General features: G+C 41.7%; 1 protein-coding gene and 1 pseudogene across 1 annotated transcript; one reads left to right on the forward strand and one right to left on the reverse strand.

The window, feature by feature from the left end:
• Window positions 1-23569: 23569 nt before the first annotated feature.
• On the reverse strand, window positions 23570-243234 carry HIT1 (Membrane trafficking VPS53 family protein). Its single transcript, XM_087692356.1, has 26 exons — window positions 242838-243234; window positions 242502-242620; window positions 242329-242415; window positions 189198-189292; window positions 189048-189104; window positions 188787-188937; window positions 157260-157330; window positions 138624-138748; window positions 126933-127093; window positions 126646-126787; window positions 113174-113237; window positions 112894-113091; window positions 112734-112775; window positions 112527-112631; window positions 112358-112417; window positions 91447-91524; window positions 91093-91197; window positions 90928-90993; window positions 61118-61195; window positions 60851-60984; window positions 34799-34892; window positions 34603-34680; window positions 30651-30713; window positions 30452-30520; window positions 24468-24563; window positions 23570-24310 (listed from the first exon to the last, which is right to left on the reverse strand). The coding sequence occupies exons 3-26, from the start codon at window positions 242372-242374 to the stop codon at window positions 23966-23968; spliced, it is 2523 nt and encodes an 840-aa protein (XP_087548482.1). The 5' UTR covers window positions 242375-242415; window positions 242502-242620; window positions 242838-243234; the 3' UTR covers window positions 23570-23965.
• On the forward strand, window positions 179137-180302 carry LOC148025319 (uncharacterized; annotated as a pseudogene).
• Window positions 243235-288358: the final 45124 nt, after the last annotated feature.

Below are 288358 nucleotides of genomic sequence, written 5' to 3' on the forward strand. Positions count from 1 at the left end.
CCCCCCCCCCCCCCCCCCACACACACACACACACACACACACACACACACACACACACACACACACACACACACACACACACACACACACACACACACACACACACACACACACACACACACACACACACACACACACACACACACACACACACACACACACACACACACACACACACACACACACACACACACACACACACACACACACACACACACACACACACACACACACACACACATTATGGATCACACACCAGCTCACACTAGCACAAGTCAAAGCACAATTAGGTGAGATCACCAAGAGGAAGATAGCTAGAAAAGAGAGAAAATGGAAATTATATCGAGGTGGCAAAGCCATCATAGAAGACTTTGAAGAGTTAGGCTACTTTAGGGTCATTAGCTTACATTATAACATTTGTAATTTTAGTAATATGTGTTCATTCCTGCTAATGTAATCTTGAAGTGTATTGTATATGAATCTTGAGTTTTCATTGTGATGTACTTTGAGACATCTTAGAGGACATTACTTTCACTCACTATCTATCTATCTATCTACCTACCTACCTACCTACCTACCTACCTACCTACCTACCTACCTACCTACCTACCTACCTACCTACCTACCTACCTACCTACCTACCTACCTACCTACCTACCTACCTACCTACCTACCTACCTACCTACCTACCTACCTACCTACCTACCTACCTACCTACCTACCTACCTACCTACCTACCTACCTACCTACCTACCTACCTACCTACCTACCTACCTACCTACCTACCTACCTACCTACCTACCTACCTACCTACCTACCTACCTACCTACCTACCTACCTACCTACCTACCTACCTACCTACCTACCTACCTACCTACCTACCTACCTACCTACCATAAGGTGTTCAATACATCAGCATGGGTTAGGAGATCATCATTGAGTTTTACCTATGGCCAATAGTTGGTGAAGTACATTGATTCTTATACATATTTGGGGCTTATTTATGAGGCCCACTTTCTTAATGTGAGAGGTAGTAGAGACTAGAATTACATTGGGGTACACAACATTGGGAGGGTTGGAGAGATATGCTTACACACAACTACAAGAGCCAACCTCAACTTGCATCTACTCAGGGCGAGCATTAAAGTGCACCATGCAAATCATGATACCACAAGAGTAACATGAGGCCTTCCAAAATGAAATGAATTCTCTAAAAGTGCTTGTGGAAAAACCTAGAGATAGCAAGTTGCTTAGGCTTCATAAAGAAAGAGGTAAGGCACAAACAAATATTACTAACTTGCTAGACCACTTCAATTGAATCGACTAAATAGCACTTGAGTTGAATTGACCAAATAGCAAAGAAATGATGAGTGGGAGTTTATTGAGGAGTTCCTTGGTGAGCTCAACCAAGGCAATGTTGCATATAAGTTAATTGCACAATTTTTTACTTTGCACTTGTATCACATATGAGTTAATTATGCAATTATTTACTTTACATCTCTCACTTTTATATGGTTCTTTGCTTTATGTCTCAAGCATATGAGATTGCACAATTAACTTGTACTTTGCATGCATGTATAAGTTAATTGTGCAATCATGCACATTGTGTCTCGACTGTATAGAAGCTAATTACTCTATTGTGTATTTGCTCCTCAATTGTGTACATGTTTATTGCTCAATCATATATTTTAGGTCTCAAATGTATACAAGTTAATTACTAATCATATGCTTTTCTCAAGTTTTTCCCCATCCTAAATAGGTCTATTTGAAGAATAAATTCATCAACTAGAGTTGTTACCATAACCCCTTTTCTACATTATCTTGTTGGTTTGAATAGTTTCAAATACACGCTAAGTCTAAATTTTATATTTTTTTAATCAAAATAAAGTTTCAACCTAAAACTACTTATCCAAATATTACTGAATTCAAGTGATTTAATAGAAATGATAATTTAAAATCACAAAACCTCTAAATAATCAAATAAGTCTTAATTCATATTCTTATTTAAATAACTTACTAGTATTTCAAAGACTAAAAGTGACATAGATGAATATTTGTTTAATTATCCTAGAATGTGTATAGCTTAATAAAACCTTAAAAAGTTTAAAGAAAATTTACAAATTAAATTTTATTAGCAATTAATTTATTTAATTTAATATTTAAATAATTTAATGAAGTAATATATTTAATCAAACTTTTAAGTTTTATTAGATACATTTGCAGTCCTTAAGCTCAAAAACTAGTAAAACATAACAATCCTCATTGCCAAAATTTATACGGGATTATTCTTTCATACCAAAGAGCTTTTTTTACTTCATATGAAAAAATTCTTTCATACAAAACAATGTTTCATATGATTGGATATCTCCACTAAGCAACTGCTACTCTATGCATTTCCTATTGTGGTTATATTTCATAACTTTTCATGCGTTAGATTTTGGATATGTTTCTTATTGCAATTCTTCTTTGAATCTAATAGATCCTCTTATCCCTTATAAATGAGCTTGTTTACTTCTTTGAAACTTCTAGCAAGGTTGTATCATATGCCTACATATTCTTATTTTGCTATTGTGACAACATAAGGCTACACAACTCTTGACCTTGTTCTTTAGCTTAGTGGATGCCATGTGCATCTAAGAGTGTATGCATACATGTATACACATGAGCTACCTTGTACCATGATGATTTTTATAGCTTTTACCCCTAAAAAAAAATAGAAGCTAAGGAAATTGACCAGACACATTGCTATTATGGGGTTTGGAGGAGGTTATTTTCAAGCACATGGGTGTGAATAAAGACCTTTCACAAGTTGGCATACCACATACTATATTAGGACTCACTGGCCAAGAATCTAGTTGAGTCAAATCTTTCCCTCTCTTGCTAGAAAGAATCAGGGGATTCCCACCTCTATATTGTGAAGAGTGACCTCTTTTAAGTACCATGCTATATGCATGGTAGCAGCACCCAATAGCTTTAGGTCTCCCATACAATTCTTGGAGATTTCATATTGTGATATGTTCTATCTTGCAAGTAGAATGGTTGAAACACCATAACAATATGGCCAACAATCATACTATGGAGTTCAATAATTATCAATGGGAAAATCAGGTGTTCTTCTAGTTTTATCTAGCCTTAATATTCACCTTAATATCTCATCTTAATATTCAATGTCAAATTCATAGTAATAACTCATCATTAGAGTGAAATCATGTTCAACAATCCCATTCAAGTTAGTAATGTATGGCCTATCAAATGCTATTAGTTGCTTATGAAAAAGTACGATAATTTTTGCTAATTGTGATTGTAGTATTTTGGTTAGTTGGATGAAAAGTCATTTGATGACTCAAGCTTTGGGGTTATGTAATGATTGATCCACTTTTTGCAACAATCCATGCGAGGGAAAGCCCTAAAACAAATACTAGAAAGATAATAATATGGTGATGCTTCGAAGTCTAACTGCATAATGGATTAATTAGAGTTTGCAAATTGAAATATTGAGGCTCTGCAATGATAGACTATAGCCACCAATATAATTGCTTCATTCTCAAATGAGCCTTTTTTTGAAGGCTTCACACTCTAGTTCAAAATACAAATATGTGAACTCTTTGAATAAGATAGCTTAGGGCCCTTTATCGGATTGGATAGCTCTACATAGTATGATATCTTGGATTTTGTGAACCCAAAGTAAGGGTAGGAGGAATAGTTGATTATTGTCTACACAAATAGAGAGAATATGTAAAACTAAATGCTCTCTTTTTCATAGGAAGGATAGTACTATTGCATTTAGGCACTTCATTTTAACGTTTTGGCAGCATTAGATAAATTCAAAAATGTGATTTACTCATGGCAAACCATCTTTCATAAAGATAGGCCATTCACTTGTAGACCAAGAGCATGGTTTAAAACTCTCAAACTTGTGACCCCATAATTTTATCAACCCAAGGATGATAGATTCAGTTTGAACTCCCCAGTGTGGCAAATTAGATTGGCACATAAAAGATATCTGGTTCAATATGTGTGAAGATGACGAATGCATGTGAATACTGTACTTACAATTAATAAATAATGATGAAACATACATTATAATGTCACAATGTCAATCCTAGTCATTGCCATGTAGGGAAGGCTTGAGCTATTGACTTGCCACAACTAGATGATGCTCAAGGCAAATACACAACACATGTATATAGGCTATTTCTTTGATTGAATTAAGTGGGGCTTCCATATGACTCACATTTGCATAAATATGCATTCCCTAATTCGCTTCATTATGTTTTTAGCTTATACATGTAGGCTATATTTTTTTGGTGCCATGTCATAATAGAAAGTTATAAGTCTCAGATGCCTTAAGTTGCATTAATTATAATGGCTATGTAGTTTGAATATCGCATACACTAGACTGGGGCATATATGTGCTAACTCCTATATGAATTGAGGTAGGTTGATATCTATGAATTGTCAACCTACCTATGAATTTTTTATAGTGTACGATAGGATTATTGAGAGTTATTCTTTACTCCTCTACTTAGACCTTGAACTTGCTTTAGACACAATATAAGGTTTAGTTGGAGAAATACCCCTCGTTTTTAAATAAGTTGGCTCACAATTCTAAGCTTTGAGGATGTTCTACCCTGAACTGATATTGTACTTCATATCATGGAAGGTCTTTGATCAAGATTACTGTATAAGTCACTTGCAAATAGTCTTTCTTCTAGGAGATGATGGCCCATTCAAAAGTTGCAGAGCCAGTTTAGCATACTCCATAAGCTTGGTGATGGTCTCAAAGAGAGACTAGCTTGAGTAAAGAAAAATTTACATGCTAGAAAACATTGCCTTTTTCATTTTGTGGCTTCTATGAATAGATGATCAATGTTATCCATATGTACTGCCATCTAAACAGACTTGGTAGTTACTAGAGAAAGATGGGAGCATGCATGAGTTAGTAGCACGCTTGAATGTAAAAAGTGCTATTTTACTTGTAGCATTCATTCATTATCTTATATTCAATAGTGTAATTCTCTGGCTTTTAAATCCTTGGTTAGTATGGCTCCAACCTTAATAGCTTGAAGCAAGTTTGCACATAATAGAGTAGGATAATGGTCTTAACAAGTATAAAAATAGCTATAACTATGCTTAAGTGTGCAAAATGAATTTGATGATTTCATGATAATACATGATGGAATTGAAAACTTCAACTTGATTATTCTAGATACACCTCATCATCTCTTAAGTGCACTCTAAGTGGGAATATATAATATATCTCCATAGCTACATCTTAATGGGTACTTAGGGGCATCAAATACACAACACTATTTCTTCTCTCTTTAGTTGGCCAACACATAGCTACTTGGAATCTAAAAGCAATCAGCAATACATTGTCCATTTAGACACACCATCAATATGGAAGCTAGACAATGTCATATTATCCTATTATAGGCTAGGGATAATAAAGTTTAGGCCTGAGGTAGTGTGTGTGTCTAGATGTAAATGATGACACAACTTGACCAAAGATGCGATTGATAAGCTTAGTCAATGCTTCATACTTTACTTTAATCTTAGTAGAGGCAAGAGCTTATGATAGACATAACCAAAGAGGTAAAATTGGTAGTGTTGGTCCATAAAATTGTGGCTAGTAAAAAGGGACCGTGCAAGTATTTATTCTTAGCTTGGTTCTAGGAACCTTTATTTTAAAATTTGGGATATGATACTTAACATTATTTTTTATAAATCTAATTTATTGTAGGCAGTTTGGATCTAAGTATTGCATTCACTTTGAATTAATGTACTTGCACGAGTTGGATGTCATGTTTGGCATTATAAAACATAGTGGCACCAACTACAAACCTCATATTAGTATCAACATTTGATTACATGGATTTATTAAAATTATAAGTGTTGTTGTGAGCATACTGCAAGTTTAGTAAAATTTTTACATTTGAATTTTCTAATACCAAATCTACCTAATCAAGTACTAGAGGGTGGATAATAACTTAAATTGTAATTGTATGATCTTTTGTTGTAACACTTGGACACTATTTCAAAATATGTAAGACTAACATATGTATCTACCTTGAGTGTAAAGGATTAGGGCTTGTCATAGTCAACATATGCTTAGACTAGGTGGAAATGACGTCAAGTTAGCATGCCCCTCATGCACTTTCATTACAAGTATGGTGGGTGCTTTTGTTGATTCTTGTGTGGTGGTAACTTACTCAGTTTTTCTATCAACTCCGCTGTGAGTGATCAACTATGTTTTAATTACAAAGTCTAGTGTTTTTCCATAATTAAATTGATGTTTCTCCTTAGGTAGTGTTTCTAACATCTTTGTAGGTGCAATTGGGATGACTACTAAGTATCACATTGACACCTACAATACACACTAGGTGGAAAGGTTCTTATCTTCATCTTTTGTATGGATGCAAGTAATAGCTAGACCCTTCATCCATTCAAGCCTAGAAAGACTACTCCTAGGGACTTCCTTTCAACAAAATAGATAGTCTTTTTCATATACCTATTGTATCTTTCAAGCAAAATTGGATTTGCTTACATGCTCAAAGTATAAATGTACTTGTTTTACATTAATAAACATCTCAAATTCAACATACATCGGTATTGCTTTTTAAGTTTTAGGGTAACCTCTTTATTGAGAGAGAGATATATATATATATGTATAAACTTAGTAAATACTAAATAGTATATTAAATTTTAATAATTCTATATGTTTCATTTTTTGAAGGGAACACACACACACACACACACACACACACACACACACACACACACACACACACACACACACACACACACACACACACACACACACACACACACACACACACACACACACACACACACACACACACACACACACACACACACACACACACACACACACACACACACACACACACACACACACACACACACACACACACACACACACACACACACACACACACACACACACACACACAATCGTTTTACTAAAACAAAATTTTTGGGAAATTGCTAAAGTGCTAGTTATTTAAGATCATGTTCTTATTACCCTTAGAATATTTAACTTGTGAAATCCAAACTTACAACATAATTCACTTGGAGCAAGCAACCCTGTCTTTTATTTTATTGTAAGAAAGGTGAAGTTGATTGTTCCAACCACTACATTGAAGTATTGATTCAAATTCTATTCTAAATTTTAAACTATTAGTTTAATCATTGCATGTATACAAAGCTACAATAAAGTATCATTTGAAATTTATTTTAATTTTTTTTACATATATCCAATATACAAATCTATATGAGATTAGCTATCATGGTAGAGGTATTAAGTATAGTGTGTTTTGTTCAATGTTCACAAGTTGAACACTATGTGTGTTAAGCCTTGTAATAAGCCTTTTATAAAGGAGATGTTACCTTTCATCCATAGCCCTTGTGTTTACCTTTCATAAAGGAGGTGTCATCTTTCATCCACAACCATGAGTCTTTTGAGTAGATCCACCCACGGGTTTTGTGCAACATGGAGAGATCCATTGTTGAGATACAGATGTTTCTTAGAATCATGAGGAGATATAGGTATAGAATAAAGATGATAAATCCTCAATATGAAAACAAGGTGATCAAATGCAATAATCTTACTAGAAAGAGTGTCCAAAAATTATTATAAACAAAGTGCCAATAAGGGCATGTAACTTTAGCTTCAAAATTTGGAGCTTTTGAGGTTAGATTGATTGTTTTTGGGTGAAACTAGGTTGTTTAGCTTCCTCATAAAATGGTATCCCCATTGAAGCTCTATTCTTAGTACATTAGGGGCACAAAAAAAATTCAAATGTATTTGTATAGGTAGGAAACCATGGTGGGAGTTGGGAGTAGACAATTGTACAATGGAGAAGTAGATCACAAAGAGTGGCTTGCTAATTTTGATTTGTTCATGTTCACCATTGGATAGGATGTTGACTAGGCAAATCTTGAAGGAGTGCCTATGTTGTTAAGCATTGAGATGATTTGAGGACTTGGATTAGGAGATTAGGGGCAATTTTATATGAAAACCTAAAGGTAGATTTCCAAGTTTTTAGAAATCAATTTTGTGCATGTTGGTCCCACATCTAATAAGAATTGTACATGTATAGAGAGAAAATTAAGCTTGGAGAATCCATATAATGCTTTCATCCAAAGATTAGAAAAATAGTGGAATTGGAGGAGCCAACAACCTATCAGGGTAAAATTCAAGAGGTGATAGACCTTTAAAAGGGAGGTGCTTGACAAGAAGGAAAGATGTACCACACAGAAATAATCATGAAGATCACAAAAAAGATGATAGGAAGATTATGTAGGACCTAGCCATGGTTAACACTTTAGGTGATTTGTCTCAACACCTATAATCCATTGCAGATCATAAAGGTGCAAACTTGGTACAAAATTCTTCAGTTAAGAGCTCCTCCTAGATGTAAACACTATGTTGTCCACTACAGACCGTATTACACAAAATCTACCATAATCTTTTGTAGGATAATCTAAATCATGCATGCTATAGCTTGAAAGAAAGCTTGTGAGGAGTACTTTTAGTATATGCATGAGTAATTACTTTATAGTTTATTTAGAGTCAAATATTTTCCAAAACAAAGAGCTGTTTGTGAAGAGACTACAGTGAAGCACAATTCATTAATTGATATACAACCAATATAAACTTCATCTAAATGATCTCTTGAATATATGGGAGTAATTAAAAAGTAGGTACTATTCTAAGCAAACACTTTTCGAATTTCAATTCTCTATCCACCTAGATCAAAAGGACAATTGTTAAAAGCATCAATGAGATCATAAAATTGGTCCATGGCATCCATATCATTCACTACATTATACCCCCAGTCTTTAAGAACTATCGTGCTATTAACTTTTGCATTGTTGTATTTGCACTTTGAAGTATGGTCTTTAGTATACTTCTCTCCACATTTAAAATAAAGTCGCTTTTCCTTGTGCTTCTTATAAAGCTCCATTGGGATGAATTTGTCATTGGTTGGCTTTGAAGAAGATATGGTAGACTTGTCTGTTTTACCTCCATTTGTGATTTTGAAAGTTATTCCTTGCTTAGCGGCATTTAGTGGAGGGTAGGTAGGAATCCTTGAACCACTAACTTGAGGTGGGCATTAGTTTCTTGCTATCTATAATACTTTTGGAAATTGATATCCCTCTTCTACTTATGAGCGTATCTTTCAACCAACTCAATTTCCTGAAAAATAGGAGTGGGATATTGTGCCATCACATTAGTGGGATAGACTTCGCTCTAATCCGAAATTGTATTTGTGGATCTTTGCTAAATCACTTACACTCTCTACCTACATACATGGTCAAGTTCAAAAACTAATTTGTATACTCTCTAACCAAGAGACACTTTTGGTCTAATTTGTATCATTGTCTTGTTAGTTGTCCTTTCTCTATGACTGATTAAAACCTTGATTCATTTGTCTTAAAATCATCCCAACCATTTAGTAACCCCTTTTCTCTTTTGATATACCTCCATCAAGTGTGGGTAAATCCTTCTAAATGGAGGGTGGTGAAGTGAATATTTTGGTCATCCATTCTTGGATATATATATGTCGAAGTAGAATTCTAACTTTTTTTTCCACTCCTCCAAGTCGGATGGTGATGATGAATGTCCATTGTACCTGGTAAGGACTACCTTATCTTTAAGCTCCAGATTTCATTGAAACCTTGTTGTTCACTATACCTGGTCATGATGAATGTCCACTATACCTAGTAAGGATCTTGGAGCTCGAGATTTCATTGAGACCATAGGATCACCTATCAATAAATTCATTATAACTTTTTGTCCTGATGTTTGATTTCTATACTTTCTGATTCAAATCAAATCATACAAAGCCCTCTTTGAGATGAGTACTTAACCTTTTTGCTAGAATTAGGGTATAAAATTATGTAGCAACAATTCTGTAGCTATTTAGAACAACCATGCACTCTATTTGGGCTTGTAAGTGATCTATTTTGACTTGTAAGTGTGCTTTCTTGACCTATAAGTGCCTTGAACCTTCAAGAATGTCTTCAATCTCAATACTCCACTCATTGTACCTATGTGTAGGGGTATAACAACAATCAATGGCACCTACATAGGCTTCAAATCTCATGGGAGTTTGCAAAGTTCCACTTGGGGTTGAGTTATACACCCCTTTGGATTCTCCAATAGTGAGGGAGGGTCACCTCTCTTTTCTCCTACTATCTCCCTTGACATCAACCTTTTTGCTCAGTAGGAATCTTATAGCCCATTAACAATTCTAAACTTTCTAAGAAAATAAGAATGATAATAGAAATTAAAAGCAAATTGCAAATGAAAGGATGACGATGTGGCTCAAGGTAGAGAGTACCTTTCATGAGTGACTCAATGATCTTACAAATTTTATGTATTCTCTTTTTAGATTTTCAGGAGGGAAAAACAAATATGTAGTTAAAAGACTAGATTGCAAAGTCTTAAGAGTATTGCACTCTTGACTAAATTTTCAAGCATGAAGGCAAGCAAGAAACCTTTCAAGCCATAGATTTGATTGATTGATCAATTCTAATAATGAAAAGACACTAGATTAGTTGAAATCGATTATTTAGTTCCTCTAAGCAAGTGGAAAATGGCCTAGTAATAGGATGGAAGAGAGAGAGTTTAGATTTAATCTAAGTACCTCATTAATAGGCTCGTTGAAGAGAAGAAAACTGAATGTGCTTAAAATGCTCCAATGGTTGAGAAATCTTGGAAAAAACTTCAGTGGCAATCCTTAATGCTCCATAAGAATATTCAAAGCTTGATAATGAAAGAATGGGATGATCTCAATATTTTCCCCAAATTTGAACTCCATGAATGCAATCGCGAGAAAAAGGTCTCTGAGAATTTTCAATCTTCAAGAAATATTAAGGGATCAATGCTGTAGGTAGACCTTAGAGACAAGATTGAGAGTCTTCTTCAAGAAATTTCAAGCTTGAGGTCAAGATTTAATGATTACTTTTGTCATTAGGGTTTTGAGAAGAAGTACAAGCCCAGAGAATGAAGAAATAGAGTTCATTCTTGATGAAGAAGATTGCCAAATAGAAAAAGGAAGTATTAATAAGCTATAGGTCAAGATTATAAGCATCAAATGGAGATTATTTCCTAGTGATTTCGACATAGTTTGCACTGTGACTTTTGTTGACTTGGCTACTCGTAATCATGATCAATGTCAAGCATATTAGTAGTAGATATGAAGTTACTAATTGTTAGAAAGGTCATGCTATTGCTTATTGATGCACTTGAGTAAGAAAAGAAGAGATAGGGTTGATGTCTTCCATGCAAGCTTGCAAAATCTTGAAGGAAAGAGGAGTATGTCTTCAAAAGTAACTGATTATTACCCTCTTTTAACTTTGGTAAAGGCCCTTTTCCCAAACTACCTTCCAAAATAGCTTGACATTGATACACAATGCACTATTTTAACCTTGATCCCACCAAAATTTTCCAATCTTCTTGTCAATGTCTTCAATAATGATAACTGGTACTTGTGGCAAATCTCTACTCACTATAATGTTCCATCCACAGACATGTATCTATTGTACATGCTATCATAGATTGTCTGAAAGGAATATATGAAAAAATGGATATGTAAAAAGAATAGAAAATGGATCAAAGGCCAAAGCTGTTATACCACTTCTAAGGAATGAACTTGGAGAGGAGAGAAAGATTGCAAGAGAGAGAAAGAGAATAGAGAAGACTAGTGTGGGAGCTCACGCTCAACCACCAAGACCCACAGACCGCTTATTGTTTCAAGCGTTCCAAGCAAGCTCTAATGGCTATCTCTCATCTAACCGACGTGCCCTCAATCCTACGAGTGTACTGAGCTTACCTTGATGCCGAAATGAGTTGCCTCCTCTCTTGCACATGTCGATAGCTCCTCCATGATCCTAGATGCTAGCTCAAGCATCCTCAAGCCTTCTCCACGATCCTAGATGCTAGCTCAAGCATCCTCAAGCCTCCTCCATCTCCAAGCTCCATCCACCATAGCCACGCGTGCAAGAAAAGAGAAGAGAAGAGAAGAGAAGAGAAGAGGAGATGGTGAAGAGCTTCACCCTCTTGATCCCTCACTCCCACACTCACTCCCTCACACTCACACACACACTCTCTCAAGAGCACACACAAGTAAGGAGGAGAGAAGAAGAAGAGAACTCTTGTTAGTCACACACCAAAGAATGAGCTCTCATTCACTTTTTGAATTTTATATACAAAACCCTAAATTTCCATGGGCACACATCCCCTTTTTTACATGACTGGCCATTGTGGCAAGGTCCTTTCTCTATTTCCCTCTTCTAGCCTTATGCCTCTAGTCTACATCCATCTAATATTTTATATTTGGCACAGGAGGAAGCCTGGCGCTCTTTTACAAGGGTTTTTTGAGCTTTTTGAGGCGGCTTTCATTTAAAATTGCACTTTTTGCCCCAGCTTAGCTTTTAGAGACCGCCTGCATGTCTTTGCTCTTTTTTGCTCTTTTATCCACTTTTTCCTTCCTTTTTCCGCCATCTTTCTCCACCATCTTGGCTTGTGTTAAAATTACCCCCCTCCAAGATGGGTGCCAGTCCCATGGCACTTCTAGCTGCTATTGGGAAATGGTAGGCAGTTGGAAAATTTTTCAGGTGAGGGTAGGGCCACATGTAGACTCGGGTACTTGTGGAGGCTTGGTAATGATGTTCGTCGGAGAAGCCAATTGGATGCCAAGTGGATAATGGGGGCCTCTGAAGTTGGTGGTTTGTTGCCTTTTGTAATGCCTGAAAGGAGAAGGTGCGGCGTGCTACCTAAGGGGGGTGGCTACCTTGTTGTGTGGTGCATTATGCTCGTGCTAGTGGAATGGGGAGGTGGATCTAACCACATGCAAGCCTGGGTGGCATTCCACACTTGAGGATTCCATTCGTGCAAAGGGAGGTGTGGTGCAAGTAGCTTAGGGTGATAGGTCTAACCAGAGGCAAGTGTTACCTCCCTAGGTATGTCCTGCCCTTGATGGGCCCTAAGCATGAAGTGGGGGAGCAAAAGGGCTAGGGGGTTAGGAGCAGAGTCGGCCGACCGAAGCCACCAGGCACACCTAACTTGAGGACCCCTAGGTGCAGTGAGCGTATTTTATGTGGTGCTAAGTGCTTCTTCGAGTGAGTTGGTTTTTCCATGTCCTTGAGTGATGTTCCTATTGCTTTTCCTTACATGCTTCTCTTTTTTTTTTTGTATAAGTATTACACTAGTAGGATGACAGCTAGTGTCTAATTCTCATCGTTTGAATTAGGTGGAGAAGGGGGTCGGATGGATTTGCTCAAAAATTGCAAGCTTTGCATGTATACTTTAGAGAATGTGGAGTGAAGTGATAGAGAGGAAGGGATGATTGCATCTGGTGAACTGACTGTCATTCATGTATTCCAAGAGAGCTAGGCAAAAAGAAGGGAGGAGGCTAGCCCTCATCATTAGGCACGCCATGGCACAATTGTCAATGGCGTTAGGATCAAAGAAGAGGGGAGGCAGGCCATGTTCTTGCGAAGTCGGGTCCTGCTTAAGTAATAATTTAAGAAGCCTAAGATAATTACATGTAGTTATGAAAGTTGGATTAGGGCAAGAGGAGAAGTCGGTGAGGAAGCGAGTCATGGAGTCATCCAAGCTTTCCGAGTTGAAGATGAGGGTACAACATTAGAGTTGTAGATAATATAAAAATCATATCGCCCGTGGAGGGGGGTAGCAAAATCCACTCCTACCCTACAAGGGTAAGCCATAAACGTGGGGTTGTTCCTCTCATAGGACAGGGTGTTGCAAAAATCCATCCAAGCGAGCATGTTGATGTCGCACACCCGCCTCCTCCATAGGGACTGGCAATTATAACCTTGCACGGAATGTGTCACTTCACATACATTATTTTGTCAGAACTCGGCTTCTTCAGTTCCCCAAAGGGTGGGGTTCTTCTCTCTTTCTTCCCGCCACTTCTGTCCTAGTCGGCTACCAATCCCAATCACCACCTCCATCACCTTGAGTGGTAAGACCCTCCGCAGGTTGTTGGGCATGAGAAAGCTGAAAGTGAATGGCTCTTTTTCTCTTTCTTATCGCTCTCAAACTACCAGTTCTGTGTGGAATCCTGCGAAAATGTCCTCAGGGTATGGTTGGAGGGGCGTGGATGGCTGCACGACTGGCTTGGCCCTTAGCTACTTTCTGGTTTCTTCTACTAATTTTTTCCTTCTTTCCCTGAGCGCGGCTTGTCTTTCCGTAGATGTGTCGACCAGTTGTTGCTCTTGGGATGTGGCGAGGGGGGTTGTGAGATCACCTCTTCTCTAAACCTTCCCATATCATATTGAAATTAAGCTTCATCCCCTTACCGGTCTCCTTCTTGTGTTCCCTCTTCAAACCCTATCGCATCAATTTCTTGGGGGGTTAGACCGGCCAGTAACGTACTTTCGTTGATCATCCAGGCTCAACTTAACCTCCGCAGGTTGGAGTGGCATGTGCAGCCCTGTGTGCAAAGCTCTACTTGCGATACTAAGTTTCTTCTTAACCACTTCCAATGACTCTCCTGCGTCAGGGCGGGTGGTGTCCATTAGTGTATCTAGGAAGGCCTTTTGCTGGGTATTAAAGGCTACCTGGGTGGCTTTTGCTTTGCTCTCTTCTCTGCAAGGATCTTCTCTTTCTCTACTAGAGCTAGGTGCCGCGCCAGTGTCTTCACCCTTCTTTCATTTTGCCCTGCCTTATTCCTTGGCTCTCTTCTTCATCTCTTCCATGCTTTCACCCTGCCTTTGGACCAGGGACATGAGTTTTTGCTCCTGGTCCTTTAGCTCTCTGCTCGTGGTTTCATGTTCTTTCTTTCCTTGGTCCAGCTTGTCGTTCGATCTCTTTCTACTGCAGCTCTAACTCCTGCTTTCTTCCTCACCCATGGTGGTAAACTTGGCCATAAGCTTTTCGATCTAATTGGTTTTTGCAGTCAACTCTTCAAGTTGCACGATCAGGAGCTTGTATTCTCTTTGCATCTTCATGAGTTCCTGTGTTTCATTCTCCAACTGTTGTCTCCAGCCCTCTTCCCTGTCATCCCTAGCCTTTAGCTCTTGTTTTGAGATTAGAGATCTTCCTTTGCTGCATGGCTATTACTCGGGTCTTTTCGAGCTAAAATGCAGCCACGGACTTCTTTTCTACCGCCAACTCAGCCACAGTTATCTTCCTTTCCTCCTTAGCCTTCTCCAATTGTGAGAGCAGCTCATCGACGTACTCGTCATAATTAGCTAGTGGTGTCATTGTTGTGTGTGGATGGGAGTGGTTGAGGCCTCCACTTTCTGGTGCTTCGGATCCTGCCTTGACTCGGTGTCCATGACTGGCCTTTTCTACCGTGTGGCTGTGATCTCGGTGCTCTTCTCTTGGGCCATTTCTTTGCTAATAAAGTACTGTATCCACGTTACAAAGTTTGAGACATCTACGCTGGTGGGGATGCTCGGGGTGAGGGTTGTTGCTTCAATGGGAGGCACTAGCAGGGTCGGAATATGGTGAATGGGAGCCTTGCCTTTGCCCTCAGGGACAACCGATGGTACAATTTCTGGCACGTGTGCTGGAACCGGGCCCCTCCTCTCTAGGCGGGCTCATAGCCCCCAGATCGTCTGCGCTGTTTTGTTATTCGATTGACCGGCGTGTGGCTTCGGCCAAGTCTTCCTCCTCCTTCCGTCTTAGCTTCTCCTCTTCTTCAATAGCTCTTCTCTTCCTTTCTTTCTATGTTTTCCTAGACTCTTCTTCTAATCTATCTGCTTCTTGTTTTTTCTTCTTCTCCCTCTCTTCGGCCTCCTTGAGGGATTCCCTCTTTGCCCTCTCTAAATCCTCTTTCTCTTTTTCTCAGCCTTCATCCTGCTTCTTCTTTTGCGTCGTCCTTTTAACAGATTTCTTTGCTGTCTTCTTGCTCCTTTGTTTCTTCTGTTTTTCTCCTTCTTCTTTACTCTTAGTACTGTCACTAGATAACTCTTTGTCCTGGTGAGGGGGCGATCTCTCAGGTGTTTCTCCTTCTCCTTTCTCTGCATCCTGATCCTATTTTATCGCCTCCTGAATGAGGGTAGTCAAAATGCTTCCGTAGCCAATGATTGAGGCTTTGGATGAGGCATTTTTTCTTTATGTGGTCTTGGATATTGGGGAATCCCCACTTGCTGGTTTATTGCCCAAAGCTAGTGCTTTTGCCACTTGGTCAATGGTTTTACGTACATAGCCATTCCAGTCGACTTCGTCCAAGGTGCGAGCTACCACATTCTTCAGCATAGGCACGTTGATTTGATGTATCAAGGAGTTGTAGCGCTGGCTGAAGAAGAGCGTATGCACTAGTTTTGCTTGTAGATGGGCTTTTGCGTCAGGAATGTCCTAGATGCTGATGCCGTCATTGGTCAGCACTTCTTCCTTCTTCATCTTAAGCATGTCATAAACATCTCTCTTATGCTTTTTCTCTACCTTTGGCTCCAACCCCAACGCCTTCTCCACCAAGGCTGGGTTTAAGTGTACCTACACTTGCTTGGCCTTGTCTCCCCTTCCCACCGTCATGTGTCACACTCCTAGTCTGGGTTGTACGTCCTGAGGAACTCCACACACTTTGTGTGGTTGGGCTCTTATGCAAACTTCTCAAGGTACTTTGTGAGGTTGCATTGCTCAACAACTCTCTTGGCTGTTCCTTCCTTGGCTACCACACCCTTTATGTTATGGATGGTTCGAAATTTGAGCTGGTTATAGGCGCGGTTTTCTAGGGTGATGCGATATTGAGTCCTTTTCTCCTCCGTGAACGAGAGTCCGTGGGCATGGTCTTGCTGCGACATCTTTCGTTCCTTTCATGAACCCAAGTTTTCGTTAGTGCTTCCAAAATAATAATTTGTTGGTAAAGAAAGACTCTGTGTTTATTGAAGGAAGGCATTAAAATCCAATATATTTTTTAAATTTTTCTTTAAAGTTCTCGTGCTATTTTTCCTACCTTACTCGTTTTTTACATGTTTATACGTTTGCTTGATTTTCCTTGGTTTTGGTTTGATTCACCTTACCCCCCTCCCCTTCCAGCTTGAGAAGGATCATTCCTAAGATTGAAAGTTAGGAGGTCAAGGGCATCCTTCCTAGGATTTATCTGTGTAGGAGCCAAGTATAGAAATTGGGATTGCACTCCAACTACGCTTCACGGTCTAGAGCAAAGGGTCGAATGCCGACTTATGTGAGGTATGTGAGAACATCTGTTAGGAAGTCATTGGAATTGATGCGGCTAGCAATATATAACTCTTACTCAGTCAGTAGGCGATCGAGGTAGGGGTGTCCTTTGATGTGCGCTTCCATGGGTCCGCCACGAAGAGTGGTTAACACTCTATACGAGGTTGGCACGATATAAGTGGAGTTGTACTCTGCTATTTTGATTGCATGGCACTACTCAGCGTTGGTCATTATTTGGCATTCTTCAACTTCCCATTGTAATCAAAGAGTGTACAAATGCCTTAAGAACGAGGATTCAATAGCAGTAAGTTTTGATAATTTTGCAATTTCTTGGTCAGTAATGGCGGAAGTGGTTCGTTTATCATATGATGTGATGAAGTACTGTTTGATGGCCTGCTCCTTGGATATCTCGCTAGTGAGCAATTTAGCAGCAGCGTTTGAGGCTCTTGCGAATGCAAATTCAAACGTTTCTCGAGAACAAGGCATGGTTCGAACTTCATTTGCAAAGGGTTCTTGCAGTAGGCCTAAATCCAAGTGATCATAGCTCAAGGCTAACGACATGAAAGTGGCATCGAGTCATCTAATGCAATCAACCACATCCTCCTTTGTGTCCTCAGCCAGATCGGCCGCCAGTGTTAAGAATGATTTCCGCTCATACGGGGGTTGAAGGCTTGTGGGTAGTTGGGGTTTGATAGAACTAGAGACTTTGACAACAAATAGTTGCGGTTGCGGGTGTTCTTGAGATTGCGGTTGGACCTCTTGAATTAGGGCTGGGGTAGTAGCAGTGATGTCTGACAGAGTGTTGCCTTCGGTATGAATCAAGGAGGTGTGAGTGGCTCTATCGAGTGTTGAGTCATGTGATAGTGTTTGTCGTTTGGGCCGATAGACTTGTTTGACTTTCTTGGGCATATGTGCAGATGAGCTTGATGGATATGGGTCTTGGAAGCGCTGCGGCTTTTGGCTTTGAGGTTTTATGGGGCTTGGTGTGATTAACCTTGAGGGCGGCGTGCAATTGGTGCCTTCGACCGTGCGGGCCTTAGGGATTCATATCCAGGCATTTCCCTCATAGTAGCCTTGCACATGGAAGAGGGCTTTAGAGACCCATCTTGGCTTGATCATGCGTTGATTTCTGTAACTGCGCCTTGGCCTCCTAGGTTCAGAGTTTCTAGTGTTATGAGGGCGTGAGTGTCGACTCCTAGGCGGCTATTGCGGTTGTTTGGGCCTCCATTGAAGCCTAGGCTGTTGGACCTTAGCCTTTATTGCTATGAGCGGCAATTCTAGAGATTCAATGGGTGGTGGCCGAGCACTACCCCCTCCTTAGACTTGGCTGCTAACATCTCTACCAGTGATATGGCGGACTCTAACGAGGTCACGCATCCCTTGCTAAAGGCTGTAACAATGCGAACGTTGTCTATGGCGAGGTGGATATGTTGCGATTAATAATCGACATTGCAGTGAGTTTGCTTCTTGAAGGTTCGCCCTAGTAGCGATTCCATGCCCACGTCTTTAATGTTTGGCAACACGTAGAATATAATTGGTATAGTCTTAGACTCGATAGAAATGGCGGCCCTACACTTGTCGAGAAGTGCGTATGAGCGGCCCCCATATGGGCTTAATTTGGCATTGGTGGGCTGCAGTGGTGGTTCGCCCAGTTGGGTCCAATGATCGTTGGTTAAGACATTGAAGTCTGCTCCCTCGTCGATCAAGGCATTGAAAGCGTATGTTCGCTTGGCAGTGGCTGTGATGTGTAGGTATGCAGGTTCTACAGCTTCCTCATCCTCATGATCCATTTCAGTGATTGTGGCTACTCGTACTTTGACAGGGGGTTCTAACATTGGTGGCTCATGTAGAGGATGCGTGGAAGGGTAGTACTTCTTGACACGACTGCCATGGAAGAAGTCTATGCTCTCGCCGTCTAGAGTCTCAAGCTCAACATTGCCAGTTCGGCTAATTGCACGAAATTTGAAAGGTCCAAGACCTCTAAACTTCATTTTCTGCTTATGCCCTTTAACTGAGTACAGGAGTACTAAGTCTCCCTGTTCAAAATCACGCTGCTTGATGTGCTTGTCAAACCAACTCTTGCGTTGTGCCTTTTCACATATGAGTGCGTGAGTGGCTAGAAGACGAGTTTTCGAGAGGCGTTCGAGCTCAACCAGGCGTTGCATCCATGCCTCCTTTCCTTCCCATCGTTCCTAAAGTGCTATTGTCAGGCTAGGAACGAAGAACTCTATAGGGAGAATTGCTTCAGTGCCATAGGTCAACCTAAAGGGAGCCTCACTGAAATCCGTTTTATAAGATGTACCGTAAGCCACCATCAGCTTGTTGTCCCAGTCACTGCGCAAAGCAAAGACTACTTTGGTCAGGATGTTTATAAGAATCTTATTCGTGGATTTTGCCTAGCCATTTGCTTGAGGGTAGTATGGAGAGGATTTTCGATGGATAATTCAAAAAGTGGATAGAAGATGCGCTATCACTTCACTGATGAAGTGTGTACCCTGGTCACTGACTAGTTTGATGAGGCAGCCGAATCGTAAAATCACTTGCTCCCACAAGAACTTTGCAGTCGTTCTAGCGTCGTTTTTTCGTGTCGCTCTCGCTTCTGCCCGTTTTGTTAGGTAGTCTGTGGCTACAATGATGTATTTAGCTTGTGAATACTGTGTAGCTGGGCTGATGGATCCTATGAAGTCAATTTCCCATTTTTCGAAGGGTTATCGTGCAATGATTAGGGTCAATTCCATTTGATCATTGCGAATTGAGACCTTCATCCGTTGACACTCGTCACAATGCTTAACGAATCGTTCTGCATCACGAAACAACGTTGGCCACCATAGTTGAGATTGTAGCACCTTGTGGGCTATCGTGTCTCCGCGAAAGTGCCCACCAGTGATTTCACTATGCGCTTTTGAAAGCACATCGTGCATCTCATGCTCGCACATGCATCTACGCAGTAGTCCATCTTGCCCTAGTTGATATAGCTGGCATGCTATCAATTGGCAGGGTTGGATCTTGAGGATGAGTCGCCTAAGTCTTGCCTTGTCTGTCGGTCGCTCAGGCAGTCCATGCTCAAGCACTTGGACTACGTCATCTGCCCAATATGATGTTAGATCTGCCTTAAATAAATCTCTCTCGTTGGAAAGGTTAAAGAGATGGGAGTTGGGTAAATTCATCGGCAATGCTTTCTCCAGCGGTCTCTCCCATGGGGATGTGTGACATATGGTCAACCATGTAGTGCTGTTTTCCTTTCTGTAGAACCACGGAGAAGTCAAACTCCAAAAGTAGAAGGATACACCAAGCTATGCGTCCTGTAGTGCAAGGTTTATTTACTAGCTATAGCAAGGCTTGATGGTCCACAAAGAAGGTAAAGGGTGTAGCCAATAGATAATGCCAGAATTTCTTCACAGCAAACACCATGGCCAAGCCCTCTCTCTTTGTCGTCGAGTAATTCATTTCCATTTTAGTGAGTTGTTTGCTAGCAAAGCTCAGTGGATAGTCCAAGTTGTGTTCGCCAGGTTGGCACAACACTGCCCCCATAACAATTTTCGAGGCATCGATATACCCGTGGAAGGTAATGGTCCAATTTGGGGCTTGTAGAATCGGTGCTGTGGTTAGAGCCTTCTTCAACTCTTCATATGCTCGTTGGCATGCTTCAGTCCATTCAAAGACAATTACCAGCTTGTATAAAGGTCTGGCAATTAATGCGTAATTCAACACAAACCGCCGATAGTATCCCATGTGACCTAGAAGCATTGAACTCCCTTATAGTTGATTGGGGACGGAAGATGAATAATAACTCAGACTTTCGAGAAGTCAGTGGCAATGCCATTCTTTAACACCACGTTCCCTAGGATGCATCCATGCTTCACCCAAAACTGACACTTTAAGGGGTTCAAGAAGAGACGATAAAGGCGACACCACTCAAAGACTGCTCAGAGTTTTTCTAAGTGTTCTCTCCAGGTCGAGTGAACGCACAGGTCATCCACAAAGACTTCCAACTCTTTGCGAAGCATGTCTTTAAATATGGCGCACATGAGGTGTTGGAAGGTGGCGAGGACATTAGTCAACCCGAAGGGTATGCCTATGTAAGCAAAGATGCCCCACTCAGTGGCGAATGCAGTCTTATGCTTGTCGGCAGGATGCACTTGCACCTGATTGTATCTCGAGAAGCCGTCCAAAAAACTGTAGGCTTCCTTGCCAGCCACTTTTTCAAGCATGTGCTTGGTGTATGGCAATGGATAGTTGTCCCTCTTAGTAGCAATGTTCACCTTCTTGTAATTGATACACACTCTGATTTTTTCGTTCTTCTTCATGACAATGACTATGGGCGATACCCAATCCGTGTGCTCAATTTCGTAAATGAATCCTGCTCTCATCAGCTTGTGAATCTCTTCCTTGATCACGTGAGCATGTTTCGGATTCATAGGGTACGATCGCTGCGTGACCGGTGGCATAGCATCTGGTGTCATGGATATGTTATGAGTCACTACACTTGGATCTACCCCCCTTAAGCTCTTCTAAGGACCAAGCGAATACATCTATGTACTCTCGCAAGAGAGCAACAAAACTCGTCTCCTCTTCCTCAATTAGGTCATCGGCAATGAAGGCTGGTCAAGGTATCTCCCCTTCCTGGGCTAGGTCCACCTCCTTGACCTTGGCTGTGGTCCCTCAATCGGTTCACTCGTTTGCCCTTGACGTTTGGCACCCAACATGATCACTACCCTGTGCCCTTTCTTGAATTTCGTAAATCTTTTAGGGAGGTCTTGTGGCTTTCTCTGTTCTTCCGTTCATGTGTCCCTGGGTTGTTTTATCCTTTCCTCTTTCAACCGTATGTGCCTCAAGTGGACGGGTAGGTCCCCCTCGGTGCATCTGGTCTTGATAGCCTAGGTACCTCTGGGTTGCTATTTGAACTTACCTCTGACTTAGAGTTGAACTTCCCTGTCTGTGGTAGAAGACGTGGTCTCCCCTGATGGTCACCACTCAGAGGGTGACTCTGTCCGAAGCACTGGTGTCGTATCGGGCTGGGCTAGACCAGCTTGATCAAAATCTATGGCCCTTACGTGTTCCAACCAGGCATGATCACAATCGCTGCGCATGACCCCTTGCTCGATCTTGAAGGCACTCTTTTTCTACTGCTTGGAATCTGCCCATATTTGTTCTATTCCCCGTCCCTTAGTGTCATATTCTATGGTATCCATCTCACCCTTGCTTTTGTCAATGAAGGATTGGTAGTCTTCGTATTCGTCATTGGAGTCCTCTTCGTTAGACTGCTCGTCGTCTCCTAGGTCTTGGTATATCCCTTGTCTTTGATCGGGGATTAGGGCCTAGTTGTACATGAGGTTCAAGTCATGCACCCCAGTCCACTGCCACTTGGATTCATCTAGGAGATTCTGTAGTGGTTTGAAGTTTGCACTGGGTTGCCGGAGCTTGCTCGTAAAATATATTCTCCCTTTCAACATGTGAGATCGTAAATTACTTCAAGCGCTAAAGGGGAGTACAATAATATTGCAAATATATAATTTCTCACTTTATAATGTCTCAAATAGTGATTAGACCAAAATATACAAGCTAGCCATCCCATCAGATACTACTTGGTTTACACGAGATGAGAACGACAAAGACTCAGCATCTACCTATATATAGAAACCTCAAATGGCATGCTTTTAATAAAGCATGCCATAAATTTTTGTTGTTTATTGCAAAGAAAAGAGGGGAGCTATGAAAGGGTTTTGTAACTTTGGTTCCATACTTGGGCTATGAGCCATATCAGTGTGTAGCCTTGATGTTTCTCACTTTGAACACATCACAACATACAATGTGATTCATATGAAGAGACTTGCTATATTCTCTTGTGAGAATTGATGAGACACACAGCCGGCCCTTTAAGAGAATTTATCGTCCTCAGTCAATATTAGTTCCATGAATGAGGTGTTTAAACATTGGAAGGGCATGCATCCACAACCAATGGTTATGTACCGAAATTTCACAACTAGGCTCTCTCTTTTTGATAGCAGGGGAGGACTTGCATGAGTTTTACAATCCACTTTAAGGAACTAATAATTTAGGTGATACATTATTTAAATTTTGCTCCTAAATAAAGTGAGAAAAGCTGTCATTACCTTTGGCAATTATACAGACATGGAACTAGTAGCTAGAGCCTAGCATTGCATGACACATCGCAAAACTTGATGAGAGATTCTTTACGCCATTAAAGGCATGGTATACTCTGCTTCACTTTTGCAACCTAGCGTCCTAGGCTACTATCCCTAGGGCTGGTGGAATTTGAGTGAAATATCCATATATTTTTCTCCATGAAAAAAGACATTTATACCATAAAAGGATTTCTGACCAAGTGCAGAGAATTTGTTGCTATGCTATGCCTTAGTGGGTATGAGTAAAGAAAAGAATGCCAGCTCCAACAAATAAACGGATTGATGACAAAGTGCCCTCATCAGATTTGGCACATTTGCTATTGTTTGTGTAACAAAAAACTACTGAAAAACTTCAGCACATCTGAACCCCTGAATAAATTACAGTTTACTGTTTTGCATCGACAGAATACTGATACAAAAGCATGCATGTGCATGCCTGTCCACTTTCAAAAAAATTTGGGATTAAAGCATGCTGATGGTCAAAACTTGGGACTTTGGACCACATGGAGGTAAAACTGAAGGAATTTCAGGCTAACCAACTGTGCAAAACCACCAAAAGGCTTCATCAAGCTCTGCTGATATGCAAACTACAGAACCAGGAACTGGCAGATAATGCCACTCCGATACTAAAATCAACTCATGTGTTGTTGAAGAGCTTTCTGAAAGTCCCTTCCTTCTTGGAAGCCCCTTCCTTGGCAGATTCTGCCAATGCAAATATTCTCTTCAAACCTGTGCTTGATACAGCTGCTGCAGCAGCAGCAGATTGTGCCATAGCTCCCCTTCCAAGAGCTGCAGCACGAGCCATCATGGCTTCTCTACTTGCAACATTGACATGAGCTGTAACAGGAGTGGAAGGGGTAGAGGGGGCTGCTGCAACCATAGGCAAAGCAGCAGGAGGTGCAGGACTGCTTGGGGCCACCCCACTGGTGCCACGCCGATTGAAATAGTCCAGAAGTGGCTGCTGCTCTGATTTTTTCAATCCCTGAAAAGAAACAAGATGTTTATACAAGAATGACATTCAACAACGAACAGCATCTCGATAGAAACCAAAACAAAAAGTACTGGATTGGATAAAAAGCCCGATCGGTCAATTTCAGGAAAATATGCTCCCCATGACTTATGAGGACACATGAAACCACCTTCAAATCAAGAATTCGTTGAAAATCTGCAGCAGTCCCTTCCAGTAGCAAGGCACGATATGTATCTGCAATTGACTCTACTGGTGACAAAATTACCTGCTTTACCAACAGCTACATCAGAACATGAGCAGACAAAAAAAAGTTCACAAAGGAAGATGAGCATTTATAGAACGGATGCCTTCAAAATACTAAAGTGGTTTGAACACTTGAGAAAGTATGTAGTAACTGAAGCAACTACAGCTAGGAATCTTGATTCAACAGCTTCAACTTCCTGGGACATTCTAGAATAGCTTTGCATTCCTAGCTCTCAACGCACTTATTCTCCAACTGACACTGTGTGCAGTCTCTGAAGTTACAAAACCAACCAATGTGTCTGCCATGGACTTTCAATTAGATATAAGCTTGGCCTTGTGAAGTGTTACATTGTCTCTATTTACTTGGTTCTCAGTACTCTGGAAGAGGAATTAAACAGGTCACATGGGGCTGCCACCTTTTGGGGCTTTTGTTAACTGGAATTAGGCTTGAAATAGAATGGATGAAATAATTAGAAAATTCTATTAGAAGCACCTCAGCGAAAATTATCACCGAGGTAAACTACCAAGTACAAGCTTGTATATGCACAGATATAAAATTCACAAAGGAATTAAGAGAAACGATATATCCATAGTATATCCTTAGCTTTCTGCAGGAAGGAGGTGTCAGGAACATGGCTAATTGAACACCATATGATGTTGGCTGTAATGCCAAATTCTGTAAGGTGACGGCAAGTGCCAGTCTCCCAAGTGCGAAGGAAGGCATCTCACATCCTGCTCAAACAATCAGAGTCTCCCTGCAATCTCTCCCACCTACCTGTTAGTATGAATTATATTAGTCCAGCTGCAAGAAAGTGCTTCCAAAGTAGAGATATGCTGTTGCTCTTTGGCTCAGTTCTCACTGTCCATACAGTACCAACCAATGATGCTACAAATGATCTCCCATCTGTGACAATGAACTCCTGTCCACTCCAAGAAAAATTCGGAGTGGGGACACTGCTCTGTTGCTTGTCTGGTATCCAGCATAACATGCTTCCTGAAAGTTCTCATATCAACATGTGCAACCTCTTATCTATGACACACACTACTTCCCAGGTGCTTTTAGGGGAGACCCCAGAAGACTGCTAGCCTCTTATGTTATATAAGCTACCGGAAGAGTGAAATGTTCCTAGTCAGAAACTATCTTCCAGTATTCTCCAGTTCTGTCAACAATGGCTGAGTAATCCAATGTCAACACTTGTACCAAGTAAATTCAGCAATCTCATGAGTGTACAGGCCTAAGAGTCTCAGGATGGTGGAGAGCACCTTCACCCCCATAGTGCTCTGTATCTCATTTGGTAAACTACCCATGCATCTAAGTCGTTCCGCAACTCTCTGATACAGTGCAATGATCCCATATTATCTCTGATGGTATCTAAGCATATGTGTAATCTCTGGAGTCCGTCTCATTGTATTGCATCAAAGGCTTTGTGGAAGTCCATGAATCAATGAAAAACTCTGCAGCCATATGCCTTTGCCTGTACAATCAAGCTCCTCAAGGTGAAAATATGATTTAGTGTTCAGTCATAGTGTTGAGGTGGTACATTGGAAGTATTGTTGGGGTTCTCCTTGAGCCAAGTAGCAAAGGCTTCTTTGCCACGTTTGCTATTAATACTGTGCTTCCGAAATCCAAGTGGCTTCTTTGAGAGGGTGTTTTTTCAACTTGATGAGATACTCGGGATAACCCTTGTGCTCTTGGTGCCGAAGGATTGTTTCTATTTTAAAGGGGCCCTTGAAATGAAGCAGTGGAACATGTAGCCCCATTGGGTATTTTGGGTAGAATGTACACAAATTTTCTCTGGCTAATCCAACTTGTAGGTGACCTTGTTCACAACTTGGGTGATGTGGTATGGTCCATAGTATTGATGGTTGAACTTGGGGCTTATATTCTTTGGCAAGGACATATGCTTGGAACTAACAAGGATCATGTCTCCCATAGTGAATAGAATTGCTTTGCGCTTTTTGTTGGCTTGCTCAATTATGGTAATTTTTCTCTTTTTCAAACTCTGCTTGGTTGTTGCATTTCTCTCTCTCCATTTCCTTAAGAAGTTTTCTACATCTTGATGTTCTGCTTTGGCAGCTCCTGAGGCTACCACCAAAGGTGTGATGACTTCTTTTCACCGGCTAACTCAAAGGGGGTGTAACTTGTTGAATGGATTGCATGTTGCGAGGCCTAATATTTGTGATAGGCTGTGGTGTTGTTTGAATTGGAGCTCTTGGGTTGCTAGGTCCTGACGCTGTGGCTTGGCAAGAGACTCCTAGCTTGCTATCCTTCATTTGAACTTTGATTGGCATTTTACTTGGGAGTTACATTCTTTCGTATGGCACTTGTACACCTTCTCTTTGCATACCTAGCAGCATCTCATTGACTTACCGAACATTGCAATCACATGCTTATTATAAAACTCAAGGCCCAAAGTGACTTCAAAGTCATCCATAGGTATCACTAGAAAATTGAGCCCAATCTTCCATTTCCGTACTTCCACTTGCAGTGTAAACACTTGTTTCACTTCCTTTGCTTCTCTTCGTGCAAAAGTTACTGTTAATTCTTTTGGAGCCTAGGATATTTTTAGTCATACTTTACTGCACACTGTTGCGTGATGAAATTGTGAGTTCTCTTTCTACCATGATTGGTTGATCCCCTTTACTAACTCTTCCTTTTCAAGTACAGGTGGTGGACAACTGCTACTCGTGTCACCATGCATTGGGATTGTGCACTCACTGTTCCCACTCTTAGGTGATTTGATCTCTCCTTAGTTCCATTGGGAATCTCCTTAATGCGCTTGTGGCTGTTACTCTTAATCCACTTGTAGATGTTGTGTTTTCCATGGGATATCTATTTTAGTAGTATGATGCAATTAAAATATCTAACTCTTGAGATTGGGGATGGGGGTCTCCACCATGATGTATTTGATTTTGCTAACCCATAAGATATGCTTGGAGTTGGTCTGTAGTGATTGTTTCCCCACCTTCCAAATGCTCCCCTTGGTACCAAGATGTGGCTAGAGTCACTCATGACTGGTCTTGCTGACCAAGAATTAGTGGCGAGGTTGGTGTTGAATCTTCCTTGGCTCCCTTGGGCTATCCTCCTTTCTTCCAAATCCACTAGCCTTTTAGCCATCCTCATGACCTCAGCTAGACTTATTGGCTCTTGTCTCTCTATATCTCTTCTAGCCCACACCTACGTGCTGAATAGAAATCCATGTAACTTTGTGCCTATATCCATGTTTGGGAGTTGCAATATCAATTGCCTATACTTGCTAACATGTTCCTCCATCTTGCCTTGTGCTTGTTTGAGGTTTCTCCACTCGTCCCCGACCTTGAATTTTTCCATCTTTGAGATGAAGTAGTGAGAAGATGGTATGGCCTTGCTCTTACTCCAATAGGTACCAAGGTACCAACTAGTTGCATCCTCTTTGACATATATGGTTGCCACTTCTCTCTTTCTCTCTTTAGTGATCTTGGTATATTTCAAGTATCCATCTACTTTTGTGTTAAAGTATCTATCTACTTTTACAATCCACTTCTTCAAAACTGACACATCTTTCTCTCCCTTATACTTCATGGGTTGGGATATCTTGAACTTTCCATAGTCATCCCCTGAACTCTCACTCTCCTCTCCATCATTGGTGCTTTGTCTCTTGTCTTTCTTTTGGTCTCCTACTTCAGATTCCTTCTCTTTGTCCTTTTGCATCTCTTGAGACCTCCTAGATGCTTCTTCCATTGCCATCCTATCTACCAATCTATCTATCTCCTCTTGTAGTTTGTCTCTTCTCCTTATCTTGTTGTTTCATCCACTCTCTATCTCCTTCGTTTGCTTCAAAATTTTCTATCTTTTTTCCTTTTCTTCCTTCCTTTGCATACTCTTCCAAATTGAGTCTACATGCCCTCTAACTGCCTCTCTAATTGGGCTACTTTCTCTTCTTGGGCTTCTCCCCATTCTTGCCCTTGGCTCTTCTTCCTCTCCTCAACTGCCATAGGTGGGATGGGTGCATTGTCTTCATGGTCCTTCATGTTGTGGGAAGTAGTGCCTTGGCTCACGGTGGTGTATTGTAGAAGAGCAGTGTCTCAGCTTTGAGGTTGTTGCCCTAGGGATGCTACAATTTTCCTTTGGGTGGTAGATGCGCCGCGAGGAAGCTCTATCATGCCTTTAGATGGTGAGCTGCACTGAGGTCATCGTGCCGTGGGGCGTCCCGTTGCGAGGTGTCACGCTGGGGTATCATGACAGGGTTGATACGATGTGGGGCGATGCCATGTGGGGTGTTGCGACGTGGAGCATCACAACGTGGGTCCGCATGGCATAATTTCTTTGGGGTATTAGATCTTCTCTCTTATTCCATGAGCATTTCTTAACTCCAAGAAAGAGTTGCTCTGATTCCAAATATAATGCACCTATACTCAATCACTCACTCAACACGGCACAAAAAGGTAACACGATATGTGAGTGCAAATGTATACTCTTACATTATTCAATGAAAGAAATGATACAACATAGGCATATCCAAAGACTACACCCTCATGATGTTGCACATGTGACGGTTCACCACAAGGTATAAGAAATCACACGTAGAGTGGAAACCAAGCACGTCTCAGAGTCACTACTACTCCTTATGTAGGTGTTTTTGTAGGCAATGCCATAGTATCCCTATAAAGCCCTTATGGGGGGGGAGGGGGGGAATAATGGTGGGTAGTGTGTGGGGTGGGGCCCAATAGGGAGAGAGGGGGGCAAAAGTCCCCACGTCAAGGGTGGGAGGAGGGGGTGCGAGTTGGATTGCTTTTTCTCTCTCAAGGCAGGGGCGAAAGGGGTCTCAAGGGCATGGGGGTGGAGCCTAGTGGGGAGGGAGGGGGGCAAAGGTCAGTATGGCAAGAATTGGGTTGCTTGGTTTTCTTCTTAAGGCTGGGGTGGCAGGGGTCCTGAGGGTGGGGGGATGGGCCCACTATCACTAATTCTTGCATGTCTTGAAAGCAGATGCAAAATGAACAAGTGAGCAGTGGAGGGCCTTTTATTAGCAGCAGTGTTTCCATCCACATGGGTAAACAGCCATCTATTCCATAAGAGGTTGCTGGGGAAGCTTCAAGGTGATTTGATAAAAAAGAGGAAGTATTCAGAAGCTCCTTCCCATTGGCAAGCAACATGTTTCCTTCTATTTAGAGGAGATGAGAGGTCAATTGTGCCGCTCTTTACACCCACCATCCATTGTTAAATAAGTTAACTATGCTGCTCCAAAAGTTTCACACCTAGACCTAGTTCACCACACTACTTTTCTTACCAAAGAAAGCTTGATTTGACTCTCGATGCTCGATAGAAAAGAAGGTATTTTGCAACCAAGTTTCTCAGGTGGTGCCTCAAGGAATCCATTAACTAGCCTTTAATTGGAGTGAGAGGAGATCCAATCTATAGCGCAGAAGACTGATTGACTTGATAAATTCACAATATGCATACATGGCTGTAGTAAGTCCCAGACATTCTCTACATCTCCTGCAAGAAGACTGGTCATCTGCAAACTCTACAAGCAAGAGTCTCCCCAAAGACAAACAGGTAACTAGATACCTCTGGTCCCAACCTCTAGACTTGTAAAGAAAAGCCCATAGCCGGCCTCTAGCACAAATAAGGAAAGAAAAGGTATACCGTGCCCATGATCTGCGTATGTTGGTTTTCTTTGGGAACCCAATTAGGAGATTACACTTTCCCCTGAAATATGTCCAATTTCTAGTAAAAGATGCCCTAACACTCCTCTCTATAAGTTCAAAAATACAGAAAGCAAAATATATTTCAAAAGCATGATACAGATTAGACCCATGATAAAGAATGCTCCCAAGCACTTCCACACTTCCATACCTTTTAGTGATCCTTGATCGAGTTTTCCATTATATACATAGGTGTGAGTATCATTTAGTGAATCTAACATGTACCTTCAGTAAAGCCTCGGCTTTGCCCACCTCTCGGCCCACAAACTTGCTGTAGCTTGCAGATGCTGCAGTCTGAATAAAGAAAGAAAACATAAGAACTCAAATTCAGTTTGATGAATAAAGTTATTTGCATTCCTGTAAAAATGGCAACATGCATGATATATGCATGTTTTTAGGGAAAGGATGCTTCTATGATACTAACCTGTCCACTGAGTGAAGGCACTTCAAGCAACAATGTCTTGACAGCATGTGTATCAAGCAACAACTACAGAAGAAAAAATTCGATCATCAGAAAACCAGCATCTTGAATCACCTGACCTCAAATACTTCATATTACATATATCCTTACAACAGCATGCAAAAGTACAAATGTACATTTAATGCCCAGTACACAGACATACAAGAATTGAAAGCATGCCCCTTTGTATGTATACTAGTATGCCCAAGACTCAAGCTTAATGTAACCTCAAGCTTTATGCCGATGTTTGATTCATTGAAGCCATTGTACCGAGGAGCAATGCAGATGACACAGTCACCCAGAGCTGAGGATTTCTAGAGATGGCATGGCAGCAGAGATGATGACATAAAGACAACAGATAGCAATGCCTTCCCAAGATGCCATCACTAGATGCATAGAATGAGCACAAGCACTCCTGGATATGCTGAAGGCTGATGGCAATAGATGATGATGGAAGTTGATGATAAATGATGGCATCTGGATGTGATAATCAATGATACAAAAATGGCTACACCCCACATGCCCTGTTTATAGAAACTTTTGAGCCATTTGTCATACAAAAGTTCTTGACTTTTGTTGTTTGCATTCTTGTCAGTTGGCCAGCTAATAGTATAGCACCAATCCCAAAGGTTGGAGATCCTTTTGTTGCTAGAAGAATAGGACCACCATACTCCGCCAAATGCTAGCCAAGCTTTACAAATTGGTACTACAACATGAATTTGCAAATGGGACAATGGTTGCAGGTACAAGGCTGCAACAGTCAGCCCCAACACATAGCTCTACGTGTTAGTGTGGGCACCATACGGTAGCAGGGGGATGAGAGAATGAGGAGAGCTCACTGATCATGAAGGATCAATGATGGATAGTGGATAATGAAAGTGGGAGGGCAAGGGCAAGCTGCCTATATATAGGCAAGAAAGAGGGAAAACCCTAAATGTGGTTAAACCCCTAAAAAATAGTCAAAAGTGCACAAAAAGAAATGCACTAATGCGCCCTCCATCTAAAGTGTCTAAAACACATAAAATGATAGACAAGGACAATGTCAGAGCTCTTAATGACATAGGCTCACATGCAAGAGATGACCACACAAGACACACGTCCAGAGGTGGTTAAGGACCAGGAGTGCCCACAAATGGCGTATTTGCAACAATAAATGCAAACCTGCCCTGCTGCTTGTCTGGAAAAAAGAGGCTGCCTAGCGACAAAAAAAAGTCGCCTTGGTCAGAAAAGACCAACCAGTTTGAAACGCAACAGAGAAAGGATTTTATCCACCTATAAATAGATCGCTCAACACAGAACAGTGCTACCCAGCCGAGAAGAGTTGCTCCCCGGTCTTAAAGGCTTCAAGTGTGCCGGGGGACTGTCTGCACAAAAACGCAAGTGTATAGGGCCTGGTTCTGCAGCATGTGTGCGGGGGGCTGCCTGCAGAAAATGCAAGTCTGTTTTGGTGTCGCCCAGCCAATAGAATGGCCACCCAGCCTGTTTGATGCCACCTCGCTTGGTAGAGACCTCCCACGAGCAAAACACAAATCTGCCCTAGTAAATGCAGCCTAAAGAAGGGTTGGAAACAGGCCACCCTGCACTCTTTGACTCCAAGTGCAAGGTCTGCAGCACATGGGGATGACGCCTGGCAAGTTTTGTTGCGGACAACACACTCCTCTTCGAGATCTCTGGCTCCCACCACAAAAAGAAATGCACTAATGTGCCCTCTATCTAAAGTGTCTAAAACACATAAAATGATAGACAAAGACAAGGTTAGAGCTCCTAATGTCCTCATCTGACTCAAACTGAGGCTCACAGGCAAGAGATGACCACACAAGGCATACATGACTGCTAACAGAGCAGTCCCTTCTTAAGATGATCTCCCAAATGAAGAGCGAAACATCAATGCCACATGATATAGTCAAAGTGGAGATGGGAGCACCACCTATCATAGTTGATCCCCTTTTCTAGACAACGACTTTTATTCACAAGCTTTTGAGCCTCTCATAGCAGCGATGCTCCTAGACTTTTTCTAGAGTTATCTAGCCAACATTGCATGGTGACACTAGGCATTGGTGCCATGGTCATAGGCAATGGCTGTTTTAGAGGATAGAAATGGGAGATCCACCTTTCCTAGGGTTTGGATCCCCTAAAAACAAGAAGAAACAACAGAAATGTCAGAAATGAACAAGGAAATGGCCAGGAGAAAATGTTACCTATCATTGAAACGTTCACTTGAAAAGTCCATGTAATAGTGAAAAAAATGGGCTGAAAGTGGCATTTGTTGTGGCACACATTTCAAGTCTCATTCCTCTCTCTCTCCCTCTCTCTCTCTCTCTCACACACACACACACACACACACACACATTTTAAAAAACTTAACTTTGTGATGTACAGATTGAATTGTTCAATGTTAATTCTTCAATGTCTTGATTTTATTGAAATAAATGAATAGACATATGAATATAGGATTTTGAATAGGGATCATGGTATTATAAATTATAATGGAGCTTTACAGGTCATCGACCGTTTTATAGCCCTTTTCGTTTTCTACCATTAAGCCATTGCTGCTGTGGCAAGATCCACTGCTTTTTGGCCACTGTAGGAAGTCACCTCGGACAGACACCCACTGAGAGATGTTGAGCATACCACCAATGGCATCAGTCGTCCATGTCCCTACTTGAGGTACTACCAAAGGATATGGATAATACTGTCATACCATTCAGCTGCCCAGCTCCAACACATTAGCCTACAGCCTATCTATCAATGGGCAAATCCATAAGGGACATCATGGCATGATATTGATCCTCTTCTTACTTCATACCTTGTCATGTTAGTTTCACACTCATGAGCTTTGCCATGTCTAGCAGATGTATCAGATCAGATTGAACATCAGTAATTCATCAGTCAAATACTAAACGGGTAAGGGGACTAATGGCATTGATTACATCAAGGATTTCCCCCATATGCAGTGTAAAAAGGGAGTACTCTTCCATTACCAGCTTCAATTTTTCAAACTATGCCTAGCTTCATTTTCCGAGTTATCTAGATGTTTTTCTTTATTCAGTCATGTTTCATTTATTCTAGTTGGTACACATTGTAGTTCCCTGAGTTTCAGATGTATCAATCATCTGTCTTGTGCTGATTTAGCCAGTTGTAGATGTTAATACAACTTTCTTTCGTCCTTCCCTCTCAGCCACTGGTCATCATAAATGTAACCCAAGAAATTGCATGGAGAGCTAAATCCAAAGTGATGAGGTTCTCATTGGTAGAGATGCTGTGATTGTCACTCTAAAAACTCAATATTGTCTGCACTATTCTAGTCATTCACTTTCAAAACTGTGAGCCGGCTGGCTGGACTAAGACATCAATCAGAAGCACAGAAGTGCTTGTTGAAACTCATACGTGGGTATAATGTAAAAAATGCATTCTTGAACTATGCACGATAAACAAATTTTTCTAACCAAAACCTTGTATCCTCCCTGAACTTAGAGCTGCATCTATTCAGTCGAGAAGGAATTACTTTGTGTTTTACCTCCAGGAAGATTTTCGCTGAGATGTTATTAATAACAGTTTCTTTTCTTTGAAAAAAAGAACCCGTGCAATTCACTTGGGGTAAGATTATTTCAGCTGAAGTTCCTATCCTTGCAGATGATCTTCTTCAGCAACAAGTTATCAAATCAACTGAAAGTACAGTGATTCTGCATGCTCAACTACTAATTTTAGGTGTTTGATATGTGCATGACAAGTTATCACATAATACAGTGGCCCTGCCAGTCGATTTCTCATATTGTTTGGCTCTCCATTGTTCATTTTAGAAGATGTTTGTGTCAATGCATGTATGTATGTCTGAATACTGCCTGTGTATTCCTACACGGTTCACAAGACATAAACTTGAACCATTGGGTTATGCTTTTGGGATTATGAAAAAAACCTGCTGTGCTCCTGTCTCAGAAATCCGTTTGCATTTGTAAATATTGACATGGAACCGTGGAGCAAAAGATGCTGCTAACTGAACGAACAAACAACGAGATATTCCCATAAGTTCAAAGAGAACTTACTACTAAATTTGGGATGAAATGAGAGCAAAGTAAATGAAATTGCACTACCACTTGCATAACACCTCCCACCTTGTCAAGAAAAAACTGGAAGTATAAGGGAGAGAGAAGGCCACCGATCCCTGGGACGCTGCTTGAAAGTATAGCACTTATGCCATTCACATATCTGTGGAGTTTGCAACAAAAACTACAAGTCACACTATAATAATTGAAAAGAAGGCTAAATAAGGGTTTACTAGCAGTTTGGATATGCAGCTGTTTGGTGTTTAAGTTATACATTTGTCTATCAATTATACTGCATTAGGATAAGAAATGCATAAAGCACAGAAGCATATGCCAAACTACTTAGAAAGAATTATCTACTGCAGATGTATGTGTGTATATGCATGCTGATAGGAATATGCACAAATAACAGTCCAAGCCTTTGTAGACCACATGAAGCAACAGTCAATTAATTATCTTTCTGGGCTTAGTACGTGATGGAGATAAAGTAACCTTTACAACCATGATACAATGTCAAAAACCACCAGTTCTAGATAAGCCTAAGAAAGGAAGGGTTTAATTATTTCAAATTAAAGTTCCAAAAAATAGACTAAATTTTGCGACTAGAAACAATAAAATGCATCTCAACTCCTAAATGCATATGTTCATGGGGCTAACAATGGGAATGAGATATTGTTATTCTATACATTTGACTGGTAAAAACACCATTCCAAGAGGTCAGCAGGGTGCAGTGATCCCTGTAAAGATATTAAAGGATAAAACATATGAAACCACAAGTAAAACTAGAAAAACAAGCAGCTTCATATTACCTTAAGAAAGGAAGGGCATTGCAAACTTAAAATGTAACGATAGATAGTGTTGATGCTTTCTTCCCTTGTACAAGTATTACCTTAGGAAAGGAAGTATTTAAGCATTGCAAACTAAACTTCCAACCATAGCTAGTGTTGGCACTAACCCCTTTTACAGGTATTAAAGCATCCATATGACTTCACATAACAGATATAAATATATAAGAGGCGCAGTTCCCAGGCTGGCTGTCTAGAGGGCAGCAGCCACTAAAGCTGGAAATGGCTCCCGTCACATCGCACCAGCCTCGCACCGCAAGAGAGCAGATACGCAGCCTTCGGGATCAGTATGGGAGGACTCGTTCTAGCCCAGATGAGGTGATGGAGATTGCCACCGACTATTACATGCGTCTTTTCCAGCAGGAGACAGCTTCAGCTAGAGGACAGAGATGTAGATAGCAGGACTGGGATCACATCCCGTCCCTCGTCACAGAGGAGATGGGATGCTCCCTCCAAGCCCCCTTCACAGAGAAGGAACTAGAGGAGGCTTTCCATACACATGATGGGTAGAAATGCCCGGGAGCAAATTTGGACTAGAGAGTGGGGTAGGAGGGGCCAGATCGCAGAGGAGGTTGCAGAGGCCTTAGCTGAGTCGAGCAGAATCTGCCAAGAGGCAGCTATACAGGCCAGGCAGCAGAGCTGGGAGGAGGAGAGAGCACTCTGACGGGACTTAGCAGCCACGCAGAGATTATTACAGGAGGCACTAGGGGATCCCACTCTCCACGCACAGGAGGTGCGTGCGCAAGCAGCCATTGCTGGCCTAGAGGACAGGCGCTCTGAGTTCTCTTTCCGCACCTCAGCAGCTTTCTACGCGCGGAAGGGGGACACGATGTGCAGGGAGTTTTTTCAGGTGCCCCAGCCTCGCACCTTAGGAGAGCAGATACGCAGCCTCCGAGATCAGTATGGGAGGACCTGTTCTAGCCTAGACGAGGTGATGGAGATTGCCACTGACTACTATAGTCGCCTCTTCCAGCAGGAGACCGCCTCAGCTAGAGGATAGCGATGTAGATAGCAGGTCTGGGATAACATCTCGTCCCTCATCACAGAGGAGATGGGACGCTCCCTCCTAGTCCCCTACACAGAGAAGGAACTAGAGGAGGCTTTCCATACACAGGACGGGCAGAAATGCCCGGGAGAGGATGGCCTCTCTAAGGCTTTCTTCACTACCTTCTGGGAAGTGGTGAAGGACCCCCTAATGATGGCCTTTCAGGAGATTTTCACTTCGAGACAGATGCCAAGGAGTCTATTGGCAAGCCTTATTAGTCTTCTCCCCAAAGGGGGAGACCGGTTGGAGCTTTCCCAGTGGAGACCGATCACCTTATTGTCAATAGCCTATAAGGCACTGGCAAAGATGATTGGTAGGCGACTATGTCCCTTGCTTCCAGACATCATCCATGACACACAGACAGGCTTTGTCCAGGATAGGAGCATCCTAGACAATGTATTCACTTTCTTTGAGGCGACAAAGTAGGCCCAGTACAGTGGGTAGAGACTGGCCGTATTACTCTTGGATTTTGAGAAAGCCTATGACAGGGTGGATTGGGATTTCCTAGAGGGTACCATGGTGAGGTTGGGTTTCCCCCACGCTTGGATTTCCGGGGTCTTCGCACTTTACAGATTGGCCACCAACAGGGTTCTCATAGGAGGGAGGCGAGGGGAGGAGTTTCGGTTGGAGAGATCGGTCCGACAGGGCTGCCCCCTAGCCCCGTACTTGTTCCTTCTCTTTGAAGAGGTGATGTCTCACTTCCTCAGGTCACGTGTGAGCGGTTTACGTGGCCTTCGACTTCCAGTAAGAGAGGAGACCGAGTTGTTAGACTCAGAGTATGCAGATGATACAGCGCTCTACATAGAGGATGATGAGTTGATGCTGGAGAGAGTGAGATTGGCTCTTGAGGTGTTCTGTTCTGCAGCGGGAGTAAAAATTAACTGGCGAAAGTTGGTTGGTTTCCTCACAGACCAGGACCGGACTCTAGCATGGAGTGGGATGTCCACCTGGGATTTAGATGGGTGAGCAAAGGAAAGACCATCCAGTACCTAGGGTTCCAGGTGGGACTCGACATCACTCCCGCCCAATAGTTTCTTCCAGTCCTTGATTCTATTCGGAGGAAGCTGACCTACTGGAGCACGGGTCGCCTCTGACTAGCCGGCCGAGCCCTGGTAGTTAACTAGGTCCTCCTAGCGACGGCCTGGTACATCACCTCGTGTTGGTGCTTCTCCTTCTCCTGCACAATGCAGCTTCGCTGCCCAGTGCAGAATTTCCTTTGGTCCGGGTCAGACGGCTCCAAGGATTCCAGGGCCAAGGTGGCGTGGGCGACCATTATACGACATCGGTCAGAGGGAGGGCTTGGGATCATAGACCTAGAGTATTAGAGTATGGCCCTCCTAGGCAAGCTAGTTGTCCGTGGCCTCACACTGGGAGGGCAGATCTGGAAGGTCCTATTGCACGAGGGTCTTCAGGACTGTAGACTGAGGCTTGGTGGTGAGTGGAGGCTGTCCCTGAGATGGATCTTCACGTTAGCCCAGATCACCCCCCCTAGATCACGCTTTCTATGCAGCTTGCTCCACATGTGGCAAGGCCTTCGTAAGGCCCTAATCCAGATCCCCCCAGGCTACCAGGAGAAGATAGACCATCAGCAAGTGATTTGGAACCCCCAGGTTAGGGACCGGGAAGGGGCACAGATTGGTGAGCGCCCCCACATCCAGTGGGCTGGTTGGGAGGCTCGCCTGGCTGGTACCATCAGGACATGGCAGGAGGTGTACAGGATGGCGGACGAGGAGGTGCTGAAGCAAGTATCAGGCTGCCAGCGAGGAGTGGAGCTGAGGAGAAGAGAGAAAGACGCAGCGATACCTTAGGAGTGGCTTGCTCCCTCGAACCGAGAGCCGATAGAGCCCGAGGAGGTATGGACCGCTAGGTTTTGACCAACAGGCATCCCCCTACAGGTGACAAAAAGAGTGGGTGGCACTCCACCTGGGACCTTTTTCACAGTGCAGGAGGGGGGGGGGGGGTCTGGTTCTTGAAAGTTGACAGAGGACAGTAGGACGAGGGGATAGCTGTCCTTTCATGGAAGAGGATCCTGGTGGTTGGCCTTTAAGGGAAGACATGGTGGCTGGACCCTTTGGTCTTTTGGCAGGAGCTCAAGGAGTGGCACCTCTGGATCTGGGAAGAAAGACCACTTGATGAGTTGGAGTGGCTTTGGCCGGCCATTGTGGTCACCTAGAAGCCACCGAGGTTCCTAGAGTACACTGCCAGGATTGGCATACACGTACTGATGCAGGAGGATATTTGCCGTTCAGGAGGGGGGGGCGTTAGGCCCTTGACAGAGGGCAGCAAGATGAGGGGATGGCCGCCCTTTCGTGGAAGAGGATTCGGGTGGTAGGCCTTCATGGAAAGACATGGCGACTGGACCCCTATGTTTTATAGAAGGAGCTCAGGGAGTGGCGCCTTTGGATCTCGGAGGGCAGACCACTTGATGAGCTGGAGTGGGACCTAGGAGAGTGGCTATGGCCGGCCACAGTGGTCGCCAAGAAGCCATCCAGGTTCCTGGAGTATACTGCCAGGATTGGTAGACACGTATTGATGTAGGAGGATATGGATTGGGCGCCGTCATGTAGCAAGCACTGGGCAAAGCACAGCATCATAGAGCCTTTCCGACGGACCTTCTGGCGCCGCCTATGGGATAGCTAGAGACCGAGGAGGGTGTCGTATTTCTTATGACTGGTGGCATATGGAGGCTTGGCGGTGGGAAGTTGACTCGCGCAAATGCAAAAGGAGGGAGGTTGTAAGCACTGCACACAACAGCCTCTAGAAACACCAAAGCACTTTGGTTATGTGTGGAGGCGCAACTCGTGTGGAGAGGAGCATGCCGCATCCTTCGCCATATAGCACCCAGCCTTGGATGTATCTTACGGGGAGCTTTCTATTGGTAGGCAGTCAGCTAGGGCCGTCACCTTCTGTATGAGACCGGAATGCAAGACCCAATATTCATTATCGAGGCAGAGTCGGGTGCAATGGTCGGTTTGGAGGCTCTACCCATCGGCCAGGTACTAGAATCCACAGTAGACCGCTCGGAGGTATGGGAGATCATAGGGAGTCTAGCTGGATGGCATATCTGGAAGGCGGGGCGTCACATGGCTTTCGGCGGAGAGAGACTCTTAGTACAGGTGACTTTAGCGGAGCTCTGGACCTCCATCATCCACTCCCTCCCCGGGCAATGGGACCAGGTGTAGGGCGAGTCCAAGGCTCGTATGGTTGACCATTTCATGTGCATCTCAAAGTGGCGACGACTATTATGTTGCCCATGCTTATCTATCTTTTGCTGCTTTTTCCTTGGACTGGGACTACTTTGAATTACCTTGACAAGCATATCCGCTTCATGTTGTGGAAAATGGATTCAGTGCATGTGCATATTTCCTGGATTTCTTGGAATCATGTTTGTGCCCCAAAAAGCGTGGGTGGTGGGGCTGTTTTGGATATTGGAACTCACGTGGTTGCTTTTCAAGCAATATGTGCTTGTCAACACCCCTCTGTTATTCATTTTTCTCTTGAAGACGAAGGACTTTTGCATGGCAATACCAAAATTCCTGCGCCCTCTATGGAAACTACACACAAGAAGGTCACTGAGAGTCAGACCCTCCCTGTTTGGCTGGATTGTACATATTGTTTGATGCTTGGACTGTGGCGCTTGGTTCTTTGTATGGCTGGACTGTGCCTAACTTGCAACTTGGACTGTCATGCCGCCTGGAGACTGCCACAGGTTGCTTGGATTCCTACACATAGTCTAGCTGCCCATGTGAGGTCTGCTCCTGTCCTGTGCTAATCACATAGTTTGTCCTGCTCTACACAAGTTACGTAGTGTGCAGGATGCAAGCATAGTCTGTTTTGTTATTCTACTTGGGGTATTCAGGTTGCAAACAAGTCACGCAACCTGTCTACATAGGTCGCAACAAACACCCATCTCTCTCATCTTTCTCCGCTGCTTCTCCCCCCTCTCTCTATATGTGTGTGTGTCTGTGTGTGAGTGAGAAAGAAGTATGAACCCTCTAATTTGCATGCCATACATGTGGATAAAGATAGAAGTCCAACCCCCACCTTTAGACATACAAGTATTATTATGGCAAGTGCTACACAAGAGGCCCAACTAATCTTCTCCAACCTCTATTCAAGATGGGGGGTACAAGTTGCTTCATGCAAAGAGATCCCCCAAAGCATCACAAAGGATTCTCTTCATACAAGCAGAGGTGCATCAATACCAATATCCACCCATGATGAAGCCTCCAATCTTGCCTTGTCTTCCACCAATGCCTCTTCCATTGGTGGCTTTGAATCAGCATCCACATCTCACTTTGCAAGTGGCAAAAGGCAAAGGATGAAGCCTCATGCACAACCTAGGTCCTAAAAGAGAATCCACTCTCTTCCAAGACCCTCGTAGTATGAGAAGGTCCCATAGACCATTATTGAGTACAATGACTCCTTCAATGTCCTCAAGCAAGAGCAAGGGAAGAGAATGGTGAAGGAAATTGCAAATGTGGCTCCATGTGAGGGTTGGATTGGGGTTTCATACAACGAGATGAGGACGAATTAGATTGATTAGAGGAGAGGACCAATGGAGCTATCGACCCAATTTGAGCCACATGAACCAAGTATGGATGCTCCATCCTTGTTGCCAATGCATGGAATGATCAAAAGAAGATTGGTATCATCAACATCATTGGGTCTTTTTTGCTTGGCTCATACTTCTTACGGACTAGACATATAGAGAAGAGAGGGAGGAAACAACGGGGGCCTTCATCTACCGCCATATTGTGCAAGCCATCTTGGAGGTGAGTCTTGTAATTTGTAAATTTCTTCAGCTGTATATATATATATATATATGTATCTATATATATATATATATATATATATATATATATATATATATATATATTTTTTTTTTCCATCAAGCAAGAAGCTCAAATATGGCGCAAGTTGATATTATCAATGCATCCAATTGACAATGTATGGGCTGCTTACTAGAGGCCAAGTTTCCTACCATTGTATGCACTCCATGCACAATCCATTAACTTGACTTGCTCATGGAGAAAGTTAGCAAGCTCAAATGGGTGAAGAAGGTTGTTATATCCTTGGATCTTTGGATGGGCACTAGTAGAACTGGTCATAGTGGTTATGAAGTGACTTAGAGCAAAAGCACTGAGGGCACTTTGGGTTTAGGGCAGCCAAGCCCTATTTATAGGACTCAAGGCTCTATTGTGCATATTATTGTGTGATCACCACTCTTGGATTGTTGGCCCGTAGGCCAACACGTTAGTACACCCGGATTGTGTGGATTGGTGGTATGGAATGATAGTCTAGAGTGTAGCTATCCCCTAGGCTTGGGGGTGAGCACGCTTGGCTCTATGGCTTGGAGGTGAATTCAATGTCCAATCCCTCATATTCATGAATGTGGCTTGTGTCACATCTTGTATGCAAGTTGGATCCTAGGGGGACATTTCATTGTATTAAAGTGCTAACTTGCAATCTGGCGCGAGATCAAAAGACATGCATAAAACCACTTTCGGGGGGGGGGGGGGGGGTGTGTGCAAGGGAGGCACCTATTGAGGGTTGTGGGTATGACAAAGTATGTTTATTGCCTGGTATTTGTGTTTGGGTTTTTGCATTGGGGTGATGCATGTGCATAGGGGGTTTCAATAGTACTTGTGAGGGAGTCTGGAGAGCTACCAATTCGAGGCTACGGCAAGCTGTCATAGCTGAAACCTTGACTTCTATAGGCATCAAAGTTTCTCTCTTGCCAACTGATTTAACATTTAATGTTGAAGTTATCATTAAGTCTAATGTTAATTTAACATTTACTGCTATAGTGATTATTAACATTTAATGTTGAAGTTATCATCAAGTCTAATGTTAATTTAACATTTACTGCTATAGTGATTATTAACATTTAATGTTTACGTTAATGTTATGGTTGATTTTTATGCTAACACTGTTGTTAATGTTATAAGAGAAACAAAATGATGTTGTGGAGAGAGAAACAAAATGGAATGATGTTGAGGAGAGAGGAATTGTGATGTCTCGGGGGAGAGAGAGAGAGAGAGAGAGAGAGAGAGAGAGTAGATAACTTTCTTGGCGGCACCCATGGGGCTAGCATGGCAGTCCGGATGGGCCACAAAAGAAACAATGATCCAATTGCCACATGTTGGCTGTGTGGCATGACTATCGAACAAGTTGAGAAGGGCTGGATTGCTATGTGGCATGACGACAGCTTCTCATCTCCTCTTTCTCTCTCGTGTCTTCTTTTTGGGTCGACTTGTAGGACCCACGTGGTCAAAGGAGAGAAGGGGCAGTCCAGATGGTTTAGATGGCATACTTGTCTCTTTCGATTTGCCTTTTCCAATTGTTTGTAATAAAAAAGCATTCAATGCACTCTATTTACAATCTTGTGCTCATTAGTGACGTGTCTCTCTTTTAACTCTAGTCTACACATACTCTCGCGTTATATCTTTTTCTATCAATCTTCTTGTGCTTTCTCAATCTATTCCTTCTCTGTCACCACAATGACTTCTCATGAAGTATCTCCTCTTGATACACCAGCTCCTACCGAACATCAACGCAAGGAGGATCCCCATTTGGCTTCTTTTGGAACTTGAATACATGCAGACGTAGTGTTCCAAAGGATCTTCTTCCATTAAATCTAATAGAGATTTGTCACTAGTGGCTCAAAGACATGCAATGGCAATTGGCCAAGATGTGCACTTTCCATTTTCCATTTGTGCTAGCAGCCATGACAATGTTGCCTCTTCAATTCTAGCTTGATCCGTTGATGGAGGGAGAAGAAATATGATGAGACCAACATCGATTCATAGGTAGCCAAATGGACGTCTTATTTTGATTCATATAAGTTCAATGACGCTCGACATATCAAATAGATACAATTCATGTTAAAGGGGAAGGCGCATGCTTGGTGGGCGGAGCTTCAACCCAAGCTCGGCAGATTTTCAATTCGTTTTTTGGCAATATTTCGTAACCAATGATCAGATTGAAAATTCTTAAAGATTGTTTGAGCTTGACATAGGGAGGAAGACCTTGGATGCATATTCACACGAATTCAATGATCTTCTTTACAAAACAAAGGGTTCCGATGATCTTAAGCATTGATCCGACAAATTGTCGGATGGGCTTTTGTGGTGCCACCCATGGGGCTTGAGTGAGAGTCCAAATGGGCCACAAAAGAAATGATGATCCGATTGCCACACGTTGGCTATGTGGCATGACTATCGAGCTACAGAAGGGCTAGATTCTCCTCGTTTTCTCTTGTGTCTTCTTTTTGGGTCGACTTGTAGGACCCACGTGCTCAAAGGAGAGAAGGGTTAGTGTAGAAGGTTTAGACAATATACTTGTCTCTTTTGATTTGCCTATTCCAAACCTTTGTAATTAAGAATCTGCCCACCTGCTTGTAAAAAAAGAAAAAAGAAAAAAGAACCGAAAGCATCCGCATTCAATGCACTCTATTTACAATCTTGTTCTCATCAATGATGTGTCTCTCTTTTAACTCTAGTGTGCACATACTCTCGTGTTATATCTTTTTCTATGAATCTTCTTGTGCTTTCTCAATCTATTCCTTCTCTCTCATCACCGTGACTTCTGAAGGAGGATCTCTAATACATCTACTCCTAACAAACATCAACACATGGAGGATGCCTATCCGACTTCTTCCGGAACCCAAACACAGGCATGGGAAATGTCCTGAAGGATCTTCTTCCATAAAATCTAATGGAGATTTGTTACTAGTGGCTCAAAGACATGCAATGGCAATTGGCCAAGATGTGCACTCTTATTTTCTAGTTGTGGCAACAGCTATGAGAACCTCGCCTCTTCAATTCTAGTTGGATCCCTTGATAGGGGAAGAAGGAATGTGATGAGAATGGTTGTTAGGTACGATACGATAAAATACATTACTAATTGGTACCTTATGATTTTATAAGGTACAATATGATATTAGTATGAATTTTTTTTAAAACATGATTGAAAAAAAACCATAAATCATTAAATGATAGAACACAACGCACATGTTTAAAGTGGAAATAACCATTTCATTACAAAATAAGATGAATACATGAGTGTGGCCATCACGGTCGCTTGGGCTACACATATGATACATAGTCAATTCGTTTAGTACATATGATACATATGATACAATTCGTTTAGTACAATCATTGTATCATATGTACTCAACAGAATAGCTGGAGCTGATGCAAATCACAAATCCATCATGTATACAAGACTCTCAAGTCGGTCTGAGGGGGGTGTATCGCTATCTTTGGCTGCCTGCCTGCATCATGAAGAACATGTCTTGGCTGCCCCAAGTGCGTAGAAAGTGAAGACAAAGCTCTTGACAAGCTTGAGACTCGCCTAGCACCTAGTCCCACTGGCCGCGAAGGGAGTGGATGATGGAAGTCCAAAGCTCTGCCAAAGTCGCCTGTATTAAAAGGCAATCCTTGCCAAAAACCTCGTGACAGCGTGCCTTCGAGATGTGTCATCCTGTAAGACTTCCTACGATCTCCCATACCTCTAAGCGGTCTACTGTGGGCTCCAATACTTGGCGGTTGGGTAAAGCCTCCAAGCCGACCACTGTAGAAGACCCAGCCTCAATGATGAAAATCGTGTCCTGCATCCCAACCTCATACTAAAGGTGATGGTCGTAGTTGACTGTCTGCCAGCAACAAGCCCCCTACGAGATACATCCAAGGCTGGGTGCCACATAGCGGAGAATACAATAGGCATCTCTCCACACGAGCTGTGCCGCCTCGCAAGACCAAAGGTAGTGCTTTGGGGTTTCCAAGTACTGTTGTGGGCAACGCTTACACCCTCCATGTCACAAGACTATGACAACTATTACCTTTTTGTTGATTTCTTTATTACATATTTTATTTGGTTTTTCTTTTTGGAAGGATCTCTCTTGAAATCTAAACGCCTGAGTTGCATGGCCAGTTTGTGAAACGGACAGGAATGTCTAGTGAGTCAAGACTGGACAGTTAAGGTCCAGTATAAGTCTGGAAGAGACTGATGGCACTGTAGATTAACAAGCTTGGAAGAGACTTGTGAAAGTGTATATGGACAAGGATGTTGAAGAACTAGCCTGGAAGAGACTAGTTCAAAGTGAAGATGGACAAATTTTCAAGAGATTAGTCCATGTGGGGTCATTGGTGGAAATTTACTTTCAGTTAAGCTACATTACAGATTTGGATGTAGCCATAGTCTGCAAAGATGGTCAGAAGACTAGTGGGGATGCAATGGAAGCAACTCCTAAAATTTAGGGAGTTACTATTTTTGGACCCTAGAATTTGTTCGCGTCATTATCTTCGTTTTTGTACGAGGATTAATCCTCTGGTCTGTGCCGAGGTCAAATTTTGAACCGAGGATGGAGAATGTTAGACCGAAAGGTTTAAACAAGAAAATTGTTACATGTATGCCATGTGTCACAATTTGGGCATAAATTCCCAAAAGAGAGAGAGAGGGCAGCACAAAAACGAGTTTCAATGCATGGGGGGCTCATTTTTTGTGAAAGGGAGATGGATTGTTGCAGATGGAGAGCTCTTGAGAGCTGGTCTACCTTGTCTATGATACACAGAGGCTTGAGCTTGCTTCCTACTCTCTCTCTCTCTCCTTGACAGTATGGTTATGCTGCAGAATCAAAGGCCTTTCTTCTGATTCAGGTACAGATGTGTGGAATATGCTGTTTTTGCATGAGGTAAGAGCCTCTTTTCTCCAGGAACAGGAGCAGTTGTTTGCTGCCCACAAGCAGGGACAGGTGAGGGTGGTAACCTCACTAAGTAAGTGCCTGAAACAGCACTAAACCAGAACTGATTCTGGACTGTTCAGAGGGTATTTCAGAGCCCAATTAATGTCAGAATCAAGGGGCACTTGGCACAGATGATGCAGGACAGTGCAGGGAACAATATGAGCTGAAAACAACAGGTGTCAGAACAGGTCTGAACCAGTAATTACAGTGGGCTGAATAGTACAGGGAACTGTAAGAGTTGTAAACAGGTTTCAGAACAGGTCTGAACCACTAAATACAGCAGGCTCAAATGGTCAATTCTGCACTCCAACCAGAAGATTCAGACTTGGGTAGAGGTTCCCCTCCTGGTCAACTTGATTTGGGTCAGTAATTGTACTATTATGCTCTCAAATTTCACCCAGAATAGGTGAAAGATAGCCCATTGTACTTTCTCTTTTTAAAAATAAAGAAATACCGCAAGGGGCGCCTAACTTAGGGGCCAACAGGGTGTATGTGTTGCAACAGGAGCATTCTAGCTTCTTGTATGTCTTCTTGATTGTGTCTTTAAGTTTAGGTTAAGTGGGCGACTGTGAATTGGGTGAAAGCATTTATATATTTTGGTTGTACACTACCGCTCTTCCCAGGGAACAGGCCGGTTTCACTCCATCTTGCTGCATCTGGGCCAACCGCCAAACCTCCATGTGCCAAAAGCCAAAGGAAATACGATACCCTCCTTGGTCTCCAGCTGTCCCATAGGCGGCACCAGAATATCCGACAGAAGGCATTCGTGATGCTGTGCTCCGCCCAATATTTGCTCCCTCAACGTGCCCAATTCATGTCCTCTTGCATTAGTACATGTCTACCAATCCTGGCTGTGTACTCCAAGAACCTTAGTGGCTTCTTGGCGACCGCAACGGCCGGCCATAGCCACTATCGAGGGTCCCACTCTAGCTCATTAAGTGGCTTGCTCTCCCATATCCAAAGGCGCCACTCCCGAAACTCCTTCCAGATACTAGGTCTTCCCCTGGAGACCAACCACATGAATCCTCCTCCAAGGAAGGACAACAATCTCCTTATCCTGCTGCCCTCTGTTAAGGATCAAATGCCCCCCATCTTGCACGGTGAAGAAAATCTTGTAGGGGGCACCGCCCACTCTACTTGTCACCTGTAAGGGGATACTTGCCGGTGAGAATTTAGCGGCCCACACCTCACCAGGCTCCACCGGCTCTCGGATCGGAGGGTCAAACTACTCCTGAGGGATCGTCGAGTCAATCTCCCTTCTCCTCACCTCAGTTCCTCGCTGGCAACCTGAAGCCTGCTGAAAGACCTCCTGATCCACCATCCTGTACATCTCCCGCCGCGTCCTAATAGTACGAGCAGGGCTAGCCTCCAATCCAACCCACTGGATGTGGCGGCACTTGCCAATTTGTATCTTGTCTCGATCTTTGACCCGGGGGGTCCAGAACACTAGCTGGCAATCTATCTTTTCCTAGCATCCAAGGGGCCTTTGAATTAGGGCCTTGCGGAGGCCCTGCCATACACAAAGTAGGCTATGAAGGAAATAAGATTTGGGTGGCGGGATTTGGGAAGTCATAAAGATCCATCTCAAGGATGGCCTCCGACTGCCACCAGGCCACGGTTTACAGTCCTCGAGACCCTCCTGTAAAAGCACCTTCCAGGTCTACCCTCCTGGTGTGAGCCCACGGACTGCTAGCTTGCCCATCAGGGCCAGGCTCTGAAACTCTCGGTCAATGATCCCAAGCCCTCCCTCAAACCGATGCCAGATGGTCGCCCACGCCACCTTGGCCTGAGAATCCCTTGAACCCTCTGAGCCGCGGCGAAGAGAAAATTCTGCACTAGGCAGTGAAGTTGAACCACACAAGACGAGGAGAAGCATCAGCATGAGGCTATGTACCAAACCGTCGCTAGGAGGACTTGGTTGACCACCAGGGCTCAGCCCGCTTAGGAAAGGTAGACAGTAATCTAGTAGGTCCGCTTCCGCCTGATAGAGTTGAGAACTAGAAGAAATTGCTGTGGGTAGGAGTGATGTCGAGCCCCACTTGGAACCCTAGGTATCAGACGGTTTGTCCCTTGCACACCCATCTAAACCCCAAGTGGACGCCCCACTCCGTGCTAGAGTCTAGGTCTCTGTAAGAAAACCAACCGACTTGTGCCTCTTGATTTTCCCTCCAGCTCTGCAATGCAAAATACCTCGAGAGCTAACCTCACTCTCTCCAACATTAGCTCATCAACGTCTATATAAAGGGCGGTATCATCTGCATACTCTGAATCTAGTAGCTCCATCTGCTCCCTCACCGGAAGTCGAAGGCCACGTAGCCTGCTCACATGTGATCGGAGGATGTAGAACATCGCTTCTACAAAGAGTAAGAACAGATACGGGGCAAGAGGATAGCCTTGCCGAACAGATCTCTCCAGCCAAAACTCCTCTCCCCTCCTGCCACCTATAAGAACCCTACTAGTGGCCGATCTATAAAGTGCAGAAACTCGACAGATCCATGCTTGGGGGAAGCCCAACCTCACCATAGTGCCCTCTAAGAAGTCCCAGTCAACCCTGTGATAGGCCTTCTCGAAGTCTAGGAGTGTAGCCAATCTCTCACCACTATGCTGAGCCCACTCGATCACATCGAAGAAGGTGAAAACATTGTCTAGGATGCTCCTATCCTGGAAAAAACTTGTCTGTGTGTCATGAATGATGTCTCGAAGCACGGGGGGAGGGAGTCGACTACTAATCATCTTGGCCAGTGCCTTATAGGCCATTGACAACAAGGTGATTGGTCTCCACTGCGATAGACTCCCTAGCATTTGTCCTAAGCTGAAAAACTCTTGAAAGGCCAGCAGTAAGGGGTCCTTCACCACCTCCAAGTAGGTAGTGAAGAAGGCCTTAAAAAGACCATCCTCAACCGTGCATTTATGCCCATCCTGTGCATGGAAAGCCTCCGCTAATTCCTTCTCTGTGAAGGGGTCTAGGAGGGAGCCTCCCATCTCCTTTGTGTGACGAGGGACGGAATGCAATCCCAGGCCTACTGTCTACAACGTTGTCCTTTAGTCGAGACTGCCTCTTGCTGAAAAAGCTATCTGTAGTAGTCAGTGGCAATCTCCATCACCTTATCTGAGCTAGAGCGAATCCTCCCATACTGATCACACAGGCTCCGAATCTAATCTCCTAAGGTGGGAGGCTCATGCACCTGCAAAAACTCCTTGCACATCGTGTCCCCCTTTTGCGCCCAAAAGGCTGCTAAGGTACGGAAGGAAAACTCCAAGCGCTTGTCCTCATGACCGGCGAGGGCTGCTCATGCGCGCATCTCTTGCGTGTGGAGAGTGGTAGGTCTCGCCGAAGTGCTCTCTCCACCTCCTAGTTCTGTTGCTTGGTATGTAGGGCTGCCTCCTGGCAGATCCTGCTCGACTCAGCTACGACATCTGTAAACTCCTCTGCGATCCGGTCCCTCCTATCCCACTCCCTCGTCTAGAGCTCCTCAATCTACCTCCTCACCTCTTTTCTCTTGTAGATCGAGTTAGGGATCTGATAAGATTGCATGCCAAGGGCTGAAACTGGAGCATCAAGTGTAAGGAGAACTAGGCAGTGATTAGACAAGGTGGTGCTAGCCAATTGCCCTATGTGGCCTCCTTGAGAACACCCCTACTCTCCCACATAAAACCGGTCTAGCCGTTCCAAGAGAGCTCTGCCTAGCCGCCCATATCCCCAAGAGAAGTCCAGCAACCTCTCTGTCCTGTGAAAAGTTGGGTCCCGCCAGGCATCATGTGCTGCTACCGCGAGGAGAAAGACTTCCCATGCTTCCTGCTCCTCCCCTGCCATACCTTGGTAGTCTCTGCCTCTGCCTTGCTGGTCCTCTAAGGCTTACAGGTTGTTGAAGTCTCCTCCAACAATCCAAGAGTCCACCTTTCGAAGTCCTGTTGCAATCTCCATCCAGAACCTGCTGCGTGTCGTAACCTCTGTAGGAGCATAGACATTGAGGACTCCAAGGCATGACTCCCCTATGTCCAGTTTGATCCATAGGACCCTCCCTACCACAATCATCCTGTGGTCTCACACACAGGCGGTAAGCCTCGAGCCAATAGAGGTGCATATGCCTCCACTCCTGCCGTGGGCACTGATGGAGTACCCCCAATAGGTGTGTGAGCCACCTGGAAGTACCTTCCCTACCCGATGTGCTTGGGTGCGGGTGAGCTTGTACTCCTGGAGAAGTAAGATGTCGATCTGTTCAGCAAGGACAGGCTGCAACTCCTGCGGAACAATCAACTTCCTGGAACCATGTGCCCCATTGTAGTTAGGCATGGACCATGGGGGTAATAGATGCCCCAAGCGGTACCACCAAGGCATCTATCAACGAAGTTGAGAGGCGTGACTTTGTACACACTGGTAGAAGCGGGCAGCCTGTGCGAGGGGTCAGTCAATCACATCTATCGTTGAACTCCACTGTGGAGGGGCTCGAAAAATAATGCTCAAATGTGGGATCTCGACTCTAGCCCACCGAAAAGAGTGCTAGTTCTCCTCCTCCCATCCACTAGGAGATGTGGTTTACAACCTGGCCCCTTATCTCCTCTATCTGTGTCATCGTCCAGTCTCTTGAATGAGAGGTCTGAAAGAAGAAAGCATCGTTTGGTTGATCTGGTGGTGCTAGTAAATGGACCTTGCCGCTCCGTGACTTGCGGACCACGAAGATCCCCACCTCTAGAGCTAGTGGAAACTCTCTGTGCTCCGAAAATCTCAAGTAAAACCACGGACCACTGCAGAAAAACTCTTGTGGGAGTAGCTACCTCTGTCTAGGGAAAGTGTGACCAGTGACTGCGCCAATATAGCTAGTGGTTGTGTGAGGGGGGACTAGGTTACTCGTGAGGAGAAGATATGGACGTATGAGGCTTGTCACCCCCTATGGAAAGGGGGGGGATGGGTGGGGGGATCACATGTACTGGGTGAGGATCAAGGGGACTGATTAGCGGAGGAGATGGTGGGGAGGAGGAAGATTGAGGCATGGTGGGGTGATCGGAGGTATGAGGCGGGTGTAAGGGGCGGGCGGGGGGGGGGGGGGGAGGGGTGGGTGTGGGGATTGTGGGATGTCGGGTGGGGTAGCCTCCATGGGTGGCGGGGGTGGAGACCTGTGATCCTGTTGGGTGGGACAAGCTAGGGGATGCTGCGGGATCCTCTGCCAGGGGTCTGTTCCCCGCCCTCTTGCTCTCTGCTATCGTGGATGTGTCTAAGGGGCTCATTGAGCCCCCCCTGCCGTCTCCCTCTCTCTCGTCTTGTTGGACCCGTGTAAAATCGTCAACATCTACCTGCGGGTCTGCCGGCAGAGCCGCCTTGGCTCCAAAGTGCATGCAATCTGCTGCCTGATGCCCAAAGTCATGGCATCACAGGCACTGCCCAGGCTACCCAGTCACAATAACCTATTGCCTGAAGGAGTGTCTGCTTGCCTCGATCTCCAGAAACTTAGGCATGTTCTTTGTATCTTTCACAGCCACCCGTACCTTCGGGACTCTTGCGGCTGTCACTGCGTCCACGAAGGACTCAAGAAGAACTATGCTGAAGAGCCATCTAAAGTCCTTTACTAACTGAGGATACTCTACCACTAGTCCAGGAAATAGGAGGGTGACCAGGGGGGTTTAAGAAACCTGTTGTGGAGCACGAAATAGGAGGGTGACTAGGGGTGTTTAAGAAGCCACTATACCAGGGAACCATATAGATGACCCCCTTCGTGGAGGCATAAGGTGAGCTATCCAGTAGGTCACGGGTTGCGTTCGCGGAGGTGGATTGAACCATGAAGATCCCTTGACCCATGAGAATTGCTTCTGTGATCTGCACTCTGCCAATGTGTAGCGTGGAGTGAAGCCGATCCCGAAGCTGGGCCCTAGATGGAGAGTGTCATACGACCTGACCAAAGATTGTAGTTTCTTCAACTCTAGCTCTGTGGCGCGGACGGCCAAGAACTATTTCTCAGCAAGGACGATGCGCAAGGTGTTTGACTAGGGGAGACTTGCAGAATGCACCGGCGTCTGACCAGAGGTTTCCATTGCACATCCCTGCTGAGGACCTATCGACCAAGTTGTTGTGCTACCGAGGGGAAATGTTGATGCAGATGAAGGGAGCAATCGGGCGGGGGGGTTGATTGCTTTGGGCTGTCGCTATTTATAGGCGTTGGTGGCGGAGCAGGCGAGGTAGCGGCATCGAAATGGCAGAGAGGAGAGGACTTTTGTCCGAGATGGTGGCGGCTCACTGGATGCTGGTAGTAGTCAGTAAGGGTGAGGTGGAGGGGCAGCTTGGACACAAGGAGAGATTGCGTGGCAGGGGGTGGGTGGCAAGGAGGGGCGGACATGTGGATTTCTAGCGGGGAGGGGGATGTAGTACGCCACAAGAGGGCACGTGGGAGAGACGAGGGCAGCGCGGCGGGCGCAATGAGACGGGGGGCCGCAAGGCGAGGGAGGCGGGGGTATGCAGGGCCTCGACGGAAGGGGGAGATTGCCTAGCGGGAGGGGGAGGTGCAACGCAGCAGCGAGGGGGGGGGTGGGGATGGGGACAAGGCGCGAGAAAGAGGAGGTAGTGTGGGGGCATGACGGCAGCAGCAGCAGCGCGACGTGAGGAACACAATCTACTATAATACTTGTCCCTCAGAAAGTCACTACATGATTACTATACCAAATAAGGAGTTCACTTTTTCTTCACTTGTATACACATAGTCACTCATGAGATTGTTAGGATATGCCAACATATATTGAAAAGACTCGTCTATCTATGAGTAGGGAATATATGCCCCCTAGTCATTCATGAGATTCTTAGTGAAACCAACTTTCCTCCTCAGATGGGGTGGTAAATAACATGATTAAGTACTATTTACAGCAATTAACAAATTCACAAAATAGAAATGCACACTTAACCATATAATCTTGAACATTGGATACCCTATTGGTCCCAAAACTCCCGCCCCTTTTGGTGTATATTCAACTTGATTGAAGAAGAACTTGATATACAATGGAATTCTCCCAATCCCTTTTGGTATTCCAACTCCCCTTGCTGTCCAAAATGACCAGCAAGTCTTCAATCTGATTTGCCCTTTGATTTGGGCAATGAATTGGCCTTCACTTGCTTCGATGGAGATGGATATGCCTCAAATTCATTGATTTGTTGGTCCCTGCACCTGAATTTGACTGAAAACAACGTTAGTCCTATTGAATATAAGACTTGGAGCTTTCAATTTCTGGCATGCTTCCCTAGGTTGTTACTAAACCCTAATTTTTGCTACAGATTACAAGAGAGAAATCTGAAATTTCTTAGCCTCTGGTGATCTCAATGCTGTAATCTTCCGAGCAAGGCTAAAGAAAGGCTGGGAGATCAAAGAGAAAGTTTAAACTTTCTTCGTGAAGAACTGAAGTAAATCTGTCATTTACTGCTACTACCCTATCTCAATAGCTTGTAAATGCAAAGAAGTGAAGAAAATCAATCATCTACTACTGCGGCCTTGTCTCAACAACCTGTAGATGTTGTTACCTCTTGTTGATTGGTCTTCTCCTCCCCTTGATTGTCTCAAAAGGTCTTCCAATGGCTGCAAATCAAACCAGTAGCCCCTTGATTGTCTCAGAAGGTCTTCCAATGGCTGCAAATCAAACCAGTAGTATCTTCTCCCTCTCTCTTGCAAGCTGAATATACTTAAATGCCTCTCTCCAACCTCTAAAGACGTTTTTTAGCCTTCCCAAATAGTTTTTTCCAGCATTATCAATAATTAAATATCAATTTTTAGTCTTTAAATATTAAAAATTAATCTAATAATTATTTTAGTGCCGTGAAAAATAATCTGATTGGCCAATAATTAAATTGGTTAGGCAACTTCCATTCTCGAGTATCATAGAACACCACTTCTTTAGTGTCACCAACTGACACTTATGGCCAAATGAATGACCTAGACCAACAACTGGCATCGGATACCACCAAGTACCTGTGCGACATAATTTATAGTAACTTTTGTCTTTGGCATCTTGTGATTTCCTTGGGTCCCAAACTTGTAAATTTACTCTAACCCTAGTTACACGTTATACACGCAACATTCTCTTTACCATGTGATTAAAAATTAAACCACATATTTAGTGAGGTTTCAAAAATACATGTCTTCATGACAGCCCTCCCCCTTAAAATCCTTGCAATTGTCCTCATGACAACATTAGACACTATTGCTCAACCATTCCATATGCCCAACACATGCTGAAAATTACCAGCCAATCATAACATAACATAAGACTCAAAGAATCTAAAAAAAACAATGACAGATTATCATGTGACATGTCTATTTCTCATGAGCTCAACTCATTTGGCAAAACCAAACCATAGCATAGCATAACCAAGCATAAACCATGGCTAAAACATCAATGTCAACATAACATATATTGTTGTCCATGGAACCACATCTAAACCATTGAAAACTGACCATAATCTGATCATAAACTGATCACTTGCTGATCTGAGAAGTGACCACAAACTGCTGTAAATGTTACCCCAAATTGATTACAAACTCATTGCAAAAACTGACCAGCAATCAATGCAAAAATTGACGCAAAATTGATCTCAAAAGTGACCATAAACAATGCTCAAGCTTATCAAAAATTGAGCTGAAATTGATCAGATTTTTGTCTTGAAATAGAGGCAAAATTCATGCCAAATTGTTTATGGGCTGATGCAAAAGTATAGTTCCAATACCCGGGTGAAACTCATACTCATCTGCATTCATCTCACAGTGACTAGTACACTAAGTAGTGACCTCATGGCAAATATACTGTTAGCGCAATACCTTGGATGCATGCTGAATACATCCAAGATCCACTACATACGAGAGTTGTTCATAATTGGAGGAGTAGAACTGCTATCTCCCCCTTGAGAATCAAGCAATACTTTAGACTCTTGCTCCGCTGAACCTGATGGAGCCAGAACTAAAGTTGGCTCTAACTGAAGGGTATCTAGGTAAAGCTGCAACAACTGAGGATGGTCTGCTAAGTCATCCTCTTCCATCCATTTGGCATCCATTGGTAAATAATTTTGAAAATTCACCACATATCTCCTCGAAACTTTACCTTTGACCTTTCTTTCCTTATGTGCTAAAATCTGCTCGGGTACCAAAATCTCATCTAGCTCCTCAACCTCACCCTGAATTTCAGCAGACATATTCATTGGCACATCGCTATGAAAAGGCCCCAACAAATTGACATGAAAGGCATTGTATATCCACCAATGTGGAGGTAATTTCAATCGATATGCCACATCGTTGATCTTCTCCAACACTTGGAAGGGCCCATAGTATCTCATACTTAACTTTCGATATAATTTTTCCCTTCCTTTCATCTTTTTTTAGCCTTCCCTTTTCAAAACGCAGCAATACATAATCACCCTCTGCAAACTACAAAGCACGTCTGTGGCGATCAAGTGCCCTCTTTTGCTTTTCTTGCGATCTTTGAAGTGCATATTTTATCTTTGCATAGGCTAAATCCAATTTTTCCACATAACGATCATCCTAAAAAATCTTATCTTTAGTTTGGAGAATAGTACCTTCTTGCACCCTCAACCACCTCAAATGGAGCTTTGCTTGTAAAACAATGCATTGTGTTATTGTAAAAAAACTCAACAACCAAGGGTAAATACTGCTCTCATTGTGTCTTGTGGTTTGAAACATAGCACCTCGAAAGATCTAACACTGGAATTTGCTTCCTCAGACTGACCATCTATCTGCGGATGAAAGGATGATGAGAATTTCAGTGTGATACCCATATTCTCAAACAACCCCTTTCAAAATAAACTGGTCATTTGGGAGTCTCGATCACTAATGATTAACTCTAGTATAACATGATACTTAAAGATGTGTTGCAAAAATAATTGTGTCATATGATCAGCCTTAATTTTCTTCCTCAAAGGAATGAAATGGGCTTATTTGCTAAACCTGCAAATGATAGTCCATATTCCATCATTCACTGTAGGTGTCTTAGGAAGTACAAACCTGACATCTTTTGCCTATTGTGCTTTACCTTCTGGCATACGATGCATGTCTTAACAAACTATTATACATCATGTCTCAAAGCAGGTCAATAAAAGAAATGCTCCACCGCCTTGACCATGCATCAATACCTATATGTCCTACATATGGAGGAGCATGACTTTCAGTGATAACTCTAGGCCTTAATTGCTTTGTGACACTCTCATCCATGCATAATTAGAAATCCTCTCTTAGCACAAAGTGTTCATGCCTTTGGCCATTGCAAAGTTAATCATAAACATTAGCAAGTCTAAATCAGTAACATATTGCTATTTCATGGCATTCAACTCAGTGTGATAAACCATGCTAACGGCTGAAATTTGTGGCTTACGTGAGAGTGCACTAATCACAACATTCTTTTTACCATCAATATGTATAATCTGAAAATGAAACATAGAGAGAAAATTCGCCCATCTCTCTTATAACTTTGTTTGCATCAAAAAGTACCTCAAAGTTTGATGGTCTGTCTGCATTGTAAAATCAGCCCCCAATAAATAGTGTTTCCACGTAGGCAGTGCATGAATTACAACCAAGAGCTCTTTCTCATAGACCTACAAATTCTTTTCTGCACCATGGAAAATTCAGCTCTCATAAGCCATAACTTGGCTGTCAAGTGTAAGAATAGTCCGAATGCTATTACCACATGCATCACATTGAACTATGAATGACTTCCTTAGATCGCGCAACACAAGCACAAGATTTAAAGTCATCTTTTCCTTCAACTTTTCAAATGCTAAAATTCCCATTGTTATCCATCTAAATGGCACATCCTTCTTCTACAAGGCATACAATGGAGATGCAATTTTAACAAACCCGCGTATATACTTCCTATAGTAAGAACATAAACCTAAGAAGTTGCGGATCTCGTGCATGTTTCACAAAGGTGGCCATGAGTGTATTGCCTCAACCTTTGCAGGGTCCATGCGAATACCATCAGCGGATAAATATGCCCTAAAAAGTAGATTTTACGCAAGAAGAATTCACTTTTCTTGTCATTGATAGCCAACCTATGCTCACGCAGTTCATTGCAACAAAACAACTAAAATGCACACTTTACCATATAATATTGAACATTGGACACCCAGTTGGGCCCAAAACTGATACTTACAATCCCAAATACCATGGGATTCTCCCAATCCCTTTCGGTATTCCAACTCCCCTTGCTGTCCAGAATAACCACCAAGTCTTCAAATTTGATTTTCTCCTTGATTCACGCATTTAATTAGCCTTCACTTGCTTTGATGGAGATGAAAAATGCCCCAAATTCATTGATTTGATGGTCCCTCCACTTGAATTAGATTGAAAACAACTTCAACCCTAATGAATCCAAGACTTGGAGCTTCCAATTTCTGGCACGCTTCTCGAGGCTGCTGCTAAACCCTAATTTCTGCTCTACAGATTAGGGTTTACAGTAGAGAAATTTAAAATTTCTCAACCTTTGGTGATCTCAATGCTGTAATCTTCCGAGCAAGGCTGTGGAAAGGTTGGGAAATGGGAGAGAATGCTAGGGAGAGAGAAAAATCAGACTTTTTTCACAAAGAACTAAAAAAAATTTGTCATTTACTGCTGATGGTTTGTCCCAACAACTTGTAAATGTCTCCTGTCCCTGGCCGCATTAGAAGATCCTCCAATGACTACAAATCAGACCAGTAGAATCTCCTCTCTCTCTTGTAGCATGAATATACTAAAATGTCTTTGTCCAGTCTCTAAAGACGTTTTTTAGCCTTGTATGGGCATTTTGGATAAGTGGCAGCCTTCCCAAATGGTTTTTCCAGCATTATCCATAATTAAATATTAATTTTCAATCTTCAAATACCACCAAGTGGCACCAGATACCAAGTGCCCGTGCAACATAACTTATAGCAACTTCTGCCTTTCACATTTCGTGATTTCCTCCAATCCTGAGCTTGTAAATTTACTCTAACCTCAATTACACCTCATATGTGCAACATTCACTTAACCATGTGATTAAAAATTAATCCACATGTTAAGTGAGGTTTCAAAAATACATTTCCTCATGACAGTTAGCATATGCCAACGTATATTGAAAAGACTCATCTATCTACAAGTAGGGAATACATGCACCCTAGGCATCTTAAGAGCAGCCGAAACCGGAGGATCAATCACCAGCTTGCAGCATTAACCTTCCACACGCTCATCAAAATCCTTAGGCAAAGTCTTAACATCAGACTGCAGCAATTATTTTTCTCCCCCTTCTTGAAGTTGCTGACCAAGAAAAACCATATCTATTCCACAAGATGCCTGCATATCCATGCCCAGAGCGAGCCAAAGGAAACCACACTCCAGAAAAACACAATCTGACCTGAAGCTGTAACCTTTTCATGAAGGCTTGGAAGGCTCACTGAGGACTGCCCTGTGCAGGTTGCGCAGTCTGCCCTGCCTTGTGCAGGACACACAGCCTGTTGTTTGTAGGTCACAGGTACACTCTCTCTCTGCCCTGCCCTGAGCAGGTCGCATAGCCTCACTGTATGGGTCGCCAGTTTGTCTTTTGCAGATAGCAGCCTGTCTGTACAGGTTGACCAATCCCTGTTGTTGTGGCCTGTTTGGGCTAGTCATGACCTGCCTGCAGCAATCCTGATGAAATCCTGACCTGTCAGAGAGGAGACATGAGATGATTGAGAAAGTCCTGACATGTCTCAGAATAGACATGCCTTGACTGAGACAATTGAGACCTGTCTGAGTCATGTCGCGACTCCATGTAAATGCATCTCTCTCTCTCTTCTCTCTTTTCTCTCTCTTTCACTCTACATACACACACACGTCACACACAAAGAGACAGATAGCTATACATTGTGTCTATATGCATGTGTAGTAAATCTATGCAATGGGCAGTCTAAGCCCATCATGTTATAAAAGTCGTGTACCGTGCTTGTCATATAATAATGTCACCGAGTCATCTACCAAAAATTTGTTAATCTTGAAAAAATGATGATATATGCTGCTCTCTCTTTTTTGTGCCTTGAAAGAATCCAAACTCCACAATCAATGAAGGATCATGTCCTCTAACATAAAAGACAAACTCCTTGAAGGCTAATATGATGCACAAACTTCTACAAGCTCCCTAGTTGCTGTCTCTGGTAGGCTTCACCATTATAACTCTTTTTGTCCTATAGAGACACGACCCCATTGAAGCCTCCACCAACTATTGCAATGACCACCTTGAGATAGGTGCTCTCAAGATTAGGCTTGAAACTCCCTTCTTTCTCCTTGTTTATTATTGATATAGACCACCAACAAGCCTAGCAACAAATCATCTATGCATACTAGCACCTAATGTGCTTCAACTGGAGCTATGATGCTTCAATCATGCATTGAGTAGAACCGAGTCTCTTAGAGATCCTAATTGACAATCTCATCTAAATGATAGTGGTTTTCCCTGACAAGATCTTTCCACAATGTTAGATGGTGCTTGTGCAAAGATGGTGTCTCTCAAGCATAAGACCAAGACCTTTGATCTATGCAACATTGGTTCAGTTATAGTATGTCTTGACCTGTTTGGACAAATTTCTCAAGGAGATTGGAAGACAGCTTTGAGCCAAGGAAGATCATGCTCTTCCTTTGGCTATTAGCGTATAGGATCTCGCAGTAACCAATTGGTTAGGTTATGGCATACATCCAATAACTTTTTAAGATTACATAGGAAACCTAGACTCCATTTGGGATTGTCCCAATGTGAGCCCTCACATTGGTCTTCAAGACCAATCAATGAATTGGGGATTCATATTGGTCCCAAAGAAAGGGTGCTTGTGGATGTGAGGACTTACAAGGGAGCATAAGTGTATCAAACATCAAGCAGTTGAGAGACATCCACACTCTGAACTTTACTCAAAGAAAGAGGCAATGATCGACACATGCCTCCTCAGAAAACACGATCTCAGCCCCCAAAAACTTTTATTGGAAAAGTTCACAATGGATTCAAGAAGGATAAAGGAGCCACAATCATTTCCTCTATGTTTGGAACTCAGCTCCTTCCCTTCTTATAAAATGTTGAGGCTCATTGGTGCTATAGGCAACCCATGATGTACAAGGTGAAACAAAAGGGCAGCATTAGAGCTCCCTAAAGGTACAAAATAAAGTGAGAAAAGGGAAATCTGTTCTAGAGTCTCTTCCAACTCATAAGTATGTGCGCAATGCAATTGCATTGAAGCCCTTGACTCAAATTTATGTGCTTAATGACTTGAATGGTAATGAATGCTACTATAGTGAGCTCATCAAGTGACAAGTATACCAGTGAATTGGTACAACTGGATTGCGGATCCTTATTCACTCCATTGAATGACTTTCATTGTGCACTTGTAGAAACAACAGCTAAATGCACTAAAAAATTAGCCTGCAAACAGTTGTTACATGCATCAGAAAAAGGTTTCAACCAAATTGGCAATGGAAACTCTTCAGACAAATACTTTATATATTAAGGTCATCAGTGGCACATGCACTCACTCAGATTGGTCTCCCACACTCTCCAGAGTGGCCCAAGGAACACGTGTCATGGAAACCAATTCAGCTTCAAGTTTTGTCTCCAATCCTTGTACTAACGTAGCCAAAGCTCTAGTAATGACAACTGAAAATTCATCCTGCAAGCAACCCGTGCCAACCAACCCACCACCCCCGAAAAAAGAAAAGAAGTTTAGCCTTTTCAACATAACTGCCAACATAGCTGTGCAAATCTGCTCAACACAACTGAAAAGCTAGACAAGACTAACTTACCTGCACCTCTGACATATCAACCTTGTCTGCAAATTGTAAATCTATGATCTTTGATATATTTTCAGCCAATTGTCCTGCCTAGAGACCATAGAATAAGTGCAACTTTGAGCATTCAGTAGATTTAGACACGAAACTGGGAATCACAAAACATAGTTGAAACAAGAAAGAGAAACTAGCAATGCTTCCTGATGAATCAAAATGGAACTTCTAGCACTTGGAAATCGGTATCCCATTGGCAGAAAGTCGAAACTGGCTAGACACTCAATCACATTCAAAGACAACCTTGAACCATTCTTATAAAAACTCGTCATATTTCAAGACCAACAAGACTTCACACACAACACCAGCCTTAAGAGCACCCCCCGGGGAACAAAAAAGCTGCAGCCCCACCACCCTGGAAAACTACTACGTCCCAAGTCACAGTCTTCTGTCTATGAATGTCATGGAATACCAATCTAAGGGTCCTTATTCCTATCCAAACCTCCCAAGCCCCAGTGCAATGCCAAATACAATGCCTTTGTGTCTTTTAAGCTACCCCCACATCTCAAATAAGCAATGAGCAACTACTGCTGGACTCTTATGTGCCATAAGCTACAAGAAGGGGAAAATCTTCCTAGGCCTAAAACTGTCCTCTAGTCTCTTTCAGAAGTCTATCAAAGATGGCTAAGAGATCCCATGTCTAAACCAGTGCTAGATAGCTTCTGGGATCATCCTGACCTTGCTAAATTGTACAAAAGCGCTGAAGTTACTATCAGTCCATCCAAAAAATCTATAGTGGTGTTATCCACAAGCTACACATCCATAAGCTCATCATCATCATGGGTGCAAGGTTTAATACGTGGTACATGTCAGTCTATCACTCAAAGGAGGAGCTCATAGCCTTGAACTACACCTTGAGACGAAGAAATGAAGCTTAAACCTACCAAGTATTAAAAGTCAAGGAGAAGATACAAGTATTGAGGAACTACCAAGCATACTATAACCAGTGTCATCATTTCCAACATAGCAGCAAGATTATCAAAGACATGCCATGCTCTATTTGGACCCAATGAAATTGAAATGGACAAACATTTTCAAGCTCAAGAAAATGCAGAGATAGATTGCTTTGATCCTCCTCTTTAAATATTGGGAAGATCTATACATTTGAAGCAAAAAGTAATTATCACATCATGGAATACAAAGTGAAAGAAGAGAGAGCAAGGTTTCCAAGAAATTGAAGTAAGAAGTAATTAAGCCACCCACATGCAGCTCAAAGTCAAGAAATCAATGCATAACTGCCAAGGGAAGGCAAGAAAGTGGACAGTTCATCATGAGCCTAGTGTCAAGCTAAAAAGGTGAATTACACATTAAACCTTCATTAGCTCATCAAACAGCCCCAAAACTCAAATGCACTTAAGAGTGTTTCAATGTTGCATAAGCAAACTCCCCAATTTTTGGTTGGTTACTCATCTATCATCTATAAATAGAAAGTGCCCTAGGTCACTTTATCCCTTGTTTTACAGGTTATCCCACTTCATCCCAAGCTCCATTCATGATGCACATCCCTGTCTACATCAGCTCTACTCCTCCAACTGCTGTTGTGGTGATCCTGACCTGGCACACATCAGCCTGGAAACTCTCCACCCTGCATTTCATCCCAGTTTGCTGTTGCCATCATCTCCAGCTCCTACAGTGGCCATCCACAGCTGTCCCCTTCATCCTGGTTAGCTGCATTTTGCCCTAGTTGATTAAAAGATGTCCTCTCCATTCAGCCTGCTGTTGTGGTCATCTTCAGCTATCACCCTTCAGCCTAGCAAGTCCTACAGGCCATATTTTGCACAAATTGTTGATGTCATCATCGTTTATAGTAGGTCATTTTTGGGTTTTCGGCAATTTTTTTCATCAACCTCTACTTTGACCAGTGGTTATTGTACTCGGTATCCGTCTGTAGTGGACAGCTCTCCCCTTGAGCATTCTATACATTTTTATTAATTTATTCATTCATGATTCAATTATCTTCATTTTGTGTTTTTGCATTAGTGTTTGAGTTCACCATGTTTCAATCATGGGCATACTCTCTGTGTTTTCTTTTGCAAAATCTAGTATATCTCCATAGGGTATCAACACCGGTGTTCTTTTGAAGAGTTAGCTTAGGCTATCATGGATTGATTGGTTTGTTCTTTATTGCATTACACATCACATGTTGATTGACGATGGCTCTCCATCTCAAGATCCTCTAGTGCTTCCTCAAGCTACTTTGTTAAATGGAGGACTTGTTGACGTCTTATGGTTTTGATTAGGTAGACCATGCTCAACCATTGTCATCCACTAGCCTTTCTGCTACGAATCATTCCCCGACTCTTCTTCATCTCATATTCCTTTACAAGGTGCATCTCAATTGGAGTACTTGGCTAATGAGATCGATCACCTCATAGTAGAGGAAAGACTATCCACTCGGGAAACAATTGAAAGTTCAAATTCTTTGGAGTAAAGCCTAGTGGCGCAGGTTTGTGGAATCCATTTTTTTGTGATACTGATTATGTCTACATTTGCACTTTTAGTTCTACAGGGACTAACTGTAAGTCAACATGAAGACCTAGATGGGTACCAGTATGAATATTTTATTATCAAAGATTATCTACAAGGTAATCCTTTATCTTCTATTTTGTTTGGGTATGAGTTTGGTATTTAACATTCACCTTCATGTTTTTCACCCTTCCCTCCCAATTTTACTTCACATTAGATTCCCCTACATTAGTCTAGAACCCTACTTTAGACCAACTATAGGTTATCCAATCTTACCACACATTGTCCTTGATGCACATTCAAGCTATGGGCCATCATTAGACACACAGAGGTGTACCACTTTGCACTGTAGTTCTTTGTTGTAAGGAATGCCACCCAACACTACGCACCTCCCCCAAGCCCTGCAACTGTGTCACTCTCTCCTTTGGCCATGTTGTGTGGGAAATCCCCTCCAACACACTATACCACCCTCCTCTATTGCTCACACAGACCTCCATCTTGTGCTGATGAGTCACTTTCTTCATTAATAGAAACCGGGAGTGGAAAAAAATGACCTTCACATTTAGACTTAGTTCCACCCTCCATAGCTGATCCTAAACAAAAAGCACATCCAAATGTCCATGCTTAGTCTCCTTCATGGAAGGAAACTGGGAATGGCAAAGTCGGTGAAGCAAAAAGGAGTGGTAAAATCCAAACATCACAAAGACTCTTCTAGCATTACTTGCCTAAAAATAATAGATTTCATACCTTTTGCCGAAAACCAGCCCTCATAGATAACAATTGTCCCTCAAAGGCCAATGGTATTAAACCTACATCTACAATCACAACATTTACAACTACCAGTATTCTACCCACACCAAAGTTGAATCCAATTCTAATCCCAAAACCAACCCCAACCCCTTTGGGTATTGGTAATGGTCTTCCAAGGCAATTGAAAGGGGGGTCTTCCCTAAGGAGGTAGCATAGTTTCTCCAGAGTCCACCCCCTAGTATCTATGCTCACTAGTGGCCTATCTAATTGGTTCAATCCTCATTCCTCATTAGGCTAGTTTCAAAGGTTTCCTAGGCTACCCATAGGGTCCTTAGGCTAGTCAGGGTACATATCTTTTAGGCTACATTAGGCTAGTTTTTGCTTAGGTTTTCTAGCTAGATTTTTTAGGCTATCATAGGCTTAGCAACCCTTTTCATATTTTTCTTAGTTTTTCGCTGCATTTACACTCACATAGATTCATTTGTTGCATTAGAAGAGTACCATCAACATCTCAATGTGAAACATCTCGTATATAGGTTTCTTTTTCTGATAGTTGTTGGGTTTTGTATTTATTGGTCCCAATTAGGTTAAAGGTTCGTGTTTTCAGTTCTTGCCTTGGTGAGTATTGATGCTATGAATATAGAGACAACCATAATATCTTCTCTCCTAAGATCCGATCGTGACCATCCCCATACCTTGGCATCCATTTGAAACAAGAAATTTATTTTAGTTGAAGCGTTTTTCTCATTTAATATCATTTACTTTACTACTAGCTCGCTTCTTTTCTGATGCCAGGTCGGTTGCTACTTTGCTGGTTGTGCTAATGACACTTGGTCAATATTGGAGTTATCTCATGAGATGGAGTACCAGCCTATTCCGACCGCCTTGCTGATTAACTCTCCCCTGCTCTTCCGGTGGGCAGTGCCAAGTCTTCCTTCTTCATCCAATAGGTCCTTTTGCATAGTGGACTGCTATTTTGGCGATTTTCAGCTAGCACTCAAGCCATCTCCCAAGGTTGAGTTTCAGCCTTGCCTGTGCCACTCAATCAAAACAGGAGTCCTCTCTTGAGATCGAGCATGGATGTGTTCCATGGACGAGATGGCTGATTCTCCTCTGGATCTTTAGGCTAAGGGGTGTTAAGTCTCACTTCATTATCTGACCTCATTTCATCTTGGTTCTTGGCACCACGAAAAGCTCGACATTAGATCCTCCTCAGCCTTCAACATAGACATCCATGGTTGAAAGGGGGTTGTCTTCGACATCGGCCTCCCTTCCTTGTTGTACCTTTCCTTTGCATTGCATGATTATTATCATCTTTATAAAAGGGCACTTGGGCAATTGAGTAATTTCTCCACAAGGGACACTATACAAGTGGCACCTTCTACATGTGGATTCTCATCATGTAGCATTACTGTATGCATTACTATATGTGCCTTGCTCACATACATCTCAAGTAATCTGTCCATATCAGCTACACTTCTCTAGCTCTGGCCATGGTGATCCTCAACTAGTGCCCATCAATCTAGTGACTCCTCCAACCTACACTGCATCCTAGTTTGCTGCCATCATCATCTCCAACTCTCATAGTTTCAAGAAGTTCACAAGTATTTGCATTTGAAACTCATGCCAACATTTGTACCCACTTTCAACTTGACGCAAGTTTATGAACATTATGAATGGAAACCCTTGGCAAATGCCTTCAAATATTTAATCACCATAGTCATCAATGAAATTGGGATTGTAATTGCATGCAACAAAATGGGATTGCCTTACATGTAACAATTTGACATTTCTCTTGGAGTTGGGTCTATGATCGCAAGCACCATTTAACATATATAGCACATGCAGATGTATGTGTGAGCATGCACACACACCCCCGCCCCACACACACTCTGTGTGTGCGCGCGCGCGCGCGCGCTCAAGAGGGATATAAGTCTTAGTACTATGGCATGAATCTACCCTCAAGGTATTAACCTTGATAATGTTTTAGTGGTGTTCTAAAAAGTTAAGGAGCCTTATTAGCTTTTACCTAGGGGGTTACTTCAAAACAATAAGGGCCCCTATCCATTTCATTATCCTAGAGGAGATCAAAGTGAGCAACCTTCTCAAAAATGAGTTTGAAAGTTCCAATAATACAAGGTAGGTTCCGGGATTTTAACTCAATGCTATTGTTGAGGATTTTCAGTGGCTTATGAGTGTTCTTTTGCAATAAGAATTAGTATTTAACCTTGCCAAAATTCTTGCTTAAGATTGAGAGGTATGCAATGAAAGGCCCAACCCTCCTATTGAGGTAAAATATGTGTCAATTCTAAGTACAAATTGAAGCCTAGAAAGTGGATGGGGCCAAAATGTCCAAATTCTAAACAAGAACAAGATCTAAAGTGGACTTCCAAGCATATGTGATGGTTACTAGTCAAAAGCCAAGATGTTCCATGCACTTAATTGATGAGAATCACCTTCAAGGTATTTGACTTGGAGGGTACCTCTATGTGCTACTTGGGAGCCTTTTGGAAAGCCCTTAAACCTTTGGGAGTCAAAAACTATATCTTCCTAGTGTGAAGAGGATATTGCCATAGACACAAGAGATAGACAAAACAGACCTTGTGACGTCGACACTATTTGCATGACGGATCCATGATGGGATTCCTCACTTTTCGAAGCAACGTCACATTTGATGTTATCAAAAAGCGATGGTATGTGGGACATAACATGTGACGAGCAACTATTTGTGAAGAATTAGTGACAACTGAGTGATGGGTTTTTTTTTTCCTTCAACTTCTTTATGTGATGGACTGGACTGGCTTTTGCATTGACCATTTGCATTTTGACACATACATCTAAAGGCTCTCTATCACAATTAATATAAACTCACTTCAAGTCAACACTTTTCTCTGCAACCTCTGCTTATCTCACCTATCCACGAGGCTCCGGCGAACTCCACAAAGCAGCCTTCACATCCGAGGCTTGTTGGCGCGCGCGCGCGCGCACACACACACACACACACACACACACACACACATATGCATGCATACGCACGCTCTCTTTTCCCCCCTTTAATGAGTGCACACACTCTCTCTCTCTCTCTCCATGCATATACATACTTTATCCATTGTAGCTTGCCCCAAGTCTTTTTCTTTTCGTGAATAAGTGTATATTAATGTTAGAATATTTACATCCGAACTTCAGGCCATCCAAACAGAAAGGATACAAGTCTCACATTAAGCTTGTTGGCTAGCCACAAGTCTCTCTATGTCTCTCTCTGTTTCTCTCCATTTTCAATTAAAATAAACTTTAATTATAGTATCCCTAGCTCTTGACATGGTGACCATTGCACAAATAGTAAAAGAATTGACATTGGGCATACAATGGACAAGTGTACATATGTGGTACAACAGCAATGCAAAAGTAACAAGATGCAATGAGAAACTTTCATCATATGGAAAGTTCGCACTTTAGAATTGAGTTACGTTGAAAGTTTCGCCTAGTAAGCAACTCACTTAGGGCTTAAGTTATTAAGTAGACCCTGAGCTAAACTTTTGTCTAGTGAGCAACTTATGATTTATAACTAAGTCATTAATTAGCTCTTAATAAAAAACGAAATTTGATTAAGGAGAAGCTCGTTACTTATTTGGACAGGTTATCTTGGCTTTTTGGGGCTTCTTCTCTCTCACTTTGAGCAGCCCAAGTTTGAAAATAGCCATTCTTTTCTTCTTTATTGTAGAAATTGCAAGTTTTAGCCATGGAATATGAGCTGATATCATGGATGGAGTATGGAGGACAATAAGCAATTTTCTCTTCTTGGCATGGGGATTCCACTTGGTAAACTTTGTAACTCCATATACAGCAAGCATGCTCTCTTTTTGAATTAAATATCGAAAAAACAGATAATCGCAGCACTAGGGCTGAGATCTCCTCTGAGATCTCAAGTTTCGTGTACTTTTTGGGTGACTTTATTGCTAAGAAAGGCACATTCTCACAATTTCATCGCGACAAATTTGTCTATTTGTGAGAGGAATAGTGCAGGATTGCATGGGAACTATGCAAGACAGTTGTCTAGGCGATATTCTGCAAAATTGGGTTCAAATACTAACTATAGTTTTTAGGGTTTGGCAGGTTGAAGTATTCATTTGCATTTTTGAACACACTATAATTGTGTCAACAGAACTCGCTGAAATACAGCCATTTCTAATTAATTTCAAGCATACGACAATAATCTAAAGAAATACCGAAAGTAGAGCTAAGCTTTAAGGCCAATACGTGTCATTTGTGGTGCAAGAGCACCCTAGCTCGCATTATCTCTGAACTTTGCTTGCTAAATTCACTATTACACTACAATGAAGCTAAATCCTCCCAAGGGAGAAGACATGCTTGCTAAACAAGATTCTACTATCAATGGAGAAGACCCTTTAGCCTAGCCACATGTTGAGCAAAATTATCATTAGTATTCATTAAATAGAACCAAAACTCAAGGTTAATAAATTTTAATCATTTCTTTTAAACAAGAGCAATTCAAGAGAGTTTCAATGTCCCACACGTAAACTCTAATTTGGAGAATCCAAACCTTCTACAAAAAGACAGAATGCCCTCCCACTCGAATCTAATTTCATTTTTGGAGGTTTCACGTGCTAGAATTTTATTGCCTCACATTATCTACATCCTTCTAGCGCTTGTTTCCAGCATGCCCACACCCTGTACAACTATCACCAACTATTGCCTACCTCTAGAAGGCTGCCTCTAAAGCTGACAACCTAATCTATATTTGCATTTGCTGCTTGATGACCTTCCCCAACTAGTGGCAACATTATACAAGCTGCGTTTGACACCCAGAAGGCCGCATTTATAACTTCTTGCTGTGTTTATACCTTCTTGGTGCTCAACTGTCTATCATCCACATCCTGATAGCTACATTTTCAGCTTTTTTCCTTCCCCTCTACTTGTTCGACACTAATCCAACATCTACATTGTTATACTTACTACTGCCAAACATCTTTGAGACTGCCTTGCTATGTCTCGAGATCCATTGAAGTACAACACACTCTCCAACTCATTACCTCTACCTCGATCCTCGAGACATGAGAGTTTGAGGTATAGTATTCATTCATTCCATAGTGTGTTTAATGCATCAGATTATCCAGGTGTTGATTGCCTCTAAGTTACCCTAACCCTAACTTTGTTTTGTTATCAGTTTCTGCTTTGTCATACTACTGTATTATTGTTTTTTGCATTAGGACATTTCTTTACACACTATAAGAGCTAGGATCTCTCTGAAGGAACCTAGGCCTTTGATTTGAAAGCCCTTTGCAAGAAGCAAGAACAATAGGAGGACAAGATGACTTCGGACACTATATCAGGGTTTCATTCTCCCAAGCCAAATCCATTGAGAAACGAGTAAGAGTGGGCCTTGTTGCTTTCTCTGCAAAGTTCTGGGTCAGAGAGACATCAGACTACCTTGGAGTCCAAAGACCCTATGAGATATCGTGAGCCTAGTATGATCATCCTTATCCTTATGTATCAAGCTCAACAACTTGAAGGTAAATCTGAGTTTTTCCCTTTAGATTCGATGCACCGTGTCAAAAATAACAACTATGCTCTGATACCATGCCAAAAAAAGTGATAGTAGAGTTTGCGAGGAGTAACACACAATGTGTATAGCAAACACTGAGAGAGAAGAGAAACTTAGAAACACAAGAATACGGTGATGATGCATTGAATCATGCGATAAGAAGAAAAGCTAATACAACGGAGCCGAAGCTCAGAAGATAACTCACTATCTTGTCTAAATCATGCAGTAACACCTATGGGAAGCCGCACAGTGAAGGGAAAGAAATGCAGTCCTCCGACTAGTGGGCTATCAAAGTAATCACTGAAAGGTGAAGGACAATCGTCGAGGGAGCGAACCGCAGTCCTCTAGTGTTGTCACAGAATGTGGAAGCTGATCACCAGCTATCCAGGGAGTGAACCATAGCCCTCTAATGCCGAGGAGTGACTTGGGCAGCATAAAATGCAAATCCCAGAGTGTCTGAGTTGTCAAACACGAGGAGAGCAGCCTAGAGGCTAATGCTAGGTAGATAATGATGACGCAAGATGATGGAGGATGAATTGGGCTACAGAAACCCAAGTCCCAACAATCTCTGTGACAGACGAGTGACACCAAGTGATTGAGGAGGAGCCATGCTGCAAAAATGTATGCCCTAGCAGTCCCTATGATAAATGATGTTAGGTGATGAAGGAGAAGCCACGGTGCAAAAACGTAGGTCTCAATAGCCCCTATGAGAGACAAGTGATGAAATCACTAACGATCGGTGATGTAGATTGTTGTCAGAGGCTAAGATGCTAACGCCAAGTTGGAGATGATGACGCCAGGGGAGAAGATCTCCACACTAAAAAACGCACTTGAAGGTGGAGTTTGATGAAAAAGGATGATGATGCAAGCAAATAATGGTGATGCTAGGGGGAAGATGCTCTAAACGTAGGGCCTGATGCTAGAACAAGGTGCTTGAAGCAAAAGAGGAAGGGTAAAGGCAGCGATGAGCCACGAACCACAATGTCTTCCTAAAGGGGTGTGAGGGCAGTGGAAGGGACTAGTGAGAGAAGGGAAGGGTGTCTAATGATGAAGGAAGAGGGGTGAAGAATGACTAAAGAGTGGTGGGATGGTAGGAGTGTGAATGAAGTGACTACCTATTTATAGGCATAACTTGTCTAGGGTGGCGCACCAATCTAATGATTTTGCACCAGTCTAATGATTTTACACAAAGGACAGGAAGCTCCACAAGGGACTGGCCATCCTATTCTAGAAACTGTCGTGGAGTATAAACCATTCATCTCTCTTCCATCTACATCCACACCATTCAGTTGTTTACCTCTCTCATCTATGTCATTCACATCTTTACCTTCATTTACTCCTATGCCAAGTAGGCAATTTCATCATAGAGACAAGGAACGCCCGTTCGGGCACATAGGAATGGATTAACGTGTTCCGGTAGTTACGAGCCCAGGAAACGCTAGCGAAACGTTCCCTCCCGTTCCCTGGCCATTCTTGCCCGTTCCCTGGTCGTTCCCTGTTTGAAACGGCCGTTCCAACAACAAATTTTTTTTTTTTTAAAAATGGATGTCGCCCGCTACTCCCGCGCCTGCTCCCGTTCACCTGTTGCACGGCTGTGTCGCGACTCACCTGCTTCTCCCGTCTGTCGCCCACCTACTCCCGCATCTCCTCGATTGTCGCCCATTGCTCCACCTATCACCCACTGCTCCCGCTTCACTCACTTGCTCCGCCTGCCACACCTACCTTGCCTGGGCTGTGCCTACTTCCACCCGCCTTCCTCTCCCACCTCTTCCACTTGCCTCTCCCACTTGCCTCTTCTGCCTATCTCTCCCGCCTACCTCACGTGCGGAACACCTCTTTTGCTTGCTTGGCCTAACTCTCGCCCGCGATTAGGTGAGGTCCAAGGAATCTTGATTCTCGACGCTCGTGTTGAAAATTTGGCTGAAATTTCTGCAATTTCATTGAACTTTCAACTTTGGTTGAAATTTCTACAATTTCATTCAACTTTGACACATGGGTGTTGAAATGTTGGCTGCAAATTTCTGTAATTTCATTGAAGTTTAGTGATTATTTGTCACTTCTCTATAGATGGCAGCATTGACATCTATGGGATCTTCATCATCCTCAACACGTACTTTATCAACAACTGGACAAAGTCAAAGCACTACTTGGTCATGGTGGGATGAGGTAGATGTAGGGGTGCCATTGAGAGGTGGAGGGGCTCGCCCTTGGAAATGCAAACTTTGCTCTTATGCTCACACTAGTGGGGCTGATAAAGTGAGAGCCCATCTTCTAGATCAGGAGGGGAAAGAGGTGCGTTTTGGCACCAATGTATCAATTGAGAAAAGGCAGGAGTTACTTGACTGCATAGCCACTTCTATGGGGAATTCACATGCCAGAAGGATGCTAAACATAGCACTGGATCCAACAACATGGACTCCAAGGCCGGCAGGCATGGTGCTTCATGCAGAAGACACACGCCATAGGTCCATACATGGTATTGTCGCATATTCTTGTGGGGATGTATACTTCATTGGTAGTCATGATGCTTCAGAGACTGGAAAGAGTGCAGATGTATTGGCATCCGAGTGGTGTGAGGCAATGCAGGCTGTTGGGGCAAAAAATGTGGTGTAGTTTGTGGCAGATGGTGAACCTACAAACAGGGCAGCAGGAAACATTTTAATGGCATTGTATCCACATATCGCCTTTAGTCCATGCATGGCGCATTGCTTGAATAACTTGTTGAAGGATTTTGGGGACTTGCCCTGGATTGCATCTCTTGTTGCGAAAGGCAACAAGATTATCACATTTATATGTAATCATCAGTACTTGCATGTTGAGTTTCGCAAGAGAAGGGACAAAGAACTTCTTAAATACTCGGATACACGATTTGCATATAACTTTCTTATGCTTGGTCGATTACACTATTGCAAAGGTGCAATTAGGGAGCTATTTGCTAGTGATGAGTATGAAAATTGGACTGGGGCTGCCACTGCTACTGCTGTGTTATGTAATGCATATGTCTCTGATAGAGATTTTTGGGAGGAGGTGAATCGCACCAACCAAATGGTTGATCCTATTATGCACATGTTGAGGCTTGCAGATGGCATGGATCCATGCATTGGGAAGATCTTTGAAGGTATGGATCGCATGATTGAGAGGTTGGAAGAGTTTGGAACCAAATGCAGATAGGTATGAGCAGATCAAGGAGTTATGCATCAGCAGATGAAATGAGTATGACTCTCCTATGCATGTTGCAGCATATGTGCTTGATCCTGAGTTTCAAGAAAAGACGCAAGAAAGAGACCTTGAGGTGGTCAGGGCTTGGAACACATTGCCTGCAAGGCTTTATCCTAGCCGTGAAATGCAATGCAAAATTAAAAACCAGCTCTTTGTATATCGGCAAACATTAGGGATGTTTGGTACAGAGGATGCACTAGAGGACAGGACAAATATTGGGGCTGCTTTATGGTGGGAGGACTACAGGGCAGAAGTTCCAGAGTTGCAGAGCCTGGCTATTCGTATTCTTAGCCAAACAATTAGGTCTTCTTATTTAGAGCAACTATGGAGCTCATTTGATCACATTCACTCAAAGAAGAGAAATCGTCTTGGTACAATGAAGACGAATGGCCTAGTTTATGTGAGCTCCAATCTTCGCTTGCTAGCTCGTACATCAGTCGCAAAGGCTGATTCTTTTATATATTGGGAGAAAGATGACGATAATGATGATGATGATGATGGTGATGGGCACGATGTTGTTCAGCAGGATGAGCATTTAGGCACAGTGGAGCCATCTTCCATGAATCAGAGCACTTAGTAGCTAGCCTTTTGGAACTTCAGAGTATTGACTTGGAAATTGGAGCTCTTGTAAATTTTTGTGTTTTTGCAATGCACACTTGTTGCCAGTTGGACTTATGCAACATTGTTGATTACAATGTTGAATTATGAATGCGACAATCCATTGCTGGTTACAATGTTTTGAATCTTTATTATTGTTGAAACTTGATTATTATGTCTCTAGAGTCTAATTTCACGAATTATGGTTGATATGATCTCTCTCTCTAGATTCTAAGACAAGAGTTGACTCTCTCTCTCTCTCTCTCTCTCTCTCTCTCTCTCTCTCTCTCTCTCTCTCTCTCTCTCTCTCTATATATATATATATATATATATATATATATATATACCATTCCCTCACTTTGGGTGTTTCCCCCGTTCCAGGGGGTCCCGTTCCTCGTAACTATGAATTTCATACTTCTCAATCTTTTAATTTTACTTTCTCTTTTTTGCAAGATTTTGGTGTTTCTCATGAAGAAAGGACCATGCAATCAAGATATTCATTCATTAGTCCTAAAGAAGATAGACTTTTGTTTATGAACTTGGGTGAAGAGTACAGAAGATTAATTGAACCATCTATAAGTTTTCCCCCTTCTTTTCCTTGAGTTTCTTGATCTCAAGGTCATTTTGAAGTCGGTGAATTATCTCTATCTTCATTTCAATTCAATGCATTTAATGGACAAAAGGAACATAAAATATTTTCTAATATTGCATCCATAAATCTATTTCCTCTCATGCCCATCCGTCCCTCTTTTTCCGTTGCACCTTCCTTTATATATCCATTAAGTACATCTCACATGTCTTCACATACCACACTAGGAAGTCTTTCAACCTTAGGCACAACCTTTAGGACTTTGTATTTTCCTCATCCGGGTGGTGTATCCATGATAGTCCACATACTATCAGGCTTGTCACAGCCTAGGATTTCCATCGAGCCATTACTAAGCGATAATAGAACATAATTAGGGTTAGGGTGAATAAACTGGAATGAATGAATTTGAATAATATAGTGCTCTTGTAGCAAACACACTATGTAGTGAATGAATATTGTACCTCGAATTCTCATGTCTCAAGAACCAAAAAAGATAATGACCTAGAGAGAGCATCATACTCTCACGGATCCTGAAATATAACACAGTAGCCACCGAAGACATCTTGCAACACTAAATGCAGCAATGTAGATGCCAGTGTCAGACAGACACAAGAGAGAGAAAGACAGAAAGTGGCAAACGAAGCCTCTTGGGTGTCAAACACGGCCTATATGAGGTTGCCACCAACTGGACAATGCCATCAAGCACACAATAGCCGACAATAGCAATACGAGGTGCGGATAGTGAGGTTAAGGCTGAAATAGACACTAGAACAATGTAGATAGTGTGGGACAGCTTCAGCTGAGATGTCCTTTGCAAACGGAGTATTGACAACGACGTTTTGGCACTTGAAGCCTAGTCTTGGTAGGTCACTAGGTAGATGACATGCACCCTTTGCCAATGCCCTCCCTGCTTTGGGGTGGGATGCATTGGGAAAAATAAAAGAAAAAGGGCTTGGGCTTGTTTGCAGTCCCTTTCTAGTTCGAGTTTTGGGCGTGAGAAGGGGGTGTTGAGCTAAATTATCATTAGCTTTCATTAAACAACCCAAAAACTCAAGTTAATTAATGAATTTTAAGCATTTCATTTAAATGGGAGCAGTTTGAGAGAGTTTTAGTGTCCCACATATAAAACCTAATTTGGGAGGCCCAAACTTTCTATAAATAGATAGCTTACCCTCTCAGTCAATCTACTCTCAGTTTTGCAAGTTTCAAGTGCTAGAACTTTGTTGTCCATACCCCATTCGTATAGGACATCTAAGCCGAAGCTGCCCTACATTGTCCATATCCTTATGGCATCTTTTTTCAGCCTTCATGTTGCTGTCCGCACCCTGTAATGCTGTTGTCAGTTCTTGCCTGCCTCCAAAGGGCTGCATCTAAAGCTAGCAACCTGATCTACATCTGTGTTTGTTGCCTCGTGACTTTTCCCAGCTAGCGGCAACATAATACAGCCTGCACTTGACATTGAGGAGGTTGCATTTATCAAATTTTTGTTGCATTTAAACCTTCCTAGTGCTCATTTGCCTACTGCCTACATCTTGCTAGATGCCTCACCTTTTCCCTCTCCTCTATCTGTCTAACACTGATCCGGCATTTAAACTGCTGTGTTTGCTGCTGCCGAACGTCTTCAGAGGCTGCCTTGCTAGGTTTTGGGATCCATTGGAGCACAACACACTCTCTAGCTTAGTCAGGATGTTCATTGTCTCTAAGTTACCCTAACCCTTACCGTGTTTTGTTATCAATTTGTGCTTTGTTATACGATTGTAATTTGTGTTTTCTACATTAGGGCATTTCTTTACATGGTGGCTCCATTTTCAGCTTTTCTCCCTCCTTTGCCTATCTGACACTAATCCAGTATCTACATTACTGCATTTGGTATACTAGATGTCTTCGAAGTCTGCCTTGCTACGTTTCGAGATCCAATGGAGCACGACACAGTCTCCAGCTCATTACCTCTACCTCAGTCCTCAAGATACCAGAGTTCAAGGTACAATATTCATTCACTGCATGGTGTGTCTGCTACATGAGCATTGTATTATTCAGATTCATTCACTCCAAATTATTCGGTGTTCATAATCTCTAAGTTACCCTAACCCTAACTATGTTCTATTATTTGTTTGTGCTATGTCATACGATTGTATTTGTGTTTTCTGCACTCAAGCATTTCTATTCAACATGACTTTGAACTCTAGAGGCAAAATCAAAGATGAAGGCATATCAGGTGACCAAATTGTGGCAACATCTCCAAAATCTACGAAAATGAATAAATACCTTCATACGCGTTTGGACAAGGGTGGAATATTTTTCCTTGCCAAAGACCCAATCAAAAGGACAGAACAAAGGGCCCATCACAACCCTCCAAATGTCAAACACGAGGCACTAAATATTCGTAGCTAATGGGCATGAAATAAATTTGTGGCAAGAAGATTCCATATTGATACTACAAAAGAAGTAGTTGCCATCAGCAATACGATGCCCAGGACAAGCTAAGGAGAAGGGAAAACCACCAATCAACATTCTCCGAAGAAAGACTTTGCATTTGAATGGAGATCTTATTAATCCACCCTTCCATAATAGTCGATTTCCACTAAACCTTGCTTTTATGGAGTCTCCAAACAGCATTGGTATTGGTCATCAACATATGACGATCTCTAATCAAAAGATAATAAATTATTTCGGTTAACTAAAGCACTTGGTCTACGAGTCTCCAATGTCACCAAGGATGATTTGTATGAAGGGCAAGAAAGGGCTATCAATTTTGTAATTGTACAAAGATCATGTTCCACAAATCTTGCTGCCCGTAGGAGATCCAAAAAGCCCATCTAATTGTGCAAAAAGAAATCAGCATACTACGAGCCGACAAAATCGCATTTGCAATAGAAACCAAGCCCATACATGCCATCCAATTGAACGTGAGTGTGTGTGTGTGTGTGTGTGTGTGTGGGGGGGGGGGGGGGGGGGGGGGTGGGTGGGTGTGGTGTGGCGGTGGTGTGTGTTGAGTAGTTAGATTATATCAAATCACACGAGAAGACAAAACTCATGGCAAAGGAGTAGAAGAAACCATCGTATGCCAAGGAATCAAGTCCTCCCTAGGAAGAATATCAACATGCTGCAAGAGATCATATTGCCAATGTAGAAGACCCTAAAGCCTAGATATATGTCCTTGGACACCAAGGGTTCAATAAAAAATGAAAGCATTCTAGATGACCCAGTTATACCAACAACCCCAAAATCTGAGAAAGCAGGACAAGATCTTCATGTATACCTGCACAGAAGTGCGAAACTGTGCCTTAGCAAAGGCCCAATCGAAGGGGTATAAACATAGTCCGATTATAAATCGCCAATCTCTTTTTTTCATGAAGATAATTGAATAAAATGGCAATATTTACATCGGACCATCAAGCCAGCTAAGAAAAACAAAACAAACACAAATCAAGCCAAAAGGCCTCTAAGACCATAACACACAAATAAATATCACATAGCAGCCAAGAGGCAACAATGTCAAGAAAAAACACGTTAGCTGAAATCGTTGAGGAGATTTGCCACAACAATAAACCATGAACATTGGCCACATGGCCGTGGATACCCAGGCAAAATAAAAAATGAAGGCATTCCGAGTACGCTAAATATGCCACAGAGCTATCCAACAAAGGAAATGGAAAAGGCAGGAATGATCTGATTGCAAGGTGGACATATGCCATAATCCACGAATAAGTTGATATTTGCTGTTGAGTCATTGAGGACCACACACGGGAAACAAAACTCCAAATCTGTCAAGCAACAGGGCAAGGGACGAAGTGATGAAGCAATGTCTCATTGTATGTAGTACAAAATACACAACGACGACATGAGAGCTTGTGAGCACCCAACACATTCCTAGTTGGAAGACCCCAAATAAGCAACATCCATATGAAAACTATACCCTGATAAGAAATATTAGACTTCCAGAGTTGGAGAAATCTTTCTTGCCAATTCTTTTTTATCTCTCAAATATACCATATTTTATTGGCCTTTTTAGTGACCCGTCTCTTGACCTCAACCATTTGATGATAGATCTCATTAGCTGACTTGTTCTCAAAATCATCAGGTAGCACAAACATCTAATCCTGCCAAGGAGACGAGGCTTGTAAAGTAGGCAATGGAGAGTACCTTACAAGCTACTCTTATAAGAACGACCAAATGTCATGATAGCCACGAGGCACTTGAACGTACTGACGAATGTGCCCAAAAGAATAAAGATGGGGTTGCCCAAGAATGACGCCATCATGGACTATCCACAAACCCCAAGCGAGCCATATGATTAAACTTATCTCATTGCAAGTCTTTATCAAGCCAATCCAACAACTTGGAGGTAGCTAGCACTTCTCCTTGCAGCAAATTCTCCTACTTACGAAGATCAAGAGCGCGGCAAATTGCGAAATGCAAAATCTCTTGCTAGGATACAATCAAATGAGAAAGGAAAAAAGACTGGGAGACCTTAATAGGCCTTGTGGAATTGAGCACATACCACCAAGAAACTTGAATAACCATGCAACCATACAAGATACCAGTCTTTTCAATAAAAAAATTTGCAAAAACAGATCACCTCTCTCTCTCTCTCTCTCTCTCTCTCTCTCTCTCTCTCTCTCTCTCTATATATATATATATATATATATATGTATATACATATATATATATGTATATACATGTATATACATATATATATGTATATATATACATATATATATATGTATATACATATATATATATATATATATATATATATGTATATATATATATATGTATATATATATGTATATATATGTATATATATATATATGTATATATATGTATATATATATATATATATATATATATATATATATATGTATATATATGTATATATATGTATATATATATATATATATATGTATATATATGCATAAGTGTGTATATAAAGGGTAATCTTATTAATTACTAACACATAATATCAAAAGTACAACATGACCAAGAATACAAAGATATATCACAATCAAAAGCACAAAGGAAGTAGATGGCATGCAAGGGGGCTGAAGAAATTACAGTATGCTAAGAAAGTATATCCAATCTAGGGAGAATATCCTCCAACTCAATCATGTCGAGCTGCCTATGAAAAAGGCCTCTCAAACAAACTATATGACTCTTCACTCTTGATGAAGAATCAAAGATAAATGCATTCCTCATAGTCCATATGTGCCAACAACCCCAAAATGTAAAACTTGAAAGAGCACTTCCATATCAGCCTACACAAGATCCACAAACTTGGGATGTCCAGAGACCCAATATTTTGGAGGCATTGAAAGCCAGACAACTTGGGATCAAATGGCTAATCATAGTGACCAAACCTTCCTCACCATTGGACAAGAAAGGAACCGATGGCAAGAGGTTTCCACAGATGTCTAGCCAAAGAAATAAAAACCATTGGAAATCCGTTATTTAGAAAATGCAAAGATGAGAGAAAGAACGCCAATTAACATTCACCAAATGAAGGCCTTGAATTTGAAAGGCATTTTATTAAGGCCACCTGTCATCACCACAAATTCCCACCATGCTTGACCTTTTTAGAGACCCTAGGTGTTCTTGCACTTCTGGACAAGCCAATCCTTATCATGTATAAGCAACTAGTATATCTGATTGACTGAAGCATGGTCTAAATGTAGTCGACCATTAACTCTCTCTCTCTCTCTCTCTCTCTCTCTCTCTCTCTCTCTCTCTCTCTCTCTCCCCCCCTGTGCATATATATGTGTGCATGTGTGTATCTATATATGTCTGCACGCGTGCGCGCACGCGTGTGCACACACACACACACACACACACACATAATATAGATATGCATATAAAGATTTAATCTTCCTCATCATCGCATGGAATCAACATTCCATACACAAGGTAATCACTCCCGCCAAGGCGGTCATCACAAAGTAAAAAAGATCGATGCATGGTCTTGGTGGAATGTGGTGCATGCTAAGCATCCTAGAAGTGGTGGAGGAACTCATGCATACAAGTGCAAATTGTCTGTATAATCATATAAAGTGAGACAAGCAAAGTTTGAGCTTGCTTTTTACACATTGAAGAATATGACGTGCAAAATTGCCATAGTGTGACTCTCAATAAGAAAAGAGAAAGGTAACTAAGAAGAATGCAGGCTACGGGCCTCATCTTCAACAAGAGGATTAGGATTAATTAATTAACTAATACCAATCTAAGGGTCAACAGAGATTGGGAACCACACTAGGTTGCAAAAGGCCTAACCAATTTAATAATGGGTGGGCACATTTAATTTTGGGCAAGGTCAGAAGGGCTGAAACTTATTTTCAATTTCAAATAATTTTGAAAATTGATTTAATGGTTGAATATTGCTGAAAATGGGTTTAGAAGGCTGCCACTTGGCACAAATACACGTGCAACTGAGAAAATACATTTTTGGGGCTGTGGAGGATGTTTTTATTCATTTACCCTGTGAGAAAGAGAGAAGAGACGTTGCTAATCAGAATTTGCTGCTATGAAGACATTCAGGAGGCTGCCGATTGCTGTAAGAGACCCTGGTGATGCAGACAACAACATTTATGATGCCTACAGATGCAGGCGACGAGTTTTAATGCAGGCAGCAGCAGCTGAACACTTCCTGGCAGTAGAATCAACGATCTGAGCTGATCAAAGCAGGCAGCAATCAATTTCAGCCATTTCCTACATGGAAAATCAGGAATTTCTCCCTCTTCTGCATTCTCTCACGTTCTCCAGCCCATTCTTAGGTTATCTCAGTATTTCTCAGTCATTTAGAGAATATCATAGCCAAATTTGATGGACAGTAGGAGAAATTCTGCTATAAACCCTAATTTACAGCAGTGATTAGGGTTTAGCAGCCATCTTCGGACTTGTGCCATCAATTAAGGGCATGGTGTACTCAAATCAGCACTTAATATACAAAAAATTGTTAGGGATATCAAATGCCAACTCATTCGTTGTGAATTTGGGGCAGCATTTGGCTAATTGGGGTTCCATTAGAGCAAATCCTAGGTGAAAATCAAGGGGCAATTTGTCCAATTTGTTTGTTGATTGTTGGCTCAACAAGGGGCTTTTGGATCAGCTTAAGAGATTGTGGAATCTCAACTTATATTTAATCCATTAGCAATTCAAGTTAAACAAATACTGAAAGGGGTGCTAGTTTGGGGCCAATAGGGTGTCCACTGTCCAAGATTATTAAGGTAAAGTGTGCATTTCAGTTTATGCTCATGTATTGATTGTTGTAATTAAGTGCTTCATCGAGTATTACTACCTTATCCAAGAGGGAAGGCTCATTTTAGTGACTTGTGCAAGAGATCTATGCATTGGGTGATCTCTTACTCTCAATGTGAGATGTACTTCATTTCATCTCATGATGCTTTAGGAAAATCAACTCATACACTTGCTAATGGAGTGGGCACATGCACTGAAATTTATTGACAAAGAACATGCTGCACAGTTTGTTGTTAACAGTGAGCCCATAAATAGGGCATCATGTGTTATTTGATAAAATGTCTATTCTCCAACTATTGTTACTTATTGCATGGCCCATTGTCTAAACAAGTTGCTAAAATGTATTGGAAAGTTGCCATGGATAGAGCTTATCATCAACAAGGCAAGTTTCATGGAATCATTTATGCGATCGAATCTAACAATATTTGCTATTGTCCCACTTTAAACTAGTTTCATAATAAAGCATAAAGCTCAAGGAGCATCCACATCAATCGTGCTCGGCACCCGTCACGTCGCATGCTCCCCCTACTCCGTCGGATCGCGCCACCCCCCAGATCATTCGCGCCCCCTTGCTCCGTCAGATCACTCCCTCCCGCGCCGTCTGATCACGCCCTCCAGTTTCGTTGGCCATCTCCCCCTGTCCGCCCGCCTAACCGCTTCCCCCCCGCCTAGCCATTTTCTTCCTTGCTTACACGCCGAGTCGTGAATGCCCCGTGCCGCCTAGCTTCTTCTCCTCTACCTGGCCACTCCCCCCTACTTGTCCGCCCAAGCGAGACAGTCTCCCCCCTCCCTGCCCCCCCGCTTGGCTGTTTCCCCCTCCCCCCCCCCCCCCCCCCCCCCCCGCTTGCCCGCCCTGGAGAGACTGTCCCCCCCGCCCCCTCAACACGCTACCTCCGTCCACAACCTCGAATCTGTCCGCAGTGTATCAACACAGCAGCAGTTTCGCCCCCTTCCCATTGATCCCCCAATCTCCAAGTTGCTCCCTCAATCTGCAACAATGTCCCCCCCTCAGGTGGGAGTCCTCACAGAAGGGACACGCAATGGAAACAGCTAGTCAGACACCAGCGCACTCAGCGAGTGCCCCCAAGTCAAACACCTTGCGGGTCGTCCTCTTTGCGGAGCAGCTCTTAGCTGTCCAAGCTAAGGAGCTGGAGCTAAAGAAAACAACGATTTATGGTCAATTAGTAGGACATTCCCCAGCCACGGCTCAACTTCAAGACTGGCTTCACTCCATGCTGCACATCGGCACAGCGTAGATCGTGGAGGCGGTCCTAATGGGCCAAGGAATCTTCATAATCCGGCTCAGTTCAGCGGATGCAGCTCGGGAGTGACTTGCTAATTCACCATATGTGTCTACCAAGGGGGTCATATACATGGTCCGTTGGTACACTGGCTTTACTGTGGAGGTGTTTGCACTCCACAACAGGTTTCTCTGGCACCCGGTCACCCTTCTTTTCCCCGGACTGGCAATAGAGTATCACTAGTTGGTGGAAGACTTTGGTTGGCTCTTCTACATTGTCCTTCCCGCGTCATTCGCAGATGCAGTGACAGTGGCAAGAGTCCCCAAGGTACAAGTGGCTATAAAAGAGGTCAAGAATATCCCACAGCTCCTAGAGATTGAGGCATGAGGGCACTCCTTTAGATAGCAAGTCAATGTGACTGGGTAACCAGGGTAGTGCTTGTGCTGCCACGATTTTGGGCATAAGGCAACAATTTGTACGCGTTTCAGAGCCAAGGCGGCTTCGCCGTCGATCCTGTAGGTTGTCGCTGACGGCTTCACACGGGTCCAGAGACAACAGAGAGAGCGATGGCAGGGGGGGTGCAGCGAGCTCCTCAGCCCCAACCTTGTCAGCAAGGAGCAAGGAGGGGAACAGCACTCCATAGCCCGTCCCACCCCGCAGGACCGCAACCCCCCACATCCACCACCCGCGCCATAGACTACTTCGCCTGAGTTTCCACAGCCCCCACACCCAGTTGCACTGACCATGGCCCACAGCCCCCCCTTTCCAAGGCCACCAGTTCCCCCACACCCCCCCCACACCCACCATGCATCTCTGTCCATCCCTCCATCCTCACCCCCCCCACCACCTCCCCTACCGAGCACCGCTCCCCCCCCCCCCCGATCCGCACCCGGTTCAAGTGGTTCCTCCCAGCCTCACCCCCCATCCTCCCACAGGAGGCGATGAGCCACGCACACCCACTTGCTCCTCGCACCAGCAATCCTCCCCCTCCTATACAGCCACTAGCTCATCCTTCCCTGCCGCCCGTCACACCATCCAGAGACAAGCACAGCTGTTGCCACATGAATTCTTCCGCAGTGGCCCATGGTCCTACCTGAGAGTTGCAAAGCGCAGAGTTCCCACTACCTCTAAAGGTCGGGATCTTCGTAGTTCGTAAGTCAAGGAGGGGCAAGCCCCATCTACTAGCACCACCGGATGGACCAAACTACGCCTTTTTTCTTCGGTCCTCTAACTCAAGGAATTGGACAACTACACAGTTAGAGAAGGAGTTGAGCAGTCAGGTGGCGGATCATATCTCCCAGTGGGTGGGAGATGAAGGATTAGCATTGTTTGCACAGCAGTGGTTTGCGTGCATGATGAACATTAACTGGTGGGCTACTGTCGAGGTCCCACACTTCAATATTATCTTTTGAGCCCCGCCACAGTGGAGAGCTCCGAGGGACGTGATCGAGTGGGCCCTCGCACAGACGGCTTGTTTCTACTAGTGCACCGAGTCACGACTCTCAAGATGGCTGATAGATGCATTGATAGTACTACCTAGAGCATCTATCATCCCTATGGTCCCGATCAAGGGCTATCATGGGGGATTGGAGCTCACCGTCCAGACCGACGGCAAAGCGTACTTGCATGCCTCATAGTTTCTTCTCTTCATTTGCAGCCTCCACACCAAACAGATGCCTATTCGGTCAGTCACAAGTTCCCCCATGAGCTTACACCTAGCATCTTGAAATGTGAATAGCCTCCACTACACTCGGGCACATGGTTCCAAGAAGTTGATTGTTCGGCAGGAGCTGCAGCCTACCTTGGCCGTGGACGGATCGACATCTTACTTCTATAGGAGCACTAGCTCACCCCCACCCAGGTGGAGCGGGTAGGAAAGGTGCTTCCGGGCAGCTTGCACACTTAGTGGGAGCACGCCATAGGTGCCCACGGCAGGACTGGAGGCATTTTGCACCTCTATTGGCCCAAGTCTCACAGCCTGTGTACGAGACCACAGGATGATAGTGGCAAGGAGGGTTCTATCGGTCAGACTGGATATTGGGGACTCGTGACTTGGAGTCGTCAATGTCTATGCCCTTACGGAGGTTAGGACACGCAACAGGTTCTAGGTGGAGATCACGGATGGACTCCCAGAGGTGGACTCCTGGATCGTTGGACTCCCAAAGGTGGACTCCTAGAGGTGGACTCCCAGAGATGGACTCCCAGAGCTTGACCTTTGGCTTGTGAATTGAGAAGTGCCCTCTCAAGTTGAAACGTGGCATGACCTTGGAGATAATCCACCCGCGCAAATATCCTTCCTTAATTAATCCCATTAAGAATCAAGCATAGTCAAGGCAATCAACCCTAATATCATCTTCTAGGAAAAACATTCCTTTATTCCCATGGCAACTTGTCATTACAGACCCCTGCCATGCATTTACCATCAAACACAAGCACTTGGAATAATCTTCCAAATCTCATCCCAACAATCAGTTAAATGCAAAAGCATTTAGGACGTTATTTGATCAATCAACAAAAACAATGGTCTCCTTGGACTCCCAGAGGTGGACCAGCACGGCAGAGGCAAAAATTACGAGGGCATGGCTGGGGAGGAGCAGGAGGCATGGGAGGTTTTCTTGCTGGCAATTGGAGCACGCAATGCCTGGAGAGACCCTACCTTCCACAAGAGGGAGAGGTCGTTGGACTTCACTTGGGGATACAGGCGGCTAGGTGGAGCCCTGCTGAAGAGGCTGGATAGGTTTTACGTGGGAGAGTGGGGAGACTTTCATGAAGGCCAGATTCAGTAGTTGGCAAGCACCACATTGTCCGATCATTGCCCGATTCTCTTGACACTTGACCCCCCAGCATCCACCCTAGACACACAATCCTATGGGATCCTTGACTCGATCTATAGGAGGGAGGAGGTGACGAGACAGATTAAGCAGATTTAGACCAGAGAGTGGGGCAGAAGGGACCAGATTGCAGTGGAGGTTGCTGAGGTCCTAGCAAAGTCAAGCAAAATCTGCCAAGAGAAAGCCATACATGCCAAGCAACAAAGCTGCGAGGAGGAAAGAGCACTTCGGCGGGACCTTGCAGCCATGAGGACATCATTACAGGAGGCACCAGGGGACCCTACCCTCCACGCACAGGAGGTGCGTGCGTGCAGCCATTGCCGTCCTAGAGCACAAGCGCTCGGAGTTCTCCTTCCAAACCTTCGCAACCTTTTGGGCGCGGAAGGAGGATACGATGTGCAAGGAGTTCTTCCAAGTGCACCAGCCTCGCACTGCAAGAGAGCAGATACGCAACCATCGGGATCAGTATGGGAGGACTTGTTCTAGCCCAAATGAGGTGATGGAGATTGCCACGAACTAGTACACACCCCTCTTCCAGCAGGAGAGAGAGTTTAAACTACAAGACAGAGATGTAGAGAGCAGGTATGGGATCACATTTGGTCCCTCGTTACACAAGAGATGGGACGCTCCCTCGTTGCCCCCTTCACAAAGAAGGAACTAGAGGAGGCTTTCCATACACACAATGGGCAGAAATGCCCAGGGGAGGATGGCCTCTCTAGGGCGTTCTTCACTACCTAGTGGGAAGTGGTTAAGGACCCCCTATTGATGGCCTTCTAGGAGATTTTCACTTTAGGACAGATGCCACAAAGTCTTTCGGCAGGCCTTATCAGTCTTCTCCCCAAAGGGGGAGACTGGTTGGAGCTTTCGCAGTGGAGACTGATCACCTTATTGTCGGTCGCCTATAAGGCACTAGCAAAGATGATTGGTAGGCCACTGCGCCTGGTGCTTTCAAATATTATCCATGACACACAGACAGACTTTGTCACGGATACGAACATCCTAGACAATGTATTTACCTTCTTTGAGGCGACAGAGTGGACTCAACATAGTGGGTAGAGACTCGTCGTACTACTCTTGGATTTCGAGAAAGCCTATGACAAGGTGGACAAGGATTTCCTAGAGGGCACCATGGTGAGGTTGGGATTCCCCCAAGCTTGGATTCGTGGGATCTATGCCCTTTACAGATCAGCCACTACCACGGTTCTCATAGGCAAAAGGAGAGGGGAGGAGTTTCATCTAGAGAGATCGGTTCGACAGGGCTGCCCCCTGGCCCCTTACCTGTTTCTCCTCTTCGCAGAGGCGATGTCTAACTTCCTCACGTCACATGTAAGCGGATTACACAGCCTCCTGCTTCCAGTGAGAGAGGAGACAGAGTTGTTAGACTCAAAGTACGCAGATGATACAACCCTCTACATAGAGGACAATGGGTTGATGCTGGAGAGAGTGAGGGTGGCTTTTGACGTGTTCTGTTCTGCAGCAGAAGCGAAAATCAACTGGCGAAAGTCAATTGGTTTCCTCACAGACCCGAACTCTAGCACACAATGGGACATCCACCAAGGATTTAGATGGGTGAGCAGAGGGCGTCCGGTACCTAGGGTTCCAAGTGGGACTCAACATCACCCTTGCCCAGTAGTTTCTTCCTATCCTTGATTCTATTCACAAGAAACTAACCTACTTGAGCACGGCTCACCTCTTACTAGCCAGACGAGCCCTAGTGGTCAACCACGTCCTCCTAGCGATGGCCTGGTACATCGCCTCGTGTTGGTACTTCTCCTCATCGTCCGTAGTGCAGGTTCACCGTCTAGTGCGGAATTTCCTCTGGTCAGAGTCTGATGGTTCCAGGGATTCCAGAGCATAGGTGGCATGGGCAATCATCATACGACATAGGTCAGAGGGAGGGTTTGGGATCATAGACCCAGAGTATCAAAGTATGGCCCTCTTGGGCAAGCTAGTTGTCTGCGGTCTCACACCAGGAGGGCAAACCTGGAAGGTCTTATTGCAAGAGGGCCTTCACCACTATAGACCGAGGCTTGGTAGTGAGTGGAGGCCGTCCCTGAGATGGATCTTCACGTCAACCCAGATCACCACCCCCAGATCACCTTTCATTCGCACCTTACTCTGCATAAGGCAGGGTCTCCGCAAGGCCCTAATCTAGAGCCCCCCAAACTGCCAAGAGGAGATAGACCATCAGCTGGTCATCTGGAACCCCCAGGTGAAAGATTGGGATGGGGCACACATAGGTGAGTGTTCCCATATCCACTGGGATGGGTGGGAGGCTGAGGCTGGCCCGGCTCACACTGTCAGGACATGGCGGGAGGTGTACAGGATGGCAAATGAGGAGGTGTTGCAGCGAGTATCAGGCTACCAGAGAGGAGTGGAGTTGAGAAGAAGGGAGATAGACGCAGCAATACCTCTGGAGTGGCTTGCTCCCCCGAACCGAGAGCTGATAGAGCCCAGGGAGGTGTGGGCAGCTAGGTTTTCACCAACACGCATCCCCCTTCAGGTGGCAGGTAGAGTAGGCAATGCCCCGCAGGGGACTTTCTTCGCCATTTAGGAGGGGGGACGTCTAACTCTTGATAGAGGGCAGCAGGATGAGGGAATTTCCACCGTTTTGTGGAGGAGGATTCGGACGGTGGGCTTTCAGGAGAAGACTTGGTGACTGGACCCCCTATGTTTTCTGGAAGGAGCTCAAGGAGTGGTGCCTTTGGATCTAGGAGAGTAGACCACTTGATGAGCTAGAGTGGGATCCAGGAGAGTGGCTATGGCTGGCCTCTGCGGTCGCCAAGAAGCCACCTAGTTTTCTAGAGTACACTGCCAGGATTGGCAAACATGTACTGATGCAGGAGGATATGGACTGGGCCCCGTCATGTAGCAAGTACTGGGCGGAGCATAGCATCACGGAGTCGTTCCGACATACTTTCTAGTGCCGTCTATGGGATAGCTGGAGGCCGAGGAGGGTGTTGTATTTCCTATGGCTAATGGCACATGGAGGCTTGGAGGTAGGAAGTTGGCTTGCCTAGATGCACAAGGAGGGAGCTTGTAAGCACTGCACACAGGAACCTCGTGTGGAGAGGAGCATGCCGCATCCTTCGCCGTATAGCACCTAGCCTTGGATGTCTCTCATGGGGAGCTTCCTGTTAGCAAGCAGTGAGCCAGGGCCGTCAACTTCTGTATGAGGCCAAGATGCAGGACACGATATTTATTATCGAGGTAGGGTGGAGCGCAATGGTCGGTTTGGAGGCTCTACCCATCCGCCCGGTACTAGAGTCCACGACAGGCAGCTCTAAGGTATGGGAGAACATAGGGAGTCTTACTGGATGGCATATCTGGAAGGCGCAGTGTCAAGAGGCTTTCGGTGGAGAGAGACTTTCAGCACATGCAACCTTAGCAGAGCTCTGGACCTCCATCATCCACTCCCTCCGTGGCCGATGGGATCAAGTGCAGGGCGAGTCCAGGGCTTGTCAGGAGCTCCGAGGTCACTTCATGCGCACCTGAGCGGCCAAGGTCTGTTTTTCATGATGCACGTACGAAGCCCCAGTTGGCGACACACCACCCCCCCTCCCCACCCCAGGGCTTCTTGCCCCTAGACCACCTTGAGAGGCTTGTATACATGATGTATTGGTGACTTTATATCAGCTCCACATAGTTTGTTGAGCATGAGCACCCCGTTGTAATCAGTTTTTTTAAGTAATATAATCAGCCACATTTTACTTGGAAAAAAATGCTCAAGGAGAAGAATAATACATCCAAATGGCCTTTTGGATGGTCACACAAGTGATTAGGAGAGGATAATAGCACCTTGCAGTAGTCATAGATGGAAAGATTGCCAAATAATGGACTTTTCATGCCTGTGGGTGTAGCATAAATTGAGTGATGACCCATTTTGATTTGTATTTGCTCCATGTACCTTGGGCCTTAGCATTTATAATATGACATTTCGTCATTCTAATTTACTTTAGCTTTTTGTCATTTTCACATCATCAAAGTAGATTGTCTACTTTAGTCTTTAGACTTTCATCTTTAGTACTCAATATTTTGCAGTTTAGCAGCTAGTCACGTCCCGCTAGCCCTTCATTTATATGTTTCAACTTTGCAATCATTGAAATTTGATCATCAATGCTAACTTCTCACATGAGTCATAACACATGCAGTTAGAATTGTCTACAACTTATTTGGACTTCATTAATCAACTTGCTCTAGAGGTTGGACCCTTGGGCTATTTGCATCGACTTATTAACATATATTAGTGTCAAGTTAAACCTTTGTATGTTACTTTGATTATGCACATTCTAAACGAAGTTAACATAAAAATTTTGTTGATTTTTAAGTATATTTTGAATTTTTAAAAATCGAGCAAGTTCCTCGAAGGAATGAAGGCATCCCCATAAGGTACATATTTGGAGGGCACCCTTAATGCCTAGAGGGATTCTCTTGAGGGATATTGGGATACTCTTAGACAATTCAAGCCTTTCTATGCACTGCATTTCCTATTGCTAGTCTATACTATCCAAGAGCAATGCTTGAGAAAATTTGCATTTTAGAGTAACTTTTTATTCCAAAAGGCTTTGAGGAAAATGTTTGGAAAATGAATTTTCTTATTATTCAAAAATAGCAGGGAAAAAACCAATTATATCACCTAATTATTAGAGAGTGGAGGATGGGGAGTTGGCAGTCTTTGACAGCATGAAAGTAGCCACATGGCTTGTTTGTTATTTTTTTTGTTAGGGGGGGTGGGTTTGTTGTGCGCGCACGCGTACACCTGCTATCCCCTTCATCATGGTGACTTCCTCGGGCAGCATTTTGCCCTTGCTGCTGTCCTCTCCATTCAGCCTGCTGCCCCAGATGTAGAACAAGGAGAAAAGAGGATGGTATAAGAAGAGAAGGGAGGGAAGGAGGAGAACTGGTGTAAGAGAGATTGAGAAGGGAGACTGCAGGGGAGTAGCAAGTGGGATAAGGGTCAGGAAGGGGCTGCGCAAGGCTAGAGGAAAGGCTGCATGCAGATATAGGTCAGAGCAGTAGACTGCACAACAGAATGAAGGGGCCAGCCTATGCAGGAAAGATCTAAAGGGGATGAGGTGGGTCCAAAGAGAAAGCGGTAACATTTAGAGATACAAGGGTTGGGCAATGGGCTTAGAGATACCAGGAAGTTTGACATATGATGGTTCTGTTTGTCTTATTGTCTCCAAAACATAAACCACATAGCAAAATGACAAACGCAATCAAACTTGACCTTCATACTTAATTAGAAGAAGCAAGGAAATACTCACAGTTTCATGACAATATTCAGCTGTATTGACAATGTAGCAAATAACGCGTTCATCTTTATCTGAAGTCTGTTTACACACAAGCTTGGTATATAAACTTTCTGTAACCGGTTTGTTGACATTATTATTCAGAATGTGACATTCCATGCTTTAGAAGATATGACCTACCTTAATCCCATCAGTTCCTGTTGCAGCTGCAACAAGACCAGTCCCCCCTCTAGGAAGTCTTGACAATAACTTTCCGGCATAGGCTTTAAGAATCCGCTGGAATACCTACATGACATTGCAATGGCATCATCTTCTTCACATGCTCCATCTGAGAACTAGACAAGACTCTGGCATCCATGTAGTTAACATAAGAGTACCAGAGGGGCTCCTGAGAGCTGGGAGCTAGTTTTCTTTGCCATTCGAAACAATTAAGATGTGACAAAGTAATACGCCAAAAAGTGTTTCTCTACAATATCTCAATAATGCACCAAGTTTATGAACCATCCATACACAGATAAAAATACAAAACCATACCAGAAACAAGTTGAAGAGTGTTTGATTTTTCGTGAGGGCACTGCATCTCTTTAAGCTCCTCTTAATGATCAAAAATACCTGCACAATATTTTACGCAATGGCAAAGTCTATATGATTCAAGCATTGCCCTCAAAATAGAGATGCAACCAAAGTGATTAAGTGAACGAAGGGCAAAACACTTAAACCTCTGCAGCATTCAAATGTTCATATTACTAAATCTAGTTGAAGCATACAACACGATGTTAACTACCTAGGAAATCAAACTCTTTCCGCGAGAAAAAAAGGAAAAAAGATGTCCTCCTGCTTAGCATTGCACAGCGGAAAAGAAATGACCTCTTCTCAAATTTCAAGACAATCTGCAACAGTGGTACTAGGTAACCAACGTTAAAGATGTGTTTAGCCAAGAAGCCTGCTTTCTAGGCTAGACCTAGTAGGCATAACCCTTCAGATTGATTTCTCAACATCCTAAAGAAGTTTTGAGAATGTAGCAAGCTTGATAATTCTTCTAGCATGGCAGAATGGTGGATTAAGGTCATGGAGAGCTTCACATGTAAAGAGAGACTAGTTTGCACAAGCAGTATGTTAGAATAAACTGTTCAAGCCTATTATCCCCCAGCCATACCCTCTTACATTCCTTCAGACCTCTCAGACCTAGGAATCTGCTGTCAATGTCCAATGGGTCGAAGTTCCCTGAAAAGACAGGTAATGAGATGCTGAAAGATGCACATTATAAACAGACCTGGGATAGGCTTTCCTGCCAATAGCAATTGCAATCTTCATATTAGAATCCTGAAAAATGAATAATTTGCTCCATTTACATGATTCCTTAACCAGACCATGCAGCTACAGATTTCAAACTCAGCTAGAATAATTGGCAAGAGAAATAGTTATATTTTTTTAATAATAAGTCCTTGTATTCATAAAAAATCAAATGGTTACAAGAAATGGCTCCTAAGAGACATCCAAGGAGCATGCAAGCTCACCTAAATACAGAATATCTGGTAGATGAAATTGAAGATGTTAGATATTTGGACATGAGGATGGCACTAGTAGGCATTGGTCAGTGGTCAGAAGGCCTCCATGAACCTCATCATGCATCCCATTAAAACTGCAACAATAGTTACAGACCTCATGTCCCACTCCTAGGGTGGATGTGCTAGAGACATTTGTCCTCATCAAACATCTCACTCTATACCTTTAGCATCTGGGACCAATTTCCCCTCCTCTATCTCTAGCTAGGTTCTCACGGGCATAGTTGCCAAGAAATTTATTTCATAAGGTTAGGAAACTCATTTCATACCTAAGTGTTTCATCAACATATAAAACACCTATTTTAAACTTTCATAAATTCCATACCCCAAAAATTCATTTCATAAGGTTAGGAAACTCATTTCATACGTAAGTGTTTCATCAACATATAAAACACCTATTTTAAACTTTCATAAATTCCATACCCCAAATATCTCGGGACTTTTGTAATCATCATTTATCATGGATTTACTTAACATGTCGACATGAATATTGGCATTGACTTACATATATATTGATGGCTCCTTTCACAGCTAAAGTTGATGTTGGGCATGGGTATGGACCATGGTGCATGCAAATAATAATTGCATTGTATAGAATAATGAATAATGTCAATCTATGTTTTCTACGTCACGTGAGTCATACAGTACATGTATATAAAACTTCCATCTTTTTTACATATGGAATGGGACCCATTTCTAACAATTTGTGGAACTCATATGAAACCTATGAAACCCATTTCATACCTCCCATTTCAACACCCCTTGGCAACTATGCTCAAGGGTGATTCTAGAACTGACAAACTCAGCATTCAAAAGGCCACTGTACCTTGGCACCTCTACTTTTCCTATTTAAGGCATACATTATAGGTTCTTTTCTGAGGGACAGATCCATAGATATCCATGGCTACCACTACTTGGTCAATGAAGATTGTGTTCAGGCCAGCCATCTCCTTCACTTCTTGATGCACTTGTAGTGATGGTCTTGATGGTCTTTTCCTCAATTGTAGGGCTGGACAGCAGTCAGCTGAGGACCACGCATCTGCGTACAGTGAATCCCCAGGTCTCTACAATAAATCCCCAGGTCTCTACAATAAATCCCGAGTTCTTTGCACTCCACACCCTGACCTCTGAAATACTGGCAGAGCCCAAGCTTTGCGGCACTCCACACCCTGACCTTTGAAATATTGACAATTGCATGGAAACCTTTCAAGCAGTTCACTAGTGTACCCCTTGAAAGCAGCATGACTCAAAAAGGAAGAGGTAAATTGCAAGGGTAGCCTGCCCAAGAAACTCCCAAATGCATCCACAAGCTGTCTAATCATATCAAATTGCAAAGGGAAATGATCGGATAAGACATATTGCTACAACACCCACATTTCCAAGATTTCTAGAAGAAAAAAATCCTCATGCATAGCATAAATATGGTACAAGCAAGACCAGTGGCCAAGTATTGGGCTGAATGAAATGTAAACCATGAAGCCGATGGAGAAAGCCATGGCCAAAGATCTTGTTTGAGAACATCCCTCGCAAAAGCATTCCAAGCCGGGCCTTCTGGGTTGTCCATCAAGGAGTGTTCCGTAGACTAGGAAGAGTCCACGCACATGTTAAAATCACCCATAAGTAAATCCGGTCTACCCAAGGACAGAGAATCCTAAAGAGGGCTCCACAACGCCTGACGTTGCAATGCATCATTAGACACATAAAGGCCAACCAGCTCTAAAACCTGCCCTTCAAAAACGATTTCAACCACAAAAAATCGTCCATGAACGTCATTCTTAACAAGCACTACTAGCTAGAATTCTCATTTATCACCAACAGGACACCCGAGTAGTGCGTTGCTTTGCAACCAACATAAAAGAGACAGAATGCATGAAAATCCAAAATAGGACCAGCATCATGACTTTTGTATTCAACAACACACAGCACATTCCAACTATTCTCATGCAAAATACACCACATGTCATGTCGTTGACTGCAGGAACAAATTCCATGAACATTCCAAGTCGCAATCCACATATGTGAAACCAAAAAAATCATGGACAAGGCTACTCATGCCTCGCTTGAAATTTTTCTACCAATGCCTCTAAGATGCCATCATCCAAGAAATCAACCAAAACCGCAAAAGTATTCTATCCCAAGTGAGTAGATTTCGAAGAGAAGGGCTAATTCCATTCTTTGGCCCTAAATGAGAATATCTTCCCACCAGGTGACAACCTTGCCTTTACAATCAAAAGCAAGGCGCATGGGTGGGTCCCTAGAAGGATCCCAAGAACGCTCAACACGCCATCTCAGCTATGCAGGCTACTTTGAAGTAGAAGGATCCATAATAGGCAAATTCAACACATCAAAAGATCTATCCTTTCTACGTACATATGTACAAAAGGAATCCTAGGAGCTTGACGAAGGGCCCATCAATTGCTCAACTTCAACCTTCTTGCATCTCTATTCTGGACATCAACCCATCCAGAATAATCAAGATCTTAAGCGTGGATGGGTCCTCGGAACCATCTCAAGAACACTAAAAACGGAATCTTAGTTTTGTTGACTACTTTGAACTAGAAGGATCCATCATAGGCAGATTCAACACATCAAGAGATCTATCCTTTCTACGTACATATGTACAAAAGGAATCCTAGGAGCTTTTGACAAAGGACCCATCAACTCCTGAACTTCAACATTCTAGCCCTTTCTATTTTGGACATCAACCCATCTGGAATCATTTGGATCTAAAGATAGCACCGGTTACTTCTCCTAAACCGAATCCTTTTGCAGAGCTTGTTCCCCAATGGCAAGTGCATCAAGCATCACATCAATATCCAAAGTATGAGTAGTAGCAACATCCTTTTTTTCCTAGACACTCCGCCATGAAGTGACCAAGCTTGCCACAAGAGAAATAGTGGCCTACAAAGGTACCCCACTTAAGTCTAAACCATAGTGGATGCATACCAGTACAATCAAGACAACCAATTAGGCCTTTTCCAAGAGGTATCCCACAACATGCACAGTCGATTTTGTTACCTATCGTCATACTTGGAGGCACCAAAATTGTACAAACAGCTGCCATTGCATCCCTTAGCAAAGGCCAATAAATACTTTCCATCTCAAACCACACCATATATTCTTGTTCAATTAAGCGTTGAAAATCAACCATGGGTCTCCATGGCTCCACATGCACCGTCTATCAAAGAAGAGGGGCAGCCTGCCCAAAAGGTCGTCTCTATTCATGGTTGATGTAAGCACAACCTCATAGAAGCCCCTAGGCCCCACAAAAAACTCTTCAACACAATCACGCCTCAAAATGAAAGTCAACCACCGACCAATCCAAGGTATCACCACGATCATAAAAAGCAAAGGATGGTCCAAGAACTTTCTACATAGTTGTCAAGTATGAAAGATATGATATGGTAGAGTACCATAAAATATGGTACTAAATGATACCTTATGATTTTACAAGGTACGGTACAATATTAGTACGCAAAAGAAATAACTTGATTCTTTTAAAGCTATGAGTAATTAAATGATAGAATACATGTTTAAAGTGACAATAGCCATTTCATTACAAAATAAGATGAATACATGAGGGTGGCCCTCATGGTTGCATGCATTGCGCCCAACATACGATACAACTAGAGTAGCACATTGGATAAAATGATAGTAGATACAAAAAAGAGAGAGACCTATGAATATGATGAGGCATCACTATCATCATCATCATCATCATCATTGTCATCATCATCAAAACCATCTGAGTACTCATCAAGAGTGTCTGAAGATGACTTCTTAGTATCAGATGATGAGATACTCTCATACTCATCCTCACTGATGAGGTTACAATCATCATCCAATGGTGGCTCCCTCGACATCAATTGTATAGACAAGGGGGGATGTCATCATGAGACATGAGATGGGAGCTACTAGAGGCCCGCCTTACATATGTCTACAAGTCACTCAACCCACCCCTCCTTGATGTTGGTGGGCGTTGAATGACCATGCCCTTGCTGCCACCTACTCGAACTCCTCACCCACGAGCACATTGACTACAATTGTCACGAGTTTATGCTACTATAAGCTCTATATAGAGCTCTACAAAGATTATCTCCTCCTCATCCACCTCCTGATATACACTCAAAAAAGTGTCACCCATCAACTTGAATGTATTACCATTCATCTACACAATGCACATAAGATTGTAAATGCTAAAGTCTAAATTGTGAAGTATAAATTTTAAAGTTTACAAGAAAAAAAATTTAACTGTATAATAAAGTGTTTACCAGCTCATCATAGCCCTCATCATGCATAAGTGGGGCAATAGACTGGCTACTCTAACTATTATGTGCTAAGCTAATTGCAAATCTTTGTGTGAATGAAAGAATACCCACTCCAGTTTCTCTCATATGCCACCTAAGAGCAAATGCCAGCAAGGACTCTCATGGCTAAGAGCTGAAGGGTCTTTAGCATGTATCCAAAGTTTTGTGACTAAAATAGCACCACATTTGAGGGGTCCACCTACAACCACAAATTATAGAACTTAGAAGTAGAGAGAGAAACAGAGAGATGAGCCTGGAAAGATTCAACTTTCAAGAATCAAGAGAAATAGAGGCTTGGGAGCAGAAGAGAATCCAGGTAGATATTAGAGAGATTAGGGAGACAGATAATTATGAATAATAAAAGAAAGTAAAATAAATTTAAAAGACAATGTATACCTCAATGATAGCTTGCCGAATGTTGCGGTAGATGAATGCGCTCGTTGTTTTCCTCCCTCTCTTGCTAGTGTCTATAGCCTACAAAAAGTAAGTACCAAGTGGATATGAGAAGAGTATGTTGATGATACCTAGTTTCTTACGATCACTCGATCCATCGATGAGAATGAAGCATCCATTTTTTGTCCATGTGGTTCGAATGGGATCAAGGGCTCTATCAATCCTCTCCTCTTCATCAACCTTTTTCATCCTCATGTCATAGAATGTGACACTAATCCATCCTTCACATGGACCCACATTGGCAAAGGCTTTTACCATCTTCTTCCATTGCTCTTGCTTTAGGACATTGCATGCAAGATTGCACTCAATCACCATTCGTGAAATTTCAACATTGGCCAATCATTGCCTTTCTCTTAGAAATAAAATTGATCCACGCACATGACCAGGAGCTTGAGATAGAGATAATTGCCTCTCCAGTGTTGTATGAGCGTCTACTCTTTGTCTTTTGCTCGAGCCACATGCGGATGTGAAGCCCCTACCACCAATGCTTTGATATGTCCACATTCAATGCTTCCTCATTAGTAGACATAGGAGTTGGTACCAATACACCACTTCCTCCTCCTCTAGTGGATCCCCCTCTCATCTTGGCTAGAATCTTGTCTACGACGTTTTGAGAAATTTCCTTGCATGTAGCAACTTGCCCCCTATCATGGAAAGATGTTGGAGAAGCCAGGTCTCGCCACTTGTGTAGCACTTCCTGCAATACTTACACGTCTTTTTTGTGTCTCTCTCCACATAGATGGCATGCAAATTGGAGGCCTCGTGCTTCTCATGAGTCACGATGCCAATGTCGGAATGAAGAGGCCCGCGGGAGAGTAAGTGAGAGAGGGAGAGAGAGATGCTTGAGCCTTGACTCTTGAAAGTTAAAAGAGAGGGAGAGAATTGGGTAAAGTTGAGAGAGAGTAAGAGGGGGGATGGGACAAGCTTGAGCCTTGAGCCTTGAGCCTTGAGCCTTGATAGGACATGGGAAAGAGGAGAGAGTGAAGGCTTCACAAATCACCACCAAGATTCAAGATCCAAGAGAGGGAGATGAGAATGGCAAATGCTTCCTGAATTGGTGTGGAAGCATGGAGGGGAGAAGTACCTTTTGTAGATGAGAGAAGAATGTGGGACAAAAGAGGGATCCAAGAAGGGTCAAATAGTCAAAGAGCAATCAAACGATCAAAGAGGGGTCAAATAATCAAAGAGGGATGGAATTCAAGGGGACTGGGGGAGGAGTACATAGCTTCTTTTTTTGGTGTGTGTGGAGCGGAGGCTTCCCACCCTACTAAAGTGCCATGCATGATGACACAGGGCTGAAATGTGCACAAAGGACATGTTTATGATACACAGGAACGCACCAAGCGTGGTGGCCAAAAGCAAGTAGTTTGAACATAAGAATTTGTACAGAAACATACCATATGTACGATCAGTACCATACGATGTACAAAGGCAACTATGTTTTTTTTGTATCAACATACACATCCACAATGTCTTGTTCATCACAACTTGGATGATTGCTATGATTGTGTTGAACATATTCCCCTAGTAAAGAGTTAGCAAACTCTACCAAATGTTCCCACTCCAAATGTAGGGAATCATCAAAGTGATTAGCCGCATGTTCATACAAGTGCAGCAAAGATTCCCAAAAAGTAGGATTCTCAGCAATCATCATTGAAGCATATGCATCATGTTTGCTGTGTTTCACCCTAGGCTGCACATCAAATCATGGAGCCATTTCCTCGGCCATCTCCTCAATGCATGGGACCATCACATCTTCCACCTCAGAATCTGGCCCCAAATCATAAACCATCTTGTCTATGCAGGCCGCGTTAAGCTCAAACATCCTACCCCTCTCTCTCTCTCTCTCTCTCTCTCTCTCTCTCTCTCTCTCTCTCTCTCTCTCTGTGTGTGTGGGTGAACATTAACAAGGATTCACCCCTTACTGGACTGCCAAACTGCACAATTGCCTGATGTGCAGGATTTTTGAAGATGTGTTTTTTTTATTGCAGAACTGCGTACATGACTTCAAGGTTGTGGTTGTTATGGTCTGCTGCAGGATCACAGAAGAGTTCATAGCAGGTCTCCTTAATTTTTTGTCTCTCTCAGTAGCTCTCATGCTCCCTTTATCTCGGTATATCTGCGTCACCCTGCAGGAGCAAGCCAGCGTTCTGCACAGAACAGTAGATGGGCAGAATTGTGGGTCCCCCGGTCCACGCAACCTGAATACAGATTATGAGCACTTGGTGGATGGCACCAGAAACCAGAAAACAGGCTGCCACAATATACCTCTCTCTTTTTTTCGTAAAAGGTAATTATATTAATTACGAAAAAAATACAAGATTACTGGATTACAAGATACATGATGACACAAAGCCATCATGTGAAGAGGTTTTCTCTTTCTCTCTCTCTCTTTTTTCTGATTACAAGATACACGAAGGCCCTAGGCCAACGTGTGGGGAAGCCCCGTAGTAATGCACTGAAAAAGTTACACCAATCATGGCAACGACCCAGAGGCAATTGCCATATGCCACGGATGCAAATCCTCTCGAGGGAGCAGGTCGGAGTGTCGGATGATATCCAGCTGCCAATGCAAGAGCCCTTTAAGCCTGGCAATATGTCGGGGAACATTAGAGGCCGAATCAAAGAGAAAAGCATTGCGCGTGGTCCAAATGTGCCAGCATCCCCAATATCTGAAAAAGTGAAATAAGATCTTCTCATGCAACTGTGGCGGTGCGGAAAACTTCGGGCGCACAAAAACCCAATCGAAAGGAGTTAGCGAGGAGCCCACCACCGCGCGCCAAATGTGCGACAAGAGTGACCAGATATTCTTGGCGAGCGGGCAAGAGAGAAAACGATGTCGGGCCGATTCCGCCGGTGTGGTACAGAAGAAACAATTGCCATTCGAGATGCGACGCTTGGCAAGGGCCGAGGCCAGAGGAAGACCACCAATCATAACCCGCCAAAGAAAAACCTTGCATTTGAAAGGTGTCTTATTTTGCCAGCCCTCCATCAGCGTTTTGTGCCACCATGACAACGATTTCCGCAGTCCCCAAACAGTGTTAGCTTTCTCTCCCAGCCATTGGTGATCTTGAACAAGAAGATGATACACCTGATTAGTGGAGGCCTTTTCCAGACTCAGGCGACCTGCAAGATCCCAGTCCTGCCAAGGGCGATCCACCGTCAAGGCAGGAAAGGGTTGCCGACCCTGAAGCTTCGACGAAAGCTGCTCCCACAAATCACGGTATCCACGCGGGATCTTAAAGAGGCGCCAAGCAGTCCGAAATGAGACGAGGATATTGCGAGTAGCAAGGGTAGCATCCGCAACCGACATCACACCTAAACGGGCCATGCGATTAAATCTTGGTCTGAGTTGATGTTTATCTTCCCATGAAAGGAGTCTCGATACTGCCAACAATTCCAGCTGAAAGGAGTTAGTCTGCAAGCGGTCCCCCACTGGGTGCCAGCGGGCCTTTTGGAGCACCACTTTCCAAGAGGCGACCAAGTGCAGTAACAAAGAGGAAGAGGGACTGGAAACACGAGAGTCAGCATTAAGGACATGCCACCAGGAGGCCCGAAGCCGTGTGTTGCCATGGCGGAGCCCGCTGTCCTCAAGAAAATAACGGGCTATAATGGACCAAGGGTGGTGATCCACACACATGGCACGAAAAAGGGACCAACGGAGAGCTAACATATGAGTGTGTGCATCCAAAATCGCTCCGCCACCCATGCGCTTAGGGGTACATGCGTGTGACCAAGAAATCCAGGAAATGCCGGCCTGCAGTGAGTCCTTCTTCCATAGCATGAAACGGATGGGATGAGTGAGGGCCTTCAAAGTAGTAGGAGTCCATGGCAACAATGGCAGGAAATACGTTAGCATTGGAAGCATGATTGTCTGGGCCACTTTGAGGCGGACATGGAATGGCCACGCTTGCGACTTCCAATACATAAACTTTGCTGCCAATTTTTGTGAAATCCACTCCAGCAGGGCTTTTGGCCGTACATCCACCCCCAATGGGTATCCAAGATGCCTGACAATGGAGCCACGGGAGACCACCCGTCCTTGCCAGCCTAAGGACTGCAAATCAGGCTCCGTAAATATACCTCTCTCTCTCTCTCTGTGTTGAATTGTGTCTGCATGCAGGGCAGGACAGACCTTACACAGACCTGAGAAGAGATTTCAGGCAGCATGCAGGTCAAAGAAACACGCCAGGAGAGAGGAAGGCAGATTCACCATCACTATGTTCATCCCATCTCATCGACTCTCTCTCTTTTTTTTTCGTGAATATAATTGAATTAAGTAGTAAATATTTACATCAGACCATCAGGTCAGCATTCTCTCTATATCTCTTACTTTCTGTTACATCAGACCATCAGGTCATCAGAGAAACTCTCACTCTCTCTCTCTCTGTACATTCTGAGGCATCAGACCATCAAGGTCCTCAAAGAAAGTGACGAAAGACTATTAGGACTATATCACAAAGAGAAAATCACGCTGCTAGTGTAGAGCCAACAATGACCAGCCAGTGAGAAGCAATTTCAGGGAGAACCAGGTCAGCTGATATCATAGAAGAAATCTGCAATAGCACTAAACCTCGAATACGGGCCACATGACCATGGATGCCCGAGACTGAATCCAAAATAAAGGCATTCCAAGTATGCCAAATATGCCACAAGGCAGTCCATGTAAGGAATTGGAACATGCGGGAATAATCAGAATGCAAAGAAGGCATGGATGGCAGCTTTTCCATAATCCATGACCAGGCTGTTATCCGGAGCTGAGTCGCTAAGAGCCACACGCGAGAAATAAAACACCAAATTTGTCGCGCAATTGGACAAGAGGCAAAAAGATGAAGCAATGTTTCATCACATGTAATGCAAAATACACAATGACCAGCAAAGATCTTTCGAGTACGCATCACCTCTCCAATTGGAAGAACACCAATCAGAAGTCTCCACAAGAAGACTTTTCCCTAATAGGGAACCTTAGAATTCCAGAGCTGAAGGAATCCTTCCTGCCACTTCTTTTTGCCGTCCCGAGTATGCCATAATTTATTCACCTTTATAGTGACCCATCTCTTGGCCTCCAGCATCTGATGCTACATCTGGTTAGCAGACCTCTTCTCGAAATCATCCAGAATCACAAACTTCCGGTCACGCCATGGATACAATGGCCGTAGCACTGGTAAAGGAGAAAACCTTTGAAGATTGACCTATATGGATGACCAGATATCACAATATCCACGGCGTACCCGAAAGTGTTGATGAATATGCCGAAAAGAGTAAAGACAAGACTGCCCAGGAATAACACCATCAAAAATTATTTGCAACCCTAAACGAGCCAATCCTTTGTCCGGCCACTCCAACAACCTGGAGGAGGCTAAGACCTCTCCTTGCAGTGAATTCGCCTCCTTGTGAATCTCAGGAGGGCGCCAAACTAAAAAACGTAAGAGCTCCTGTCAGGATGCAATCAAATGAGAAAGGAGAAAAGACTGTCGAGGAGCTGAGCACATACCACCAAGACGCACGAATAACCGTATTACCGTGAGAGATGCCAGTCTTTTCAATGATAAATTTTGCAATGTCCGACCAAGGATGACTCTGTTCACATAATGCTTGCAAAAGGGCCAACCTCTAAGCTTTCATATGCAAATGAACATCCAAAAAGGCTGCTCCCCCCATTCGTTTAGGCGTAGTCACATGATGCCACGAAATCCAAACCTGACCCAACCGATTCCCCTTCTTTTTCCACAACATAAACCTAACAGGCTGAACAAGTTCCAAAAGGGACTTCTTAGTCCAAGGAAGCAATGGCAAAAAGAGCGATATCATACTGATCATAATACTTTGACCAACTTTCTGTCTGACATGTAAAGGCCCGGCTTGAGATTTCCAGTACATGAACCTGTCATGAATCCAAGAGGCCATCCAATCCAGTAAGGCCCGGGGTGCTACCTCCACACCAATAGGATATCCCAAGTGTTCCGTTATATTTCCTTTTGGAATCGCAAGTCCATGCTAGCCCAAGGACTCCACATCAGTCTTCGTATAGGAGAGAAGAGTAGATTTCTGCGTATTAATATGAAGACCAGATGCCAAAGCAAAAAGATTCCATGCCACCATTGCCCGATTAAAATTAGTGCTATCAGCCTTAAGGAACATAAAAGAATCATCTGCCAAAGATTGACCCACAAGTTGAGTACCATTGGGAAGAGTCAAGCCAACTATCTCGCCTTGATCAGCCAACTTATCCAACAATGAGAGCATCGGGTGAGTGACCAAAGCAAACAGCGAAGGGTTGAGAGGGCAGCCTTGCCTAAGAGATCGAGATAAGGCAATTTCTTCCATGATCCCTAAATTAAGCCATAGCTGCCTGACCAAGTGTCAACCAGAGAAACCATGCGAGGGCCAAATCCCATTGTAGACAATAATTGCTGCAAAAAAGGCCAACTAACATGATCAAATGCCTTCTCAATATCGAGCTGAAGTATTACTACTTGCTGTCCTAAAACTTTAGCATAGTCAATTCTCAGTTGAACATTCAAGATGTTATGCATGATATTCCGACCTTTAATGAAACCATATTGACGTGGATGAACCACGTGTGGAAAAACTTTCTGCAATCTGTTGGCAATGATTTTGGAGAAGATTTTATATAACGAACCCATAACAAAATTAGGTCTTCATTGTTTCAAAGAGATTGGGGAGGGACCCTTAGGCAACAACCGAATGACAGCAATCTTCCAATCAAATGGCATGATACTAGAGTTCCACACTTGTTGACACAGGTGAGTCAATGGGTCTTTAAGCTGCTGCATATTAGCTGAAAACAGCTCATTAGGAAGCCCATCCCAGCCAAGGCTTTTCCTTCAGGGTAGGTGGGATAACACTTCTTCCACTTCATCTTTTGAAATAGCCGTCTCCATTAAGTCCACCCATTTTGATTTGACCTAGTTGCTTATCAACTCGCAAATATATTGGCGAGTAGAGAGGACAGTATTAGAAGAATTCCCTTGCGGACCCAACAAGGACTTATAAAAGTCGATACACATACGACTCTCTCTCTCTCTCTCTCTCTCTCTCTCTCTCTCTCTCTCTCTCTCTCTCTCTCTCTCTCTCTCTCTTTCTCTCTCTCTCTCTCTCTCTCTCTCTCTCTCTCTCTCTCACATAATGGATAATTATATTAATTACCAAAAAAGCACAAGATAACAAGATTATAGAGTACAAGGGGGCTCTAGGCCATAATATTTGAACCAAATACAATGGATTCAGAAAGTGCAGAAGGACGAGAGTGCAACAGGCACACCGGGACTAGACAAACAAAAAGGATCAGGGTATTGATAGGATTTAGCTGCATGAGCTTGGGCCTTTGCTACAAACATCTCCACTACTCCATCTTTAGAGAAGTCTCCTAGCACCGCGAAGGGATTGGACCTTTGATGTTTGACCCATGAGGAGGAAGGTCCATCGACAAGTAGGAAGTAGAGCAGGGTGACTTGACCAGCAACATCAAAAGCCAACTAGGCTAGAGGATCACAAGCACAATGCAGTGGCTGTTGCTCTTGGGGGCACTGTGGATCCTTGGGGGCAATAGGAACTCGAACAGTAGGTGTATCAAAAGAATTGTCTCGGCGATGCGAATAATTTCAAAGGTGATCCTACGATGGACAAGGATTAGGAGGAACCATGGGCACAGGGGCCTCCTTCACTTTACCTTTCCATTGAGCTTCTATACATCCTTCTATCTCTGGGACAGACAAAGGAGTCAGCTGCCTGACCTAAGATTGGCTAGGTTGAACAATCTACTACTCGGCAAATGGGGAGTTGCACTTTCATCTTTATCCATGGGCTGATCCATCAGGGTACTTTGTGATTAGGGCATTCTACTGCAAAGTGACCCATGGACTGGAGGTGAAACAGTGACCAACAAGGGTACCCCACTTGAGCCAAAACCAAAGAGACCTCATGCGACTGCAATTGAGGCGCAACCAGTTGGATCTCTTTCTGGTTGTGTCCCATAGTATGCACATATGATTTTTGTTGCTTGCATTTAGGCTACGGGGCACCAACAACTGACCCACTACAGCCATAGCATCCTTGAGAAGTGCCCAATAAACCGTTGGGCAAAGCTCAACTTCCACCCACACTGAACATGCCTGCTTGAGCACACATTGGAGATCTTCCATGGAACACCACAAAACAATGTGCACCAACTATTTCTCAAAGAAAAGGGGCTGTTGGGCAATAAGAAAATCTCGTGCAGAAGAAGAACAGAGCACGACCTCATAGAAACGACATGGGCCAGTAAAAGTCTCCTCCACATAATCAGCTTGAAGAAGAGATGTCAACTACTAATGCATGTGGGTGAGGACAAGTATCCAATTGATGAAGAAAAGAATGACACCTCACTCATGGAAAGCAAAAAAGGAGCGAAGAACCTGTCGAGTATTCACCTGCATATCCAAAATCTCTTCCTCCACACAAGGAGGAATAGCTCAAGGATTGTGCTCAACATACTCCAATAGAGGATTGGCAAACTCAAGCAACTGCACTCAATTTGGTTCTTGCAAATTATGCAAAGGAGAAGCCACTTGGGCATAGGAACGCAACGGAGAATCACCCGGACCAAGGGCCCCAGGGACAGTAGGAAATTGTTCATGAAACTGCGTGCTGCCTTTGACAGATGGCTGAACCTCAGGAGAGATTAGAGTCGTCTCATTGGTGTAGGATACCATCTCTTCTTTCACTGCATCTTCTTCTAGGTCCATGTCTAGACCCAAAACATCAGGGTCTGATCCATTTGAGCCTTGTTTGAACCTTCCACGGAGGCCAAGGAGCTATCAACAGCTCATATTGTGTTGACACTGCAGACAGGAGCTGCTGCAGGCGTACAAATCCTGCACCCAGTAGGCAACATGCCACAAGTAGGATGAGAAGAAAAGACAGGAGGCTCGCAGCGCGCAAGTCCCCCTAGGTAGACAAGACGGGCAAGAGGCTCCTTTTGGTGAAACCTCGTGTAGCATCAAGGTAAGCAAAGCGGTAGGACAAGTTGAAAGTTCCAAGCGTCCCCCTTCTCTATACAACGCACAGGGCTAGCGTAGAGCCAAGTTAAATGGATCTCCCTCCCCTCTCTCTCTCTCTCTCTCTCTCTCTCTCTCTCTTTCCCACACGTCGTAAGGGGTTGTTTATCTTAATTACGAAAAAAGTACACAATAATAGAGTTACAAACTTGAGGGTGGCTTTAGGTCATCATATACAAACTAGTTACAATGGATTCAACAAGAACAAAGGGACGAGTGTGCAAGAGGCACCCTTGAACTCAATAGACACACAGGATCAAGATGGTTGTTGAGAATTTGGGAGGATCCTTTTGCATTTATAAATAGAAAAGCTACCCACCATTTAGCTTATCCTTGTTTTGTAGGTTACATCAGTCCTCACCCTCTCTGCTGCTATTGGCACCCCGTTTCTTCCCTACAGCCCATCACCGTCTATTGTACAGCCATCATCCACTCTAGCCCCTCCACTAGCACTTGTCCACTACTGCTAGCAACACTTTCCAGCTCCTCCCAAATGCATTTACTGCCCCAGAACTACTGTGTTTGCTGTCCCCAGACTGCATCTATGGTAGTGTATGCCCATACATCCTCCAAAATGTTGCATTTTCATGACTAACCTGTTGCTCTTCCACATTCAAGACTCTTTCAGCTCCAACTATGGTTATAGCACTCAAGGTTTGTCTCCAATGGTGGACATCACACTCCAACAACATCCATTGCTTTGCCTTTGAGCATTCTATACACTCTTTCCTTCATTTACAGCATTGATTCATTCACTTCAAAGTTCTCTTTCTTCCTTTATCTGTGTTTATGTTTTTGTGTTTTGCGTTATTGTCTAAGTTTGTGTTTTGGTCATGTTCATACATTCTCTGTTTTCTTAGCGTTTTTGTCATGTTAGTACATTTTGTGTTTTCTTAGTGCAAAACCTAGCATATCTTCACCGGGGGGGCAGGATTGTTATTACTGAATCAATTCAACTCTGTTCCGCATTTAGGAATGCCTGCGAGCTCCAGAGGTCTCCAGCTCCACTTGCTCTACTCTCAGCGCCTGCAGAGTGCCGCCCTGTGGTGCTCTTTCTGGAGCCTCCCAGCCACCGCCAATAGTCCTGCCCACCCTGCCTGCCAGCCTGCCCATACGCCCAGTGGTCCTGTGCCGCCTGTCTGCCGGGGAGCCCGCCAGCTCGCCTGGAAGTGCTACCATCTGTCCCTGCACAGCCGCCTGGTCCCTGCCGTCTTCATGCCCTCTGCACCCCCCCAATCTGCCTGCGCAGCCGGTCTCCTATTCCCTGGCACCCTGCGCCCGCAGTGCCGCCTGACTGGGCTGCCCTTCGCCTGTCTACACAAGCCCACCACCAGCTCAGCTGGACTGAGACCAGCTCCTCTCGCCATTAGTTACTATACAAAGTACTTTTCTTTTCTTTTAGAAAAAATATTACTTTTTTATTCCACATTCATCTCTGGAAACGGGACTTTTGCCCAGGCACGGACAGCGATCTGGATACGTGTTTGGGACACAGGTTATGCAAATTTCTTGTGAAATTTATCAGAAATTTTGGGGCTTTTAAGTTTTTTGAAGACATTGACACATGTACTACAGTCTCAGTTAGAGATAGACTGTTCTGGACAATTTTGGGGTAATAAAATTTCGGGTTTTTGCTCATACAATGTTGCTTAACATTGAATGCACCTTGGACTCTGTGCATTACAGACAGTTTTGACAGAGTGTACCTCAGTGTACTAATTGCAACAAGCTATTTGCTGTAATTTCTAGAAATTTTGAGATTTCCAGGTTGGTCCAGCTTGGACATTGCTCTTTTGCTTCTTTTGACATTGATAATCATGGCAAATCAGGGAGATGATGTCTTTACCTATGTATCCAAGGAAGACAAATTGGATGGTAACTACTCACTTTGGTCCTTCATGATAAAGAATGTGCTTGTTGCGGAAAATCTTTGGAACTATGTTAGTGGAGAAGAAGTTAGGCCCGAAGTTGTGGCTCCAACTTACTACTCCTCCAGGAGGACGTGGACAACGGGTACCTCAGCGTGTTCAGCCTACTCCACTTCAGCCACTTCCCCAAAGATCAACAGCTTAAAAAGCATGGGATACACGGGATGCGCACGCTTTGTCACTGATTGCATTGGCAGTTCAGCGGTCCATCATCCCTCACATTCATTCTGCAGCTTCTTCACGAGAAGCTCGGCTAACTTTGAAGTAGATGTTTGCTAGTAAGAATGAGACTCACATCTCTTTCTTAAAGAAAGAGCTAGAGACATTGAAGATGGATGAGGGTGATTCTATGCAAGATCACTTGAACAAAATTTAAGACTTGCATGAGCAACTTATGAATGTTGATGAATACTATTCAAATGCACAGCTGATATCTACTACATTGAACTCATTACCTCCTTCGTACTTGGCATTCCACACTACCCTAAACCTCACAATCAGGATAGCCTCACAACCTATTTCCTTTCTTCAGTTAGTCAGTTTGCCTCTAAAGGAATAGCAAACAAGAAAAAATAGGGTGTGGATATCATAGCCTCCTAGTAGGCTTTTATGGCTAGACAGAAGTGCAAAGGCAGCCAAGTAAAGAATGCTTCGCAGAGCTCTAGGACTTTAGGCACCTCACACGGAAGTAAAAAACAAGAGGGCACGCAAGCCAAGAAGGGCAAATGCCATTATTGCAAGAAGTCAGGCCACTATATCATTGAGTGTAGAAAGCGCATCGCCAAGGAGAAGAAAAAGCAGTCAGGAATGTCTGTTTCTGATACTCCTTCCACTGCTACTGAGTATGCATCCTTTGTTGCAGAGAGGGACTATTGCTTTTACACATGCAGTTATGACACTTCTTGGGCTGATCGAGCACTTAGCTCTACTTAGGATGCAGGCATTTGGTTTTTTGATAGTGGTGCTTCTAGACACATCACATGTCGTAGAGATTTATTTGCGTCTATTGGTGCTACTCCAGTTGGCAAGTCTGTACAGTGTGCCAATAATGCATCACACCCTATTAGAGGTATTGGGGAGATTGTGCTCACAGTCATTGATGGCTCTATTTTCTGCCTACATGATGCTTTGTTTGTGCCAAGTTTAAATAAGAATCTGCTCTCTATTTGTTGTTTGGCGCGTTGTGGATTGCAGGTCACATTTGATGATGACAGATGCATGGTGAGAGACAAAGAACACATGACTTTGTTCTTGACTAGCACTTTATGTCAAGGTTATATGAGTTGGATGCTCTTTCAGTTGATCGGTTAGCGTACTTGACATCAACTCTTACTCTTGCTATGATACAAGCAACATTATGGCATGCTCACATGGGGCATGTAAACTTTGGTAGCTTGATGTCTTACAGCGTACACAAATGCTAGATAGATTACCTCTTCTTTTGAGGCTTGGAATAGCCGGAAACCTTCTGTTGGACACTTTCGTACCTTTGGGAATCTTGCATATGCACACATTCCCCAGGTACTCAGGAAAAAGTTGGATAACAAGGCTGTCAAATGCATTTTTGTGGGATATAGTAGTGAGAGCAAAGGCTACAAACTCTATGATCTTGTCTCTAAAAAGATGTTTGTCAGTAGAGATGTACTATTTGATGAAAAATCAAAATTGTCCCTTGCTGGTTTAGACACATATCAAGCTGCCCGTGATGTATTTGAAGGGTTGCTGCCCATTACATTTGGTGATTCAGCTGGAGTTTCAACAAGTGAACTCAATGTTCAGACAACTGCTCCACTAGAAAATGCAAAAAATCAGCCATTGGCTAATCTGAATAATCAGCAAAGTGTCGAAACTAAAATTTAGTAAGGGCTTATGCACAGTCAGGAGGCAAGAGAAATGCCTAGATGGTACTTACAGACTATGAAAGATAGTCATCTCGATGCACCCATGGTTGGTCGTACTAGAAGGCAAGCTCGTATGCATTATACTGCACATACCATGGAGTTGTTATGGCAGCAAGCACACTTGATGATGAGGAGCCTGAATGTTTTAAGGATGCACAACAAAGTGTGCATTGGATAGCAGCAATGCAAGCTGAATTGGATTCTGTCACTAAGAATCAAACATAAGATTTAGTGTCTTTGCCCTTTGAAAAGAAAGCCACTGGAACAAAATGGGTCTACAAGCTAAAACGGAATGCAGATGGATCCATTGGCAAATATAAGGCAAGGCTTAAAGCTAAAGGCTATTCACAAAAGAAAGGCATTAACTATGAGGAGACATTTGCTCCTACTTCCCGAATGACAACCATCAGGTCTACTGTTGCTTTGGTTGCCCATTATGGATGGACTCTGCATTAGTTGGATATTAAAACTGCATTTTTACATGGGGAACTTCATGAGAAAGTATATGTACAACGGCCCATTGGTTTGCAATTGAGGGATACGAACACTTGGTTTGCAAGATAAAGGCTTTATATGGTTTGAAACAAGCTCCTAGAGCTTGGTATGCAAAGATTGATGCCTTTTGGCTCAGCCAAGGGTTTCTCTTGCTTACAAGGACACATGCTAATCTGATTTCAGCATTCAAACAAAATTTGTAGCAAACTTTTGAAATGTCAAACTTGGGGTCTTTGCATTATTACTTGGGCATTTAGTTCATACATGATACTAGAGATATTGGTTTATTGCAGTCAAGATACATTGGTAAACTTCTTGAGAAGTTTGGCTTACAGGATTGCAAGCTAGTCTATACACTTTTATGGCGGATGATCCTTGTACTTTTGATCACTATTCACTCTAGGGGGGTTTGTTGGGTTTTCACTCACGCCTACGCTTACAGAGGAGTGTTGGTGTCAATAGGACACTAGGGCACTTTTTACTCTTGGTACGAGAGGTTTTTTTCACCAGACTTATTGTCTTATTTCATACGTGCTTATGTCTCACACTTACGGGCACTTATCATGTTTGGGTGTGAACACCCCCTACAACCCTAACGTTTAAAGGATGTACCTTGTACTTTCAGATTACACTCTTTCAATCTATTGCATTGGATGTCGTGCTTCACTCTCACAATGTCTACTGCACTTTGAGCTGAGCTTTGATCCTCTCTCCATCTCTCACAGATGCTACGATTCCAAGAGAGACTCCTTGGTCTAGAAAAGGAAAAAAAATACGAGACTGTACTAATCATGATGGATTGAGCTACACATTAAGAGGCCAGTCCTAAGATTTCCAATACATAAACTTGTCATGAATCCAAGAGAACATCCAACCAAGCAAGTCCCGAGGAGCTACACCCATACCAATGGATATCCCAAGTGTTGCATAAACCATGGCTCCTTGCCAACCCAAAACTTGCAAATTAGTCTCCATACAAGAAATCAGTGTCAATTTATGAGCATTAATATGAAGCCCCAAAGCTAAACCAAATAGATTCCAAATAGCCATTGCCTAATTTACATTGGTCTGGTCAATCTTAACAAACATAAAGGAATCATCTGCAAAAAACGACCCAAAAGTTGAGCACTACTAGGAAGAGTCAAACCAATGATCTCTCCCCACCATCAACCAGCCTATCCAATAAAGAGAGCATCGAGTGAGTGACCAATGCAAACAATAAAGGACTAAGAGGGCATTCTTGATGAGCAGAATGGGACAAGGCCATCTCATTTGTGACCCCGCCTCCCCCCAATTAAGCGCAATATGTGCCACAGCATCCCAACAAATGGTATCAATAAGAGAAGTCATACAAGGACCAAAACCCATGGTGGACATTAGTTGTTGTAGGAACGACCAACTAACATGATCAAAAGACTTTTCAATATCCAACTAGATCATAACAACCTGCTGGCCATAGGTGTTGGCATAATCAATCCCCATTCGAACATTCAAAATGTTATGCGTGATGTTCCATCCCTTAATGAAACCATATTGACGTGGAAGAATCAACAACTCTTTTCGTAATGGGTAACTATATTGATTACGAAAAAAAGTACAAGATCACAAGATCTCTCTCTCTCTCTCTCTCTCTCTCTCTCTCTCTCTCTCTCTCTCTCTCTCTCTCTCATAGAACCAAGCCAAGTATATGTGTTTATGCACCTCCACCTTTTCTTCTAAGGTTTGTAGAGTAAGAACCTGAGTGCTGCTTGAAAGAATATTTGTTTGACTCCCTTCTTCAGCTTCCCATGACTCTTCCTGTACACCTAACAGTTAGTATAAACAAATTCCAAGCAAATGGTCAAGGTATTCATTCCTCATGAATCAAAATAAACTATGTAAGATGGATTTGAACTAGTAGGCATACCTGTACAAGTTTTTCTAGACTCTCCATCAATGTTTTTTCCTCCAATTCAACATATACTGTTAGATGTGGTTCAAAGCATGATGAAATAATTCCTCGAAAACTCAACTGGAGGTTCATCACCAAAACTCTGTTAGGTGGAACAAACTACAGGCTTATTTTTACACCTCTGGCTTGAATATTGACATGATCTTGCAATGAAAATCTTACAGGGGCAGCAGGTAAATCTTTACCACTTTTTTCTTCACCTCCCTGAGAGAATGCAGTTTGAAAGTATGAAAACAGACAAGAAAAAATCAGAACTGAATAACACCTTTTACCTTTCAGAAGCAAATCAGAAATGAAAACCACATCAAAACTATGTACTAACACTTCCTTGTTGTCCAGATTTCTCTGCATGTTGTTTCTCATATTTCTTCCTTATTGTTGATGCAGAACGTTCATCTTCTCCAACACCTCTGCTGCCTTCAGATTCATCACCACTATCATATTTGTTTACAGCTGCATCACTGCCCTCTCCAAAACGCTCTGCAAGCTCCTCTTCAAACTCCAGAGTTCTTTGCAGAGCCTGTTTTTCTTGAACAAGTTATGCAGCTCAAAAAGGAATTTTTCTTGCATGGCATCTACAATTGCAAATTCAGAAAGCTTACCTGCAAGCGAATACCCACATCAGGCTTCTCCTTGCCACTATCCAGTATTTCCATTAGCTGGGCCCTGCTCGTTAATGTTGAAGATGAGAACTTTGATTTAGCTAGAAATGAATAAGTACAGCTTTAACATGTACACTAAGAAGTATCAAAAATAAAATAGCTCTTGGGGTCTCAAGGTACATAAGGTTGGAAATACATTTGCTATTCTTATTAGTGCTCTTGAGATTCTTCTCGGGAGATGCTCATCGTGAGTCCTCTCGGCTCTCCTCCATGTAACTCTCTCAAGTCTCATTCCAGTTCAAGGTAACCATGAAATGTTTCACCCTTGAAACATTTCATGTCCAAAACATTGTGTTTCAGCACGAAACGTTTCACCCTTGGGTAGGTGCTAAGTAAAACGCCACATGAAATGGCAAAATACCACATTCAAAGTACATATATTTCGCAGATTTTTTATAGAAATTGCTTTTTTCCCTTGGAATGAAAAAGATATGTGAAACATTGCATACCAAAATGTTTCATTAGTGAAACGTGTTTCACCTTTCATGCCTACTGAAATGCGTCTCATGGTTAGCATGTTCCAGTTGTACCCTATTTGAAGGCAACCCTGTTTTGCAACAACCCACAGAATTTGTGCTACGCTCATTGTTCACTCACTTTTTGTTGCTACTTCACTCTAGGCTTGAGCTTGTTGTGAGTGTTCTTGGTGGCTCTCATGCATCCATATGCTTTGGCTTCGGATTTGTGTTTTCTTGTTGTGCATAAGCTATTGCTTGCCAAGATCTGTGTATTTGACCTGGAGTCATTGAATTGGCTTCTAGACTTGAGTTTTGATCATGCTTGCAATTTTAGCGTTAATACCCAAACTCTGCTTGTATTGAACTGCTGTTGAGTCTTAACACAAGTCTTTGGATCAAAGCTCACATGGGAGCCATAGATCCACGTATTGCTGAATTGGCATGTACCATGTCCAAACACAATTGTGTGTGGCATATGGTTTGTTATATTGGTGGTTACATTTCCAAAACTGTGCAATGACGTGTGAATGCAAGCTATAGTAGTTGTGTTTGTGCTGGTCAGTGCTGCATGGACCTGCAAGGCATCAGGTGCCTGCCACATTTGACACATTGGTTGTCAGTGTTGTGTTTGACACCAGTGGTCGGTGTTGCATTCACCAACAAGATATCATGCACCTGTCACACAACATTGTTGGTTTGGATGTTGTCTGCCAACAGACCCTCCTACCATTCATGGTACTAACCAAGGTTATTTCGGATTAAAGCACCCCATATAAGTTTTTAAACCTTAGTCAAGGCACGTAGCACATGTACCTTATTTTCATCCGTCTACATCCCATACTTGGGGTGTAATCAACATCAGCATTTTCCATTGACTTCTCAGCTTGTGCGCTAGGATTTCTTCAATTTGATTTCATGCAAGCTACTTGAGACGTTTGAGGTATGGAGGAGTTTTCACCATAGAGGCTCTCTTGTGAGGTGCTTTTTGCACTACCGACATTGGATCAGCAAAACATCATGGCATCTTTCTCTGACTCAGAAATATCCTTCACCCCACATGGTTCATGGCTGGTCTACTTCTTGTGGAGGATTATGCATTGGCCAAGGCACCTCGTGATACACTCATTTGTGTTGAGGAGTTTCATGCACTACATGTGGGGAAGTCATGAAACTGCATAGATGGTGGAAGTGTGCATGCTTCCACTATGGAAATTCAAGTGCTTAGTGGTCCATCCAAGGTATCTCTTTAGATCAAGAAGCCGCCTCATTGGCATGCATGGGAGGATTCATCTACTTGTGTGCGGCCTTTGATGAGGGACACTTTTTGTTTCTTCAGTCAATGTGGACTTCTCCTAGCCCATGGCAACAGCTTCCTAGTGCACCATGTTTGAGTAGGGGTTATGGGAAGTGTGTTTGAGAGAAGGCAACTAGTTCCTTCATCAAAAACATTTGACAGCCCACTTTGAGGAGTGCTTTTCGATAGGAATCTCCTGGGTGTACTTTTCATTTAGCTTCCTTGAGGTGATTCATAAGTCTTGTCCTTATCATGTTCAATAGATTGGGATTGCATTTTGCTTCTTCAACATTGTGTGGCTTTCTAGAGGTCACCCTTGCTCCTCCTCTGCCTCCATCTTGGGTTGCTCATCCTTCTTATGGAATAGAACGGACAAAGAGAGAGAGAGAGAGAGAGAGAGAGAGAGAGAGAGAGAGATATATATTTTTCGTAAAAGGTAATTATATTAATTACGAAAAAAATACAAGATTACTGGATTACAAGATACATGATGACACAAAGCCATCATGTGAAGAGGTTTTCTCTTTCTCTCTCTCTCTTTTTTCTGATTACAAGATACATGAGGGCCCTAGGCCAACGTGTGGGGAAGCCCCGTAGTAATGCACTGAAAAAGTTACACCAATCATGGCAACGACCCAGAGGCAATTGCCATATGCCACGGATGCAAATCCTCTCGAGGGAGCAGGTCGGAGTGTCGGATGATATCCAGCTGCCAATGCAAGAGCCCTTTAAGCCTGGCAATATGTCGGGGAACATTAGAGGCCGAATCAAAGAGAAAAGCATTGCGCGTGGTCCAAATGTGCCAGCATCCCCAATATCTGAAAAAGTGAAATAAGATCTTCTCATGCAACTGTGGCGGTGCGGAAAACTTCGGGCGCACAAAAACCCAATCGAAAGGAGTTAGCGAGGAGCCCACCACCGCGCGCCAAATGTGCGACAAGAGTGACCAGATATTCTTGGCGAGCGGGCAAGAGAGAAAACGATGTCGGGCCGATTCCGCCGGTGTGGTACAGAAGAAACAATTGCCATTCGAGATGCGACGCTTGGCAAGGGCCGAGGCCAGAGGAAGACCACCAATCATAACCCGCCAAAGAAAAACCTTGCATTTGAAAGGTGTCTTATTTTGCCAGCCCTCCATCAGCGTTTTGTGCCACCATGACAGTGATTTCCGCAGTCCCCAAACAGTGTTAGCTTTCTCTCCCAGCCATTGGTGATCTTGAACAAGAAGATGATACACCTGATTAGTGGAGGCCTTTTCCAGACTCAGGCGACCTGCAAGATCCCAGTCCTGCCAAGGGCGATCCACCGTCAAGGCAGGAAAGGGTTGCCGACCCTGAAGCTTCGACGAAAGCTGCTCCCACAAATCACGGTATCCACGCGGGATCTTAAAGAGGCGCCGAGCAGTCCGAAATGAGACGAGGATATATTTTCAATTCATTAATTCAAACTCCTTCACAAAAATGCCCAACTTCAAAATACAAACACAATCATAAGGCAAACAGACAAATTGATAAAGAAACACAATTAGGGTTAGGTTAACACGCAGACAAAGAACACAAAAGATGAAAGAAATCTGAATAATGAATAAATGCAATGTTCAATGCAGTAAACACACTATGCAAGGTGAATATTGAACCTCGAACTCCCATGTCTTAGGGACCGGGGTAGAGAGTATGAGTTGAAGAGTATGTCATACTCTAACAAACCCCAAAATGCCGCAAGCAACCTTCGAGAATGTCTCGCAGCAGCAAACACAGCTCTGTGATGGCCGGATCAGTTTGTCAAATGGGCAAGAAGCAGTGTAGGACAGCAAACGCAGCAATTGCTGATGATGTAGCAGGGAATCATTGCAGTTGAACAGCAAAAGAGACGCAACATATCAGCCACCTGGCAGTAGGCAACACAAGCCATCTGGACAGCAGCATGAACAAGCAAAAAACCAATCGCCAACAGCAGCAAGGGGCTAGACACCAAGTGCCTAATCATAGGAAGTAATGGGCAGCAGCTCAAACTGAGATATCCTCCGCAAAGGGGGTGTGGACAATAGAGATAAAGCAAGCACCTACAAGCTGCAAAAATGAGATTAAGGATGAATGGTGGGCAGCCCATCTATTTATAGATGGCTTGGTCCTCCCAAATTAGGGTTTGGCTTATGGGACATACACACTCTCCAAGAACGCTTGTTTTTAAATGAAACTTTGGTAATTTAATTAATTAATCTTGTTTTGATGTTGTTTAATATGGCTAATTAACATGTAAAGCATTTTTAGCTCAACGAGAGGGGAGGAGTTACACCTACCGACCTCAAGATACTCCATGGTAAAGATTGTTCAGTTCAAGACCTGCCTATGTGGCCGATTGCATGGATGGACTACCAATGGACCTTCCTTCCTAAGCCTACTCAAACCATGTGTATTAGATCAACCATGCCCATGATGGCTCGCCATACAAATCTATCTTCCTTAAAAAAAACTACTAAATAAATAAATCAAACCTATTTGTATTCCAAATACTCCTATTGATTCAATAATCGAAATTGGTACATTTCCATATCTAGGCTGCATTCATTTGAGTCATTCATATGCATGTATGGCTTGTTATTAAAATTAGTAAATACACAATAAAGAGGCAATACGCTTCAATAGACAGCAAAAATTTGAGATATTCTATTAATGTCTACAAATAGACAAAAATTACAAGACCAAAAGTTACATGACAATTAGATTTAGATAATTTTCTGTAGTGTTGAAGAAATTTATGAAAATTTTTACTCCATAGATATGACAAAAAGTACAAATAATGGTGAGCAAAAAACCAAAATGGTGTTAATTGAAACCAGCCTTCCTCCTCAGATAGGGTGGTAAATGACTTGATTTAAAACTAATTACAACAATAAAAAATTTCACATAAACTGAAAATGCACACTCTACCCCTCTAATCTTGGACAATGGATAGCATGTTGGCCACAAAATTCCTGCCCCTTGCAGTATTGCTTTAGCTATACTAAAATGGATGGAGTATGCAACATCTAGGTTACCCTTTGGGTGTTGATGTTCAGCCTAAACAGCTACTGCAATGGATGGAAGCTAAGTTTCTTTATTGGAAATCTCAAGCCAAGTCATTTCATGTGCACCTCAAAGTGGCAAAAACGATCGTGCTACCCATGCTTACCAATTTTTTACTAGTTTTGCCTTGGGTTAAGAGTAGTTTGAATGAACTTACCAAAAACATTTTTTTCATGATATGGAAAAAGGATTCTATGCATGCTTGTACTTATTGGGTTTCTTGGAGCCATGTCTCTACTCCCAAAAGCATTGGTGGTGGGACTGTTTTCGATGTTGAGACTCAAATGGTTGCTCTCTGTTGGTCACTATTTCAAGCCATGTGTGAGGGTCATCAACCATGGGTTTCTATTGTTTGGTTTTTCTTGAAGACTCGGGACTTGTGCATGGCAATACTAAAATCAACGGCTCATAGAGGCACATATTCAGCATTGACTACCGCCTTTTGATTTCCTTTTCTATTCTAGTGGCCCACCTAGTGTGCTCATGGAAGGCTATGCTTCAAAAGGTGAATTGGCATCTAGTGGAGCCAATTCTTTGCAAATTGAATTGTTGGATGTATCTCAAGTGCTCTCTTGGGAAGGGAAACAAAAGATTGCACAATGCTTTCAATCCAACCCAGTCCGAGGAAACCCGATATTTACCGCACCCGTGGCTCCTCCTCGGGTCAATCCGATAGCACGTTTGCGCTTGGTCTCTATTGCAAATGTGACTTTATTGGCTCCATGGTTGTCAAGCACCAAAAGTACAGTACGGTACGGTATGATGAAATATGGTACTAAATGGTACCTTAACATTTTTTAAGGTACGGTACGATAAAAATACATAATTCTATCCTAAAGGCAACTCAAAACCTAACTCTTTTTGACAAAATAAGATAGAGGAAATTGTTTGAATCTCAAATAACCTAATCTCATGGGAGAATCATATTAGTATAAGGAGCATTTAGCTCATCCCAAAGTGCAACTCAAACGGAAAAAGATGTATCCATTAAGTTGGTATCTTATGGTATTAATACGCAGGTGCAATACCTAGAGTATGGTATAGTATGAACCCTTTCATATGCCGTACTAGTGCAACTATAATCGGCTTGTAGTGTGTTCATGTATTTCCACACAACCAAACGAGTTTTCCAAATCCCTCATGGATACCATGACCTATGGGGAAAGATCTCAACGTAATTGCAAGACCAACATCCCTTCCTTGGCCTTCATTCTGATCATCCTTGCCAAGATTGGGATCTTATGGGTCGCTTGAGTTTGGAGGGTGCCTCAATTAACTAGATATATCACCTTATGTTCAAAGATTGCCATTGGCTGGTAACCAAAGCCAATGTTGTTTGGGGTCTACATAAAAGCAAGGCATGGTCGAAATTGACTATTATGGAAGGGTGGCTTAATAAGAGTCCATTCAAATGCAAAGTGTTTCTTTGAAGAGAGATGATTGGTGGCCTACCCCTCACCTTGGCTCTTTTGAAGCGCCATATTTCAAATAATAATTGTTTCTTCTGTACTACTAGTGTGGAATCTTCCTGCCATAAATTCGTTTCACACTCATCAGCCAGGAAAATAGGATCCCTTTGGACAACTATGGTGGGACCTTTGTTGTCTCCCTCAAATTGGATCTTTCAAAAGACAAAATATTCCACTCCCACACAACCACATATGAGATTGTCTTTCATTTTCATAGATTCAAGGGTTGTCAGTACAACTAGGACACTAGGAATGACTTCAACTTTGATTCCACCTTCGGGGTTCAATGTCATGTTGCAAGGGTCAAGCTCTTTTCCATTGGCAATTGGATTTTATCCAACATGCTAGCCTTCTCCCTAGAGAGGATTAAATTTCTTGGTATACGGCAATTTCTTCTGCTACTCTACCATGACTCTTGTGCTTCTCTTGTAATTAATATAATTACTCATTACCCATAAAAAAGGAGGCCATAGTGGCTTATAAGACCGAACAAATACAAAGCCATGATTGCATCATATACATTTCTTGGGACAAATATGGTGACCCAACTTAAAGCTTAAGGGATGAAACTGATAAAAGCATGATCTACAATAATGATAGGTAGTAAAAGGATGCATATACATATTTCTCATGAGAAAGTATCAGAGCCCCATGGGGAAACTCATGAGGAGAAACTAGCTCAAGTAGGAAACCAGATCTAATATCAGGATGGCCCTCATGGATCACTAAAGTATGGTAAATATCTCCTCCTCACTAATGTCACGCTTAAGGTGCCCTCAGAAGTGCATATTGATGGATTGGAACCATTCATGGTGGCGACTTTTGTCTTAGTCCCATAGAACAAGTGCATTCTCACGGGGACATGAAAATTTGAGATGCTTTAATCTTGTTGATAACATTTCATTATGCTATTAATCAAATGTGCAAGGTTGTTTAAGCACATATGATGCACATGGCAATTATTTCATGGTGACAGGCCAAGGACCCCAAGGATGTAGTGTGTGTCAAAGGTAAAAGCTATGGTAAGTTATGCCGACTAGGTTTTGCTGGTTAATTGGAATCAAATTTGACCCTAGGATAGTTGTTTAACCAATAAGTGTTAGTGGTAACACTAAGGACTAGCATTAATTAATTAATTAATTAATTAATTAATGCCAGTCTAAAGGCAAACAAAGATTGGAAACCACTTTAGATTACAAATGGCCTAGCCAATTAAATTATGGATGGCACATTTAATTTTGGGTAGGGTCAAAAGGGCTGAATTTAATTTGAAGAATTATATAATTTTTATAATTAATTAAATGGCTAGATAATGCTAAAAAATGGGTTTAGAAGGCTACTTGTTAGCAAAAAGCCCATGCAAGCCTTAAAAACGTCTTGGAAAGGCTAGATAGAGGCATTCAGTGCATTTTAGCCTGCAAGAGAGTGGAAGGAGATGTTGCTAGCTGATCTACAGCCATTGGAGGACCTTCTAAGGCAGCCAAGGGCACTGAAAGACCAATCAACAGCACACGATAGCAATTTTAAGGCTTCCAGGAGTTGGCAACAGCAAATTACGGCATCCATGGCAATAGGCGACAACTCCTCGACAATATTTGACAGGCTACATCCAATCTAAAGGCCTTTCTCACGAAAAATTCCTGAATCTCTCTCTCTTTTGGCATTCTCTCACCTTTGCCAGTGTGAGCACAATCAATCTCAGCATTTGTCATCCTTTTGGATTAGATTTCAATCAAATTTAGTAGATACCAAAGAGATCTCTGCTATGAACCCTAATTTTTGCAATTAGGGTTTGACAGCCACCTAAGTCCCGTGCTGATTGGTGAAGGCATTGTATGCTAAATTCAGCACCTAAAATTTGTGTAATTGTGTCAAGGAATTCACGTGCTAGCCCATTCATTGTAATTTGGGGCAACATTTGGCTAGTTGGAGGCCCCATTCGTGCAAGTCCTAGGTGAAAAATCAACAGGCAATTGGCCCCAATTGATTGCTAATTGTTGCAACAGCAAGGAGGCTTTCTGAACAGCTTTGCAAATCTCAACTTGTAATGATTCCATTAGCAATCAAGTTAAAGAAGCACCAAAAGGGACACCAACAAGGTGTTCGATGTCCAAGATTATTAAGGTAACTTGTGCATTTTAGTTATATTCATTTGTTGATTGTTGTAATTAAGTGCTTAATCAAGGAATCATCACCACCCTATCCTAAGAGGAACGCTGATTGTATGGTTCCATTGTCGAGATACCACTCAATCCTTTGATTTGGTGGGCCTGAGGCACATGATTGCAAGCCAAAGCTTGTGCTAGTGCTGATGTTTTCTTTCAGCTAACCATTACAGCAAGAATGTCTTCAAATAGTCAAATGGGATCAAGCAGGGATGATGCTTCTCAATCTAAAAGTTCACAAAGTGATGGGAAAAATGAAATGCTTAATCTTCGACAAGCCACACAGTATGGATAGCAAGCTAATAATGTTGGTTTAGACCAAAATATGGATCCTTCTAGGCCTTTTAAAACTAATGACCAGCAAGAGCAAGAGGAATTTGATGACCATTTTAAAGCTCAGCTGATGACAGCAACTAAAATGTTTTTGTAATCAGCAAATGATCCTCAGTTTATGTGCTGTTTGAACCCTTAAAGAAGCGCAACAAAGACAACAAGAGGAAATTGTCTTCGAGAACTTCGGAACAGCAAGATGCACTGAAGAAAGAGCCAATACAACAGCATGATGTTTCAAACGTGGATAGTGAGCATAAGCAAATGATGTCAGTGGGGCAATTGATGAATATGCAAGGACAACTTGGAAGTGCCAATCCAATGCTTTTTGGACTGTAGGACATGCATGCAATTATGGTGCAGCCAGGTTACTATGGTGGTGGCACTAGTTTCCATGCTATGGTGGACGTGGGACTACATATGGGGATGTATGGCACAACTCCTTCTGGTATGCAACAACCAATACATATGTGAAAGCCCTAATCTATCCAGGTATGGCTGAAAATATGCATAACCCCATGTATAACAATATTGGCATGATGCTAGGGCATGAGGTGGCAAGTTTGGCAATGCATATATGCATCCCATTGTGTTTGGGACTTAAGGTATTAATGTTGGTCATGCAAATGCTCCCTATAGTGTTAGTCATGACGAAACATGTAGCTACTAATATATGCAATGTATGGGAAAATGTATCTCGGTATGGTTGGTAGTATGCAAATTTCCATGTGCAGTCCAATTACAATGGTCAAAAATATGAAAACAAGAATTTTTTCTTATGCATCTGGTGCTCCTAGCATATCAAGTACACATGAGGGGCTAGTAAACTAGATGCAATGTTGTATATTAGTTAAGTTAGAATTGCAACAATATGAAAGTATAAAGCATCACAATGCTTAAGGGGAAGAAAAGCCTACAATCTAGTAGAGGTTTGACACAAGTAAAGTTAGAGATAAAGTTTCCATATGCTTCTTGGTGAAGCTTCAACATTGTTTCACCAATAGATGCAAAATGGATGGAAGAGGATGACTTGGCAGACTATCCTCAGTTGTTGCAACATTACCTAGATGCCTTTACGTTAGAGCCAAACTCGCTCAAGTTCAACAGAGCAAGGGTCCGGAGTATTGTCCGATACTCCAAGGGGGAGATAGCATTTTCACTCCTCTAGTTGTGGACAACTCTCGTATGTAGTGAATCTCGAATGTATTAAGAATGTATCCAAGGAACTGTACTGACAATATATTTTCCATGGGGTCACTACTACTTAGTGTACTAGTCATTGTGAGATGTATGCAGAAGAGTATGGTAGTTACTGCAGCTCTAAGTCTATACTTTTGCATCACTTTGGGATCAATTCATGATTAGTTGGCATGAGCTTTTGCCTCAATTTTGATATCAATATCTGATCAGTTTCAACTCAGGTTTTGATCCATTTGAGAACCGTTTATGGTCACTTTTGGATCACTTTTGCATTAGTTTTATTGATCAGTTTCTGCAATCTCTTTAGGGTCACATTTGCAGCAGTTTGCGATCAGTTCTCAGATCGGCAATAAGTGATCACTTTATGATTAAATTATGCTCAGTTTTCAATGGTTTACAGTTTGTTCCATGGACAACAGCATGTTAATAAATGCCATTCACAATTTCAACCATAGTTTCTGCTGAAAATATGCTTTACTGTGGTTTTAAAGTTAGAACTCTTGAGAAACAAAAGTTATGGATGTTACCAGCAGGTTTCTAGCAATATTTCTAAATTGTATATGCTACCTGGAAATTTTCAACAAGGTTTGAGACATGTGGCATGGTTGGACAACAATGGCCAATGTTGTGACTGTGATGCCTTATGGAAATTCCAGTGCAGTATGCTTTTCCTTTGGCACAATGCGATGCAATCGAGAACCATTGTAGGGATTTCAAGTAAGAGGTCTGTCATGGAAACATGAAATTTTGAGATGCTTTAATCTTGCTTATAACATTTGATTAAGTTGTTAATCAAATGTGCAAGGTTGTTTAAGCATATGTGATGCACATGGCAATTATTTCATGGTAACAGGCCAAGGACCCTGAGGATGCAATGGGTGTCAAAGGCAAAAGTTATGATAAGTTATGCCAACTGGGTTTTATTTGTCATTTGGTGTCAACTTTGACCCTAGGATAGTTGTTTGACCAATAAGTATTAATGGTGACACTAGGGACTAGCATTAATTAATTAATTAATGACAGTCTAAGGATCAACAAAGATTGGGAACCACTTTAGGTTGCAAATGGCCTAGCCACTTTAATTATGGATGGACACATTTAATTTTGAGCAAGGTCACAAGGGCTGAATTTAATTTTCAAAATTACTTAATTCTGAAAATTAATTAAATGACTGGATAATGCTGGAAAAAAGATTTAAAAGGCTGCCACTTGGCAAAAATGTCCATGCAAGACTCAAAAACGTCTTTCCAAGCTAGATAGAGACATTTATTGCATTTTAGCCTACAAGAGAGAGGAAGGAGATGTTGCTAGTCTGATATACAGCCATTGGAAGATCTTCTGAGGCAGTCGGCAAGGAAAGACCAATCAACAACAAGCAATAGCAATTTTGAAACTTCCTAGAGCTAGCAACAGCAACTGATGGCTGGCAACAACAAATTCTAACATCCATAGCAATAGGGGACAACTCCTAGGTAGTATTTAATAGGTTGCAATCAATTTGAAGGCCCTTCTCGCGAAGAATTCTTGAATTTCTATCTCTTTTGGCATTCTCTCACCTCTCTAACTTGAGCACAATCAATCTCAGCAATTCTCAACCCTTTGGATCAGATTTCAATCAAATTTAGTGTACTGCAAAGAGATCTCTGCTGTAAATCCCAAATTTCTACAGAAATTAGGGTTTGACAATCACCTCAGGACCCGTGCCGATTGGTGAAGGCATTGTGTGTTGAATTCAGCGCCTGAAATTTGTATAATCGTCAAGGAATCCAGATGCTAACCCATTCATTGTAATTTGGGGCAGCTTTTGGCTAGTTGAAGTTTCCATTCGTGCAAGTCCTAGGTGAAAAATCAAGGGGCAATTAGCTCAAATTGATTGCTAGTTGTTGCAACAGCAAGGAGGCTTTCTAAATAACTTTGTAAATCTCAACTTGTACCATTCCATTAGCAATCAAGTTAAGAAAGGGGTGCCAATTTTGGGGCCAACAAGGTGTCCAATGTCTAAGATTATTAAGGTGATTTGTGCATTTTAAGTTATGTTCATTTGATGTTGTAATTAAGTGCTTAATCGGGGAATTACTACCCTTTCCAAGAAGGAAGCCTAGTTTCTTGCACATCCCCAAATTTGGGGGAGGAATTGCACCAAAGTATGGCTTGTATCAGATGGTGACCCCAGGGAGTAAAAGAAGTCTGTGAACACAAGTAGGAATCTCTATGCCTGCATGTTAGCGTAGTTGCCACAAGTAGTTGCCACAAGTAGGAATCTCTATGCCTGCAAATCTCTATGCCTGCAAGTAGTTGCCACAAATGGACCCCTCATGTTAGCGTAGTTGCCACAAGTAGGAATCTCTATGCCTGCAAATCTTAAGAGAATAGAGTCTGATGTGGCACTAATCCAATACCCTCATCAAGTGTGAAAAGGAGGTCCCTTTGTGAAGAAGCCACTATAGCAATTTCTATATCTGCTGATATGTCATATAATAATCTTCCCACTTTCTCTCTCCTTGGCAGAGCTGGCATAGGCTATCCCAGAGATGTCTAGCTGTCTCAACACAGAACTGATGTGAAGATGTGGGAAGCTGGCAATTAAGAGACATGTAGATAGAGAGTGATCAGGTTGAGAAGAAAGGCTGTAATGGTCAACTGAAAAGATTTTCAAATATACTTTCATATCACATTCCAAAAATAACTTTGCAGTTAAGATAAATGAGAAGAAAGTTATGCCCTTGCCTAGGTAGGCCGAAAAAGCCAACAACCAAATGCTTTGTAGACCTAGAAAGTATGTGTGATTGGTGTTTCTCCCTGATATAAGTAAGTTCTTTTTGCCCTCAAGCTGACCTTGAACCCTGTTGCCAGCTGCCGCTTCAACCCAGCATGTACTAACCTCTGTCTAAAAGTTACTTGATAAAAGGTGCTGTGAATCATTAACTTTGTCCTACCAAGATTTACAGAAGGCTTATCTGCTCACAAGCACTTTTTACAGCTTTTGTGTGCACAGTAATTGTGAAGGCATTTCTTTTGTTTCTAACTGTGAAACTAGCAGTGATATGCCATGCTTCTGAAACTACACTTTGCCTACATCTAAATCTGCCTGTTTGACTATACATCTGCTTCAATAAGAACCAATCAACTTCCTCCCATTCACAACAATCAAACATTTTCCCATCTCTAGGACAACATGATTTAGGACAAATTAAAATACCCACAACTTCACTCAGCATTCCAAAAACTGCACTTGAAATAAACGTGTTTGCAATGTTATCCACAGCATCCCACATGTTTATGCAAACAAGACTCTGTACACACTGTATGGTGCAGCTAACAACTTAAGACTTTTCCTATCTGAATATAGCAAGATCGGACAGGAGAATTTGTAGCAAGATCTGAAATAAGTTGAACTATCACACAATTCCATTGATTTCCACAAATCTTACCTTGTAACTTTGCAAAACTGTATGCACAATAAATATGGTAAATGCCATGAAATAGGAAATATTTGCCAAATCTCCTCGTTGGCACGCATTTGTCGTTTTATCCAAGCATAACGGCGTTCTACTTTGTCCAATTTTGCAACTTCTGCTCTTTATTTCAAATCATACAACCCAATGAGTTAGCAAGTGGTAGCAAGATGCACTCCACCAAAAAACCCATTCAAAAAGTAAGACTAAATACAGCAGGCAGACAACCAATTCAATTTCAAATCTCCATGGCTAACACGAACCTGTTCCCTCAAAGATCTGCTGATATGCCATCAGTTCCTTGTTACATACGGTACGGATGAGCTCTTCCCTTACAGATGACTCCAAAGCATCAACCACCAAGCAAGCATCTGCCAGCTGCTGCATTAAATTACTATCTTCTTTCAGACGAGCTGTCCCCAAACTGCAAATGGAAACAAAATCATCAATACAATTCAAACAAAGCAATTGTCAGCTGCAGCATTAATTAGCATCCTCTCTGTGAATTGAAACAAAACCAATGAAACAATCCAATCAGTAGGTTAAAATGTTTAGTTTCAATCATTTCTGAAAGTTTATCAGCTAGAAGTAAAGATCAAAAACCAAAACATATGCAAAACGCCCCATGTAGCATGAAAGTGTGATAGGAAAACTCAACACTTGTTCGAATAAGTTAACATTTGTGCTTAAGATAAGATACACAGACCTAAATGCCAACAAGGTATCTTGTTTGTTTCTCTGGGGGATTCGGTGTTCAATTCACATGAATTAGTGATGTCCATATAGAAACACACACTTTTTTTGATTGTGGAAAACATAATATGTAAGTTTATCAAAGTGTAAATTTGGCTAAAGACTTCAGGCAAGTGCAGCGTAAAGGAGTTCAAAAACACTCATGGAAAATATCATATTGAGTCTTATCTAACCCTTTAGTGGCAAGACTGAAAAACAGATTGGTGTAGAGATCTCTTCAAATAAGTACAGCCTTTAGAAATAATAGACACAAAAGCAGCCAAGATGCAGATATTCCATATCATCCAGAGTGATGAAAGACACAAAGAGTATACCAAAGTTCCTGGAGATTGAGACAGGAGGTCACTCCTTTAGGCAGCAGGTCATTGTGATTGGGCAACCAGGGCAATGCCTGTACTGCCACAACTTTGGGCATCAGGCAGCAGATTGTACATGTTACGGAGCCAAGGCGGCTCCGCCGACAGGCCCATAGGTGGACATTGACAGCTTCACACGCGTCTGGAGACGACACAAAGGGAGACGGCAGGGAGGGCCACAACCAGCTCCTCAGACACAACCTCGACAACAAGGAGCACAAGAATGAGTGACGCCCCCTTGGCAGAGCACCCCCCTGTCCACCCCACCCGGCACGACCGCAGTCGCCCACAGCCATCACCCATGCCACAAACTACCCCACCTGAGATCCCACAACCCCCACACCCACCTCCCAAGCTCCCTACTCTGACCATGGCCCACATCCCCCCCTTCCAAGGCAACCAAACCCCCCCACACCGAGTACCTCCAACCATCCCACCATCCCTCGATCCTCTTCCCCCCCACCACCCCCCTTGTCAAGCACCCCCCAGATCCGCACCCGTTTCAGGTGATCCCCCCCAAACCCACCCCCCCTCCTCCCACAAAAGGTGATGAGCCACACACGCCTACATCCTCCTTACACTACCAGGTTTCCCCCTCCCACACAACCACCAGCTCATCTAACCCTGGCGCCCGTCGCACCTTCCCGAGACAGGCATAGTTGTTGCCACAAGAGTTCTTCCGGAGTGGCCCATGGTCCTAACTGAGGGTTTCGGAGCGCGGAGAGTTTCAACTACCTCTAGAGGTGGGGATCTTCGTGGTTCATAAGTCAAGGAGGGGCAAGGTCCATCTAATAGCACCACCAAATGGACCAAACTACACTTTTTTCTTTCAGTCCTCTCACTCACGGGATTAGACAACACCACAAATAAAGGACGAGCTAAAGAGTCAAGTGGCGAACCACATCTCCCAGTGGATGGGAGAAGAAGGACTAGCACTGTTTGCACAGCAATGACCTAGTTGCATATGATGGACATTAACTGGTGGGCTGGTGCCGAGATCGCACACTTAAGCATTATCTTTCAAACCCCCCCCCCCCAATCGAGAGCTCCGAGGGATGTGATCGAGTGGCCCCTAGCACAGGCGGCCCGTTTCTACCAATGTACAGAGTCACGACTCTCAGCATGGTTGATAGATGCATTGATAGTACCACCTGGAGCATCTATCACCCCTATGGTCTGGGCGAGGGCCACCGTAGGGGACTATAGTTCATCGTCCAGACCTGCGGCAAAGCATACTTGCATGCCCCATCGTTTTTCCTCCTCATCAGCAACCTCCACACCGAACAGATGTCTGCTGTTCGGTCAGTCGCATGTTTTCCCATGAGCTTACACCTTGCATCCTGAAATGTGAATAGTCTCCACAACAATGGGGCACGTGGTTCCAGGAAGTAGATTATTCGGCAAGAGCTGCAACCTGCCCTTGCCGAACGAATCGACATCTTACTTCTAAAGGAGCAGAAGCTCACTCCCACCCAGGCCCAACGGGTAGGGAAGATACTCCCAGGCAGCTCGGTACACTATAGGTGCCCACGGCAAGCGTAGAGGCATATGCACCTCTATTGGCCCGAGTCTCACTGCCTGTGTACTAGACCACGGAACAATTGTGGAAGGGAGGGTTCTATGGATCTAATTGGATACTGGGGAATCGTGCCTTGGAGTCCTTAATGTCTATGCCCCTATAGAGGTTAGGGCACACAGCAGGTTCTGAGTGGAGATCGCGAACGGACTCCCAAAGGTGGACTCCTGGATCTTTGGAGGAGACTTCAACAACCTGGAGGCTTTGGAGAACCAGTAGGGCAAAGACAAAAACTATCAGGGCATGACTGGGAAGGAGTAGGAGGCATGGGAGGTCTTTCTACTAGTAGTAGGAGCATGCGATGCCTGGAGAGACCTTGCCTTCCACAGAAGGGAGAGGTCGTTGGACTTCTCTTGGGGATACAGGCGGCTAGGTTGAATCCTATTGGAGAGGTTGGATAGGTTTTATGTGGGAGAGGTTGGATAGGTTTTATATGGGAGAGTGGGGAGGCTCTCATGGAGGCCAGATAGGAAAGTTGGCAGGCACCACGTTGTCCGATCATTGCCTGGTTCTCCTGACACTAGATCCCCCAGCATCTGCCCTAGACACACGATCATGTCGGATCCCTGACTGGATCTATAGGAGGGAGGAGGTGACGAGAGAGATAAGCAGATTTGGACCAAGAAGTGGGGCAGAAGGGATCCGATTGCAGAGGAGGTTGCACAGGTCCTAGCCGAATTAAGCAGAATCTACCAAGAGGCAACCATACAAGCCAAGTAGCAGAGCTGGGAGGACAAAAGAGCACTTCGGCAGGACCTTGCAGCCACGTAGAGATTATTACAGGAGGCACCAGGGGATCCCACCATCCACACACAGGAGGTGCACACACGAGCAGCCATTGTTGGCCTACAGGACAAGCGCTCGGAGTTCTCTTTCCGCACCTCAACAGCTTTCTGGGCGGAGAAGGGAAACATGAGGTGCATGGAGTTTTTTCAGGTGCACCAGCCCCGCACCTCAGAAGAGCAGATACGCAGCCTTCAAGATCAGTATGGGAGGACTCATTCTAGCCCAGACGAGGTAATGAGGATTGCCACCGACAACTATAATCGTCTCTTCTAGCAGGAGACAGCCTCGGCTAGAGGACAACGATGTAGACAGCAGGTCTGGGATCACATCCCATCCCTCGTCTCAGAGGAGATGGGAGGCTCCCTCCTAGCCCCCTTCACAGAGAAGGAACTACTGGAGGCTTTCCATACACAAGATGGGAAAAAATGCCCGAGAGAGGATGGCCTCTCTAAGGTCTTCTTCACTACCTACTCGGAAGTCGTAAAGGACCCCCTACTAATGGCCTTCCAGGAGATTTTCACTTCAGGACAGATGCCAGGGAGTCTCTCGAGAGGCCTTATCAATCTTCCCCCCCAAAGGGGAGACTGGTTGGAGCTTTCCCAATGGAGACCGATCACCTTATTATCAGTGGCCTATAACGCACTGGCAAAGATGATTGGTAGGTGACTACGCCCCGTGCTTCCACACATTATTCATGACACACAAACAAGCTTTGTCCAGGATAGGAGCATCCTGGACAAGGTATTCACCTTCTTTGAGGCGACATAGTGGGCTTAGCACAGTGGGTAGAGACTAGCCGTACTACTCTTGGATTTCAAGAAAGCTTATGACAGGGTGGACTAGGATTTTCTAGAGGGCACCATGGTGAGACTGGGCTTTCCCCAAAGGCTTGGATTCGCGGAGTCTCCGCACTTAACAGATTTGCCACCAGCAGGGTTCTCATAGGTGGTAGGTGTGGGAAGGAGTTTCAGCTGGAGAGATCGGTACGACAAGGCTGCTCCCTGACCCCGTACCTATTTTTACTCTTTGCAAAGGCGATGTCCAACTTACTCAGGTCACGTGTGAGCGGACTACATGGCCTCCAGCTTCCAATGAGAGAGAGACTAAGTTGTTAGACTCAGAGTATGCAAATGATACAGCACTCTACATAGAGGACGATGAGCTAATGCTAGAGAGAGTGAAGCTGGCTCTTGAGGTGTTATGTTTTGCAGCGGGAGCCAAGATCAACAGGCGAAAGTTGGTTGGTTTCCTCACAGACTCGAACTCTAGCACGGAGTGGGGCGTCCACCTAGGATTTAGATGGGTGAGTAGAGAGCAGACTGTCCGGTACCTAGGGTTCCAAGTGGGACTCGACATCACTCCCGCCCAGGAGTTTCTTCCAGTCTTCGATTCTATTTGGAGGAAGCTGACCTACTGGAGCAAGACTCACCTCTCACTAGCTGGCTGAGACCTAGAGGTTAACCAGGTCCTCCTAGCGACGACCTGGTACACCGCCTCGTGTTGGTACTTCTCCTCATCCTACGTAGTGTAGCTTCGCCGCCTAGTGCGGAACTTCCTTTGATCCGCGTCAGACGGCTCCAAGGATTCCAAGGTCAAGGTTGCGTGGGCGGCCATCATATGACATCGGTCAAAGGGAGGGCTTGGGATCATAGACCCAGAGTATCAGAGTATGGCCCTCTTGGGCAAGCTAATTGTCCGCGGCCCCACACCGGGAGGGTAGACCTGGAAGGTCCTATTGCAGGAGGGTCTTCAGGATTGTAGACCGAGGCTTGGTGGGGAGTAAAGGCCGTCCCTGAGATGGATCTTCACGTCAGCCCAGATCACCTTTCCTACGCAACTTGCTCCACATATGGCAAGGCCTCTGTAAGACCCTAATCCAAAGCCCCCTAGGTTGCCAAGAGGAGATAGACCGTCAGCGCCGGTGATCTGGAACCCCCACGTCAAGGATCGGGAAGGGGCACAGATTGGCAAGCACCCCCACATCCAATGGGCTGATTGGGAGGCTGGCCCAGCTCGTAGCATCAGGACATGGCGGGAGGTGTAGAGGATGGTGGACGAGGAGGTGTTGCAACGAGTATGAGGCTGCCAGAGAGAAGTGGAGTTGAGGAGAAGGGAGGTAGACGCAACAATACCTCAAGATTCGCTTGCTCCCCCGATACGAGAGCCAATAGAACCCGAGGAGGTATGGGCTGCCAGGTTTTGACCAACAAGCATCCCCCTATAGGTGGCAGGTAGAGTGGGCGGCGCTCCACCTAGGACCTTCTTCACCGTACAGGAGGGGGGGGCATCTGGCTCTAGACAGAGGGTAGCAGGATGAGGGGATAGCTATCCTTTCTTGGAAGAGGATCCGGGTGATTGGCCTTTAGGGGAAGACATGGCAGCTGGACCCTTTTTTCTTTTGGTAGGAGCTTAGGGAGTGGCGCCTCTGGATCTAGGAGGGCAAGCTACTTGATGAGCTCGAGTGGAACCCGGGAGAGTGGCTATGGCTGGCCATTGAGGTTGCCAAGAAGCCATCGAGGTTCCTGGAGTACACCGCCAGGATTGGCAGACATGTACTGATACAGGAGGATATGGATTAAGCGCCATCACATAGCAGGCACTAGGCGGAGCGTAGCATCACGGAGCCTTTCCGACGGACCTTCTAGCGCCACCTATGGGATAGCTAGAGGCCGAGGAGGATATCGTATTTCTTATGGTTGGTGGCACATGGAGCCTTGGCAGTGGGAAGCTGCCTTGCCCAGATGCAGAAGGTGGGAGGTTGTAAGTGCTGCACAAAGCAACCTCTAGAAACCCCAACGCACTGCCTCTAGTCGTGTGAGCCGACGCAGCTCATATGGAGAGGAGCATGCCGCATCCTTTGCCGTATAGCACCCAGCCTTGGATGTATCTCATGGGGAGCTTTCTGCTGGCAGGCGGTCAGCCAGGGCATCACCTTGTGTATGAGGCTGGAATGCAGGACACGATATTCATGATCGAGCAAGGGTCGTGCGCAGTGGTCGACTTAGAGGCTCTACCCATCCACTAGGTGCTGAAGCCCACAGCAAACCACTCTGAGGTATGGGAGATCATAGGGAGCCTCACTGGTTGGCATATCTGGAAGGCACGGTATCAGGAGGCTTTCGGCAGAGAGACTTTCGGTACAGGCGACCTTAGCAGAGCTCTGGACCTCCATCATCCACTCCCTCTGCAACCAATGGGATCAGGTGCAGGGCGGGTCCAAGGCTCCTCAGGAGCTCCGATGTCATTTCATGCACACTTGGGGCGACCAGGACCTGTTTTTCGTGATGCAGGCAAGCAGCCCCAAATGGCGATACACCCCCCCTCCATGGCTTCTTGCTCCCGTCCCCCCCAGACCGCATTGAGAGGCTTGTATACATTATGTATTTGTGACTCTCATCAGCTCCAGCCAGTCTGTTGAGCATGAGCACTCCGTTGTAATCAGTTTTTTTTTAAATAATATAATCAGCCACATTTTACTTGCAAAAAAAAAAAAAAAAAAAAAAAACTGTAAAGGATGAAGAAAGGAGAGGGATACTGCAAACAGTGAAAAACAGTTGCAAACCTGAGAGAAAACAGCTATAATGTGGACAGGTGAGAAAAAATATTAGGAACCTGAAGAATAAGGGATTTAGGGTTAAAGGGATATAGACAACAGTAGATCTGCAGTAGAAGCAAACAGCAGCTAAAGAGAGTGAGCAGCAGGTAAAAGAGGGTGAAGAGCTGAGGAGAACAGGTGGAAACTGCACCTGCGGCCCAAGAGAAAGAGATCTTAAAGTGGAGTATAACCTGCCTGTCCCAAAACCGCTGTTTTTAGGACTGAAACATTTTGGTCCGTTTCAGTTTCTGTTTCAGACCCCAAAACGGCGTTTTGGGCAACTATGACTCTACCCTCAATTTTCAAAACAGGAACTGGCTGCAAAGACTTGGAACTTCATTGACCATACTGCCAATGAAGTTCCAAAGATTCCTATAACGACGTCAGACCACCCAGAGCATACATCCTTTGAGATTGAGAAATGTCATAAGTCTACCTTGGGGAGTAAGAAATTATGATCCTTTTTCAGTTCAGCAACAGCCAAAGGAGAACACACAATTTTTTTCCTTGTAAAACCACTATTCAATCTATCATAAAGATACAAAGGGAATCGACTTCATGGAACATGTCACATAGATTGATGTAACAATTATTTTCACTGATATCTTTGAGGTACACTCTCAACCCCAATGCATTTCAAGTTTCCATTGCCATTCCCAATTCATTCATTCTATTCATTCATTCATTCATTTCCATTTCAAGGGACAAGACCAAGTAAGTTAATGATGTGGCAAGAATGCATTAAGTATACTATGGGGATTATTAAGTTAATCAAATAGTGTGCAAGGCTGGGTGGTAAATCATAGCTCAAATCCCACATTTCCTTTCCCTGACTCTGATTCCCAATCAGAACGGCAATCAGACAGTCCATTTTTCATGGGTATCAAAGTCAAATCATGACTGTAATTGAGGGAAAGGACTCTACAATTGTCCATGACAGCATCGAATTAAAAAATCACTGCAGGGTTAACTTAATTAGCAGTCATGACTGGATGTACTCTTGCTACAACAGCACAAAATGCTCCAAACAGCAATGACATGGTCTGATTAGGCCATATCAACATTAGGAACAGTCATGTAAAGTCTCCACTACCAACAATGACCTGATTTTCTGCCATCACAACTATGTAGAGTAAAAACATCATCATCAGAGCAAACACTGTGCAGTTTGAAACAGCCACAACTGCATTCATTTCAGCAAACAGCAAAGTAATTAACATTTAGGCTGTACACTGCAACAATATGTCATTCTACAGCAGTTTGGGACTTTAGAAGTGTCATGCACAGGCCCAGCCAGCAAAAGCAAGCCAATTGGCAGCTCCTAGGGCCCCACTCGCAATGTCAACCAGCACAAGCTCCAAACAGTAAGAATTTGATTTTTGCTACAATTCAGCAAGTGAATCAAGCAAATAGGAGCTGGAGATCTGCATTTACTGCAGCAAAAAGAGCACTCCAACAACAGGGCAATCAAGAGAATTGATTCGTGTGTTCGTGGATGTGAGGACTTAATCAATTGAAGGCGACTCTTCAACAAATAAAATCAGGAAAGTGTTACATGCAGATGTTAGTAGCATATGAATACAGTTGTCTTTCCTTTCTTTGTGTAAATTTTTTTAACTTTTTTTTTTTTTTTTAAGAATGAAAACATTGAAGAGCACATATGGAGGGAAGGGAAAGGGAAACACCATCCAAAATGGATCAACCTATGGCTGATCCAAGAGTCTGAGTATGATTGGGAAGGCCATGTTGCTACTTGGAAGCACCATGATGTGCTAATGGCCCGGGTAGACAGCATGGAATGCAATTGTGAGTGTCCATAAAAACCTTGGGCACAATGAAGTTGCAATTGGCCACATTAGTCCAAAGAGCAAAAAAGGGGTAAGGGAAAAGAAAAAGAAATTCAAGATACAAGATCCACATTCAACCCAAATACACCCTCTATGTCAAAGGATATAGCTGGTGGTAGTCAGGACCCCATTGTTATTTCAATTTTCCTCTGACATTCAGCCCAAAGAATACCTAGGGTAAGCAATATATCCATTTCGAAGGATATGAAACTACCACAGTCTGATGAAGGACAAAAAGATAACTGAAGCTTTCTTCAAAAATAGCAGTCCACCATAGGTTAAAGAATACAGCACAAGAGTATCTTGCTTGAGGAGAGTTTATCTTTTGGGCCCAAAGCACATAAGTTGTGGAGAACCTTAAAAGAGACCAACCAAATTCCTGAAGACTGGGCTCAATCCACTCCCAACATTTCTCAAACACCCTGAACCCTAGGACATTATCACAGAAGGAAACTCATTGGAAGCACCATTGATTGGTACATCTAAAACCAAGTTGCAGTGAGGCTATTGAGTATGAACATGCCTCTACATCAGAGATGAGTACTCCCCCACCAAAGCTCTTGCACATGCTCACAAAGAAATGAGAGAGAATGCAAGGTGATTCAAATCCATCAGGAAGAGGCAATTAAATTGCATATGCAAAAGGCATGAGACCACCTTATGCACATGGTGTCTGGTAACTTTTTCTATTGAGGATCACCTTAGATGATTTGGCATGATAATCCACTGAATTAGTGAAATGTATCCATGAGATATTGACCCATGTTTTATTCTGCATACTCAGAGATAATTATGGCTGAGGTGCTTTCAATAAAACACATATCCTGTTGATGGAATTACCTCTCTCTCCAAAGATGCCAAAACCCACTTGCCCATCACCTATAATCCAATCTCCATATATCTTCAGTTTCATACAAAAACCTACCCTGAAAAGATGTACCTGAAGAGGAATTGTGTAGGTGTGGGTAAAGAGAACGTTAGTAACATACCGCTAAGACTACCAAGAACTGAGTGAACAGCCACAAATGGTTTGAATTAGAGGCAACTTAATAAAAATGCATCAGAGATTGGGTACCATGAACCTCCAAAGTCTTTTACCAATCGGCAGCATGTATGCTAATGAGCAGCTAAACCGAGTACCCAGGCCCAAATCTAAGGTGGAAAGGCCCAAATGCAGAATGGAAGAATTGAACCCCTTTACTTGGCCTTTGTGGTGTAAAAGGAATAGGCCCAAAGTTTAAGAGTGGGAAGTAAAGAGTTAGGCCCAAAGGCCAACTAGAGGCTTTAAGCATTATTAATCATTATCGAGATCCTATCCTGCATGCATTTTGTGATCTGAAGAGAAAAGAGAGAGTGAAATTTACAATGTGAGGAACGAAGGTAGGAGCAAGATGAGCATTACGAAGACATGAGAAACAATGACTTCTTGTTGAGACGGAAAGGGAAGCAGGCAGCCACACACATGATATAACAAGAATGGCATTGTTGTTCAATAGGACTTTAGTTGCCAAAAGCCATGCGATTGGAGATCACCATATGCAAGACATATGGCAATGTGTCTGATTGCATGCCCACTTGAGTAGAAAAGAGGACTAAGCAGCACAAATGACTTCCAACAGAGATCAGCTCAGCCATCTCCATTCCTCGACAGAGAATCTACAAGAAGATTCAAAAACCATGAGCCAATAATATAAGGACCTCCTAGGAGTTTAAGAGTACAAGAGCCAGTAGATTTTCAGCAAAAAACAGCCCTGTCGGAACGGCTTCCTGCTGAGCCATCTCTGAATTTTATAATCGAACAAGCTTCGCAAATGTATGAGGAAGCTAGGAAATTTCTTTTCTCTCAATCGATCGCTTCTCAATGGGGGACCCTTCACCAAAAAAAATAGTTGACACTCGAGGGCCAGAAGAAGGGCGAATTGCTTCAGGCTGATCAACCAATCGCAGGGATTCGTTTTCAAATTCCACCGATCAACTTTCTCAAATTGCACCAAAAAGCGTCAATCTATTGGGGAGGGATCCGTCAAGTTAAAGGGGGACTGTCAATCTATCGCCCCCATACCCTCGATCTTTCTTGACCTTCATAAGAAGACCAATGTTACATCCTAGGACATCGGGATGGGGGCTAGCAGCGTTTGTCATACTGGTTACTAAAGTGTTTGTAGGTGATTCACACTAGGTTACTTTAATAACCACTATGACCAATTCTGCTAGCACCCATCCAAATGTCCAAGGAGCAACAAGGAGCAACAAACATCAACATTGCAAGCCAATTGTCGTTGGGTCCCCCCTTCCCAAAAAGATTACAAAAAAAAGTGTACAAACTAACTACCCATGGCAATTGCCATCAATGGGAGAATGCATTGTCCACTACTTGCCTTCATAGGAGAGTTTATAGTCCTTTGCATTCATTATTTTAAGGGAATTCACAGCAGCTATGAGGTCCTCTACCCATCCCAAGTGAGCCCATTTAAACAATCACACCTAAGGTAGAAATAAACCTGTAAAAGTTGAACCTAGACTTGCAACTCACAACACTAGTGTAGCTTTCATGAGACTTTCAAATCCTTTGTACCCAAAGAGATGTGCAAAAAACAAACATCTCTTTTTACTCTTTTTTCTTTTTTCTTTTTTGGGGGTCTGGACAGAAATGGTACTCCCAATTGAACCTATTTAGAAATTAGCCCTTGACAGAAGAAGTCCTTATGGCACATACCTACAATGAAGTGCAACATCCTCTTCAACTCCACACTCAAACAAATGTGCTAAAGCAAACTCATCTCTGATGGAACACAACCTTTACACCCTGATTTCTTGTTTGTGCTTGACTTCCATTCACATCCTCAACATGTGTTACATAATTCATACTCTCCACAATACTGTGTTACACCATATTACCTCTTTTTCTCTTTGGAAAAAAAAAAAACCCTTAAGCTTCAACATATCTTTTAATCCATCAGAAACAAAGCCCTTACAATATACCCTTTCATGACCACAATTGCAAATAAAAAAGGACCTTTAACTGAAGATTGAGATAATACCTTGAGAAATCAGAAAATACATGGGATTTCAGCGTTTGCTTTATGCTTTTGAATTTTTCTCTGAGTTCATTGATCTTTGGTATGTCTCTATAAGCTTCAAAATGGCCACACAATTGATTCACAGCCTAAAAGAAGAGAGCATACACCTTGTCATTATCACATTCTCCACATTACATAGAAGCAAACAATTAAGAAGCACAATACCGGCACCCCCCAATTGTATAGCTTCAAGGCACAGCTAAATTAATACTAGACCCCCCTCTCTCCCTCCACTCTCCCTACCTTATCAATGACATGGTTTGCATGTCTATACAAATAACAAACGTAAAAGCACCCATTTAAGGAGAACATGAAGAAAGCCACCGCAATTAAGGGAAACATGCAAAAAGCCACCAACCATCGAGCTTAAAGGTCCAACCTCCCACACCTCTCTCTCTCTCTCTCTCTCTCTCTCTCTCTCTCTCTCTCTCTCTCTCTCTCTCTCTCTCTCTCTCTGTGTGTGTGTGTGTGTGTGTGTGTGTGTGTGTGTGTGTGTGTGTGTGTGCACGCACATGCAAAAAGCATTTTGCAACATTTCAATTGAACAATAGATTAACTAAACAACCAATTATAAAAAGAGCAGGACCCAACATTTAGTACCAGAATAGTATCATGTGTGAGTAGATTGTATAAGTTCTTATCAAGATTATATCATGTGTGTGTGTGTGTGTGTGTGTGTGTGTGTGTGTGTTTTCAATGAAGCAATATCCAGATTCCATATTAACTATAACAAATTCTGCAAGACATGAGTAGTTAAAATGAGATATTTACAATGAGATTCGTGCTTTGAGTAGTACATTGCATAATTTAGAACCATGCAATGTTTATACAACCACAGCCATGCATCGAGACGTTAAAAGGGTGCACGGTTTGAAAGAGTTTTAATACAGTGCACAGTACAAAATCCCAAAACTTTATATAAATATGCAAGCTGCCCTCCATTCAGCCTCAATCTCATTTTCGCAGGTTTCAGGTGTTGTATCTCTGCTGCCCACACCCCATTCATGGAGGACATCCCAATCAAAGCTTTCCCTTGCTATCTACTACCATCTAGTGCCTAACTCCAGCCCCCATCACCCACATCCAACTATCACCTACTAATCGTGTCACTCCCATATTTGCATTTACTGCCAAGCATTCACTCCTAGCTGGAGCCGACCACTCTTCTACTCCATTCACTCTCTCCAAGGTCTCAAGAGGCTATCACCATTACTCTTGTACCATCGCCACATTATCTAGTGACTATGTTTGGTGTTTTCTCTCTCCTTTGCCTATCACTTGGCTTTTGGTGATACCTGCTTTTTTAGTATTTCTCTCTCCTCAATACCTTTCTACAATAGATCCAGCTTTCACAACTACATTTGTTCGTGTTGGACTCTTGGAGGCTACCTTTGCTGCATTTTGGAATCCATCAAGAATATGACTCTCTCTCCCACTCAGCACCTTTGTCTCAGTCCACGAGACATGAGAGTTCAAGATACAGTTTTCATTCCTGCACCGTTCATTCACTGCATGAACATTGTATATTCAATATTCGGTCATTCATTGAGATTCACTGTGTTCATTGTCTTTGAACTACCCTAACCCTAACTCTATTCCTTTGAGTTTATGCTTTGTCATATGCTTTCATTTATGTTTTTTCATTAGGGTATTTCTTTACATGGTATCAGAGCAAGGTTCTCTTCCACAAAACCTTCCTCTTTGATCTAAAATCCCTTCATAAGAAGCAAGAACAAGAGAGCTTCGAACACATCTTCACCATATTATCATGATGCTTCCAAGCCTAGCACATCATGATACGCGACAGAGTGGGCTTCACAACTTGCTCCTCCATCTAACATAGACAGAGAGTCTTCAAACTACCATGGACTCCACAAACCATATGAGATTTCACGAGTCGAATATGATCTCATCCTCATATATCGAGCTCAGCAACAGATTGAAGGTAAATTTGAGTTTTTCCCTTTAGATTCAGTGCACCTATCTAATGATTTTGCAGGAAGGACACAAGTTCCACAAAGAACTAATCATTCTTACATGGAAACTGGCATGCAATATAAACCATTTTCTTCCCCACCATCATTCACTCCTATGTCAGATACGCATGCTACTACTTCACAATCTTTTGATTTTACTTTCTCTTTTTTGCAAGATATCGAATATGCTCATGATGAAGAAGCTCTTTATACCAAGTATTGGTTCATTAGCCCCAAAAGAGAATAGGTTTTTCCAATTACACTAAAGAAATGATAAACAAAAATTGCAAGAATCTATGGAGAATGCTCCATCTTTTCCTTCCACTTTTACATCTCATGGTCAATTCGACTTCGGTGATTCATCTATTTCTTCATTTGCATTTAATGGACAAAAAGAACCTAACAAATTTCCCACAGCAACTCAAATAACAAATTCATTTAATCTCCCACCCATTAGTTCCGCTGCACCTTCCTTTCAACCTTCATTAAGTGCACCATACATATCTTCTCACATCACACTGGGGTGTCCTTCACCCATAGGCATGTCTTTTAGGACCTTGTCTTCTCCCCAACTAGGTGGTGTCTCCATGATGGAGATTCATCCTTCCATCTCCGCACTTTCAGGCTTTTCATGACTTGGGAATGCCACCCAGCCACCACTTGGTGTGGATCACTCAGTACCATAGTTTGCCTCCTTGGCATTACCTAGTGGGCCTTCTAGTCATTCGGTGATGCTATAGTCATCTCTTGGACAAGGCTTACATGTCCTAGTGCCTCCACCTCCACCGGCACTTTATGGAAACATTCATGTTCGAGTGCCTCTACATCAATCAGCACCCATTGGACATTACCAGCCTAATCCTACCTACCCACCTCCCCCTCCACCACCTCCTTCCTATTCAACTTGTCTGACACCTCATGGTTCTTTCTCCTCATCAATCAAACATGCCTTTAATGATCAATCTCATTTTAATGGATCGAACTTCACTACTTCGTCAAAACTCATGAGACATATACTTGACTTCTAGAACCTATGGGATCTTGTGTAGGGGTTGGAACCCCAACCTAATCTCGTACTTGTTCCATACGAGGTTGTCCACTCGTGGAAGGCTAGAAATACCTCCGCTATTGTCAAGTTGATGCAAGGTCTTTTACCTAAATCTCATTCATAGCTTCAACATTTTGACTTAGCATTTGAGCATTGGGCACACTTAATTGACTACTATGCGGCTTGGGATAGGATCCGTCACATCAATTTGAATTATAAACTCCAAAACTTTAAAATCGCTAACCGAGATGACTTGAAAGTCAAGTTAGTTGAGTATTGATGCCTTCTTGCCGAGTTCTCTACCATGGGGCATCCTAAGTCCTCTGACAATCAGATCACATTATTTCTAAACAAGCTGTCAAGAAAAGACTTCCATTTTATGCAGCAAGTGATCTCACATCCCACCATACACACATTCTATGAATCTAAACGTTAGCTACTGCATTACGCTCAGTTGTTCAATCAATTTCATAGTTTGACCTCTACAGAGAGCACTCTCGTTGCTTCTTCTCACAAGGGGTCGTAAGAAAGGATAAACAAAATCAAAATTCTAATCAAAATCAAAAACAAGCTCAAAATTCAAATCAAAACCAAACTAGTGAAAACCAAGAAAACTCCCAATCATCTCTAAAACTCAGATAGCACAATGTGCTGAAGAAAAATCGGTATTGTCCAAAATCAAAATTCTAATTAAAATCAAAAACAAGCTCAAAATTCAAATCAAAACCAAACTAGTGAAACCCAAGAAAACTCCCAGTTATCTCTAAAACTCAGGTGACACAATGTACCAAAGAAAAATCGGTATTGTCAACATTATGAAAAGGCTCGCCACATTGACGAAAGTGTCAATCAAAGGCATGAGACACAACAACAAAAGCTAAGACTCAAACCCTAGCCCCTTAATTAGGCAACCCCCAACAGGGGAGACTAGGAGGTGGCAACCCTTAGTAGGGGCAATGGCAAGGCTAGACCCACATTGCCACCAATCAGTTATCACAGTCGACAACATTCTCAACACCACATGGCTTGTCTAATATAGTTAACAAAGGCCCATATCGTCTTTGTAGAGACATTTGAGGATGCGAGCCTCGTTCACATCTGCGAGTTGCCTCCTGAAGAGGTGACTACAGAGGCCCACTTGTCACAGCAGAGTACTTCAACTACTTCTTGGATTGTGGACAATGGAGATACTTACCATATGACCCCCATTGCAAACATTCTCATTTCTCGAGACCCTACAGCCAAATATGTCCAAGTTGGGAACAACTCCTCGGTCACGATTCAAACTCACCGTCACATCAATTTTCCCACTTACCAAGGCCCAAGTCACACTACATTGGATGATGTATACTATGTCCCCAAGCTTGCGGTAAACTTATTATCCGTTCAGCAACTTTACTAGGTGGGTCAAGAAATCTTCTTCACAGCGATCACAATCTAGATCCTTGACTCTCAGACTAGTTTAGTGATTGCTCACGTTGGGGTACAATCTACTCGCCTATACCACAAGGCACAATTTCTTTTCGAGTCGACAGCCGAGGGCTTTGAGTTTCACCAATTTCACCCTTTAGCCACTACACAAGAGTCTACAAGCACTGAACATCTTTGAAATTTTTGCTTAGAACATATTGGATACGACTCTCTTTATGAGTTGTCGTACCGACAAATGGTTGATGGCCTTCCCCACCTGAAGCTATCATGAATTGTCTCTAAAGCTTGTCAACTCGGAAAACAACACCGTACCCCATTTCCTCGATAGTCTCCACATAGAGTTGAGGCACCTCTTAGATTGATTCATGTTGATCTTTGTGGGCCGACATCCACCGCCACCTTAAATGGCACACTGTACTTTTTTATTGTTAATGATCATTCTCATTACATGTAGGTGTACTTTCTCAAGCATAAGTCCAATGCCTTCACATATTTTTCTGCTTAGATGCTATTGGTGCATAACTAAACTAGTCATCATGTAGGATGTATCAGGAGTGATAGTGGGAGCAAGCTTATCTCCCACGAGTTTTCTGAGTCTCTATAGAAGCATAGTATTTTATGCCAAACTCACCTATATCAACTCCCCTTCCCAAAATGGAGTTGTAGAGCATAGGAACCGGACCATTATGAACATGGGACACTCTATGCTACTCGCAGCAAAGCTCCCTAAGCGCCTTTGGATCAAGGCTGTTTAACACTTCAGTATACATCCTCAATCAAAGCCCAGCAACTATAGTTGTTCCTCAAAGGACTCCATATGAGACATTCTCTCGCTCTTGGCCTACAGTTTCCAACTTTAGAATCTTTGGGAGTCATGCTTACATGCACAACCCTAATAACAAAATAGACAAGCTCACTTCCCAAGCTAATCTCTTGATTTTTGTTGGATACTCCTCTGAAGCAAAAGCTTATCATTCGTTCCATCCTCAGACAAACAAGGTGATCGTTAGGAGAGTTGTCCTGTTTGATGAGAGGAACATTGTGCAATCTTCTAAACCAGATTCTGTGTACTTTCCTCACATTGTTCCTACTCAGATAGTGCATTCTGACCAAGGTCTACTACCCACTCTTGACCCACCCACACACATTCTTCACCTCCCATGCCCTCTTCCCAAGACCAACTACCTTACTGATATCAACAGACTAAGTGGAATTCAAAGACCCTTCCACCAGATTCCACTCCGGAGGGCCCTTGAAGATCTGTTTGGCTTACACCTCAAGCTTCATTCGCGTTGTTGTTTATAATTGATTACATAGCGCATCCTAAACTGCATAGTTGATGGAAGGCTCTTCAACACCCCCAATGGCGAGAGGCCATGGAAAAGAAGCTAGAGAGTATATTGACCAAAATGATACTTGGACCTTGGTGAATCATCCAAGCCACAGGAAACTCATCAAGAAAAAGTGGATTTTTAGGACTAAGCTAAAAGCTTATTCGACTGTGGACAAATGCAAGGCTTACCTTCTAGTGCAAGGGTTTCGCCAAAAGTAAGGTATTGACTATACTTCTACTGACTCGTTGACATCATTTCGTATGTTGGTTGTGTTCACCGCTCACTATGGTTGGCCGATCAATCAAATGGACGTCAAAAGTGCCTTTTTGAACAATTATTTAGAGGAGGAAGTCTATGTTTAGAAACCTCTCGGATTTTCTTCTATTGACCCGAAAGATATGGTCCTTCACTTGCAAAAAGCTCTTTACGGGCTGAAACAAGCACCATGGTCTTGGTTTCAAATGTTGGAAATGGAGGAAGAGAGAGAGTGTGTGTATGTGTGAACACAAGACAATAAGCAAGAGTGGGCAACAATTCCACACTCAAAAGATGCAAGGGCTAGAATGACAGAATGGAAGTACAATAGGTCTCAAGTAAGTTAGACCTATCCCTCACTCAACTAGAGTTAATTTAACTCTAGAAATAACTCTAGAAGTAGTGACAATTTATTAATGTAGTTGTGTTCACACTACAAACCAACTAACTAAAACATTGGGCACTGCCCATAGAATTGGCAAATTGTAACTCCCCCCCTTATAGTGTCTATGTGATAGAAGCAGAGAAAGATCAATCACCAAAGGATAGCAAGTTCAATGACTTTCAAACAACCTCAAACTTCTCACAAGGAAGTGCTTTGGTAAAAATGTCTACAACATTCTCTAGTGTAGAGACATACATCCATAGCATCTCTCTAACATAATGGTAATGTATCTCAATGTGTTTCGTATAAGCATGAAACACAGGATTGTGTACCACTACAATAGCATTCAGACTGTTAGAAAGAATGGGTGTACTCAGCCATACATATTGAATTGTTGCGGTGAAGATTGCCTTGTTCTCAACCTCACAAGATGAGGTAGCCACTGTAGGCTCTGTAGGCTGTTTCTTACTTAGCCATGAAATGCATGAGCGGCCCAAAAAGAAACAGTGTCCACTGGTAGACAACCTAATGTTTGCATCACCAACCCCATCTGAATCACTGTAAGCCTATAGATGCAAGTCTCCCCCTCTCCCTCCCCCCAAAAAATAATAATGCATGTGACCGAGTACCTTGCAAATATCTGAAGATCCACTTAAGAGCTTGCCAATGTATGGTCCATGGATTGCGCATGTACCTACTCACCTGAGATACTACATATTGAATGTTAGGGCATGTGTTGCAAAGATAAATAAGATAGCCAATAGCTTTGGCTGTAAATTGCAATATCAAACATCTCTTCATCATCATGCATAGACAACTTTAATCCTTACTCCATGGGAGTGCACACAGGTTTGCAATCTTACATATTAAACCTACATAACAGCTTATTCACATATTGTGACTGTGACATGATGATACCATGCTGATTTTGGATGAACGAAATCCCCAAATAATCATGTAGATAGCCCATATCTAACATAGAAAATGCATGTTTTAATTCAGTCTTAAAATCTGTAATTCTTCCCTCTACAGGTCCAATGAGCAACATGTCATCTACATAAAGAATGATAATCAGCAAGGGCCGCCCTCCCCCTTCATTCTTAATGTATAGAGTGGAAGAAGTCTGACTATTTTTTAACCCTTTGTTGGCCAAATCAGCATCAATTTTAGAGTACCATGCAAGAAGAGCCTATTTGAGACCATAAAGAGCCTTATGCACCTTGCATACATGTGCTCTTTCCCTTTAAACACAAACCCTAGAGGTTGTGACACATAAACATCCTCATGTGAATTCCCATTTAAGAATGATGTCTTAATGTCCAAGTAATGTACTCTACAATCATAATTTGCAGCCGCAGCAATCATACATCTCACCGTAATCATACGGGATGTAGAAGCAAACATTTCCTCATAATCTATGCCCTTCTTCTACACATAGCATTTCACTAAAAATCGTACTTTGTATCTATCAATAGTACCATCAATTTTATGTTTGAGTTTAAAAACCCCTTTTGTGCCAATGACCTTCTTACCAAGTGGTAAATCAACAAGGTCCCATGTACAATTAGTGGCAATGGAGTCTAACTCATCCTGCATGGCCTGCATGCAATGTACATCTTGCTGAGCTTCTTCCAAGGAAGTAGATTCATCATCATCCAACAGTAAGCTCATAAACGCATGCTCATCACAATCATCTACTTCTGTAATATTAGCCAAATGTATCCCTCCTTGCATCATGTGTTCCATGCCTGGTAGCCCTTCTAGTATATTGAGGTAATGGGGCGTGCATTTTACTGTCCTTGAGAGTTTGTAGCAGCCATCTTCGGACTTTTTTTGCTGCATTTACAACAGCCCTTTCATGCTGAACTATGGCCTCCACAGCATGTGGCGAACCCTCATCAATACCCTCTTGTTGGGGAGCATATGGAGCAACAACAGCTTGCGGTAATAGGTCTGTTCTGCCATTTAAAGCAACCACGGACTCCAAAGAAAGTGCCATTAAATGTTGAATTAATAGAAGAATCATAACTACATGTGAGAAATGCATAATCCTCCTCTACCAAGTTGGTTGAAGCATCGCCGTCAACTGATTTGTTGGTTGATGCCTCTTGGAAAGCCAAACCGAAGTCTTTCTTCTTCTCCTTGGCCAATCCCTTTCGGCACTCATCAATATAGTGACCTAGCTTCTTGCAATAATGGCATTTTCCCTTCCTTTTAGACTTATCTAGGTCTTGGACAGCCCTGTTTCATGGCTATCCAGCATTACCCTTTTGTTGATTTTGTACATTTTTCTTAGCTTTACCCTTGTCTTTAAACTTGGAAAGTATAGCCACTTCACCTAAACGCAATACAATATTCTTCCTAGTCTGTTCCTCTTGCAATAACAAACCTTCTAACTCCACAAAAGTAAGGGGCTGCTACCCCCACACCCGCCTCCCCCGCCCCCCTCTCTCACAATGGCAATATCGAAGAGACATGGTAACCAAGATATGACTCTAGAAGAGAGTTCAATGTGATATTCACCAATTCAACATCCTGAATAATCTCATCAACATTGAGCAATTGCTCATGCAAATCCTGTACATGAGTAAGGTGATCCATCATCCTATCACCCTCATCCATTTTTACATTTGCTACCTCTCTACAAAGATAGGAAATCTTGGCCTCATTGTGCACAACAAACATCTGTTGAAGTATGCCCCATGCTCATTTCGAGATCTTGCAAGACCGAATATGCGGAATGACGGCTCTTTTTATTAACAATGCTATCAAAGAAAGTGCCCAAGAAATGCTTCAATCCCATTTACTTTGATCCTACCTAGGAGGGGGAGAAGGAGGAGCACCACCACCACCAGCAACCTGTCTTCAAGCGTGACGTTGAGGTGTCTGAGATACGAGACCTCGTGGTCGCTGCAAGTCACTTGTAACATAGTCCCAGGAGTCCTTCGTAACACGGAGTTTCTGGAGCATGAAACTCCACAACGGGTAGTTGGAGCCATTTGTTACGAGAGCACTAGACCCTGCTCGAGAGACTAGACTAGATGCAAGATTTGTTACAAGAATTCTGATTACAAGATAATCCCACGTAGGGGCACAAGGTACAATGATAACTTAACAAGATACCGAAAATCCCACAACCGGAGACCGTAGGTATAGACAACACTACTCGAGAGGATATGAAGAATTCCACAACCTGGGACCGTAGGTATGGATACAAGATATCAGAATTACAAGATCTCCCTCGACAGAGATGGACAAGATCCAATACAGTACTAGACAAGATCTCGTACTACCAGATTACAAGGTGAAAAGACAACAGGAGTATAATGGAAGACAAGACTAGAGTAGATACCATGACTAGACAAGAATTAGAATTGGAACTGGAAGTTACTTACTTGGAGGTCTCGACTCCTTGAGTTCCCAAGATTGGCATTGGGAAGACTGAGGACCTCTATGGTGAGCCCCTGCTTTTATAGGTATTGGAGGGTGGCTAAAGATCTTTTAGAATGTTCCATGATAGCATCATCAATAATGCAGGTGATAACATGGCATATCTTCTAGAAGGTTATATGATGACATGGCAGGGGTTGGCTCGCATGGTTAGCTTGAGGATGTCTTGTTAAGGATACGTTCGCATGGAGTGTGGATTCATATGGTATGAGCAAGAATTAATCCGTACACTTGATCATGGCATGTCCGTGACAGTTTCGACCCTTAACAACTCCTCCCACCTCATCATCAACTATTACTAACCCTTCTCCATCTCCTCAAGTTTCTTTGCAGGGCATTGAGCCCTTAGAGGGGGAGCCTTCTTCATCAAATGAGGGGGATTTGCCTTCCCTTAGTGAGGAAGAGTCCCTTTCACAAGCAGATGCATTACAAGTACCGAAGGCTACTCGGTCTCCTTCGTTGCAAGGTGTGCCTATCACCATTCCTAGGTGGTATCAGGGGCTTGTGCAAGAGTCAAGGATTACTCATTTCCCTAAGATATCTCTTGGTCCATGTAAATCAGCTAGGATTTAGGCCCAACAAGATAATTCACTCTATGTGAACTATATCCTTATGTCACAAATTCTTCAAAACCATGCGCCTACTACAGTTGTTGAGGCTCTTACACAAGAGGTTTGGTGTAGTACTATGCAAGCTCAGCTTCATTCTATTGACTAGGACCAAAAGTGGAAGTTGATTCCATATCCCAAGAAGCAAAAGGTGATTGGTGTGAAGTGGATCTATAAGACTAAGTATCTTGCAAATGGATCCTTGGACAAGTATCAAGCACGGCAAGTGATTTGCCCAACGAGTAGGATTGGATTACTCAAAGACCTTTGCATCTACAGCTCCGATGTCTACTATTCGAGCTATCTTGGCTCTTGCTATTCATCACCATTGGCCTGTTTTCCGAATGGACGTTAAGTCTATCTTTCTGAATGGTGTCTTTGAAGAGGAGATTTATGTCTCACAGCCTCCAAGTTTTCTTATGCAAGGAAAGAATATGGTAGATCTGACTCCAGAGATATTGCAACAAGAGTTTGACATGATAGATCTAGGGATCCTATAGTTCTTGCTTGGTTTGGAGATTTATCAAATGGCGCAAGGCATCTTCATTTCCCAATATAGGTACATCTCTGAGTTACTTTTGAAGTTTGGCATGGCGGAGTATCAACCTATTTCTTGCCCCATAGACCCAGAGTCCAAGCTTCTAGCAAATGGTGATCCTTTCCCAGATGCTACCCAATACATGTGCCTTGTTGGCTCATTGATATAGCTTATTCACACTCAGCCAGACATTTCTTTTATGGTGGCATTGTTATCTTCTTTTATGAAGACTAACATTTAGGCTCACTAAAGAGTCCCTTTGTGCGTTCTACGCTATTTACAAGGAACTTGATCCTACGAGATCATGTACGAAGAGGAAGCCACTCTTTTTGGATGGAGCGACTCTAATTGGGCACGTGATGTGGATTCAAGATAATCCACTACAAGTTCTGCTTTCTCCCTCGGATTAAGAGCTATCTCATGGAGCAATAAGAAGTAGCCTACTCTAGTGCACTTTCTTCTATAGAGGCCAAGTACCATGCTCTTTGTTCCACAGCTCTAGAGATAGTTTCGCTCTACTGGATGTTGGTGGAGATTGGCTTCCCGTAGACAAGTCCCATCATTCTTTTGCCTCATAGGTGCTGTGACAAGTGACTACAGTCTTCTTCTTCTCCAGCATGGATAGTAGGCTGCATACTCTCCATGTCCATCATTGTCACCGTCTCCATCACCCTCAATGATGTTGTCATCATTATTCACCCTAATCAAGTGTCCACAATGATGCCTCGAGCTATGTGCATGGACTGACCGGTCCTTTCCTTTGTATTCAACATTCTTTTTCAGTTAGTGTAGATTTCTTTTCTTCATCTCTTGTTGCCTCTCTCTCTCTGTTTCTCTCTAAGTTCATGATTCTCTTCCATTCAACACTCTCACAGATATGTCAGTTAGAGCCAAATTTGGATCAGACTCTTTCACACTCAATAGCGCATAGAAGGTCCAAAGTGTTGCTTTATACTCGAGGGCAAGGCTGCATCTCCACTCCCCTCGTGATGAACACATCGGTCATAAAGTGGATCTCGGTTGTACTTGGTTTGTATCCAAGATATCATATGCATACAGTATTCCTCCCATTGGGATCACTATTTAGTGTACACCTAGGCTCTGAAACTATACATTTGCAAGGCTACTGACATGTATGGATTACATGGAATGCACATTTGAACGTGATGTACATTTGCAAGGCATGTATAGGATACATGGATGATGTGCAATGTACATTTGCAGTGATGCAACAGAAGTACATTTGCATAAGTTCCATGTGGTTTGTGGCAGCTGATATATGTTTCACATGACTATCATGTGGTGCATCATTGCTATGAGGTATTGTTTATGCTCGGCTTATGCATTGCAATGCCTTGGTGATCAAAATAGAGTTGGGTCTTGCAATGTGGATGCATCCCTTCTGGTTGTGGCAATCATTATAATTTATGTGTGTAGATCGTAATAACTAGTTTTAAGTAACTAGAATTTTAAACATGCAAATCACATGAACATGGCTAAGCAATAGGCACACAAGTTGTTTGACTATGATGCTACCATGTATTTCCTGTAGTGGCAACACATGCTTTTGACACACTGCACTGCAATGGAGCGATGATTGCAAGGATTTCAAGGGGAAGGTCTATTACAAGAATGTGAAATTTTGATCCTTTGCTTAACGTTTGATTAAAAGTTAACCAAACGTGTAAAGATAACTTGCACATGCAAGGTGGAAGTTAATTATTTCACCAAGTGGAACCTAGAACCCCGAGATATCATTGGTGCCAAAGGCAAAAGTAATAATACCTTATGCCTGACACGTAATAGATAGTATGGAGTGTCAAATTTAGGCCTCGACAAATTTATTAGTCACTAATGTCAATAGTGACATTAGAGACTAGGCAGCCTTCTCTCTCTTTCAACCTTCTCTTTCTTTTTTTTTTTCGTAAAAACCTTCTCTCTCTCTCTCTCTCTCTCTCTCTCGGCTTGCTAGTCATTTATGACACCAAGAAGCACTTGCATTAGTAGAGGAGATTAGTCAATCTTAGTTGTAGTCCATCCATTTGCAAGTAAAGATAAAGAAATACCGCAAGGGACACCAGTTCTGGGCCTAACAAGCTATCCATTGTCCAAGATTAAAGTAGTATAAGTATGCATTTGAGTTTATGTGATTTAATTACTTAATGTAATTATTGTGAAATCAAGTTATTACCACCCTCTTCAAGAAGGAAGGCTAGTTTCAATTAATCAAATGATGTGCAAGTTAGTTATTTCTTAATGACAAGAAAAGGACCCCAAGATATCAATGGGTGTCAAAGGTAAAAGTTGTAATAAGTTGTATTCATTAGGTACAAGATCATAGCTGGTGACAAATTTTGGCCTAATAGATTTAGTTAACTATTAATGTCACTAGTGACATCACGAACTAGTCACTAATTAGTTAATTAATGTCAATTTGAGGATTAATAAATGCTTACGAATGTTTGGATGAAAAATTAACCTATTCCATTTAATTGTTTGTTGATAAAATTATTTTTCTAAGGTAAAATAAATAATTAAATTATTTTTAAAATATTATTTTAATTGGGCTGAAAACTGCAATTAGAAGGTTGCCACTTGGCAAAACTTGCCCATGCAAGTGAGAGAAAGTCTATTAAAGACTAGTGGAGTCGCATTGCAACATAGTGGAGGTTGGAAGAGGAAGAAAGGAAGCTCTTGCTGCAATTTTCTAGCCATTGGTGATCAGCTCAACCATTGGAGACAATTAGAGAGTTGTTGCCAACTAATCAAGAGGCCACAGGAGGGAGATGATAGCCCCTATAGCCTGTCTACAAGCATGCGACAACAATTTTGGGGACCACAAGGGCAAGTGACTGCATGTGTGGGTCCTCTTGATGGTGGGTTGCAATCAATCAGTCATTCACAACAACAAGGGCAGCACTGACCTTCAGCCAATTTTGGTGATACCACGAGGGTACAATTGAAGAATTTCTAGTTCTAAACCCTAATGTACAGCTGAAATTAGGGTTTACCAACCACCCTAGGAAGACTCCTTAGAATTCAAGACCCAGTATTTGAAATTCAGCACCTGAAATTTGGGGATTTTAGAGAATTTCAAAAGATCAACAATGCAAGTTTAGGGCAAAATTTGTCATCCAAGGAGAAAAATTGAAGGCCAATCACCAAGCAAAACAAGAGGCAAATTGGTTTCAAGGCTTGGTGATTGCTACGGACAGCAAGATGTATTAAAGATTGAAAGAGATCAAGCTAGATCTCAGTGTACTTCAACCTTTAGCAATACCAATTAAAGACATACCGCAAGGGGCCCCAATTTTGGGGCCAACCAGATGTTGAATGTCCAAGATTAATTGGTAATAGTTGTATTTCCCTTTATGTGAACTTCATACTTGTTGTAATTAGTGCTTCATCTGCTGTGCCTGCAAATGATTTAACAACAGCCATACCATCAATAGTCATCCATGGACTAACCATTGAGAAGCAATTCAAATGTACAACTTCGTATGAAAATAGCAAGAAGCTAGCCATCAATGTAGTGAGGGTTAGTCCAGCACTTGCCACTAGTTGATTATCAACATTACAAGCTTGAGTCAAGATCATGGAAGGGCTAGAAGTAGGCCACGTGGATAGGAAAGATATAGAGTGCATATAGAAGCACGAACCAAAATGACATTGTATTTGATGAGCCAATTGAATGACCAAAATTATACTTACAAGGAATGCATGGAGTCTAATGTGCCAATAGTAGCTGCAATCACCATTAGTGGAGTAGGCCAGCCAATAAGGTGGCATGATAAAGGCCGGTGGACCTGTTGCAGTTTTGCCAATGCAATAAAGGGTTAATATCCAAAAAGAGATATCGTTCCTTTTTTCCAAGCAAGATGCCATCAGCATAAGATGTAGCTCAATGGGTTCAAACTACTTGTGGTTTTTATGATATTTTGATTTCGAACAATGAACATAAGCAATTTCTTTTGTACAGAACAAAATTGCTGCATGTTCTTCACTATCAATCCTTGATTAGACACCAGTGTCCTATTTGGGTAGAGGTGGTGAAGTTTCCTTCCTAAATACATGCAAGAGCATTTGTCAAGTATTATCATGTCTCTAGAAAATATGACTCCACTATGCAAAGCCCTCTGGGTAGTAAGCCATCTAGCAAAGTGACCACCACATGCTAAGTTGTGGCATTCCTCTAGAATGAATGGCAGTTCCTCAAGTGCCGCACATTGGCAATACACTTCATCTACACCTCTTCTGTACATGGCACCCTCTATTAAAGAAAAGCAAAGTGCTTGCTGCTTAATCTTCCTCTTTTCAAACTTACGAAAATTGTCCACCAAGTTGCTTGTGGATAAATAATGTGTAATGGAGGAATACCATGAGAGAATAGAGACTGCATCAATCTTGCATAAATCCTCGCAATCACTATTTTGGATGTTCAGGAAAGGTTTATGTTCGCCTTGTCCTATTGGAAATAAGAATCACTTTTGTAATATTTGGGATACAAATAAGAAAAAGATTCCACTTATTTTAATCGAGGTTGACAATGTTAGAGATATGGAGACCAAGTATTTTAAACTCAAAGGGGAAGTCTTGTTGGTGTTTGTTTCACATGTCTAAAATTTGGACGCGTGTCTTCGATGTTAAATCCTCCTCCTCCAAATGCTATTCTTCCAATTAATAAAGGTGATCATTAAACAAAGTGGGTAATCAATGGTCAAGAAGTCTCCCTCAAACAAATAAAATCTGAAAAAACAATGCTAGAATCATAGGTTCCTATTTCTAACATTCAAGGCAAAGGAAAGTAAGAGGTAGTTTTAGATTTTTAGCAAGCACCTAAAAAACAGGTTCAAATATGGAAAAACGTGATGTAATCTGGAAATTGAATTTAGTCTACTCCTACTTCAGGTCAGACTTTTGTGCCATCATCCTCTACTACAATCATTCGAATATGGATTGATACTATGAAGGGTGGTTCTTGTTGGGTGGAGGAGCTCACAAATGATAAACCAACCTTTAATGCAGATGGAACTCCATGGCCAGCATGAGCTGTTGAGCAAAAAAAAACATTACAAACTAATTAGAATCCTTCCGCATCTATAATAGACAAGCTACCCACCATTCATCCCATCCCTTGTCTTGCAGGTTCCAGCCATTAGCTCTCCCTCCAGTGGCTGTCCGGCCCATCACAACTACTGCCATGTCATCACCAACACATGGTGCACTGTCCATTGTTGCCGCCTTGCTGTCCGGTCTCTTCCTAAGCATCATACAACTTGCATTTACGGCAGTGCAAGCCCAGTCAGCATCGTCTTCGCTTTCCTTTGATGTCACCTAACTTCCTATAGCCTCTAGTAATCAGCTACCATCATCTTCAGGCAGTTACATTGCTATGTTTACCGGTTCCAACCCTAAAGACTGCTATGTTTTGGTTTCCAGCCTGCTGTCCTTCCACTTTCAGCCTCTTCAATTGGTGGTTATAGCACTCGGGATCCATCTTCAGTCAAGGTCACACATCAACACCTCCCTCAACCCACTCCCATGAGAGCCACTAGCTGTTGGACAACTCTGCCCTTAAGCATCTTGTACACTCTTTTCTTCATTTATGCATTCATTTATTCACTTCAGTCCCGGTCATACACTCAATGTTTTCTTTTGCAAACCCTAGCATATCCCCACATGGTATCAAAATATATCATTCCATATCTACACATAGTATCAAAGCCAATGCTCTTCTAAAGAGTTACCTAAGGCTATCATCGATTGGTTTGTTCTTGATTGCACTATACATCACGTGCCAATTCACAATGGTCAGAATGGCTCAAACAACTCCATCTTCAAATCCTCTAATGCTGTCTTAAGCTACTCATTCAATGGAGGCTCTATTAAGGCATTATGGTCTTGATTAAGACAACATTCTATGTAGCAAACCAACCTCAACCCCTTTTGACGGTGATAGTGCCACTTTGTATTCGATTTTGATCCTACCTCCTTTATGTCCCCTTCAACAAGTTTAGGGTTTGATGTAACATCATGGACTTCCTTAAGGGGAGAGAAGTAATTTCTATTCTTCTTTTTTCCATTATTCTGGTTAGAGTTTTGTGATTTCTTCCCTTTATTTTGAATTGTTTGAAAGCCATCATTAGTGGCTTTCTTTTCTTATTTCTTTTCTACATTTTCTTTTGGCTAAGTTTAGGGTAATCCCATATATAAAGCCCTGCCTTCATGCCACTCATCCTGACATAGCATTTATAGTAGGAGTTGTGGCACATTATATGGCTACACCTAGTACGTGACATTGGGACACCGTAAAGGGTATCATGAGATACCTTAAGGGAGCAGCATATATGTGCATTTGCTACAGCAGCTAGGATACATGAGTCGTGGGTTACACTGGCTCAGATTATATAGGATATGCAAACAGTAGAAACTCCACCTCTGGCTATGCCTTTACCTATGATGAAGGTGTTATCTCTTGGATATCCAAGGTGCAAAAATGCATAGCCCTATCTACTACCAAGGCTAGGTACATTGCAATCACTGAGGCTTGCAAGGAAGCCCTATGGTTAGACAATCTAGTTATGTAGGTCTATCATTTGTTGTCCAAAATAATCAAGCTATATTTTTTTAATGCAGTTTTATCATACCATACCTGATAAAATCTTAGGGTATCATTTTATAAATTGCATCATATTAAACCTTTCGTAGCTAACAACTAGGATTCCATGTTTCCAAGAAATGATTCAACTAAATTGGCTCAATAACGTGTTCTTGAGCCTTGCACTCTTATGTTTTGCCTTCCTTTGTAAGTTAAGAAAATTAGGTGCTTGCTCAATTGCAATCTGAATTCTTTTCCAATAACACAATCCTAATTTATTAAACTATGCATGTAATTCAAATTTACATATTTTAAAAAAATTTCTTACATCCAAAAAAAACCCCTGAAACAGCCTCAATCAAAAATAAAAGAACCATGGATGAAAAGCTTTTTATTGCTATATAGTGGAATGGCCTCATCAACTACAACTGATTTGGGTCTATGGCTAAAACACAAGCATCACCTATTGTTACTCATGTAAGGAATATCTAGGAAAATCAAGGGATTTTTAAAGGACTAAATGCTAAAACTGCTGACCACAGCAATAGCATAAGCATGGGCAAGGTGAGTCCAAATCTTCTACAGACCAATTATTATCTAGGATGCACAACTACTTCAATCTGAGGTTGTCACTTTTTTTCTTCGAATGGTTTGAGAGGAATTAAACTAGCTTTGTAGTTAGATACACTCCAGCACCACATAATTTCATCTCCCGTTTCCAGTCCCCCTCCCCTCAAAGCAAGGAGAGATGCAGAAAAAAGAAAGGAAAAGATGTCAAATGTGGCAAAGTAAGTAAAACCAAAATTCAATCAACTAAGTAATATAAGACCTTCTAAACCGGCTTATGAAAAGGTTATGATCATGAAGAAAGAGACTTTCAATTACAAGATCTTGAAAACATCACAAAAGTAGTGTTCAAATGCAACCACTCATTGTTAAGGAATTCATTTAAAGATAAAGCATCAAGGTACAACCTCTAGTTGTCCAGAAGCTTCTTTGTATTGACGCTTGGCTGCCATAGTCTGAAGTTGATCAACTGCTGATACTGCAAAAAGGAAATAATTCAATCAACAATTTTCCTTGCTAGAGAAAATCAAACAAGACTAATCACCCTACATTTGAGACTAACAATAAATCAGCTTACCAATCTTAACACCTAGCTCAACAAGATAAAATCTTTTGAGAAAACCTCCTTCCAAGCACACACCTCTCTCTCTCTCTCTCTCTCTCTTTCTCTCTCTCTCTCTCTCTCCGTAATGAGTAATTTTATATTAATCACAAAAAAAGTATAGTATATCTAGATTACAAAGTGCAAGTTGGCTCTAGGCAATCATGTATCAACCAAGTACAATGGATTCAAGATGTGCAACAAGACAAGAATACAAAAGGCGTCTTAGGACTAGAGAGACACAAAGGATCAAGAGTGGGATTTAGCTGCATGGACCTAGGCTTTAGTTGCCAATGTCTCCAATACACCATCTTCAAAGAAGTCCCCCAACACCGTTAAGGGATTGCATCGTTGATGTTCAAGCTGTGAAGAAGAAGGCCTATGAGCTAGGTGGGAGGAAGAACCTAGATACCTTCAATCCCATGGGGTGATGACTCTACTGGCAGCGTCAAAAGCCAACTAAGTTGGAGGGTCACACGCCCGCAGTGTTGATCGGGATGGTTGTTGATGTGGTTGTTGCTCTTTGGGGGGTGGCAATTCCTTGGTAACAATGGGGGCTCGAGCTGTAGGCGTATCCAAGGATTTATCTCTACGACGGGAATAAGTGTGGAGGGGGTCCTATGAAGAAGAAGGGGCCGCAAGCTTGGGTAGGACAAAAGTCTCCTTGGCCTTTCCTTTATTGCGTCAAGCTTCCGTCCACCCCTGGTTTTCCAAGTCTGAAGAAGGAGCGGGTCGCTTGCCTTTGGATTGACTAGGTTGAGCAATTTGTTGCTCAACAAAGTGAGAAGGAACGTTTTGGTCCCTATCCATAGGCTGATCTACCAAGGCACTCTTGTGATCTGGACATTCGCCCATAAAATGATCCAATTCGCCATATGAGAAACAATGGTCAAAAAAAAGTATCCCACTTGAGCTAAAACCAAAGAGGCCGCATGCCCGTACAATTGAGGCACGACCAGCTAGGTCGTTTCCTAGCAATATCCCACAACATGCGCAATCTGTTTTTGTTGCATGCCTTCAAGCTGGGAGGTACCAAAACATGGCCTTTGGCAGCCATTGCATCCTTGAGAAGGACCCAATAAAAAGTCCAGCAATTTTCCACTTCGAGCCATACCAAACAAGGTTGCTTTAGTAAAGATTGGAATTCTAGCAATGGACACCACGAGACAATATGCGACAACTCCTCCTCAAAGGAAAGGGGCTGCTTTTGGAGAAGGAGATTGTGAGTCATAACTGAAAGAAGAACAACCTCATAAAACCCATGCGGACCAGCAAAGATCTCCTCCATGCTATCAATCTGAAGAATAGAGGTCGGCCAATGGTGGATCTTGGCCAGCACTGGAATCTGACCCATAAAAGAAGAGAATGGCACCTCGCTCATGAAAGGCCGAAAAGGAGTGAAGAACCTCGTGAGTCGGCACTTCTATATCCAGAACCTCCTCCTCCACACAGGCAAGGATTGCTAGATGATTATGCTCCACATATTCTTCCAAGATGGAGTTCGCGAACACAAGTAGCTGCTCCCAATTCAGTTCTAGCAAATCCTATGAAAAGGAAGCCGCTTGAGCATACGAGCAAGGCAAAGGATCACCCATGTCAAGGACTTCAAGAGAAATGGTGAACTCATCATGAAGATGCTTGCTGCATTTGATAGATGGCAGAACATCAATAGGGGGTGATGCAATCTCCTCACTGCAAGTTACCATGTCTTCTTCTTCGGCTGCATCTTCTTCCACCTTCATATCTAGACTCGCAGCTTCAAGCAAGCGATCCATATCAGCCTGATCTAGGCCCTCCATGAAAGGGCAAGTCCATCAAATCATTCTCCCTTCATTGCCCATAGGCTGCCTTGACCCAACACATAGCAGGCAAAGGAGGCTCGCAAGATTGCTGTCATGAACAGTTTGGGACAGCCAAAAAGGAAGGGGCTATGCAGGAGTGTCGGCACCCAGCCACAGGCAGGGCAACCTGCATAGGGGATAGAAGGGCAGTGAGCAGTAAGGCAGCCTGCAGGGCAGCTCCATGCACAGACAGGAGAAAATGCTGCGAGAAGTGAGGCAAGGAAGCTCCCTGCACAGACAGGAGAACAATGCTGTGAACAGTGGGGCAGGGCAGCTCCCTTGACAGACAGGTCAATCCACAGCAACTCCCAGCAAATGAAGGGATGACAAATGGCTATAGGCACAAAACTCCAAGGCGAGTCATCAGGCAGCATCTGCTGATGCAGGACAGGCAGACGCACAAGCCAAACCCTAGGCAGCAGCGTCAGAAGCTTGGCACCATCCCAACACAACCTCTGTCCTCACTCCCTCCCCCTCCTCTCTCTCTCTCTCTCTCTCTCTCTCTCTCTCTCTCTCTCATATGACGAAGCTTAAATTAGACGAGTGAGTGAAGCCAAAAGGCTACCAAGACACAACACAAATATCCCCTTTTTTTTTTTGGCGGGGCCAAGTGGGGGGGAGAAGGAATGACACAAACAATATGTAGCCATGGAGCAGCCATTTCAGCAATCACCAAGTCCATGGAAGCCATGGAAACAATCTGACATTAGTAATCCTCAAACACAAGCCACATGACCATGGATACCCAAGGCCAAACCAAAAAAAAAAGGCATTACAGGTGCGCCAAAATTCTAAATGTGCCAAAAAGTAGTCTCTCTAATAAAAAGGAAGAGGCAAGGATGATCTGGATACAAAGCGGTCAAAGAAGACAACTTGTCCATGACCCAAGAATGGATGGCCATCCTGAGACATCCCCTAGGATCCAACTTGCACACAAGATACGACGCAAACCAGATCCACAAATAAAAGGTACTAGACATCAGACTCACCTCCGAGCCATAGAGCCAAATAGGATCAACCCCGAGCCTAAGAGCTACCAACACTCCAGGTCACGACCACATTCCAAGGGTTGGCATCCCATACCACTAGCCCACACCATCTCGATGTACGAATGTGTCAACCAATAGGCCAAAGTCCAAGAGTGGTGATCACACAATAAATGTACACAACAGGGGCCTTGAGCCCTATAAATAGGACTCGGCTGCCCAAACCCCAAAGTGCTCTTCGTGCATTCGCACTAAGTCACTACGTGACCAATGCTCCTAGCTCCCATCTAGATGTCCAAGGATGTAACGCGTCCGTTTTGCTAGGCGACCAAGGTCCACGCATAGGAAATAAAGCTCTAAAGTTGTCTCGCAACAAGGTACGAGATAAAGAGTGAATCAGGGTCTCCTCCCATGTAGTGCAAAAGATACAACAGCCATGGGAGATCTTGTGAGCACACACCATATCCCCAATGGGAAGACCCCCAATAAGCAACCTCCATACAAAAACTTTCCCTTGATAAGGAATCTTGGATTTCCATAGTTGAAGAAATCTATCCCACTACTTCCCTATGCTATCCTAAACATGCTATACTTTGTTGGCTTTGTCAATGCCCCATCTCTTATCCTTTACCATCTTAAAAAGTATGCCGTTGAAGCAACACTTGTAAGTTCAACCAAATCTGGTTGTAGCCTCTAGGTACCTGGAAGTACTCACATATTCAACAAAAAGAACAAAGGCACAACTGCCTAAGAATGACAGCATCACATGCTATCTACAACCTCAATCTAGCCATCTGATTAAATTTATCTTGTTGTGAGACTTTGTCAAGCCAATATAGTAGCTTGAAGTGGCCAGCACTTCCACCTATAATGAATTAGCCTCCTTTTGGAGATCAAGAGGATGCCAAACTATAAAGCGGAGAATCTCCTCCCAGGAGCCAATCAAATGAGTAAGGAGAAAAGACTATGAAATTTTAGTGAGGCTGCATCGAATTCAATGCATGCCACCAAGATACCTGAATAACCATTTCGACCATGGGACACACCAATCTCCTCAACAAAACATATCAGTCCAAGGATGACTCTACACACAGAGCCTACAAAAGAGCCAGTCTCAAACCTATCATATGGATCTTGACATCCAACAAAGCAACTCCACCCAACCATTTTGGAGTAGTAACATGTTGCCAAGATATCTACACCTAACCCAAACAATTCTCTTTCTTTTTCCACAACATAAAGTGAATGGGCTGCACCGTTTCCAAGAGAGACTTCCTAATATGACACCATATTGATCATAATGGATTGTGCCACTTTCAGCCAAACATGAAGAGGCCAGCCCTGAGATTTCCAATACATAAACATTTCATGAACTCAAGAGGACATCCAATCAAGCAAGGCCTGAGGAGCTACATCCACACCAATGGGATATCCCAACCACCAGATAATTTCGCCTTTAGTAACAACAGTCCCCCGCCAAGGCTGCACTGCTTGGACAAGCGGGAAAATGAGCAAGTAGGGCAGTAGGCGTGGCAGGGTGGTGGCAGTAACTGTGGCAATCAACCGAGTCATCAAATCAAATCAGGCACCACCTGCACAGCAATCAGCATCACATCAGCAATGCCAGATCTTAGGCATCACAATTGTCAAGTTTCACATCAGCAAGCATTAGATCAGTAGGTGTCAACAGCATGCTCCATCCTCCCCTTTTTTTTCTAACTGAAGCTTTCTTTGTTAATTAGTAGGTGCAATTTTCACCCTAGTTTTGGGCTTGCACTGATGCATTTGATCAGCATCAATCTTCAGAAAATGAAACTTGTTGAACCCCTGAGCACAAAAGTGTGCCCTACACCATCACGCATAGACAATGATTTGAAACTTGTATATAAGAAGCCACCTAGGACAATAATAAGCTTCTAATACAAACAATACGAAGAATGTTATGGCTGTAGTGTATCAACCTAGGGTTATCTACCAACAAACCATGCAGTTTTTTGCAATGACATTGAACTCCAAACCCTAGAAAGAAAATGCTATATATGTCTAACAACAAGGAAGGAAACAAAAGATGGCATGCAGTCTGCACACATGCAGTATAGAAGACACAATGGCACCTAGTACCCGCACATCTTGCATAACAACCATTCACACATGTCCTAGCTACTGCTGCGGACGTGCATTGGAAGGCACATCAGTTTGACATTAAAATACATTTCTTATGGTAACTTGACTAAGGAGGTTTATATCGGTCAACCTCCGGGCTTTTTTCTGAAACTGTGTGCCATATGTGTAAGGCTCTCTATGATCTCAGCAATCACCCTGTCAATAGTATGAAAAGATACATGTTTATCTGCTTTGCATTGGCTTTCAGAACAGCCACACAAAGCCTACACTTTATGTCCAGAAATATCAGGCAGATTTGCTCCTTTGATTTTATACATTAATGATATGCTGTCGACTGGCACTTCTACTCAGCAGATTGTTGGTCTTAAAACTGATTTGCAGAAATATTTTGTCATGCCTGATGTGGGATTATTGCATTAGTATCTTGGTGTACATTTTGTTCATGTTAAGTGGACCATCATGATGAGTAAATCCAAATATTTGGACAGCTTTTTCACCATTTTCAATTTGAGGATTGTAAGACGATATCAACACCTTTGGAGCCCAGCTTCTGTTTCCTCAAAGAATGACAAGGAACCTTTTGATACCACCCTACAACAGTAAGCAGTTGGACACCTGATTTATTCTGCACTCATCCTAGCATACAATATGCTATTAGTCAGCTGAGTACAGTCATGCATAAACCAAATACATAATGTTGGTAAGCAGCCAAGCATGCCTATCATTATCTAAGAGGCACTCAGGATTTAGGCCTCTTTTACAGACACTTGTTATGCATGCTTTCATGGACAATGGCAAGATGTTATGATAACAGAGTATCTCATAGTGGCAACCAATAGGCACTCAAGATTTAAGCCTCTTTTACAGGGAACTTGTCATGCATACTTCCATGGACAGTGGCAAGATGTAATGGCACCAGGGTGTCTCATAGTGGCAACCATCTTATGGTACTTCATGCATCTCTCGGTTCAGTAAGAAGCAGCCCACAACTGCTACATCCAGTTGTGAGGTTGAGAACAAGACAGCCTTTACAGAGGTGCTGTAGAGTATGTATGGCTACCGCATCAATTGACAGATATTGGCATCATTAAATCCATATCTTTATTGCATAGTCCTTTAAAAAACTGATCTTGATTGATTACTCTCAGTTTGTTCACCCCACTCTCCACACACACACACACACGCTCGCACAATATATACACACACGCACACATATACACACACATAAATTTAGTTCATAGTCCTTTTAAAAACCAATATTGATTGATTACTCTCATTTTGTTCACCCCGGCAAACCCCCCCCCCCCCCTCTCTCTCTCTCTCTCTCTCTCTCTCTCTCTCTCTCTCACATGAACACATATATATCCTCCCATAGAGAGACAATCATGTATAGACATGTGCATACAATCATCTCCTAGCATTATCTAGACTAATACACATGGCAATGTCACGCATCTTTTCATGATGGCTCTTTCAACAAAAAACTTTGGAGCCATCCACATTAATTTAGGCCTGATTCTTGTTTGGGATTGATATGCTACTTCTTGTATCATTGATGTCTTTCACTCTAGGTACACATGGCACATGTCCCTTCTAGTCCTTCTGGCGTGACCAACCTCTAGCACATGGGCATACCTTCAAGCTGGGAGGGGTTTTTTACCCATGCAACCTCCCTCTAAGGTGATGGTACTTTTGTACCTAGGTTTTGTACTTTTATTCTTTCCATTATTCAATCAATCAATTGTGACTTCCAGCTGCTCTCTCTCTCTCTCTCTCTCTCTCTCTCTCTCTCTCTCTCAGATGGACTATTTTGTGTGCTTTGCACACCCAACATACATGCATTGAAGCAGTTTTGTGAGCAGCAAGATCTATGGTCGACTTGGAAATGATGTTTGCATGTTTACATCATTATTAAACAAGCCAATATTCAACATGAGACCGAGAGCAGATCCAAGTGCGCCAAGAGGTCATGCATCATTCATGCACAATTCCATGAATTGCTCACAAAGAGATGGCTTTTTTGACACATTAGTCTCACCTTTGGCAACATCTTGCATATACTACTCTTGGTATTGGATGCACTTTTCCAACCTATGATATTTCTTCACTATATGTATACACTGTTGGGGGTAAAGGCACCTATGCCTAGTTGCCCGTGTATTAGTTACACTAGCAATAGCCGCACACCAATACATTGCCCATATATTAGTTACACTAGCAATACCCACATACTGGGACACCTGTACACTGTAGGTGGCAAACGTCAATCATTGTCACTTCATTCTTTATTCTTATAGTGACATTTGAATAAAGGGAAGGCCCGTCACACGTTGTGACTACTGGAGTTCCCACATCTTGTGTCTCTCGCTCTCTCTTGCTCTTGCTCCTTCCACCATAGCTCTTGCTTTCACTCCATGCCTCCACTTCAGGCCTCACTCCCTTCAACTAGTTTCACAACCATCTTCCCCAAGAGCTCAATCCCGACCCGTCATTGCTTCAACTTGTGGAGAATACCTTCAGCTCACAGTTTTAATGGCAGCCATGGCTCGGCTTGAAGCACTATATATTGTTGCTCATTTACTTCCCAACTCATAAAGGCATGTCTCACAGCTTCATTGAGCTCCCCCTTAGCCAACAATAAGCCCAGGACAGCAGGTGCAATTTGTGCTGACTGGGCTGCCCCCCTTCTTGCTCAAGTGTGCTTCATGCTACCTCATCTCCAACTCTTGGCATTGCTCCTAGCCTTGGGCAATGACTGGCATTGTACCCGACACCTTTGGCATGAGTTTGGGCATCAATTGGAGCTCTTGGGTTTGACCATTAGCTCACAGTTTATAACAGTTCGCTATGTTACAGTTCTGGATAGCCCTTCACTCATTGTCTAGAGGTCACATATGCTTCCCAACAAGGTGTCTATTTGATGTTAAATCATCTAAGGATGTTATGCCAATGTATTGGAATGCTATGGAACTGATTTGAGCACTCTTTTGCTCAGTTTTACAAAGGTTTTTTACTGCTATAATAACCAGGGCTGAAGCTTTTTTTACCAATGAAACATAGAATGAGGGAGTTTCGGAAAGGGGGGAAACGGAAACGGAAAAAACTGGAGTTTTGGAGTTTTGGCCAAATTTTGGAAATAAATACAGTATTATATGGGTATGTAAATATATCAATGCCTACAACAACATGTACCCAAATTTCATACAAAACTTTGAGTCTTCATGTCATATGATTGAAATCATGATTCATTACACATGTCACAACTCATGAGTGAAGATTGAGGAGTCAAGACTCAATGGTTGAAACTTAAGACAGCTTAACACAATTAAGACTCAATTTTCAAAACTTAAGACAACAAAATGAATTATAATTCATGACTCATGAATCATCTATGATCTAAAGAGCAGTGAAGACTGACATCAAGAACAATGGAGACTGAAATCAAGAACAATGGAACAAGAATCAAAATGCATAATAAATTAAATCAAGATACAATAATAAATGTAACTATGTCATGTGAATAATGTGTCAAAACTCCAAAGTCCAATGAGCACTGAGTATTGAGTACTAGTCTCTAGACTTTAGTAACTACTAAGTAATGTATCAACATTAATGAACAACTGCCAACTGTAGTCTGGACTCTACAATGCTAAACTGACTCCTGTACATCACAAGTCATGACTCATCCGGACTCTAAGGATCTATATACCATCTTGTCCAACTCCAAGAACCCTAATCGAGAAGTTGATGAAGCAGCCTCAACCTCAGCCTCAAACTTTGGCTCTGACTCTACCTGTGATGCACAACCACCTGTGGCCCTCGTTCTAACCATTCTCTGTACACAAGTCACACACACCGGTGCTGAAAGCTCCTCATAGAGCATAGAGTAGATATCCCACTCCACCTGTGGTATTTGCCAGATGTCACGTACCTTCTCTATATCAATCTTGTCAACATTCACCTATAAAGGTGAACAAGATAAAGATATATCATATGATAGAAGATTCAACATGTTCAATGTTTATACATATCACAATTTGCAATCCAACTTCCAAGCAATAAAATATTGATAAAAGTGAATAGTTAACAAATTCGACAAGTGGACATAAATACAACTAGTCCTATGGCTCCATGATAAGCTCTTAGCATAGACCAGTATACACTCAAAGGTCTATGTATAGGTTCCCACATAAAGAGGAGTCTACTTCATTCTTGAAGTATTATTATACTTAGACTCTTTGTCTAGATTGCCCATGGTTGTCTGTCTCCATGTTTCAAGCCATCCTCATACTCTATCTCCTCCTACGATAGTGACTTCTCTACCTACATACTCTTGTCATATATGCTAGGAACATTTCTTTCATCATACACTCGACCACGTCAAGGCATCAATGGCACAATATACCACTAATGACATTGTCGTGGGTTTGGGTATAAAGGCTCAGGGGACAAAGCGGTCCTCTCAAGAAACTAGAGATTGCAATGGCAAAACACTAAACGCTCCAGCTGGGCAGTTGTGAGCTTGTTTTTTTTTTAATGTAGAAGAGGACCCATGTGCCCCCGTTCCTCTCAGCAGCCTTGAACTACAATCTTGCGAGAGGACCCGAATGGCAATGCATTTCTATTCAAATTTAAAAGATTGAGTTTAAGTAATTGGTAATTTGCTAATATGCAAACTGCAAAATCAACATTTAAGTGGGCAATAGATTATAGAACATGTTACCTAGGTTGTATAATGTATTAGATAATGAAGATTCAAAATATAAAAGTCACCAATCGCATACCAAAATAGAAGCACAATTGTCGTATTTCTTCCACCAAGAGACAAGCTGAAGCTGTGTCTCTTAAAGCCTCGGCCAAAATGAAAAAAATGATTGCCGAATAGCAACAAATCATCCTCTACTCTCCTCATCATATCTGTATCATCCCCCATGAGGCGCCTCTCATGTATTCCATGAAGCCCTCCTCTAACTCCTCATCACTATTGTACTACTCCAAGGGGATGTAAGATATGTGTGACAGCATGGATTGGTTTATGGAACCAATTTCATCGTCCATTTCATACTGCACGAATCTCATCAACCCTTCAGAGTGAAGAATGATGGATCATAGATAAAATAAGTTAAAAACTTAAAAGTTAAAATAATGATTAATCATTAATCATTGAGGAGTCGTTAATACTAAATAATTATATGTGTAAAAGTTAAACAAAAACTTACTTGTCTTAGGAAAAAAAGCTATTGCAAAGCAAGGCCTCACCAATTTTATCCATATACTCATATAGAAGGACCCAAAGTACTCCCTCCATATCAGTGATACGCAATACAATGTAAACAAAAGTGAGACTTTTCACCAATGCCTCAACCTCAACCCACCAACTCTCATTTAAAATATTACACCTAAAAGCAAGAGCCTTTGGAGACTCTCTCTCACTCCATATGAGCCATTCTTGGCACACAATGGTCCATATCAAATTTAGACAACCCGTATCACGACGACCCCTATCAAACTCTCCAATATAATAAACATTTAAGCAAATCTAGTGATAGTGGGCTTCAATAGCTCAAGAGTACTATTGGCTCGAAACATGCTTGTGATGGATGGTGTCTTCTTCACAAATCTTAACATGCTTGTCGACGTCTTAAAAATGTTATCCATCCAATATATTTTTCCAGCATCTTCAATAAGCAAGTCAAATCAATGGGATGCACATGATGTTCATACTATGCTAGGAAACTCCTCCTTAAGCATATGTTTCATAGACACACAATTGCTTTCATTATCTGTCACCACCTGCACTACATTTTGGACTTCTACGTCCATAATGACCTATCGCATATGCTCCAAATTGAAAGCTCCTGTGATGGTAAGACCTAACGCAAAGGTATCAATGACCTTAATGAGCATGGTGCCTTTGCATCAAGACACCAAAACATTGTAAACATTCCTTCGGTGCATATCTGACCATCCATCGCATAATATTGTGCATCCATTTTTCACTCGTGTCTCCTTCAAAGGCTCCAATTGAGCCTCTATCGATGCTTTCGCCTTTCGAAGCTCCTGTGTACATAATGCATCTGCGGATGGGCCTTCCCACTTGCACCCTATTTGGCTCACTGTCCTAATCGTCTTCTTTCATTGATATATAGTGACCACATTGAAAGGGATAGCACACCGAATAGATAAGCATGTGAGTTCCCTAGTTACCTCCACAATTACTTGTCTCAAAGTCTTGCATGGACACTTGCACCATGCAAGGAGCCCTGCTACAGTGCTTAGTGTAGCCTGCAAGACTGAGGAGAGTCAAGAGTTGAGACCATCGCTATTTGAACCTGGCACCGCATTTTCTCCCTGGATAACGCACTATTCACTCTCTATTACATACAGCAATACGCCGAAACACAGGTCTACCTTTTCTGTTTCGCGTCTGAGACGGCCAATTTATTTCAACAGCCCCGAAATGCCATTTCAAAGTACTATGCAATGAAAGCATATGCCTACTACTTGTTGATGCTTCCCAAGCACTTTGGATGCTACCCTAGAATATACCATTGAACTTACATGCTTGGTTATGCTTCTAGATTGCTTTTGAGCTGAGATTGAAACTTTGAATCTTAACATTGATTATCATTCACTGTAATGTTTGGCTATTTCATGCTCTAATAAGAGCTTTGCGAGTTACTTGGATCAAATGCCCTCGGATATGTCAAACATAATAATCTTCGACCGGGCAAGTAGCCCAAGATAGCCATTAATTACTGTGTCCCGAACAAGGGCAAGAAGTATCAAGGTCCGAAGCTCAAGGGATACCCTCAGATTTCTTGCTAAATTGGGCAGGACTTGTCTATTTGGAAACACCGGTCGGGTGCACCATGAAAACAGACCCTAGAGACCCAATTAGAAGGTGGGAAGAGGGTATATTTGGTTAGGAGATGAGTAAAACACACAATAATTTTTCTTCTCTCTCTCACATTTGGTATCAGAGCTCGCAGGTTTCAAAAAAAAAAAAGAGATTTGGGGTTTTTTCGTTACGGCCACACAGGTGAGATTGTGTTGCAGTCACGAGAGCGCACAGGAGTAGGCAGCGTGAAGGCATCTCTACAACACACCACAAAAGACAGCGCAGCGTGAAAAGCCTCTTTCTCTGCAGGTGGCGGCACCCACCTGCAGAGAGCCTAGAGAGCCAATCACATGAGCCAGCAGCAGCCAATAGCACCACCAAGGCCAAGGCACACTACATCAGACAAGAGAGATCTCTCTCTTTTACTTAAGAGAATGACCATCTCTCCCTTTCACCTTTTATCCTTGGTAAATTCCTTGTGGTACAAAGCATGTGGGATAGAATCCCCTTTTTACCAAGCTTGTGAGCCCTCCATCCCCTTGTAAAAAAAGGGGTGATTTCTCCTCTTTCTGAGCACATTTTTTGAGATCTATAGCTTCTTGGCACGACATCCAAATTGCAAACCGATTTCACGAGCTTCGAGAATGATTTGAAGATAAGCTTCTGAAGTATTATCATCATCAATTGAGCTTGGGAGTACTTCCGAAATTTCGCGCCAAAGTGACCTCTGGAGGTGGACAAATTTTGGGATTTTTGGGCTCCAACGGACTCTGATTCAAGTGTTGTTAGTTCCTGTGGTTTTCTTGCATCGATGAGTATCAAATTTCAGCATATCTGACCTCTGCTTTGACTAGCGAGAACTGGCGAGGACATTTCGAATTGCTTTCGTGGTGCCAAGTACGCATTATCTCTACCTTTTGGGGCTTAAAATTCATTACTTTGAGTGCATCTATGTATGCTCGAGAGTGTGGATTCTGTGCATTTGGATGTTTATGCATGGTTTCAAAGAGGATTTGGTGACTTATTCAGCTTTGTACTTTTGTTCAAAATGTACAAAGAGGCTTGCTTTTGACATGTATGCTTCTTGTGGATAGTACTTGTGCGGAAACATAGCAGTTTTTTGAAAGTACGTCGTATTTACATTTTCCTTGCTTTTGTTGTTTTGAATTATTAATCCCAAAAAAAAACAATTAATAAATCATATCAGGCAGTGAAGATATGCCTTTGAACGACATTGATGTAGAGGAAGAACCTCTTATGCATGATGATGAGTTGCCCTCTTCATCTAGTGATGTGCATAATCATCTTTCTAGTTTGAAAGGCACTATGCAAGTTTTGCTTGGACAAATGCAAATTTTAACTCGAAATGCTTTGGATAAAGGCAAGAGACCTTTAGATGAGAGTTTACATGATCCATGTATGCCTGACACACAAGTTGTACATGACTCCTCCGTAGTCGTTCCTCCGTTGCCAGAAGCTAAGTGGCAGCTTAAAGACCTTAAGCCGCCTAAGTTCAATGGCACGGCGGCCCAAAGGATTGCAGATGCGGTGGAACAATGGCTCTCTAAATGGAAGCAGTGTTTTAAGTTACACCATATTCATGAGGATGCTTTAAAAATACAGCAAGCTACATATAATCTCCTTGATGCCACTCACCGTTGGTGGTGGAAAATTGAGCAGGATCATGCAAAGCCGTCTACTTGGATTGCATTTAAGACATTTTTTTATAATAATTTTGTCCCTCCACATGAGCGGACAAGGGCTCTAGATGCATGGTTCTTCATAGCTCAAAAGAGCTAATCTATCCAAGCATATGCGGACAAGTATAGAGAGATTCTGTTAAAGGTCCCTGAACATATTCCTGACTTTCTGCAAGTGCATAAATTTGTCATGGGCTTAAAAGAAACCTTAAGGCCACTTGTCAAGAAGAAGAGATGTAAAACCTTGAATGAGGCAGTGGAGCTTGCATTGATCCTTATGGGAAGGCCCAAAGATTTCCTTGGACTAGAGGTGCACGTCCTGTCTTTACTCCTGCAGTTGCATCTAGTGCTCCTTGTGCGAAGGACACTAGAGAGGTGCATATGATCAAGACGGTGTCAGGTACCAAGAGGAAGGTATCTGCTATGGCTAAGAGAGCCTACAATAAATCCATGCTCACTCCATAGCAAAGGGAGAAAGCAATGAGAGAAGGACTCTATTACGGATGCCTGGGGCAGTATAAATTTAAGGCTTATCCCAAGAAGGCAAGAGTCAGTGCTCAAATGGTGCTTAATCCAATGCACGATGTGGATAAGGCGAGAGATAACCTAGATGAGTCACCTCCACATGACTCTGGTTATCACGAACGGATCCTAGCCGTCACACTAACAAAGAAAGTACCAACTGTGCCCAATACAATCTTATTGCCTAAGGCACAAAAGGGGTACCAGTTTGCTGACATTGAGCTCATTATAATGAAAGGCATAGTGGCAGGATGCCCTATGTGTATTTTATTTGATACGGGCTCTTCACATAATGTTATTAGCTCTTATCTCGTCAAGAAGCTGAAGCTCAAGACTACCCCTTCAATTATAGTTATTCGGTAGAGCTAGCTGACGGGATGGGTACAAAGACATGGGATCAACAAGTTGTTGACCTCCCTGTATAGATCCAGTCCTATGACGACGGATTGGATTTTGAAATTACACAGCTTGCAAGATTCGACCTAGTGTTGAGCAAGCAGTGGCACGCAAAGAAAAGACCTATCATTGACTTCTCTTCTCATATTTATCAATTTGAGCACGAGGGCCAACGACTATTGATTCGCGGAGAACCAAATCTCCAAGAAGCGAAGATTCTCTCGATAATCAAGGCGCTCAAGATTGACTGTAAGTCTCTTTACTTTTGTTATATTTTAAATATTTCTAAATGTGTGTCAAAGGATGACACGGATAAAGGTGGAAGTTCCACAAGTATCCCTTTGGCCTTACCAAGGCGCTCAAGATTGACTGTAAGTCTCTTTACTTTTGTTATATTTTAAATATTTCTAAATGTGTGTCAAAGGATGACACGGATAAAGGTGGAAGTTCCACAAGTATCCCTTCGGCCTTATCAAGTAAAATAAGAGCCCAATTTTCTGATGTATTTAAATATAAACTACCTCTTGGTTTACCTGCTTATAGGAATGTGGAGCATGGGATTGAGCTCGTCCTAGGAGCTAATCCAATTGCTAGACCACCGTTCAAGATGGGTCTACAAGAGGAAAATGAAGTCCATAAGGCGGTGGATGAGTACTCGGGCAAAGGATTGCTTGGACCTAGCTTTTCATTCTTTGCAGTCCCTGTTTTACTTGTAAAAAAGAAAGATGGTTCTTTTCGAATGTGTGTAGACTACAGGGCTTTAAATAAAATAACTGTCAAGCATAGATATCCTATGCCTTGTATTGATGATCTCTTGGATGCTCTAGGTGGTGCTTCTATCTTTAGTAAGATTGATTTAAAAAGTGATTATCACTAGATTAGAGAAAGAGATGAAGATATTTTTAAAATTGCTTTTAGAACAAGATTTGGGCAATATGAGTATTTGATTATGTCTTTCGGTTTAACAAATGCTCCTGCTACTTTTATGATGTTAATGAATGATTTACTAAGACCATACATAGGCAAGTTCGTTGTAGATTTTACTGAAGATGTGCTTGTGTATAGTAAGAGTATCCATGAACATGAGTCACATTTGGTGATAGTCTATGAAGCTTTGCAAGAAGCAAAACTCTATGCTAACCCAGACAAGAGGATTCTATGTTTAGCAGAGAGAGAGTATTTAGGTCATGTATCTGCCGATGGGATCAAGATGGACCCCAAGAAGGCTGTTGTGATACTTAGCTGGCCGACGCCCCAAAATGAAACAATTTTTCGTTCCTTTTTGGGATTGTCAGGATTCTATAGGAGATTTATATACGCATACTCGTATATAGATGCTCCTATGACAAATTTGTTGTAAGCTATGGTGCCCTATGTGTGGACATCAGTGCAACAAGAAAGTTTTGAGGCTATGAAACAAGCAGTTTCTATTGCCCCTGTTCTCAAGATAGTTGATCCTGAGAAACCATTTGTTTTAGAAACAAATGCAAGTAGCATCGCAATAGGTGCAGTCCTTAGCCAAGAAGGCAGGCCTATAGCTTTTGAAAGTAATAAGCTTTCCCCAAGCCAACAGAATTGACCAGTTCATGAACAAGAGCTTTATGCTATTGTTCATTGACTCAAAGTTTGGTGACACTATTTATATGGTGCAGATTTTAAAGTTTATACAGATCACCATACCCTTAAGTATTTTTGTAGTCAACCAGATCTTCGAGGGCGCTAAGCTCAATGGGCTGAAATGATACAAGAATTTCATATGGAAATTCTATACAAGAAGAGTAAGGATAATGTTGTTGCTGATGCATTATCTCGTATTATGTATCAAATGAGCTTTACAATTTTAGAAAGCTCATTGCTTCAAGAAATAAAGGAAGCAGAGTTAGAGGACTCTTATATGGCAAAAATTTATCAGGCTGCCATAGAACGAGACTCTTTGATTAGGGATGGACCAGATACTTCTGTTTCATTACCTACTGTTATTTCTGATAAGGCAAGCTCATTTAAGAACCCTTCAATTGAGAATGGTTTTCTTAAACGAAAAGGCAAGATCTGTGTTCCTAGTGTACGGGAACTACGAAAGAAAGTTTTGTTTGATAACTATGATGTGCATTGTGCAGGACATCCTGGTATTGATAAGACCATACAGCTTGTTAGAAGGACATTTTGGTGGCTAAAGTTACCCAAGGATGTTTGCCAATATGTCCAACAATGCTTTCAATGTCAAGTTAATAAAGCAGAAAGGGTGAAGCCACCAAGTCTGCTAATGCCATTACAAATTCCATAATCTAATTGGAAAAGTATTTCCATGGATTTCATTGTCGGCTTACCTAGAACCTAGAGACAAAAAGACACTATCCTAGTGATAGTGGATCGCTTCAATAAAATGGCTCATTTTATAGCCACTCGCGAAAGTGTGGAAGCTGCACAAGTCACAGATTTGTTTATTGATCATGTGTTTAGGTTGCATGGTCTACCTACGTCCATTGTGTCTGATACGGATGTCAGGTTCACTGGTCATTTTTGGCATCATTTCTTTGGTCGTTTAAATGTCTTTAAACATGTCAAGTGGTGATCACCCAGAAACAGATGGTTAAACAGAAAGAGTCAATCACATACTAGAAGACATGCTGAGAGCATATGTATTTGATTAACAAACAAATTGGGATACGCATTTGTCTTTGTTAGAATTTGTGTATAACAACAGACCTCATCAGGCGACAAGTTTGTCTCCTTTTGAAATAAATTATGGAAAGAATCCAAGTTTTCCTAGTACAATAAGGTCAGATGAGAAATGCTTAACTGCGGCAAAATTTCCTACTAACATACAGGCTAATATTAAAATTGCTCAAGCCAACTTACAGCAAGCTGCTGATAGGGCTACGCATTTTGCAGATAAGAAAAGGTCGAGTAGGATCTTTGAATTAGGAGAAAAAGTTTTTCTCTAAGTACCAGCCAAGTCCTCTAGTTTATTGACTGGCAAATGTCCAAAGTTATCTCCAAGATATTGTGGTCCATGGAACTTCCTCCTCGATGCTGTGTTCATCCAATGTTTCATGTTAGCAAATTCACGTGATGATAATCTAATTGATGGTATGGTACCTTTGCAGGAACAGGATTCAATTGTTGACCACGGACCAAACAAGATACTAGATGAGAGAGAGAAACGGTTGCGTAATCATACTCTCCAAGAGTATCTAGTTGCCTAGAAGGGTCTACCTTACTGATACTACATGGGAATCAGAAGCTCTAATTCGACGACACTTCGCATCACTAATCATTGAGAACAATGATTTTTTTAAAGGGGGAGAGAATGTCACACATATTAACCTTCAGCCGGGCAAGTAGCCTAAGATAGCCATTAATTAGTATGTCCTGTGCAAGGGCAAGAAGTGCCAAGATCTGAAGCTCGGGGGATACCCTCAGATTTCTTGCTAAATTGGGCAGGACTTGTCTATTTGGGAACACCAGTTGGATGCACCACGAAAACAGGCCCTAGAGACCCAATTAGAAGGTGGGAAGAGGGTATATTTAGTTGGGAGATGAGTAAGACACACAAGAAATTTTCTTCTCTCTCTCACATAATAACCTTCAGCCGGGCAAGTAGCTCAAGACAGCCATTATGTCAGATAGGATATATGTGCTTGGATCTTGGATGTATAGATGTCTTCCACATGATGCTTTGATCTTTGTTTGCACGTCTATTCAGTTTTCATTTCAATGGGAGCCACTTCTTGACATTTGGATATTACATTGAGCTTTTGGTTACGCAATTGAGCTTGAGGATCTTACAGTGAGACCGTGGGACTTGATAACATGTATATGCTCTTGTCATGGTTTACATACGCAGTTGATGCTCAGTAGGCTGATTTGACATTCCTCCTAGGCTAGCACGTATCTCTGTCACGATGTTGTCAATGAAGTGTGCATCTTAATTGGTTACGTATTGAGCTTCTGTTACATTGCTCAATCCATTGTGCCTTCAATTCGTCTCTTCTATTACCCGTGAGACACTCTATGCATGATGGTTATGCCTATGTGATGTATCTCAATCTGACACACTGATTCCTTGACAATTCTCCGTGCTAGTCGCATATTCACTCACTGCTAGTTGGAGCTTTTCCCTGGCAGTTGCAATTTGTCTTATATCAATGATTGCCTATCTTTAGCATCGATTTCATACTGTTATACTTCATTTTTAGCATGCTATAATTGCAATTTATTGCACTTTCTATGCAAGCAATCACCCTCATTTCACAGTTCTTTGCATTGAGTTTGCGAATAGTTCATTCCTTGGTTAGTACCCCTTCTTCTCAGCTTGATTTGGCAGTGGTTTTAGGGTTGTTTGCAATAATTACAACAGTCTTCTTTAACAGTTTGTGCACTTGTTTGCCTTCATTATGACTAGTGGCTCGAGTGATAGTCCTATCTTTAATATTGACCGGTTGGATGGCACCAACTACAGCTACTGGAAGGCCCAAATCTGGCAAGTTTTAGTGCAAAAAATGCAGGCTGAGCCTTTGAAACATAAGGGTATCAAGCCCGAACTTATTGATGCAAAGGATTGGGCTGAATTAGATAAGCTATGTAAGTCCACCATCATATTATCCCTCTCTAAGCAATGTTCTATAATGTTGTCTCTGATGGAAAGTTCACATGGGAATTATGCGAAAAGATTCGCAATGTCTATGACAAGCAAAGCCCCGCTTCTTTGATGTATTGGCTAAAGCAACTCATAGACCTTTGCATGAAGGAGGGCACTTCTATGTCAACTCACTTAAATGAGTTTCGTTCCATTATCAATCATTTGTCTTCACACGGGATTGAATTCAAGGGCACTCTTCTTCCCTTGGTCCTCTTAGTTACACTACTTGAATCATGGAATATCTTTGGTACTCCTATGTATGTCAACATACCTATTGATGGGTTATAGTTGTTGCAAGATGTAGAAGGTACACTCTTGACTAAAGAGGTTAACAAAAAGAATATCGATGCTTCCCACCCAAGGTTGTCCACGTCCGATGGACAGGTCGACCCGTCCTATCCTGACCGTCTGCTGCATCCGGTCCCGTCCGCCGTAACCCATCCAAACCCGTCCGACTGCGCCCCTACCGTGACCCGTCCGGTTTCCTATGACCCGTCCGCCGACTGCGCCTTGCGGTGACCGTTACGCCACACGCGGGTCCTGACTCCCATACGCCTGGGCCTTGCGGCCAATAAAGTTGTAAACTCTCACTTTTTTTTACCGTTTTTAGATCCATTTTTCTTTTCTTTCTTACCTTTCTTTTCTTCTTTCTTTCATATTTTTCTCTCTTACATTTCTTTTCTTCTTTTCTTTATTACCTTTCTTTTTCTTCTTTTCTTTCTTGAATCTTCTCTATTCCTTTTTTGTTTCTCTCTATCTTTTCCTTCTCTCTATCTTTCCTTTCTTTCTCACAAAGGCTCAAGAGAAAAGATTAAAGATTAAAGTTTTAAACTAACAAGTTTAAAAACTCTCTCCTTTCCTCTCCCTCTCTCATGATTCAAATTTCATCCATCTCTCTCTCTCTCATATACACACAATGGATTATGGCACAATGCAACTCTCATCTCCCATGGATGATGGACCACCATTCAAATTTCCAAATTTGAAATCTCTCTCTCTCTCTCTCTCTCTCTCTCTCTCTCTCGTCAACCCTAAACCCCAAAGCACTCTCCCTTTCTATAAAATCTCCCCTCCCCCACCATCTCATTCATCCTTTCAAGTTCTCCACCCCTCCTACTCCTTTCAAGCTCTCCATCCTTCCTACTCTCTCAAGCTGTCTCTTTGAGTCCTCCCTTAACCTCTCAACCCTTCCAACCTCCTCCATCAAGATATACTCCCTCAAGCTCTCTACTCTTTTCACTCCTTTCTTCAATCATCTCACCCTCTACCCGTGACCCTCTAGGCTCTCTCTATACATCATCAATGGCACCCCCTCTCCATGAGGCTTTTCGCTTGCATTGTGCCTACATTGAACGAGTAGAGAAGAAATCCAACACTTGCAAGTGGCAATGCAAGTATTGCCCAAAGCTCCAAATCTCATCCATCACTCGCCTTCTCATCCACCTTTGCAAATTAGGAGGGGAAGCCACACCATGCCCCGGTATTCTCGACGATGTCTATGAAGATTGTTGTCGGAAATACTTGCCATTAAAGCCACACAAAGGCCTTTCAAGGGCAAGTGAGGAGGTAATCTCTTCCCATCACGAGGTCTCGGATGCGGAAGACGATCCCTCTCCAACTGTCTTGGTTTCCTCCATTGGAGGGGCCTCTTCTATCCCATCTAGAAAAAGCCATTCAAGTGGTGCACCTATGCCCAAGAGACAAGCCACTCTTGCCCAAGCAACGGGGCAAGTTTTCGGTCCTCTCTCCTTCTCAAGGAGAGGCAAAGGCAAGCGGAAATAGAGATTGCACGCACCATAATTGAGTACAATCTCTCTTTCCATATTCTCGAAGTGTCACAAACAATGATATGCTCTATCCTATCCGATGGATGGAGTGACAGGAAAAAAAAGGGGGATCATCAAAATCCTCGTCTCTTGCCTACTTGGCACATACTTCCTATGAGCAATGAATGCGGGCACAAGGGGAAGGAGAACCACGGGCTCGTTCATGTATCGGCACATACAGCAAGCTATCATTGAGGTAATGCTTCTAAATCCATTATTTTGTAATCTCTTCTTTTAACCTCCCAAATTTATTCTAATTTCATCGTGTATAATCTTGTAGATTGGGCTGCAAAATGTGGTGCAAGTTGTCACGGACAATGCCTCGAATTGTGCATCTATAGGGCAAAAACTTGAGACCGAGTTTCCATCCATAGTATGGACACCATGCACTACACATTGTCTAGATCTTCTAATGGAAGATATAGACAAGTTGGAGTGGGTGGTGAGGATTGTCAACGATGCTTGCACAATTGTTGGCTTTGTCAACTCCAAGGTCCGAGTTCTTGAAGTTGGAGTGGGTGGTGAGCGGACATTATCATTGCCGTCACTCCCATCTACAAGGTGCTTCACATGACGGAGAGGGCTACTATTGGCCTCCTCTATCATCTTATGGCGGATGCAATGAAGGATATACAATCATCAACCATCTTGGGTGGGGAGCCCTCTTCTTCATGGTATTGTTTTTATTTTATTTTTTTTAATGATTCATGCTTCTTTTTAGTTTTAGAATCTATATTTCATATTGTCTCACACTTTCTTTTCAAATTTCACCTCTAAATCTCTATCATCTTACATCTACTGTAGTGATATCTTGGATATCACCTAAAAGAGATGGCATTCTCTTTTTGACAAAGAAAAAATGGAAGTGGATGAAGTGACCCATACATAGGTTTGCGGCACTCTTGCATCCCGCCATCAAAAAACCCTCTCTCTTCATGGATGCCAATGTCCTTGCTGATCTTGATGCCTTTCTTCCAAAGGCTTTTGCAAAAGAGCACCATGGTACCTTCCTCCAAGAGCTCATTAATTATAACGATCAAAGGGACACCACTTTCACATCTACCATTTGTTGGAAGCGGGAATCGTTGGTGAAGCCCCTTTTTTTGTGAGAGTCATTTGGCTATCGATTGCCTCACCTCCAAAGAGTGGCCTTACGCATTCTTGCACAAGTTTGAAAATCCCTCTCTTTTTTTCATTTAATTCTAGTTAAACTTAACTTTTTCTTCACATGGTTTAGAATTGTTCGTCTGGTGCATGTGAGAGGAATTGGTCCGCCTATTCCCTCGTGCACACCAAAATTCGTAACAAGCTTAGCACACGACAATTAAAGCGACTAATTTATTGTCGCTCCAATTTACACATGCTACGCAATATGCATGAGATGTCTATGGCAAGACAGATCTCATATATCTAATTTTTGTACTTTTTAATTCATAACTTTATTCATAGATTATGAAATATATTTAAAGAAGTTTCATTTGTTTAATCCAAGTTTTTCATTCTTTAAATGTATAGATAAATGTGGATTCACTCAAGCTCTCCACTAGTACACTTAAAAGTGTGACTCACGAGAGAGACTTAGAGGAGAAGCAAATCTTTAGGGAGCTTTACTTAGAGCTCAAGAAGATAGACCGGCGGGTCTCTCGCACTCGTGCATGGCGTGCCCGTGTTATTATTCACCCTCGCGCTAGTAGCAATGGAACTTCCACTTTGGCGTCCACATCGGCAATCCGTGATACTTGTGGGGCCCTTAGATACTACATGAGGTGTGGGAGTGGCTCGAGAAGTACTCCTAGTTTGGCCTAGAAGGACATACCTACCACTGCCTCTCACCTAGAGCTTAGAGAGCCCGAGTATGATGACGAGGGCAATGTCATTAGTGAGGGTGATTTTATTGAGGAGGGTGATGGCTCCTCAAGCAGTGACGAGGATGCTTTCACCTTCGATGCCGAGAGTGATATGAGCACCTAGAGTAATCATGTATCTTGATTCGGATTGAGCCATGGATGATGGCTTTTATCTCAATCCATTTTTGTACACTTTTTGTATGAGATTGCACATTTGGCTCATAATAAAGTTATTAGTTTCATTATTCATGCTACATAGTACACTCTGGAGTCTTGTTTCTTGTTGGGTGTCTCTTAATAAAGGCAGTAGTTGTTTGACTGTCTGCAGATAATAATTATCCCCCATTTCATGGTATTTACGAATGCATAAATTGGCTTTCCTTACAAATCCAGTAAAAGGTTGACCATAAGGGGAACCCTTGGATAAATAATCTCTTAGATTAGGTAATATTACCTGATGTAATTCATTTAAGGGTCTTGCCAAAGCTTCCCTTCCCGTGTTGTTATCGTTTTCAGTAAGGTATATAATATGATTAAGATGAGCGTCAAAAGAGTTCTTCAATGTCTGATACTCTTTTGCACTTTTGACTTGAATCTCTAAGTTTATGTTTTAACTTGTAAGTCCAAACATTAAGCGTAGACTTAATATTATATGTATTTTTTCTTTCATCGGACGTAGGTCCAAGATTTATTAGTCCAATTAGTACCGTACTAGCATCAAACTGTACTAATCGGAAGTCATCGGACGTGACAACCATGTTCCCACCCCTCTCATGCTTTGACATTTAGAGACAATAATGGTAGGAGCCACAATGACCGCCGTGGAGAGAGACTCAACAGTCTCGCTCTCAGTCACGTAGACAGTCTCGCAGTTAAGTCCCATGGTCGTTAAGTCCTCATTAACTTGTCATTACTGTGGGAAAGCAGGGCATATTCAGCCACACTGCTATAAGATACATGAGGAGAAGCGCAAAGAACAAAGCAAGGGTAAAGTACAAGACAACAATGCTAATTGAAGCATTGTCCCTAGCAAGTCAGGAGCTAAGATTGAAGAGATTAATGTTGTGTAGACTGATTCTAATGATGATTTCATACTTGCAGCTTCTTCTCTTGATACTTCACAGCTAACTAATGCTTTGTGTGGGTATGCTCAATGTTAATTGATAGATTCAGGGGCTTCCTTTCATGTGACCCCTCACAAAGAGTGGTTCCACTCTGACTGGATCTATCTGTTTGGGTAATGACCTGGCATTGGAGATAGTTGGTCTTGGTGATGTCCAGCTGCAATTTGGTTTAGGTTGCATGTTTACTCTTCTCAATGTACGTCATGTACTAGCTCTCACAAAGAGCCTTATCTCTGCTGGCACTTTGGATGATGCAAGTTATGTAGTTTCTTTTGGTGATTCCTCATGAAAGATTACTCATGGGAATCTTGTCATTGCACATGGTGCTAAGTCCACTACTCTCTACCCCTTGCTTGTATATGGGTCAGTTGACCACATTTTGATAGTGGATGCAGTTTCACATATATCTCTATGGTATCATCGCCTTGGATACATGTCCTTGAAAGGAATGAAAATGCTTACCTAATTGCAATATCTTTCACGCCTTGACTCTAAGTGCTTTGAGTCTTGTGATCATTGTTTATATGGCAGGCAAACATATAATCCGCATAAAAAGTCCAGTATAATATGCATGGATGAGCCATTGGCTCTTGTTCAGTCGGATGTATATGGTCCCATGCCCTACTAGGCGTTAGGTGGCGCAAAGTATTTCGTTACTTTCATTAATGACTATATGCAAAAGATATGGGCATACCATATTAAGCAAAAATTGGTCTTGCTTTGGTTAAGAACTAGTCTAGGTATAGGCTAAATGATTAAGATTAGATAATGGGGGTGAGTATGTCTCTAAATCCTTTGAGCAATTTTTTGACGAGAAGGATATTAACCGTTAGTTGACCGCCCTGTACATCCCACCCCAAAATGGTCAGGTTGAGCACATGAATAGGACAATTCAGGAGTGAGTTCCCAATATGCTTAGCCGCGCAAGCTTACCACATCATTTTTGGATTGAGGTAGTTACTGCTACCGTACACTTGATAAATTGGTCCCCATATACTGCTCTTGACTATCAGGTTACAAAGAAGATATGGTTTGGAAAACCTCTCTCATATATTCATTTGCGTGTCTTTGGTTGTGAGGCTTTCTGCCATGTACCCAAGGATGAGCGCAATAAGCTGGATCCTAAGTCTAGAAATTGCATCTTTCTTGGTTACTGGGATGCAAGTGAGATGGGCTATCACCTATGGGATCCGCAAGCTCGGAAGATTATCCGTAGCCATGATGTTGTTTTCCATGAGAAGAAAATGCATAAGCAATCTAAGCATATCGTTAAGGTACGAAGGATGATATTTCAAGAGGAGCCTCCTGCTACTATACAACGAGCTAGACAACTTGTCGCAACAACTAATGCTCCAATGACCGACGTCCCTGATACTTTACAGGATGTACAGACCCCACAACCAATTTTGAGGCGGTCTACTAGAGATAGACGACAACATGCATAGTTTAAGCTCACTATGGATTATGTTATGGTAACAAATGCTGGTGAGCCTCTTACTTATGATGAGGCCATGCGTAAAGGTGATAGTCACTCTAGGAAGAGAGCCATGCAATCAAAGTATGACTCATTGTAAAAAAAATCATACATGGAATTTGGTTCCTTTGCCTTGCGGAAAGCGTGCTCTACTATGCAAGTGGGTGTACAACCTGGACACCCCAAGCCAAGATACAAGGCTAGATTAGTTGCTAAGGGCTTCAAGCAAGAACATGGTGTAGACTTTGATGAAGTCTTTCCTCCTATTGTGAATATGACTACCCTACGCTTGGTATTGGCTTTGGTCACTCAGCTTGACTTGGATCTTTAGATACATGTCAAGATGGCTTTTCTTCATGGAAACTTGCATGATGAGATTTACATGGAGTAGCCTAAGGACTTTGCAAACCCTAGCAGGGAACACCTAGTGTGCAGATTTCAAAAGAGTCTTTATGGCCTTAAGCAAGCACCTAGGAAATGGTATCACAATTTTAATGTCTTTATGCATTCACAAGGATATTCCCGCAGTGATATAGATCCGTGTTTATACACGAAGAAGGCTTGTGATGGCAGCCTTATGATTTTGATCCTCTATATGGATGATATGTTGATTAATGGGAATGCTCATGATGAGTTGGATGCCTTGAAAGGTTAGCTCAAGAAGAGATTTGAAATGAAAGACATGAGACAAGCCTTACATATTCTTGGGATGCGCATTATGTGCAATCGCTCAAATATCCCTGGACGCCCCAAGCCGGTATACAAGGCTAGATTGGTTGCTAAGGGCTTCAAGCAAGAACATGGTGTAGACTTTAATGAAGTCTCTCCTCCTATTCTGAAGATGACTACCCTATGCTTTTGGTGCTGACTTTGGTCCCTCAATTTGACTTGATTCTTTATCAAATACATGTCAAGGTGGCATTTCTTCATGGGAACTTGCATAATGCGATTTACATGAAGCAGCCTAAGGACTTTGCAAACCCTGGCTGGGAATGCCTAGTGTGCAGATTGCAAAAGAGTCTTTATGGCCTTAAGCAGGCACCTAGGGAATCGTATCACAATTTTGATGTCTTTATACATTCACAAGAATATTCCCGCAGTGATATGGATCCGTGTTTATACATGAAGAAGGCTCATGATGAAACCAGTCTTCCTCCTCGGATAGGGTGGCAAATAGCCTAATTATGCACTATTTATAGCAATTAACAAATTCACAAAACTGAAATACACACTTTACTATATAATCTTGGACATTGGACACCTTGTGGACTCCAAAAATGACACCCCTTTCGCTATTTATTTAACTTAATTAAACAAAAAGTTGATGTACAATGGGATTCTCCCAATGCCTTTTGGTATTTCAACTCCCCTTGCTATCCAAAATGACCAGCAAATCTTCAATCTAATTTGCCCCTTGATTTGGGGAACCAATTGGCCTTCACCAGCCTTGATGGAGATGGAAAATACCCCAAATTCATTGATTTGCTAGACCCTTCTCCCTCTGCTTGGATTTGACTGAAAACAACTTCAGCCCTATTGAATCCAAGTCTTGGAGCTTCCAATTTTTGACACACTTCCCGAGGCTGCTGCTAAACCCTAATTTTTGCTGCAAACTAGAGTTTACAATAGAGAAATCTGAAATTTCTCAGTCTATGGTGATCTCCATGTTGTAATCTTCGGAGCAAGGCTGTAGAAAGACTGGGAGATGAGAGAGAATGCTAAGGAGAGAGAAAATTCAAACTTTCTTTGCGAAGAACTAAAGAAAATCTGTCATTCACTGCTATTGCCCTGTCTCAACAGCTTGTAAATACAAAGAACTGAAGAAAATCAGTCATTTACCGGTGCTGCCCTATCTCAACAGCCTATAGATGTTGTCACTTGATGTTGATTGGTCTTCCCCTAACCCTGGCTCCCTCGAAAGGTCCTCCAATGGCTGCAAATCAAACCAACAACATCTCCTCCCCCTCCCTTCTAGGCTGAATACACTAAAGATGCCTCTCTCCAACCTCTAAAGATATATTTTAGTTTTGCATGGGCATTTTTTACAAGTGACAGTCTTCCCAAATGGTTTTTCTTGCATGGGCATTTTTTACAAGTGGCATCCTTCCCAAATGATTTTTCTAGCATTATCCATTATTAAATATTAATTTTCAATCTTTAAATACTGAAATTAATCTAATAATTATTTCGGTGCCCTTAAAAAATAAACTGACTAACCAATAATGAAATTGGCTCGGTAACTTTCATTCCCAAGTGTCTCTATGCTATCTTTGGCCATCAGATTGGCGTTAAGTACCATTAAACACCACTTCTCTAGTGTCACCAACTAACACTTATAGCCAAATGAATGACCTAGACCAACAACTGGCACTAGATACTACCAAGTATCTATGCGGCATAACTTATAGCAACATTTACCTTTGAGATCCCTTAATTTCCTTCGGTCCCGCACTCATAAATTTACTCTAACCCCAGTTACATCTCACATGTGCAACATTCACTTAACCATGTGATTAAAAATTAATCCACATGTTAAGTGAGGTTTCAAAAATACATCCCCTCATGACACGTGATGGCAACTTTATGATTTTGATCCTCTATATGAATGATATGTTGATTACTAGGAGTATTCATGATAAGTTGGATATCTTAAAAGGTCAACTCAAGAAGAGCTTTGAGATAAAAGATATTGGACAAGCCTTATATATTCTTGGGATACACATTACGTGTAATCGCTCTAAGGGGCTCCTCTACTTATCACAGAAGAAGTACATTCAGAAGATCCTTAAGCGATTTCATCTACAGGATGTTAAGCCTTTTGGCTATCCTTTACCTTCTCACATAAAGGTTAGTTAGGCCGATTGTCCGCAATTTGATGAGAAAGAGACCAAGATGGCCAAGATCCCTTATGCATGCACAGTGGATAGTGTGATGTATGCCATGATAGCCACTCATCCTAATATGGTATTTGCAATGGGAGTTGTGGTACGCTATATGGCTACACCTAGCAGATGCCATTGGGATGCTATGAAAAATACCATGAGGTATCTAAAGAACATAGCAGCTATGTGCATTTGTTATAGTGGCCAAGATATAGGATTCGTGGGATATACTGGCTCTAATTATGCATGACTTACAAACAATAGGAAGTCCACCTCTACTTATGTCTTCACCTTTGCTGAAGGTGTTCTTTGTTAGATGTCTAGGGTGCATAAATGCACAGCCCTATCTACTACAAAGACAGAGTATGTTGCAATCACTTGGGCTTGCAAGGAGGCTCTCTGGTTAGGCTGTCTGGTGGCAGGCTTTGGCATTATTGATGTGGTCCCTACACTACATTCAAATTCTATAAGTGTTATTCAGTTGGCTAAGAATCCGATCTTCCATGCAAAGATGAAGCACATGAGATACGTTACCACTTTATTCGAGAGGTCGTTGAGGACAAGTCCGTTGAGCTTGTCAAGATCTCCACTGACCAAAATCCTGTAAATCTACTCACTAAAAGTCTCTCAACGGAGCGTTTTGCCTTCGTTAGGAAGTTGATGGGCATTAAATGAGATGACGTCTTTCCTCATCCTATTGTACTTATGTACATTTATACTTCATCACTTTTTTTATTATTCCCTCTTCACTAGGGACACATTCACCTTCAAGTGGAAGGTGGTTGGGGGTAAAGGCGCCTGTGCCCAGCCACCCGTGTATTAGTTTTACTAACGGTACCCGCATACCCATACACCTGTACACTACAGGTGGAGGGCGTCCATCACTGTTACTTCATTCTTTTTTTTTTTTTCAGTGACATTTGAATAAAGGGAAGACCGGTCACGTGTTGTGACTATTGGAGTTCCCACATCTTGTGTGTCTCCTCTCTTGCTCTTGCTTCTTCCACCATAGCTGTTGCTTCCACTCTGTACTTCCACTTCAAGGCTCACTCCCTTCATACACATCAGTTGACCATTCCCAAAGTTGTCCAAACCATCGTTTTACATGAAATTGTATTGAGCTTACAAAACAAATTGTCTTTAGGGATCAAATAGTTTTAACGTTGAAACATTCACCATCTGCAAAACCCAAAAACAATCCTTTGCTTACCAAGTTTAGGCAAGGATCCTTGATTTGGTTAATCCTGGTTGTCACCACCCTAAACTAATGTATGCAAAAAGGTTCAACAATATTTAGAGTTCTGATCCAAACGGGACAAATTTTAGAAGTCTGGTGGCTTGTCAGAGATGTCACTGTATTTCACTCTTGGTGTATGATTCCACTTTGAAGTTGTCACTCTATCTCAGTGAGGGAAAGCAGATCAGGCTTATTAAGGTTGTAGAGTGCCCAAATCAGCATCTTCTTTTGCTTGGCGGCAAGCACAAGATCATGCAAAACAAGGCCATAAGTTTGGCCTGCTGGGTGGAGTCAAACATTGAGGTTACATTGATAATCGACCTTTCCTATTTTATATTATAATGGTCTTGATATCCATGAAGTTTCAGAATCTCTATGTGACTTTGAAGTTTGCATCCTTGTCATTCAAAGGCAAATATAAAAGGCTGAGCAGGTCATTCCCATCATGCATCTAAACAAGATCCCATTCAAAGTCTTACCCAGACCTGAAGAGATCTAGGGTCGCCTGCCCTGGATCAATCATAGATAGCTGCTATAATGACTTATCAATCTACAGCTGGAAGAGTTGGTCAAAAAATGATTGCTTCCTCAGGCAATGTTGTGCAATGAGGTAATCTGATGTACATAATGAAGCTTGAAGGCGCACATAACTTTGCAGTTTGGCTAAAGCAGTGCTACAATATCTTGTTGCAAAAGAAGCAGGCAAAGCCGATCAAAATTGAAGGGGCAAAGCGTGTGGACATGGAACAAGATGATTGGGATGAGTTAAATGAGCTTGCACGCTCAACCATAGAGCTATCGATTTCTGATGCCTTGCTATTCAACATTGAAGGTTTGGATTCTGCATATGCTATATGGACTAGACTGGAAGAATTATATACACAGAAGAGTGCTGCAAGCAAAGTGTATTGGCTGAAAGAGCTTATGGATTTGAGTATGAAAGAGGGTACAACAATGTCTACTCACTTGAGTGAGTTTAACTCCATTTTCAGCCAGCCGGTTGCCTTGAAGTTCATGATTGATGAGGAATTTAAGGCTACTTTCTTGCTTTGCACTACTCTACGAGAGAGTTGGGATACATTCAAGAATGCTATGAGCAATTCTATTGTGATCCTTTTGTTTGCTAATGTAGAGAGTGCTCTACTTATGAAAGAGATGAATCGGCAGAACAATGCATCCAGTGAGTCTTCCAGTGCTTTGCATATACTAAGGGCAGATAACAACAAATGGGCAAATATAATAGCAAGGGACGCAGTAAATCACATGGCAAAGATGTTGAATGTCATCATTGTGGCAAGAAGGGTCGCTTTAAACGTGATTGCTACAAATGGAAGAAAGAGAAAGGAAAAGGCAAGAAGACAAATGATAGCAAGGAAGAGAAGAAGGACAGTCAGCCTAAGAAGAGCAGTGTAAAAATTGAAGAGGTGAATGTAGTCACTCATGACAGTGACAGTGGGAGTGACGTACTCTTTGTCTCTTCACACTTTGGTGCACATGCTTTACTTGCAGATACAGATGAGACATAGTAATTGTGTGGGTGTGTGAGGGAAAAAAAGTGATGGTATACTTGCAGGACTTTCCAGCCTTCAAACCATAAGAATTTACACTGGACTAACATCCCCATTCCATTTAACACTAACCAACTATTTTCTCTTCTGATTAACTGATTGGGAATTAAGCCTACTAACTCCATTCATAACCTCTTTTTTTCAGGCAGGTTTGATTGGCCTGATTCAACCAGCTCCAGGTTTAGCATTACGAATGAATATAACTACACAGTGCATATAACCACAGATAACAGAGATGAAGCAGATTACAGGACAGAAGCTTGTTTGGTATATAAGCATACAATTAGCAGTACCAATTGATGTTCTTGAAGTGCAACACATACCAAGCATTGCAAGGCGATGAAGAGCAGTAATGGTTGTTGTAATGTGCTTCTTTGCAAAGTCCAACTTTTTTATATCACGGCAAAGTTCTTCTACCATTATCTCACTTTGCTCAGCTTTTCCTTTAATTTCTCTTATTCTCTGTGTCAGCTCCTGGAAAAATGTTTTATTTAATTATGGCAATAGCTACACTAACAGAAGACTCCTTCACAACATGGGTAATAGTCATGTGACCATAAATCATTTTATGGAACCAAATGTACCTGTATGGCCTGCATTGCAGCTGCCAAGTCTTCCTTTGCTTTTGTTCCTGAGGAACTCTGAAAAGGGATTGAAGAAAGACCTTAACAAATTACAACAGACTGGAATTTGAAAGTGGAACAGCAGAGAGACTTCAGAAACTGTAGTATTACTTGCTGACGGACTGCAACAAGTATCTCCGCATCAACTTGGCGGATCTTGTTTCTCAATTTCTGTATGATAGGCTCTACTGCCACCAAGGATGCCTCTGACCAAGTTTTGAAAACAAAAAGCAAGAACGATTTAATCCCCTATTATTCAGCATTGTGTCAAGGTCCATAACACTTGTTAAGCAATTGATTTCATTGGATTCATCTAAAACATGTGTTGGGACTAAATCTTGTGCCATCCTTGTCTCACCAATCATATTTCCTTAGCATGTGAATAGAATGTAGCAATAGGTAGACGATAGATCCCATATTCTTTGAAAAACCTATGGTAGTATCTAGATGCTACTCACAACCAGGAACAAGCTGTGTACAAAATCTGGTTAAATCGAAAACATAATCCCCATATTGCCAACTGGTATTTCATATATTAGACAGTAAGCTGTTCAACTTTCAAGCCACTAGTGAGAATAAATTAACGAGCATATATTTTATTGATGGTGAGATGCCCTCCCATTTTGAAAATTGAACTTTATCAATAAATATATATAGCGCACTCACTATTTTAGATATTCTCTCTTTAATAGGATTGTAAGTCAGCTAGCCAAATAAAATTAAAGTCGACAATAATAATAGCCAATAGGTCAGCACAAAACTGTGTTGCTAGATCAGCCCAAAACAGTTCGTCCCTGCTTTAAGCTCGGCGCACGTTTTAAGGTCAGCTACCCTTAAGATCAGCGCACACATAATGTCTCAAAGTCAGCTAGCCTTAGAAATCAACACAAGTTTTAAGGCCAACAAACAAACACAAATGCTAGCCAACAAAATAAACACAAATGCCATCATTCTTTGATGTTTTCATGAGAGAAGCAGCCAGGAATGAATCAAAAGACCTTAACTTGGGTGCATCTCAGCCTACATAGTTAAACCACTTCACCGCATAATTGGACGTAGAAAGAATGTGAAACAGCCATTGTTTGGTTGTTTTTGCTAATAGATGGCATTCTAGTTTCTATCCCTTTTCCGCTAGAATTTCTCCACACCTTGAAAGTTCTCCTTGAGCAACTATAGGTTTCCGGTGCATGTAAGTATTATTGTTAGAATGTTCATAGACTCTCAATTGAGTATCCACAACCTTTTTCTCGTGGCTGGCAAAGAATACAACTCTATTGCCATCAACTATTTGATTCTTCTTTCTTGTTTGGATATAGCCATGCTTCCTGAATCTAAAGCTACCTAGCCTTCTAACCCAATACCTACAATGCACCTTTCACGCCTAAAAAGTGGAACTGCTCATCACTGCACAGTGCACGGCTTGCCTCATTATGCTCGATAAAAGGAATAAGTGAAGCTTCAATTGAAAATTTTTGTAAAAGATGCACACTATGAAAACAGGTTTGTTCCCATGTAACGGTTAGAATATTTTGTCAATAACGCAGTCTAAGCTCTTTTTCTTGGGTTCTCCATACTCAAATCGAATAAATTTTCAATTACTATTCAGTAAGAATCATCTTTACTAGCCAAGAGAGAAAAACTAGGTGATAGTTGGAAACAGTAGACAACTATGCAAGAAGCGTACATGATAGTTGGAGGAGAGAGAAACTCAACAAGCACAGATTTGGATGATGGTGACAGTGTCAAACTAATGGCAACAACTCCAAATGATGACGTCAACAGCAAATGCAAGGTGCAAATTGCAGGCGACAGCTCCAAGGTACTACACGACAGCCCCTAGATACAGACGACAACTCCAAGATGCAAGCGACAACTCATAAGTGGAGTTAGAGATTGAAAAAAGACGCTCGAAGATAGCAAACAGCAATGGGAAGTTCTAACCGCAATGTCCTCCGCGAACAGGATGTGGACAGTAAAGATACAGCTCTTGAGACCTGCAAAAACGAGATCGAGGGACAATGATGGACTCCATGTCTATTTATAGAAAGTTTGGGACACCCAAATTAGGGTTTTGCATGTGAGATACAATAACTCTCTAGGATCACGTTTCTTTTTAAAATAATAAGGTTTCTTCATTAATTAAGCATGTTTTTGGGTTGTTTAAGTCGAGCTAATGCATTTTTAGCTCAACATATGCAGCACATGTGCTTAACCTCCTTGGACATTTCATTATTAACTTAATCAAATGTTACTAGTAAGATTAAAGCATCTCAAAAATTTTACCTACCCGGGACAAATACAATTAACATACAGTACCTTGGGTACAAACCAAGTACATTCGAGATCCACTATATAACTAAGTTATCCATCCCTAGGGGAGTGGAGATACAACCTACCCATTGAGTATCAAGAAATACTTTTGACATTCTACGCTTTGCTAAGCCTAAAAGAGCTTGATCCAAAATCAATCTAACTGAAACACATTAAGGTAAAGTGCATTACTAAGGATAATTTGCCACATCACCCTCCCCGATCCAGTTGCATTCTTTCATGGGTGAAAGAATGTTGAAGCGTCACCAAGCAACACATGGAAACTTTACCTCTAACTTTATTTGCCTCAAAACCTCCATTAGGTTCTAGGTCTTTTTCCCTCTTGAAAATTGTGATATTTTATACTTTCACATTGTTGCAATTCCAACTTAACTAATATGCAACATTGTATCCAACTGACTAGCTGCTCCTATGTACTTGATATGCTAGGAGCACCAGAAGCGTTAGGAAATTTTCTGGTTTGCAAACTTTGGACCATTGCAACGTGATTGTGCATGGGAATTCGCATACTACTAGCCATACCAACATATACTTTCCCATACATTGCATACATTACTAGTTGCATTTTTCCTCAAATTTTCCTCATGACTGGAGCTTTTGCATAGCCACCATTTATATCATGAGTCCCAAACACAATAGGGTGCATATATGCACTGTCAAACATGTCACTTTGTGCCCTAGCATCATGCAAACATTATTATACAAGGGGTTATGCATATTATCAACCATACCCAGATACATTGGGCCTTGCGCACCACGCATTGGTCATTGCATACCATAAAGAATTGTGCCATAAATCTTTGCATGCGGCCCTTAACCCACCATAGCATGGAAACTAGTGCCACCACCAAAGTACCCCAGCTGCCCATCATTGCATGCATGCCCTACTGTCCCCAAAAATCATTGGATTGGCACTTCCCACTTAGCCTTGCATATATACCAATTGCCCACTGGTATCATTTGCTTATGCTCACTATGCACACTCAAAACATCATGTTGTTGTATTGGCTCTTTCTTCAATGCATATTGTTGTCCCAAAGCTCTTGAAAACAATTTCCTCTTCTTGCCTTTCATGCCTTTCTCTAAGGGATTCAAAAGGCGGATGAAATAAGGATCATTTGTCAATTGCACAAACATTTTAGCTTTTGTCCTCAACTAATCTTTAAACTAGTAATTAAATTCCTCTTTCTATTGCTAGTCATCATCTTCAACCTAGAAGGACCCACATTTTTGTCTAAAGTGACATTATCAACTTGCTATCCATGCGGTGTGCCTTGCCCAAGATCAAGCATTGCATTTCCCCCAACACTTGGTGAATTTTCAAATTGAGAGGCATCCTCTCTGCTTGATCCCATCTCACTACCTAAAGACATTATTACTGTAAACTTCAAGGTAAGCGCAAAATGTTTCACCCCCGAAACATTTCACCCGAAATGTTTCACCTTTAGGCAAGTCCCAAGCCAAATGCCAAGTGAAACTGAAACCAACCTTACTCCTTGGATAGGGTGGTAAATAACCTGATTAAGCACTAATTACAACAATTAACAAATTCACAAAATTGAAATGCACACTTTAGCATACAATCTGGGACATTGCACAGCCTGTTGGTCCCAAAACCAGCGCCCCTTGCATTATTTCTTTAACTTTTATTCCAAATGGATGTAGTACAACAGAGATCCTTTAACCTCCTCTGCTAATCTAAGTACCTCTTACTATCAAAATTAACCAACAAGCCTCCAAATCAATTTGCCCCTTCGTTTGCTTTGGCATTGGTCTTCACCCCACTCCTTGAAAGACAAATTCAGCCCCAAATCTGATATTAACTAGCTGGCGTCTTGAATCTCCCTGAAATTCCTCAATTTCAGCTGCTGTAATTCAAGTCCTAGGCTCTCAATTCTAAGCACGCATCCTGAGGCAACTGTAAAAACTCTATTTTTTGCTATAATTTAGGATTTACAATAGAGATCAATCGAAATCTCCAACTTTGATAACTCAAATGATTGGATTTTGTTGAGATAACTCGAGAGATGACTAGGGAATGGGAGAGTGTTGCAGAGAGAGAAATTTTAAAGTTTCATCGCAAGAAACGCTGAAAAACTGCTGCTGCCGTGCTCAAACAGCCATGGAAGCTGTCACCTACAACTTAGAACCACCAAACAGACCTATATGTTGTCATCTGCACCAAGAGGACTTTGGGCTACTATTATTTGCTCTTGGAGGGCTCCAATTTGTTGTCACAAGCTGTAGGATTGATCCCTAGAGACTGCAAATCTCATCAACTGCCTCTCCTTACTCTCTAACAACCTCCTCCTCTCTCACAATGGCTAGAATAGACTACCACACGCCCCTAAAAACGTTTTGCAAAGTGGCAGCCTTTTAATCTCATTTTTTAGCATTATCCAGCTTATTAAATTAATTTTCAGAATATTAATTTTAAAAATTAATTTAATAATCATTCTAATACTCAAAATTAATTTCACTAGCCAATAATTAAATTAGCTTGGCCAATTTATCCTTCAATTATCCCTGAGCAGTTATTAGCGCTTAGACCGATATTAATCAATTAATTAATGCCTAGTCTCTAATGTTATCACTGCCATTAGAGGACAATAAATTGGTCTAGGCCAAAATCTGACACCGGGTACCACCTAGTACTTGTCACGAATAACTTATTACAACTTTTGCCTTTGACACCCACTACATCCTCAAGGTCCTCGGCTTATTACCATGAAATAACTACCATGTGAATCACACATGCTAAACAACCTTGCACATTTTATCAATATCTTAATCCAATGTTATCGGCAAGATTAAAGCATCTCAAAATTTCACATCCCCAAGACAGGAACGGTTAAATAATATATATGAGATAGTTTTCTTTATAAATAATCAGTTGCAACTTTCATATTTATATAAGACGTATCCTTCCATATCAACAAATGATGTCTCTCTTATATGCAAAGTGTCAAAAAACTCTCAAAACAACAAGAAAAAATATTTTTTTTTTCAATTTAAAATTGTAGTTTCAGTCAAGCAGTTTCACTTGGGGCATTTCACGTTTCGCTAAAACATTTCATGCGTTTCACATTTCAGTGTCAACGAAACGTGTTTCACTATTATCTTTTAACCTTCAATTAGGTGCCTCGAGCCCACCAATTTGAGGGAGTTGATGGTATCTTGATGATGGAACCATGCAACCAGCCTTAGGGTGGTTAATAACCTAATTTAACAATAATTACAGCAAGTAAACAATTCACATAAACTAAAACACACACTTTACCACTTTAATCTTGGACAATGTCGCTTATTGGCCCCAAAATTGGCGCTCCTTGCAGTATTTCTTTAACTTTTATTGCAAATGGAATAAATATAACTGAGATTCTATGATCCCTTCCATTAATCCAAGTGTCTCTTCTTATCAAAACTAACCAACAAGCCGTCAAAACAATTTGCCTCTTGGTTTGCTTCGAGATTGGCCTTCACCATACTCCTTGAAAGACAAATTGAGCCCCAAATCTAACAAGGGCTGGCCGGCCAATTTTAGTTACTTGAATTTGACTCTTAGGCCTTCAATTCTGAGCACACATCTCGAGGTGATTTAAATAAAGATTTTCAAATATCTCCACCTCTGATGACTCAATTGGCTTGATTTTGTTGAGATAACTTGACAGATAACTATAGGATAAGAGAGAATGCTGAAAAGAGAGAAATTTAGGAGTTTCATGTTTAGTGAGAAAGGCTGAAAATTTGTTGTTGCCCTGCTCAAACAACCATGGAAGCTGTTGTTGAGCTAAAACACACTTTACATCTTATTAGCATCTTTAAACAGCCCCAAAACACGTTTAATTAATGAAAAACGCAAAATTGATGCACAGTTTAAGAGAATTTCAATGGTCCCTCAAAACCCTAATTTTTTGAGGCACCCCTCAACATCAATAAATAGATAGACTGCCCATCATTCAACCTTACTCCTCTTGTGCAGATTTCAGCCATCAATATGTAGAGCTAAAAATGCCTTAGCTGTACTTAAACAGTCCAAAAACATGCTTAATTAATGAAGAAACATTGTTTATTTAAAAGAAACGCGATCATAAAGAGTGTCTATGTCCCATAAGCACAAACCCACTTGGAAGGGCCCAAACTTTCTATAAATATGTATGCTACCCTCCATTCAGCCCTTAATCTCATTTCTCAGATTTCATGTGAAGAAACATTGTTTATTTAAAAGAAACGCGATCATAAAGAGTGTCTATGTCCCATAAGCACAAACCCACTTGAAAGGACCCAAACTTTCTATTAATACGTATGCTACCCTCCATTCAACCCTTAATCTCATTTCTCAGATTTCATGTGTTTCAGCTTGCTGCCCGTACCCCGTTCGCGGATGACATCTCAGCCGAAGCTGTCCATTGTTGTCTCCATCAGTTGGTGCCTGATTTCCAGCCCTCTTCACGCATATTCTAGCCAAGTGACTCCTATGCAGACCTGCTGCCCTACAGCCTGCCACGTCATCAGAATCCTGCAATCTGCATTTTTAGTCTTTCTCCCTCCTGCAAGCTGTATTACCTGCGTTTTTAGTCTCTCTCACCTGCTGCCTGCGTTTTCAGTCTTTCTCTCTCCTGCAGGCTATGCTGCCTACGTTTTTAGTCTTTCTCTCTCCTCACTGCTATCTGCATCAAATCCAACTTCTCACTACTGCGTTTGCTGGTGTTCGACATTCGGAGATTGCCTTGCTGCAATTCGAGATCCATTCAAAGTACGACACACTCTCCAGCTCATTACCCTTGCCCTGATCCTTAAGATACAGGAGTTCAAGGTACAGTATTCATTCACTACATAGTGTGTTTGTTACATGAGCATCGTATATTCAGTAGTCATATCACTTTATTCATTCATCGTGTTCATTGTTTCTGGAGTTACCCTAACCCTAACTGTGTTAATTTATCAGTCTGTGCTTTGTCATACGGTTTCTGTTTATGTTTTTGTGTCAGAGTATTTCTTTACATGGTATCAGAGCCTAGTACTCTCTGAGAAACCTAGACCTTTGATCTGAAAGCTCTACACAAGACGCAAGAACAACAGTAGATTCAAATGACTTTGAACACAACAACACCGATTCAATCTCCAAAACCAACTATGCCGAGAACCGAGCGAGAGTGGGCCGATCAGCTTGCTCCACAAAGTTCTGACATCGTGGAAGACACTTTTGATTACATGGAAGAAAAGCTAGGCAAGCTGACCTCTGAAGAATACAAACTAATTATAGCTTATAGACGAAAGAAGATTGAGGAGCTCGATCGAAGGATTGCCCTTCAAGAAAAGCTTCTAAATGAAGGTATGCATGAATTTCTCTCTTCAGATGTTGCGCGTAAATATGATGATATTGCAGGGCCGTCGTCTTAGAGATCAGTGATCATAGCCTGCACAGTTAGTCGGACTGTGCAGTCGGACTGCCACGTGGCAGTCCGACGTGGCAGTCCGACTGTCTGCAGCTCAGTCGGCTACATTTAATGCAGCCGACTTATTCCAGGCTGCGCCCTATTTTCTGGCGCCCCAGTTCATGGCAGTTTTCGACTATTTATAGTCGACATTTCCAGCAGTCTGGACACTCTTCTTTGTCACAGATTTCTATCTCTGTTCACAGATTTCAGACAGCAGACAGTGCAGACTGCAGCAGACTTCGAGGTGGACAGCAGGTCGCATTGTCGAGGTGGAGACACACAGTCCAGCGCACTGCGCCCGTGTATATCTTTGTATTCAGCATTCTATATACAGCAAATCTTCATCGTCCACTGTCTCTTTCTCTCCCTTCTCTCTCTGCGTTCTCTCTCTCTCAGTCCTACGCTTCCGCACCGCTGCACTCTGACATGGTATCAGAGCAGTGTTTGAGGGCTGACTGAGCGCAGAATCAACCTGAAGAGGAGTTTCCATCGCGACACAAATTTGCGTTTTTTGCGTTTAAGGGCAGACAGTAGGGCTGCGCCTTGGAACAAGGCTGAAACGAGTGTGGGCGCACAGGAAAGGAGTACAGGTGGTGGATTTGCTGCTGTTTACTGCTGTCTGACGCGGAGGAAGTTTGAGTTTTCAACCTAAAAGTGCAGGTTTAGCTTTTTCATCGCCTCCGGCGGGTGAAAAAGCTTCGGGACGCGGAAGAGCCTTAGCAGGCTGAGTGTACCCAGTCAGAGGGGGCTGCTTTTGCGTTTGAGAAGGCATTGCAGGTGAAGATGTCTACAGAGATGGACTTGGAGTTCTAGGCGATTATGGACCGGAAGGCGCCTGTCTTACCGGCTCTTCCTACAGATCAGAAGCTCGACGGCGACAACTACCGCATTTGGCGCGTTATGATGTTGGCCATCCTTGAGTCCTATGATCTGGCAGAGTTGGTACAGGAGGATATTGACCGGCCTTCGGTAAGAGATGAGTCCAAACTCTCTTCCGATGCTCGTATGGAGTTGGCCAGGGCCCAGTCTCATTGGGACAAACTGAATGCCAGGATTCGATCCTTTCTCTTTCTATCATGCACTACAGCCGTGATCGCTCACATCGAGCACTTAACGGTGGCTCGTGAGATATGGCTGGAGCTTGATCAAATGTACAATCGGATGACCCTGATGAAGAGGGTTTCTTTGGAGGTACAGATGCGGACCTTGTCCGTCAATAAGTCTTCTTCGCTAAGGGAACACATTAACAAGCTAAGGCAGCTATAGATGCAGGTTCAGAATGCGGGGAAGCCGATTTCCTCCAAAGACATGGCGATCACACTATTGTCCCAGTTGCCGCCACGATTCGGTACATTTTACTCTGCCCTTATTGCTTCGGGGCGAGAGTCTACTCTTCGCTGGGAAGAGTTGGTTCCTATGGTCTTGGACCAAGAGGAACAGTTAAAGGGACAGAATGCTTCCAAGACGGAGGCGTTGACAGGTCAAGCCTCTCAGAAGAAGGGGAAGGACCAAAAGAAGAAGAAGGGGGATAACAAGTCCAAGAAGGACAAGGAGAAAGACAAGGACAAAGACTCCACATGTCACATTTGTGGAAAGACTGGCCATTGGAAGAAGGATTGCCCTGACAAAGACACGAAGGACACCAAGAAGAAGGATACCAAGGATTCTGGAGCGGTGGCTGCACCCTCATCAGCTGCATTTCTACATTTAGTTGTCATTGAGGACGCTTCACCGAATGCTTCTGATGCTGCGATGACGGCTCCCCAAGCTCGAGAGTGGATTGTTGATAGTGGTGCCTCACGGCACATGACTCCTTCATCAGATGGTGTTGCCCAGCTGCGACCTTCGCGTGGGCAAGTTCTCATTGGCGACAGCTCTTCAGTTTCTGTTGCAGGTCGGGGTAAGATGCAGCTTATTCCGGATGGACGAGATGGCACTTATACCTCAGAGGTTTTGCATGTACCAGGATTAGGGTACCATCTCCTTTCAATTCATAAGATTTGCTCCCTTGGTCTTTTGGTGGAGTTTGACAGTTCTACTGTGCGAGTCCTTGATCGTGGATCGAGGAAGGTTCTCTCATCCGGATATGAGAAGAACGGCATTTACAAACTGAAGTCTTCCACTGCCCTCTCTACTCTTCTTCTTACCTCACAGTCACAGTCTGAGTTATGGCATGCTCGGTTTGGTCACCTGAACTATGACTATCTTCGGAGGGCGTCACGTGGACAGCTTGTTCGAGGGTTGCCGGATATAGTGGTGAGCCAGCAGCCATGTGTCTCCTGCATACGGGGGAAGCAGCATAGAGATGCCATTCCCCACACCGCTTCGCGGCGGTCTACTTCACCGATGGAGCTAGTATCTACGGATCTATGTGGCCCTATGAGGAATGAGTCCCTGTGTGGGAGCTCGTACTTCATGTTGATCGTGGATGACTACAGCAGGATGACATGGGCCTATTTTTTGGCACTAAAGTCAGAAGCTTTCTCGCACTTCAAGGATTGGCTTCTCTTTGAGGAGAACCGATCAGGCCGGAAGTTGAAGACCTTGCGATCCGACAAGGGAGGTGAATTTGTGTCTAATGAATTTGCTCGGTTTTGTGCAGATAGAGGAATTCACCAGGAGTTTGCCAATACCAATACTCCTCAAGAAAATGGTATTCTAGAACGGAAGAACCGCAGTGTGATCGAGATGGCGCGCACAATGATGGAGCACCGACAGACCCCTCAGGTTCTGTGGGCCGAGGCTGTGGCTACTGCAGTCCACATTCTTAATCGATCCCCTACTTCGGCCGTGGAAGGGATGACTCCATTTGAGGCTTATTTTGGGACGAAGCCAGATATTTCTTACTTTCGAGTCTTTGGGTGTGATGCCTATGTTCACATTCCCAAGGCTCACCATGATAAATTTGAAGCGGCTTCCTGAAAACAGGTATTTGTTGGCTACAGCTCCCAGTCCCAAGGCTACCGACTGTATGATCCCGTCAAGCGGGATGTGTACACTAGCCGTGATGTGCGGTTTGTGGAGGTTCCGGCTTCTTCAACGGGTGAGGAGCACCCCATTCTTGGAGATCCAGGGGAGAGTTGGGCTCCTTCTACAGTTCCACTGGAGCCCGTGCCTTTTGATTATGATTTTGTTTCTGACACAGAGTCTACTGTTCCACCGGACACCTCTGAGGAGTTACCACCAGTGGATATTCCAGAGTCTTCTGCTGATGGAGAATGACGAGGGGAGGTTCGGCCTCCTCCTCGCTGGGCCCGTGACACACTCCGTGATTCAGGGATCGAGGGGGTTCCTGAGGAGTGGGGACCGCAAGATGGTCCGCGGCGGTCACGGAGGCACCAGGCGCATTCTTCGGAGCTTGTTTGCTCCAATTATTGTTTGATGTCCCGTGTTATGCAGGATCGAGAGCCCACCTCCGTGAAGGAGGCTTTACAGTCCGCCCCATGGAAGAAAGCTATGGAAGCTGAGTTGGAGGCTATTGAGAGGAATGGCACTTGGTCACTTGTGCCACGCCCCCCGAAGAAGAAGGTGATTGGGGTCAAGTGGGTCTTCAAGACCAAATATCTCAGTGATGGTACTTTGGATAAGCACAAGGCTCGCCTTGTTGCTAAGGGTTTTGCTCAGCGCCCAGGGATTGACTGTCATGACACCTTTGCCCCCACAGCTCGTATGGCAACCATTAGAGCTGTTCTTGCTTTGGCTGGCCATAGGAGATGGCCTGTTTATCAGCTAGATGTGAAGTCGGCCTTCTTGAATGGTGATTTGAAGGAGGAGATCTACGTTGAGCAGCCTCGTGGCTTTGGTTCTTCAGATGGGCAAGTCTATAGGTTGAAGAAGGCCCTGTATGGCCTCAAGCAAGCCCCGCGAGCTTGGAACGAGAAGATTGATTCGTTCCTCCAGTCTCAGTTGGGATATCGGCGGTCCAAGGCCGATCCGCAGCTGTATGTTCACACTTCCGAGGATGGTTGTGTGCTGTTTGTATTATATGTTGATGATTTGATTGTCACAGGTGATGATGCACAGCAGGTCCAGGAGACAAAGTCAGCTTTACATCGGACGTTCGAGATGACGGATTTGGGGCTACTCCATTTTCTTTTAGGCCATGAGATTTATCAGTCTCAGAGGGGGATCTTTCTCTCCCAACAGAGATGTGTACAGGAGCTCTTGGTGTCTTTTGAGATGGAAGATTGTCGGGCCCTCTCTACTCCTATGGATCCGAACTGGAAGGCCACTTCCCATTCAGCTTCTCCTTTGGCGGATGCGTCCCGCTATCGACAATTGATAGGGTCCTTGATTTGGCTTCTCAACACCAGGGTTGATCTATGTTTTGCTGTTGGGCTCTTGGCAGGGTTCATGAGTGAACCTAAGATGGTGCATTGGCAGGCTACTCAGAGGATACTTCGGTATTTGAGGGGACGTCTAATTTGGGGATTCATTACCCCGCAGGGACAGATGGGTCAGATCTTGTACTTGCAGGTTGGAGCGACTCGGATTAGGCCGGTGACGTGGAACACAGGCGGTCTACAACAGGTTACTGCTTTACTTTGGGTGCAGGTGTTATTTCATGGAGTAGCAAGAAGCAGCCCACGGTAGCCCTTTCGTCTACTGAGGCAGAGTATCGGGCCGCGTCTTCCACCACATGCGAGATTGTGTGGCTTTGGAGATTGTTGGAGGAGCTTGGGTGCCCCCAGACTCGTCCTACATTGCTGCGATGTGACAATGAGAGTTGCATTGCCTTGGCAAGGAACCCTGTTTTTCATGCCCGGACAAAGCACATTGAGATTCAGTACCACTTCATCCGAGAAAAGCTTCTGGATGAGATCATCGCTGTGGAGTATTGCAAGACGGAGGACAATCTTGCGGATTTGTTTACGAAGGCGCTTCCTCAGGCTCTACTTCGGCAACATTCCAGATCCCTTAGGCTTCTGCCCTGTCCAGGCTCTGAGAGGGGGTGTTAGAGATCAGTGATCATAGCCTGCACAATCAATCGGACTGTGCAGTCGGACTGCCACGTGGCAGTCCGACTGTCTGCAGCTCAGTCGGCTGCATTTAATGCAGCCGACTTATTCCAGGCTGCGCCCTATTTTCTGGCGCCCCAGTTCATGGCAGTTTTCGACTATTTATAGTCAACATTTCCAGCAGTCTGGACACTCTTCTCTATCGCAGATTATAGACCGGTGCCGTGCAGATTTCTGTCTCTGTTCACAGATTTCAGACAGCAGACAGTGCAGACTGCAGCAAACTTCGAGGTGGACAGCAGGTCGCATCGTCGAGGTGGAGACACGCAGTCCAACGCACTGCGCCCGTGTATATCTTTGTATTCAGCATTCTATATACAGCAGATCTTCATCGTCCACTGTCTCTTTCTCTCCCTTCTCTCTCTGCGTTCTCTCTCTCTCAGTCCTACGCTTCCGCACCGCTGCACTCTGACACGTCGAGACCTCCATTAGTGATGGGCCCCCTCTTGGACAACAAGACCCGGAGTATCTTCCTTTCTTTCATCCTCTTCCATCCACTCCTGTGCAAGGTACTTTAGATTCGTCTTTTGTTCCTTCTTCTTTTACCTCTTCTACTTTGCAATATTCTGGTAGAGATTATGTGGAAGAAAGAGTCCAGTCTATTGACTACCGAAAATGTCCTCTTGATGACCAATTCTTGTATGTTAACACACGTCATGGGGATTATAAGAAAAATCCAAGTACCTCTTCTTCTAACCTTCCTTCTTTTTTTGTCTACTTCACAAAATCAGAATGAATTTGGTGTTCCTTTTTCTTCATTGCATAGTGCATCATCATCTTTACACTTTCATTTCCAATCATTAAATGATAAAAATAAACAAAATGCATCTGCACCTCACACACCACATTTTCAAACCCACCCATCCCACCACATTCTTTCGTTGCTTCTCCACTTCCATTCACACCATTTACATTTTCATTTCAAACACCTCATATTGCACCGCACATCACACGGGGGGATTATGGAAACATAGGCACATCCTTTAGGACCTCATCCTTCCCTCGGCCGGGTGGTGTTCCACCTACTTCACACACATTTTCGGGATCATTGCAGCCTGGGTATTCCCCCAAGTCTCTCCCGAGTGTGGATCAGTTGACTCCACAGTTTGCCTCCATGGGTTTACCTAGTGGACCTTCTGATCATACTGTTGTGTCCCAGTCTCACTTTGGACAGGGCTTCTGTGTCCCAATGCCTCCACCTACACCGGCACCTTATGAAAATATTCATGTTCCAGTTTCTCCGCCTCAATCGGCACTCATTAGACACTCAGAGCCTACTTCTGCCTATGCATCTCTACCCCCTCCTACCTATCAGATATATCGACCTCCACCATCTTATCCCCCACATCCATCTTATCCCACCTATCCGACACCTCATGGTTCTAGCTCATCTTCTGCCCAGCATGCATTTAATGACAAGACTCGTTTTAACAGGTCAAACTTTACCACTTGGTCGAACTTGATGAGACATATCCTTGACTCATAGAACCTATGGGATCTTGTGCAGGGGTTGGAACCCCAACCCGACCCCACACTTATCCCATACGAGGTTGTCCGCTCATGAAAGGCTAGAAATGCCTCTGCTACTGTCGAGCTGATGCAGGGCTTATTATCTGAGTTTCATTTTCAGCTTCAACATTTTTACTTAGCATCTGAGCAATGGGCACACTTAACTGACTGCTATGTGGCTCAGGATAGGACCCGTCGTATCAATCTTGACCATGAGCTCCAGCTTTTCAAAATCACTGACCAGGATGACTTGAAAGTCAAGTTGGCTGAGTATCGGCGTCTTCTCGCTGAATTTTTCACTACGGGGACTCCCTAGTCCACTGATGATCAGGACACATTGTTCCTAAATAAACTCCCCAAGAAATATTTCAATTTTGTGGAAGTTATAGTTTCAAAGCCTACCATGCCTACATTCTATGAATTTGAGTGTCAGTTGTTGCATTTAGCACAGTTGTTTGATCAGTTTCATATGAATTTCTCTTAAGAGGGGGCTCTTGTTGCTCATTCTCAGAAAGGATAACAAGGAAAGAGAAAACAAAACCAAACCTCCACTCAAAATCAAAATCAAAATCAAAACCAAAACCAAAACCAAAATCAATCCAAAAAATCACAAGAAACATCCCAATCTCTCAAACCTAGGTGGCAGAATGTACCTAAAAAGAATAGATATTGTCAACATTGTCAAAAGACTGGCCATTTTAATGACGAGTGAATCAAAGGCAAGAGGCACAGCACCAAAATCTAAGTCACAGACCCCTGCCCCTCAATTGAGCAACCCCCACCAAGGGAGGCAAAGTGATGGCAAGGGGCAATTTAAAGGTCACACTCATACTGCCACCGCTCAGCCATCTCAATCGACAACGTTCTCAACTCTAGAGGGCTTGTCTAACTAGTCTACAGAGACCCACATTGTCTCCATAGAGACATCGAATGCAAGTCTCATCCACATCTGGTAGTTGTCTCCTGTCAAGGTTACTATAGAGGCCCACTCGTCAGAGTTGACCACTTCGGCTCCTATTTGGATTGTGGATAGTGGAGCTACACATCATATGACTCCTATAGAGGACATTTTCCGTTCCCGAGCCCCTGTAGCCGGATGGGTTTGCGTAGGAAACAACTCCTCGGTCAAGATTCAAACTCAAGGTTGCGTCAGTTTTGCCACTGACAAGGGTCCGGATCTGGCTTCGCTGGACAATGTAAATCATGTCCCTCAACTTGGAGTGAACTTGTTATCTATTCAGTAGCTTTGCCGGTTGGGGCGAGCAATCTTCTTTACAACGACCACAATCGAGGTCCTTGACTCTCAGACTGATTTAGTGATTGCTCGCGGTGAGGCACAACCTAATGGCCTATACTACATGACACATTTTCTGACCGAGTCGACAACTATGGGCTCTATGTTCCATAGCTTCCAGGCCTTAGCCACATCTCGGGAATCTAAGAACAATGAGCATCTTTGGCATTTTCGCTTAGGGCATCTTGGTTATGACTCTCTTTATGAGTTGTCACACCGTGAGCTGGTTGAGGGCCTTCCACGCCTGAAGCTAGCTCAAGATGTCTGTAAAGCATGTCAGCTCGGGAAGCAGCACCATACCCCATTCCCTCAATAGACTCACATCATGCTGAGGCGCCTCTTGGATTGATTCATGTTAATCTTGAAGGAATCGATTAGGCACGGAGATCAAGGCAGACAGTCATTACGCACAATGAGAGAGATAGGGAGAGTGCGAGAGAGCTAAGTATAGAGTGAATACGTTTTTAGGTACAATGACGAGTGTACCACTTTAGGTTTTAGATAAATATATGTATGAAAGTACAATGTGCTAAGGGTGTGTTCACACCCGTGCACATATAAAAGGCACGATGGCCCTTTATTCCCAACAACCTCCCACCTAAAGGCAATGTGCCTTAAGAGGAGAAAAGAATCAACTAAGTCTAAGTATATAAAAAGCTGAGATAAATATATCTATCAAACTCCCATCATCTGTTGACAATGAGCAAACCGCTCTGCTGAAAGACCCTTCGTGAGAAGGTCTGCAGGATTATCATCTGTATGCACTTTGACAAGCTCAATGCTCTTGCTGTCAAGTACATCTCTAATCAAGTGATACTTCACCTGTATATGCTTTGTCTTTGCATGAAAGACAAGATTCCGTGCTAGCATGATAGCACTCTGACTATCACAATGGAGAACAGGTAACTCTGTGATGCCAAGCTCTCCCACCAGACGTGAAAGCCATAAAGCCTCCTTGCATGCCTCAGTGGCAGCTACATACTCTGCCTCTGTAGAGTAGACAATGCAACACACTTTTGTAGCCTGGAGATCCAAGAGACCGCTCCTCCTATGAAAGTAAACACATACCCAGAAGTGGACTTCCTGTAATCCGCATGACCAGCATAGTCTGCATCCGTAAAGCCAACAACAGATGCTTTTTGCTTTCCAAAGCAGATGCACAACTCCTTTGTGCCTTTGAGATATCTCATAATACCTTTCACTGCATCCCAATGCTTCTTGCCAGGGGTTGCCATGTATCTACTAACCACTCCCACTGCAAAAGCAAATGTCAGGACACGTAGCAACCATAGCATACATCAAACTGCCAACGGCTAAAGCATATGGTATCTTGGCCATTTCAGCCTTCTCATCATCAGATGTAGGGCTGTCCTCTGCACTGAATTTCACATATGGAGGCAATGAAACCCCAATTGTTTTCCCCCCCTCCATATTGAAACGCTGCAAAACTTTGGAGATATACTCCTGCTGAGATAGATAGAGTAAACCTTTAGATCTATCTCTGAGTATTCGCATGCCAAGAATGTGATTTGCATCACCCAGATCCTTCATGTCAAAGCTACCATTAAGACTTTGCTTCAATGAATCCAAGGCATGAGTATCCCTGCCAGCAATCAGCATGTCATCAACATACAAAACCAAGATAATCAGGCTGCCATCTGCTGCCTTCTTGGTGTACAAGCAGTGATCCACTTGACTTCTATGAAAGCCTAGGGATTGCATGAATGTATCGAACTTATGATACCATTCTCTTGGTGCTTGTTTCAGCCCATACAAACTTCTTTTGAGTTTACATACCATTTGTTCTTTCCCTTGTTCAACAAACCCTTCAGGCTGCTGCATATATATGTCTTCATGCAGATCACCATGTAAAAACGCAGTCTTTACATCCATCTGTATGAGCTCTATATCCTCAACTGCAACCAAGCCCAAAATGGTTCTCAATGTAGTCATCTTGACTACAGGAGAGAAAATCTCATCAAAGTCAATTCCATGCTCCTGCTTGTACCCCTTTGCAACCAATCTTGCTTTGTACTTTGGTGAGGAACCAGAAGTGACTTTCATTTCGTAAACCCATTTGCATGGAAGGATTTTCTGCCCTTTAGGCAATTGCACCAAGTCCCAAGTGCCATTTTTTTCAAGAGATTCCATCTCTGACAGCATGGCTTTATACCATTTCTTGCTGTCCTGTCTGTCCATTGCTTCCTTGAAACAAGACGGTTCACCACAATCTGTCAACATGACATACTCAGCCACATTAATTGCACCACGAACAAATCTGTCAGGTTGTCTAGTAGCCCTAGACGATCTCCTAACCCAATGGTAATTGTTTGCTGGCGGTTCCTGCAAATTTCCATTTTCAGCATGCTGTCCTGGCATTTCAGCCTGCAAATCAACATTAACAGCTTGCTGTCCTGGCTGTTCCTGCACATGTGATGGCTCATTTTCATGGGCAATAGTTGGCTGATCATTTCCTGCATTTAGAGGTTCATTTACAGCACGTATTTGCTACTGTACAGCAGGCACATTTTGCTGTCCAAAAGGTATTTCTTCCCGGAATACAACCCTACGGATCTCCTCAATCTTTTCGGGTTGTTTGTGCATGTGATCTTCCCGAAAGATAACGTCATTGCTGCATACTATTTTCCTTTTCTTCGGATCCCACAATTTATACCCCATTTCACCCTCGTCACCATATCCTAGGAAATTGCATTTACAGGACTTTGGCTCAAGTTTGCTGCGTTTTTTTTAACGAATGTGCACAAAAGCCTTGCAGCCAAACACTTTCAAATGAGCATATGAAGGTGGCTTGCTCAACCACGCTTCTTGGGGAACTTCCCCCCCCCCCCAAAGACCTGTTTGGTGACAAATTAATCAAGTGAACGGTTGTCATAACAGCCTCTACCCAAAAACCATGGGGTAATGTAGCATGAGATACCATGGACCTTATCCTGTATGGTCTGATTCATATACTCTGCAACTCCATTTTGGGGTGGATTATGAGAGGCAGTGAGCTCCCTCTTTATCCCTTTGCTGTCACAAAATGCCTGAAAGGCTTTGGACACATATTCCCCACCATTGTCAGAGCGAAGACACTTAAGTGTCTTATCTGTCTAATTTTCAGCCAATGCCAAGAATTTTTTAAACTTGTCAAGCACTTCATCCTTGCTACGAATAGGGTAAACCCATACTTTCTGTGTAGTATTATCGACAAAGGTGACAAAATATTTATTTCCCCCTAAAGACAATCCTGGCATTTGACATACATCCGAATGTACTAACTCTAGAGGAGAAGATTTCAAAGAAAGAGACTTTTTATGAGAAGTCTGTGCATGTTTGCCATAAATACAATGATTTTAGTGCTCAAAATCAGCATAACGAAGATAAGGCAAGTAACCCAAACGAGAAAGCACTTTCATTCCTGTTTGACTCATGTGTCCCAACCGGCCATGCCACAAAGAAACACTTGGCTGCTCGGTCACGGCAACAACATGGTCATGCACACTAGATACATGAAGTGGATACAACGTATCACTCTTGCAATCTCTGGCAATAACCCTAGATCCCTTACAGATCTTCCATTTTCCATCACCAAAGGTGGTATGAAAACCATTATCATCTAGCTGCCCTGTGCTGATCAAGCTCTTCTTGAGCTGAGGTACATGCCATACATACTGAAGTGTAAAGACAGAGCCATGTTGAAACTATAACTGCACATTGCGAATACCTGCAATCTCACATGCACAGTTGTCCCCAAGATGGACAACACCATGTCGATCCCCTGTATATACGGAAAACCACTCACGATGAGGGGTGACATGAAAAGAAGCACCTGAATCAAGAATCCACGTATACATGTCATCATCTGTATCTACAAGTAGAGCATGTGCACCAAAATGTGAAGAGATAAAGTGTACATCACTCCCACTCTCACTGTCATGAGTGACTACATTCACCTCTTCAATTTTTACACTGTTTTTCTTAGGCTGACTGTCCTCCTTCTCTTCCTTGCAATCATCTATCTTCTTGCCTTTTCCTTTCTCTTTCTTCCATTTGTAGCAGTCACAATTAAAGTGACCCTTCTTGCCACAATGATGGCATTCAACATCTTTGCCACGTGATTTACTGCGTCCCTTGCCATCATATTTGCGCTTTTGTTGTGATCTACCCCTAGTATGCAAAGCACTGGAAGACTTGCTGGATGCATTGTTCTGCCGATTCATCTCTTCCATAAGTAGAGCACTCTCTACATCAACATACAAAAGGATCACATTAGAATTGCTCATGGTAGTCCTGAATGTATCCCAACTCTCTAGTAGAGTGCAAAGCAAGAAAGTAGTCTTAAATTCCTCATCAATCATGAACTTCAAGGCAACCAGCTGGCTGAAAATGGAGTTAAACTCACTCAACTGAGTAGACATTGCTGTACCTTCTTTCATACGCAAATCCATAAGCTTTTTCAGCCAATACACTTTACTTGCAGCGCTCTTCCGTGCATACACTTATTCCGGTCTAGTCTATATAGCATATGCAGAATCCAAACCTTCAATGTTGAAGAGCAAGGCATCAGAAATCGATAGCTCTATGGTTGAGCATGCAAGCTCATTCAACTCCTCCCAATCGTCCTGATCCATGTCCACACGCTTTGCCCCTTCAATTTTGATCGGCTTTGCCTACTTCTTTTGTAACAGGATATTGTAGCACTGTTTTTGCCACACTATAAAATTATGTGTGCCTTCAAGCTTCTTTATATGCATCAAATTACCGCTGTCATTACTGCCAGCCATGGTTTTCAGCTCAAAAGTGACCAAAAAACCAGTAAATGCAGGCCCAAATTGTCACCCAAGTGACCAAGGTACAAACGAGTACCAATCAGCAATAAATGACCACGCAGAAGTACAGATTTCAGATCTGTAATTCAGTTTTCAGAAGCACCAAACCAAGTGCTACAGCATTATCCAACTGATTACAGCTGTTCCAAAAGGCATGTGCATCACTTTACATGAGAAATCCCAAAATTTCAGCTGCAATTTCTGTTGTAGGTGTACCCACGGTCATAAAATTTGACATGAACGGTCAAAAGCCCCAAAATTTTGTGCTTAAAAGCATCAAACACACATCTGCATTTCCTCTGTCATGCATAGGGCTGTCCAATTTTGCCAAAATGAAGCAATTTCAGCAAAACCCCCAAATTTCACCAAGTATTGATGTCCAAATTGCACGGAATTCAACCTGCATATACATAAGATGATCAAATGCTACACAAATTTTGCCCAAATCGCAAAAGCCCCAAATTGCACAGGGTCCAATGTGCCTCAATGTTGAGAAATTGAGTCAATTTCAGCACAATTTGTGCATGTACATGAAAAGCCCCAAATGTCGGGGAAAAAATGTCACAAATTCCTGCAATTTCTGAGACAAATATCACTGTTGCATCTTGCACGCATAAACTCTGGACAAATTCCCAAATTTTCCAAGTCATGCATGCACTAATTTCAATGAATTTGAAAGAATTTCATTAAAAATGTGAAAAGCCCCAAAATTCCCGGACAAATGTGCACCGACTTTGCAATTTCTGAGTTAGATTGTCCAATTCTGTGTTGAGATCCCCAATTTCGAGAAAAGCCCCAAATTTCTAACCCAATTTCGCAAAGATCTATAGTCTTGTGCTTACGCGCGCGAAGCCCCGTCAATGGGTGAAGCAATTTTCAGAGAAAAAAAAATGTTGAATTTTTTTAAGGAAAAATGATGGGGACGGGTCCGTTGACCCGCCAGGCATTGCTTGACAGTCACGCCCGCCAGCTGGTCGCGTTCGTCAGTGTCCAATGCAGTCCCGTCGCGTGCAGCTCTTGCGCCCTGCTACAGGTCTTGTTGCGCCACCTGTTGCAACCAACTGCCGTCTGCTGTCGCTGAGTCTGTGAGCCTGTTGGTCTGTGCCTTCAGCGCCACTCTGCCACGCCTACAGTCATCCATGCGTCAGAAGTCCATTACGCCTGTACCTAACCAGTCGCTTGGCACATCGTGACTCTTGCTGCCCTTCGCACTTCTGTAGCAGTCGACTGTATCCTTTGCTCACGAGCCTACCTGCTGCAACCGACTGCTCAACTCTGACAATTCCTGATCTTTATAGAGAAGGAGCTAGAGAGTATTGACCAAAATGAGACTTGGACATTGGTGGATCGTCCAAGCCACAAGAAAGTCATCGGGACAAAGTGGATTTTTAGAACCAAGCTAAAAGTTGATGGGACTTTAGACAAGTACAAGGCTCGCCTTGTCGTGCAAGGGTTTCAACAGAAGCATGGCATTGATTGTGAAGAGACCTTGCCCCTATTGTGCGGTTGATTTTCTTTTGGTTGCTACTCGTGCTCGCCGCTCACCACGGTTGGCCGATACATCAAATGGATATCAAGAGTGCCTTTCTGAACGATTTCTTCGAGGAGGAAGTCTATGTGGAGTAGCCACCAGGCTTTCCTTCAGAGAACCCTAGGGATAAGGTATTCCGCTTGCATAAAGCTCTTTATGGGCTGAAGCAAGCGTCGCAATCTTGGTTCCATAGGATGGATGAGTTCTTGCAGACTCACGGATACCTTTCTACCCCTTATGACCCGAACTTATATGTTCGATCTACTGCAGAGGGGGTTAGCTACATCCTACTATACATTGATGACTTACTCATCACAGGCTCAGATTCTGCTGCCATAGCAGAAATCAAGGCTAAGCTTAAAGCTACATTTGAGATGACAGACCTTGGTTTGTTGTTCTATTTCTTGGGGATGGAGGTAGTTTGTTCTGGGGGCTGTATTTTTGTGTCACAGCAGAAGTACGCACTTCAGCTCGTGGAACTGTATACTCAGGATCAACCACGGCCAGTGGGCACGCCTCTAGATCATATTGTCCACTTGTGAAGGATACCCTAGGACAGCCCTTCGATGAAGATATCTATCATTTTGTTGTAGGAAAACTTCTTTGGTTAATTCACACTAGGCCAGATTTAGCTTACTCAGTTAGCATACTCAGTCAATATTTCACAGCACCTAAGGTGTCATATTGGATTGCATGTCTTCGTGTGTTGCCTTATTTGCGGTATACTTATTCTTATGGCCTGACATATGGTTCTGGTTTATGTTTGTAGGGGTACACTAATCTGATTGGGCAGAAGATCCTAACACCCGGCATTCCCATGGAGGCTACCTTTGTACCTTGGGCATAGCTCCCATTTCTTAGTCTAGCCACAAGCAAGGGACAGTGGCAGCTTCCACGGCCGAGGCTGTGTACCGAGCTCTCTTCGATGGCGCCACCAAGGCTATCTATCTGAGGAGTTTACTGGTGACGCCTCACTTTCCATGTGACTCTCCCACAATTGTCTACTGCGACAACCAAACTGCCATTGCCCTTGCGGGCAATCCGATCATCACACCACATGCATGACATGTGGAAGTCCACTTTCACTTTTCCAGAGAGCAAATTGAGCTAGGCACTATTCACCTAGAGTTTGTGCCATTATCAAATAATTTTGCAAATATCTTGACCAAAGCAGTCAACTGGCCAATTCTTCAGTACGTACTACCCAGGATCGGCTTGGGTACACCCTCCCCTACTTCTTCAGCTTGACGGGGAGAGTGTTTCCCTCTTGCTTTTCCTTCTAGTTTGAGAGGGGGCGGCTTCTACTCTTGATAGTGACAATGATGATACTTACAATTTTTTTTAGGCATTACATACATTTATTCTTTTGTATTGTATTATGGACATTTGTAACTTCATCCACACTATCAAGATGACATGATTGTAAACGAGCACTTGGACAAGTGAACAATTCCCCTGCGAGGGCACTATCCCAATAGCACCATTACATAGCATATTGCATGAGCATGACATCTTGCATCTCCCTTTGCATTAGCCCATGCATTAGCATTCTGTTCATGTAAACATGCATCTGTGCGTATTTATCCCTTTTCGGTCATTTGAAGTGATCGACTCTAGGATCCACCATATTCATGGCATTGCACATAGCAGTCTTTCCCAGCTTGCTTGCTTTGCATGTCTTGCTTACTCGACATATTAGCTATACACACACCGTAGCCATTTTCTTCGTCATCGATACCTAGTAATGGTAGGGATAGTATGCTTGTCTTGTGAAGGTCTTAGGTCTAACCATCCCTTATTACTCTCCCGTTTGGGGCATGGATACTCAATAGGACAAAAATGGATTTGAAACCCTTAATGCTTAATTTATCAAACCTAAAAAGCCCTCAAAAAAAACCCCCCAAAAAAGTCCATAGCTAGTTTCATCCGCCTTTGTAGGGTTTGGTAGGCCACTGGGCAACCGACGTGCACCCTTTGTCCGATGCCCTATCCTCTCTAGGGTGATTACTTGGGCTCCCTTAGTAAGATAATGAGCTAAAAATGCATTAGCTTTACTTAAACAGTCCCAAAACATGCTTAATTAATGAAGAAACATTGTTTATTTAAAAGAAACGCGATCCTAGAGAGTCTCTATGTCCCATAAGCACAAACCCACTTGGAAGGGCCCAAACTTTCTATAAATACGTATGCTGCCCTCCATTCAGCCCTTAATCTCGTTTTTGCAGATTTCAGGTGTTTTAGCTTGCTGCCCATACCCCGTTTGTAGAGGACATCTTAGCCGAAGCTGTCCAATACTGTCTCCATCAGTTCACGCCTGATTTCCAGCCCTCTTCACGCAGTTTGGAGCTGATTCCAGCCAGGCAACTACTGTTCCCGTGCAAACCTACTCCCCTACAGCCTGCCACGTCATCACAGTCCTACAATCTGTGTTTTTAGTCTTTCTCTCTCCTGTAAGCTGTCTTGCCTGAGGTTTTAGTCTTTCTCTCTCCTGTAGGCTGTCCTACCTGCGTTTTTAGTCTTTCTCTCACCTGCTGCCTTCGTTTTTAGTCTTTCTCTCTCTTGCAAGCTGTCTCACTTGCGTTTTTAATCTCTCTCACTTGCTGCCTGCGTTTTTAGTATTTCTCTCTCCTCACTGCTATCTACATCAGATCCAGCTTCTCACTGCTGCATTTGCTAGTGTTCGACATCCGGAGGCTGCCTTGTTGGGATTCAGGATCCGTTCAGAGTACGACACACTCTCCAGCTCATTACCCTTGCCCTGATCCTTGAGATACACGAGTTCAAGGTACAGTATTCATTCACTGCATAGGGTGTGTACTACATGGGCATCGTATATTCAGTAGTCATATCACTTCACTCATTCACTATGTTCATTGTCTCTGAGTTACCCTAACCCTAACTATGTTCATTTATCAGTCTATGCCTTGTCGTACGGTTTCTGTTTATGTTTCTGTGTCAGAGTATTTCTTTACAAAACATTCACCCGCGTGGCGGTCTACCCTTTGCAACTACTGTCACTCCTCCAATGCCTAGAGCCTCCTCCTCAGTTGTTGCCCACTGTCTAGCACCCCTCCCTCCAGCTGTGCTTGGCATCATTGTCATCGCCAACCTCTCCTGTTGCTTGCGTTTTGCACATCATGTACAGTCAGGTTTACACCCCTCCAACAAGTACTACTACTCCTCTAGACCGATTGGTAAGACTAGCCATCTCTCTATTGATCTTGGAAGAACCATGACATTCAGCACATCTGGCAATCCATCTCCATCTCAGCTAGGCCCTATGACAAATTCTCATAAATCTTTTGAGTCATATGTGCCAAAACCCTCTCCTGTTTTTTCTTTTGTTGTGTAGAATTCAGACATTTTCAATATGTTGACTATAATAGAGAAGGCTCTCAAAGCAAATACACTTCATCAAGTATATCTTTACCATCTGTTTCATTTGAGTAAGTAAACCACACTTGTCAACTCCCTCCTATCCCACCACTATCTTCTCCACATTCTGATCTCCTCCCGTCTTCATTTCAAAACCTTGGATTACACTCCACTTCCGCTCAAAGCACACTAGGGGTTGGACCTTCCATCTTAGCACCTAGCACTTTCTCATTCCCTATCCCACCATCTACCTACTCTCTATTCACTCCACCTCTTGGTGCATCGTTAGGAGGAATGCCACCCTTTAACACTATACCTTCCACATACCCCCACTTTCCACATCCTTACACTCTCGAACAGCTATGATGGATATCCCTCTCACTATCCCCAAATACTCATGACCCCTCCACATGACCTTTCAGACACGAATTTACATCCTCTACTTATGGACTCTCATCACACATTCCTTATGTCACTCCTATGCAAGGATTTCCATCCTCTAGTCCACATGTCCCTATCCCTCCACCATGGGCTCCTCAGGTGGTTACCATGCCCATACCCTATTCCCCCATGCCCACATTTGGATCGACTATACACACTTCTCATATGCATGGTGGTCACTCTAGGATTACTTCCCAAGTGTAATCCACTCCCCCACCCTATCCATCCTACTCCCATTACACATCTTCTATATCTCCTAGCACTTCCACTCCTATTGCATCAGCCAAGAATGCCTTCACAAATAAGACTCGTTTTAATGGGTCGCATTTCACCACTTGGTTGAACTTCATGCAACAAGTGCTTCAATCTCACAGACTTTGGGACCTTGTCATTGGTACCAAGCCTATGCCGTACTCTCGATTAGCTCACCCTGATCACATCCATCAATCCATCAATGGAGAGTCCGCAATGCAACGGCCAATGTTGAGTTAATGCAAGGATTGCTCCCTGAGTTCCACTCTCAGTTATAGCATTTTCTCCTCGCATTTGAGCATTGGAGTTATCTCATTCACCACTATGCGGCAACAGATCGCACTCAACATATTAATCTTGATTTGAGCTTCAAGAGTTTTCCATTAAGAAAGGAGATGATCCGAAAGTCAAGTTGGCCAAACATCTGCGGTTACTCGTTGAGTTTGCCACTACATGCTCTCCAAAGTAAGACGACAATCAGGTCACCTTTTCTTGAACAAGTTGCCCGACAAATACTTCCATTTTATCTAGCACACTATCTCACTACCTAGATTACCGATCTTCTACGAGTTGAAAGGTCAATTCTTGGGTTACACACGGCTGCACGATCAAGTGTACAAGAAAGCCTCCACACAACCTCACTCGAAGGGACAAGGGTTGGTTGCCTCTTCTTCAGAAGGGAAAACCAAAAGTGGTAAGAACTCGCAAGATGTGAAGGCAAGCCAAAACAAGGGTGACACCCCTTCCTCCAACCTCCAACGAAACCAAAGAAACATGACCCCTTTAGCAGCAAATTCCTAAGAAAAATAGAATTTGCACACATTGTCAAAGGTCAAGCCATGTGGACGAGGTGTCATACCAAGGCCCAGGTTCTTCCATGTACAAAACCACAATAGACTGCTACAACTGCCTCCGCTCAAACTGCCCAATACAGTTGGGCTACGCTTCCCCCTACCACACCCTCTGCTCCATTTACCCAAGATATATGCCACGCGGACAGCCTCAACAGCCTATATCCTTCACCTATTGCACTTTACGTATCCATTCCTAGGGTATCCATTGCATCTTCTAGGACCACTTCCCCACCTAGCCGTACATGATAGTGACCACACCCTTCACCTTTCTCTTTTAAGACTTCTGCTACATACTTACATACTCATTGCATTGAGGTTAGCTTTGCTTTCCTTTACTTTCCATTTTGTTTTTTGGAGCATCTCACTATTCAACTTTGTGCTTACAAATTTTGATCTCTTTTGCAAGGTTTTGTATTTCAGTGTAGGCTTAACATGCAAGTTTGTAGCAGTCATTCTTGAGCTGGAGATAGGAGATGCGTGTTGTTCCTTTCATGGTTCCATCTACTAGGAGTTTTGCTCTACTACCAACATGGAGGCTTCCCCTCCCGTGGCAGATTGTGCGATCTCTCTCTTAATGACATCATGGCGCTGTCTTCTATCCTTGCTCTTCCAATAGGGATGCTTCATCATCTTCATCCACATGGTTCTCGACAACCACATGAAGTCCGATATCCTCAGGCTCCTTCTTTGGCATCCCTATCCAAGTTGAGAGGGGATTCTTATCCTTCTTGATATTCTATAGGTTTCAGCACTTGTCTTCAACATCAGCTTTCCCCCCTCTTGTACCTTCCCCTATGCATTGCATGATTTCATCATCTTTGTACTAGGATGCTTAGGCAAGTGAACAATGTCCCCACGACGAGGAACACTGTCCAAGTTGCATCAACTACATGAGCATTCTTCAACACACAGTATACTATGCATCTCATTGTGTAGAGCACCACTGGACAGATCCTAAGCTATTTCCGCCGGTAGATTACACCACCATCACACATGATACTTCATCACCTTTTCCTAGTCATCGACATCCTTGAATGGTTGGGTTAGCTTGTATGTTTTGTGATGTGTTGGGTGTATCATCCCTACTCCCATCTCCTAGGTCATTATTACTTAATCAGCCGCCACCTAAAAAATGAACTTTCAATCCACCAAAAAAAAAAAAAACACACACACACACACACAAAGTTCAATGTGGTTCCATCCACCTTTATGGAGTTGGTGGTAGGCCATTGGGCAACCGACAAGCACCCTTTGTCCCCCGCCCTATCCTCTCTGGAATGACTACTTAGACTCCCTTGATAAGATAACCATCACCTCTATATTCTTGGTAGGCCACTGGACAACCGCCGTGTACCCCTTGTCCAATGCCTTGGCTGCTTTGAGGTGGGACACCTTGGGGTAAACATTGCAAGCCTTCCCTTTCAGCTCAATTTTGGGCTTGAGAGGGGGTGTTGAGCTAAAACTTGCTTTGTAGCTGATTAACATATTTAAACAACCCCAAAACAAGCTTAATTGATGAAAAACTCAAAACTAATATGCAGTTCGAGAGAGTTTCAGTGGTCCCCCAAAACCCTAATTTTTTGGGATACACTTCAATATCTATAAATAGACACGTTGCCCACCATTCAACCTTACTACTCTTGTGCAGATTTTAGCCATTCGCATTCACCCACGTAGCAGTCTACCCTTCGTGACTGTTGTCACTCCTTCCACAGCTCCTCCAGTGCTGTTCGACAACCTCCCTCCAGCTGCATTGGGCATCATTGTCAACGCCAATCCCTCCTGCCGCTTGCATTTGGACTCTATAGTCCCTCGCGACAAGTGGCAACCCTTCTCTATCCATCAAGCGACCTTCTGCAACCTATCTTTGGTCTTCTCCTCACCTCACCTGGTACCAACTAGCATATTTCTCCATCCTCCTAGCGGCTCCACCATTGCTGCATTTGCAGCTTTCCACTATCGCCTTCCTCCTCAGACACCATCTTGGCAATCTCCTCGCTCTCTGATGATCTATGTTTGGTGTTTTTCCTCATCTTTCACACTCCAACTAGTAGTCATGGCACTTGGGATCCATCTCTGGTGGATGTCACTCTCCGACACTTCATTGCTCTACCCTTGGGCATTCTATACACTCTTCCATTCATTTACAACATTCACTCACTTCAAAGTTTCTTCTCTCTATGTTTGTCTCTATGTTTGTGTCATAAAAGGACATGTATTTTTTAAACCTCACTTAACATGTGGATTAATTTTTAATCACATGATTAAGTAAATGTTGCACATGTGAGGTGCAACTGGGGTTAAAGTAAATTTACGAGCCCGAGACCCGAGAAAGTCATGGGATGTCCGAGGCAAAAGTTGTTATAAGTTATGTTGCACAAGAACTTGGTCGTATCTGGTGTCAATTGTTGGCCTAGGTCATTCATTTGGCCATAAGTGTCAGTTTTGCTGACACTAGAGATGCGGCGTTTAATGGTACCTAACGTCGATCTAATGGTTAAAGATGGCACAGAGAGACTTGAGAGTGGAAGATGCCTAGCCAATTTAATTATTGGCCAGTCAGATTATTTTTCTAGACACCGAAATAATTATTAGATTAATTTTCAATAATTAAAGGTTGAATATCAATATTTAATGATGGATAATGTTGAAAAAACCATTTGGGAAGTATGCCACTTGGCAAACTTACCCATACAGGCTAGTAAAAGGCTCAAGAAGAAAAACAAGATCATTCTTGCTGTAACAAATAAAGGAAAGCTGTGAGCAGCCATGGCTAGTCTATTTTCAGCCATTGTAGCCAGACACAAGTGAGTTTAGAGGAGGCAATTGCAGATTTGGACCCTCCACAGCCGGGCGATTGCATCCAGATACAAGGTGACAGCTGATTTGGATATCTCAACTGTAGGCGACAGCATTTAATGTTGTTGTGGCAAGGCAACAACTGCATTTGACTGATTTTTAGTCATTCTTTGCGACAAAACTCTGGATTTTCTCTCTCTACAGCTTTCTCTCTCATCTCCCAACCATTTCACAGTCTTGCTTCAAAGATGTCAACATTTGGATCCTTGGAGGCTAAGAAATTGCAAATTTCTCTGCTGTAAACCCTAATTTACAGCAGAAATTAGGGTTTAGCAACAGCCTTGGGAAGTGTGCCAGAAATTGGAAGCTCCAAGACTTGGATTTTTCAGGGCTGAAGGTGAACTTCAACTAAATTCAAGTGGAGAACTAGCCAGCCATTGGATTTAGGGCATTCCCATCGTCTATGAAGTGGGTGAAGGCCAATTAAGGGGCAAATCAGATTGAAAACTTGCTAGTCACTATGGACAGCAAGGGGAGTTTGACATTTATTGTTTGCTGCTGTAATTAAGTTGTAATCGGGGATTTACTGCCCATCCACAGAAGGAAGGTTGGTCTTAGTTTGAGTTTTGAGTTTTGTATTTGCATTTTGCGTTTTGCATTTTGCGTCTAGGGTTTGAGTTTTGCTTGTCACTATCTCAGTCCTTGTGTTTCAATCTTGGTCGTACATGTTGTGTTTCCTCAGTGCAAACCTAGCATATCTTCACAACTATCACCTACAACTTGAGACCAACAAAAAGACTGTTGCCCCTCTATATGTTGTCACTTGCACCAAAAGAACCTTGGGTTGTCACCTGCACCTGGAGGGCTCCACACTGCTATCACCTGCTGTAAGACTCATCCCTGGGTTGCAAATCACATCAACAGCATCTCCATGCTCTCTAGCAATCTCCTCATCTCTCACAATGACTGGAATAAACTTCCAACAGCCCCCAAAAACGTTTTCTTACTTGTATGGGTAAGTTTTGCCAAGTGGCAGCCTTCTAATCCCATTTTCCAATATTATCCAACTTATTAAATTAAATAAAGAGAATTAATTCCACTAGCCAATAATTAAATTGGCTAGGTCAATTTTTCTTCAAGTATCCCTGAGCAGTTATTAGCCCTTAGACCGGCATTAATTGATTAATTAATGCCTAGTCTCTAATGTCACCACTAGCATTACTAGCCAAGAAATCGATCCAGACCAGAATCTGACACCAACTACCACCTAGTACCTATCATGCATAACTTATTACAACTTTTTCCCTTGGCCTCAATTGATATTTCGGGGTATCAAATCCTCTTTCCTTGCGGTTGTGAGGTAGAGAGGCATCAATAGTTGCACAAATTTGAAGGAGTTCTATGAAATAATTAACTTGCACCTAACATGTTCAAGTCACATTAGCACATTTGATTAACTTTTAATCAAATGCTAAGCAAATCAATAAAATTTTACTTTCTCATGACAATTGCCTTCATTATTTCTTCTTGCTCAAGTGTTCCTTTTTTGCTACCATCTCTCACATGGTATCATCACCTATTCACTACAAGTAGGCTGCACATCTTTGCCAGCTGCTTTGTCCCTCGTGATAGCTGCTTTTGCAGCCTACAACTATTTTCCCTACTTCTCCAGCTATTCACATCCTCTCCACCCGCTTCACCCTGTTGTTTTCACCCTTCACTTCATCATATAAGACTTGACTCTTGTATATAGTAATTACAACATTCATTCACTCGTTCTTCTTTCATTTTGAGTTTCTCCTCACCTTTTCTACTGCCAACTCTCACATGGTATCATCACCTATTCACTACAAGTAGGTTGCACACCTTTGCCAACTTCTTCATCCCTCGTGATAGTTGCTTTTGCAGCCTACAACTATTTTCCCTACTTCTCCAGCTATTCACATCCTCTCCACCCCCTTCACCCTGTTATTTTCACCGTATAATTCATCAGATAAGACTTCACTCTTGTATACAGTAATTATAACATTCATTCACTCATTCTTCTTTCATTTTGAGTTTCTCCTCACCTTTGAGTTCTATTGTTCTATCATTGTGTAGCGTGTTTGGTCATACTCTTTGTGTTTATATTCTACCCTCAAGTATTTCTTTATATGGTATTAAAGCTAGATACTCATTAAGAAAACCTAAGCCTTGATCTAAAAGCTCGACATTAAAATCTGAAGGGAAGATGACTTCAAACGCTTCATCACCATTTCAATCTCCAAGTCGACCTATGCCGAAAACCAAACAAGAGTGGTATTCACAACTAACTCCCAAATATTCCAATGAAAATCCAACTGACTTATTGGGACACTACTGATCATAAGAAATCTTTCAGGCCAAACATGATTTGATTCTCATGCATTGGACCCAACAGCTTATTGAAGGTAACTATTACGTCCATGGACATCCAGATGGACACTGTTAGCATTGGTCACGTTGGTTATGAGGCGACTTAGTGCGAATGCACAAAGGGCACTCCGAGGTTAGGGCAGCCGAGTCCTATTATAGGACTCAAGGCCCTACTATGCACATTCATTGTGTGATCACCACTCTTGGACTCCTAGCCCGTTGGCCAACGTATCTGTACAACAAGATGGTGTGGGTTGATGGTACAAAACACCAACCCTTGGGATGCGGTCGTGACCCGGAGTGATACTAGCTCCCAAGCTCGGGGGTGAGCCCATTTGGCTCTATGGTGGGGAGGTGAATCAGATATCCAACCCCTTTTATTGTGAGTTTGGCTTGCATCAAATCTCATGTGCAGATTAGATCCTAGGGGGGACGTTTCATTGATATTAGAGCGTCAACTTGCAATCAGACACAAGATCTAATAACATATACAAAACCATTTTCGCTCACAAAATCGTGATGGTTCACACCCTAACAGGTATGCATTTATCTTATTAAGGGTGACATGGGACATTCCTAGTGAGAGGGATGTGCACAGGGGGCACGCAATGCGGGTGCACAAGGATTTCTAATGGTTCTGACAATCAAAGTCTACGAAGCTCCCACTCTATGGCTATGGCACGCCATCGTTGTTGAAAGCTGAAATCTTGTAGCTTAGTTTAGCATCAATATTCTAATTGATAGTAATTTTTTAGTGTTAATGTTATCATTAAACTTAATATTGTTAGTTTGGTATTAACATTCAATGTTTATGGTAGTGTTATCATTAATTTTAGTGCTAACATTTTGTTTATTCTTACATTAAATTTTATTGGTAATCTGTGGGGAAGTCATGGAGAGAGAGAAATCTTGTGTCGGGAGTGAGAAAGAGATACACTATTTTGAAAGAAATTGTTGTAGAGAGAGAAATGACTCGAATGGTTGTGGAGAGATGGACCTCATGAGGAGAGAGAGAGAGAGAGAGAGAGAGAATCAACTTCAAGACTATTTAGCTAAGGGATTTATTGAGCCGAGTAAGTCTCCATGGAGTTCATAGGTCCTTCTTACTAAAAAGAAAAATGGCACGATGTGCTTCTATGTCAATTACAAAGGCCTTAATAAGGTGACCATCAAGAATAAATGTCGGTTACCTAGGATAGATAATCTTATAGATCGAACTTGTGGTGCGTGGTATTTCACCAAAAGTGATCTTAGGTTCAGTTACCATGAAATATGGATAGCTTCAGAGGATGTCTCGAAAACTACATTTCGAACATAGTATAGACTTTATCAATTTTTGGACTTACCTTTTGGATTGACCAATGCTCCAACAACTTTCTAGTAGAAGATGAATGATTTATTTTATACGTATCTTGGAAAGTAGATACTTGTTTTTCTCGACAACATTCTTATTTATAGTAAGTCGTTGAAGAAACATACAAAACATTTGCACATCATTTTACGTCTCTTAAGATGAGCAATTATTTGCCAAATTATCGAAGTGCGAATTTTTTCACATGGAGCTGCTATATCTTGGTCTTGCCATCTCGATCAATGGCATTCGGATTGATCCCAAAAATGTACGAGTAGTGCTTGATTAGCCTATTTTGGGAATCATAAGACAAGTAAAATCTTTTTTAGGTTTTACTAGGGTTTTTTCAAAAATTCATACAGAAATATGCTCATATTACCGAATCCTTGACACATTTGCTAAGGGTATCCAAAGCAAGAAAAAGCATGTTATTCCACCAGTCGTTTGTGTCAAAGTGCAGTGCATGCAGAAGCATACAGACAAGACTAAAAGACAATGAACACGAGAGAAAAGAGGGAGAGTAAAGAGACAAAAAAATGCAGAAATCTGCAGTCAATGAATGCTGAAATGAAGAAGACAGATACACAAACGGGCTGTCAAAGTATCTCCTCAAGCCGATCTCTCTCTCCACCACCTAAAAACACAAGTTATAAAGGCAAACTGCCAACTAGCAATAAATAGGAGGAAAAAGACCGATTAAATAATGAAGACGGCTAGCAAATTGGCCAACCAGCACAAAAAGCTCTCGATTGCTGCAATAAATAATAAAATACATAGTGATCAGCCTCATGCATGCCACCTAGTACTGTAGCCTGCCTCTGACCTACCCATAAATGATGACTACATTGGTGACTGCTCGAAATGCCCAAAACTGACAGGAAAAATGTGTAACTATGCTCGAGAGAACTGACTATACAAACTATAGCCTAAGAATGCCAGTCCACGAGATAACTAATCTCTAATATCCCCTTTCACATCCCAAATGCAGCATAAGACTAAGGGATCTAGAGTGTTGTTGTAGAACAACCTCAAGAAACGCCTTCATAAACAAATCTACCAGATTATCCTCTATCTTGCACTAAACCACATCAATAGTCTCATCCATGATCCTCTCTCGAATGAAATAGTACTATATCTCAATGTGCTTTGACGTAGCATGAAACACAGGGCTCCTTGCCAAAGCAATGAAACTCTCATTATCCCAATGAAGTGTCGTAGGACCTGTTTGCGGGCAGCCAAGCTCTCCAAATAACCTCTGAAGCCACACTGCCTCACATATCATAGAAGACGCCACTCTATCCTCTACCTCAATAGAAGAAAAGGCAACTACGGGCTACTTCTTGCTACTCGACGAGATAACACCTGCACCCAAAGTAAAGCAATATCTTGTCATTGACCGCCATTGGTCAACATCTTTAGCCCAATCTAAATCCATCTAGCATGTAAGAACCAAAGCCAAATCTCTAGTACTTGATGGATAATGAATACCAAGATCGGGGGTCCCCCTCAAGAACTGCAAAATCCTCATAGCAGCCTTCGAATGAACCAGCTTGGATTCAATCATGAACCCAGCCAACAAACCCGAGCATATCTTGGAGTTATCTTCTTTTGCAATGTTCTTGTGTTTTCTCTTTTCTGTCTCTTCTATCTTGTGTTCAACAACCTATTTCAGCATTCTTTCATGCTTCAATTGCTACATCCACTTCTGACATATAAAGCATGTATCTTGGGACTGCAAACTATAACCCACAAACACCTGTTTCTTAGAAGTAGACTTAAACTTGTCCCTCTTCCTCTTTGGGATGTGAACATACGCATCACACCCAAACAGCCTAAAATGAGAAACATATAGCTTTTGACCAAAGTAAGCCTCAAAAGGGGCCATACCAACCGTGGCTAAGGTAGGGGATCGATTAAGGATGTGGACAAGGATGGCCACTGATTCAGACCATAAACATTGACGTATCTACCAATGCTCCATTACAATCCACACCATCTTGATCACACTACGATTCTTCCGCTCTGATATGCCATTCTCCTGGGGTATTTGTATTGGGAAACTCCTAGTGAATGCCACAATCTATACAAAAACGAGTTAGCTCATGGGAGACAAACTCCCATCCTTGTCAAAACACAAGGTCTTGGGATTCCTACCAATCCTATTCTCCTCAAAGATCAACCAATCCTTAAAACGTGAAAATGTTTCAAAATTCAACTCCAAGAAGTACACCCACGTCATCCTACTAAAATCATCAACAATTAGTATAAAATACAAACTCCCCTTAAGGGACTCCATCCACATTGGTCCACATAACTACATAGAAACAAGCTCCAAGGGCTAGCCAAACCAAGCATACCATAGCTCAATCTATGTTTGTGAAGAAAGGAGAAGAGAACAAAAAACAAAAGAAGACCACATCTTGTAGACTCCATTCTCCTCATGTCCTACACAAAGAACCTATCGAGATACTCCATCAAGACCTTGAAAGGAGTCCTCATCAAACTTGATCATTAAACCAAAAGCACATATCTTACTAAAGTAGATGACATCCTAGATCCGGCACATATAGCACCCTTGATGTGTGGGCACCACCTGGCCCATCCGAGATCACATACATATCACCCTTGCCTTTGATCAAGACCAAAGAACTGTCACCTATGAGAATTTGCCCATGCATCAAATGCATACAAGTAAGACCATTTGAAAAAGGAGTCATGTGGCAAGAAGTGCCACTATCCACAATCCACTCACGAGACTATGGGGCCATCACCGTTGCATGAGTGGCTATCGAAGGAACATCCTCTATCACCTCCAAATAAAGGAAGGCAGCCGATGAAGGAGCAGCCACCACTCCCGAGTCCTTTGTAGTCTTCTCCTTCTTGGTGCCCTTCTTATCCTTGTTAGGGCAACCTTTCTTCCAATGACCTATCTTGCCACAAATGTGGCAAGGAGACTCCTTGATTTTTTCCTATTTGGACTTCTTATCCTTCTTCTTCTTCTTCTTCTTCTAACTCTTCCCCTTTTATTGGAAATACTAACTAGTCAAAGCCTCAATTGGGAGCATTCTGACCTTGGAGTTATTTCTCTTGGTCCAAGACCATCGGAACAAACTCGTTCCTCTTAAGGGTCCCTGACTGCCCTAGAGCAATCGAGGCAGAATAAAATGCACTAAATCGGAGCAGTAACTAAGAGAAAAGAGTTATCGCCATGTCCTTTGAGGTAGTCACCTTCCCTAAGTTCTAGACTTGCATCTGCAATTGCCGAAGCTTATTGACACACTCCCTAGAGAAGAAGACTTGTTATGACTCAAGATCTTCATCTGAACCTCCACAAACACCCCTTTCATCACGGTCATCCAATTGTATATTTGATGTAACTCCAGTTATATTTCGTGGGCCATGATCAAGTGCTCAATGCAAGCAATGACAACTAGAGTGCAAGAGAGAGAGAGGAAGAATGGATGGTGGCATTCAATTTTTCCCAATGTCCCTGTACCTTCATCAACTTGGCTTTCTCATCTAAAAAAAGCTTTGAGACATCACACCTATAGAACGGTCTACAGCCTTAGTCATGAGCTCTGCCAAATCATAAGACTCCAATATGGCAAGCATCATTACATGCCAAATGAGGCAATTCTCCCCATCAAGCTTCCGATCTCAAGAAAGAGTTAGCAACACGGGACCTTACAGCCCATAATAGTCTAAAACTCCTCAAAGAGTTTCACCCATCGAAGGTAATGAAACCTCACAATCTCCTCCAAAACATTGAAAATGTAGCCTTTTCTCCTTTACCAACAGCAAAAACCCTACAAAAACTAGTGGCTTCACTCCTTCTCTACGCTTCACCTATTCATCTCAGCTTCCAAAGGCTGAAAACACAAACTTTTGTCCCGAAGAATCCTCCTGATTAGGTCTACACACAATCAATCAGCCCTTCTACACTGCTTTGATACCATGTCAAAGTGCAATGAATGCAAAAGGATACGAACAAGACTGAAAGAAAGTGAACACAAGAGAAGAGGCCCAAGGGAGAGAGAAAAGAGACAAAAGAATGCAAAAATTTGCAATCAATGAATGCTAAAATGAAGGAGGCAAATATACAAGAGAAGAGGCCCCAAGGAGAGAGAGAAGAGACAGAAGAACGTAGAAATCTGCAATCAATGAATGCTAAAATGAATAAAGCAAATATACAAGCGGGCTATCGAAGTATCTCCTCAAGTTGATATCTCTCTCCACCACTTGAGACACAAGTGATGAAGGCAAGCTGCCAACTGGCAATAAATAGGAGAAAAAAGGCCAATAAAATAATGAAGGCAGCCACCAAACTAGCCAACCAGCACAAAAGCTGCCGACTCTTGCAAGAAATAATAAAATACTCAACAACCAAGCCTGCTGCCTACCACGTGGCACTGCTGCCTGCCTAACTAATGTGACCTGCCTAGTAAATGGTGACTGCTAGAAATGCCCAAAACTGATAGGAGAAATGCGTAATTGTGCCCTAGAGAACTGACTGTACCAACTATAGCTTGAGAATGCTAGTCTAGGAGATGACTAATCTCTAGCAATTTGGACTAGTGAGCTTGATCAATGTTTTCAAACATTGAAACGACTTGTTGCCTCTCCACCAATGTTACAGATTATCAATTTGAATAAACCTTTGAGATTCATACCGATGCAAGCAATTATGCTTTATGTGCTATCCTTTATCAAGATGGCCGAGGCCCGACCTATCATATCACATTCGAGATTGTGAGCTTACCAACGCCCAAACATGTTATACTACCCAAGAGAAGGAATTATTAGTGATCATCCATGCACTTAAAGTATGCCCTCATTATTTGTACGCCACCCGATTCATTATGTAGATGAACCAACATTCACTAAAATATCTATGTAATCACTCCGATCTCTGTGGCCACAAGGCGAGATGGGCAGAGCTTAAGAAAGAGTTTAACTTCGAAATTTGCTATGGAAAGGGTGCAACTAATATGGTTGCCAATGCTCTTACTCAAATTCTTGAAGTCAATGCCTTATCCTTCTCCTAAATTTTGACCGATTTTTATATTTCTCTCAAAGGGCATTGCCAAAACAATCTTCACTTTGGTGAGATCTGGCAACTAGTTCAAGAGGAACCTAGTAACCTGGAAAGCTTTGGCAGTCTAGACGCCCGAAAGCTGGCTACTCAGAGAAAGATGGCATAAAAGTATTCCATTCGTAATAGACTACTTTTTAAACAAGGCAAAGTGTAGGTGCCCGATAATCAAGATATCCGCAAGAAAATTTTATACAAGTGTTATGCATCGAGTGCTGGACACCCTAGCACACATCGAACTTTGACCTTAGTCACTCACTATTTTTATTGGCTGCATATTAAGACTATAGTTGAGTCTTATCTACATGAATGCCCACAAAGTCAACTTAATAAAGCTAAACGGCACAGACAGGCAAAGATGTTGCATCTTTTACAAATTCTCAATAGAAAATGAAATAGCATTTCTATGGATTTTATAGTGGCATCATCTCGTACGAATCAAAGTCGTGACACAATCTGGGTTGTGATCGATTGATTAATGAAAATGGCTCGATTCGTCCCACAAAGACAATTGTGAAAAGCTCCGAGTTTATTGGTCTCTTTGTTAAATATCTTTATAGACTTTATAGTTTGCCCAATAAAATAGTTAGTGACTAGAATCCTAAGTTCACTAGTCATTTCTTGCAAATGGTTTTTCAAAAACTAAAGACTTGATTGTCGATGTCATCCTCGGAACATCTTGAAACCAATGGACAAACCAAACAGACAAATCAACCCATAGATGGGTATATCTCCCATAGGCAATCTTCAATACTAAGCCTTCGGCTATTGGTTATAGCCTGTTTATACTTATGTACAGTTATGAGTTGAAACCACCGATTGCCACAAATCATAAGGGGGGTAAAAATGCAGTTTGTAGTCAACTTTCTGTGCAATATACAAAAGATGTTGAATGCTAGGGAAAGCATCAAAACAGCCTAAAATCATGTCACATTTTATGCTTACCAACATTGTACTCCTAGAGAGCTCCAAAAAGACATGTGGGTTTACCTTAAAGTCCAAAGGACTCCAATTCAATGATTACTAGCAAGTTCTATAAATTATCTTTAAGGTATTGTGGTTCTTTCCAGATTACCAAGAAGATAAGTAGTGTATTTTATAAGTTGGACGTATTTTCAAAAAACGGAGTTCACCATGAGTTCCACTTGAGTCATTTGAAATAACGAATGGGACAAGGTTACCAGATTGTCCCGATTGAGGAAGTCCCACAGCTTGAGAATACTGTTCATGTCATGAGGACATGTATTTTTGAAACCTCACTTAACATGTGGATTAATTTGTAATCACATGGTTAAGTAAATGTTGCACATGTGAGGTGTAACTGGGGTTAGAGTAAATTTACGAGCCCGAGACCCAAGAAAATCACAAAATGTCAAAGGCAAAAGTTGCTATAAGTCATGCCACATAGGTACTTAGTGGTATTTGGTGCCAGTTGTTGGCCCAAGTCATTCATTTGGCCATAAGTGTCAGTCGGTGACACTAAGCAAGTGGCGTTTAATGGTACCTAACACCAATCTGATGGTCAAAGATGACGCAGAGATACTCGCGAATGGAAGTTGCCTAGCCAATTTAATTATTGGCCAGTCTGATTATTTTTTAGGGCGCCGAAATAATTATTAGATTAATTTTCAGTATTTAAAGGCTGAAAATAATATTTAATTATGGATAATGCTGGAAAAACCATTTGGCAAGGCTGCCACTTGTCAAAAATGCCCATGCAAAACTAAGAAACATGTTTAGAGATTGAAGAGATGCATTTTTAGTGTATTTAACTTGCAAGAGAGAGAGAGGAGATGCTGCTGGTCTAATTTGCAATAGCCATTGAAGGATCTTTTGAGGCAGTCAGGGGCAGGACAAGAACAATCAACAGTAGGTGACAGCATCTACACGCTGTTGAGATAGGGCAGCAACAATTAATGACTGATTTTCATCAGACCTTTGCATCTATAAGTTATTGAGCTAGGGTAGTAGTAGTAAATGACAGATTTTCTTCAATTCTTCGTGAAGAAAGTCTGAATTTTCTCTCTCCTCATTATTCTCTCTCATTTCCTAGCCTTTCTACATCCTTGGTCCGAAGATTACAGCATTGAGATCACTAGAGACTGAGAAATTTCAAATTTCTCTAGTGTAAACCCTAATCTGCACAGAAATTAGGGTTTAGCAACAGCCTCAGAAAGTGTGCCAGAAATTGGAAGCTCCAAGACTTGGATTCAACAGGGCTGAAGTTGTTTTTAGCCTATTCAAGTGGAGGGACCAGCAAATCATTGAATTTGGGGCACTTTTCATCTCCGTCAAAGCGGGTGAAGGCCAATTGATTGCCCAAATCAAGGGGCAAATCAGATTGAAAACTTGTTGGTCATTTTGGACAGCAAGGGGGGGTTGGAATACCAAAAGGAATTGGGAGAATCCCATTGTACATCAACTTCTTCTTCAATTAAGTTAAATAAATACCAAAAGAGGTCCCGATTTTGGAGTCAACACGATGTCCAATGTCGAAGATTATATGGTAAAGTGTGCATTTCAGTTTTGTGAATTTGTTAATTGCTGTAAATAGTGCTTAATCGGTTATTCACCACCCTATCCGAGGAGGAAGGCTGGTTACAGCTCGTTACATTCCATTCAAACCTGAATTGATTCTTGACCTTAGGACTAAACAATCCTGTCAAACTATTTATCCTAAATTTTGGTTAGGTGAAAAAACCACTCAAAGGCAAAGGCTACTTGGGAGTCGGTACATTCATTGAAGAGTCGTTTTCCTCGCTTTGTCCCTAAGGATATTACTGAGAACAACAATAATTCGTATGGGGGAAAGTGTTACATCCCTAACATCCAGATGGGCGCTAGTAGCATTGATCACGGTGGTTACGAAATAACTTAGTACGAATGAACTAAGGACACTCAAGGGTTAGGGCAATGGAGTCTTATTTATAGGACTCAAGGCCCTATTGTACACATTCATTATGTGATCACCACTCTTGGACTACTAGCCCATTGGCCAACATATCCCTACACTAGGATAGTGTGGATTGGTGGCAAGGGACACCAACCCTTGGGGTGCAATCATGACCCAAAGTGCTGCTAGCTTCCATGCTCAAGAATGAGCTCATTTGGCCCCATGGCTAGGAGGTGAGTTTGATGTCTGGGCCCTTTTATTGTGAGCGTCAAGTATCATGTGTAGATTGGATCCTAGGGGGACGTTTCAATAACAATGATCAATTTTCTTTAGATGGTGTACAAGAGTCTAGAGATCTTGCAAGACCATTGGAGTCTCCAATTGGTATCGGCCCCTCCATTGGAGAAAGAAACACCGATTACATACCCCTCTTCCAACCTACTCCATGTATACCACTGCAATGTACACAAGTTGATATTTTTATTCCTTTTTCTATTGCTCCTACTCTCATGCAAGATTCTAAAATTAGTCATGAAGAAGATAAATTTCAGCTTGTTGAGGGCAGACTCTTGTATGTTAGCACAAGAAGAGGTGGTTATAAGAAAAACCAAGTAACTCTTCCTCTAGTTTTCCTTCATCAAGTTTTTCTTTTTCTAGTCAGTCTGATATTGGTGTTTCATCTTCATACATTCCATCATCTACATTTCAATTGACATCACAAAGTCAATCAATTGCATTCACTTCAATTTTCAAATCCCACCCTTTCCTTCCCCTACATCTATACCTACATTTACACCATCTCCATTCACACCTCCATTAGTAGCACCACAAACCACACAGGGGGAGCCATCAAACATAGGTATATCTTATTTCTTTAGGCCCTAGACTTTTCAACAACCAAGTGGAAAAAGTGCACCGATGGTGGGGGCTTGCCCCCAAACCGGACACTTATGGGGTACTATTCACATAGGTACCCTACCCAAGCAAACCCACCCCCAAGTGTTGACCAGTTGGTACCACAATTTGCACACATGATTACCTAGTGGACCTTTTGGTTATGTTTCAATGCCACAACCTACAGTTGGGCAAGGGTTGTGGGTTCTAGTGTCTTCTCCTACAGCACATTGTGTTATAACAAACCCTATTCTTGCCTTCCCATCCTACCCTCCCCACCCCTCTTATCAAACAACTCAAAATTCTCACTCCTCGTCTGTGAAAGATAGAGCCCAAATGGAAGCAATAACAAAGCAAGAGCTATGGCAGATGGAGCAAAAGAGAGAAAGAGAGAGAGAGAGAGAGTGTGTGTGTGTGTGTGTGTGTGGGAACTCCAACAATCACAATGTGAGACCAATCTTTCCTTATTCAATAGTCACTGAAAGAAAAAATAATAAAGTGACAATAATGGGTGCTTGTCACTTAATGTGCACAAGTGTGTGGTCACAGTGTATGAAGTAAATACAAGGCAACGTAGGTACGGGTGCCTTTACCCCCAACAATCTACATTTGCAAAGAATGCTTTTCATTAACAATACTCGTTTCAACAAATCTAATCACACTACATGGTCTAATTTGATGAGGTATGTCTTAGACTCCTTGAACTTGTAGGACCTACTACAAGGGTCGCAACCCCAACCATACCCTCGCTTGACTCCTCCAAAGGTTGTCTCTTCTTGAAAATCATAGAATGCTTTCGCCATAATTGAGTTAATGCAAGGCCTTCTCCCAAAATTTCACTCACAGTTACAACACTTTGATCTTGCATCCAAGCGGTGGGAACAATTGACAGACCGCTATGTGGCTCAGGATAGGACTCGTCATATTTTTCACAACCTTAAGCTCCAAGAGTTCAAAATCATAGATTTGAATGACCTTAAGGTCAAGTTAGCAAAATATCAGCATTTACTCACCAAGTTTGCTACTACGAGGCTTCTTAAGTACCGTGATGACCACACCACTTTGTTCCTAAATAAATTGTCCCAGAAGTATTTCAATCTTATTCAACACCTGATCTCACAACCTACTATACCAACATTTTACGAGTTTGAGTATCAGGGTACTACATTGTACTCACTATTCAACTAATTTCACAAAACTCTCTCTCTCCCATCTACAAAGGAGGCCCTTGTTTCGATTTCTCAAAAGGAGAAAAAAGGGAAGGGAAAAAAGGATCAAAATCAATCTCAAATACCTAGTGAGTCACAAGGAAATACCCAATCACAACTCAAAGTGAGATGGCAAAATGTGCCCAAGCAAAATGTGTACTCCCCCATATGAAACAAAATAGTGGCGCAAGGATTATTTGAGATTATGTTGTCTTTGGATTTGAAGTTTTTCCTATGATTCTTCACGATAATTAAATAGATAAACACTTTTTTTCTCTTTTATTTGTCTTATTTTTAAATATTATCATCAATGTTTTTATATTAATTAGATATTATGATTTATAATTAATTTTTATGGAAAAAAAATATTTTTATTAAATTTTTATCTTGTTCTAACTCATTAAAAAAAGTTTTTCCCTTTAAAACTCGTGTCAAACCTTGGAAACCCATGTCATACCTCCCATTTCTGAAACCCTTGACAACTATGGACTCGTGGGAGAAGTTAGTATAGCATACAAAGGCCATAGAAAGCCTGTCATACCACTCATCAGAAAGTTTTGCTTGCACATTCAAGGATATGTGGACAATGAAGAGTTTTTCATTGCATCACCATCGTGTGCATATAGTAATTGATTCACATGCTAAAGTGATCATATTTAGCATAAGGACAAGGCCCATTCTTTGGATATAAAATTGAAAGGGAAATCCTGCCATTTCTAAAGTATTAAAAAATCACCTTTCACCGTATTTGGTTTTCACTGAGGATGAGGTTAATAATGAACATGGTGGGAACATGTCTAAGTTAGAAAAGGTTTGCATTTCATTTCTAAAAATGTATGTTGATTGCTTTTCTCAGTCACTTCTGGGGCAGCTACTGCTCATAAGGCTAGAAGATCATGGCATAGATCTTCTCTCCAAAAATAGCCCTCCTAATAAGCCACCTTATAGGATAAGTGCAACCTAGCAAGAGGAGATAATGAGTCAAGTAAATGAGCTGTTAGAAAAAAGATTGATTCAGCCCAAATCATCTTTCTTTTGTTCTCCAATGCCTTTGGTTCAAAAAAAGGATGGATCATGGCATATATACATAGACTATCATGCTTTGGATACAATCACAATAAAGAATCGGTTTCCAATCCCTCGGATCAATGATATTATGGATAGATTGTAGAAGGCATTCGTATTGATTTAAAAAGCGGGTATCATCAAATCCGCATTAGACCACAAGATGTTCATAAGATAGCTTTTAGGATATCTTTTGGGTTGTGTGAGTTTCTTGTCATGCCCTTTGGACTTGCGAATACTCATATCACATTCAATTGGATGGTGGAACACATCTTCATGCCACATAGGGGATTTGTGAGCACTTTCTTTTATGACATGATTGTCTATTAAAAGAATGAGACAGAGCATAGGCAGCATTTGAACATTGTGTTCAATGAGTTACATAAGTAAAGACTTGTTAGAAATGACAAGAAGAGTGAGTTTTTCTTCCATAAGACTCACTTTTTGGGACAAATTGTATCAACTAATGGATTTCTTATAGATCTTGCACAAAGGTTTAGGCAATATGCTCATGGCTACCTTTGAAGAATGTACACGAGATTCACACTTCTTAGGTCTATGTTCCAAATATAGAAAGTGTACGCACAACTTTGCTGAAATTGCATCTCCATTATATGCTTTGCAAAAGAAGGTGTACCTTTTAAGTGGACAACAGTGGAAATTTCAACATTTGATAATTTAAAAAGAAAAGACAACTTCACATCCTGTGCTTGTGTTGCCTGACCTAAGGAAGCCATTTCTTGTTCATTGTGATGCATGTGGAAACAGTATAGGGGTTGTTTTAATGTAAGATGACCAAGTTGTGGCATATGAGAGTCGTATTTTTCATAGTACAGAGGGGAATTTGCAGGTTTATGAGATAAAGTTGCTTGCTATAATTCATGTGCTTTCACCATGGAACACTATCTCTTAGGGGCTGATTTCACAATGCAAACAGATCATCAAATATTACACTACTTTTTAACTCAAACTAAGTTGTCTAAGAAGCACATGAGATGGGCTAACTTCTTATAAATGTTTCACTTTTAGATTGTGCACATAGATGGGTAAAAGAATGTAATGGCTGATGCATTGTCACGTAAGCCTTAGATTTTGGCAATCAGTAAGGTATATCACACTAAATTGGATGCTATGAAAGATCAGTATGATGTTGATTCAGATTTTGCGAATGTATATGATGTTGATTCAGGTTTTGCGAATGTATATAATCAACTTCGCAATGGCCAAAGGCACGAGCACTTTGTACTTCGAGATGGTTTTTAGATGATGTAGTCGACTATGTATCACAAAGCAATTTGGGCACATCCTCCTTCTATAGGGCATTAGAGGAACTGACGGTAAAGTTAAGACAATCAAGTATTTCTATTATTGGCCCTCTTTGAGACACAATGTTGGGCAGTTTATCAGGACATGCATCGTATGTCAAAAAGTAAAGTATTATAGGCAAAAGATATCGGATTTATTACAACCCTTGCCTATTCTAGACAGGCCTTAGCAAAGCATTGCTATGGACTTTTATCTTTGAGCTTCCTAGGACACCTATAGGGAATGATGGGAGATGGACCATTATTTGCAGGTTCAGTAAGCAAGTCCATTTCATTTCGATGAGGAAGAAGATAAAGGCTTATCATATTGGCATACTTATTTTTGCAATATGTGTTTAAGTATCATGGCATACAAGAGTTGATCATTAGTGATCGAGACCTTCGGATGACTTGTTTGTTTTTGAAGGGCCTGTTTGAAAACATAGGAGTATCACACTGAAATTTTTTGCATTTTTCCATATGCAAACCAATGGTCAATCTCAAAAGAGGCAAATTCTATAGTGCTTGATCTCTTGATATACTATGTTTCTGAGCATAAGTCACAATGGAAGCAATATTTACCCTTGATACAATTTGCATACAATACATAGTGCATAGTTCCACTACCAAAGCTCCATTTGACGTTATGGAGGGTAGAAAGAAAGTGCCCCCTATTTTGCACACAAAGAACAAGATCTTTAAGGCTAACTGATATGTGGAAAACATGGATGCAGCCTATGCAAAGGTCTTTAAGGCTAACTGATATGTGGAAAACATGGATGCAGCCTATGCAAAGGTTAAGTATGCTCTTCAGAAGTCTCAAGAGAAATAAATAAGATGACTAATCACAACAGATGTACTTTGCAATTTGCAAAGGGCAATTATGTATTGCTACATTTTGAAAAGACAAGGCTAAAAAATATAAAGTTTCCAAAGGATACTTAGTGAAGTTCCAAAATTATTCACCAATGGATGCTAAATGAATGGAAGAGAATGACTTGGAAGACCATCCTTAATTGTTGCAACTTTACCTCGAGGCTTTTCAATTAGAGCTCACTTTGAATCGGGCTTAATCAAGCTCAATAAAACAAGGGTCTAGATCATTGCCTGATGGGAAGATAGCACTTCCACTCCTCTAGTGAGATGGACAGCTCTCAAGTATAGTGGATCTCAGAAGTATTCAGCATGCATCCAAGGTGCTATGCTGACAGTATGTCTACCATAAGGTCACTATTTAGTATACTAGTCACTATACTTGGTATCAAAATGGATATGGTTTTCACTACAGCTCTAAAACTATACATTTGCATCAATTTGTATCAGTATATGATCATCAAAGATTGATTATCAATTGCCATCTTTAGTGGATAAGAATAGTTATATCGCATTTTTCAATATCTTAATTCTTAATCTAGATATACTAATGAGAGATGCATTCTATGGATTTCTAGCGGAAACTTTGGATTCTTGATGAGTCGTGTGTCATATTATATCGGTTGGAAATTTTTAGCAAGTGTTTGGCATTAGATAGTTAATGCAACAATGGCCAATGTTGCTTTGACTATAATATCTTTTGGGAAATTTCAATCTAGCATGTTTTGCTTTGTCACATTGCAGTGCAATCAACGATGATTGCAAGAATTTCAACGGGAAGGTCTATCACGAGAACATAAAATTTTGATGCTTTGCTTACCATTTGATTAAAGAGTTGATCAAATGTGCAAATGTGAGCTCGTGTTGTTGACAGCACTATATTTTATGAGTGCCATTGATAGTTCAGCCATGGTTTATGCTTAGTCTTACCTTTGCTATTGTTGTTTGGCTAAAATAGTTGTATCGCATTTTTCAATATCTTAATTCTTAATCTAGATATGCTAATGAGAGATGCATTCTACGGATTTCTAGCAGAAACTTTGGATTCTTGGTGAGTCGTGTGTCATATTATATTGGTTGAAAATTTTTAGCAAGTGTTTGGCATTAGATAGTTAAGCAACAGTGGCCAATGTTGCTTTGACTATAATATCTTTTGGGAAATTTCAGTCTAGAGTGTTTTGCTTTGTCACATTACAGTGCAATCAACGACGATTGCAAGGATTTTAGGGGGAAGGTCTATCACAAGAATATAAGATTTTGATGCTTTGCTTACCATTTGATTAAAGAGTTAATCAAATGTGCAAATGTGACTTGCACATGTGAGGTGCAAGTCAATTATTTCACAATGTCAAACCTAGAATCCCAAGATATCACTTGGTGCCGAAAGCAAAAGTTGTAGCAAGTTATATCTAACGGGCACTATACCACAGGGACGTGAAATTTTGAGATGCTCTAATCTTATCGATAACATTTAATTAAGATATTAATAAAATGTGCAAGGTTGTTTAGCACATGTGATGCACATCGCAGTTATTTTATGGTAACAGGTCAAGAACCTTGAGAAGGCAGTGGGTATCAAAGATAAAAGTTGTGATAAGTTATACTAGCTAGCCTTTAGGAGCCAATTGATATTAGTTTTGACCCTAGGATAGTTGTTTGGTCAATAAGTGTTCGTAGTGACACTATGGACTAGTATTAATTAATTAATTAATGCCAATCTTAGGGTTAATAGAGGTTGGAGACCACTCCAAGTTGCAAATGGCCTAGCCAATTTAATTATGGATGGGCACATTAATTTTGGGCAAGGTCTAATGGAATGAACTTAATTTTTTAAGATTATTTAATTTTAAAAAATAAATTAAATAGCTAGATAATATTGAAAAATCTGTTTAAAAGTCTGCCACTTAGCAAAAATGCCCATGTAAACTAAGAAAACGTTTTCGGAGGCTAGGTCTCAACCATTCAATCAATTTACAGCATGGGAAAAAGAGAGAGAGGGGGGATGGGGGAGGGGAGCTATTGGTCCATTTTTTTATTAAAGAAACAACAATTTGCTATAAAAGACAACCATCTAGGGGCCTCAGCAAGCAAGGGACAGCAGAGAGACACCTTCCAAGGGCTCGCAACAGCATTGATGATCAAGTGACAGCATTTTGGAGATGCTTGACACGCTGGAGCAGGCAACAAGTAAATTTTAGGGTTTTCTCACAAAGAAAATCAAACTTCTCTCTCATCTTGACTTTCTTTTACCTTCTCCAGTAATTTCTCAAAAGATCTCAACATTTCTCAACCATTCTCAACAAATCTCAGCCAAATTTGGTGGACAACAAGAGGATTTCAATTGTAAATCCTAATTTTTTGAGAAATTAAGGTTTAACAGTCACCTTGGGACCCGTATCAATAGGAATAGGCATTGTACATTGAAATTGGAACCTGAAATTCGTGAAATGGATTGGGATTTCAAATGCCATGTCATCCATTATAAATTGGGCCAGCATTTAGCTAGTTGGTGGTTCCATTTTGTGCAAGTCCTGGGTGAAAATCAAGGGGCAATTGGCCCAAATTGCTTGATGATTATATATACGGCAAGAAGCTTTTGGATCAACATAGAAAATTTTGGAATCTCAACTTATACACTATCCATTAGCAATCAAAGTTAAAGAAATGCAGAAAAGGGCACCAATTTTGTGTCAGAGTGCAGCGATGCAGAAGCGTAGGACAAAGACTAAGAGAGAGTGAACACAGAGAGAAGAGAGAAAAAAGGAGACTGTGTAAACGCAGAAAATCTGCGGTGTAGTATGATGTATAAGAGTGCAAAAATACACAAGGGGACAGAGAAAATATCTACGTATGTATACGACTTGATGACTTCAATCTCCGTCAGCCCGAGCACAGTCTGTCTCAGCCAACACATCTCAAGATCAGAATCTGAAATAATGAATGCTGGAGTGTGCCAAAAAACGGCCATAAATAGCCGAAAAATAGGAAATTCCCAATACCAGGTCGGCTGCATTTAATGCAGCCGAATGCAGCCAACTGTAGAAACTGTGCTCCATGGCACCCTGTCCGACCAGCTGACATGGCATCCTCTGTGCCTGCACTCTGATTGTACTACTCTGCTGTCCGACTGCTAACTGTCCAGGAAATGACACTGTCTAACATTTTGAGGCCAATCTGAGTCTATTGTCCAAGATTGTTAAGATACTGTGTGCATTTTAGTTTATGCTCAATTTTTAATTGCTATAATTAGTGCTTGATTAGGTTATTTACCACCCTATTCAAGGAGGAAAGTTGGTTTCATACTAGGTGGTACCTGGTATCAGAATTTGGCCTAGAATATTTAATTAGCCATAAGTATGAGTAGTGGCACTATGGGATTGGCATTAATTAATTACTATGCAACTTGCATTAATTAATTAATTAATGCTAGTTCTAACGCTAATAAGTGCTCGGAATTACTTGAGTAATAAACTGGCCTAGCCAATTTAATTGTTGCCTACTCAAATTAATTTTTTGCGCCATAAATAATTAGTAAATTAATTTTCAAAATTAATATTCTGAAAAATAATTTAATAAAGCTGCATAATGCTGGAAATTGTATTTGGAAGGCTACCACTTGGCAAAACTTACCCATGCAAGTAAGGAAAGAGGCTAGAAGAGAGAGAGAAGAGTCATTCTGGATGTGGAACAGGGAGAGAAGAAGCTGTTGCAGCCATCACTAAAATTGATTAGGGTGGTTTCCAACCAAGGGGATCAACTCCAAGATTAGGTGAGAGCATTGAGAGGTCCCCGGAGACCACATGCCAACAAATTATGAACTAGCTATAGGCAACTACTGTGCAGGCTGTTTTAGCAAGGCAGCAACCGATTTCTACCATTCTCCCACGAAGAAACTCAAAAGTTTCTCTCCTAAGCATCGTCTCCCGTCCTCCAACCTGTTCTCATCAAATACCATGAGGGGCACCAATTTTGGGGCCAACAAATTATCTATTGTCCAAGACTAAGTAGTAAATTGTGCATTCCAATTTATGTGCTTTAACTCCTACTATAAATATTGATTAATCAAGTTATTACCACCCTCTCCAAGGAGGAAGGCTGGTTTAAGGTGGTTGGAATTTCTTTCTATTTTGTCATATTGGAACTAACCATCCCCCCTTTCCCCATGGGCACAGCTACTTTTTTTTAAAGGATAGCTCAAAGCAGTTTCATCACCTTTGGAGGTCTCAGCATACCATTGGGCAGCCAACAAGCACCCTTTGTCCAATGCCTTGGCCTCTCAAGGGTGGCCGATTGGGCTCCCCGATCATCATACACCCCTAGACCAATACCCTAGCTACTTTGGGATGGGATACCTCTAGATATTATGGGCTGAACTATGCTTGCAATCCCTCTTGGGTTCCTCTTTTGGGCCTAAGAGGAGATGTTAAGCTAAAAAATGTGAATTACCACTTAGACCCTAATTAGCTCTTCAAAACAGCCCCAAAGCTCAAAATTTCCAACGTTTCTATTTCCCATGAGCAACACCCAAACTTTTGGGAGAATCCACATCTATAAATAGGAGGCTGCCCAGCCACTTGGTCGACCCTTGTTTTGCAGATTTCCCCACCAGTTGGCGCCCTATTTCACTACTGTCCACACGCCTCACAAAGCATATCTCAGTTTGTGGTGCTGTCCACCAGCCAAGCGCCCTGTTTTTCTCCACCAGTGCAATTGCTGACCATGACCTCCTCCAGCCTGTTCAGAGCTGTATATTGCCTAGCAACTGCAACAAAAGACTGTTTACTGCCCATCCCTTGCCATACACTCTTGACATTATCATATAGTTGTCGCCTAACTAACAGCACCGTGTTTCCTGCCTGCATCCACCATGCCAAGGGTACACAACCTTTAGGGACATATCCCATTGGCTCCTATCCTAGTCCACAACCAAATGGTAAGAGGGGCATCAATGGTAGGGGTATATCTCCTAAACCAAGCACTCATGACCTACACACAAGGGTATCCATCTCACACATATCAAGCCCCAAGTGTCATCCGAATGGCCACATAGTTCGCATACAGGCCAAAAGCTAGCGGGCCATCTGCCTTACATATGGCAAATCCACCTTTAGTGGGGAAAGTGCCATGAGTCACCATGCCAAGCACCTTGGTATGACATGCAGCACTGGGTCATGAATTTGATTTTTGATGACAATATTTCCATGAGTCACCTCATGGTTCTTTCCACCCATCCATAATGGCCAGAAATGTCTTTTGTGACAATACTCATTTTAATACCGATGGGCTCACTTGACCCCGCTATGTGGCTCATGATAAGACGCACTGCATAAACCTTGACCATGAGCTCCAAATATTCAAGATATCAAACCAAAATGACCTTAAGGTCAAGATGGTTGAGACAATGACCAAGAAGCCTTGTTCCTTAACAAGTACCTCCAAATTACCTCAACTTTATGCAGTAAGTAATCTTGGAGGCTTCCTAGCCTACCTTTTATAAGTTGTGTCAATTAATGCATTACACATGACTATTCGATCATTTTCATATAGAGACCCCCTTTGCCATGAGATTGGGCCATCAGACATCAAAATGCTGTTTCACATGAAATCCTGGCCGAAAACACATCCCTGTTGGATGGGGCTTCCCCTGTCTTGTCCATCACAAGGGAATGCCAAGGAATGTGTTTCGGGATGCCACTTACCTATCTCTAAGTTAGACCTTATGACACTCTAATTTGAGGGGGGGTCTACAGCCGATTTTTATTGGTCAACTTATAATCTTAGTTTTAAATGAACTTTTAATTGGTATGAAAGTTGAGAGTTATTTGGATAATTGAGTTGATAGCTAAAAAGGTCCCTTGACTAGCTGGGCATGAATTGATTGTGTGATTGTGTTTGACTGCTTATGATTGCAGGTGGCTGCCTTGTTTTGTTTGCTGTCCTAGTCCCCAATAACCTGATCATAGTTGTTTGATGCTCAGCCCATGCCCAAAACCGCTGCATTTTGGTCAGCCCTTGCATGGCTTGCTGAGCGGTTCTGACTGCTGTAGTGCTCAATCTAGTCATCCAATAGCCACATTTTCAGCCAGCCATGCAATCTACAGTATTGTGCAGCTCTGTGTGGCAGATCGCAGCCCTCCATAACAGCTTGCTGCTGCAAGTGTGCTGTCATCCTTGGGATCACCTGCTGCCTACAGAATTCCAGTCCGACACCAGTTCAAATGGAGGGTCATTGCCATCCAAAGCCTTTTATCTATCAGACTCCAAAATTTTCAGAGCTCATTTTCGGATATTGAGGATGATTGTTGCATAGCAAATTTCCGATGGCTGAGTTGGTGAGACAAGCTTGAACTGATGAATCTTCAATCTCTCTATGTGCCCAAAAATAACATGTGTAAGCTGTGGTTGGTCTCTCTCTCTCTCTCTCTCTCTCTCTCTCTCTCTCTCTCTCTCTCTCTCTCTCTCTCTCTCTCTCTCTCACACACAATTCTAACCATTGGGGAACGTCTGGTTGATGAAGTCCAAAGTCGTGCTCTCCATTGCTCCTGCTTTCAAACAAGTCCTAGTTGATAAAGGAAAACCTGCAAGAATGACACCAGAAGACTGAACCTTAATTATGAGCTTAGTAAGATTTTACAGGATTGTAAGTATCATAGACACGACTCGCCTCTTCATATGTGATGAAATGCTCGAGTGGATTATAGGTCTCTGTTTCTTTTGTGAAAAACTTGTCACAGTTGTTTGTTTTCTGCATATGCCAGTCCAGATGAAAGGATAATACCTGAACTGTTTCCCAAAAAAAAGAACAGCATTGCATACAGATTAATCTCCTTCTTAAGTGTGGTATTTTTAGACAGACCAAATATTATAATTCCGAATGCAGATATGAAGAGAGACTGATTCAAATCTTTCATCAAGATCTTGACGAATAGAGAGATAATCATCAAGAAAACCATCCGTTTAACACACCAAAGACTGTTAAACAAAGCAGGATGCAACTCACAATTCAGCAGATTTGCTGAACGTAATCCCAATCCACTCTCTGAAGCTGCTACGTTCACACGCAATTTGGTTTCTTCAAATTCCTAAACGCGAATGCCAGCATTCAATCTTCATTTGCCGTGCCTGGCTAGAATTGCCGAGAAGAGGATGAACAAGATCCTTTACAGAGATCGCCTCGGATCTGTGCATGGTAATTCTGCTTTAGAGCTTCAACCCGGCTTGCAAGCAGAGGATGCAGACTCCACTTCAAATGGATCTCTCGACTAGTTTGTTCAGAGGCCGTATCTGCCGTTAAATCACCTTAAAATTTGTATCCCAGCACAAAGATTTTCACTTCATAAAATTATAGATACTAGCGTTCTTTGCGCCCTTGGAACTCTAGGGTAGAGATGCTTAAGCTTAAAATGCGACAACGTATCAAAACCCCTCTTTTTTTTCCAATGCGTTTTGATAATATAATACTAGGCGCTTCGCATCTTGACTCAGCCCTCGGGGCCAGAGCTTCGCATCAAAATGTAAAGCACAAATGTTTTAATTTGTTCACACATTCTTCCACTTAGTAATGAATCAAATAGTCTTGCAATTTTTAAACTTCATTATAAAATCTAACAATTCAATACAATAACATTGATTATCTTAACCATGATAATTAGAAAAGATAATTGAAGCAAAAGTGATTTTTAAATATCACTGAGAGAATTCCAACTATAGCAACAAGTAAATGGAAAATAAAGTATATAATGTTTTCAAAAAGATAGTTGTACTGCTGAAAATCAACTATCGAAAAGAAAGCTCTCTCTTCTTAGATGAATTATCAATAGTGGATCTAGCATGGGGAACATGTGTGGGCGAAGCTGAGACACGCCCCGCCCCAGATTGTGCTGCAACATCTAAAAATGAAAAAAAAAAGACTTTGGAAATAACAATATTAAATTTATAAAGCAAAATATTAATGAAAATGGTGAGTAAGTATTACCTGGGGACGTGATATAATTGGCTCTAACATTAGTATAGTAGTCAGTGGAATTTGGATGAAACTAATGCAAAGCTACAAAATATGATAAATCTTGAAACTCCCATTTACTCCAGTCATTCGATATGTATCTAGTGTGGGACCGAGATATGAAGTACTCAACATCTGTTTGTCCAACACAGTAGCATTGGATCCATCCAAAATATAAAATTTCTACATATAAAGGAGTGTTTCCATTAGTAAATCCATCATTGGATAATCTTTTGATTATCCTAGCCAAAGTTCTATGGATAATACCATCCGTAGCAATAGTTCGTAATGCTTCTTGAAGTCTCATTTGATAAGGAGAGGCACGATAATATTCGAACACTGTTTGGGCCATCTATAAATAAAATTTAGAAAATATAAAAAATAATAATATTGATCAAATTTTTAAAAAGGAAAAAAAATGACTTTACAATATTGAAATTAGAAGACCAATTTAGAAGAGAAAAACAGTTTGTAATGCATATTGTATAGAAGAACTTTATACATGATAATTTATCAAAACCTACTTTTGTATAAATGCAAATAAAATTTCATAGAAAATAAGTCAAACATGGTTTTATTCAAGGAATATAATATTTCAAAAGAGCATGAGAGTTTAAAACATTTCATTTTTTGTTAAAGGAAAAAAGTTGAACTTACTTTTCTTTGAAAACCTTAATACTTAAAAAGAACACGAGATAGTAAAATAGTTCATTTCTTGAAAATATATGATAAAATAAATAAATAAACTTTGATGATATTGTACCAAAAATATTATGCAAATATAATATGAAAAAAAAAACATTACAGTTATGATAGAAAGTTCAAATAACTTTTTATGGTAGAAATAATTTAAATACTATGTTCTCATATAGTAAAACAAACATATGTTTAACTCTACATAGAATCATGAATATCTATCCATACATGAGAGATATGATTAAAACATCAAAGTATTAAATCAGAGAAAATAATTCAAACTTGCTTTTCATCGACAAAGAACTCACTACTAAAAAAGAGCATAAGAAAGTACAACACTACATTTTATAGATATGTGAACAAAGAAGAAAAAAAGGCTTTGATTGTATTAAAATAAAAATATTATGCAAATATAATATGGGAGAACAAAGATTACACTTTTGAAAAAATAGAGGTTACAATACTTTCTATAAAACTTCTTTATATACAATATTGATGGTACCATTTACCATGTCCTCTTTCTCATCAATCAAGACTTTCAATCTATTCGGAGACTTTACTCTTGAGAAAGCAACATAGAGTTGACCATGAGTAAAGACTAGGGTTTTTAGATATATCCCCAAACATGATAACGTTTGGCCTTGAGATTTGTTGATTGTCATTGCAAATGCCAAACGGACTGGGAATTGCAAGCGTTTCATTGAGAATGGAAGTTCCAGTGTAGTTGGGATGAAAGTTATCCTTAGGATAAAAACTATGTCACCAATATTGGTCCCTGTAATTATCTCAGTATCAATGACCTTATTATTGAAAGCCTTGCATACCAGCCTAGTACCATTACATAAACCTTTAGAAGGATTCAAGTTCCTGAGCAATATTATTGAAGCATTTACTTTGAGCAGCAAGATATGAGGAGGAATACCTCCACTGAGGTCAAGGGAATTTAGATATTCCACAGAATAGAGGAATGAGTCCTCCTCAGTTCTATCCACAGAATCATCACTGTAGTATTGTTTAACCTCTCCCGGCATTAGCTGCAATGCATGATTGTTTATCATTTTCACATCATTGTTTCGAGGTGCAAGAATGGCACGTCCACTAAAGAACGTTTTGTAATCAATTATACAATTCATTTCACGATAGACAAAATTGATCAAGTCTTGCATAGATCCTCCCTTTAACAACAATGCAGGTGGAATTTGCAATATATTATTAGTATGTGTTAAATCTTTTCCATCTCCAATGTCTTGCAACCATGCAGCAAACTGATCATGATCTGATGCGACCCGCATATTCTGTGTAAGTTTCAAAACATTGAAATATTGCCACAAATTGGAACAACATATAGTAGCATCGACAATATCCTCACGCGTATCCTTTGGTACAACATGAAATATTTGCCTAAAATCTCCACCTAGTAGAATAACTTTACCACCAAATGGTATATCACACTGCATTATATCCTTTAAAGTTCTATCCAGCATGTAGAATTATTATCTGCTTGCAATGGAATTTTAACTTTGAATGGGCAGTACGACCATGTGGCAAAAGCAATGCAGCAATACCAGAGGATGCTGTAGCTATGGCAATGTGACCTTGGCTGCGAACCTTTGCAAGCAAACATTTGTATAGGAATGTTTTTCTAGAACCCCCTGGGCCATCTAAGAAAAATGGTTTACCCAAACCACTATCAATAGCATTCATTATTGCCATAAAACAATTTGTTTGTCCATCATTCAACATAGCTTGCATTGTTAATAATATATTCTCTTGCTCTACTTTATCATATAGTTGTTCATCAAGGATCAAAGGATTTGTGTACTCTTGCATTGTCACCTCAGGCAATCCATGATACTCTACTAAATTGCGCCCATGTTGATCTAAAAGTTTTTGAATATGCATCAATGCATGATTATTGGCCTCATCTTGCATATCAACATTTCGCCTATTTTGCAAGGAGAGTCAATGTTTTATATCCTCTGCCAGCGGAACTAAGAACTCTTCCCATAGAGCCCCAGGTCGGGCAGGCAAACAAAATACCAAGATGGATGTAAACAAATTTCTTAATTGAGCACCGGTTTGCATCAATGTAGCTTCACGCAAACACATTTGCCATTCATCATATGTTTCCAACATTCCTTTTGCAATGCAAGCCTCCTTAAAAGTTGAATATATCACATTATCAACCGTACACAATGCCTCAAAGGATGTGCACCCCTTGCATATAGTGAGTAGTAGGCGCAAATAGTATTTTTCTCCACATGTAGGTGAAACAAAGTATATTCGACCACATGTGTTTCCTTGCTTTCTCTTGGTCCACATTTTTTTGTGTGCATTCCAAATCCAAAACATTGGAAAGTCTTGATAGAGAACTGTGTTAGCGTCAAGGTGCAAACGATTGCATGTAAACCATTCTGTGAGAGTTGTTTTTTGAGCATTTTCATTTTGCACCACATCACAAATGTTATCAGAGTCACGAAAGGAAACAGTATTCTCTCCAAGTAAATGTATTTGCAATCATTGAATATCGGGTTTCTCATCATGAAGTTTGAATTCAAATATTCACCAACATGCTTCAGAAGCTGAAATATATCGTGCATCTAAGTACCTCTCAATCTGATCAATATTTTGTGCATCAATATTTTATGTGGCAATATCATTGGATCTGGAACCACACATACTTGTAAACCGAATGGTTGCTCGATCATGGCCCTTATATACATATTTATACAAATATTTGACAGCTACAATTGTCGAGCAAACCTCAACATTTATGTGAGCACTATACTTGGAACTCAAATAAGGATTGTCAAGCACTATCCATCGGTTATCCAAGAGGTTACCATTAGCATTATGAGTCCTTCCATCCTCTTGACGTCTGGATAAAGGATAACCACTTTTATCAACTGTAGTTGTATGTATAAATTTTTTTGGATAATCCTTTATACACTTTCCGTCCACCATGCAAGCACTTTTTGGATTGAACTCACCACACGGACCATGTATGTTACATTTAGTAATAATTTGATACAAATCCAAAAAAATTTCCTTATCAAGTAGCTCAGCGTACACCAGTCTATCATAATGACGTGCTTCTAGTGGCTTAAAGCGTGGTTCTAATATCAAGAGCGTATGTGAATGAGGCAAGCCTCTCTTTTGGAATTCTATGACGGACACATATCCAACAACTTTACCAAACAACTCCTTTTTCACTATCGACTGCATCATGTCCAATGTTTCAAATGAAAAACTCTAGCAGTTAAATCCGGTCGATCATGTGCAGTTTGACCAGGCAACAAAGCATCTGTAATTTCAAGCCACTTAGGATTGCATGCCATGGTGATAAACAAATCAGGTTTGCCTTTGCTACGCACAATTGCCATAGCATCTTGATATAATTGGTACATGAATCTTGGTCCACCTGTAAAGCTAGATGGTAATAATATTCTCCTGCCCACACCAATCCCAACGATATTAGTATCAACTGCATCTGAACCATTGACCATATCAGCCAATCCCCTATACATTTCAACTCGCAATGTTGCTTGATTACGACGACACCAAGCCAATCTACATTGTTCAATGCTACAATAAACATCGACAATGTATTGTTGTAGCAAGCGACCACCACGCAAAAGACATGCATTAGTATCATCTCGAATCTGAAGTCGAAAAGCGTAATACTGCATTTGAGTGACACAATCTTTATTTGCAAGATTATTGGCATTAATATGAGCATCCATAAATGCATATGGAACTTTAGTATGCCATCCATCCTCTCCATTTGGAAAAGGAAGAACATATAACAGTGGCATATATGCCTTGTGTAAGTTAGAAATATAAATCAAATGGCCTTGTCGTGTGCGAACTTGAATGCTACGATGATCAAGTGTATCATCATCACCTTGTCCAGACATGATCGCAGCAACCTCACTTGCAGTGGGAACTAAATATCGTCTAGAGGTGGATCGATTTTGAAAAATGGACATTCTTATTTCTACTGATGGATTGCATTGCAAGCTTGCATCAGCTGCTATAAAGGCCCGTGCGTAAGCATTGTGATCATGCATCATTTGTTGAAGCTCTTGTAGTAAGTCTGGCAAAAGCCCAAGTAAAACCCCCATGCAATTCAATAACTCATGATCAGTGTCATAAATATAAAGTTGTGCAAACTTTGGTATTTGTTGTCTTATGAATAGCTTCATTCTCTTCTTGAATAATGCGAGGCAATTGAATATCTAAGGACAGTAATGGTGCACCAGGCATTTGAGCACTTATATCAATTGTATTTGTTGTAGTGCGATGCAATTGTTGTAATTGTGTTCTTGCTCTTGCCCTATGTCTACGTTCAGCTCTAGTAGCATTAAGCATTTGCCTACAATTTCTTAATCCACCATCTGGATTATTTGTGCTTCCATTTCTTTGTCAACTTGTGCTACGTACCCCCACTCTGAAGGGTAGCAATTCATGGTTATCCAACATCTCAACATCTATATTGTGGATAGTTGCATTGTCTCCTTGACGAATAGGAGGTGGTTGAACTTCCAACGGCAACAATGGTGCAACTGGCATTTGGACACTTGTAGCTTGGATGCCATTGTATCTATCTCTATCTATGGTAGCATGATGCAGTTGTTGTAATTTTGTTCTAACTCTTGCCATGTGCATACGTTCAACTCTCGTAACATTAAGCATTTGCCTACACACACTCAAGCCACCATTAGGATTGTATTGTCGAGTTGTGGTAGACATCTGAACCTGAAAGGATACCAAATCATGAGCAGCAGAGCAAGATGCAGTGCGAAATTGATTGGTTTGATATAGCTGATTTGGGATTTGAACATCCATATTGTTTCCATTTGCATGATTTTGTTCATACATATCTCTTGCATGGTCACGAACATGTAATTCAGTCCTAACTCTTGCAACGTGCCTATGTTTATGTCTAGTAATTTTGAGCATTTCCCTACGTGCACGTAATACATGATCTCTAGGCACAGAATGTGTTGGAAGTACCATTGTCGAGAAAAACCTGAGATACAAAGAAAAATGTACTTTGATATTAGTATTTATAAATGTGAAGTTTTTTGAAACGTTATTATAGTCTATACTACGATAAAGATTATAATTTCACATAGGGAACAATATAATCTCACATAGACAAGAATATAAATTGAAATAGCATATTACGTCATTGTCTTGAGGGATACATAAGTCCAAATCACATGAAATTTCTCAAACCTAGTAATAGAATGACATATTTATTGGAGGATTTGTCCAAAAATTCTTGAAGGAATTAGATATGTTAAGAGAACCATGCATTGGACGATGAACTCGTATGACGATTCACACCAAAGTTCTGGCAGAAGGAGATTGAAGCTCTTTGAAGTTTGATTAAACTCTTCATTTGCTTCTTAACTGTATCCAACCGATGCATGAGCTTTAGGGATACAACACAATTGTTGTGTCATTTGACATGTTTGAGGACACATCAAACTGACTTTATCCTTGCCATGCCTTAGATTTTACGGACATTCATCCATGCATTGAGAACGCACGAAACGATGTCTAGTACAGGAACATTGTTTCTTGCATTAGATGTTTTAGCACACTCCATATGGTCATCGTTATACAACATATTTTTAGAGAGAGAGAGAGAGAGAGAGAGAGAGAGAGAGAGAGAGAGAGAGAGAGAGAGAGAGAGAGAGAGAGAGAGAGAGAGAACATTTTTTTAAAGTAATTGCATAGTTTTATGACCTAGGCATACTAAAATTTCTTCCTATCTCTTAGGGAAGACTTTAGCAAAGATATACCTCAAGATAAATTTGTTCTAAACACTATTTTAATATAAAATTTGAAGATTATAACATCACAAAAGCAACAATATAATCTTACATATGCAAGAATATAAATTGAAAGAGCATATTATGTCATTATCATGGGGGATCACATGAAAATTCTCAAACCCAACAATAGAATGACATATCTATCGGAGGATCCGACAAACAGTTATTGAAATCCTTAGATATGCTAAGAGAACTATGCATTGGATGATGAACTCATGCGACGATTCAATAGGTTCAACATTGTAGAGAATCTATTGAGGCAAAATTTTAGAGATGTGACATGCACATCGAGGCAAATGCTCTCAGGTGCAAGCACGCTTGCACTCTTTTGAGCCAGTAATTCACACACTCCATCCTCTATACGATCATTGCTCTTAGCAAGGTCTCACAACTTTTCTGCATGGTCTTCCAAAGCACACCGTGGCTAGTGCTTGTGAACCAACTCATAGATTTCTCCTATATAGCCCCTTATTTCATCTATCTTGTCTCGCAAAATTATCCCATTAGCCAAGCCTCCTTCATATTTTTCTGCTACTATTTTTTCGATCCTTTGAGGCGATCACCAAAGTTTTGATAGAAGGAGTTCGAAGCTCTTTGACGTTTGTTTAAACTCTTGATTTGCTTCTCAATTGCATCCAACCGATGCATGAGCTTTAGGGATACGACGGAAGTGTTATGTCCTTTGACATGTTTGAGGGCACGCCGTACTGACTTCCTCCTAGCCATGTCTTTGACTTTACGCACATTCATTTGTGCATTGGGAGTACACAAAACAATGTCTGGTACATGGACATTGTTTCTTGCATCAGATGTTTCAACATGCTCCATACTGCCATGGTTACACAAAGTATTAAGAGATCACAGAGAGAGAGAGAGAGAGAGAGAGAGAGAGAGAGAGAGAGAGAGAGAGAACATTTTTAAAAAGTAATTGAATACTTTCATGGCCTAGGTGCACCAAAGGATTACAATATTTATGCATACATGAGAGAGATGTAATGAAACTATGCCGAGAAAATATTTAACACATCTTTTTCTCCACATCAAAGCATGAATATCCATACACACATGAGGGACATCATAAAAGCATTAAACTATTAAAGTATTCAAGCATTAATTAAAACTTAAATGAACAAAATATTAAGTTTTTTAAGTTTTAATAAACAATCTAATTACTTTATTCATCAACATTAACACATCTTTAACTCTATATTAAACCATGAATATCCACAGGTATTTGAGAAAGACAAAGTGTGTATCGATAAAGAAAAACATTTTACATGCAATAAGTTACAATATTTAAATTTCAACTTTGTAACTTTTAGACAACACATAATACACATTAATTAATAGCACACATACACATATCAATACATAACATTAACACAAACATAACAATATTATCACACATCCTCTCCATAACACACTTAACACACATTCATATTAAATGCATAATGCACATTAATTATTAGCACATATATACATATGAATACATACTATTAACACAAACATAATAATGTTATCACACATTTATACTAAAACACATACACACATTAATTAATAAAATACTTAAAACACATAATACACCTTAACAATATAATGACACACATAACACATTAATTAATAACATGCATAAACACATTAAGAAATAATATTAACACACTTTCATATCAAAATACATGACATGCATACATTAATAACACACATAATACACATTAATTATTAGCACATGTATACATATGAATACATACTATTAACACAAACATAATAATGTTATCACACATTTATACTAAAACACATAACACACATTAATTAATAACACACTTAAAACACGTAATACACCTTAAAAATGTAATGACACACATAACACATTAATTAATAACATGCATAAAGACATTAAGAAATAATATTAACACACTTTCATATCAAAAGACATGACATGCATACATTAAAAAATTAAACATGCAATTAATTAAAATATTTAAATTTTAACTTTTATAACTTTTAGAGAGAGAGAGAGAGAGAGAGAGAGAGAGAGAGAGAGAGAGAGAGATGCACCTGAGAAGTATTGACGATGATGAAAGAGTAGAGTTGATGACGAAAGCAAAAGTACAAAAACTACATGGAAAAGTGGAAATGATGTTAGAGAGTAACGTCAAATATATTTAAGTGCATCATAAACATTGGCAATGTAATAATGCACATTAATTATTAACATGCCTACACACATCCCCCTCTCTCATTCTTCACAATAGCATGCACACAACACACACACACACACACACACACACACACTCTCTCTCTCTCTCTCTCTCTCTCTCTCTCTCTCTCTCTCTCTCTCTCTCTCTCTCTCTCTCTCTCTCTCTCTCTCTCTCTCTCTCTCTCTCTCTATCTCTCTCTCTCTCTCTCACACACATGATATGTGTACATTAATAACTCATCCATGTCGAATTGTTACATATATATCTATAAACTTCTTCTTGCCAATATGAATAGTATATGAACGTTCTATAGTCTATAGCACGGGTGTATGGTTAGGCTAATGTTGGAGAGGAACCACAGAAAGCAGATTGAAGGGAAAATGCAGAACAAGAACCTTGGAAAGTCTTGCTCTTTATATAGTGCGCAGCTCGAGGAGGAGGGTCGTCGGCCGTGGTAAAAAATGCGGGGGCAGCAGGTGATCGAGGAGGGTTTCAAAAATGCAGCTCGAGGAGGGAAGGTCGAGGCGGGGGCCCAACGAGGCACAGCTCGAGGAGGGCAGGTCAAGGCGGTGATCGATGCAGTGCGCAGCTCGAGGACGTGCTTTAGTCGACGCCCTTTTCGTGGCAAGGGTGGGTGCCGAGGACGCGTGGCACCCGCCCCCGTGATTCTTTGTGGGGAGGTTGGGGGCTGCCACATGGCACCCGCCCCCACCTCCCCTTAACTAATAGTAGAGATTCAAGAGCAAGTTTGTACATCAAAATGAGATGGATAGGCTAAGCCAATATCTCTGTCTTCTTCTTAAATGGCTACATTATAGACTTGTTCTCTTGGTCCGAAAACTCTCAACATAGCTAATACTTCCTCTTTGCATATCTTTGCCACCTCGGCTCTATGGATTCCCTTTTCTTGAGCCAAGATCACTATACGCTTCTAAGCAAATTCTTAAAGGCTACTTATACATTTGTTCCCTTGGTCTCAAAACTATCAACATAGCTAATACTTTCGCTTTGCATAGCTTTGCTACCTCAACTCTAGGACTTCCTTTTTCTTTTTTAATGAGAAACCGGCCACTATTCATCCATGTATTCCTTATTACCACTACCCTTATTAAGTTCCAAACTTTGAAACTTTCTTCAGTAATCTTCCCTCTATCTCCTAATAGTGCTCCACACATACTGATCGTCTCATTGAGACTTCCATACTACTCCTAATCCTTACAATGCCAAAAAATTTGTGTCATAATTTCCGTGTGAACAACACAAAATCCAAAATATGGGCCCAATCTCTTGAACTTGGCAACCTTTTCCTTGGCGAATAACTTATTGTGCTATCATCTTCTACAATAAGAGATTCAATTGTCTACTTGGAGTGCCATGCCATGCTAAGAGGAGTCTCGTATACCAGGTGCACACATGAATTTGTGCGTACTAACCCCTCCAAGCATTATGAACTTTTGCAACTCTCTCTCTTTTAGGTCGCTAAAATCTCTTTTTTTCTTGAGTTTGCTTATAGGCTTTCCTTTATAGTTAACAAGGCACTTTAATGCTCCATTAGGCCCAATCTTGGCACCAATTAATGAACTCTTCTTCTTCTTATGCATGATTTCCTTTTGTCAATCTTTAGGAATTTCACCATGATCTTCTTCCTAGGTAGTACCTCATTATTTGGAGTATCCCAAATATCTAACTAGGAAATGAAGCCTTTCCCTACCAATTTAGTGGCTAGCTTAGGATCTGTGCCCAACAATGCCTTTCTTATCCTTAAGGAAAATAGGCATATCTAGAAATTTTCTAAGAGCCCAAGATCACCTTTCTTCAGGGCATCCCAAGTACCACATGGAAGCCTTGCCGCACTTAGTACATATTTAGTAACCATTGCCCATGGTTCTTCTGCCTCCAATCTAGAGAGTAAATTCAAAACTATTATTCCAACTTTATCTTGATTTTTTTCCAACCCCATACCTCCTTTAGGCATAGCAAATGTAACTATCTCCCATGAGATGTTGTGCCACCTATCCTTTTCTTCAAAGCTCCATAGAAGAACTCTCATAATCATCTCTACTTTTTCCCATTGGGACTTGGTAAAGAGCATGATTGTAGCCACAAAGATGGCCATATGTGAGATTATTTTGTATAGCACTACTAATTTACCACAAGGCTAAGTGGTTGAGCCACATATCTTCCAATCTTTTGCTCATTTTTTAAATGCACCATCGCATATTAGCAAAGATTGTTGAACACAAGCCCAAAGGGACACCCAAGTATCTAAAAACATCTCTTATCCTGACCGCTTCAAAATCCAAGTCCTCTATCCAATCAACCTAATTATCTAAACCAATATAAAGAAGTTCTAACTTAGATTTACTAACCTATTCCCCCAAGGCCTTGGCATAGAGCTCAAAAGTATCCAACAGGTCCTCTATGTGTTGTTTCGATGTTGCAACACCACAAAAGTTATCTACAAAGAGTTGCATGCATAGCTCTCTACCACTTGCGAGGGGATGCCTCTAATGAGCTCCTCTAAATTTTATATTCTAGAATGTGCAACAATGGCAAAAAGAAGTGGGCAAGGGGGCACCCCTACCTCACAGATCTTTTAAGTTCAAATGCATGAGAAATGAAATCATGTAGTCTAACCTAAGCAAATGTATTGGCAAACAATGTTTTCATCATTTTGTCAAATCTTATTCCAAACCCTAGTTTGCTTTAGTAAGAAGTTCCACATAAGCCTATCCTAAGCCTTATCTATGTCTATGTTTAGCAACATGAATTTCCCCTTGCATTCGATTGCACGCTCCATAGCTATAATGATGTTAAGGATAGCATCGTGTATCTTACAACCTCACACATACTGTGCTTTATGGAATGCTTTGTTAAGAATAAATTTAATTCTTATGCAATTGCCTTAGCCATTATTTTGTATGTCACATCAACATTGTCAAATGTTGCCATTGCCCTGGCTTGGACCTCGTAACTGAATTAGGGAGGAGTTTGATTCTTCCCTCATCAATATTTGTAAGAATTAGCCCATCTCTAATGCATTGATTAGCAAATGAGTAAAGCTCTGATCCACACACCTTCCATAAAGTCTAGTACACCATCTAGAATTCCATCAATACCAAGTGACTTGCCTTTTTTTAATTTTATTGATCATGAAGTGCAATTACTCTATTAAAAAGGATCTGGCCAATAATAAGGTAGTCTGTTTGTCAATCACCTCTTCCATCAGTTCCAATAATTGATTTAGACTATCTTCATACTTCCCTATTAGCTATTGGAGGTTTCCCAACAATGTTAAATAAGTTTCTTACAAATACCCCCACAATGGAGACATCATCCAAGAGTTAAGTCCCCTCCTCATCCTCTATCATAACTACGACTTCCCTTCTTTGCTTATTTTAGAGAGCTTTAAAATAAGCCAACATAGGAGCATCTCTTAGTTGTTCCCCTTCAAGTGTGTTTTGATCGCTACAACCTTACATTCATTTGCCATTCTAATATGATCTTTAGTTCCCTGCAAAAGGCTAACAAGATACCCATCATTAGGATGCATACTAAGACCAAACAAAATACTTCATTTGAACTCAATGGTTGTACCCACACTCCTCCACATCTCAACTTACTTTGTTCCATGTTTTTTGACCAACTCCATGATGGCCTTGACTTCTCTTCCTACCCTTTCAATTGAGTCATAAACTTGAAAAATTATGGTCTTGGAGAAAGGAGTTGTTGAACATAAAAAGAGAGGGACCCTAATTATATTGATTGGAATGGTAATTCTACAAGTGACTTGTATGGGACAATGATCATAATCCAACACATCTACAAGGACTTACAAGGTGAATTGAGGTACCTTTCACCACCCCTCATGGTTCACATATGCCCTATCTAATCTAGCAACTCTCTATGACTCATCCCTATGCCTGTTATGCCATGCAAGAGTTGGCTTTTCTCCATTATCCATTATATCAGCAATGTCTATTAAATCATGGCTCCTACACAAGTTTCCCCAACCCTCCTTTTCAATAGCTATCATTATACTCCCTTTGTGGCAAATGTCTACTTCACACATTGTCATATTCCAATCCCCAACTAGTAGGGTGCATTGTTGATTCATCCATTGTTCTAGTTTCTCTCATAGTTTTACCATATTCATTGAGACCTTTGGCCCATAAGCAAACCATATTTCCATGCACACATTATTTAGGCTTACTTCCACTAGTGTTGCAGCTACTCCCAAATTAGTCTAGGCCTTAAATCCTCTCTTATAGTTAACATAGTGGCCCCTTTACATCTATTAGTTAGGAAGATGAATATCAAGTAGTCGTTAAACTAGATACCATGCAAATTGTTGTTGATCTTTATCTCTTAAGATGCCAAAATATCACATTTGTTCAAGCAAGAGAGAACAAGACTGTGTTTGAAAACTCAAATAGCCACAATGTGTGACTTGCCTTCCCTAATTCTATTGTCATGTAAATAATAAATAATAAAGTGGCAATGGTGGCCAACTATCACCTATAGTGTACAAGTGTGCGAGCAGTAAGTATGAGTAAATGTAGGTGACTAGACACAAGCAGCCTTTAATCCCCAATAACCTCCCACATAAAGGTGAATACATTTTATTGTGGAGAAAACAAGAAAAAAGTGACAAAGTACAATGTGTACATATAAGTGTAATAGGATGAGGAATAGACATAATCTCATCCTATGCCCATCATCTTCTTGAGAAAGTCATAGTATTCAATTGGGAGACTTTTATTGAGCAGATTTATAGGATTCTCGTCAGTCAAGATCTTAACAAGCTCTTTTCACTTGCACTCAATCACCTCTCTAATGAAGTAATAAGGGATCTCAATGTGCTTGGTCTTGACATGAAAGACCAGGTTACGTTGGCACTCATAGAGTTTGAATGCAACATACGAGTCATAGTCATACTAAGTTTTGCCACCAGACGGCCTAATGCATATGGCTTCCTTGCAACCCTTAGTGGCTACAATGTACTCAACCTCGATAGTAGACAAGGCTATGCATTTTTGCATCCTTGCAGCCCTTAGTGGCTACAATGTACTCAACCTTGATAGTAGACAAGGCTATGCATTTTTGCACCATGGATATCCAAGAAACAACACCTCTAGCAAAAGTGAAGACATAACCAAAGGTGAACTTCCTACTATTTGCATGTCCTACATAATTAGAGTCTATGTAGCCCATAACTCTAGTATCCTAACCACTGTAACAAATGTGCATATTTGTAGTGCCCTTAAGATATATCATGATAACCTTTACAACATCCCAATGTTGCCTACCAAGTGTTACCATATAACAAGCAACAACTTCCACTGCAAATGCTATGTCAAGTTTAGTGGCTATCATGGCATACATCAAGCTGCCCATTGTAGATACATATGGGCCCTTGGCCATCTTGACCCTCTCATCATCTAACCGAGGACAGTCTTCCTGACTGAGCTTTGCAGAGGCTTTGCAAGAGAAGGTAATGGGAAGCCAATAGAACTTATCAAGGACTTTAAGAATGTACTCCTTCTATGATAAATAGATGAGTCCCTTAGAGCAAGTGTGCATAATATGCATACCAAGTATGTGAGGGGCATGCCTTGTCCTTTATCTCAAAGCTCTTATTTGAGATAAGTCTTCAAAGCATCCAACTCATCATGAGCACTCCCAACAATCAATGTGTCATCAACATACGGCACCAAAACGATAAGGCTACTATCATAGGCCTTCTTCATGTAAAGGCATGAATCCATATCATTGTAAGAATAACCCTCTGAATGCATAAAGGCATTAAACTTATGATACCATTCCCTAGGTGCATGCTTAAGTCCATAAAGACTCTTCCTTAACTTGCACGCTAGGTGTTCCCTACCCTTTTCCTCAAAGCCGTTAGGCTACTACATATAAATGTCCTCATGCAAGTCCCCATGAAGAAAAGTTGTTTTCACATCACATCTATCTAATACAAGTCTAGATCCATTCGCATAACCAAGGCCAATACCAAGTTGAGGGTAGTCATCTTGACTAATATCTCATTAAGATCAACTCCCTTCTCCTATCTAAAACCCTTAACTAATACTGGCTTAGGGTGACCAAGAATACTCTTCAACTTGTACACCCACTTGTAGAGCAATGCATGTTTTCCATTGGCAAAGGAACCAAACCCCATGTACAAATTTTATGTAGTGAATCATACTCAAGCTACATGGCCCTCTCCCAAGAGTGACTATCACCTCACGGATAGCCTCCTCTAAGTGAGGGGCTCACCAGAATTTATTACCATAACGTAGTACATAGAGGGCTCAAAATGATTAGGATGTGAGGCTTTGGCTCTAGTGGAGCATCTCAAGACTTAATGTGGGGCCTACACGGCCTGTCCTTTATATCCAATATCATGATCTTGCACAACGAGTAGATCATAGGCCATTACATCATCAACAACTATAGCAATCTATCTAATCGAGGCTAGCTATATTATAATAGGAGGCTCCTCCTAAAATATCACCTCACATATCTCAACCACTTACTCTGGTCTCATATGCATATTTTCCTCACGGAATATGATATCATGGCAGCTGCAGATAACCTTCAGAGCCACTAGATCCTAAAGGAAATAGTCCATCTCACCTATATCACCATAATCAAGATATTTGATGAACTTTGGATCTAGCTTATTATGTTTATCTTTGGAAATATGGTTGAACACTTCATATCCAAAGTTATGCAAGTGTGCATATGAGGGAGGTTTATCAGACCATACCTCCTTTGCAACTTTACTACCAAGAGTAGTGCATGAAGATTTATTAATTAAATGAATGGTAGTAGTGATTGCTTTAGCCCAAAAGTACTATGGGAAGCCTTCTTGGCTAAGCATAATGCAAACTCTTCCCTAAATAGTTGTATTCATGCACTTTGCAACATCATTCTAGGGTGGGGTGTACGAGGTGGTCAACCAATGGTTAATACCCCACTCATCACAAAACTACTCAAATGCCTCAGAGACATTTTCACCCCCATTTTTAGATTATATGCATTTCAAAGCCTATGCCCAAACTAAGTCTCAACCATAGCAAGAAAACACTATAATTTAGCTAACACCCTTGATTTCTACCTAATAGGATTAAGCCTAAACTTTATGCAAATAATCATCAATGAATGTTACAAAGTACTTAGCACCACATGACTGAAATGTATGGAATGTACAAGAGCCAATAGCCCACTGTTATGCATAGAGCCATAATTTCTATGAGAGTTATATGTCTCCCTACCATATAAACAATGATCACAACAGTCATAGTCAAGAGGCAATAAATAAAGTGAACGAGTGAGTACTTTCAATGCTTTAAGGGATGTATGCCCAAGATGGTGATGCTAAAGAGATACATGAGGAAGATCAATCAAACACATCCAAAACATGATCAATGGAGCTAGATACAAGTAAGTGATAGAGGTGTCAACTTTGGCACCTCCAGAAAAAACAAGACTGTCACAAGTAATCTTCCATATAGAATTACCAAAATAGACATGGTACCGATCATCATTCAATTGTCCAACAAAGATAAGACTTTTAGTTAAAGTTAAGATGATATATGTTATGAATCATAAATGGAGCACCAACACCAAATTACAATTTCACATCATCTATGCCAATAATATCTAATGTAGTGTCATCTGCTAGTCCAATCGAACTTGTAATATGATAAGTATAAAACCAATGATGATGTGGGGTAACATGAAATAAAGCTCGTGAATCAAGAAGCCAACATTACACTGAGAGTAAGAAGAGTGAGCATCGGTCAACTAAGTAGTATTAAGTGACGAAGCAAAAAGTATGTAATCATTTGAGCTATACTCCAATGCATTTATCTCTTCTATCTTAGCACTTGACTTAGAAACAATGCTACTATTATCAAAAGATTTGGCATTATCACACACTTTTCCTCTCATTTCCTTTTGCCTTTTTTGCACCTAGCATTGCGCATCTTCTAGCATTGTGGCCTTATGTGACCTTCTTGTCCACAATGATGACAAGTAAGAGAGAACCTAGGACCATGGGACTTACTATGTGATGGTTGACGAGACTTAGACTTGCCCCTATTGGGTTGTGAGTCTCTACCACAATTATTACTTCCATTTCAACTATTTTTACCTCTCACTATAAGTGCATGAGAAGTACGAGTTGCATCAACATTCTTCTTGTTTACTTCTTTTATAAGCAAAACATCCTCTGTATCCTTGAGAGTTGAAAGCTATTTTTAGGAGGGTTTGCACTCATAGAAGTGCGAAATGTATACCAAGGCTCAAGCAATTTGACAAGCAAGAAAAGAGACGTAACACACTCAAACTTAAGTAAGCTAACTAAAAATGGAATGAAAATCATTTAAATGAAAAGATATAGATGTTACTTCCTTCATGCAATGGTTCGTGAGTTTCTTAAGTCAATACAGTTGAGTTGCAAGACTCTACTTTCACAAATCTTTTTCCATAATGCATAAGCACCACCTCAGTCTCAATGACATTGAAGTACATCTACTTTGACAATGACAAAATAATAATAGACTTGCATAGCTCATTAAGCTCTTTCCAATGCTTTGCATCATAAATTTTTGGCTTTATGCCCTCTAGTTTCAATGGCTTGACTTGCTTCTTTTATACTAATACTTGCCAAATTAGAGTCTTCCATTGTTGGAACTTATTGCCATCCAACTTCTCTATATTGAAGATAGCACTAGCATTGTGAGGATTTGAAGCACCTAATGTCATGTCTCCCAAACAAAGAGAGTATAGGCTACAAAATCTACCCCAAAACCAAGTCAAAAAGAGTGTAGCATGAGGAAGACTAACCAACACATTGCTATCCACAAGCAAGAGGCACAAGAGTACTGAATAGAAGTGTCAACTCTCAAAGGAACTACTCTAAATTGATTTTCAACGTGGTTGTCCACAAAATTGTAGTAAATCAATATGTAATTATAGGCAAGTATACAAAAGAATAAGCTCCCATTGCTAGGGAAATTAGGGTAGCAACTAGGATATACAATGCAACTAGTAGTGTAAAGACAAAGCATAAACCACCGACTACTACCAAAGATTGTCAAAACATCTAAGGTATCAGGTACATGGATGCATACCACAATGCATACCAAGCATGTATCCACAATTGAAAACCCACTAAAAATAATATGTACAAGGTGTCAAAGTCAAAGGAAAATCAACGCATAGTCATAAACTTTGCAATGATAATGTATGCATAAACCACGAGAGCATAAGAGAGTCTTCCACTGACTCAAATGAACCAAGCTCTACATAAAAAATACCAAGCACTCCCACTATAAAAAAATTGGAGTATCCAAAGTAGCAAAGAGATATCAATTCATAGAGCTCAGAGCATCCTGCTGCCCAAAGAACATCATGTATACATTTGGGAGGATAAACCTTCAATATGTCTTCAAGCCTGCAAGTGAAAATCATTGAAGCAAATAGCCATTGTCCAAATGCAATAAATTGAGCTCAAAGCCAAGATGTAGAGCTCAACATAAGCATATCCAAGCATAAAAAACAATGGCAAGCATTAACATAACCATGCATCATACCTGAATAGCATGCGTGCATTCAATACATAGGCATTCACTATGAATGCTTACTGTCCAAACTTTGCTACAACAAAATAGACCCTTCAAATGTTGAATTATTCAAGCTATAATCAATCCAAAAAGGTTTCCTAAGCATTAAACCAACATCCAAGAGTTACAAAAGTGTCCCATGAGCATTTCATGAACCTAAGGCATTCAAATACATAATGCGATAGTGTATTACAATAGACTAATTTGTTATAAGCATGGTAAGTACTCTTTGAGGGCAAGGAGATTGCTCTCACAATTTACAAGGGGAACTTGAAAGAGAAGTTGAACTAGAACTTGATTACAAGAGAATGCTCACAAGAGCATGGTTTGATTACAAGACAAGACTAGACCAAAACAAGAACTGGAAGAGCATTAGCCTCTTAGGAGCCTCACAAACTGATGTTGGCAAGACTGAAGGACTTGTAGTCCAAGACCCCAATTTAAACTAGAATTGAGGAGGTTAAGGGAAGCTTCTAGATGATGACATCATTGATAACATAAGCATCATCGCCGTAAGCATTGATATAAGCAATGTTGATGTAAGCATTGATGTAAGCCTCTTCTAGAACTTTTCCTATAGCCTTCTTAGAATCGTCTAGTACTTCCTTGAATATTCTAGAATATTTTGAAATCTTCTAAAAACTTCATGGAACCAGCTTGTATACTATCCTTGCTTGAGTGTCCATTACATTACCCCCCTTTTAGCACCTACTTCCACAAGGGGTAGTGTTGTGCTTTTGCATAGGCTTTGGCTTGGTTGGATGTTGAAGATGAAATTCGCAAATCTTAACACGAGCTCTTTGAAGATGTAAAGTTGGTTCCCACATTTTTTTGCTTGCATTGTAGCCCTTCTAATGGACAAGATACTGTAGTTTGCCTATGAAATTCTCAAATCCAAGATTTTGTCTACTTCATATTCTTGGTGATCTTCAATTATGATTGGAGTTGATGGCTTTGGTATTCTTTCAGGAATAGTCAATGTATGACATGGCTCCAAGAGTGGAATATGGAATACATGATGGATTTTCATGGATGGGGAAAGCTTGAGACGATAGGTGATTGGATTTACTTGGCCAAGAATCTTGAAGGGCACAAGTCATTGATAATCTAGTTTTTGGGAGGGGCAAGAAGAACGTAGAGCATGTTGAAGAAGCCAAACTTCATCTCCAATTTTGTATGATGGGTGTGCATGCAAAGCTTATCGGCATTTCTCTTATATTTCTCTTGAGCTTGTATAATCTATGCTTGCAACTCTTTATGAATATCAAAGAGGTGTTGAGCTAAGTTTGTAGCAGTTGGATTCTTCTCATGTGGTCTTATATGATTGTATTTTCAAAGATTAAAGCAAGCCTTCACCTCAACTCCCATTCTCATCCATGTAGATATCCTACGATCTTACACATTTGTCTTTTCAAAGATTAAAGCAAGTCTTCACCTCAGCACCTGTTCTCATCCATGCAAGCCTCAAATTTTGCACTTGCATCTATTCTATCCTAGATCGGTGATAGCAATCAAGTTCATCTAGTAGCTTCCACTCAAGAAAATTCTCTAATGCTACAAAAATCAACTATGAAATTCATGATAAAGAAATTCTAGCCATTGTGGACTCCTTGGAGACCTGGCGACACCTACTTGAAGGCGCCTCTCATAAGATTACTATCTATATAGATCACAAGAATTTGGAATATTTTATGACTTCTCGTGTCTTGAATCATTTCCAAACAAGATGGAATGGTTTCCTATCCAAATTTAACTTTGTCATTACCTATAGGCCTAGCCCCACCAACAAGGGAAGCCCTATGCTTTATTTCAAAGATCCTACCTAGCACCAAAAGAAGGCGATGAAGCCAATGACCAACAAAATTTAGTAATCTTGAGACACGAGGAACTGAACCTAAGGGCAGTTATTAGCAAAGCCCTAGAAGACTTTGGATTCTTATCAAAGGTAAAAAAGAAAATTACAAAAGACTCATTCGCCAAGGACATAAGGATGCAATTATATCAAGGCTAAGAACAAACTCAAAGGGATTTCTAGGACATTGATGGGCTACTCTATAATAAAGGTCTCATCTATATTCCTCCTAGCCCTTTGCAAGTGGATATACTCAAAAAGAGACATGCTCTTCCTTTAGGACATTTTGGGGTTAACAAGACAATGAAGCTAGTTTCAAAGGATTTTGGTGGTCACAAATGTGGAAGCTAATCAAGGATTTTATGTGTGCTTGTGACACGTTCAATTAAACTAAACTCCCTCATCATTGACCTCATGGCATTCTTCAACTATTATCTATTCCAAGTAAGCCATGGCCATCTTTATTCATGGACTTCATTGTCAAAGTACCTCTATGGATGGTCCATTGTTGGTTATGATGGATAATGGCATATCTAAGAAATTTACTTTTAGGCTTTGGAGCATAATTTCATATTACTCATGCTTAGTGAGTGCTTAACATCACTTCCACAATAGCCCGCCTCACATCCCCATCTATTTGACCAACTCTTGGGCTTCAATAGTGTTACAACCAATATTCGAAACTAATTATTGCCCACGATACTATAGAAAATTGTTTCATAGACTAACCGCAACCATTACACACCAATCATATCGCCATTATAGGCCACCTTGGTGGTGGTTGATTGATTCACAAAAAAGACACACTTTATCCCAACAACCAAGAGTATCAATGGAAAGGGATAGCATAGCAAGGCTCTTATTGGAATAGGTATATCGGCACCATGGGTTACCTAATAATATTGTTTGTGATTGTGGCCCCTAGTTTTTATATTTGGGTTTTGGAGAAGCCTCTTTAAAATTCTAGGGGTACAAGTGAATCTTTTTTCAATCAATCACTCATACAGTGATGGACGAATAGAAAGAGTGAATTAAGTAAAAGCTTGTTCAGCCTTTTGATCTCGTATAAACGTATCCTTTCTAGTTAGATTGGTTAGAGGGGTAGTAATATCAAAGTAATCCTTAATAAAGATCCGATAAAAATTTACAAATCCCAAAAAACATTGAACTTCTGAAATAAATGAAGGAGTCTCCCAATTCTAGAATAGTTTGTACCTTCTTAGGGTCCATAGAAATTCCCTTCTTAGAAATGATATACCCCAAAAACTCAACTTTAGTTTGATGGAAAGAACACTTCTCTAACTTGATGCGCATACTCCTCTTGGTTCTTGCAAAAGGTTAAGATGTCATCCAAATAGATCACAATAAAGTCGTCTGAGTATTCTCAAAAGATATCACTCATCATATGTTTGAAAACTACTAGAGCTTTCATGAGGCTAAATGGCATGACAACATATTCAAAATGCCCATATGTTGTGCAAAAAACCGTCTTCCATTCATCACCTTTCTTTATCTTGATAAGATTATAAGCACTATGAAGTTCTATCTTGATGAAGAATTTCCCTTTCCCAAGTTATTCAAGGAGTTCTTGAATCAAGGGAAGAGGGTAGCGATTCTTGATACTAATCTTATTTAGCCCTCTGTAATCCACACACATATGGAGGGATCCATATTTTTTATTGACAAATAGAATTGGAGCATCAGTTGGAGAATTTGAATGATGTATGAATCCCTTGGCAAGATCCTCATCAATATATTTTCCAAGCTCCGTTTATTCATCTTGGGATAGCTTATATATGGGCTTGAAAGAAGGTTGGGCTCCTTCTTATAAATCTATTACACAATCATAAGGTTGGTGTTTTGGTAGCATTTTCACATTCTTCTTTTCAAACACATCTTTGAACTTTGCATATTGAGTTGATTAGGCTTTCATTCTTTTAGTTCTCCATTGGAAATGCATAAATAAAAAAGGATGGATCCTTCTTTGCTTGATGCATGAACACCTTTGCTCCAATGTTTATTGGTTGAGAATTCTTCCTTTTATTATTTTGCACTAACCTTGGTTCAATCTTTCTAGACCTACAATTGATGTTGGGATTATGTAATTCTAGCCAAGGTAGCCCAATAACAATGGGACTATTTGGGTAATGGATGATGCTGAAGGCTATATTTCATACAAGACTCCTTGGGGTAACTTTTATGGGTTGAGTCTTATACCTCACATCTCATGAAGTAAGAGGTTGACCATCGATTACTTTTGCACATACCTGATTTACTTTCCCTAGAAGTTGTATACCACGTTGTTGTGCAAATTTCTTATCCATGAAGCATATTGTGGCTCTAGAGTCTAACAAAGCTTATTTGTCTATTTGTCATCTTCCCTCTAGATTGAATCTTTCTTGGTAATGGAAAGTTAAACATTGGATTTGTACATAGAAAGAGACCTTCTTTTGGGTCTCTTGAAGCTTTTTCCATTCACATGGTCTCTATTGAGGATGGACGTCGACATTTCCTGACAATGATGGAGTAGTGCCACCATGAATTCCCATCCTTTCTTCGTTAGGACAATATTTAGCTATGTATCCCAATTGGCTATAATACATACATAATCCATTTATTATTACCTTGTTTACTGTTGATAATTTGATCTCTTTGAGTCCCTTGGAGATGCATACATAATCATTCCCTTACTAGTCCTACTGCCTTTCTTTTTCTTGAGTGTCAATGGCTTGAATTGCATCATATCAATTTGCATAGGCTCTATTGCCTCTGATACTTAGTCTTCTTGGGCAGTTGGGTCTTCAAAAGTCTTCATTATGCTTGAATTCAAAGTGGCTTCTCAATGCCTTTCTTGTCTTCTCTCAAATAGGTGGTTGTCACATTCAATTGCTTGAGAGATAAGCTCACTAAGTGTATGCACCTTTGGCATGGTGAGTAAAATATGTTTAATATAATCTTTCAATGCCCAACAGAATTGACTAATAAAATAATCCTCATGCCATGTTAAATCGCTTGTAAGTTGCCAAATTTTTGGTGGATAGACCGAGGTGGGTCTTGACCCCTGGTTTAGATCTCTAGTATTTGTTTCAACTACTCTTTCTCTATCCAAATGTGGCAAAGAACTCTTGTATAAAGGCCTCAAAATTATATAGCTATGGGGATTTCTTCTCAAGGAAGGGGGCAAACTGAGAGAGAGTTGTACCTCAAAATTATATGGCTATGGGGATTTCTTCTCAAGCAAGGGGGCAAGCTAAGAGAGAGTTGTACCTAAGAGGAGAGTTCCTATGAGGTAAACTCGAGAAACATCATTTGGGTAACAATTTGGTTGCATATGTATAAAAAATTGTACCCACTATAGGAAACCTATGAATTTTGACATTGTGCCATCAAATTTCTCTAGAAGATTGACATTTGGTTTTTTCCTATGTTGACCATGAAGGTTGCTAGTAGTAGTAGCTAATGGACCTCTAGCTTGATGTAAGCTTGTTTCTTGAATTTCTTGAAGTTGTCATTGTAGTTCTTGCATAGCTAAGCCCAAAGATTGTGGTTTCTTTGCTTGTAGCTTTGCATTACTTTCCTGAAGCTCTTGGATTTTCTATTGGATGCTTTGTAAAGAAGCAACAATACCTTCCATCACAAACTCCATCACGACTAGGCAAGATTGTGGTAGGGGGGTCTTGCCAAACTATGATGAGCACAACAAGTTCTCTTCAAGGGTGAGGAGATTGCTCTCACAACTTACAAGAAAAGAACTTGAAAGATAAGTTGAACTATAAGTTGATTGCGAGATAAATCAATTACAAGAGCACTTAATTACAAGAGAATGCCCACAAGAGCATGGCTTGATTACAATGCAAGACTAGAACAAGACAAGAACTGGAAGAGGACTTACCTCATAGGAGCCTCACAATTGGTGTTGGCAAGATTGAAGGGCTTGTAACCCAAGACTCCTATTTATACTAGAATTGAGGAGGTTAAGGGGAAGCTACTAGATGATGACATCATCGATGATATAAGCATCATTAACATAAGTGATGACATAAGCAATGTTGATGTAAGCATTCTTAGGACTTTCCAAAGAGTTGTCTACAACCTTCTTAGAATTGTCTAGTACTTTCTTGAATCTTCTAAAATGTTCTAGAATGTTCTAGAATCTTCATGGAATCAACTTGCCTACGAACCAAGGGATGTCCTTGCTTGAGGGTCCCTTATATTTTCTCTATTTACATAGTCAATGAATGAGCATAAGCACTTCAAACAAAGCTAAGGACTAAGCCTCCAATGTTGGGAGCAATGCCCAAGAGTAGGAGCAGTACCCAGGAGGGTTCTATTGATGACTAAGCATGGGATAATAGGGCACTTTGCAATGCCCAAACACTCCCTTGGAAGAACTCAAACAAGTCTAGAACAAGTTGGAGTAGATGAAAGCTCAATGGGACTGATACATATCTTGATGTGTGGCTACCATAAAAGCTTGAAATAAGCTCTTCTTCCTAAGTTGAATGCAATGTTGAAGAAGCTCCTTGAATGCATGATCTAATATGCTGAAAGGTGTAGCAAGAGTGGGGCATAAGTAGAAGCAAGAGCTATGGAGCTTCAAGCAAGAGAGATCAAGAATATGTGTGGAAAAAGACTCATAATGTGTGACCTACCGTCCCTTACCTATTTTCATGTAAAAAAATAAAGAATAAAGTGATAATGATGGCCAAATACCGCCAGCTATAGTGTACAGTTGTGTAGGTAGTAAGTACAAACAAATATAGGCAACTAGTCATGGGTGGCCTTTAAAACCTAATAGATTGCTTGCCCATCATGATGAGTTTACATGAACCATTTATAGAACTCATCCTCACCCAAGATTCTTTCCATAAAATAAAAGAATAGTTCGTATCATGTAAAATTAGCATACCTCTTTCTATTGTGTTACAAAGAGAAGGCCATCAGTGTTTTAAGCACCTTAGCACTATTTCTTGTGGCCTCTTGCTTCCTCTTCTCATTGGAGGGCCTACGATTGTTGCACACTTGCTTCTCTCCTCTTGTCGCCTTTATGAAGGCATCACTTGAATGGCATGGCCACCACCTTCCTTGATGACTTTAATTATCCTTTAATGGGTAATTTATTTAATCAAACACCTTGGCTTCTTTACATAGCATGTTTTTTCCTCCTCCTCTTGAATCCCATGAAGTTAACTTTGTTAGCCCTAAAAACCATCTCTTACTAGTAAGAATTTAAAAAATCACTTCACTTCTTATAAGCGATTCTTTATATTTAAAAAATTATGCAGCTCTCCATCTAGCTAGTCAAGAAGGTCAAGGTCTATGGCCAACCATGGTATGGCATATAAGAAGTCACTCTATAGTCAACAACCAACCAATATTGATCAAGAATAGCTCTAGCATGCTAAATCTAAGAGAACCATCTATAAAACTTATCTTCACCTAGGATTCTTCCTATAAAGAATCAACATACCTTTTCTTGCCTTTCTTTACTCTTGTTGAACTCCTTGATGTTTTCCAACCTTCTAGGCTCGCCTTCCCTCCTTGATGTTTTCTCACCTTTCAACTCACCTACCCCTTACTTAGGTCTATTGCACCATCATTGCTTCTCTTTGAACCTCCCACACTCTAAATGGGAGGTGGGCACATATTAACAAGAGAGCCCTTTATGGCATTAATAGCTTTCATATGAAAAAAAAGGCATGCATCTTATGGGATAGAAGAAAACAAAACCTAGACCATTGGAGGTGGTCGATCCACATAGTCTTAAAACGGTTATAAAGGTTAAGTTTAGCCCCTTCCTTGACTCATATTACTCTTCCATCAAATAAGGAGCTACACAAGGGATTGAAAGTCAAGATGTAGTAGGTCGATAGCATGCATGGTAGTAATAATCAAGAAAAACTAGGCAAAGACAAAGATCTTGAGAAGGAGGTGGAGGATCTCAAAGCGAGAAGTAGATGAGGACTCAAGAGCCTAATGAAGCCTTGGATATAAGAAACAAGCAAATCTAGAAGCAAGGAAAGCACAAAAGACATTAGGAAGCATAAGAACATGCAAAGCAAAGACTAAGAAAAGGAGCATGGTAAGTATTAGGAGAGTTCATGTAAGGACAATCTATAGTCATTTTAGGAAGACAATCAATGTAGATCACCCAAAAATAAAAATGACATATCTCTCAAAAAGCTTGCTAGATTACCTCTTGTTGATATAATTATTTTCATATTTCTACTGTTTGATGACAATGATCAATTTTTAAACTATGTTCTTGTTCTTAATGTGGTCACTATCACAAAGAATCTCAATACCCTTTTCATGTTTCTGCTGTCTAATGACAATGATCAATTTTTAAACCACGTTCTTATTCTTATTGTGGTCACTATCACAAAGAATCTCAATACCCTTTTCATGTTTCCAATGTCTGATGACAATGATCAATTTTTAAACCATGTTCTTATTCTTATTGTGGTCACTATCACAAAGAATCTCAATACCCTTTCCTAGAATACACACAGTATGTGCTCTAAGAATAGGAAGGCCACTTGCAAGTGTTGGATTTAGAAATATAGGAATGCGCATACATATCTTAGAGAACAAGAAATGTGAAAGAGCACAACTCAAAATGTATTGAGAGGTATCAATAGAGAAGATTGCGAGACTTAGTAGACCCTAAAGTGAATAGACATATATACAAGGCCAAGGGAAAATAACCTCCCAAGGAGGGAAAAAAGTGTCCTAGTAATCCTAAGTGTGTTTACATACATCAATATGTAAATATGGTAACAAATCCATTTGGATGTGCTATAGTGAACATGAGCTAACACTCATGTAGTTGTGAAAGCTACACTATACTCGATCTCACAAGAATTGGCCACAATGGGCTACTTCTCGCTCAACCATGATATGAAAAAACCACTTGTAAATACGTGAGTGTCATAATAAGGAGTCTAATCAAGAGTTGAAAAAACATGTAAATCCAGTGGTGGTAATGATCCCCTCTTGGGATAAAACAACCCAAGGTGGTGAGTATCACTCAAGTAGTGAAAGATACGCTTCACCACTTGCTAATGCTTGATGCATGAGCTATGCATAAACTTGCTCATCCATGAGACTGAAAACTAAATGTCATGCCTCGTAATGCACAAATAATCAAGTATCTAACAACTTGCTAATAAATAAAGATATGAAAACAGTCTCCAGTATCATGAAGGCTCAACTTCAAACCTATATCCATAGGAGTAGGAATAGGCTTGTAGTCCTCACGACCAAATATATGCAATAATGTCACCATATACTTGTTTGATATACAAAGCAATACCTTTATCACACTACTTGAATTGAAAGCCAAATAATGATGCAATAGACCCAAATTTAGCACATAAAAATTTGAGTTCAACTCACCTTAAAATAAACAATACGTATCTCATTAGGACTAGTGAGCACCATGTCATCATTGTAAATCACAATCATTAGAGGCACATTACCCCCATGTTTGACATATAAGGTGCTTTCAATTGGTCCATTCTAAAAACCACATCTAGTCAAGTATGCATGCATCTTCTCATACTAAGCTTGAGACATTTACTTCTGACCATATAGTACCTTTTTCAATATGCACACTTTGTTTTCTTACCCTTTCTAAACAAAACCACAAGGCTAAAGAAAACTACTACTATTTCTTATGAGACATCAATTTAGATTTTTACAGCTATAGCAAACAAATAAATTTAGATGACCAAAATGTGTATGCCAAAGTTTTGCATCCAAAATTGCATGCAAGATCGCAATTGCATATGCCATGTCTTCCACACATGAACCATAGTTATTGAGCTTGTACAACACACGATATAGTAAACTAGAGGCAATAATTGTAACACACAATAGAGATCATGAATTATACATAAATTATTCTCAACAAACTTTGAAATCAAGCCAATCTTGGTAAGTATGGAAATTGAAAGCAAATTTCTATGATCTTTGATATATACAAAGAATCCGTAAGTGTGAAAGCACTACCATGAATAGTAATCAAACACAAATTTGTTAACTCCTTTAACTAGATTAGAGGAGTTAGTGGAATATCTAACAATAATATTTCCCTTAGGGGTAGCCTTAAGAGAAGTGAATAGATAGAGAAGTAATATTCTTAGTGGCACCACTATTAGAATACTATATTTGAATCCACAAGAGACATGTAAAGAACAATTATAACTCCATTGTGCACTAAATGTCCACTTTGTATCCTACACAACATTTGCACATTCTAACTTAGAAGGAGAGGCATTTGCAATAGCCATACTAGACTCTTTCTTCTTAGCCTCTTTTGTAGCAGAGTCAATTTAAGATAGTCCGTAATGACAATCTTTTGCCTCACAATACCTCTAATAGGATTTATTCTCACTTTACTTCTTATTCTTATTAGCCTTCTTTATTTGAATAGGATTTGCAGAATTCTAATTATTACTAATAGAAAATGAAACTTTTCCTTTATTTTCTTGACTAGCCACAAAAGCTTGGTCTCTAACATGTATAAAACAAAATGTTTTGCTGAGATTTTTCTTGTTGCAATAGAATACAAACTAGCTAATCAAATGACAAAGCATTTGGATTTCTATTCATCATCTAATAAAGAATAGATGCATATTGGGGGTAAAGGCACCTATGCCTACACTACTTGTGCATTCACTACACTTACAGTACTCACACACTTGTACACTATAGGGGGTGAGTGCCCATCATTGTCACTTCATTATTTATTCTTTCAGTGATTAATGAATAAGGGAAGGTCAGTCACACATTATGAAGTTTCCACATCTTGAGTCTCTCTGTCTTGCTCTCTTACTCCATTCTCCATAGCCTGAACCTTCCTTGCTTTCGCTTGCTTATGCTTTCTCTCAGGCTTCTCCCTTCAACTAGTGTTGGAGTCTTGATTGAGGAGCTTCATGTCATGAAGGAAAAATACAACATTAATATTTGCACCTTGGATTAATTCCAGCCTTTGTAAATTTAGCTTTAGCCTATATGTACATGTGTGAACAGCCCTTAAGTTTGAAAGAGGGTTAGAATAAAAGGGACTAGAGGCCAAAGGCAAGACATCTTTTGATCATTCAATAATCTTGGCTTTACCATTTTCTTGGAGTTAGCTTCTTTCTAGTCTATGAAGCACTCAGCCATGGCCGTCATGTATTCTTGAATTCCCAACCATTAATACATGATGAGGATGTCTTGGTGCAATAGATTTGTTAATTCTTTGTTGTAGCTTAGTTAATTTTCAATTTCAGTTAGATTTCATTCCATGGCTGATTGCTTTCATTACATTGGTATCAGAGCTGTAGCCTAGATCCTTGCAGAAGTCATTTTCAAGTACTAGATTCAGTTTCCTAGGCTAGAGAGAGCAAACCATAGTTAGGAATTTGAGTGACAGGACTTGACAGGACATGAAGATTTCAAACCGGAGTTACATGTGAAGGTCTGCTACAAACAAGGATGAAGATGGTGATTCTTGGCATTACCAATGGAAGAAATGGAAGACTCCAGCCAAAATAGCAGGACGTGATCAAGATTGAGCCAAAATTTGGGGTAAGTGTACAAACAAATGGTTACAGGACATTTTAACTGTGGTTACTTTTGAGAAAGAAGGGTTTCTTCTTCCCTTTCCTCATTTCTTCAAGCTTTCCACAAGAATCCATGGCCAAGACCACATCAGATCTTCTTCTTCTCACTTCTATCATGAGAATGGGTTGTATGACCTCTTTCCCTGCCTCAAGAGCTTCAAGAAGAGTAGCTTATGTAGCTACTTAGTATCTTTGCTGATTTCCAGGACGTGAGTATGTACTCACGCTGTCTACGCATACTCTTATACTGCGTGATCAAATTTTGAGTAATGATGCCCCTTGAGCCTTGCTATTGATCTTCAAACCTTTGGCAAGTGATCTTTCACCAATTTCTTCAAGATCCTTATTAGTTTGGAGTTTTCCCTCTTCTTCAAAACCCTGGTTATGGAGTTTTATGACAGTTCTGGACAGCACTCAAATTTCTCAGATTTCTTCATCAAGATCAAAGGGTTTTTGTTCTATTATACTCCCTGAAGCCTCTGCATACATCCTAGTACCAACATTGACTGATCTTGAAGCTTGAAGCTTTGTTGGAGCTTGGATATGGAGATTGCAAACTCTATGTGTAACAGTTTGGGACAGCATTAAAGATTCCTGAAATTTTTAAAGCAATTCAAGGGGCTTTTGTGGGCAAAGCATCTCTGAAGCTTCCTTAACCATTCCCCCTCAAGAATCCATCAACATTGGACCGACATTGAAGTGATTGAAGCCAATGGAGGTCTAGGTGTTCAATGGACAGCCTGAAGCTTTTATGCCATTAAATTTTGGCATTCCCTCTCAAATTTCGGGTTCTTTTGGACACATTGAAGCCCTCTCTATTACCTATTGCAACCTACTTCAAGTAGAGAAGGTAATTGGTCTTCATCAACCCTCATTTGGATCATTCATGGAGTCATGGAGCTTTCATGGGATTAATGGAGCTGAAGCTTATCAAGGAAGGGATTATCCTTGAATATTGAAGATCTCTTGGACTGATTTTAGTTGGATTATCAAGCTCAGCCCACCTATGTCATGCATTATGGATTGAAGGTCATTCCATCAACAATGCTCTTCTCCAATCAATCAAATGAGGTACTCTAATCACTCTTAATTTCTCTTTACATCCAATTGTTGCTGATCTCATTTCCAATTGCTGAAGAGAAATAAGAGGATTAAATGAAGCTTTCATTCATAGCCTAATGCATTACATGAAGCCTATAGGTTATCTCAGTCATTGTCTTTACTAAACCTCTTCAATTTTACTGAAATGGCCATCTCTAAATGTCTCAAACTCTTCCATAATGAATGAGCATTACCCATCTATTTCCATTCACTGAAATCAGTAATTTCTTGAGCTTCATTACTCAATCTTTCATTGCCTAACCCTGACATGAAATTGATTGCCTATTTTGCCTCTTGATCATAAGAAAATCATTACCCAATTGGTAAGTGAGAAAAACTTTGTAAGCAGTGAGTCACTGCTGAGGTAAATACCTCTCCACTTCTCATTTACATTTCAGCCTTTTCAATTTCAATCTTGCATATCATGAAAAAGGGCAAATGAAAGGCAATTGTATTTCCTTCCTATTCCATGCATATCATACTGATTTTTAGAGCTAGAATTCACTTGCCATGTACTTGCCCACAAGGAAAAAGTGGATGCCGGGCGAGTCGGTAGGACAATAGTGAGGTGACCCTCCCCTACCGACGAGGACCCTGAAGGGGAGCGCAACCCGGCCCGAGAGGGAACTTTGCAAACCCCTCGGGTCTCGGATCCCACGTATTTTCAAGTTTAGGTGCAGGTACAAATCTCAAAGGCATTTGAAATCAGCCTACAGCATGAGTATGGACAGTGAGTTCTTATGATATTGGCAAATGTATGGTATGGCAAATGTATGAAGACATATGGCTACAGTAAAATGTATACATCCTATGGTAAAGACACTATGGTTCAGTCTGAAAGATTGGAACAGAGTATGTATACATACCCTCATTAAAGATTGCAGTCTACTTTGAGTCAGACAGCCATTTTACTGGTTACTGAGGTCATTTTCAGTATGGGCAGACGTATGAGACTCTCCTACAAGGTTATGAAGTTGGTACATGCTGGGTATTGATAGTACAAGCCATTAATTGACTAGAACAGGGTATTCACTGCCTGCAGGAATTTTCAGACAGCAACAGAAAATCCCTTACAGAAATTTCTGTACTCGTCCATTTTCTGCATTTGATAGATCATTGGATAGAGGGCTCTTCAAGCTTTGAACAGAGCCAGAGACCTCGTAATTTGGAGCTCTAGAAGTAAAGATAATCAAGTTTTTCTACTACAGAAATTCAGGACAGAAATCAACCCATGGCTAGAAATAAGAAGAGAGACCCTGTTTTGGATACTATCAATGAAGAATTGAGGGAATATCAGCAGGATAGGGATGAACATCGACAGGAAAGGGATGAACATCATGACACTTCTCAAGATGCCATTTATCGAATGCATTATGAGAATGATGAGATCGATGCAAGCTCCACTCACTCCCCTACCAATCAACCCATAGAGACGTCTCATATCTCAATGAATTCAAACAGTTTTCAGCAATTGTCAAATGACATAAAGGATATGAAATCAGGTTTCGAGGGTATGAGGCTGGGTATTGACAAGCTTGTAGCACTTCTTGGTGAGAAAATGTTGCCTACAACACCCGCATAGGGCTGAAGAACCACCTAAACCACTTACTCCTAAGGTGGTAGGTCAATTTGAAGTTGGAGAATCATCTAAAGCTAAGGATTTTGCTCATCCCACTTCACTTCAGCCACAATTCCATCAACAAAAGGGTCACTTTCAGCCACATGGGCAGGATTTTCAAGAAAGAGTGCAAACAAACTCAAAGCATGATGAAGACATCCATGGGTGCAACTCTTTCTACAAGCAATTTTACCCTCAAGCATATGTTGGTGGTTATGAGCAAGTCCATATTAATTCAACCCCAAACTCTTATGGGCAGCCACATGGACATGTGAATTCAGCCCCAAATGCTTTTGGACAGCCACAACAAAATTTCTCTCCTCAAGTGCAGGCCAATAGGCCAAGTCCCATGTCAAATCATGGTTGGAATCAGCAAAATAATGGGCAGCAACCACCTTTCAATTCACCGATGCATGGACAACCTCCCAATGTGAGCAATACATACTTTCATCCTCAAGGACATTGTTTCCAGCCACAAAGTCATGGTATGCATTATGGACAGCAAACTCCTTATGCACAGGGGCATGGAAATAATGAATATCCTAGGCAAGGACCTTTTGGCAATTCTTTTGGGCCACAAAACCATAGTGGGCAGCAGCACCCTAATGGACAACCTCCTCAATACGAGAGAGAGTACAAGGAGAAAATAATTATCTCAAACTTCAAGGGAGAGAATCCTTCACCCACGGAGTTGGAGGAGTGGTTTGACAAGTTAGAGATGTATTTTTCTCTTTACCCAAGGCCCGAGAATGCCAAAGTAAAATTCGCAGCCCTTCATCTAGAAGGCTATGCTCACACTTGGTGGAGATATATGGCGAGGATGGGACATGACTTCTTGTCTTGGGATGCATTGAAAAATGCTATGATTGAAGTCTTTGTTTCCCCTATTGAAAAAGAGAGGTTAGAGAAAAAGTGGTATGCTCTTGAGCAACGTGGTCTCTCGGTTAGAGAGTACTCAAATCAGTTTTTGAACCTCTCGATGTATGTTCATGGGGTCTCCGATAGTGCCAAGTTGAATAAATACATATTTGGTTTGGAACCTATTCTTTCTTCTGAAGTTGGAGCCATGAATCCTACATCCCTACAAGCTGCCATTCAATTGGCTGAACGTTATGGGCAGAAATACAAGGGTTTTCAGCCAAAAACAGGGCATTCTTTTCAGCCTATGCAGTTCTCAAGGACATCAGGCCATTATGGGCATGCTAAGATTTTCAGCATATTGGGAAGCCATCAAATACTTACAGCAATACCTACAGCAAGATACCCACTTTTCCTACTGTGTTTGGGTCAAAACAAAGCAGTAATTTCAGACCTAATGCTGAAAATAGATTTGATGGAAAGAGGACTGATATAAATGCCAAAACTTCAGTCCCTACTCAAGGCAAACATGTATCGAATGATAAGCTCAAAGATATGTATGCTAAAGGTCTATGCTACAAATGTGGAGAGAAATGGTCACCCGATCATAAGTCCAAATGCAAGGCCAAAAATATGAAGATTAGCATGATCATCGAGGATGATTCCGATGGTGAATCTATTGAAGGAAGCTTGGCTCAGCTTGATGTCACAACAACTCAAGAAGAGGCGCATGGAAATGAAGAGAATGTCCATGAAGAGTTCTATGATCCGATGGATGGGTTTCCTTTTGACCCGGGTGGTCATTATTTGGATGATTCATGGACTGATTTACATCCATCGCTATGTGCCATATCAAGTGATGCATGGAGTGGTTCAAGAGGGGATAATACCCTACGCCTTAAAGGTCAAATCAAAGGAAGGACCGCTCATATACTCATAGATACGGGAAGTACACATAGCTTCATTAATGCTAAGTCACTCAATGGGCTGAAATTGAATACGCATGAAATGCCTACATCACTCAAAATCCAAGTGGCAAATGGAAATTTTGAGATGAGCAATCAATGCTGTCCAAATGTACCTATCACCTTTTCTCCATTGTGCACTACATCAGTGAGTCTAATTGCATTAGAAATGGGTCCCATTGATATAATACTTGGCTGCAACTGCCTGAAATCTTTGGGCAGATTTACCATGGATCTCAACAACATGGAAATGGAGTTTAAATGGTGTGGACAACAAGTAACACTACATGGAGCTGAAAAGAAAAGAATGGAGATGATCAGTCCCAAGAAGTTTAAGAAAGAGATAAATGCAAAGGCATGTATGTTCACCATTCTTCTTTCCAAGATTGAAGAGGATCAGCCCTCTTCTCCTACCAACAATATGGACCCATGTCTTTGTAATTTGCTGAAAGAATATGATGATATTTTCCAGCCACCTATCTCTCTTCCTCCCAAAAGAGAAGTGGATCATCCCATTGACTTGCTGCCCAATACAAAGCCCATCAACAAACCACCATATCGCCTCTCCAAAGTGGAAAGAGAAGAGGTAGAACGCCAAGTCAAAGAGCTTTTGGAAATGGGTCTCATTAAGGCAAGCCAATCACCTTTTGCTTCTCCAGTCCTTCTTGTGAAGAAGAAAGATGGCTCCTTTCGAATGTGCATTGATTACCGCGATCTCAACAAGGTCACTATCAAGAATAGGTATCCCATACCTAGAATAGATGATCTCTTAGATGAATTGAAGGATGCCAAGGTGTTTTCAAAAATTGACTTGAGATCGGGATACCATCAAATACGCATGAAGGAAGGGGATGAATTCAAAACAGCCTTCAGGACGGAGAGGGGTCTTTATCAGTTTATGGTTATGCCTTTTGGGTTGTCAAATGCTCCAGCCACATTCCAGTCTCTCATGAATAAGATACTTCAGCCATTGCTCTTTAAAACAGTTTTGGTATTCTTTGATGACATTTTGATCTATAGCAAGAATAAAGAAGACCATTTGCAGCATGTAAAAGAGGTCTTTGACATATTGAGGATACACAAACTGTTTGCCAAGGCCACTAAATGCTCTTTTATGACAAAGGAAGTGGAGTACTTGGGTCATATAGTGGGAGAAGATGGAATCAAAGTGGATCCTAAGAAGGTTCAGTGCGTCAAAGAATGGCCTACACCAACCAATGCCACTTCATTAAGAGGGTTCCTTGGTTTGTCATCCTTTTACCGACGGTTTATGAAAAACTATGCTCATATTGCAGCTCCTCTTACCGATCGGCTGAAAAAGGAGGCCTTCTTTTGGGATGAGATCGCAGACAAGAGCTTTAATGAGTTGAAAGAATTGCTTGTTTCAGCACCCATACTAGTTTGCCCTGATTTCTCCAAGACTTTTACCATTTATGCAGATGCCAGTGGTAGAGGTTTGGGAGCAGTTTTGGTACAGGAGCATGGTGTCATTGCATTTGAGAGCAGAAAATTTGATGACAAAGAGAGAGAGATGCATGTTTATGAGCAGGAGATGCTTGCTATTTTACATGCAATCAAGAAATGGCACCACTACCTCTATGGGACACACTTCAAAGTCAAAAGCGATCATAGGGTCTTGAGATATTTTCTCTCACAGCCCAATCTTTCTCCCAAGCAAAAGAGATGGTTGGCTACTTTGCAATCATATGATTTTGAAATATCATACATGGCTGGCAAGGATAATGTGGTGGCTGATGCGTTATCAAGAATGTGGGCATGCAGTCTATCTACTGTGTCCACCATCTATAAGGAGTGGATTGAAGACATTCAAGAGGAATATGTGCTTGATGAGCATGCTGCCCATATTTTACAGAAATTACAGCAAGGGTGTGATGCTGAATTTCCAAATTTTAAAGTGCATAATGGCCTCTTATGGTTTAAAGGTAAAGTGTACTTGATTCCCAGCAGTAAATTCAAGTTGAAGGTGCTTCAAGAGATGCATTCATCGCCAATGGCTGGTCACTTGGGCCTTTTCAAGACGTTTGATAGAGTTCATCAAAGTTTTTATTGGAAAGGTCTATGGAAAGATGTTAAAGAGTATGTATCTCAATGCTTGGAGTGTCAGCAAAATAAGGATTCCACTCTATTACCAGCTGGCTTACTTCAGCCTTTACCTATACCTACGGGCAAATGGACAGATATTTCCATGGACTTCATAACGGGATTGCCTACTACCAGTCATGGATGGAATAGTATCTATGTGGTAGTTGATAGATTGACCAAATCAGCCCACTTTATCCCAATTAAAGTCCAATATTCAGCAAGACAAGTCGCCGAGCAATTTATGGAAGGTGTGTTCAAACTACATGGTATGCCTATGAGAATAGTATCAGACCATGATTCGAAGTTTATGGGCAACTTTTGGAAAATTCTATTCTCTTCTATGGGTACTTTCCTCACTCCTAGCACGGCCTATCACCCTCAGACTGATGGGCAAACGGAGAGAGTCAATCATTGGGTGGAAGTGTACCTTAGGCATTATTGTCATGACACACAAGCTTCATGGGATCGTTGGATCCACCTTGCTGAATTTTGCTATAATAACACGCATCACATGAGCATTGGGATGTCTCCGTTTGAAGCTCTTTATGGGTATAAAGTTCAACTTCCATCAGTTTTATTTCATGAAGACATCAACCCACAAGCAAAGGAAGAGTTGGAAAGAATGGAGTTGCTCATGAGGCAATGCAAGGACAGCATAAGGAAAGCACAAGACGTAATGAAGGTCTATGCTGATGAGAAAAGAAGACATTTAGACTTCAAGGTTGGAGATTGGGTATTTCTCAAAGTGCCCAAGACGCATTATGCTTCACTAAAGGGTGGGAATAACAAGCTTGCTCATAGGTTTTATGGACCATATTTGATTCTAGACAAAATTGGAGAGCTTGCTTATAAACTTCAGCTACCATCCTCCACTAGAATACATGATGTATTCCATATTTCACAGCTGAAGAAGTATGTTGGGCCCGATGTACAAGTATTGGAAGAGTTACCACCATTGGATGAGGCAGGACTGATCATATATGAACCTGAAAGCATTATTGGAAAGAGAGAGAAAGTTCTCAGAAATCGTACTCTCATTGAGTATCTTATTAAGTGGAAGAATTTTCCCATTGAAGAGACTTCTTGGCAACCATCCACTTATGTCAGTAACTTTCCTTGGCTATTACAGGATGATATATGATGCAGTATGCAGTGACTGTGCAGAGACAGCTTGCTGTATGAAATTTCTGCAGACAATAAAACTGTCCTGACTTCATCAAAATTTGATTCTGATGTTATGGGGTGATGCTTGGGAGTGTATACTTCGTTTCCACACCTCGTACGCCATATTTGGACCAATATATCAAAAGTTATGGCAGTTTTAGTGAATCAGCCCTGTTTGGACAGCAGCCAGTTTTCTCACAGTTTGGTATGCAAAAGGTCTTCTTTTCATGGACAGTGCTTTCTTATCATTTGGAAGATGAATGGGCATGATTACTATTATTCTTGACTTGGATATAGGCCCTTACTTTTTGGTTTTGAGGACAAAACCATCTTCAGGAAGGGATGGTTTGTCATGAAGGAAAAATACAACATTAATATTTGCACCTTGGATTAATTCCAGCCTTTGTAAATTTAGCTTTAGCCTATATGTACATGTGTGAACAACCCTTAAGTTTGAAAGAGGGTTAGAATAAAAGGGACTAGAGGCCAAAGGCAAGACATCTTTTGATCATTCAATAATCTTGGCTTTACCATTTTCTTGGAGTTAGCTTCTTTCTAGTCTATGAAGCACTCAGCCATGGCCGTCATGTATTCTTGAATTCCCAACCATTAATACATGATGAGGATGTCTTGGTGCAATATATTTGTTAATTCTTTGTTGTAGCTTAGTTAATTTTCAATTTCAGTTAGATTTCATTCCATGGTTGATTGCTTTCATTACACTTCACCTGACATTGCTTTAGCCCAAATTTGAATACCTATAGCTCACACTCATGGTAGCCATGGCTTTAGCTTGCTTGTGCTCCCTCTCAGGCTTCTCCCTTCAACTGGTATCAGAGCCTTGATTGAGGAGCTTCACCCAATATTGATTTAGCACAAATTTCAATACATACAATTCATGCTCATGGTAGCCATGGCTTCAGCTTGCAAGGCATGTATTTGATGCTCTCCTTCTTCCCAATTGATTAGAGCTTCTTTAGGGCATTCTAGAGGCTACATTGAAGGCTCTTCAAGCTACCCAAGTGAGCATTCACTTCAACAATACCACATCAGATCATCACTTTAGCTCAACATGTTTGTGCCTATTTTCCAAGTTGAGAGATAGTAACTCATCATCATTTGACACACACTTGTTGGCCTCTAACACTTGATGAACACCTTGGTGCTCATCTTGGATACTCCCAGCATTGGATCCTTGGATTTGGGCATTGATTTAAGCTTTGCACCTTTGTCATTTGTTGTAATATATAGTAGACTTGCTATTACACATCTAGAGTAGTGTATTCTCGGAGATTGTGACTCTTGTATTACTCATATTGATGCTCATTTGATGCCGGATATTTGGCACATGCTTGGATAATGTTTGAGATGTCTTGTGGGCTGCTTTGACCTTTCATTACTCAGTTTACACAATCATTTTCACTATTGTAATAAATAGGGTAGCAAGCATTTACATAAGGAAAATATATACCTATTGCTCATTGATGCCATTTGGGTATACTTCATTATATGTTTTGATGTATGAAATTGATGCTATGCACCTGAACATGCCCTTGAGATATTTTGATCTTTGATTTTGAGCTTGGTGGCATTCATATTAGTTGTGCTTACATGCTTTGGTTGCTACAATGATTGTTACATATGGGATTGAAGAGTTCTTGTGGTTTATGCTCCTGACTTTGTGTTTGATGTATCTTGGATACTTTGATGTCATGTACATGATGTATTGAGCTTGTATTGCTCAGTTGGCATTTTGTTTTGTTCCAATGGGAGTTATTTGTCACTTGGATATTTGCATTGAGTTTTGGCTTCATTATAGAGTTGATATTGAGCTTCTTTTATTAAGACAGTGGGACTCATTGAGTTGTGTATATGCTCTCTTGATGTTTTGGACCTGGTACCTATTTTTGTAAGCTTGATGTTAGTGATGCATACACACTGCTTGGCTATGTATTGAGCTTTGTTGCTCTTGCTCAATCGGTTGTGCATTTGGTAGTTCTCTTTTATTTCTCTTGAGACCTACTACATGCATGATATCTATGCCCTATTGGATGTATGGTTTATTACCACATTGAGATTAAGGTGGATCCTGGTACCGGTTGTATGCATCTTGACTATTAGTTGCTCTTACATATCCCGTTTGTTGCATGGTATACCTAGTAGTGTGAGCTTGGATTTTCTCGATTGATTGCCCAAAATTGATCTTGGACTCACTTTGCATTTATTACAATAGTGCTCTAATGATATATTTATGTATTCTTAATGAGAGCATATGCTTTGATTTGACGATTCATTATAGATAGTTAGTGGAGAGCCGTACACTTTGGTGTTTTCTCTTGTTTAGGACTTGCCTTGGTTGTGATTTGGGGCTAATTGGTAGTCATTTATAGTAGCCTATTTTCTTGTACTTTTCTTGTACTGTACTTTTATTTGTTGACATAATGGCTAGGATCAAACAGCAATGTTATCTTTAATATTGACAAATCGGATGGCACTAATTAGAGCTATTGGAAGGGCATAAATATGGCAAGTTTTGGTGTAAAAATTACAAACTAAGCCATTGAGACATGAGGGTGTAAGACCTTAAAAATTTGATGCAGAGGATTGGACTAAATCAGACGAGTTATGTAAATCTACAATAATTTTGTCACCCTCTAAGCATGTATTTTACAATGTTGTCTTTGAAGAATAGACTACATGGCAATTATGGGAGAAGATCCATGATGTCTATGATAAGCAAAGGCCCGTTGTCTCTTAGATATATTGGCTGAAGCAACTTATGAACCTTTATATGAAGGAGGGAACTTTCATGTCCACTCACTTAAATTAGTTTAATTCTATTTTTAGCCACTTGTCTTTGTAGGGATTGACTTTAAGGAGAATCTTCCACCATTGTCCTAGCTAGTTACATTGCTTGAATCATGGGACACATTCCATACTGCTATGTGCACAAATATGTATGATGATAGGTTGCAATCATAGGATGTAGAGGGTGCATTATTGAATGAAGAAGTTAATAGAAAGAATGTTGATGCTTCTTGTAGCTCTCAAGCTTTGACAGTCAAAGGTAGTGATGCTAAGAGTAATTACAACTGCTGTACTAGAGACTCTAAGAAGTCTCGTTCTCAATCACATGGACAATCTCACAGTAAATCTTGTGGCCATAAGTTTGTATTAATTTGCTATTATTGTGGGAAGCTAGGTCATATTTGGTCATAATGCCATAAAATATGTGATGAAAAGTATAAGAAAAAGGAAAAGGGCAAAGTGTAGGAAAATAATGATGATCGTAGCATTATCCCTAGTAAGTTTAGTGTCAATATTGAAGAGATTAATATAGTCCAGACTAATTTGGATGATAATGACATGCTTGTAGCTTCCTCTCTTGATGCTTCATAGTTGGCTGATGCCTTGTTTGCTTACGCTCAGTGTCAAGTGATTGATTCTTGGATTTCATTTACATGTTATCCCTCATCAAGAGTGATTCTACTCCTATCACACCGTGACATGATCTATTAGATTGAGCAATGACTTGGGGCATTGGGTATTATTGGTATTGAAAATGTACGGCTATAGTTTGCTTTGGCCAACATCTTCACTTTGCATGATGTATGCTATATTCCAGCTTTAACCAAAAGCCTTGTTTTTGCTAGCACATTGTGGATGATACATGTTACTTTGTATCTTTTGGTGATTCCTCATGGAAGATTTTTTATGGGAATGTTGTTCTTGCATATGGTATCAAGATGAGCACTCTTTATCCCTTACTCATCCCTTACTTGTATCTTGGTTTATTGACCATGTTTTGGCCATGGTTAAAGTATCACATGTATCATTATGGCATCGTCACCTTGGGCACATATCATTAAAGGGAATCAAAATGCTTATTCATTTATAGTATCTTTCATCCCTTGACTATAAATATTTTGATTCTTGTAATCATTGTCTTTATGGCAAGTAGATATGTAGTTCACATAAGAAGTCTGGCATTATGCATATGGGTGAGCCTCCAGTTCTTGTTCATTATGATGTTTGTGGACCTATGCCTTGTTAATTTTTAGGTGCGTAAAGTATTTTTTTACTTTCATTGATGATTACTCACATAAGGTCTAGGCATACCCCGTAAAGTAGAAATTAGATGTATTGGCTATGTTTCAACATTAGCTTGCTCTTGTTAAGAACTAATTTGGGTATAAGTTGAAATGCCTACTATTCGATAATGGCTATGAGTATGTATCTAAAGTCTTTGAGTAGTTCTGTGATGAGAAAGGTATTAAGCATTAATTGACCACCCCGTACCACCCCTTGAATGGTATGGCTGAGTGCATGAGTAGGAAGGAGAGGGTTCGTAATATGCTTAGCTAGGTAAGCTTTTTGTAGTGTTTTTGGGCTAAGGTAGTTACTACTATCGTACATTTATTTAAGAGATCCCTATGCATTGCAATTGACTATTTGGTTGTAGAGGAGGTATGATCAAGAAAACCTCCATCATATGCTCATTTGCATATCTTTGGCTGTGAGGCTTTTTTCCATGTTTCCAAAGATAAGCGTAATAAGCTAGATCTTAAGTTAGTGAAATGCATCTTTCTTGGTTATAGGGATGCAAGTGAGATGGGATATCACCTATGGGACTTGTACACTTAGAAGGTCATCTACAGGCATGATGTTATTTTTCATGAAGAGAAAATGCATAAGTAGCTTGAGTAGGTAGTTAAGGTACATATGGTGATATTTTAGGAGGAGCCTCTTGCTTTCGTACAATTAGCTAGATAATTGATGCTCCAATGGGCCATGATCATGATGTTAGACAAGATCCTCACAGCCTGATTTGAGATGTTTTATGGGGGATAGACATTTTCTTGAGTTTTTTGAGCCCTACATGGACTATGTTATAATTATAAATGCTAGTGAGTCTCTTGCCTATGATAATTCCATACACAAGGGTGACAGTCACTCTTAGGAAAGGGCAATGCAGCCAAAGTATGACTTCTTATAGAAAAGTGTGCTTTGCCATGCAAGTGGATGTGTAAGTTGAAGAGTACCCTTGGACACCCTTAGCCAGTATAATACAAGGCCAGATTGGTTATTGCTAAGGGTTTTAAGTAGGATCATGGCGTTGACTTGGATGAATTCTTCTCTCCTATAGTTAGGATGATTACACTATGATTGGTTTTAGCCTTGGTTGTGTAGTTAGATTTGGACCTTTATTAGATGGATGTGAAGTCACCTTTCTTACATAGAGACTTGCATGATGAGATTTATATATAGTAGTCTAAGGGCTTTGAGGAAAAAGGAAGGGAATACCTAGTGTGCAAGTTTAAAAAGAGGCTTTATGGACTTAAGCAAGCACCTAGTAAATGGTACCATAAGTTTGATGCTTTCATGCATTCACAAGGCTATACTTGTAGTGATATGGATTCATGTTTATCCTCAAAGAAGGCATGTAATTGTAGCCTTATGATTTTAGTACTGTGTATGGATGATATGTTGATTGCTCGAGAGCTCATGATGAGTTGGATGCCTTGAAAAGTTAGCTCAAGAAAGAAGAGCTTTGAGATGAAGGACATGGGACATGCCTCACATATTCTTGGGATACACACATCACATGTGATTGCTCTAAGTGGCTCCTTTACTTCTCACACAAGGAGTACATTTAGAAGATGCTCGAGCAATTTCACGTGTAGAACATAAATCCTATTGATTATCCTCTACCTTCTCATGTGAAGGTTATTCAGACCGATTGCCCACAGTCTGATGAGTAGAAGGTCAAGATGGACAAGATCCCTTATGAATCTATAGTGGGAAGTTTGATGTATGCTATGATAGCCACTTGTCCTAACATAGCATTTGTAATGGGAGTTGTGGCACACTATATGGCTACACTTGGCAGGTAGCATTAGAGTTTCCACATTTTGAGTCTCTCTCTCTTTCTCCATGGTACTCTCTTGCTCCATCCTCCATATCTTACACCTCCCTTGCTTTGCTTCCACTCAGGCTTCTTCCTTTGATGCAAAACTCTGATAACAATTAGGAGGATGACTAAGAATAGTCTAGAAAACTAAACTTTCTAGCAAAATCTCATCTATAACAACCGATTACTTCTTAAAATGCAAAAGTTTGATATAATTAAGAGGATGACTAAGAATATTCTACACAACTGAAATTTCTAGCAAAATCTCATCTATAGCAATCAATTGATCCTTAAAATATTTTCTATTTATCAAAAAAGTATCCATGGAGTCACCTTCATCCATATGTTCACTCTCTAACTACTTATGTAGGTGAGCAATATGGGCCTCATTTGTTCCTTGATACAAATATGCAAGTACATCTCAATCATCCTTAATCATCATGTATGAGCGAATATATGGAATCATGGTACGTTTAATAGATAATCCAACTAAAGCATAAGGCTCAACATCTCCACCATCCTAATGAATTTATCCAGGAGTAGGTAGTGTTAGCTATTGAAATGAAAAATGGTTAGACTTATGTTGTAGTTATGACTTAATGGATGGATCTCATATGATAAATTGAGATGGAGCTATGGCCTTCACTTGGCATAACCAACATCAAGAATACTTCTGAAGGGTAACTAGGACTTTGACCAAACCTATGTTAATCAGGGTGGATGGTGGGTGGTATGTTGATCCCAATCTAGAATCCTTTATGATTAACTTGTGTCAAATCACTTCCTATCCAAGTCACTACTAAGATGATTGCATTCCAATACATAAAAATTAGGCCCATTGCTCTTCATGTTTAATGGATTCTTTTTAAAGGACTCTAGATTTTAGCTTAACTAAAGGTATGTTGGGCTTAGGCTAGGTAAATGACACATGAACCTAACTAAGGAAGGGCTTAAAGCT

This window comes from Lygodium microphyllum, chromosome 14 (assembly GCF_053477565.2).
Source record: "Lygodium microphyllum isolate KBCC chromosome 14, Lygodium_microphyllum_v1.1.10, whole genome shotgun sequence".
NCBI lineage: Eukaryota > Viridiplantae > Streptophyta > Polypodiopsida > Schizaeales > Lygodiaceae > Lygodium > Lygodium microphyllum.

Coding starts and splice junctions, on each gene's coding strand:
- HIT1 (XM_087692356.1), bottom strand. CDS start 242,374: ATGGAGAGCACGACTTTGGACTTCATCAACCAGACGTTCCCCAATG. Junction 157,331..188,786: donor TCATCGCCTTGCAATGCTTG/GTATGTGTTGCA, acceptor TCCTTTTTGCAG/TATCAGCAGTTGATCAACTT. Junction 112,418..112,526: donor GTCTAGAAAAACTTGTACAG/GTATGCCTACTA, acceptor TTAGGTGTACAG/GAAGAGTCATGGGAAGCTGA.